Source organism: Nothobranchius furzeri, chromosome 9, assembly GCF_043380555.1.
Source record: "Nothobranchius furzeri strain GRZ-AD chromosome 9, NfurGRZ-RIMD1, whole genome shotgun sequence".
In the NCBI taxonomy this organism is placed as follows: Eukaryota; Metazoa; Chordata; class Actinopteri; order Cyprinodontiformes; family Nothobranchiidae; genus Nothobranchius; species Nothobranchius furzeri.
The window spans coordinates 37,668,591-37,956,948 of NC_091749.1; the positions used below are offsets into that span (position 1 = coordinate 37,668,591).

Below are 288,358 nucleotides of genomic sequence, written 5' to 3' on the forward strand. Positions count from 1 at the left end.
TTATCAAATCTCCATCTGACAAAAGTATAAATAAGGAGGCATGCCTCCACAGCACAAGCTTTTTAACATGTTTATTTTCTAATTTAAAAAAAAAATCATTAAAAATATTAAAACAACTTATCACCCAAAAAATCCTTTGTGCATTTATTCCGGTATATTATTGGTGTGTTAAGAAAACGATTAGATATGAACACTTTTACACATTTGAGCAAAGTTTGCTATCAAAGACAGCTACTAAGTCTTCATACTAGTCAGAAATGAAAAAGGTAGATGATATATTAACATGAAAGGAAGAAAGATTAAAGAGTTTTTATTCTGCTCTGATTATTTTTACAAAATAAATGGCCCACAGTAGGGGTGGGCAATATAAACGACATAAGGTAGAAACAATATAAAATTGGGTAATGATAGAGTTTTTGGCTATATCGCAATACCGCGATATCGCAATAACACATGATGTCACTAAAATGTGCACCCTGCTGACATTGGGGCAACAGAATGGCAGTGACTGCAAGCATGGAGTGGGCGGAGGAGGAGGCCTATATGCCTCAAGTGGCATATATCTGCCATATGAGGATATTTAAAAGCACGTCATTTTGACATATATAAACAGAGGAAAAAATATATCGCAATATATATCGTTACAGCACATGCTTCAGATTTGAGGCCATATCGCCCAGCCCTAGCCCACGGATCGCTCTAAAAGCAACGTGTAAGCCAGATAATTTCCCTAATTCCTTTAAAAGCGACAAAGAAAACTAAACAAAAAAGGAACAGTTTACTTACACAAACCCATCATATTTTTCATGAAACCTCTGACATTTTAGTGTGAGATAAATTTATGTCTGTCTGAGAATAAAACAGGAGTTAAATCACAGGTACAGTGGAGGGAAAGTCTGGCGAGCATCTAGTGTGAAGGAACAAAATGAGGAGAAAGAAAATAGAAAAGGCTGTTGACTTGAGAAAACAGAAGTGGTGAACAGTGTTGCAGTTTGTTAAGTGAGGCTGTGCAGGGAAGTCCCACATTCATGAACAGCAAGCTGTCTGCAAGAGGTGGTTGGAAAAGAATAATGCTAGGTGTTGAAAGCACCTGCAGATTTGGATAAAGTTATATTGTGATTTTAAGCTTGATAAGTACTGTCTGAAACTAGTTATATGGGACAGTTTATGTATGAAAAGCTTATGCTCTATAGTATTTTGTCACAATCTGCCCCGCTCACTAATCTGCTCTGCTAATGCACAACAGTTGTTCCCAGTTTGTGTTTCAGGTGGGCGTGTCAGAGAGCCAGCTGCTCCTGATCTCCTGATCAGAGGACCAGGGGTACTTAAGGAGCGGTGTGAAACAACTCCAGTGCCGGTCGATACTCGCCTTTGGGTAACACTAGTTTTGTCTTGAGTTTAAAGCCTCAAATACTCAGCATGTGTTTTTGTCAGTCCGTTCCCGTCAGCCCTGGTCTTGTGTTTTGAACTTCTGCTCATTTTCCACTCAGGATTACTCACCGCTGTCTGGAGTTGTTAATTCCACTACACGTCGCTCACCGTCCCCTGGTCTCCTCGCTCTCTGCCGCTCACCTGTCATCCTACCTGCCTGCCTACCAATCTTCACCTCCGGATCTACAGCATTACCTGCCTTCCTGTCTGCCACATGCCCGTTCACGTATCTCTGTTTGGATCCTCAGCCTCGTCTCTGTCGCCGTTTGACTTCACCATCCAGCCCAGTCTCTCTAAGGATTTTAACCTGCCCAGTAAGAGAAAATCTCCTAAAGCCATTCCTATTTGATTCTCTGGTTCCAGGGTTTGTTTACTGTGAGTTTAATCCCCGTTTGTTTTCTCATCCTAGATCGCGGCTTTTACCTGTTCTCGTTTGGAGCAGCGCTTTTAGTTTCATCACGTTCCTTAATAAATATTTTTTGTTATCTACTCACCCTCGTTTCCTCTTGTGATTCTTTCATGTCCTGGGTTAAATATATACCCAACATGACAGAATCGACCGGCCATAAATCCACCCCCATGGAAGAATCACTTCCGCCAGCCGTTGCCAGTACTCTTGCCAAACACGAAAAAACCATAGAAACCGTCCTTAGCCAATTATCCGCCACTAACCAATGTCTGTTCCAGCTAGACTCCGCGCTACGCCAGATGAATGAGGCTATTCGTATTTCTCCTCCGTCTACCGCTTCTCCGCCTACCGTCACTTCCGCAGTCCCATCCCAGTCATCACTTCCGGTTCCTCCACCTGGGTTCGGTTTCCGGGTCGTCGAGTCTCCTCTACCCGAAACTTTTTCTGGCGAACCAGGTACATGCCGCAATTTTTTATTATTATGTCAGTTAGCTTTTAATCGTTCTCCAGAGACATTTTGTAATGATTCAGTTAAAATTTCATATATGGTTGGTTTGTTCAGGGGCAAAGCCTTGCAGTGGGCTGAAGCCAAAAGTCGCCAGCCTGATTTTCTACACGGTCCCCTTTCAGATTTTCTGACTGAATTCAAGCAGTTATTCGATTCCACCGAGTCCCCAGCAGAATTAGCCAAACGTATTTGGAACCTACAACAGGGTAAAAAATCCGTGTCTGAATTTGCCATTGAATTCCGAACCCTCGCTTCAGTCTCCACATTAGACGAGGCGTCTCTTAAAGCCGCTTTCTCTCAGGCCCTATCTGAGCGTATCAAGGACCAATTAGCTTTCTGCCTGGAACCAGAGAACCTTGAAGCTCTTATAACCCTGGCAACAAACATCGAGAAGCGTCTTAAGGAGAGACACAGGACTAGTCTATTTCGACGTCTGCCGGTTACATTTCCCACCCAACGTGTCCACCAAACTCCACAACAAACCTCCCATACAACAGTATCAGAGGAGCTGATGCAGATCGGACGCGCTCCACTGTCCCCTGAGGAGAAACAGAGGCGTCGCTCCTTAGGTCTATGCCTATATTGTGGTCAGTCAGGCCACTTTATTTCAACCTGTCCGGTTCGGCCAAAAGCCATCGCCCACCAGTAGAACTGGGGTTACTGGTGGGCAGTAATACAAGTAACCCAAACTCCCGATGTTCCCTACCTTGTTCTGTCACTTTTAACCACAAGACTTTTTCTACAGAAGCTCTGTTGGACTCAGGCTGTGAAAGAAACATGTTGGACCAGGCAGTCATTCAGCAGCTAAACATCCCCACTGTTCTCCTCCCATCACCCATAAAGGTCTCCTCACTGGACGGGAGTGCTCTCACCACTATAACCCATCGCACTGCCCCGGTAAATCTGTTGGTTTCTGGTAATCATCACGAAGTTGTGAGTTTTTTCGTTTTTCCTTCCCCTCAGTCTCCTGTTGTCCTGGGTCACGAATGGCTCATCACTCACAACCCCCACCTAGATTGGAGGACAGGATCTATCGTTGCCTGGAGTCCGTTTTGTCTATCACACTGCCTCCTCTCAGCACCCTTTCCCGTCAGAGAAGCCAGGAGCCCACCACAAGAACCACCCAATCTGACGGAGGTTCCCCCAGAGTATCATGACCTGCAGCAGGTATTTAGTAAGGACCATGCATCCTCACTGCCTCCCCCATAGACCCTATGATTGCTGTATCGATCTTGTTCCCGATGCTGTTTTTCCCTCAAGTCGACTTTACAACCTTTCCAAACCTGAACAAGAAACTATGGCTAATTACATTTCTGAGTCCCTGTCTGCAGGTATCATAAGACCATCCACGTCCCCCCTGGGTGCGGGATTCTTCTTTGTTTCTAAGAAGGATGGATCCCTACGTCCCTGCATTGATTATCGAGGACTGAATCAAATTACCATAAAAAACAAATACCCTCTACCTCTACTCTCCTCCACGTTCGATCCTGTTAATAATGCCTCTGTCTTCACTAAGTTGGATCTACGCAATGCATACCACCTTGTACGAATCAGGGAAGGGGACGAATGGAAGACAGCCTTCAAGACCCCTCTTGGACACTTTGAGTACCTAGTCATGCCGTTTGGACTCACTAATGCCCCCGCAGTCTTCCAGTCTTTGGTTAATTCAGTTTTGGGTGATTACATAAACAAATTCGTCACTGTCTATTTGGATGATATTCTGATTTTCTCCAGGTCCCTCACAGAACACCGCCAGCATGTCCGAGCTGTGCTCCAACGCCTTCTTGAGAATCGTCTGTATGTCAAAGCCGAAAAATGTGAGTTCCACGTCTCGTCTGTCAAGTTCCTGGGTTTTGTCCTGGAGAGTGGTCGGCTTAAAACAGATCCTGATAAGATCGAGGCAGTTCGGACATGGCCTACCCCGGAGACACGTAAGCAGTTACAAAGATTTTTGGGTTTTGCAAATTTCTACCGACGTTTCATCAAAAATTACAGTCAGATTGCCTCACCACTCACCCAACTCACCTCAGTCAAGGTTCCGTTTTTGTAGTCCCCGGAGGCCGGCCAAGCCTTTAACAACCTCAAGACCAGTTCACCCAGGCACCCATTCTTACACGTCCTGACACCTCTCTACAATTCACCCTTGAAGTCGATGCATCAGATACTGGAGTAGGAGCTGTTCTCTCCCAGGTCTCTCCCACAGACCACCTTCTCCATCCCTGCGCCTTTTTCTCCCGTCGTCTTTCATCGGCTGAACAGAACTACGATGTGGGAGACAGAACTCCTGGCCATCAAGCTGGCTTTAGAGGAGTGGCGTCATTGGCTGGAGGGTGCTGAACATCCTATAATAATATGGACTGACCACAAGAATCTGGCATATTTGAAGGAGGCATATTTGAAGGAGGCTAAAAGACTTAATCCTCGTCAGTCCCGCTGGTCATTGTTTTTCTCCCGTTTCACCTTTATCATCTCTTTCAGACATGGTTCCAAGAACGTCAAGCCCGATGCACTTTCCCGACAGTATGCCTCTGATAAAGACACCCAACCCACCACCATCCTGCCAGCCTCCTGCATTGTTGGCGCCATAGCTTGGGACATCACCAATAAGGTACTGGAAGCACAACGCTTGGAACCAGACCCAGGTACCGGTCCCCCACACAAGACATATGTTCCCTCCAGTACTCGCGGCTCCTTGATCCACTGGGCTCACACAGCTAAATTCTCCATTCACCCCGGCCTTGGCAGAACTTTAGCGCTCATCCGTAGGACCTTTTGGTGGCCTTCTATGTATAAGGATGTTAAGGAATACATCAGCGCTTGTCAAGTCTGTGCCAGATCTAAGAGTAGCCACCAAGCCCCCCAGGGTCTTCTCCATCCCTTGCCGGTGCCTCAGCGCCCCTGGTCTCACATAGCTCTAGATTTCGTGACTGGCTTACCACCCTCTAAGGGTTTCACCTGCATTCTCACAGTCGTGGATAGATTCTCTAAAGCATGTCATCTGGTCCCGTTAAAGTCCCTACCTTCCTCTGCAGAAACCGCTAACCTCCTCATCAAGCATGTTTTTCGTTTGCATGGCATTCCTTCCGAGATCCTCTCGGATAGGGGACCCCAATTCGTAGCCCGGGTTTGGACTGAATTCACCACACACCTAGGGGCCCGGGTCTCGCTCACGTCAGGTTTCCACCCACAAACTAACGGCCAGTGCGAACGCCTAAACCAGGAGCTTGAAGCTATGCTCAGGTGCGTCTGCTCTTCCAACCCTTCCAGCTGGAGCTCACAGTTGCCCTGGATAGAGTACGCGCATAACGCTCACATTTCCTCCTCCACTGGTCAGTCCCCGTTTGAGGTCTCCCTCGGATACCAGCCCCCTCTGTTTCCCTCAGACTCTGTTTCTCCCATCACTGTGCCTCAGTTTCTCCGCAGGGCTAGACGCACCTGGAACCAGACTCGTATGGCTCTTCAGCGTACGGCAGAGCGCAATCAAAGGATGGCAGATCGTCATCGGCGTCCAGCGCCTGTCTACGCCCCTGGTGACATGGTGTGGCTCTCATCCCGTGACATCAAGCTCCGGGACTCCTCCAGGAAGTTCTCTCCCCGATTCCTTGGTCCTTTCCCCATCGCTGCTGTCCTCAGTCCTGTCTCTGTCCGCCTGACCTTGCCTCCATCTATGAAGGTACACCCTGTGTTTCACATATCATTGCTCAAACCTGTTGTCTCCAGTCCCCTGTGTCCTCCTGCCGACCCGCCTCCGCCTGTCCGTCTTGCTGATGGTGGCCTTGGCTACCGGGTCCACCGCATTTTGGATGTCCGTCCACGGGGTCGTGGTCGCCAGTTCCTTGTGGACTGGGATGGGTATGGCCCGGAACACCGCCAGTGGGTCCCGGGGTCCTGGATTGATGACATCTCCCTCATCCGGGATTTCGAGGCTTCCCGTTCTGCCTCCTCCTCTGCCTCCGCCTCCTCTGCTAGGCCGCCGGGTGGCGCCCCTTGAGGTGGGGGGGGGGGGGTACTGTCACAATCTGCCCCGCTCACTAATCTGCTCTGCTAATGCACAACAGTTGTTCCCAGTTTGTGTTTCAGGTGGGCGTGTCAGAGAGCCAGCTGCTCCTGATCTCCTGATCAGAGGACCAGGGGTACTTAAGGAGCGGTGTGAAACAACTCCAGTGCCGGTCGATACTCGCCTTTGGGTAACACTAGTTCTGTCTTGAGTTTAAAGCCTCTAATACTCAGCATGTGTTTTTGTCAGTCCGTTCCCGTCAGCCCTGGTCTTGTGTTTTGAACTTCTGCTCATTTTCCACTCAGGATTACTCACCGCTGTCTGGAGTTGTTAATTCCACTACACGTCGCTCACCGTCCCCTGGTCTCCTCGCTCTCTGCCGCTCGCCTGTCATCCTACCTGCCTGCCTACCAATCTTCACCTCCGGATCTACAACATTACCTGCCTTCCTGTCTGCCACATGCCCGTTCACGTATCTCTGTTTGGATCCTCAGCCTCGTCTCTGTCGCCGTTTGACTTCACCATCCAGCCCAGTCTCTCTAAGGATTTTAACCTGCCCAGTAAGAAAATCTCCTAAAGCCATTCCTATTTGATTCTCTGGTTCCAGGGTTTGTTTACTGTGAGTTTAATCCCCGTTTGTTTTCTAATCCTAGATCGCGGCTTTTACCTGTTCTCGTTTGGAGCAGCGCTTTTAGTTTCATTACGTTCCTTAATAAATATTTTTTGTTATCTACTCACCCTTGTTTCCTCTTGTGATTCTTTCATGTCCTGGGTTAAATATATACCCAACATGACATATTTTATTGTTGTAAACATTTCTACTAAAAGTACTTTATGATAAGCAGACAAAATTGTCTTTACTAGTTCATGGACAACTACAAAAGCTCATCCCTGTACCCAGAAATATGAATTAAAATACACATTGTGGAAAACAAATCAGGAATATTTAAAGAGAATCCATGTTTGCTTCATTAAGGCATGAATTGGAGGGGCGGGGATAGGATGTAAATGTAGTTACTGCAGCCAGCCACTAGAGGGTGTTTTTGTTTCTTATGGAAAAAGTCATACATTCTCTGTTCTTCATTCATGTTGATGATTTCAGCACAACAACCTAAGTCAACTATCTTGATGCATTGCTCTTTGCTTTAAATTACTTGCAGTGAAATACAGTGAATCATTCATCCATTCACACACTGATGGTGATGAGTGACTTAGTAGCCACAGCTGTCCTAAAGCACGCTGACAGAGATGAGGCTGCTGTACCCTGGCACCACGGATCCCTCAGACCTCCACCACCAGACGACACGGGAGAAAAGTCTTACCCAAGACAGAAAGAGAGGGTGCTAACTTGCAACCCTCAAGTTATGGGGCGGGCACTTAATTCCTCTGCCACCATCACTATGGGAACGTGCAACAAACTGTCCTGTCTGCTACCCATGCTTTTCCTTATTAAAGGACTTATGTAATAAAAAAGGAAAACCTCATCTAAGACATAAGCATGTCCCAAAGTTCATAAAAAACATTGCTAGCATCAGCCACCCCCCCCCCCCACCCCATTTTTACTTGTTGCACTATCCTTTTGTAAAATGAACTTACTTGCTTTGTTGCTCTGCTATAAAACCAAACATTTAAACTGATAAATTCTCCTTCATAGCAACATTGAATAACAGATTAGCTTTGGGTCTCACAGGCTGGTTAACCAACTTGAGCTGATCTTCTTAATGAGAAACTGATTCATAATCAATAATAACCAGGAAAGTTGTCTTTATGCTTTGGCCATCAGAAGTGTTTATCATGCCAGCAAACAATTTAGCAAATCACTTTTTTATTAGGCTTAATGTAATCTTACACATATCACTCATTTTAAACTGTGAAATTCCTGGAGTTGATATCCATTCATTAAAGCTGTACATAAAACACAAAAAGCTTTTTTTCTTGTATTTAAAATTAATAATTTAATCCATTGTATTTGTACATACTAGGGATGTACATAGTTAACCAGTTAATATCCTTTAATGTTGTAAATGGGAAAAATAGTTTTGCCCGGTTAACTCAGTTCAATTCAGTTTATTTATATAGCACCAAATTACGCCAAGAGTCGCCTCAAGGCACTTCACAAACTAAACATTCCAATACAGTTCTGGGGTCATATTTATAAAACATTGCGTAGAATCCTTAATAAAACCGTACTTAAGCCAAGTAGGTTTGTGATCTATAAAACATGGAGTACGCACAGTTTCACGCAGTCTCCGCTTTATAACTTACATACTTCCTAGAAAGGTTCTCAGGTGTTTATGGATCACATCCCGCCCTCAACACGCCCACTTGGCTATAAATGGTCAGTGCAAAGTGCCTTGTGGATCTCAGGCATATACATAAACCGGCTTGTTGCAGCATTTCACCATTGACGATGGCGACCGCGAATCAAGGAAGCGCTATTTCAGCAAAAGCAGAAATTGAGGTACTTGTGGGTGAGGTAGAAAATGAATAGAAATGAAAGGGGGAGGGGGCTTACATGTTCTGTATGAAAATGAAGCAGTACAAGTGGTAATGCTGCTGGAATTCATAATTTTATCCCTCTCAGCAGCAGCACTGAAGGTCCTCTCCATGTCCAAAATGTTCGTAAGCCAGGTGCTTAGTCGACTTAAATTTGAGCACATTTTTCTGTTACGTTTTCTTTTATAAATCCCAAAGTTTGCGTGGAAAGTTGCTTACGCAGTTTTCCGACCCCATTTTGTGCATAAGCAAGCTTTATACATGAGGTCCCTGGTCATTAAGTCAATGAGTAAAAGATTTCCTTTATAAGGAACCCAGCAGATTTCATCTAGTCACTGACTAGTGTCAGAGTCTTTACAGCAATCCTCATACTAAGCAAGCAAGTAGTGACAGTGGCGAGGAAAACTCCCTTTTAACAGGAAGAAACCTCTAGAGGATCCTGGCTCAGTATAAGCAGCCATCGACGACTCACTGGGGATTGAGAAGACAGCAGACAGAGCAGACACACACACACACACACACGCACACACACACACACACACACACACACACACACACACACACACACACACACACACACGCACGCACGCACACACACACACACACATACACCATATATACCAAGTAGTGTGTCTATGGTTACATTGTGATTTCTTAGTAGATATTATTACGTCCCCGGCTGTCTAGGAGAGATGAGGAGGGGAGTAATAAAAGTAGTGTGTGGGCGAAATAATAATCAGGGTGCTGTGTCGCTTAAAAACAAAGGATTTTATTACAGAACGAGTGGATTATTTACAAAGAACCCAAAAAACAATACCATATACAAAACAAAGGGAGCCATATTCAAAAAGGGAGATAATGAAAAGCGCCACCCCAGAAGGGGGTGGGAAGAAAACCGAGAATATATATATATATATATATATATATATATATATATATATATATATGTATGTTCAAAAGGGGAGATCCTAAATCGAGGTCAAAATGCCGGTCCGAAGTCAAATTCAAGGTTCAAGTTCAAGGTTGTCTTTATTAATCCCCAAGGGGGAAATTGAATTGCCTTGGACAAGTAAACACAACATGCACATCCACACAATAAAACATTCACTGGTCCTGATAAAATATAAAAATATCAAATATACAATCATACGAAATGCTCATTGTAAAAACGCACTGCAGCTGGAATAAAAGAGTTCCTAAAACGTTCAGTGGAGCACCGGGGCATTAACATTTGCCCACTGAAAGAGCTCCCGAGATCCTTAAAAATGTGAAGGGGGTGATCCTCCAGAGACATAACTGTCTTAAGTTTACTCTTCATCCTTTTGTCGATCTACACGACCTACTGCCAAATCCGAATATCAAAACGAGTCCAAATACCAAAGTCTACCAAGCAAAACGAGTTAACAGCGAACCAGGAGAAGAGAATAGTACAAACTCAGCCGAGTCTATAGAGCTCCGGACCCCACGTGACTCTCAGTTAGTAGACGCCATATTGGCAGGTAAAAGAAGCTAAACAAATACGGATGTAAACATGAACATGAACGGGATCAGCTTGGATTTTACTTTGTCGGAGTTTACTTCACACTTTAAAACCGAAGAAATCATTTTATATAGTCAGAAATTAAATAGACTAAACATCTCCGACCCTTACCGTGCCCCTGGGATACTTTTTAAAAACGCCAGAAGCTGTCGGAGCGGACTTCTTACTGGACCTGGCCGGGGAACCCCTTGGGATTTACCCGGAAGAGCTGGCTCAGGTGGCTGGGGAGAGGGAAGTCTGGGCCTCTCAACGCTACATGCCCCCGCAACCCGACTCCGGATACGTGGATGAAAATGGATGGATGGATGGACAAATAACAGATTTGCACGTAAGTAGTTTAAATAGAGTGCTGTGCTGTTTGAATATATAAACTGAATGCCAAGAGAAATCACTAGTTTGATTTTTTTTCCGTGAATAAAATAAATATGTCAGGCAGGAGCGTCTCATGATCTGTCTGAGATCCGTCTCGGTGAGACAGATAATAGCAATCCAAAGTGCTTTTTAAGTGTGATCTGACAATTGATCAACCATTGCTTAAAAATTAAATACAGCTTAGCCGGTTAATTGCTGTGATCATAAAACATGTAAACGGCAGCACGCAGAAATCACGAGGCAACGTTTTACGTGATGTTTACTTGTTGCTATGAGTAATAAGACAGAAAAAGCCACGCCAAAATAAGTTTAGGAAGCCCACTAAGAATCATAATAAAAGCATTTAAAATAAACACCATACACAGTTGAGGAAACGTTGGTTTAAGTACCTGATATGAAGCGGTCGCTGCATAAGCAAAAATCTTTACTCTCGGGATCCCACAGCTTCATTTTAGCCCGGTCACTAGCGCGTTTTATTACAATGATCCAACGTTTGCGGCGCTCCGGATCTTGGGGAATCCTGTAGATGGCTCATTCCTTATGTCGTCCGCGTCTGTTCTGCATCCTGGGGCACAACAGGAATCTACCATATTTCCTGTCTGATTGAGTTTTCTGACAATAACAAATAGTCCAGCTGCCGGCTTCTACCGGCCAAGATGGCGCCGCTTTGATTTGAACTGTTGCATGCCGGGAGAAGTGATGTCAACTCCCGGAGCTCTATACTACCCTGGGACCTTCTCCAATGGGCCATTCCCATCTGTACCGGGTCGGCCCGGGCCGGGTAGCTTAGGTTGTTTACATATCTGGGTGGCCTGGTATTTTTCCGGGCCAACCAAGGCTCATCCTCAGCCCTCTTCTCGAGGGGGTCTGCTTCAGGCCGACCAGGGCCAACACACCCACTGCTGACAGCAAATTCACACCTTCCATTAGAGCAAGCCTCTGATTGGTGGGTAGAATCAGCCCACATGGGCTTAAGGCAAGGATGTGTGGAATCAACCGGGCCAGGCTGGGGCCGACTGGGGCTACCCGGCCCGGGCCGACCCGGTACAGATGGGAATGGCCCTCAAGACTGAGGGAGGAGAGCAGCTTTTAACAGCTGCTTTCTGATTATGAGCGATTGCAGACACCTGGTACACCGGTAGACAGGCGAGGCAAAGGCCACTGAGGCCATCTTGTGGCCGAAAAGGGGCACCGCACGTAACAATATTCTATTTAGTAAGAGATCAACTTTATTGTCTTTATCTGAGTGACTCTATAATTAATTCAACCGGTGAACTAGTAGTAGCACATTCCATGTTAAAGAGAGTAAAATGTTAAGAGGAGAGGGAGAATGTTTAACTGGTTTGCAGCAGTGTGCCAGCTAATGGCCCCCTCCATGAGGACAGCTCAGCAGAACACCACGGAAGCTTCTTCTGGGGAGAAAAACTCTCAGAGAAAAAAATACAGTTAACAGCTGAAATAACAGGAATTAATGCAATTAGATAGAAATGGCAGAAGAAAGTAGTAGAGTGTGTAAAATATTCAGTACGTTCTCCAGCAGTCTAAGCCTATAGCAGCATAACTACAGAGATAATTATAGCGTAGCCGTTTAGATGAAGGCAAGGCAAGGGAGAGCCATCTATATCAAATGTATGTACTGCCAGCTGACCTCACGTCCTTCTGCTGTCCATGGGTGTAAGATATTTTTGCCACCAGAGAGGACGAGAACGCCAATATCAAAACCAAAGAAGAAGCACTTGTCCATGCTTTCGTTCTTTTTTAAACACAGAAACAGTTTTGTTTACCTGTTAGTAGCTACAGTTTCGCCGACGGCTGCCGGCTTCTTCAGGCTGACGCTGATGGTGGCGCGTCACTTCCTTCTCCGTTTATCTGCGGGCAGCAGAGGACGTTGTCGCCCTCTACTGCCCGCTCTCCCCTCTCCGACGATGCAGTCCCATGCGTGGTCCAGCGTGTAAACTCCGTCGTCCCTGTTCATGGTCCCACATCCACGTCTCCTTATCTCGATTGCTTCCTTGATCCATCTTTTGTATTTTTGTTGTTCGGTGGTTATGATCCGTGTGTTGTCCCAGTCCATTATGTGGTTTTCTCTTAAGCAATGATCTGTTACGGCTGACTTTTTTATTGTACTTTCTGCTTCTTCTTTTGCTGCTCTTGTGTGTTTACGATTTGCCTCTTTCTCACACTCCTTTCTGTGTTCTATTGTCCGTGTATTGAGTTGGCGTCCGGTTTCTCCTATGTATGTTTTATTGCATATTTTGCATGGGATTTCGTAGATGACTCCACATTTTTGTCCAGCTGATATTTTGTCTTTTGGGTGTACTAGTCTGTTTCTAACTGTTGTGTATGGCTTTGTTGGTGTGTTTATGTTGTGTTTTTTCATTGTTGCTCTAATTTTTTCCGTTATGCCTCTGATGTATGGTAGGGTTATCACTGGTTTTGGTTCTTGTCTTTCTGGGTTTCTGGTTCTTTTTTTTGGGTTGTTCTTTGCGTTCTGTTTTTGTTTGTTGTTTTCCTTTGTTTATTGCCCATGTCGGGTATGCGCAGGTCTTTAAAGCGTGTTGTATGTGTTTGTCCTCTTGTTTACGGTCTCTCTCTTCTGTTATTATGTTTGCTTGGTGATATAATGTTCTGATTACTGACATTTTGTGTATGGTGGGGTGTTCTGATGTCCATAATAGATATTGGTCTGTGTGTGTTGGTTTCCTGTATGTGTTTATGTTTAGGGTCCCGTCGGTCTGTCTGGTGATTTTCATGTCCATAAATGCTATGCTGCCTTCTGTTTCTAACTCATAAGTGAATTTTATGTTGCCCGTGTCATCAATATTGTTTAAGTGTTGTGTTAGTGTTTCAGTTTGACCTTTTGGTATGATTTCCAGTATGTCATCCACGTAGCGTTTCCATAGTTTTATTTTGCATTTTGGGGGGGCGGTGGCTATGGCTTTTTGTTCCAGGTCTTCCATGAAAAAGTCGCACAGGGTGGCTGATAACGGGTTACCCATGGCGAAGCCTTCCAGTTGTTTGTATATTGTGTTATCGTATGTGAAGTAAGTGAAGTTAGCTACCAGTCCTATCAGTTGTGCTATGTCATCTGCTGTGAGGTTTGTTCTTTTGTGTAAAGTCTTGTCCTGTCTGATTCTGTTCACTACTATGTCTATGGTTTTTTGGGTTGGTGTTTTTGTGAACAGAGATGTGACGTCATGTGAGATGAGTATGTCGTTGTCTTCTATTGTAATTTCCTTTAGTTCTTTTGCCAATTCTATACTATTTTTGCAGTGTTGGTCTGTATTTCCTAATAACGGGCTGATGATTCTGCTGATATCTTTTGCCATGTTGTATGTTGGTGTACCTATGCTGTCAACTATTGGTCTAAGTGGGGTGTTTTGTTTATGTATTTTTGGCATTCCATATATTCTTGGTGTTATGTTTGCTGTAGGAATCCAGTGTTTGTACATTTTTTCTGTTATTTTGCCTTTTTCGTGCAGTGGCTTCAGTAATTTTTTCATGTTTTTCTTAATGTTTTCTGTTGGATCTTTTTTAAGTATTTCATATGTATTTTTGTCCTCTAGCATCTGTTTCATCTGTTGTTTATATTTTTCTCTGTCCATAACTACTGTGGTTCTTCCTTTATCTGCCGGTAGAATAATTATCTGTTCATTTTTGGATAAGGCTGTCATGGCTGATTGTTCTTCTTTTGTAATATTGCTGTGTTTAATTTGGCTGTTTTTTAATATCCCAACTATGTTATTTCTGAGTTCTGCTTTCTTTCCCTCATCTGTGATCTGTTGACATGCTAGTTCTGTTGCTACAATAAATTCATCATATGGTATTTCTTTTGGTGTGACTGCAAAGTTTAAACCTTTCTTTAATATGCTCTCTTCTGCTTCTGTTAGTTTGTATTGTGAAATGTTACATACCCATGAGTTTGGTGTGGAGTTGCCTTGTATTTCTCCCCTCTTTTTCTTGTTTATGAGTCTGATTAACTTCTTTATGTGTCTTTCTTTTACTTTTATGAACTCTTTTTCCTGTTTTTCCATCATGTGTCCTTTAATTAGTTCCTCCATTTGTTTATCAAGTTTGTAATTCCTTTTCAAGTCCAGGTGTCCTCTTTCCAGTTCGTCCTCCACACGCCTCTGTTTGGTTATGACGTTCCTTATCCTCTCCTTGAGCAGTGCTCTCTGTGCTCTTTCTATTATATTTTGTGCTGTCTGGGTCCGGATCGATGTTTTCAGCTGTAGGCTTGTGGGTGTTATGTTTTCGTCCCGGCATCTTAAACAGAAGCGAAGGTGGTTTCTTAGACGTGCGCGTTTCTGGTGGAATCGCTCCAAACGGCGGAAGTCCTTCGTTCCTTGTTGTCCGTATTTCTCTTTGAACATCTTAGGTGTGTTCTTGCTGTGTCTTTCTAAATCCATGCTTTCGTTCTTTTTTAAACACAGAAACAGTTTTGTTTACCTGTTAGTAGCTACAGTTTCGCCGACGGCTGCCGGCTTCTTCAGGCTGACGCTGATGGTGGCGCGTCACTTCCTTCTCCGTTTATCTGCGGGCAGCAGAGGACGTTGTCGCCCTCTACTGCCCGCTCTCCCTGTTTAAAAAAGAACGAAAGCATGGATTTAGAAAGACACAGCAAGAACACACCTAAGATGTTCAAAGAAGCGCTTGTCACATGATAAAAAAAGAAATTACTCAAAAATTAATCGGTTAGGACAGTGAGAGCACTGGAGCATTTTCTATTTGACCGTTAATAAAATGAGCTCCACATCAGAGGGTTGAGCCTGCAAAAACATGGAGATAACGCCACGCAGCTAAATGAAACAAGCCCAGCAACAGGTTAGCCTCTGCTGTGACTCCTGCTTGTGACAGCTTGGTGTCTGCCTCCTCTAATTTTTTTAGTAAAATAAAGAAACTTCAGTGGAATTATTTAGTTCAATGTAAGGAAACTAGTGTTTTTAAAAATTGTGGCCTCCAGAACGCGCCGTGACGCCGGACGTTTGCTACGCCACAGGTCCTGACGGATATTTCAGCTCTCATCCCACTAACGTTGTTTTTAGTTTATGAATGTTGTCGCGAGCGTGGGGCTTTGGTTCTGCATCAGAATTATAAAGAAAAAGCAAACAGAACAATTTAGCAGGGGGCAAAGATTGTCTCTTTGTGTGTTTGTGGGAGTGTTAAATTTTTAATAGCTTCAATAACTAGTTAAACAAATTTTGGAAAGTGTGCATCCCTAGCACATACTAATCCCACCTAATTCTGTTTGCAAAAGACACAGATATGTGAACTTTATTGAAAATGATACAAAGACAGCATTTAAAAAGTTTGTCTTTCTAACAGATACTCAGTTGAACATTTAACCTCCGGGTTATCTTCTGTTAACACGTTGTGGTCATTTCCATTAGTTTCATGAGCTCAGTTTGCCAAACAGACGTGCCGTTTGTAGACAGAAGGTTCAGAACATTTTAACAACGCTACACTTTTAAAAAAAGGTATTTTTTGTGAGCCTATTTCAGCAGCAGAATCTCCGAGGACAGAATGAAAAAGATCAGTCAGGCAATCCCATAAAGATGAACTCTGTTGTAGATATTTTAATATTTGGTATTCACATAAAAGCTCAGCAGCAGATGACATTCTGCTCTAATCTTACTGCTGCAGTGTAGGATTCGCGGATTGCTAAATCAAAGAATGTCTGAGCTGAAACCAGGCTCAAAATGTCATGTTCCTGCAATGGAGACATAATAAAGGGCTTCCCTGTTCTTCTAGGCTTTTCTATAAATTGCTTTCTGACATCGTTAAAAAAATCCCTGATGGTAATGACTTAGTGGTTAAAATGCCAACAGCAAAAAATCATTGAATGATTTTCTAATTTGCTCACCAAGAATTTTATGTTTTCAAGAATTTTGGAAATCAACAAAGCTGTTGGTCCATATTTTGGAATTAGGCGGCTCCTATAAGTTACGTTTTAGAGAACATGCTCATTTACTAAAATGAAGCAATGATACAATATTTTAATGAGATTTTGATGTTGCTTTGTATTTAGCCACAAAATAAAGTTAAAAATAGGAACAAGAAAAATAACTGATTTCACACATTTCTTATGTGTGTGATCTAATGAGACCAAAATTCAGAGGGTCAAAGTTTCAGAGGGTGTGCCTTGACTTTTAAAGATATTTACTCAATGGTAGCTTTGAAGATGTCTGAGAGAGAAACAATACAGAAATCTGGCCAAGAGCCTTTACAGCCTGTCCCCAGCATGTTTGCATGAGTAAGGCTGAGCAGACTAGAGCGAGAGTTCGGCAGTTGCGTGTCGTTTGACCCAAGTGCGCGTGACTGACGCCGGGTGAGACTGGCAGGCGGTTTGATGTAGGAGCCGGGGTGTGCAGCTCGTGAGGAGGCAAGAGTGCACAGCGGTTCCAAAACAAGAGAAGGCAGAACAACGGGAAGTCGGTAGGTTGGTCTGGTCTGAGAGCTCTTGGCATGAATCAGTGAGAACGATGACTGAATGAGGGATAGGTGAAGCTATTTTCTTTGTAGAGTGGCGGGTGAGATGAACAGGAAGTCCGGTGGCATGAGCAGTTGATCTGGAGCTGAGTAATAGAGTTCTAGTGGCGGGAGTGGCTGGATTGGCTTGAGGAGGTGCGTCATGAGAGGGAAGACGTGACAGTACACCACCTGGCTGCTTTGGTGACCTGTGAGTGTCCTTGGTATTGGTCGGGATTTGAAAACTGGCTTAAAATGTCTGTAATAACAAACTAATGCATTGCACTCCAGGAAGAAGTGGTCTGCATGCTTCTGTGTGTACCTTCCATTGTTGCTAATGTTGCTAATTCTACTTTCGTATTGCACTTTCATCATTAGCTGTTTGCGCTATAACATGGGTGTACTTTCATTGGTCGATTACAGACGAGAGTCGTCAGTCTTCAAGCAGTGCTTGAAGACTGTTGAAGGCTGACTTTAGTCGTGAAGGTGCTCAGTAAGCTGTTGCAGAGCCGGTCACACCGGATGGCCACAAACTTGCAAATCATCGTCATAATCTGTGAACGACTCTGTTCCTGATGAGAGATTTGTCTAGGACGGCCGAAAAATGCAGTGTGGTCCGGGCTTAGGCCATCATAATGATGGCAGTGCACTTTACTTCCAATGATAAACAGTAAAACGAATACTCAACAATGACTTCCACCCTAAAAAGTCAACATTTGAAACAAAATCAATCTAGACACACGTCTAAATGAACTTTGACCTCCTGAATTTCAGTCTGGTTGCAGCTGATGGAGCAATTTCTGTTTTCATGCTAAAGCTCGTTTAAATATTAACCAGACAACACACAGACAGCTTCTGATTGAGTCTGCCTGCTGATTTCTGCATTAGAAGCTTAAATTCAAGCCAAGGGCGATCTATACTTCCTGCTGTAAACCATTTAAGTGCTGCAGGTTCAAATAAATAGCACATGAAGGCACTTCCATCAACCCAAGCGGCTTGAGTAAATAAAGCATGCAAACACACATTTTGGTTTTAATACTTTTGATTTTTATTCAATTTCAGTTTAGAAACTTTGCATTCATCACATAAAAGAAAAGATTTTTAGTTACCAAAAAAATTCTGGATCAACTCCACTTTCAGCTTGACATGAAAAAACAACCAGAAATAAAACATGTCCTCATTTAATACACTTTGATTTGTGATTTTCAAATCTCTTCACAATGAAAGACTGTTTTTATAGAAATCTCACTTTGAAGTCTTGTTTAATATTAGCTTGTCTGTAGAGCAAGACGTTTGAGGTTCTCAACAGAACTTATTCCTTTTAAAGTTTGTAGGTTAAAGTTTCCTCCCCAACATGTTGACCTAAATATTCACTTTATGCGCATATGGCAACACAGTACAGGGTTCTGGCTGGTGTGTGAATACTACCAGACTTTAACATCTGTGGTCTGCAATCCATGAATTCATTATATTTATATATTCACTTAAATAAAGCATGAGACAGCTAAACTTAAAATGCCTTAAATGATTTTTAGAAATAACGTTTAAGTTGAAGACGAAGATCAAGAGACACAACAACTTCAAGTTCTGTCCTCATAACATGTAAGACTGTAGCGCAGATTTTTCCATATATTTTTTGCAATTGGGTGTGACCCTCTTCTTATTTTTTGATTGAAGCTTTAGTGCAACTTGCTCCATTTATCAGAAGCTCTTTACCAAGCTACCGAAACTCAATAAATTATTCTGTCAGATTGCTGCATTTGAATTTCAACTCCCACCTCTCTCACTCTCAGATATCTCCTCTCTGTGCCGAGTTTCCACTCTCTCCACCCGCCCTGCACTTTCTTACCCCTGCGTTCACTTATTTTCCTGCTTCACACAGATTCCAATTTCTCACAGCAGGCAGGAGGTAATATGCAAAGGTACTTAAACATAGTTTGATAGTTTGTGTGGCCAATAGTGAAGGCAGGATTGCTCCAAAATAGCATCAAAAACCCTTAGTAATGGTAGGTAGGGGCAAACACGGTGCTTGATTCCATTTCAAATCAAGCCAGTGTGGAAACTTATTGGCAAACACATTTCTTTAAGTCTCTTTTTCTCAATCAATTCACTCGAAAGCTAAAAACCAATCTGGAGCATGACGGCTCCCACGAGGCCTGATTGATGAGTCAGAGTGGGAATGTGCATATCCAAGCAAGGTTTGGTTTATATGTCCTCAAATTCCATTGGGTGGAAAATGTGGATTGAGTGAGGCCGTCATGGATTTGGCATCACTAACTTTGGGGCAGATTGCAGAGAGTGAATTGATGTTCAGTGGAGGAAATGTGACAGTTCATCTGAAGGAAGTATGGGAGTGAGAGAGGAAAACAAACTGGCAGATCTATTTTAGAGATTGACAGTGCCACGAGGATGAGTGAGCCGCAGAATACAGGAAGGTAGAAAATGAAAGTAATATAATCCAGACAGAATGAGAGGAAACTGCACTGTGTAAAATTAGCAGATAATCTCTCTTCTGATTTCTTTTTTGCTGTTTTTTGCAACTCAAGGGTAAAAAGACATTTTCCACTCTGCTTAAATTTATTTAATGTTGCTTTTGTAGCTTTCAGATTTGACCAAACCCCTAATGAGATCATTGCTCACTCAGTGCTTTTTTTTACATTGAGTGGAAAGGAAAATGCCCATGAAGGTTCTTATATAAGATACCCTCATGGTCATTAAGGAATCAATGCTGCAATAATTAAATCAGCATAAAACTGAAAGGATTTTTATTGCTGTGGTTTGGATTCACTGTTCTCCAATGCTTCATATGACAATGTGACTATAGACGTTCCTTTACCTAAAGAACATTATAGAAAAAAAACATCTTGAATTATTTTTGCTGATAGACAGCCTGTGATGCTTTACTAGGCACATTTTTTAAAAAACGACGACCTGAGAAAGCTGGGATCAGCTCCCCTGCTCATACGTCAGTATCTTGGCTTGCAGCTGGCTCACATCTTCACAGCGAGCCAGCAGTGCCAAAGATGTTTCTACAACTCTTACTGTAGCAAGTGAAAGGCTGCCAAGTTTCATGGGTGGCTGGCAGATTGGCAGATGTGGGCACAGAGAAAAAAGGGAAAACGTCTGCTCGCGCTAACTGCCGTATCTATCCAAGCAGCATAGGTATAATGAAGAAGCAGCATACGGTTTGTTGAGCCATTTATAGAAGACAAATGGAGCTGGACAAGAACATGATTTTATGTGCTCACAATTTATTACCAAGGGGAAAAGGAAGAGTTTCGGTCGCTTGCATGAATTCAGACAGGTATGTGTTTTAGGGAACTCTTCCTGCCCACTAAAGGCCTAAACGATCCAATTAAATGCTGATCTTTGAAAGAAATTAACATTATGCTGAAGAGTTATAGAAAATGCATTTTTATTGAAGCAAAAGTTCCAAACATTTTATTTCCTAAATGTGTTTTTTAGCTGTATTGATTGCGTCTGTCTTTTCTTGATGTCCAGCCTTGATTCCTGCAAGGGGATCTTTCTTTGCCCAATAAACCTGCAGAGGTTCTGTCTTCCTCGTTTTTCTTTCACCAAAGGACAAAGGGAAACAAAAGCCTCTGCATAATAAATAATTTTAAAAAGTACTATTTTGTGCAGGTGAGCCTGCAGAAGAGAGTGTGAGGGAGTGACTGCACTAATCAGTAGGATGCCCTCAGGGATCAGTCTGCAAAGGCAAGGACTTCTGAATGAGAGGAAGCCAATGAAAAAGAGGGCAGACTTGAAGGGGAGAAGAGAAGAAAAGCTAAAACAATGCATTAAAAGACGAAAAAAAAAGTCTGCTTGAAAGTCTAAATAATGAAATGATTGAGCAGGCAAAGGACAAAGATGGAGGGAGATAGCAAAATTTAAAGACAAAGAGGTGTGGAGGCACAGTTCATGTATGGCATCTTAAGTGAGAGGTATGAGCATAAGGGCTGAATAATGAAACAAAGATTAGGGATTAGGTATGCCAGGTAGGCCTTTGTTGGAGAGCTCTTAGACATATTTAAAAAGGTTAGTGTATGAATAAACATAGCTCATCAAGGTCCTTTTGCGCAGGGAGAAGAAAGGGATCCTAATGAATAATAAAGACTTGATGTGACAGCAGAGTCAGCCTTGTACTCCACAGCCGCTCCCCCACCTCCAACCCCCACCATAACACAGTAATAGAACACTTCCTACAAGACTTTTTACCACAAAGGACAAAGGCATAATCATTAAAATAAGGGAGCAGGGAGGAGTCAATATTGCAAAGAGCGGTTGTTATTCATTGTGCAGGCTGCAGATGGACTGCATATTAGGAGCTTGGTGTTCCCATTAGAGAGCCCTCCGACACATGTTCGCACAACCCTATTCAACCGCTCCCAAGGTCTCTGTTACAGTTCTGTCACAGACATGTAGGACACCGAAACAGTAAGAGGAACAGAGATAGGGGTATGAAGGAGTCTCTGATGACTCTGTGTGGCGGTTCTTGCATAGTTTTATGAGCCATTATTCACATAATATAATGGATTGTGACGTGCATGTTAATTGTTCACTGTTGCAGAGTGCAGCAAGACAAAAGGGAATTTCTCAAAGGCAATCAACCTTAGTTTCTCCATGCAGCGTGACTTGATATCCTGACGTTAGCCAGCTATAAAAGCAGTGTCGGTAGCACATAAAGACAAAGTGGCTACTTTAAAAGAAAGAATACAAACAAAAATATAACCCAGAGTTTATTATGAGAAGATATTTGGGATTCTTTAGGCGTCTCCACAAAGTGTATGTTCTACAGCAAACTGCTAATGAGACAACCAGCCAACTGAGGGTGAATGCAGAGAAAGCAGTGTGCTGGGGGACAGAAACAGGACCAAACAAACCAACATCCAGTATTGTTTCAGACAGCAATAAATGCAACGATATGCAGAGGTTTACTGGAAAATGGTATGGTTTATATACAGGTGCCATCACACCTGCAACATGAAAAGACTGAGCTTGTTTTTTGACTGGAGCTGGCCTCAATAGCAACATTTCTAACTCAGTAATTCAGCTTTTCTGTACACAACGGAAATTTAAAAGCTCCGCTGCATAACCTGAGTTGTCCTGATCTACAGCTCATTTCTGAGCTCAGCAACAAAGTAAACATGGAAATGGTGAGTAGATGATTTGGGACTCAGCTTCCTCAAATTCTGTCTGAGTCTATGGAGGCAGGCTGGTGTTAAGACCTGACAGAAAACAAAGATACAAAGAGGTTTTGAAGCAGCAAAGTTCTCCAACACCTGTCCAATGAGATGTAAGTAGTACTTAAAAAGTATCTGGACCTGTGCTTAATTTCAAGACCTCTGCTAGCATGGCAAGCCATCCTATGTATGTGAACATACAGTTGACCTACTGATGGCTCCGAGTCGTGGGGTGAGATGTGGTGGTCTTTCAAACTGTCTTTTGGACAACAGATGACATGACATACTCACCGCTACGTCAAAGAAGACAAAAATACATAGTTTTTATAATTAAATGTGAGTGTTTTTATCTGCTCCTGACTCAAAGAATAGCCCAAGTCTAAATAGTCCAAATATGATGCCTAAGCCGTTTCAAATGAGCCATCGCCATCTTAGTTTTGCAGTCGCAGTGACATCCCATCCACCAAACTGATAGAGTGCTGTGATTGGCCAGGCACCGGAGCAACTGGGACTGTGGAGGGTCCAGTGGAGTGTGGGTAGACCAATATGCAGAGCAAAATTATTTTGCTTCAGCAACTGATGGTCAAGATTTCTAAGCTAGACATGTGCAATAAGACATTGCTTCTAGAATGAAGAACAACCATACCATGCTGCAGTATTATTTTGCAGGCAACTAAGTAAGTGACAGTAATATAATTTCTATGAAGGGCTGTAATTTAGTTTTAATAGCAGAAAGCAAAATAAATGATTATTTAAATTATTTGCTTAGAAATAAAAATAGACTTAGATTTGGAACAGAATCATGTGGTTTCTGTGGATAGGAGCTGGAAACAGTCCAATACTTGCTTTGCACCTGTTAAGTCATACAAAAGGTTTTGGATAAAGAAAAAAAAAGACAGCACTTTCAGCTTGGAGCACATTCAATGTCATAATAACCTTCTGAAGGAAGGACATTATATAGAAGCATATTACTTTCAGTGTGGGGAAAAATACAAGAGCAGTATGTCGTGAAACCGTTTGTCGTTATAAATCGATATGAATCTCATTTTAAAGAGAAACTTTCTAGTAATGAGGACATATAATAGTTGTTTCAACAGGAACTTTTTAAAAGATATTGGGCTTTAAAACTCGTAATAATGACACTCGATCTAAAGGGTGAAAGCCCCACACCTCACAGAATGTTTGAATCTCATACAGTAAAATCGTGTCCACCGGACGTGAAAACAGCGTGTAACAATAGCAGCGTTTTACCCGCAAGCTCCCTTCCATCCGGGAGTGTTTAAAATGCAAAACGGGAGTAAAAGAGTTCCACGCCGCTGGTCCTACAGAGTCACATAATCATGGGAGAGTTGAAACACCACGCATGATTTCTGAAGTCCACACAATAACAAGCAAGGAGAAAGACGGCTGCATGTATCCAAAAAGGTCTGTGGTGTACTTTTGGTTCTATTTACATCTGATACGGGGAGTTCACAGGAAATGACATGTTTATCTGCATGTGACCTTTATTTTGAAAGTTTCTGGATGTTTTACACTGCTTTTGTGTTTCACTTCCTCTCTGGCCCAATCTAACTGCTTAGTCTGACGTGTTTTGAAAGCGTAGTGTTTAAAAACTAGACTGTAAATGTAATGATACTGTCCCTTTACTTCTGGGACGTGTCCAAAACTTTACACTTTGCTGCTGGTGGAAAGGAATCCACCGGCTAATTGGAATGAAGCACATTTTGCAGCCATTTCGTAAAGCTGTCACTTCCGCTGGGAAGGAGGCTCCAGAGGGAGTTTATTCCTGACTTCTTAAGAAGTCAGAGAAACATATTCTTCCACGCTTTGGTCAGCCTGTCCTCCATTTTGAACAACTGAGAAAACGGTCCTCACTTGGATTTCAAGTCTCCATAAATTTGCGAGACTGTGCTGTAGCTGATATGCAACTGGTGTCCTGTAGAGCCGAACACAAATTTGCTCCTGAGCTTACAGGTGCTTGTAAAAAAAGGACGATTTCTTAACAAATGTGGACAGACTAATACATTTTCTATTTGGCACACTGGCTTGGTCAAAGGGGGTAACGTGTTGCTACTGTTAACACAAACATTCAACTAGAATTTGTGGTAGTTGTACCTTTATGGAAGAAAAAAATAAGAAAAAAAGAATAACTCAGACAAGATTATTTTGTATTTATTTATTTTCCAGCTTTTTGAAATGACAACAAAGCAACACAACTGAGGTCCACCAAGGGAGCTTGGGTTATCACTCACCTGTCGTTTCGGTGTTGTATATGAATCATTTGCGGCCTGAGGGGTGATCTTCCTGAATGTGTGGTTGTTTATCTGTTGCCAGCGGGGCCCTTGACGGTCTTCAGTGCTCATACTGTATTTTTTTTTTCAGCCTCTCACCTGACAGGAACGTTAACCTTGCTGCACAGAGAAAAATCGAGGACAGTGCGCTGGGTGAGCTCGCCGTGTTTTTAACACAAAAGCAAATCCGTGCGACACCAAATGTTGAGCTTTGTCTTCTGATAAACCGGTGGATGGATTTCATGATGTAAATACACACACAATAAACTGTGTCTTTATTAAATACTAATATACAATTCTAATGAATGAAAGTACTCTGTAGATAGCATGCCTCAGCAAGACATCAGATTTAAATGTGATGACTTGCTGAGGTACAGTGAGATGTTGGGGAGCAAACATCCCTCCTAGAATCTGTGTTGCTGTGTGACTCCATCACTCCCTGTCACAAATTTCATTCTCTCCTGCATCCATTTGGATTTTATGCAAATGTCTGTTATTTTGCATCCAGAAATGTGCATTCTCTAAGTGACGGGGTCTGGCAAGAGGAACTGCATTAACTGACTTTGCCCCACAGTTAATGCAATAATTCTCACTGCCAGTTTTTGTCAATTTACAGTGTTCCAAACTCAATTAGTCAGGTTTTATGTTTATATATATATATATATATATATATATATATATATATATATATATATATATAGTAGCACAGCTTGTATTCACCTTTCTTCTTTTTGTATGCTTGATTTTGAATTTCAGGTAACTGATAATCAGGCCAGCTGTATAATGACAGAGGCAGTAGGCAGTCATAATAATCCTCCCCCACCAGCAAAGCAGCTCTCTGTGAGTTCTCATCTTCCATTTCTCTCTTCAAAAGGCATTTTTCTGTTATCTGTGCCTAGCGTGATTTACCTTCTCCCCAGTTAGTCCACCAAAGGCGGCATGGGATAGCTGCTGGTTTTAGATGTTATCTACCACTCTGGATAAGAACACTCTTGATCCACCTTGAAGAGTTGAGCACATTACAGACCTGCTTCCTTTTTACACAGTGATGCATGTGGCTTCCTTGCCTCTTCATGGAAAAACGTAGACATTTTTTAAAGTTTCATTTATTCTGGGCTCTTAAAACCGAAACAAAAAGGGACACTGTAGACTAGGGGCTGTACGAACTAGTCGACTAGTCGACTTCACGGCTCTGTAGTGACTTTTTATGCCTGTCATCGACTAGTCGCTGTCACGTGATAATGACTGACAAGATGCAGTCCACGGAAAAGACAGCAGGTGATGAGCCCCTGCGCGTCTGGATCGAGGCGGAGGCAACTCGCTGTGCCAGAGCGTCGATACTGACACCGGCGGTAAAACGGACATTTAACCAAACTGTGACCTTTTCCCTCTTGCAATTTACCTTCCCCTCACCCCCATCCTAATCTTAACCAGTTTGTGCATGCAAAGCTCTGATCGTTGACGCGCGCTCCAGACATCTGCGTCCTGAGCACCGCCAAATCAGGTGTCACCACCTCAAAAACAAATTAAACACGCGATCGTTCATGTCGGCTCATTTCCTTTCATGTTTTCTGTCTGTTATTTGTGCCTGATGCATTTCGCTGCTGCGGAGCGAGGCACATCACCTGTTGTCCTCCGGTGACGCACCCCCCAAGATTCCACTATATCCGCTCCGCTCCGGCATGAACTCCGCAGCAAAAACGGTCCCGTTGTAGTCGGCCGGCGAGCAGCGGCACTCCGCTGTTTTTGCGGTCGGTAGATCTTTTAGAACTGCAGTTCAAAGGTAACTCATAAGGTGAATATATATGAAGCTAGGTAGCAGTTTTTCTTTAGGATTGAGAGGAGATGCAGGAAGATAATAAACAGGACAGAAAAATAGTCAAATAAAACAAGTTAGTTTTTGTACCTGGTGGTTGCAACAAACAAATACCATTGAAGGTAATCAGAAGTGAGGAACAGAAAATGAAATAATTATTTTAATGTTTAGAGCAGCAGGAACTCTGAGAGGCTGCAGGCGCATCAGTGAGTTTGCGGCTGCTGCGCAGGGGGAGGGGGGAGAGGACTGAAGTAGAAACTACCGTTGTTGAAAGAAATGTGTTTAGCTTTGAAAATGTGGGCGCAATTTTAATTGTCAAAAACTCCAGTGAACTTACCGACCCCCCCCCCCCCCCGCCACCGCTTCCGGCGTATGACGTCATCAACGACTAGTCGAAGTATACTCGACTTTCATTACTTGACTGTCGACTTTAAAAAAAATAAAGTCGTGCAGGCCCTACTGTAGACCTGATTGTTTTTACACTGTGATGCAATTCTGATAGAAAGTAGCCTTGGCGTTTTTATTAACAAACAATCCTACTTGCACTTCATATTACTCAGACGTCTATGGAGAGAGGTGGACACAGAGCCAAAAGTCACTAGCTGATCAAAGCAATGTGCTTTCAGAGCCACATTTGAAGAAAGCGTGGATGATCCAAATTATTGTAAATATTAGTTTTGTCTACTTTAGCAACAAATACTCAAATTTTTTTTATACAAAACCTGGTTATTGGTAGCAAAACATCTCAAGATCATAGCTGTGATAATAAATTAGAACAGTGAAACGAATCAGACTTTGTAGCGTAACTCAGTGTTTGTTTTTTGAATAATTTTTATTTTCTGATGTAAAGGGAACAAAGTTGGAAATGGGCAATACAACCTGAAGAAGAAGAGACCAGTACTTTGTCCTTGACCATGTAGAACAGCGCTATTCAATCCCGGGCCTCGAGTGCCGATATCCAGCGTGTTTTAGTGGTTTATCTGGTCCAACACACTAGATTCATGGGTTAATCCCCTGTGCAGCAGCTCATCAGGCTCTGCAGAAACCTGTTAATCACCTGCTGATTGAAATCAGGTGTGTTGAAGCAGGGTTCAAACTAAAACGTGCTGGATACCGGCCCTCGAGGTCTGGAATTGAATAGTCCTGATGTAGTAGTCCTGATGTAGAACAAGTATCCTAGAAATCTAGACAGACTGTAGAAGAAACAAAAGATGTGTGCTCTGCAGGTCGGTCTAGCCACGCTCCATTAGAGTCTCAGCAGGTCTACCATTGGCCTGAGCCGTTTTGTGTCTTGCCAATCACAGCTCTCTATTGGTTTGGTAGGTGGGATGTTACTGCTACTAAGTGAAATGACAAAGAAAGCAACGGCTCGTTTGACCGCAGCAGCATGAGAGTGAGTACAGCGAGGCAGAGGATATCACATGTCAGCGAAGTTCTGGTAGTTTGTATTAAAATAGTGTATTTGCTCAATAAATGTTCTAAAATTTTCAACAAAAATAGTTTATTTAAAAAGTGATTTTATTTTTATTTTCCTGAAGATTAGTCTTGGAAAGGGGGTCGTCTTATAATCTGGGTCGTCCTATTCGGGTCAGTATGGTACTTCACGTTGTTTGATGTCCAATAGCATGTTGAGACGGTTTGAAAGACAACTGTAGATTCTGCCAGAAAACTGAGCTTTGTCTATGGGTCGTGGCTAGCCAATTATTTATAAATTATTTTGATGCTAGAAATATTTCTAGCAAATGGTTCTGTGTCTGCATCTGAGTGGACCAATCACAGTTAGACAAAAACAAACAAACAAAAAAAAAAAACCAACAACCCAAAAAAACAAGTGACAGTTAATTCTGCATGAACACAGCCAAATGTACACGGACAACAACATCATCAATTCTGCGTATCATGGCTCCAGCGGCTCCTGCTAGTCGTCTGCTTTTGTGATTGATCAGCTGACCTTTTGTCTCATGTTTTCAGGCATTGTTTCCTCATTCTGAATCAATAGTGATGCTTCCTTGGGCACTTATGTTAGAAGTGACAGCCGGGCTGACAAATTCCAGGCGATCTCTCCCAGAAAGTTGTCTGGACTACTTATTGGTTTTCTTTTGCATAATAAAGTGACAGTTCTATATACTGCCTGGTGAATTTTGACATCACTGAGTTCAGCATAATCCTTAAAAAGTAACTGACTGTTTGGTGGTCTAGTTGTCCGTGGAATGAAGTTGCTGTGTAATTTGATGCACTCTACTTGAAGATTGAACACCCAAAGGGAGTGGTTAAAGAGATTTCTGGGTTGAGAGAGACCTTTCATCTTACATCTTTCTGTAAACAATGTCTTCATTGAGGGCAATGAGATCCTGATGACTGTCTGCCATTCTCACCACATGTTGCCAAGTCTTCCTGTCAGTCAAACTGCAGATGCAGGACCAAGATGTGCTGCACCTCATCAGGATGCTCCCTGGTAAAGATGCTGCGGCTGGAAGGGGGGATTCTCACTCACTATCGTCTCCTGGGGATGTGAATCCTCTGCTGAGCTTTCATAGGCAGGTGTGTGGTGTTGGGACGATAGTTGTAATGTTCCACCTTTGAGCAGCTGTCATTATTTATTTCTTGACATCACACAGATGCCTGGCTAGCCAGAGTTAGCTCACATCTCAGAAATGAAAAAACAAAAACATAAATAAATAAAAGAGAGAAGATCATGTGTACCAGAAGTGTGTGTTAGCGTGGTTGCTTGTTAGATGTGTGGAGGCACACTCGGTTATAACGCTACTAAAATGTGACGAAGGCTCAAGTACATTCATGAAACAAACATTATTGAAAAGATTGTTGTCTTGGCACTGACATTTTTTATTTTTCTTAGGTCAAACTGACCTGAAAATTTATATTTTTTCATCTGGAAAGATCTATCTATCTATCTATCTATCTATCTATCTATCTATCTCTCTCTCTCTCTCTCTCTCTCTCTCTCTCTCTCTCTCTCTCTCTCTCTCTCTCTCTCTCTCTCTCTCTCTCTCTCTCTCTCTCTCTCTCTCTCTCTCTCTCTCTCTCTCTCTCTCTCTCTCTCTCTCTCTCTCTCTCTCTCTCTCTCTCTCTCTCTCTCCGTCCGTCCGTCCGTCCGTCCGTCCGTCCGTCATTGCTTTGTTTCCACACAAGAAGATTGCCATGCAGAGATACAACTCCTAATCTCTGAACTCAGTTAAATTACAATTCAAGCTCCTTCTTCAGATTAATTAAGGGGCTTCCACACTAGCATCGGCTCTACTCCGCATGGACTGGGTAGTGTGTGTTCACATCTGGGTAGCCTGGATTTTTCCTGTGCACAACTGGCTGTTTTTCAACCCTTATCCCCAGTATTGGGCATCTTACATTTAAAAAGTAATTAGTTACCTAGAAAAGTAACGGTGATGTTAATTTTATTATCGATGATGCAGTTATGTTCTATAATATCGATAACGTGAAAGATTGTTTTTAACTGAATGATTCTCACAATCTAGAAAGAATATGTCAGATATCTAAAATGTTCATTTATATGGATATCTGGTGTGTCAGTTTCTACTAGGAATAATAGAATTATAGATATCTGCAATACAGATCCAGTCTGCCTAATAAATAGTAAAAATGCCACCTTAGGTTTTTAGGGACTCTGAGATATCTTAGACTTTATTTCTACTAGTGCAGTTATTATTACAGATATCAACATAGCTGTTGATGTCGTCATTAGGATTTTTGACTAAGAATACATTTAGGACTGGGATAAATTAAATTACTGTTATATGAAATAGGAACTACAGAGAGGTCTGATTGTTGATTAAATGTTAAAACAGCTTGCTTTATAGTGGTATCCTCTTGCCTATACTGCTTTCACTCATCTCCTCACCTTTTGGAGGTGGTGTTCACTTTTGTCCCCACCAATATTTACCAAGCCCATCATGTCAATGTGATAATTGTCCTAGGCATTTTGTGCAGCCACCTCCTTCCCTGCTTTCATAGCGATTGGAGATGAGTGGCGCTGCACACAAACTCATCTCCGATCTGCAAACAAACACCCTGATCTGTTCAGAGTTGTGAGTTCATTTTTGCCCTGACTCGGGGTTGGTTGCCGGTGCAGGCACAGCCGGTGTCACTCCAGCTCCAGTCGGCGACCGACACGTTAGTGGTGTGGCTGTTAGAAAGCCTGACAACTGCTGCTCTTCATTCAACCACATTATAGTGACAGAATAACGCACCACTTTACATGCCCAGTAACGGTAACTGCGTTGCGAAGATGGAAAAAGTAATTCAATAGATCACTCCATTATTCCCAACCAGGCGCGCAGATGTGTGTGTGTGTGTGGTGGTGGTGGTGGGGGGGGGGGGGGGGGGGGGGTCTGTCCCCCCAGATTCAGATCGACCCCAATCCGTCCCCCCCAACTAAGGCCGGAAAGAAAACAAAATCAGAGGTTAAGCGCTTGAAGCTCCTTTTTCCAATTACACTGAATGCAGCATGACGTAAACAAACACCGACTCCAGAGGCGCCAGAGTGGTTGCTGCTAGGATGCAAGATGAAGTGAGAAAGGCAAGCAACGATTACTGGTATTTAAAAAAGACCAACAGTGTAAGTAGGCGGGACCGATCTGTCCGTTTATGCATGTTGGTTCTAGTTTCAGTACGTTGTTGTCAGTGTTGGGACTTACTCGTTATAAGCGCCAAAGCCTCATTGCTGACTTTAACAAGTCTCATCTACAAATATGATCCCTCATGAAGTTACTACTTTACACCAGAAGATAGTGGAGATGTGGAACCTTCAGGATGAGCAAAGTTTGGGAGTTTTTAGGGTTTGAAAATTGCCTCCCACCAAGAGGCTCCCAGTCGGGGAGAGGAGGAGATGCGTGCAGCATGAAGAGCACAAATATTAGATAAAACATATAATTGCCGGCAGGTCTGGTCTTTGTAGACTGATTACTTTGTCTGGTAATGACTGACTCTGATTATGAAGCAGAATATTGACTCTGATGAAGAAATTCACTCATCCAGCCGGGAAGATTGAGCTGCTGCAGCATCAGACAGCTGGTGCTGCACGAGAGGTGTGTGGAGTTTACAAGCTTCAAACGTTGGGTTTGATGTTGGTTTAACCTTCTTTGGGACGTGATGGATGTAGAAATGATGATAAACACTGCTAACGTGACAGACGTAGCGACAATGTAAAAAAATAAAGCCGTAAAAAGAGGCAGATGCCAATGAGTTATTTATGGAAGTCAATTGTGCCACATAATCTTAAAAAAGTAAAATATAAAATTTTAAAAGAAATTTATATATTTATATATAAAAGAAAACTTTCCAAATATAATGAACATTTATAAATAACGCAAAAATACGAAGGAACATCTGTTGGTCAGGCTGAAAAGCTTGGGAACCACTGCTCTAAGTGATAAGTGAATTTCGTTTTTGAACATATTTTATGTGCAGTTTTTTAGGGTTTTTATATTTTCTGTAAAGATTGGTATGCTGACAATCATTTAATGTTTTGCATAAAGCATGAGGTTTTGGTTAGTAATTGATTGGAAGAATAACAAATGACTGAATTAAATAGTGGGGCGCCTCTGTCAGTGCGCCCCAGGGCAGCTGTGGCTACACTGTAGCTCATCACCATCATTGTGTGAATTTGTGTGAATGGATGAATGATACACTGTAGTGTAAAGCACTTTGGAGTCCTTACTCTGAGAGGCGCTATACAAGTGTGGGTCATTTATCATTTATAGTGTTGGTCAGGCAGAGCTTTGTTGCCAGCGTTCCACTGCATCATGGCTTCAAACACGTATATAAAAGTGTTAGTTTTACGTAAACATTGGATGAAATTACACAAACTGACTAAGGAGCTTGCAATAGTTTTTTGTGTGTGTGTGTGTGTGTGTGTGTGTTTGTGTGTGTGTGTGTGCGTGTGTGTGTGTGTGTGTGTGTGTACGTGTGTGTGCGTGCATGTGTTTGGGGGAGGGTACATTGGAACTTTGTCCCCCCCCAGTTTGAAAATCCTATCAGCGCCCCTTCTCCCAACACTGCTCTTCTTAAGGCGGCCTACTTTGGGCTGAACTGGTCCAACACGCACACTGGTAACTTATCTGCCAGCTCAAATCTACACCAGCCTACAGGGGGAACCTCCGATTGGCGGAGAGAATCAGCCAGCGGGGGGTCTCTGTGCATTTTATTATCATGCTGGATACCGAGAAGTCAACAATGCCTCTGAGTGAAGCTGTCTCTTCTGTGTCTTTCTCTGAGGAGTACACATACACACACACACACTTACGCACACATGCACGTACACGCACACACGCACACACACACACACACACACACACACACACACACACACACACACACACACACACACACACACACACACACACACACACACAGCCTGCCAGCCAGGGGCGTAGCACCAAATTCTGGGCCCTAGGTACAAGTCTTCTAGGTGGGCCCCCATGCTCAATTATTTAATATCTCTCTTACACATTTTTTGTCATGCTATAAGACAAGATAATAAATATGATCTCAGTTTAACCTCTATATTGAGCAAATACAAATGCCAGCATAATAAAAGTGAAATGCCCAGACTTCACATATAGTTATTTTTATTTGCCAACAATGTGTTCAAACAAAAATCCTGGAATTTATTTTCCAATAAATGCTCACTGACGGGTCTTCATGTTAGCAAAATCACTTATGAGATCTTTAAAGTCCAATCCTTTGGCTAATTGGCTTTCAATAGAAAGAAGAGCTAGGCTGTTCAGTCTATCCTGGGACATTGTTGATCTCAAATAACTTTTCACCAGTTTCAGTTTGCTAAAAGCCCGTTCACCCCCAGCAACAGTCACAGGTAGTGTGCAAAATATCCTCAGTCCAATACAAACTTCTCCAAAAATGCTCTGTAATTGCATCCTGTAGATGGCATTAAGCAGCTCAAGAGGAGACCGAATGTGTGGAAATGTGGCACCATATATTGTTCTCAGGTGTAGCATCTCATTCTCAAATTCAGCTGTGAGATCCTTGTAATGTTTTCTCATCAGTGCCTGGCATGATATCTTCATCTGCTCTTCAGTCATGTCTGTCATGGTTCATGATGTTAAGCTTTGCTAATACTGATATATATTGATATATTAAATACATATGACATGAAATAAACCAGGTTCTCTCTGTGAATGTAATGTACTCTAAATTTTATAATCCCTGCATTATCAGCCAAATTATAAGATTGTCTGTTTTCAAGATCAAATATAAAGACATTTAAAATAAGCTTAAATATCTAACCAAGTCAATAACAATCCTCTAACACCAGTGTCATCTTGCTATATGAAAAACAGTGGCAGCTTCACGTTCCTGAGATTACCACCAATCCATCGATATCAAGTTTGTCCTGGTCCATGACTGGGAAGGAGCTGAAATATCCACACAGAGTGAACCTGTTTTTACTGCGAGGTCCGCGAATTAATTGGCGGCGGCCGCCCGCTATAATAATTCTGATTAATATATATATTTATATTAATTAGGATTCCCTTTGTCAGGAGGGGCCCCGAGCAGAGCATCACTGCACGCACCTACACCTCCCGGGCCGGGTTGCCTTCCCGAGCCCGTGAGAGGGGTGTGCGCAGCAACCACCGAGCCACCTTTAATATCGCCACTGACCACAGGACTGCTGGAAACCGCAGGGTTTTCTGCGTCGTCGTGGTCACCTGTAAGAGAAATCACAGGAAAGAGAGCACAGAGGCCCGAGACTAAGTCACACCCCTGTGAAAGGAGAAAAGAATTGGCCACCGTATTAGCAGAGGTCACAAACTGAAAAGTGACAAGGTCATTCACATAAAGGTCAAGATGTCCGGGCACAAACCCCTTAAATGGCCTGGTAGCTCCGTCCGGAGACCACAAGTGTTTCACGGCGGCTGACGTTTCCATCACGCCCCGATAAAGAAGCTGGTTTGTGCATGAGGCGGACTGACGAGTAAAACAGACCTCTGGCTGAAGCGGTGGGTCACAGCCTGAAGATTTCACACCCATGCTGGAGAGATGTTCAGCCTTTAACATGGATGACAGAGGAGAAGCATTAGGAACCAAAGGGTTAAGCACAACCTGTTTGTCAGAGAGGTTAACCATAGGTTCAAGAGATTTATTCAGCTTAAAAGCAGCAGAGAAAGTGTTGTTTATTTCAAACCTTGATGTTGATGGTGGGTTTTTGACCCCCTGGAAGAAACAAAAGTAAAGAACAAGCGTTATGACTGTAAACAGCATGCTGCTCGAATTCACGACATGAAGTGCAGACCAGAACCACCCCCGACCCAGTGCAGCTGGCACCGAACCGCAGCCACTAGTCCCCACTGTTCCCGACCGGCGGCACCCGCCTAAAACGGGCCCGTTCGGGCGGGTTGAGGGACCAGCGATGCTCGGCCGGTGAATGTCCTGCGTCTTGGCATGTTCTGGAAGCAGAACGTCAGAGAACCTTACATCAGGTGTAACAGTGCAAGAAAGATTTTGTCGTGTCTCGTCCATCTCCCATTAAGTTCAGAGCAACTCGCGTTTTTACCTTCTGAGCCGACGTAAAACTCCGGGCAGATTCCTTAATATGTCTCACACAAACAAGGACTGACCGTAGCCTACTTAACTTTATGACACAGGGTAAAACAAGGAATTGTTGATAGAGAAATGAATACACACTACTTCACAAGATGGAAGAAGAAGGCATGGAACCGAGCAACGGAGGCTGTGAAAGCCGACCCGTTCACCGGTCCAAAATAAAAATAATAAAAAAAATAACAAACCCTACGCTGCCGTGTTGGTATCAGACGGACAAACGTAGCAAAATGTAGATTCTACACACCGTAGCGATTTACAAGAATCACCGCCAATGCGGGTTTTGTGAGGACACAGACTGACTGTGCCAGAAATGATGACAATTTAACGGGACGCGTGCCCTATTTGTCTAACTGTGGCGCTAGCTTAGCTCCCCGGCCAGGCCTAGCGTTCTTTGTCTGTAGCAACCAGACTGAAATTTCCCCGATTAACAAGTAGGCATCTCGCTCCACTTTTAATACGGACTTTTAAAAAAACGTACGCAATCTGAATGCAGTAACGCGTAACGGCTGTGCCTCGCTTTACGACGTTTACCGAGCAGTCAAGCTCCGGCAGGTGTCACCGAGCATTCCGTTTAAAAAAAACGCACGCAATCTGAATGCAGTAACGAGTGACGGCCATAACCCGGCTTACGACGTTTACCGTGCAATCAAGCAACAGTAGGTGCCTACGGGCATTCCGTTTAGATTCGGCTTCTATAAGTCGCTCATGCAATGGAGATATTTTCCACAATAGCTCGCCCACAGTGTCAACACACTGAGACGAAAGGTGTCCGAGAGTTTAGTCTCGGTTCTGAGGTCGGAGAATTTAGTGAGCGGAACAATTTCCGGTTAAGTTCAAAATAAGACATCAAAGTGAAACACAGAGAAAAGCGTTGTTTGTAGCTTTTAGATGTAAGAAATCAGACATATCGCAGATATAGAAGACTGGATACGCTCGCCATTAAATGTAGCGTTATGGATTTATGCTCTTTTATGAAAGAGAAACCATGCTACGTATTAATTCGGAATATTAATTTTAATAAATCAATAACCAAATTTTATATTGTTCAGAAGACTCAAAGGTTGTTTTCATCCATAAACTGCCGATAATATCTGAGTGTCTGTGTTTCAGTTCAATGAGGAAACAAGTTTGAAGGATTAAAAGTTTTAATTCTTCAAATTAAACTAATGATTTTGAAAATTGACAAACAGGAAATAACAATCACATTGGCAACTTTGTGGGACAATCTTTTAACAGTTTATATGCTGTTCTTGCTCAAATAGACCTTCTGGTGAATTTATGAAGATTGAGAATGTTGTGACATGAATGCGTGTGTGAGTCTGATTTTGCTTCAAGAAGAAACAGGTGTCTGAGTGAAGTGATGGTTTGGATAAACTTAGGTCTTATCAGAGAACTGCATCAAACGCTAAAACCGTGCTCTGTCTCACCGAACTCTTGTGGACCCTCTTTCGGATCCGGGCCGTGGAGGATGTTGTGGTTCATCCAGATGACACCGGCGGCTGACAGGAGACATAGGTGTCGAACGGAACCGGTCCAGAGTTGCCCCTCGGTACACGTTGATGGTAAAGCGTTTTATCGATGTGCTTTCTTAAGTTAATTCACTCAGAAATCAAAAGACTCGGTAATGAGTCTTCGTTAGAAGTCGCGATTCAGCTATTCTGCCTGGCTTGGCAGAAACAGCGTGAAAGGGGGGAAGAACGAGCCAACAGGCTCTGCCCCCCCTTTGGTTTTCAGGTCTGTTCTCTCTCGTTGTCCAACACGAACTGAATCAAAAGACTGAAAACTTACCAAAAACCTTTCTCTTCTCAAAGCAAACGTGCGTCATCAAATGTGTCTGGAGTTTACTGTGAGCAGGTGTGTGTGGATGTGTGTGAATGTTTGTGCTTGAGAGTGTGTGAAGGTCAGTAACAAACATTCTCAACATTATTTAAGAATGGATTCATTAAACCATTATAATTACCCCAAAGCTAAATAGTCATTCATTTGATTAACCACATTTATAATGAGCAAAATGATAATGGTTACTTTAACATTAAAATCAAGAAAAAGAAGTTTAAACTTTATGTTTTGACTTGGTCTGGGTACAACTCATGTAAACACATCTTCTGGTAGACTGCAGGTGGCAGATGTTATGGTTTCCTCCCAGACTCGCTGGCGTTCAGGTCTTAATCTGTGGGTGAAAGTTCTCAGCGACCCAGCTTTGACACAGCTGAGTCCAACACCACCATTGTGACAGAAAACCCATATTTCCTCACGTTACAACTGATAACACTAATTAATTTATATTTGATCTTGATGGTGAAACTAAAGGCATTTAACACTGAACACCTAACATGAATGCAGCTTCTGAGAGCTAGCTAATATCAGCTAAAACTGTGTTCTGCTGCTGCTGCTGCTGCTCACCGTCCTTCTACTTGCTTCTGTTCAATTAACTTTTCCTCCTTCTTTTCTTTTCTTTTCTTTTCTTTTCTTTTCTGGAAGCCAGATTTCCCTTTCTTGGGAAAAGACATGACTGACTCCTGCCTCCAGCTCTGGCTGTCGGCATCTGCGATGTCTCATTAGCACATGCAGCCGTGCAGCCCCTGGCCGCTGGTGTGGACCAAACCACTTTGCACATTTTTAAGGGGTGATAGATGCCTCAGAGATTATTCAGTTATTATTTTTAAGGCGAAATTCTGTTTCTTAACCTCTTTATCCAGGTAAAGGGAAGTTTATTAAGACATTAAGTAAGTTGGGGGGAAAAAACAACAACAATAAAACATTTTTATTCAAAGCTGTCTCAGGGCCCCTCCCTGCAGTGGGCCCTGGGTAAACAGTACCCTTTCCCCCCCCAGTCCGACGCCCCTGCTGCCAGCATCAGCTGCGTCAGGACAGACACGGCAGGCTGGATGCGATATCAGAATCAGTCTCCAAAAGCAACACTGCCTACCGCCGCCTTTGTTAAATTTAAGAGAGACACCGTGGACTTCTGTGAGCATCTATTTCCCCGCTCACATGTTCGGAGATGTGCTCGTGACATCACTGATACCTTAGCACTAATTTTGGAGATCGTCCATATGCTCAGTCACATCCACATTCCTAAGGATGTGTTAACCCGGGTAGGCTGGGCAGAGTGGAGGGGAGAGCCGGCGTTTGTGTGGAAGGGCTATAATTTCACTAAATCTACCTAAGAGATCTTGTAGGCACAATTTTCAAAGTGTTTAATGTTGCAGAGCTCACTATAGTTCTCTACTCCATAGTTTCACGAGTCATACTTGTTTTTCATGACTATTTCCTGCTTCAGGAGGCACAAGCTGAAGGTTCGGCCACGGTCTCGGCCTTCCAACCTAAACAAAGTGCAAAATCCATCACTGGGTTTGCAAGGTAAGAGCAATACACGAACAGCCTAATTTCAGAAAATCTGAAGATGAAGATGAGCAAAAGTTCAGGGTCTAAAATATCTGCTCTCATTTATAATGAGTGTTTTGAGTTGTTTTTGCAGGTAATGGATGTAGAGAGATCTGTAAAGCTGTCAGAATCGATGGGTGTGAAGAGATTTTCTGCAGCACACATGTCAGACACGGTGTCTTTTTAATTGTTCTCCCCCGTGCAAGCGGCTGAGTGGGAGAATTGTGGGCATGAGAGTGCACCGTGACTTGATAAGGTGTAGGTGTGTGGGCACGTTTATGTGTTTTTGAGTTGTCACTGCAGATTTAGAGAAAGTGGTGATGTGATAAGTGAAAGGCCCGTTTTTATACTCAGCACAAAATGGAATGTGCTTGGTGTCAAACACAGTTTACGTCCAACGCCGAGACACGGGAGCTACTATGAAGAAAATGAATGAATATCATTTCATGGGTGACCTTGTGGAGAGTTTTCAAAAAGGCTGCTGTGGTTTGACTTTAAAACATGGTAAACATCTTTAATGGTTTTCACAGTCTTTTACCACTCAGTGTTATTTTTCCTTATTTACAATCAAAACGGGCTAAATTAACTTTAGAAGGCTGAGAGCTTGGATATGCCTGGAGCAGAATCTGCAGTGGGGCAAGCAGTGTGTCACACACAAACTGATTACACACACATGGACACACGTTCCAAACCCTCTTTTAAGGTGGAATTTAATTCCTGACAAACAATTTGACAACCATAAACTGTAGCGTTAACCCAGCTCTGACCTGAATCATAAAATAGTTTTTTAGCATTACAAATACAATCTAAGGAAATTGGATTCACGTAATTCGGAGATTGTGTTTTTCAGACCTCGTTATTTGTAGCGGCATAATGTAATTGGTACTTTAGAGTGTTCATATGCAACACAGATAAGGGGAAGGTTTGATACAAAATGCTGATATTCTGCCAAGTAAGAATTTGTGATAAAAATTAATGGAAACTTGTTAAATGTTAAAAACATGATTAGATCTAGTTTAATCTGAGTTTGGTTAAGAATTCTGTCATTAAAGGTATGAGGAAATGCCTTGTTCTAATGAGGGGAACTGTTGCACATCTGAGTCTAGTTTAAAGCTTTCATTTTAAAATTCAGATGTATTTAAAAGGCTTTTTGCAATAAATGTTTTTCAGTCACAGCATTATTCCATTGCTTTGTCATATTTTATACATGCTGTTAGGCAATAAATTCATCTTGAATTTAGAAAATTTCAGATCAAGTTTAATTTAAATTAATTAACTATATGATATAGTTTTAAGCAAAAATAACACCCCAATTGTCAGTTTCTAATCAAACCCACAAAATGTTAGCCTGGCAAGCCATACTTTATATGTTTGCTAAGGTTTATGAGACAGACCATCGCGTCATTACAGAGTGATTAATCCAAATTTGTGGGTCTCGTAAATGCGGCAAGGATCAAAGGGGAAAGGTGATAAAACTTGTTCCTGATGCGCTTAGCCTCGTAGTAATATTGCGCATGAGCCCCTCACCTCTGACGGCTAAACGCGTGTCAGCCCCACTAATCCCTTTGGAGCAACCATGGGAGGCCCCCCCGCAAAAGAGGGTGGTCGCGTTAGTGACGTATACTGTGCGCCGAGTGCCGGCCGGAAGGGAAATAAACACATGGCCTCTCACTAGTACCTTTCAACCACCTGCAACCAGGCAAACTGGATGGACGCGGAGACCAGGGAGCTTTTGGCCGTGCGATCAGATGAACAGATTAGTCGCCTAGACAGATTAGACAAAAAGCAGGTCACATCAAAGCTGAAGGTCCTGAAAAAGAAATTTCATCAGTCTGACGTGTCTTCCATTTGACGTTGAACGCGTGACCCTGTACGTCACATGCAGGGGGACCGCACAGCGACTTCCCTTTATCCCGTCTTGGTTTGAGAGGTGCCTGATGGCAGTATATTTTAGCTTAAGCTTTGCTACTATAAATACCAAAATCCTCCCCAGGGAGCCACGGCAAATCCCGTTTTGCAAACACGATGGTCCTGTAAAAACAGCTCTAATCTGGCCACGGTCTAATAATGGTTCTCAGTCGTGGGGTAGGATCTATGGTTGTCTATCAAACTGCCCCCAAATGCTTTTGGATAACAAACAATTGTCATGTTCTGCGTCCCCTTGTGTTCTCCATCCCCTCTAGGTGCCCCTTATGTGTCTCCTTCTGTTCCTCATGTGTCTCCTTGTCTGAGTCCCCCCTCAGGTGCCTTCTTCCAGGTTTTCCCTTTAGGGATTCCCCTTGGGTTTCTGTGTCCTTGTGGTCCCCAGTCCCTTCCAGGTTTCCTCTCAGGTTCCCTTCTAGTCACTCCCCGTAGTTTTCTATAGGTTCAGGTTTTCATTAGTCTCATTTAGTGTGTGTGTTTTCCTTCTCCACTTGTTTATTTCTCCCTCACTCCTCTGGTCTTTAGTTATTTATATTTTGGTTCTCCTGTGCCCTGAGTCTTTTAGGTTTATTTATGTAGTCTCATAGGTTATGTTTATTCCCCTCCTTTGCTTAGTTTTCCCTTCCCATTTGGTTTATTGATTTCATCAGGCTCTCCTCTGGTTCTCTCTCCCTACACACCTGCTGCTCGTTTCCTTATCACCCAGCCCCTGTGTATTCAGAGGCGGAGCTGGCCTAAATGGCACCCTGTGCGAGATCCCCCATGACCCCCCCCCCCCCCACACACACACACACACAAACACACACACACACAAGAAAAAAAATTACACCTACAACTTTGTTTCAAATGGCGTGGAGTGTATTATATGTAACAACGTTTGCTAACTGAATACAACCTAGCTCCTGGCCACCTTCTCACCACTTGTCAAAGTTCTACTGAAATAGTGATGATGACAACACCTGCCATCGCCTTCATTCCTGGGAAATATGAAAGTAGTTGGCACCTTGGTAGGTCCTCCTCGAACTAGCTCTGTGCGTATGCTGTCGGTAATTGGTGATGGCCACTTGGCTGGGTCTGAAGAAAGAGGCTCATCATCACCTTCAATGGGACTCATTGGTTGATCGTTCAGGCTTCTCTGTTGACAGAAAACAGAAGCGTAACTCAACACATTGCTATGTGGACCATTTCACATATTCTATTAAAATACAATATGTGACATTCAAATTTCTCTAATGTTTGCAGGACACAAACACACACACACACACTTGTGCAAAACTTACCTGACATATCTTGTTGGGGAGACGTGGCAGCTGGCTGTCCCTCATCAAGTTCACATATACTGGTAGGTCTATCTATTGACAGAAAATGGAAGCATAACTCACCACATACTATACGGAACAATTCCCGTATTCTGTGAAAATACTATTTAAATGTCTGTAGCTAAATGTTTGCTGGACACACACACGTGTGCAAAACCCACCTAAAGTATCTTCCTGGGGAGATGTGGTGCCAGCAGACTGTCCCTCCTCAAGTTCAAATACTGGCCTACTGGTATGAGCAGTGGAGGTAGATGGCTGTTCCTCAGTGGCAGCTGATGTCATCCCAAAATATCTGTGTAGGGCTCCTGATGCTGCATAAAACAAACAATACAATCTTCATGCCACGTCTGTTGCTTTAGCATTTTAATTAACATGTTACAATGAGCATTTACAGTTTTCAGCAGTGGTGGAAAGAATTCTGAAAATCTGTACTCAAGTACAAGTACTGTTACATTGCTAAAATATTACTCATTTACAAGTAAAAGTACTGGTGTTAGAGAAATACTCAAGTAAAAGTACAAATTATTCATAAAAACCTCAGAGTATTATTTATTTTTAACGGCTGATGTCACCATCACTTCTCCAGACTGGGGCTGCCTGGAAATTGTGTGTTTTCCTTTACCAAAAGTTAAAACACCAACAATCTATTAATCATTAATAATTGATAAAATACAAAACAAGTGTTTTTCCCTAATTTTTTTTGTCATTTTAAGTTTTTTTTCCTTATTCAGCAAATGTCTCCGGCACACAAAGAACTAAATGACCAGAGGAGCCACAACTATTGATTAAATATCCATGAATCCATTTTAACTGGTTAAATTCTTCAACTCTCCCACGCTGCTTCAAGGTCACTGTGAGTTTTTAACATAGTCGCGGTGTGCTGTGCAGCACACTTAACGCAACACGATGACATCATCGACTTGTACAGTGCTGAAAGGCGAGACAGTCTCAACTTTCAGCTAAAAAAAAAAACCGCTCCAGCTATTATAGTTTTTATGTTATGGCAGTTTACAGTATAAACGGGATCTTACTAGCAGGGCACCTCCAGCGGCCCGCTGCCGCTCCATTTTTCGTGGGGTAAATAATACGTAGCTCATTTCCCGAGTCCAAAAAGAAAGACGAATGGCGCCGGCGCGAGACCTACCGCCCGCCGTCAATGTATTTCAGCAAAATTCTCAAAGACTCATTTTAATTTGATAGCGTTTGGTTATCAGCCTTTCGGTTTTCCCACTCTTAGCTTTTCATAAAAGCTCATTTGACAAAGAAAAAGCTAGCGGTTGGAAATAGTTCTAAATACATGCAACGTAAGAAGCTAGCAAAAGACATTTGAAAGGATCACCATAGCACCATGCAAAACGGTCAGATTAGAGAGGTTAGTTAATCAATAAGTTGGGGGACAGGCGGGAAAAATACCAACTAAATAATAAAGAGATGCATACCTGCATCTTTTCCTTGTTTCTCCTCCTCTTCTTTTCTTTTTTTCCGAAATTGGGCACCAGATGGCTTCGACCGCTTCTTCTCCATTATGTTTGTGAGTGGTGATATGTGAAACGGTACCTGTATCCCTCCATCATCATTCTCCGAGATCCCTCCGCCCCCCACCTGATGAAGGGCGCTATAGAGCGCACTACAGAGGCGCGGCGGACACAAGGGGGCGCAATAAAATCCCAATATAAACGCAAACAATGACTTTGTTGTGCTTTTATTACAGAAATATTATTATTATCATCACTCATCACTATTATTATTATGAAGAACATGTGATTTCTATGTTTTGTTGATGTATCGGTTAATGGAAGAAAAAAAAAAAAAATATATATATAATAAAAAAAAATAATTAAATGCCGCCCCCTCCAGACTGCCGCCCTGTTCGGCCGCACATGTTGCACATATCAAGCTCCGCCACTGAGTGTATTAAACCCTGTCTTGTCTCTCAGTGTGTGTCTGTCCATTGTTTTTGTCAGCGTTGTCTCGTTCCCCCCTCTTGGTCTCCTGGTCTCTAGGTAATTGTTTTTTTTTTCTCTAGGTCTCTCGGTTATTGCTCTTTTGGATTTTTGGACATTTGGATCTGGGCTTCCTGCCCCTTCTTGGATTTTTGGAGTTTTTGGACATTGACTCCTAATAAAGGATTTTACGTTTTACTACGCTCCTGCCTTGTGTCGTTCTGGGTTTCTGCATCTTGGGTCCTCACCTCCTCCCGGCTCACATCGTGACAACAATGTGACAAAGTCACTGTTACAGATGTTAGTCAACTAGGCAGTTCGCCATACTCCATCAAAGAAGATGCAAATACATTCTTTTTCTAAATAAATATGAGCACCTCTATCTACTCAATGAAAAGCCCAAATCAAAATAGTGCGGAGCTGAAGGCAAAGCCGTTTCAAATGAGCAGTTGCCAACTCACTATCTTTGTTTTTTAGTCACATCCCGCCTGACAAATGCTGTGATTGGCCCACCAAACCAATAAAGTGCTATGACTGAACTGCTATAGAGCTGTAGCTATCTTTCTGTAACATCCCACCCACTTGGCTGATAGAGCGCTTTGATTGGCCCACTGAACCAATAGAGCGCTGTGTCTGGACTGCCTCGGATGTCAGTCAATGTCAATCAACATCACGAAAGAACAACATATAACATCAAAATGTAAAAAAAATAAAAATAAAAAAATCATAGTTCTTTCTAAAAGTGCTGTGATTGGCCGGCAACAATCCTGGCCGGGCTTGCAAAGGTTCCAATGGAGCGTGCCTAGACCAAATTGCAAAGCTAAATTATTTTGCTTTGGCAAATGACGGTCTAGATTCTAGGCTAACAAAATAAATGTACTCAAAAAGCTTTTATTTAGTTTTAAAATATTTATATAAATATAAATAATCAATCTTTTATAACTACGTACACACAAGTTTTTTAAATCAAAATTTTCTAAAACATCTAACAAAAACATTTTACTATAAGTCAACAACAAATTTAGCTCAGCTAAATATCACAAACAAAAGTTTACACCAGTTTTCATATTGCCAAAAAACTTGTATAAAACTGTAATGAATAATTATGGATTGAACGCACAGAACTTACTAAATTCAGTCAAAAGAGCTATGAAAATAATATTGATATTATTCTAACTATTTTTGGTTTTTAGGCCAATGAAACTACATGCAGCCAGCACAGCTCCCCTATGCCTTTCTCTCAAAAATTTTATTGTAACAAATTATTATGAAGAGGAAGCCAGATGAAACACTGGAGATGCTCTTTGACTGTAAAATTACTCGGTTTTGACGTTCTATTTATATATTGCCCTGAGAGACCAGTGAGAAATTCCCCTGCAGTCAAAATGACTGCCTCGGTCCAAAATAGTTAGAAATGATCATGTTTCAGTTGCCTTTTTGCATAATACCCCAAAACATATATTTTTAATGAAAATGTACACTAACTTAGGAAATGTCAGGGACTGGCATGTTTTAATTTGATAAATGCAAATTTCAAAACAATCAGAAAGACTGCCATGGGCTTTCTAGGAGGCAGACTTCGCTATATTTTAAAAAAATTACTATAAGCAAGAGTTGTTCAGGTGTTCTGGAAGTTTTTCTCCTAAATAAACTTTCTTTGAGCTTTTTTTTGTTGTTGTTGTGGACCATGACATCCTTTTATGCAATGCGTTTAAAAAGTTGACAAGTAGAGGACAAAAGAAGTGTCAGTCTTAAAAAACATTTTATTGAGCAGTGTCTGAAAGTCACTTTGAAAAATAAATATTTATTAAAGAAAATCAGCAAAGGCCTGACACAGGACCAGAGATCACCCTTCTATTGGTCCAAGAACACTTGAGAAACAGCAGGGGCGGCGTTAGGCCCGGCTACTTGGGCTGAAGCCCCGGATCTTTAATCAAAAGCCCCGGATCTCAAACGTGGAAGTAACATGCAGTACCAAAGTCCAACAGAGAGGGAGCAGCTAGCAGTAGTTTGTATACAGCCTGCCTGAGCCTCCACCACTGAAGAAGAAGCCCTTCAGCAGCCATCTTCTTCTGCAGTGCCTGTCTTTTTCTACACTCTGCCTGAAACGCATGAGTGAAGATGGACATAAGGACGTTTTTTAGACCAAAAGTACAACGACAGAACCCCAGCTTTGATGAGACTGGTGTTGACTCAGGTTTGTGAGTCTTATTTGAAAATATTTTGTTGTGCTGCTGGTTTGCCTAAAGTTAGCTTAATATCAGGTAAAGTTGATGGAGAAAGAAAGGGAATATTTACTATCATCTCACACTAAACACTAACAGGAACAATATTCTGCCCTGAATATGCATAATATGTAGCTTCAGATTAAAAATTATGTGGTACAAGACAAATATATATGTTGACTAGTGCGTGTCACGTGTGTGCGCGCGTGCGCGCATGTGTGTGTTAAGCCCCGGATCTTCTTCAGTCCTTAATCCGCCCCTGAGAAACAGTAGAAGAATCTGGCTTTTCTGAAGCAAAAATAAAGTCAACTCAAGAGTTTTGCGGTCTGAGAGTTCATGGTTTACTTTCCCTGTCCAACAACCTTACGATGACCTGGTGACACACGTTTAAATTGTAGCTCCTCTCATCCAGTCAAGGTTCCACTCAACCTGCCTAATATGATCAGTTTACCTTAACACGTCCTTCCAGTCGACGCTTTAACCAAAGAAATCTAATCTTTGACACTTTAATACCAAACTCTTTTAAAATGAATTCAGTTTTTTTTATGGAAAACCTGTTGTCTTTTTACAATAAACATTAATGACAGACAAATATCACCAAACATGGTTAGGCAAATAAGTTATTATCAAACAAAAATATGGGTTTTCTATCTTAACTACAGTATTTGAGGGAAAAGGCATAGACTGTAGCTTTTTGCTAGTAAAGATATTTACCCTTTGTTTTAAAATGGAAATAAAAGAAGTGGAGAACAGGTCAACTTATGTATCTAATTTGCGTTGGGAGTTCAAAATTATTGCTTTTGTTAATTAAATATCAGTAAGTTCAGTAGTTCTCTTTTCTTTTTTCCCAAGTAATTCATATTCAATAAGAACATTTCAGATAATCAGCAAGTGGTTGTCAGTAGGTTCACTGTTAAATGTTCTGCCCAGAGTTTTCACATAAAAGCCCATTCATTTACCAGCACATTTAATTTATCTTCATTTCCTCATTTCACTCTAAAGGTGATTCACTCAAAAGTACTTCTTCTGTATGTGTCGAACAAATAAATAAACCAGTGAAAAGATATAATTTGTTGTTTATTTTAAAAGATGTGCTAAAATAGAATTAACAGTTTTATCCGCAATCCTTTATAGGGCCAGCATCTATATTGAGACACCTCTACTCACATCATAAATAATGTTGGTGTGCCTTTTCACGGATTCTTACAATCACAGGATTTCACCCAACCAATCATCAAAGATCAAGCTAGCCACAGTTTGCACCATGGTGCCATTCGACCAGTCAGCACGGGTCTGTAATGCTCTAAATATTAGTATGTCTGAAAAACCAGAAAACTGCCTTCTAGTAGTCCGGTCTCTCCTCTCGTTTACAGTCGGATGTCTAAAAATAACAATGCTAGGTTTATTTACATAATTGTTACGGGCCTGAGTTGTTTGTGTTTTTGTATTTTTAAGTTTCTCGTCCGATTCTCACTTCTTCTGTGAAAGAGGAGAGGATATGCAGCACCTGGCTCCTCCCTCACTGGTCCAGCTCCACTTGGACTCTGCCAGCTGTCCCAAATTACAATCAGCCCTGCCACTGTATAAAAGCCGGCCAGCACTCCGTTTTAGGAAGTAGCAGGCTAGACAGGTTCTCTCTGTTCTGTTGTCATCCCAGTGCCATTTGTTTATGTGCAATTATAGTTTTTGTAACAGTTTTGTAAAACTTGGGTGCTTTGTAAATGTCTCTGTTTGAACCACTTCCAACTCTTGTATAAAGAAAGCTTACTTTCTTAGTGTATCAGTTAACAAAGGCCATCACTCGTCTGAGGAAGGTGTTGTGATGCCTTTTCGAATAGTTTGCATGAAGCTGGTTAATTAGAGATTTTGTAGCAGTTGTTACAAGTTGAGTTGCCACCTGTTAGTCTCATGTTAATTTGTTTCATATTTATTTCCCTTTTAATGTAAATAAATGTTAATTTTAACTCCAACCACAGTCATGTGTCCTCCTTGTTACCCTCGGGTGCCCTAGACATCCTAGCAGCACAAAAATGGGTGCTTGTCTGGGATCTGAACCTAGGACCTCTCGCACCCCAAGCAAGAATCATACTCCTAGACCAGTGTTTTCCAACCCTGGTCATCAGGGCACACTGTCCTGCATGTTTTCCATGTTACTTTTTTAAACACCAGTGTTTACCTGCTGCCACACACCTGACAAACGAATGAGTGATTAACAGGCATCTGCAGCACTTGATATCCTCCTGAGGAGTCAATGTAAATCAAGTGTGCTGAAGTAGGGACATGGAAAACTTGTAGGGCAATGTGCCTTAAGGACCAGGGTTGGGGAAGCACTGTCCTAGACCAGCAGTCCAAAAAGGACACAGGGGAGCTTAATTGCGGGGACCGTAACAATAGTTGACTAGTTGTGCTAAATAAGGATATGTGTGTTGTAAATGGTAAACTCAGCGAAGTTGGTGAAATCATAGCCTGAAATTCTGTATAGTTTTTTGTAAAATCTATTGCCTTTTTAATATTATCTTCAGAATGTTGGTGAAAATAATAATAACAATTATAATATAGAATATATTTTGCAGTTTAAAACTAAGATTTCTATGATAAGCCAGTGAGTGAGTAAGGTGTGTATGTTAAAGGAAATGCACCCTAAAGTTTGATTGATAGATTCAGAAAAAAAAACATAAAAAATGACTTTTAACTCATTTGCTGCCAGCCGTTTACTGATCGGTAAAGCTCTTTGCTGCCAGCGTTTCTCACCGATTTTACTGTTTTTTTAAGAGTCACAGAATGTTGCATTGCCCCTGAGCAGGTCTGGGTGGGGGCCTGGGGGCTCGTGGTGTGGGGGTGGCCGGCCCCGTGTGGGGTTCTGGGCGGGGCCTTGGGGGTTTGGTCCCGACATGTATGCTGCTGGGAAGAAGGCGGGAAAATGCGGCAGTGCCTGGCCCGGGCTCAGGGGCCTCAGGTAGACCTTGGCTCCTCTGCTGTCCTATCACAGGGGAGGGGGATGCCCAGGAGGGGGAGGACCCAACCATACCTGGATGTCCTATGTCTTATATATTCTGGAAATTGTGCAAATCCAAGGATGTGAGTAGATATTCTGCTGGGGTGGGGCTGGGTTGGTGACCTCGGACTCCGTAGGGCTCTGTAATGCTGCTGCTTTGGGCCCTGGCAGGATGGGCTGGGGTCTCCATGCCCTGGGTGGCAGTTTGACAACGGAGGTGCCTATTGGGGCCAGTAGGGGAGCTGGCTCCCTGGAGGGCTAAGCCCAACCAGCCATTCCTCCCCATCCCCGCATATTTCTCTCCTCCTGTTCCCTCACATCATCACACAAACATACACATAGGACCCTGGGGGGTGGGCAAGTCAGGGAGTGCGGGTATGGACCCCATTTCCGCATTCCTGTGGCTACCTGCCCCCCAATTTTATTTGCACCTTATACACTTCCACTGACGACATTCCACACAAACACACACTTAGGGCCTTGGGAGTGGGTACATTCAACGGCATTTGGCAGGGAGATTTCTCAGCCTCCTCCTGGGTGCCGGTGCCCACTTCCAATTTTAAACTGCACTTAGACACTGATGGCTGAGGGTGTAAGTGGGGTGGTGCGGTGGCATCAGCTGGCATAGGCCGGATGATGCCCGCACTGCCCACTCACCACAGCCATGGAATACACCTCATCATCACACAACACTATATTGGAGCAGGCGGAGGGAGACTAGGGGTCTTAGCCACCTCTGTTGTTGCTTGGCTTCCTGGGGCTGGAGGCTAGGAGGGAGATCTGGCCGTCTGGTTGGGGTCTGGGGTGGTAGGTTGCTGTGCCTAGCATTGGGCGGGGGAGCCTGCTCATCAGCACCCCAGCAGAAAGGGTCAAACTCTGGTTACCGGTGATGGTTGTAACCAATGTGCAGCAGTACCGGGACCAGAGTGAATAGGGTGTGTATGGGGAGCATGAGTGGGTGTCCGGCGTGCATTTTTGTAAGTCTTGGGTTGTATGTGCATGTGTGAGCATGAGGGAGGGAGTGTGTGACTGTGTTTGTGTATGACTGTATGTCAGGTGGGGCCTTTGACTCCTCCCCTCTCCTGGAACTTCTCTTGATGATATACAGGTGCTGGCCAGTAAATTAGAATATCATCAAAAGGTTGAAAATATTTCAGTAATTCCATTCAAAACGTGAAACTTGTACATTATATTCATGCAATGCACACAGACCAATGTATTTCCGATGTTTATTACGTTTAATTTTGATATTTATAGGTGACAACCAATGAAAACATCAAATCTGGTATCTCAGAAAATTAGAATATTCTAAAGGCCAATGAAAAAATGTTTGTTTCTCTAATGTTGGCCAACTGAAAAGAATGAACATGAAAAGAATGTGCATGTATAGCACTCAATACTTAGTCGGGGCTCCTTTTGCCTCAATAACTGCAGTAATGCGGCGTGGCATGGACTCGATCAGTCTGTGGCACTGCTCAGGTGTTATGAGAGCCCAGGTTGCTCTGATAGTCGTCTTCAGCTCCTCTGCATTGTTGGGTCTAGCGTATTGCATCCTCCGCTTCACAATACCCCATAGATTTTCTATGGGGTTAAGGTCAGGCGAGTTTGCTGGCCAATCAAGGACAGGGTTTCCATGGTCCTTGAACCAGGTGCTGGTGGTTTTGGCACTGTGTGCAGGTGCCAAGTCCTGTTGAAAGGTGAAGTCTGCATCCCCATAAAGTTGGTCAGCAGCAGGAAGCATGAAGTGCTCTAAAACTTCCTGGTAGACGGCTGCATTGACCCTGGACCTCAGGAAACAGAGTGGGCCAACACCGGCAGATGACATGGCACCCCACACCATCACTGACGGTGGAAACTTTACACTGGACCTCATGCAACGTGGATTCTGTGCTTCTCCGCTCTTCCTCCAGACTCTGGGTCCTTGATTTCCAAAGGAAATGCAGAACTTGCTTTCATCAGAAAACATAACTTTGGACCACTCAGCATCAGTCCAGTCCTTTTTGTCCTTGGCCCAGGCGAGACGCTTCTTGCGCTGTTTCATGTTCAAGAGTGGCTTGACACACGGAATGCGACACCTGAATCCCATGTCTTTCATGAGTCTCCTCGTGGTGGTTCTTGAAGCGCTGACTCCAGCTGCAGTCCACTCTTTGTGGATCTCCCCCACATTTTTGAATGGGTTTGTCGTCACAATTCTCTGCAGGGTGCGGTTATCCCTAGAGCTTGTACACTTTTTTCTACCACATTTTTTCCGTCCCTTCGCCTGTCTGTTAATGTGCTTGGACACAGAGCTCTGCGAACAGCCAGCTTCTTTAGCAATCACCTTTTGTGTCTTGCCCTCCTTGTGCAAGGTGTCAATGATTGTCTTTTGGACAGCTGTTAAGTCAGAAGTCTTCCCCATGATTGTGGTGCCTTCAAAACAAGACTGAGGGACCTTTTAAAGGCCTTTGCAGGTGTTTTGAGTAAATCAGCTGATTAGAGTGGCAGCAGGTGTCTTCTATATTCAGCCTTTTCAGAATATTCTAATTTTTTGAGATACCAAATTTGGAGTTTTCATTAGTTGTCACTTATGAATATCAAATTTAAATGTAATGAACATTGGAAATACATTGGTCTGTGTGCATTGCATGAATATAATGTACAAGTTTCACGTTTTGAATGGAATTACTGAAATATTTTCAACCTTTTGATGATATTCTAATTTACTGGCCAGCACCTGTAGATCTTCGTCCCCCCTCATAAGGTAGTTTTTAGTAATGCAACAATACCACTTTTTTCCAAACCAATGCGATACCGATACTTGGTTCTGAGTACTCTCCGATACCGATTACTGATACCGATACTTCTACCACACAAAAAAATGCAATGAATTGGAATACAGGTTTTATTTTCTTCTCTGCTGAAAAGACTGTGAGCTAGATAAAAAATAAAATGCATGAATAGAAATGATCACAAAACTAAAATATTAGGTGAACAGAAATGACAAGTTACAGTAAAGCCACTTTCTTTTTTTTTATACCGTGTCCTGTCTGGCTGTGAAGCAAGCAGAACTGAGGTCTGAATGCTGGTAACAAGCCTTACAGATTTACTCTCAGGTGGAGCATTAAAGCGTTTGCTTTTAATGTCACGCCTGATACTCAAAACTTTATTGTTATTGTTTTGGAATGCTTTGTAATTCCGACCAGACACAGAGACAGAGGTGAAAGAGAAAGGAAAAGAAAAGGTGGGGGGTCCACAAAAATAAACAACAATGAACAAGAGTCTGCTTCTAGACCTGCAGAAAAAGACAAAAAAAAAAAAAAAAAGCAAAAGGGCAAAAAAAAAGGGGACACAACAACAATACAACAAGATCAAGCTATCACTGCGTCAACTTGATGAAGAAATATATAATCAACATTGCTTAACTGAAGAATCACGTTAATAAATCACAGTGCAGTAAAGCCACTTTCAGGCAACTGCATTGGTATTGGTTCTTGGTATCGGTTATCTTTTACCAATACCGAGTGGTACCGGTGCATCCCTAGTAACTTTTTCCTCACGTGTTGTGCGAGTTGACTAATCTGTAGTGGCTAGAACCATTTTTTTTTAAATCACACCAAATACGAAAAATGTTGCTGGTCTCAGGAGGTTAATTACAGATCTTCAACAGAATGAGAAATTAAAAAGCTAACTCTAGTTTATTAAATATAGCTCAGTTAATTTTTACAATAATTTACATAATGCTGATTGTTAATTGTTGAAGGGCACAAACCCATTTGCCTGCTTTTGTTAATACATCCATGTATATCAATGAGGTGCTTAAATGCATTGAAGTATATTTTGTATTTTTTCAATCAGTGAACCTGAAATTAATTTTTTTTACCATCATTGTATCAACAAATATATTTGGTTTTTAAGTATCAAGAGAGTAATGCCTGTCACTCTGTCCCAAAGGTGAGCCGTCTGTCTGCTGAGGTTTGGAAAGGTGACGCTTCCATGCTAAACACAACAGCATTATAAAAGTTTCAGTAAATAAAAAACCTTAATATCAGCTAAATGTGCAGTGAACATTTAGAGATTAAACCAACTAAAGCAAGCTAACTGCAGAAAGATTAGACTGGCAAGAAAAGTAACAAATAGTCCACAGAGCAACTCTGACAGAGGTTGCAACATGTTTATTAACAAGTCAGCCAGCCCTACTCAGTGAATTTACATAATGAGATTGGACCAAATTAAGGACACTGAAAATAACTATAATTCATTCACAAAATGCAAAGACCATCATCAGAAGCAGGACATGAGCTGCAGCTTTGAGAAGCTGTCAGCTCAGCCCGCCAGCAGCAGACCAGCCTCAAGAATTGTTCAAAGGCATCCGATAAAAGACTAGCAGAGCACTGATGGCTTAAGTACTCTAACGTGATTAAAGTAGTGGAGACTTTCCCACTTTAATGTAGCAACAAACAAAAGTAGTACAATCTGAACTAATGTTAGGCCTTTGTAAAAAATCTAATCCTGCATCTTTATATTAATGTCCTATCATCCAAAGTGTCAGGTCACAATTAGAAATCTATTTAGTATGGGGGCAAGACTGCTACATAACCGTATCCCTGGAGTCACACAGCATTAAATCTAGATTCCAGAGCAAATTATCTGCATGCAAGCTGAGACCACGCTGCAGCTGTGAGGCTGTTACCTTAAAGATCACACAGAAGGAGAAATGCATCTAATGAAACCTCCGAGTGAATCTAAACTCAGCAGACTGCCTGCTGAAACATTCAACTAGGCAACAAATAATTAAGTGGTAATGAATAGCTTCAAGCACACAATCTCATCCGTCATTATTGTAGCATGATAGCAGGTGACCAGCGCCATAGGTATGTGAGCTTACACTGGTAATGAGTGAGGCTGTGATGACTCAAAGATTCCCCAACCCGTTCAAACCCCAAAACTTAGCATGCTGTGGGAATCGCTAAGGAAAAAAAAACAAACATCATGATAAAAAATACTCGGCAGAATCCATGAGTGAAAACGTTGAATGAAAGTAGCATTTAGAATGTGCTTCTGAGTAAAATGATGAATATTTAGTTTTAGGTAACTTCCTGAATGCCCTCTGTGGGTAAAGAATGATAAATAAAAAAAACAGAATTGATGCAACTGTTGGAGTGCAGCTTCTGAAAGTAGCTCCATAAAATCTCATTGGATGCTTGTCAATAAACATCCATCCATAACACCAGCTTTATAAAGTGTGGGCATACCAGCAGAAGCCAAATGAAGCTCTTCTGGTGAATGCAGGGGTCGTGTTAACTGTTAAACATGAATTCAGATAGTAAAATGATGCTGCATGATTTGGTGTGAGATTATGGTGATTTAAACTAGATTACTAATCTAAGGCAGCTGTCCACTTCAGCCTTGGCTGTGCTCGGGCTAACCATTCGTTCATTATTCCAGTAGGATGTAGATGATCGTTCTCACAACAAAAGCCTTTACGGAAGCAATCAGGGATAAGAGTGGCATGCACACCAAAAGTGATGTAAACTGAGCTCGCTTCTACACCTTTACCAGCGAGAGAAACACAGAGGGACCGGACTGATAGGGAAGTTTTTGACCTAAACTGTGGGAAAAGTTTGGGTGTTTAACCTCCTCGTTAGAAAACGTGTGGGTGTTCCCTCATGGGTGCGACCCCCATGCCAGCCAGCCCCCATCGCCCCCAGTGGCCAGAATATTCCACTTGCAACTTCAGACTGGCGGCCGCTCTGACCTTTCAGCTGTTAGATTAAGATGTTAAAAAGACGAATGCAGCGAAGAAAAAGGTTTTGCTTTTGGTTCTACAAACAGACACTAGGGGGTGCTAAAAGCAAGCAACAACTAGTTTCTCTGAGTTTTCTTTTTTTTACAGTGAATACCATACCATACCATACCATACCATACCATACCACAGTTTATTTATATAGCACATTTAAAAAGCAGCATGGGAGCTGCCCAAAGTGCTGCACAGGCTAAACCAAAACACAACCAATCTAAGCAACTAAATCAGAAGATAAAAACACAGATCAAAAGCAGATAAAACATTGAGGAATACTAAGAACACATTAACACAATTACATGAAACACAAAGAGTGAATTTCACAGCGTAATATCAAGTTGTTGCTCTTGGTGTGCAACCCCCTAAAGACAGTAATTATTCATGATTTTTACTGCAAAATTGCTTCAAAATGACCCAAAAATTCAACTCAACACAAATTAGTTATTAAAGTTTAAGTAAAAAAAAAAAAGAGAATAATTAGAAATGAGCTCAACTGACCCACAAATCTGCCAGTCTTAACCTGAAACTCATCAGATGAATTTTGCTCAAGCAATTTCTAGCTAATGCTTCATTAAACAGTGTGGAGACTCTGAGCAAATACTGTAATTCACTCTTTTAACACCTACATCACATAATGAGGCTGATCCTGCAGCGAGCCGCTTTGTAAATTGGTGACAGTGGCGATGGGAGCCGACAGCAGCATAGCTTTTAGGTGAGTGCAGTCATGCAGCAACAGAATAGGTTGAGCACAGACCTTAAGCACTGCTGTGATTAATACCTCCATAATTAACTCTGCCACCATGACAAAAGGTGTGCTGTATGTGCATCTTACTGAGAAATGATATCATGCAAGTGCAGCACTGGATTTGGGTTTGTTGCGTTCTGTCACACCCCAATAAACAATAGAGCCAACCTTTAAATGTATCAATCCTCCTCCTGCAGCACTGCTCACTCATCCCACAAGTTACCACCTTAGCTGGTGGAGTAATTCAGCTGTGTTTGGCTGTGGACATTTAGGACTTTAGGAGTTGTCAAAATCGTTGAATGGTCTGAAGTAGCAAATTTTTATGATGTCCAAATATGCTTTTATTTTATTGCCACTGCAACATGTGTGAAAATTTAGGATGGTTGATTTTAGCTGCACAGCAGGTGTTAGTTGTACTTTCACTGTCAATATCATTGGTGTCCATCCATCCATCTGTTCATCCATCCTTTTTCCTCTGGGGTCAGGTTGCTGGGGCAGCAGCCTAAAGCAGGGAGGCTCAGACTTCCCTCTCCCCAGCCACTTGGGCCTAGCCTAGTGAACTAGACAAAATTCTTGCTTTGCAAAGTTTGGTCTAGGCACGCTCCATAGAGCTCCGGATCCCACGTGACTCTCAGTTAGTAGACACCATTTTGGCATGCAAAAAAGGTAAACAAACACAGATGTAACCATGAACATGAACGGGATCCGCTTGGATTTTACTTCGTCGGAGTTTACTTCACACTTTAAAACAGAAGAAATCGTTTTATATAGTCAGAAATTAAATAGACTAAACATCTCTGACCCTTACCGTGCCCCTGGGATACTTTTTAAAAACGCCAGAAGCTGTCGTAGCGGACTTCTTACCGGCACAACACCGGACCTGGCCGGGGAAACCCCTTGGGATTCCCCTGGCCGGAGGAGCTGGGGAGAAGGTCTGGGACTCTCGACTCTACTGCCCGCTCCGACGCCAGAAGCTGTCGGAGCGGGCTTCTTACCGGCACAACACCGGACCTGACCGGGGAACCCCTTGGGATTTACCCGGAGGAGCTGGCTCCGGCGGCTGTGGAGAGGGAAGTCACGCTACTGCCCCCGCAACCCGACTCCGGATACGCGGATGAAAATGGATGGATGGACGGACAAATAACAGATTTACACGTAAGTAGTCTCGGTGAGACAGATTATATCAATCCAAAGTGCTTTTTATGTGTGATCTGACAATTGATTAACCATTGCTTAAAAATTAAATACAGCATAGCCGGTTAATTGCTGTGATCATAAAACACGTAAACGGCAGCACGCAGAACTCACGAGGCAACGTTTTACGTGATGTTTACTTGCTGCTATGAGTAATAAGACAGAAAAAGCCACGCCAAAATAAGTTTAGGAAGCCCACTAAGAATCATAATAAAAGCATTTAAAATAAATACCATACACAGTTGAGGAAACGTTGGTTTAAGTACCTGATATGAAGTGGTCGCTGCATAAGTGAAATCCTTTACTCTCGGGATCCCACAGTTTCATTTTCGCCCGGTCACTAGCGCGTTTTATTACAATGATCCAACGTTTGCGGCGCTCCGGATCTTGGGGAATCCTGTAGATGGCTCATCCCTTATGTCGTCCGCGTCTGTTCTGCATCCTGGGGCACAACAGGAATCTACCATATTTCCCGTTTGATTGAGTTTTCTGACAATAACAAATAGTCCAGCTGCCGGCTTCTGCATGCCAATATGGCGCCGTTTCGATTTGAACTGTTGCATGCCGGGAGAAGTGACGTCAACTTCCGGAGCTCTATTGGAACCTCCGCAGCTCCAGGACTCTGGCTAGCCAATCACAGCTCTCTAGAGGGGTTTCAAACACATAAAGAGCTGTGATTGGTCCATAATGGTGGGCCAATCATAGTGCTCTATCTGCTTAGTGGACAAATCACAGAGCTTTATCCGCTTTGTGGGCCAATCAGGGCACTCTATATGCCTGGTGGGTGGGATGATGCAACAGAGTGAAACAAAAGTATGTCACATTCATTGTCCAGTGGAATGCAGAGATCATTTGAAAGACAATGGTAGAACCCGCCCCACAACCGAGAGCCGTCAATGGAGTGTGGCCAGACTAAATAATAAATTTATTTAATCTGGCTTGCCAGGCTAACTTGGGCCAGCTCCTCCGAGGGAATCCCAAGGTGCTCCTTGGCCAGTTTAGCGACATAGTCTCTCCAGCGTGTCCTGGGTCTTCCTATGGGTCTCCTCCCAGTTGGACATGCCTGGAAAACTTCACCAAGAGGCATCCCGGAGGCATTCTAACCAGATGCCCAAGCCACCTCAATGGCTCTTCTCAATGGGGGGAATAGCAGATCTACTCCAAGCCCCTCCCTAATGTCCCTAATTGGCTTGAGACGACTCTTGTCATGATTTGGTGCTATATAAATAAACTGAATTGAATTGGATGTGCGAATCTACTTTGAGCCCCTCCCGGCTGACCGAGCTTCTCACCCTACCTCTAAGGGAAAGCCCAGACACCCTGCAGAGTGATATTGATACATTCGTTAATAAAGCATTTTTTCATTCTATCTTGGTATTCTGGATTTGCTACAAGTCATGTTTGCTAAAATGCTGAACTGTCATTGTAAACGCGCACATCCAGTTTTATCCAGTTACTAACACAAAATCATAACATTTAAACTTATTCTTCAGAAGTTACGCTAAATTCATATAATGCAGTCCCAACCACCTATAAAATGTCATTCCAATCATAATCATAGAGGGAAGCCATGTTCAAAACACCCTTTCACTTCAGTCAGATGTGTTATCCTGATCATTACTGATGTTAAATAGTCAATCACCTAATTATCTCAGCATCTGGAATTTAAATGCTTGATTGAAAATGAAATATTCACGCATAAAACAAGATTTAGAACCAGCACACTTTTATTTAATTCATTGGATTATCAAGTACCTTTTTAAGACTTAGAAACAAACCTAATTTAAGGAAAAACAATCTGTTTTGGGTTAAACAGTCTTCTAATTACAGCTGTAGACAAGCACTCCCCTCCCATATGGACCAAGCTTATGCTCCATATTCTGGGTTACCAACCTGATCTGTTTCAGATGTCTAGGGACTTCTATTTAAGTCCATATTTAAGTCCATCACTTTTCTTTTCACATTGAAAAATTACACCTGAGGGCCATCTGTGCAATGGAAAGTGATGTCAAGGACTCAGGACCACATACCTGAATCTAAAAAAATCAGGAAGGGAAATGGACTAGTCCACCAGCGCATTTGTTGTACCAGGTTATGATTTGCTGTCAAACAGGATAATTCAAAAGACAAGAATCTCACCACTGGAAATGTGACATTTAAAGGAGAAAAGGTGCAGAATCAGAGTTCACAGAGCACACAAAACAAAACAGTCTTAATGTAGCATAATCTCCTTTTTACTTACACAAGCAAAGGTTAGATGACTCTTTTAGAACCAGCAGGTCCATCAGTCATGAGCTCTGGGAACTGGGACCATACGGCCGCGATAGGTCACATTAGACAGAGGTCCACCGGGAGCGCTTGAACAAACCTGCACTGGCAGGTGAAATTAAAAACACCCTGTCAAAATGCAAACAACATTTGCCAGCTTTAATCCCAAGAGATGCTGCCTTGCAGGTGCATATCTGCTTGTGTTTTGGCCTCTGGCCCTGGTCTGGCAGAAGAGCACGGCATAAGGTAAATGAAATGGAGAACACGGTCAGGCCTGGTGTGTGGCAGACTCGGGGCAGAAGGGTGCCAACCTGCCAGTCGGTTCCTTGGACAGCAAGGGTCGGGGGGCCAAAGGAGATGGTGTTGGAGCTGGATGAAGCAGTCATAACATAATGCAGTGTGAGGAAAAACACGGCTCATTAGAGAAGGAACAGAAAGTCTTTTGGACTCTGAGGTATCACTCTCACCAGCCTCTTCAAGACGGATTAAGAGACGCCGAACAACAACAAGCCTCAACAGGTAAATTCACAAATTTTGTTGCAAAAGCAGGTTTAAAATGCGTCTTGCGGATCTGACTCACGCTGTGCAACGTACATATATTTTATGGGGACTTATTGAAACTTTGCACAAGTTAAAAATACTCAGTATTAAAAATTCTAAATATGATTACTGAATCTATAAGAGCAGCATCCATGTCAGCTATCAAGAAATTCTGGTATCAAGTTTCTGGGGTCACCAAAGCAAGATAAACTGTCAAGCCGCTGGAAAAACAATTTTAAATATCAAAGGGGAACATTCCACCCCAAACTACAGACACGCCTCACTTAGAGGAAGTTAAAGTTGAAAATGTACTCACTCACGCATGATGGACACATGAAAGGGGTTAAATCCTGTAAAGCATCATCTGAGCTAACATGTCCCACATTTATAGCTGCTGTGCTGATTCTTCATGAATAGTTTATAATATTTTCTTGTCATTCTGTTTTTGACTTAGTGTGTGAATATTTAGACTGTAGTCAAGGGAATTATTGCACATTTGTGATAATTAAATTAAAAAACATCATTAACTCTGCCTGTAAATACTGTGACAGCTCAATAACGGGAGTCAGTAATGCTGTTTAATATCAAAACACTTTTCATTGCTCCACCAAAAGTTGCTGCACAATAAGGTCTTACGTTTATAATAAATAGAAATGTTTGTTTCTGGTGTTAACGCCTTAGAAAAGTGTCCGCCGAGTTGCTTCTTTATGTTCTTTCATCGCTGTGTGCTCTCCTTTAGCTGTAAACAGCCCATTTTCATTCAAAAAACCTAAATAGAAGTTTTTCTTCACAGAAGTAAAGCAACTATACATAACGGATGACACTGTTCTCCGTAACCTTGTGTATTTGTTGCTCATCCAGCCTCACTTGTAAAACTCTAAATAATTTTTTTTGCATTGTTAAGTTTTCACATGCTTTAGTCACATGCAAAATGATGAATGTAGTTATGAAAATGAGTTTATCACCTGTGTGTTCCACGAACACGTGTTACATGGGTTGTTTGTGCCTGCTAATGTGGTAAATGACCTGTTACGTGACTCTAATGAAAATGTGACTGAAACAGCACTTACATTAGCAAGTTCAGTCTGACCGTGTTGCTGGCGTGAGATCAAAATCATTCAGCAGCGTGAGCTGCCGTTGATGATGATGATGGTGCGTGCCCAAGAACTTCCATCTTTCAACTGCTGTCCAAAATCTACAGACATCAGAATATGTACGAGGCTTAATGAAACCAAATTTGCCGTGCTGTCTGAGATAATAACAGCTTCCACTGAACCAACAGTTTCAGAATAATTTAACGGAATGAGCAGATAACAGATGTTTTTATTACTTTTGATGAATGAAGAACCTGCCTCAGTGTTGATGTAGAAAGCTTCCATCAGTTGTGTCTACGCGGCACCACAAATGGTCTTTTATTATCAGAATCAGGTTTTATTGAGGTCTGAACAAACAAGGAGTCTTAGAGAAGGCACCTTCATCCATTAAACAGACAATTGTGCAACACATTCACCATTTAAAAGAAAACAAGTGTAAAGAGGCAGAGAAGGAAGTGCAAAACTATCAAAAGGGGAAAGTTTGACTGACCTTAAAAGCATTTGAGAAGTATGATTGGTCAGGAGTGAGGGTAGCCTAGTGAGTGGTTAGTAGTCCGAAAACTCCTGAAAATAGATTTGTCTGTAATTAGAAAATAAAAGCAGATGTGAAATTTGATTCCATTGTGGGATGATTCTGCACAAGTCTCTCTGGACAGATTTGTAGGATGTTTTAGGAAACTTGCAAAAGTGTTTGTTTATATGCAAGATTTTTCACCTAATGCTGCCAGAGGTAGAAGACATTATGTGAGGATGAGGCTGTGTTGTAGTCCTCAAGACCAAGACTGGTATCGTCTTGGCATCGCAGGCATTTTACTCTGTATCAAACTGGGCAGGCTTAGTTCTTTTAACGAGACCATTGCTGATAGGCTTTTTTGTGCATGCCTTACTAATGAGAAAATAACAACTCTAAATCACAGGGTAACAATTTCCCCAGCTGCCACAGGTGCTGATTTACAGTGGGTGGGTGCAGGGGTGCCACCAGGGATTTTGGGCCCAATGAAAAAATATCACATCTGGCCCCATCACAAAAAGCCACAAGCAAGGGCATCAGTCGTCTGGGACAAGAATGACAAACTTGAGTGTTGCTTGAAGAGTACGGGGACATATTTTGTACATTCATTCTGTGTTTTTTCCTAACTGCTTTACTTGTTTAATTTGCCACCACAGCAAAAAAGTTGTTTTACCTTGTTTTTGCTGATGTTTTGGCTGACGCTGTAGCCTTCCTCAGAGCTTGCCGCTGTTGTCGGCATCACTTCCTTCTCTGTTTATCCACCAAACAACAAAAATACAAAAGATGGATCAAGGAAGTGATGGAATTAAGGAGACATGGACAAAACAATGAGCAGAGACGACGGGGTCCACACATTGAATCATGCATGGGATTGTGTCATCGGCGAGGCGAGCATAACCACTTTATGGGTTTTAGGGGTGTTTTGTTTACACATGATGTTCAGGCTTGCTTTACATAATTTTTAGTTCAGATATCCCCAATTAATTAATGATGTATATTTCAAGAAGAAAAGACCAATTTTTAAGAATGTGAACAAAAAAAAAATATTTGTTTTGTTTGAATTTTCCTTTGATAAATGTGGTCTTGGCCTTGTGTCGGTTCTCTCTGATCTCAGTATTGTCTTGGTCTTAGCCTTAGTCTTCACTACAACACTAAGTTTAGAAAAACATTTGGTCAGACTAATTCAAACTGAAATTCAGTGTCCGTTCAAGCTGGATAATGATCTCCAGATCATTCACCAGCTATTAGCATGAGGCTAAATCACAGATAACTTAGTTTTCATCATGTATCAAGGGGTCCCTAAAAAGAGCAGCAAATGTTTAATGTTATCTTAAATCCACAACCGCAATTTGTTTAATTTTAGAGTATATTAATTAAAGGTGCATTATGTAGAAATGAAGTAAAAATGTCATCCTGTGGTAAAATTAGGTTGCTGCAACCACTTTAAACAGCTCTGGAGCTTTTTGCTGGCCTTTGTCAAATTACAATTTTCTGTGCCGCAGTATTAGCTCGCAGGAGACACGGCTACCCCACACTCACTGATGGTAAACAGTAGCTATGTCCCTCCTTCCTTTATTTTGAAAGGAGAAAAACTGACAAGCCCCGCAGCCAGCTGGATATGAAATATGTTTCAGTATAATCTTCCTTAAAATTCTCACTATATTCTTACATACTGCACTTTTAACATAAAACATTTAACCATGCTTCCTAGTTACAAAAATAATTGAGCTTTTTAAAGTTTTTGTTACTGCTAAAAAGTGGTGGACTCAGTTTGATACACAACAGCATACAAACAGACTAATTAGATTTGTCCAGCAATATAGATTAATTAATGTCTGCAATGTCGAAACTAAACTCAATCTGTCGAATTGCTGCAGCCGTAAATGTCCATCTTTAAAATTAGTCTTTAAAGCAGTTATCTCAAGATCACAATTTAAATATCTCATTATCTTGAGACGACAGCGCTCACTTTGTTCAGATAACAGGTTCATCATTTTGTAATCACAGGAAAACAAAAGCATTTCCTCTTATGATTATCAGAGATCACAAGTACAATACATGCATTGATAACATCTTGACAACGGCAGCAACTGATTAAAGCTGAAAATGTCAGATGGCAACAGCGATGGCCTGATATCTCTAGCCGCAACGTCCACAATTGAGCAGCACAAGCACAGAAGCAGGAGCTGTTTAGCCTCACGTTTACAACTTGACTTACTGCGACGCGGCAATGAATCCTCCCCATCAGTCATGGCAGCAAGTCCAATAATTGTCCTGTGATCTTGAGAAGACTAAGCTTGTTATCTCAGGATCAGGGGTTAATTCGTTTCATCTCAGGAAAGCAAAAGACAGATTTGTTTTTTTTAGATGATGAGATACATTGACCTGTTATCATACAACAAAACAACCTTTGTTATGTTACAATAATAAGATGATCAACTTAAGATAATGTTATTAAAAGAGAGTGCTGTTCACTTGGTTCTGTAGCTCAGCGCCTGTTGCTGTTCATGCTAATCAGGTTTCAAATTAGCTATGTGCGAATGTTAAAATAGTTTTGACAGGTTCTCTGTAAGTTGTCACAGTTGCCTTTACAGCTTGTTTAATACAGCTTTGCACCTGTCCCATTGTCAGGTTTCTTGTAAATGTGTGACTGTCTGTACTTGTTATCCAACTGCAGGATCAAATTTATGCCTGAGAGGCAAGAAACACCCCCCCCCCCCCCCCCCATCACAGCACCTGGTCTAGCTGAAAATTAATTTAGGCTTATTTTTTGGGGTTGGTTTAAAAGTATAATATCAAGTAAATTAATTCAAATTCAAATGAATCTCAAGATGCAAAAAACTATTTTTCTAAGTACCAGTCAAGTCTCAAGTTGTTAAAGCTGCAATAGCAAATTTGGTAAACCAGTTAGTTTTATCGGCCTGTCCGATTGCCGGTCTCGCCAAACCGCTACACATTCCTGATCCTCCACTCATCACACACTCACGCATTTAGCAACAGAACCCCACTGGTGTGAGATGTTGTCCGCTCAGTAATGTCAGAGAAGAAGAAACAGCTGGCTGTTACCACTTCCACTTTAGGACAAACTACAAGAGTCCCAAAAAGAAAAACACCATAAAGTCATGGACAACAAAAGGCATTTGGACGTAGTAAAGGGTGACTGGTATTTGGCAGCTGGACACAGATCCAGGGGATATGCTCGAGGGGAAGGGTGAGTGTTCCATAACCTAGCTTGTTTTCAGATTTGCTATAGCAGCTTTAAAGGTGCATTTTGTAGAAATGAAGTAAAACTGACATCCTGTGGTAAAATTTGATTACTGCAACAACTTTAAACAACTCTGTCGTCGTCAAATTACAATTGTTGGTGCTGCAGCATTAGCTCACAGGAGACACGGCTACCCCACACTCACTGATGGTAAACAGTAGTTACGCCCCTACTTCCTTTGTTTTTAAAGGAGAAAAACTGACAATCCCTGCAGCCAGCTGGATATGAAATATGTTTCAGTGTAACCTTCCTTACAAAATGACTGCACTCACAAATGTCTAAATTTCTTACTTTATTCTTACATACTGCACCTTTAACTGTGTTCAGCCATTTTGGTGAGACACAAGTTGTTCCATATTTTCAGTAATAATAATTTCTCAGTAATTATTCCACATGACTACTTACTAAAGTGCTGAAGTATAATCGCCACGAGCCCAGAGATGTTTGAGGTGACTTTGGTTACCAGATGTTCAGTTAGCCAATATTTTATTTTTGACTGATGCCCGATCAGTAACATACTTATCCACAAATAACCATAAATGTTTTTTCTAACACGGGTTTTTGTTAAATAAACAAGCAATGTGCAGAAAGCTAATTTACCAACTGAAGGCAAGTTTAGTTTTTTAAAGCCCAGGTTTGTACCTGAACGTTTCAACCTTTCTGCCATTTACTGAACCGACACCAAAAGAAACAAATCTGTTTGCAGAATCATTTCAGAAATACATATATTGAATTTTATCAGTGCAAATTGCCAACAAACCGATGCTTTTAGACTTTATCCCTAATTTGCACCGGTACAGAACTCAGAGGTGCCATGTGCTGACAGGCAGGGCAGGCAGTTGCTTGGGGCTCCTAAGACACGAGGGGCCCCCAGAGAGCCAACAAACCTTGAACTAAGTCAGCTCTGCAACAGCAGTGAGACAGTGAATAGTTGGATGTCTCACACACACTCCCTCTTGACTGCTGACCTAGAGACCGGCCCTGCACATCCCCGCTGCTCGGACATAGAAATGGCTGACACAGCGCTCTGGATAGCAGATTGTTGTGCTTGGAGCCTCATGACATCCATGCAGCTCCACTGACAGGGCTCTGTGTTTCTCCATGTCCATGGCTTACTGCCCACCTTTAACCCTGATTACATGAGATAAAGAATTTTTGTCTCAAACCTCAAGTCCAAGACAAGCTCGATTCTTTCATTGAGTTTATTTTCACCACTGAATCCCCCTGATTCAGTGTTTTTTTCTATTTATTTATTTATTTTTTGTTATTACTTGTTTCTCTGCTCATCTTGCACTTCATGGTTTTTCCTTAATCTGTTGGAGAGGTAATGTGATTCTCATCGTTACTCCCTGATGTCAAGCAGATTTACAGTGGTGAATAAACATTACTGGCCCACTTTAAGGTCAACTAAATATAACAGAGCAGTCATACATGTCACTGTTTTCACTCCAGGCTGTTAATCTGTTGCAGGACCGGCTGAACAAGGAGGAAATTTTGAGTGTTTCTTTGCTTTTGTGGATGCTTTATTGGAGTTTCAGAAGAAGATGCATCACATTTGTGTTTAGTGGATCATGATTTCTCTCAAACATCTTAACGTATTAATTCAGAGTTATTATTTCAGTGGACATTCTAAAGGGTGATAAAAATGATCTTTCTAAATGCTGAGTTTATATCAACACCCAACAGGGATTTATTGAGTTTTTTATGCTCGAGTAACTGCTGAGTTCAAGAACACTTTCCTTATGCCTTTTAGTTGGCTTCCGTCAAAGCTTTGATGGTATTTCTGTGTGTTGCTGAGCTCTGAACCATGACAAATGGATAACGCCTCAGAACGTTGATTAAGAGTCTAGTCATTGGAATGCAGATGTTTATCTTTCAGAGTTGATTTGTTAAACTTTTAGATTTTCTTTCGTGGTGTCAAACCCTCCACCTAATTTATATATAGCCTGTGTTGTTTCTGCAACAGGTAACCCTTTGGATTGTTGATAAATCACACGATACTGATCATTATTGAGGAATCTGCGTTTGTTTGAAACTTTATCCTAATTTGTGTTACCTTGCCAATAAAATGAGCTGTTTGAACATGTTTGTGGATCAAGGCAGTTTTTGAGTCTTGCTCAGAGCTGGAAGCTCCCACATGCATTATTTCCTCATTCTGACCAGACTCCTGCATATTACATCTGCTCCATATTGTCCATCAATTTTCAATAACAGCAGAATTTAGTGGCATGTTGAATTGTTTATGAGAGTCTGCCTTTTCTACGTTTGTGAAAACATGGAGATGTAATTCTTAAACCTCTGCTTGAAGGCTGCTGTAAAGGGAAAGTGAAAAGCTTTCCCCAATTTACATGATGTTTGCATGACTATTACAAAGGGATCCAGCCCAAACCTCCATTAGCAGCACCTTCCCTGTGGAGACTGTCATCAGTGTGAAAAAATGGCTTCTAATTTGAAGATATATTGGCATTTTCAAACTGCTGATTGCTGATTGCAGTCACACAGAGATATTGTTTGATAATAAGCCTTTCCTTTTATATCAGCGCTCACTGGAACCCACATTTAAAGTGATTTTTTGATGGCTGCACAAAAAACGTCTGAGCTGTTTTATTAACAGGTTCTTTCACGATTTTTAAATTCAGTAACCATGTGTTTACAAGACGATAAAATAACCTCACTGGAAAATGTATCATTCTCACATACATAGAAAATATAATTAGACATCAAGTAGCACATTAGTAGTTTTTTTGTATTGATGTTCAACAAAGTAACCGAAAGAAGAGATTGCAGATACAAGCGACCAAAATGAGTTTTCTCTGCAGGGTGTCTGGGCTCTCCCTTAGAGATAGGGTGAGAAGCTCGGTCAGCCGGGATTGGCTCAAAGTAGATTCGCACACCCAATTCAATTCAGTTTATTTATATAGCGCCAAATAACGACGAGTCGTCTCAAGCCAATTCACATAGTAACCATTCCAGGAAGTTCAGTTCATTAAGCCAGTCAGTAAAAAGTTTCCTATATAACAGGTATGCCCAATCCTGGTCATGGAGGGCCGGGTATCCAGCAGGTTTCAGATTTAACTCTGCTTCAACACAGAGCTTGATGAGCTGCTGCACAGGTGATTCAACCTCTGAAGTGAGTGAGTGAAGTGTGTTGGAGCAACAGTGGAGAGGAAAGCTTGCTTTTAACAGGAAGAAAATACCAGAGGATCTTGGCTAAGAATCAGCAGCCATTCGCCACAACTCACTGGGACCCCCCCACCCACACACACACACACACACACACACACAGACATACACACTCAACATATGTACCAAGTATGGCCACATTGTGATTTCTTAGTAAATAAATACAATAATTACTACACTACATATTCTATTTAGTAAGAGATAAACTTTATTATCTTTATCTTAGTGAAACAATAATGAATTCAACAGGTAAACTAGTAGTAGCACATTCCATGTCAAAGAGAGTAAAATCTTATTATCAGGAGAGGGAGAATGTTTAAGTGGTTAGCAGCAGTGTGCCAGCCGATGGCCCCCTCCATGAGGCCACCACAGCTCAGCAGAACACCATTATAGACAAGGTGTCTGCCTCACGGACTAAAGCTGAAAGCTGGTTCCACAAGAGAGGAGCCTGATAGCTAAAAGATCAGCCTCCCATCTTATTTTTAGATATTCTAGGAACTACCAGTAAACCTGCTGTCCGAGAGCGAAGTGCTCTGTTAGGAACACATGGAACAATCAGATCACTGATATATGATGGACCTTGATTATCAAGAGCTTTATATTTGAGAAGGAGGATCTTAAAATCTATTTTCTATTTAACAGGCAGCCAATTTAAATGAGTTAAGACAAGAGAGATGGGATCTCTCTTTTTAAATTCTCATCAGAATTCTAGCTGCAGTGTTTTGGACAACTGGGAGGAGACATAAAGGAAGACCCAGGACACTCTGGAAGGACTGTATCTCTCGGCTGGCCAGGGAACACCTTGGGATCCACATTTTTCCCTTGGCAATCATGTGTTGCACACCACAACACAGCAACGACTTACTAGAGTTGTGTAATACAACCAATCAAATGAATAATAGATTAAATTAAGCCACAAGAACGAGACTGAGCGCACTGTTTACAGTAGTAACAAGCAACAAGTAAGGACTTGTAGGCCGCCAACAGGATGGCCGTGTCAGTGACGAAGACACGATAACGAGCACCAATTTATTCTATTCTATTTTATTTTCCATTTGAGCTGACAACCATCTGGAAACATCTGAAAAACTGAAACATACTAAACATGGGACATCTGACATCAATAGCAGCAAGGATAGTGTCTTAGCTGTAAGGATTGAGTATTTCTGTCTTTTTGAATAAAATAGAATGCATTTTATTGATCCCACAGTGGGAAAATTCACTTGTTACACAAACACTTAAGAGAATAATTTGAAGAAAAATAGTAACAAAAGTACATGAATATACACATAGGTAGTAAGCTAGTATTGTAAAATCTACGAATCAAAATGAAACACTTGAGTTCCAGAACTATGCAGCATACTGTAATGGACAAGTATTGAACACATAGTGAATATTTCTAGGACACTTCCCCACTAATTTGGGGGTTTGGAGCTACTTGGATGGTCTAATACAGATAATGACATGATGAATCTTTGAGCTTTATTTTCACCATGGTTAATAGCTAGACCACTGACCACTGCTTGTCAGTTTTTTTTCCAGCAAATAAAAAAATCTAGAGAGTGTACTATCACTGACTGGATACATGTCAATGCTGCAAGCAATCCAGTTACACACAAAAATAAAAATATTTGTCACTTATTTTAGTCTGTTTCCACAAATCAAGTCGACTCTGCTATTTGCAGTAGAGGCCGACCAATATAAGCAATTTTTTCTTTATCGGCCATCGGCCGAAATAATTTTTTAAGGCTGATAAAAGAAGGAAAAAAAATCAGGCACCTGTGTGGCCAACTGCCACCACTACTAGACTGAAGAAAGGACCCGAAGGACGCCAACACAGTTTTTTTTTGTAATGTTTTGAGTTTGTTTAATATTTGAAGTTCAATAAATATTAAGAGATTCATTGACTTATTTAATTTATATTGCACACAGTGAGTGTTCAGTTGTCTTTCACAATCAATGTGCTGCTAAAACGTGTGTATATATATATATATATATATATATATATATATATATATATATATATATATATATATATATATATATATATATATAATCAGCCTTAATAATCGGCTTTAGATATCGGCCATCCAAAACAAAATTCTTTAAAAATCAGTATCAGCATCGGCCTTAAAAACCCATGTCGGTCGGCCCCTAATTAGCAGCCATGTCTAAATGCCATTTGACTTTTGGAGATTATATCGGGAGGTTCCACTTGGTGTTACACAACTTGAGGTGAGATCCTGGCTCAGAGTTTGGGAGCTACTGCTTCAGGCTGTTAATTCCTTTCTGCAAACAGCTCTTTAGTTTCTGCTGCCACAGACCTCGAGATTTCTGATTAATGTGGGGTTGCTCCTTGAATCCTTACAGAATTTTTTATGCTCTTACTGTGTGGGTGGTGGCGACAGCCAGACAGACAAGATATGTATATATTTTTTTCAAAGTGGTTTATGTCTTGTTAAAATATGCAGCAAATGTTTCTAAAATGTTGTGTTGACATTCAATATTTCTTTTGAGTTCCTTTTAAATTCCAAACAAATTTACAAACATTAATTGAAATGCAAACAGGTTATAAAATGCTTACTTTTAGATTTCTAATTACACGGTCATTGATAGCCAACCTCCATTGGCAAAAATAAACACCAAATAAATAAATAAAACTAGAGCACTGACCCAAGCACACACACACACACACACACACACACACACACACACACACACACACACACACACACACACACACACACACACACACACACACACACACACAGAGTGTGTTTTACCACTTGGCTCTCTTATGAATTTTTCAGCATTTAACAAAACTAACAAAAACATGTAATTTCCCTCATTATGATGAATTATTGGCTATGGTCTAATTAATATGTTTGAAACGACATCAGAAGCAGTGACAGCCACTGTTTTTATTAATAGAACAAGCTTTTTTGCCAAGTTTGCACACAAAACCCAGGCAAAGATGGATGTCTTTTCTTTAATTAACCAGAATAATTTACTGACTTGGGCTGGCTTATGGGAGCATCACTCATGTAATGGATATGTTAGGAAAAGACAGGAGAGATTGGCTTCTGTGGAAATAACAGAGTGTGGCAGTTCATCATGCTATTTACAAAAACATCATGCAAAAACTTTGGATGTGAGGATGACTGCACATATATGTTTTTAATGTTTTCCAAAAGGCTATAAAAAATGTTGAAATGATGAAAATGAGCATCTGAAAAGAAGAATGAGTGTTGACTTGTGCTGATTTTGAAAAAAAAAAAAACTAAAATGAAGGTTCCTGTGGTTTTTATACCTTCCTTTTGCCTGTGCCACACAAAAAACTGTTTTTATTAAAAAAGAATTGCAGTCAACTTGTGGCGGTTTCCTTTAGGCAACAGCTACTCTGACGTTTTCTGCGATATCCTCTGATCTGTAGCTTTGTCAACGTGTCTCCTCTCCTTACTCGCCTCTCACCGAGCAGCCTCAGACCCTGCACAAACAGATTCTGTTGCTTCATATTGTATGTGCTCCCAGGCAGGACCGCTCCCTCTCCCGTGGAGAAAGTTTGACAAACTAACTAAATAATTGAACTCTCTTCCCCCTCTTTCATAAAGAATGCTTTGTGCTTTCAACAAACTGTCTAAAACACTCCCAACTGATCTCTGTGGTGAAAGTAACATAATGCATAGAAGAAAAGTAGCTGAATACTTTGTTTCACAAAATAGACAGTACATTACTCTCACTCAGTGGCAGCTTTTCTATTTATCAATTTATTTCCATCTTTTGGTTGTACTTGTTAGAAAAACATTAAATGTAGGATGTCTTGTGGTTTTTGATAATTATGAAAGAGTTTGTAGTTTTAACCCAAAAAATAAAAATAAAAAGCCTTCTGGAGTTTGTCTGCCCTGTATGCATCAATTTTGTGTTTGCTTAAATGCTACCTCACCAGAGTGCAGCTTTTGAGGACGACGTGCAGAACTTTGCTGTCATATCACTGACTTGTGGTGCTTTTGAATGTTTGTGAGGCAAAATTATTACGGAGAGATAAACCCATCTCACAACTTAAACGTGTGGAAAACTGAAAGAAACTATATATCTTTAATGATTATCTCTGATTATAATCAGTTACTCTGAGATTTTAATGCAGGCTGAACATGAAAATAGTCTCCAACACCTGTCTGTTGTTTTAGCTTCTGATAGAAAATAGATGATGAAAATCTAGGATTTAAAAAGCCCGACAGATCTAAGTCACACTGTCATTTAACATTTATGGACTCACCCATTTTGACTCACGAGGGGGAAAGCTGTTGTTGGTTTAGCATCAAGGAAACAGCACAAATAGTCTCGGCCAGTAAAAGCTAACCATTAGCATTAGCAACATCACCACACAGAAAAACTCCTCCAGGCTTGTGTTCTTCGTAGAGATAAAACATCAACATTGCAGAGCAAAGTCAGTGGTAGTCACATTGCTGTTATCCAATCACAGTAGAGATGTCCAAATATCAGGAAATAAGACTCCATATCCTGCTGTCTTCTGCAACTTTCTGTGGATGCAGACCTATCTCTGCTAATCCAAGTGATTCTGGGCTTCTTTTTTTTTTGCCCTGAGTTTGGCTTGCAAGACATTCATTCCTACCAGAGATCACTGTAAATGTATTGATGAAACAAGATTCCCACACCTTTAAGTCAAAAAATTTCAGCAAACTGGAATGAATTGGAAACTAAACTACAAACAAACAAATCAGGACACTATACAACTAAAATTCAACAACAAAATGTGCACAACAGTAGAAATTGAACTCAATTAAATATGTTGGAAAAGTTTACCAAAGTATTCTCATCCCAGGTGAACTTTACACACACACACACACACACACACACACACACACACACACACACACACACACACACACACACACACACACACACACATATAATTTCTTTAGCAGTTACAACTCAAATTTTTAGTACTGTTCTTCAAAGTTTTACTATTCACAGCAATTCTGATGGATCATTTTTGCTTTTCATATATCCACAGATGAAAAGCCTCTAGTGTAATGTGAGCCTGTAGGCTTTACTTTGGTCTGAGAATGTTAACTTCATCCTGCTCAGGCTAGTGGAAGCACTTCAGAATCTCTTGTTATTTTGTTTGAATTTATGTACTTTTAACTGCATTTGGACTGTTTAGCTTTTCAAGTTGCTATACCGATAATAGCAGACAAGTCAAAAATCTGAACCCATCCTACAGCTGCTACTGACCCCAATCAGGTTTCAATTGTTTAGATGATTGTGCTATGAAAGTTTTCCCAAATACATTTTATGTAAAGATTAGAAGCTACAAAGAGCATCTGATGCGAAAACAGCTTTTTTAAAAAAATGTGACATAATTTGGTTTGATTACATCTGTGAGATTTTATTATTTAACTGAACAGATATCGCTAATGTTTCATTTTCATATGAAGCTTTATAGGAGCAGATCTCCATCCAACTCACTATACGTTCTCTACAGAAAGAGAAGCAATCAATACCATCTGCAATGTGTTCAATACGTGTCATAGCTTACAACAGTGAAAGCTGAAGAGCTGTCGTTCTCACTTTGTGCTTACTTGGATCAGCAGCTGCCCTCAGCGTTCACGCTCCTCAGGACTGTGCTCTGGTCTGGTTGAGTTTTAACTTGCGGTAAATGTCAGACGTTGTTGATATGATTTATGGGAAAAGTGAAAAGCAAAAAAGAAAAGAAGGAAAAAAAAGGCAGAATCAGCAGGATATTGGTCTGTGTAGAAGTTGTGCTGCTGATCACCACTGGGCCCTTCTTGCTATTTATTTGATGTGACACACTTTAACAGCACCTGGGGAGCAAGGTCACGGCTGCAGATTAACACTAACACATGCATGCAAGTATGCAGGTGTGCAGAGAGAAGTAGAGTTAGTCATATTTCTGCAAATTGGGCTGGTCGTTTCTGAAAGAAAGCAAGTTATTTATACATTCTGAAGGGCGACAGGTTTTTAATTATTGACATTCAGGTGAAGATTACCATTTTATGCCACGCAACCCTGCAGACATGAGTGTCAGTGGGCTGCCGACAGCAGGGGGTGGGTGTGAGGAGAATGATTTTCAGTGACAAAGAGCCCACTGAGGATGTAGAGGAGCAGGGTAGGGTGGTGGAGGGTCAGTGATTCACATGCAGCGCAGGAGGCCTCTCTGTATTACCCCCCCACCCCTCTGCTGACTCCCGGGAGGGCAAGCGCGGCGGGGGGGGGGGGGGGGGGGATTGATGAAACAAGCAGGAAGGCCTAATTAAAGGCTCTCAGCTCAAACTCATTGATGTATTACATCTATTATGCCACAGTTCGATAGGTCTGCCAGGCCGGGGCTGCCGCGGCTACTGAATCCCGCCAAACAAACTGAATAAATAATAGCAGCTGAGGGGCAGAGAAGGGGAGAGAAGAACAGGCAAAGTTGTGATGAAGCCTTGTGTATCCAGACTCATACCCTTCAGGCTCTAAGATTAATAATGTGTTTGGAAAGTATCATTTTCAGGTGAGACAGCAGAAGTAGCAAACATAAAGTGAAATCAAAGAGCCAGTTGTTTCGAGATTGCATCATTGATGTGTACCTTATACTTGTAAAAGTAGCTGCTGGTTAGGAAAAAGCTCTGAAAAAGTATTAATAAATACAAACAATTGATGCTGTAAAAGGAAAAAAAGCCACGGTATGTTTCTCAACGTGCCTCCAGAGGAGTTTCAGCTCAGTGATGAATATTTCTAACAAGACCGCCTCCAATCTTCTCCTGAGATCTGCTGATGCCTCACATGATTTAAACAAGTTTTATACTCTTGAACCGCGCTGTTATCACTCATGCTTCGTGTGGTTACCTTCTAATAACGGGAGAAATAATTCCCTAAAATGCTCTACAGGATAAAAATCACCTTGTTATGGTTGAAGATTCATTTTTTTAGTTTAATGTTTTACTTTTTTAGATGAATAACTGTTTGGCAAGAAAAAAATTCAGTTTGGTGCAAATTAAGACAAATTACATGAACCCTGGCTTCAGGTTAAGGTCGGCTCATTCAGCACTTTGTTGACTAATGTGCAACCTTGTCTGGTTGATGCGCCAGGACTAATTCTCAAGCACATGTTGGGATCTAATATCAGAGGTCAAAGCCATCAACTCAGTATCTTAAAATTATTAGCAGACCTGGGAGGAGTCGAGGAGGGCTGAATGATGGTTTTACATTTATCAGGGAGGACTGCAGATGTGGTAAACTCCTGAGTGGAAATTTAAAGAAGACAAATTGAGCTAAAGAATTAGAAAATAAAAAACTTTAATGTGGATTTACAGATGATTGTAACGATTTGAATCAAAATTAATTGCATTTGTTGCAGAAATTAAAAAAGTGACAGTAAAGCTCCAAAAATTGAGTTGATGCTGTTTGTTAAAATAATTTTTGAATAGCAGTTCTTACAGATAACAGATCTTAAAGAGGTGAAAAAGCCAAATGAAATTAATTCTGTCGAAGAAGATTCCCTGAAAGATGAATTAAATTTATGTGGACAGGGGCGTGCCCAGGGAGTGATCTAGGGCAGCACATACCCCCCTTGAAATCTGACACCAGGTGCCACCCCACCGACTTCCATTTATTTCTCCACAAAAGGCATAGGGTTACAATATTTCTGCCCTCCAAACAAACAAACAAACAAACAAACAAACAAACAAACAAACAAACAAACAAACCAAAAATAACCGTAGGGTCCACCCATGCATAAACAAGTGCCCCACCTGGGTCACCCCTTTTTAAACGGCCTGGACACGCCGCTATATGAAGAGAAATGGTTTGTTTACATGACTCACATCAAATCAGTCTCACGCAGCCTTCCATCCATCTTTTATTCCACATAACCATGAAAACTTACAATTAGGCATTTTTAGAGCTGGTGTGATTCTGTTTTTGTTCAGTGAGCATATTTTGTGTTGGCATCTTAATTTAATATGAGGATGGAAAATTCAGCTTCAGTCAGTGAGTGGGAAGCTTTTTAAACTGTGACCTTTGTTTTCCGCTTGGAGCACACCGCCAACAAGAGCAAATTATGAAAACCCAAACATCAAGGTTTCCCCTGGATCAAGAGCATATAGAAAATGTTAGCTTTAGTAAAAGGAAAGCATTTAACCCACTGGTTTCTTGTGTTAATTTTTATTTTTTGTACATACCCGTTAAATCATGTGGATTAGTTTTATGTTTCATTGACGCTTTACATCTACATCACTTGATCACGTAGGTCCAATAGTGTATGACGACAATGGATTAAGAGAAAAGTGGTAACTGAGGTTGTTATTTTGCCAGTTTAACCTGGTTTCTACCAGTACAAGCCCAGTTCACTTGTGAGAAGACTTGGCACACCTAGGTAGGCTCATAGAGAGCCGTATTTAATTCAATTCAATTCAAGTTTATTTATATAGCGCCAAATCCCGACAAGAGTCATCTCAAGGCACTTCACATAATAAACATTCCAATTCAGGTCAGTTCATTAAGCCAATCAGAAAAAATGTTTCCTATATAAGGAACCCAGCAAATTGCATCATTTACAGCAATCCTCATACTAAGCAAGCATGTAGCGACAGTGGAGAGGAAAACTCCCTTTTAACAGGAAAAAGATTTGGCGCTATATAAATAAACTTGAAATGAATTGAATTGAATCAGACTCCCTTTCATCACTGGCAATGAGTGAAGAGGTAAATGTGTAAAACAATGTTTAGGAATGGCAAAAGGTTTGCAACCACTTGTTAAAAATCAGTAAATTAATTTTGTCCTCACGGGCTCCTGTAGAAGGAAACATCTGCTAACATCTTATCTAATATGGCATCACCCAGAGACTTACCCCCAAATTCCACTACCTCCGCTCCGGTCCGCCCCCGCCTTCCCCAGCCGCTCGCTTCCGAACTCAATTTTTACAGGTACCCGCTCTACAACGGCTCCGCTCCGATGCGGAGAACTGAGGGGGGCAAACAAGCATGCGCGGGATTTTCGAGATCTTGCGATACAGTCCAAGCAATAAACGCGGAAGTTAGATCCAAACACCCGTTGTGTGGGAGAAGCATCGACATGAGCTGTTTAATCTGCCCATCATTTGTGTAGAGAGATCAGCAGTGTTTGGATCTACAAAGTGTGACTACTTTGATAGTAGAAACTGTATTTATGGCTTACCTTTGTGCATTTAAACTTCAGCCGCCATTGATAGTTGTTAAAAGTTGTTAAACCTGTACATATGAAACAAAAAACGCCTTTTGTTTATCGATTTATTGTGAAAAACGGAAATTGTGCTTGCTCCTTTTCCTGTTGGGCCGTTGTGATTTCTGTCCATTTACTGCGGAGGTGCTCCGGCGTCCGGCGAAAATAGGATCGATTCTATTTTTGCTGGACGCCGGAACAGAGGGCGGCGCACGGCGCCGCACTGCCGGAGCATGGCCGCAGTAGTGGAATTGCTCTGATTGACTACAACGGGACCGATTTTGCTCCGGCGTTCATGTCGGAGCGGAGCGGAGGTAGTGGAATTTGGGGGTTAGGGTATTCCTCAATGTCAAAGAACCTTGCCCTGATGTCGTAGTCCCGCCCCGGTTGCCTAGGAGATACGTCATCAGGAACCACCAAGACTTGTTCCAATGTTCATGTTATACCGAGGCATGTGTTCTCCGTTTGTTAGCCGTTTAGCTAGCTGAGCAAGGATACATGGGTGGTGTCTTGTAGCTTAGCCTTGGTCAAAAATTTCCCAGAATACACCACGGTATTTTCAAAAGGATGGCCGATCAGTAGCCAGCAGCTACTTCAGGGACAAATTTCAAGATTAAATGTAAGTCAGCTAATTAAAAATGCTTTTTTTTAGAACTAAAGAATTTATCTATGGTTGGTTAGTTGCTTCTTCGTTGCAGCTTCGGTGGCTAGCAGGTAGTAACTCTGTTGCGAACTCTCGCATGCCAAAAATAATGAAGGAGGTCAGAAGGTGAGCAGAGATAAGCTCGGGCCTGCTTCGTGCGAGTGGAATCAGCCAGAAGATAAGAAGGAGGTGCCCAACTGAACAACAAGCACCCAAGCTGGGACAAAAGAAGACCAGCTGAAGAAAAGCATCTCAGGCGAGGACAAACCCTCCATGGAAAGTTCTGGACTTTGGGGGAAGCTGAAGACCAGTTTACAAATGTGACATCATATGGGTTTGGCTGTCTTGTGTTGAGCTAAGATAAGAAACTGACAAACGATCACATAGTTTTGCTGTCTTGTGATAATGAGATGTATGTAACTGAAAAATGATTACATTGTTTAGGCTGTCTCATGACTGTTTGAGATATTGCTTGGCAGTTGTTTAGAATAGTATAAAAAGGGCTGTTAGAAGTAGAGACAGAGGCAAAGAGTCGACAGTGGAGAGACAGAGCAGAGGTGGGATAGAAGAGGTCATCCTCCATCCTCTGGACGGAGGACGACGAGACAGACAGTTGGGGACAGTTGGAGAGAGTCGTACTAAGGCCTAGTCCACACGTAGCCGGGGTTTTTTGAAAACGAATATCCGCCTCTCCAAAAACTTGCATCCACACCACCGCGTTTTAAAAACAAACTCTGTCCACACGTACCTGGATAAATACGTTGTTAAGGACATGCCAGACCTGTAGGCGGCAGTACTTCCCCGTTCTTAACCTCGTCCTTCGTCTGTGGTCTGCCGCAAGGAGCAGTAATTCCACTTGCAAAAACAAACAAGCAGAAAGCGCTTGGACAATTGATGGATCGGGTAGTGACAGAGCGCAGCTCTGAGGGCTTCCATGATGCCGGCTAGTGTAAACACAGGTCGCACACGTGATGTCAGCATTTTTTGTCGCGGAAAGTGACGTTGCGGACCTTAAAACTCTGGTTTTGTCTGTCCACACGCAGACACCCAAAACGGAGAAAACGCAGATCTTCACTTTGGCCGGAGTTTTTAAAAAGATCCGTTTTCGTGTGAAAAAACTCAGTTTTCGTGTGGATGACAGGCCAAAACGTAGAAAAATATCTACGTTTTGGCAGATCCCCGGCTATGTGTGGACAGGGCCTTAGAGTTAGAGTGTGACAGGTTAGTGTTGACACAAGTCAACCAGTTATTCTCAGGAAGATTTTAGCATTAGCATCCTCCACAGGGGATAGGTTAGTTTTATATTTACCTATTTTTTGTATTTTGCAATTTTGAAATAAATTTTTGGAAAAAGAAACCTCATTAGTGATTCTTAAAGGTCCTTTTTAAAGATTTGAGTGGGAGCCCTGACCAGATCTCCTCAGGAGGTAAGCTGCCTTGAATAGCTCTTTCCTGTACTGCAGGACTTGTTTACAGGTTGTGACAGACTAAGAAAAGACACCTTAGGTGAGGGAGAAATCCCCCCCCCCGGTAGCGGGACACCCTAAGGATTATAGTTCATGACGGTTCATTGGTTCAAACAGGCTCTTTTTGCACTAAAAAAGTTTTTGTTTAGCGTGGGAAGGAACCATTTCAAAAGGTGGATTAATTAGATTAATTGATAAATCTATGTTAGCCTGATCAACTAACAAGAATCATTTTCTAGTTACCACCGCCCACAATGCTGACAGAGGCGCAAATTAATCCTGATAGGACCCAAATAATAATCACAAAGATGGCCTCTTTGTGAACTTTTGCCCTAGTATTTAAAACCACTAAATAATGGGAGAAATTAAAAAGGAATGTGGTGTTATTACGGAAGAACAAGTAGCGCAAGTTTCATTTCACCTTAAACTAGAAAGCGAGTCCTAATTAAAGGTGCGTGGTCCAAACCAGGGTCTAGTACAATAATACTCACCTGCGGCCTCAACTTCCCTGAGAAAGCAGCGTATTCTAAGGTTCTAACGGAACCGGGTTCTAAAGGAACCAAAAAATAGGACACGCTCGCTACAACTCGCTTATATATTTAATTTAACAAGTATTTACAGAATATAAAAAGTAAAAGGCTTGTTATATATTTATATTGAAACTAATACTTATAAAATATAATGTAATCTCCCGTGTCACGTGACATTACGTGACTGCCGTGGAAGCCGTGATCAAGTGATGCAAGTCTGTTCCATTCAACCGTTTTCTTTGACCAAGGAAGGACAGTGTCCTCGTAAGCAAGGCGCCTGGTCTCTTACACAAGATGTTTTTATTCAGATATAAACCACATAACACCTCCAAGCCAGCATAGAGGTCAGTGTGTGTAAGGGCCAGCCAGCCTACCTGTTTGAGGTTTGGATTCAGCTTAAAGAGCAACTTTACTTTGCAACTTCATTTCAAAGAAATCCACGTTCACATATGTCTGAAGGTGAAGGAGGTTAAGTGTTTTGAGTTCATAAAAATCTAATTTAGGTTATTCACAGTGAAGTCAGACTTCAAGGGAATTGATTTGCTTGTTGTAGAAAATCTGACAACAAACTAATGTACTGTTTGACTTTTGAAATAAATCTGTAACTTAGACACAGGAAAAGAGCCGTAGCTGTTAAATGATTTTCTATTTTTAACTTTGAATGAAAGCATTGTTTAGCCTCTTCTCTGAACATCCTGTGCCCATCATCATCCTGCAGACGATGACCTTTGCCAGCTGGTCTAGACTCTAAAATAAACTTTTCATGTCGGTTAAGGTATACCTGCTCAAATATTATCCAGCAACAACAAGTTTCACTTTTAAGGAGGGAGCTGTCAGGAGTGTAGCATTTGCCAGTGGGGATTATTCTGATAAGGGAACAGGAAAGACAGGTAGGATTATTTTAATGTTTTTCTGGTGCTTTACTCAGAAAAACATTCATGCAAAGGAAAAAAACATGCAAATTTATATTGATGAAAAGGTTAAGAACTTGTTTATATCGTAAATTTAAACCTGATTCTCAGACAGTAATTACCAATGTCCACTGTGTATGACGTTGGGTCCTCTCACTGTGGGAAAAGGAGAATTTATTTCCATGTATTCCAAAAATATCATGGACAAGTTTCAATCCAGGAGGATATGTGGCACAGTGAGCCCTTAATGCTCACACAAGGACAATAAGCCCAGCAAACATGAATGACATGAGGTGGATTCTGTCACTGTAAATCCAGCATCCAGCTACAGTGAGACAAGGATATAAAAAGCAGGACAGTGACAAATTCACTGGCATCTTATTTATTTATTTATTTTTGTTCTGGCAGTGTGATAAAATAATTTTGTGTCTGCGTCTGTGGGTGTGTGTTGTATGTGTAAATATATGTCTTTGCTTGCAGAGCACACGGAGGAGCAGATTTGCGAGACAAGCTCGAGCAGTTGCCTTCACAGCGGTGGTGAGACTGGAAGCAAGTGATTTTTGAGCCAGTGTGACTGATGGCGTCTGTTATTGGCGACGGCCGCAGAGAGGACGTCTTGTACTGGCGGCGGGAGGAAGCAGAAGCTTCCGGAGCAACGCTGCTGAAATGACAGGACAAGCAGGGCCAGTGTTTCCATTCACAGTCCTCTCAACCTCTCTGACACTTTTCTCACTTCCAACTCTCCCTTATTATGACGCCCCTTAACACTCGCTGCATTCCATGTCTGCCTTCTTCTTCCACCTCCTTAACATGCTGCCTCTCCAGCAAACAGACGACCGTCCTCGAAGACCAGTTGTCTGCATAGCTGTCCTCTGCAGCTATTTACAAAGCTCCTTTAAAAAAAAAAAACTTTTAACTTTGTAATGTTTCTCTGGCTGATCGTGTAATGCAGGGCCGGCCCAAGCCCTTGTGGGGCCCTAAGTAGGATTTCCTTTGAGGCCTCCCTTAACAACAACACCAGATGACTCATCCTTCCTAGGCTACACTATGTGTAATATACCCACTATCAATAGCATAATTTGTAAGCAGCATCTCACCAGTGTTATGGCTATTGATTTTAACTTTACAGGAGTAGCAAACCAACAAAAATGCTCTAATTTATCTGCATTTCCAAATGCAGTGTTATTTAAGTGTGGTACAATAATTCAGCTATTTGAAAGTAACAAAAACAGACAAACACTGAATTTATAGTAAACAAGTTTTGGACTAGATGTAGAACAATGAGCAAACACTACACAATAAAACCAAATGACACTATAGAAAATAATATTTAAATATTGTGCGATATCCATGCTTTCGTTCTTTTTTAAACACAGAAACAGTTTTGTTTACCTGTTTGTAGCTACGGTTTCGCCGACAGCTGCCGGCTTCTTCAGGCTGACGCTGATGGTGGCGCGTCACTTCCTTCTCCGTTTATCTGCGGGCAGCAGAGGACGTTGTCGCCCTCTACTGCCCGCTCTCCCCTCTCCGACGATGCACCTAAGATGTTCAAAGAGAAATACGGACAACAAGGAACGAAGGACTTCCGCCGTTTGGAACGATTACACCAGAAACGCGCACGTCTAAGAAACCACCTTCGCTTCTGTTTAAGATGCCGGGACGAAAACATCACACCCACAAGCCTACAGCTGAAAACATCGATCCGGACCCAGACAGCACAAAATATAATAGAAAGAGCACAGAGAGCACTGCTCAAGGAGAGGATAAGGAACGTCATAACCAAACAGAGGCGTGTGGAGGACGAACTGGAAAGAGGACACCTGGACTTGAAAAGGAATTACAAACTTGATAAACAAATGGAGGAACTAATTAAAGGACACATGATGGAAAAACAGGAACAAGAGTTCATAAAAGTGAAAGAAAGACACATAAAGAAGTTAAACAGACTCATAAACAAGAAAAAGAGGGGAGAAATACAAGGCAACTCCACACCAAACTCATGGGTATGTAACATTTCACAATACAAACTAACAGAAGCAGAAGAAAGCATATTAAAGAAAGGTTTAAACTTTGCAGTCACACCAAAAGAAATACCATATGATGAATTTATTGTAGCAACAGAACTAGCATGTCAACAGATCACAGATGAGGGAAAGAAAGCAGAACTCAGAAATAACGTAGTTGGGATATTAAAAAACAGCCAAATTCAACACAGCAATATTACAAAAGAAGAACAATCAGCCATGACAGCTTTATCCAAAAATGAACAGATAATTATTCTACCGGCAGATAAAGGAAGAACCACAGTAGTTATGGACAGAGAAAAATATAAACAACAGATGAAACAGATGCTAGAAGACAAAAATACATATGAAATACTTAAAAAAGATCCAACAGAAAACATTAAGAAAAACATGAAAAAATTACTGAAGCCACTGCACGAAAAAGGCAAAATAACAGAAAAAATGTACAAACACTGGATTCCCACAGCAAACATAACACCAAGAATATATGGAACACCAAAAATACATAAACAAAACACCCCACTTAGACCAATAGTTGACAGCATAGGTACACCAACATACAACATGGCAAAAGATATCAGCAGAATCATCAGCCCGTTATTAGGAAATACAGACCAACACTGCAAAAATAGTATAGAATTGGCAAAAGAACTAAAGGAAATTACAATAGAAGACAACGACATACTCATCTCACATGACGTCACATCTCTGTTCACAAAAACACCAACCCAAAAAACCATAGACATAGTAGTTAACAGAATCAGACAAGACAAAACTTTACATAAAAGGACAAACCTCACAGCAGATGACATAGCACAACTGATAGGACTGGTAGCTAACTCCACTTACTTCACATACGACAACACAATATACAAACAACTGGAAGGCTTCGCCATGGGTAACCCGTTATCAGCCACCCTGTGCGAGTTTTTCATGGAAGACCTGGAACAAAAAGCCATAGCCACCGCCCCCCCAAACTGCAAAATAAAACTATGGAAACGCTACGTAGACGACATACTGGAAATCATACCAAAAGGTCAAACAGAAACACTAACACAACACTTAAACAATATTGACGACACGGGCAACATAAAATTCACTTATGAGTTAGAAACAGAAGGCAGCATAGCATTTATGGACATGAAAATCACCAGGCAGACCGACGGGACCCTAAACATAAACACATACAGGAAACCAACACACACAGACCAATATCTATTATGGACATCAGAACACCCCACCATACACAAAATGTCAGTAATCAGAACATTATATCACCGAGCAAACATAATAACAGAAGAGAGAGACCGTAAACAAGAGGACAAACACATACAACACGCTTTAAAGACCTGCAGATACCCGACATGGGCAATAAACAAAGGAAAACAACAAACAAAAACAGAAAGCAAAGAACAACCCAAAAAAAGAACCAGAAACCCAGAAAGACAAGAACCAAAACCAGTGATAACCCTACCATACATCAGAGGCATAACGGAAAAAATAAGAGCAACAATGAAAAAACACAACATAAACACACCAACAAAGCCATACACAACAGTTAGAAACAGATTAGTACACCCAAAAGACAAAATATCAGCTGGACAAAAATGTGGAGTCATCTACGAAATCCCATGCAAAATATGCAATAAAACATACATAGGAGAAACCGGACGCCAACTCAATACACGGACAATAGAACACAGAAAGGAGTGCGAGAAAGAGGCAAATCGTAAACACACAAGAGCAGCAAAAGAAGAAGCAGAAAGCACAATAAAAAAGTCAGCCGTAACAGATCATTGCTTAAGAGAAAACCATATAATGGACTGGGACAGCACACGGATCATAACCACCGAACAACAAAAATACAAAAGATGGATCAAGGAAGCAATAGAGATAAGGAGACGTGGATGTGGGACCATGAACAGGGACGACGGAGTTTACACGCTGGACCACGCATGGGACTGCATCGTCGGAGAGGGGAGAGCGGGCAGTAGAGGGCGACAACGTCCTCTGCTGCCCGCAGATAAACGGAGAAGGAAGTGACGCGCCACCATCAGCGTCAGCCTGAAGAAGCCGGCAGCTGTCGGCGAAACCGTAGCTACAAACAGGTAAACAAAACTGTTTCTGTGTTTAAAAAAGAACGAAAGCATGGATTTAGAAAGACACAGCAAGAACACACCTAAGATTGTGCGATATCATTTAGTTAGTTTTATTCAAAGTTTTTAAAACATTTTTTTCTCTAATCATTTTGGTGCTGTTAAGCCTGGTTTATGCTTCTCCGTCAGCTCCGCAAGGGACAGACACGCACGGATTGACGGAAGCGTTTTGCTCTCATACTTCTCCGTCTCCTGGAGAGTGTTGCAAAGCAATTGCCCGGCAGGACCACAGAGGGCGTAGCGCTGTTCTGTGGTATCCTGTCATGTATCGGTCCATGATAGTGTGTTTATATTGTGTTTTTTGTGTATATAAGAGACTTTTAACGCGGACATATTTGTCTCTCATTCTCCCACCGCTTCATGTCCACAAATAAAACGCTTGCTGCGCATCTTTTCACTCCTCCAGTCACAGGAGGATGAAACGTTCATATTTTTAGAGTTTTTTTGCGAGGCATTCTTCAAGCCTCTCCGTGTCTGCCGCTAGTTATCCTCGGCTCTCTTTGCAATGGCGGCGCTGTAAACAACAGCGGTGTCCTGACCAATCACAAGCTTGCGTAATCCGTTTCGTTCGACGGATGTTTAAAAAAGTGGGCTCGACTCCGTACGTACTTGCGTGCCTGCCGGATCCCTACGCAAGGACGGATAATGGCGTTGCGTGTCTCCACACTGACGCAGACGGAGGAGCATTAATCTGGCTTTAGAGGGCCCTCTGTGGTAATGCGTGGCCCCAAGTAGTTGCTTAATTTATGTATGCCTTGGGTCGGCTAAGGTGTAATGCACTAATATCGAGGCAGTTTGGTATCTCTTTCAGAAGGAGAACTTAAAAGTTAAATTTTTGGTGAAAATAACAATGTGGCAGGATGAGGTAAGGCAATAACAATGCCACCTTAGGAGCTTTACCCAAGGGATTAGTAAATATGGCCGCATTATATGAATTCATTAACCCAAAATTGTCACAATCTGCTCCTGCCTCGCTGACTGTGTCTCTCCTCTGCCCCTGCCTCCCTGACTGTGTCTCTCCCCTGCCTGATTAGTCTTTATTGAACTCACCTGCCCCGTGTTAATCCGCCCATGTGTTCCTGATTTTCCCCTGTGTATTTATACCTCCCTTCTTGTATCAGTCTTTGTCGGATCATTGTTTGTTGTCAGCGTTGTTTTGTTCTGTCATTCCTGCTCTGCCATTAAAACCATTTTTACTTTATCCAAGCCTGCATTTTTACCTCCTGGTCAGCTCCTCCACACATGGTCCGCCGTCATCCACACCCACAACGTGACAAAAATAACCCTTTTGTTCAATTGACCACATAAGATGAGAAACCGTGATCCAACTGTTCACGCAACACATTGTCACTCCCAGCGTATCAAAAACAAACGCTTGATCAGCCACCCCCTGCGTCACACCACTGACGCCAAAAGTGCCCTTTTTGGTCACTTCTGTACGAAAAGGGGTTTTCCCCTTTTCTGACTGCAGATTCCAATGCAGCATAAAACTGACGCGATGGGTTTTCCGCAGCCAGGGCACAAAACAAGCTTATTGTACTGCAACCAAACCTTATCCTCTTGTTATTTAACCTTCCCCTCACCCATATCCAGAGGTGGCGTGTAGCCCCCCCCCCCCCCCGGTTTAGACGCGGGGGGGCTACACGCTTTATGATGAGGACAAACAGCCATTTTTACCGCAGTTTTGCCCAAAAATATCAGTTCAGTCCCTGTGATCCACTCGCTGTTTACCTCCTCTCTCCCTCCTCTCCTGTGGGTTGGAAATCGCACCTTCACGCACCGGTGTGACGTCATCAGAATTCTGCTCGGTTCGGCAACCAGACTCGGTTCCGTGTTTGAAATGTGTTTCCTTACCGCGCACGGAAGCGGCAAAATTACGTTTAGCGCTCCTAAGAAGCCGATTATCAGCGTTCTGCTCATAAAACAGAAGACCTGCAGGCCTCTGTGAGTTAATCCTGATACTGTTCAGGTGTAAACATTGTGCTCCATCCCTGTGTTTGAACTCAGAAGATGCTCCTTGATGCCACAGATATGTGATGATTTAGCTTGTTTCTTGTTTTACTCCAGAATAAGAGATTAAATTATTACAAAAGCAGTTCAGCGTAGTTAAATTAGTCATTCCAATGATTCTAACATGCTGCTGTGTGTGTGTGTGTGTGTGTGTGTGTGTGTGTGTGTGTGTGTGTGTGTGTGGGACTGCATAAGGCAGCATGGCTTCATCAAATCCATGCATCCTATATCTTGGCTGAAGTAACGGCTCAGGAAAATAACTTGTATTTAATAAACAATGATGTCTCTGCAGTGTTTATGATAGTGTTTTATCTTATATGTCTTTGGTCTGGGAGGTGTAACTTATCATGATACAAGCCTTTTAAAACATGTTAAAGTGTTACAAGAGGAGATAAATGCATAAATTTAAAGTTCATGTTTGGAGACCAACCTTCACAGTTCGGAGGCTCACGCTGGTGAGGAGACACCATTAGTTCTAGTAACACCTGGGCTCCCAAGGCCTATTCTGACAGGATGTACGTTACGGGACCCCTAAGGATTTTAGTTGGATGATTGGAGGATTATTTAGGAGGATTGGGATGAACAAACTGGTTTCAATGGTGAAGGGTTAAAGGTATTGGCTCGGCATTAAAATTGTAGAAATGCAAAATAACTACACTTTATTATCTATATAAACATGTACTGGGTCCAGTTTTTTATTTTATTAAGGACTTTTGTCATAAATCATTACAGAAAATCCAAAATCCTCTCCTCCAGACAGTGAAGAACTGTGTTTCGCATACGTCACTCCAGCACGTAAAACAAGCTAGCTGCTGATGCTAATATTGTGAATCACTGTTATTTGTTTACTTTCATGCTCCTAATTACTACGTAAAATTGCGTTTACAGCTGCAGCACAAGGTCCGAGCCATGTGTCTGTGTGCTACACGCATTTTTAAATAACAGGTCTGATCTAAAATAATAACCTAAATCCATCTAGAACCGCACCACTACTTCTGGACTCCAGACGAGTCCCGTTAGCATGACTGCAGCAAAACTAACCGTGTTCGCTCCGGTAAGGAAAGAACAAGTCCTTTGGGAAAGCTACGACACACACACGCACGCACGCACGCACACACACACACACACGCACGCACACACACACACACACACACAGATATAATCTAAAAGATGATCTCTATATTTCAACATTAAAACCTCCATGACATCCTGGATTAGTGCAAACAACGAGTTGAGCTAAGGAGTTACTCCAGCATCAGGAAGATTTATTCTGGTAAATTGTTGGTTAAATATTTTCCAGAGTTATGTCAATAAATACACACAGCAGTAAAACTGTAGATTACTGAACTATATTGGGACACATGATGGAGCTAAGACCAGCTGAAAACTTGTCAGCTTAGAGCTCCCAGTGGAGCACAGAAATGAAATATTTAAGAAAAGTAAACAAACTGTACCGATTTTGGTTCTGAAGATGAACAGAATCCTCCTCTATGTCCAAATCAGGTCGCAGGTCTTCTGAGTCAAACGGTCTAAAACATGTCTTTACCTCTGGTAGTGATATCCAGCTGGCGGGGTCGGAGTTCGGTTGAACTTCTCCAGTAATCTAATATCCATTCTCGTCGCCGTATCCCAGAGAAAAAACAAATCTGATGGACTAGTAGAGGCTTCAGAAGCTACATCTGATTGATGACACATTGTTCTCTGCTATAACGCTAACGCAGAAACAGCGGAGCCAGGCGTTGTTTTACTACAGCTGTTTCAGCAGAGCTCCATGTGAAACGTCAACTGCTGCCCAGGGCTTAGACTGGAAGTTAGTTTCTGTTTTTCCCGCGCCGGTCACAAACATCAGATTTTCTTACAATTCCAGACGTCAAAATCCAAAAACTTTTTTCATCTGAGGTTTTAATATACATTTACACATGCTGTTCAAACGAATTTTGCCTCTGGCCGATATCTTTAAATGAGTGAGTGAACCCACTACCAAAGATGAACTCTGCTAACTTTAAAAATCAGCTGCTCTAAATAAGCATTCAGGGAAAAGTCATGCTTGTGACTATAACCTAATTTATGTTACTAGTTTGCAGTGTAACTGACTTTGTACTTCAATATGCATATTTGTTCATTTAATTTAAAAAAATGGCCACTTTGACATTTATACCCCATAGTCTTTTTTTAACTATTCAGAAGAGCCCGTCCTTGCACAGTCAAAAAAGTTACTAAGTAACTTTTACTCTGACTACATTTGAAATAAGCTACTTTTTACTTTTACTTGAGTACATTTTGAGGCAGGTAATTTTACTTGTAATTGAGTAAAATTTCATGAAAGTAATTATACTTGTACTGAAGTACAACATTTTAGTACTCTTTCCACCTCTGCCCATATCCTAAACTTAACCATCTTGCTAGCTAACACCTCATCAGAATTATGGGGAGGAGGAAAAAGTCCAGCCAATGAAATTGACCTGGATTTGAAGGAAGTATTAATGTTTTTGGGCACAAAGACTGGGTTGGGGCATAATGCAGCAGACCCGCCATCTTCCCAGATCCTGAGGCATGCGGGAGCCACTGAGAGGGCGGTTAGGTCGCTCACTCTCTTGACTGATGCCAGCGCCAGCAGCAAGGCAGGTTTGAGTGACAGGAACTTGAGTGAGACCTGGTCCAAGGGTTCAAATGGGGCTTCAGATAAGCCGTGCAGCACCACCGTCACGTCCCACTGGGGAAATAGCGGGTGGGACACAGGTCTGTTCCTTCTGACACCTTTTAGAAAACGTTTTGTGAGGAGATGATTGAAAACAGATCTATCTCCAAAACCCTGGTGACGGGATGAGATAGCTGTAGCATATGTTTTATCAGCATCTGCAAAAACGATAGGACATCCGCCAGCTGGCAGGAGAGCGCTTGAACATTCCGTTCTGTGCACCATTTCTGGAAAGCTGCCCATTTAGCAGCATAAGATGTGACAGTAGAAGGTGCCCGCGCACTCTGAATCGTGGCGACCACATCATGCGGCAGCCCAGAAGCCTCTAAGCGTGACCGCTCAGCGGCCAGACCCACAGCCGTTGGCCTATTTCTGGAGGATGTTTGATTATCCCATCCTCCTGGAGAAGAGCGTCCGCCCTCCATGGGAGCCTCCACCGGGAGCTGGACACTAGTGCTTGCAGGTCTGGAAACCATGACGCAGACAAGCGTCTGGGAGCTACCAGAATTACAGAGAGCTGTTCCGACTGAACTCGGGCCAGGAGACAGGGAATCAGTGGGACTTGCGGAAACGCGTACAGGAGCGTCTGAGGCCAGGGCTGGTGTGTAAAGGCGTCAGCTCCGAGTGGGGGGTGGTCCCGGGGACTCAGGGAAAACCAAAGGGGACACTGAGCATTTTCAAGAGCAGCGAACAGATCCACAGAGGGTTCCCCGAACTTGATCCATATCTGTGATATCCGTGTGGGATGCAGATGCCAGTCGGAGTCGGGGGTCCCCCTCTCGACAGGATGTCTGCTGCCACATTCAGGACCCCCGGAATGTAGGTGGCTTTGATGGACAGCAGGTGGACATGTGCCCAACACAGTAAATCTGTGGCTACGCACAATAGTGGGAGGGATCGAACTCCCCCATGGCGATTTATGTAGGCTGCCGCCACCTGGTTGTCCATGTGAACTTCGACATGACGGCCTTCGAGAAGGGCAGCAAAGTGTCTGATCACATTCCTCACTGTCATAAGCTCCAACACATTTATGTGCTCGTGTGTGTGGGAGGGCCAGTGATCTGCCACTGTATGGGGCAAGCACGTGCCGCCCCATCCCAACAGTGACGCATCCGTAAACACAGACACGTGTGACGTAGGACATCCGATGGGGACCCCGTGTGAGAGGATGCAGGGATTCCCCCAGTGAGCGAGGTCCCCGCCCACTGAAGGGGGAACCCTCAACATATGTCTCTTCTGCCGTATCGGGTGTACCCAGAGGCAGATGAACCAACGCTGTAGGCGTCTCGTGTGCAGTAAACGTAATGGCACCACAGCGTGGGCTGCAGCCATCATGCCCATGACTAGTTTCATGACTAACAGTGCTATCACGATCTTGCGGGGTTGCATGCGGGAGATCACCGTGGTGAGATCTGCCGCTCTCGCCGGAGACATAGTGCTCTCATTAGGGAGGCGTTCAGCTCCACCCCGAGAAACACAATCGACTGGGATGGAAGGATGGAGCTCTTTTCCCAGTTTATGGAAAACCCCAGGGTTGACAGATGCTCTATTAACTTCCTGGGTTGCTCTGGCGCCTCGTCCTTGGACAGGCGCATAGGAGCAGATCGTCCAGATAAAACCCTCATTCCCGCCGTGCGCAATGGCTGCAGAGCGGTCTCCAGACATTTGGAGAAAGTGCGCGGGGCTAGCGAGTAGCCGAAAATGAGACGATTGAACTGGTATTGAACTCCCTTGAATGAAAAGCACAGGAACTAAAGGATGCGTCTTTCAGGTCTATTGACGTGAACCAGTCCCCGGAGCGCACATATTCTAGGACTTGCCTCATTGTTAACATGCGGAAATGCATCACTGCTATGGAGCAGTTGAACAGGGAAAAGTTGAGAATTGGTCTCTTTCCTCCCGACTTCTTCGGTACTAAGAAGTAGCGGGAGTAGAAGCCTGAGAGCTCTTGTCCGCAAGGGACTTGGGAAATGGCGTCCTTGGACAGAAGTTCCCGCAGCTCCTGCTCCAGGGCCTGAGATTGTTCCTGTGACGTGAACGTCGTCTCCACTATCCCGTTGAAGGGAGGAGGAGCGGACTGAAAATGGAGTGTGTGACCGTAATGAATGGTCTCCGATATCCAATTGCTCATGAGACAAAGGCGGCGCCATTCTTGCACGCGTTCCGACAGCGGACGTGTGTTCGAGGTCACGTGAAGGACGTCTGAGGACTGGGTTCGCGCCCTTACCACTGTCGCTCGCACCAGAGAACTGGGAGCGACCCATGGAGGGCTGCGCTCGAAAGGGCGAGTGTGAAACAGCTGGAAGAGGCTGATCCGCACTGCGGAGCGTGGAGTCCAAAGTTAAAGGATGAGTCGGAGCCATGCCCATGTACGGGGACGACAAAGTGCCAGCGGATGGAGCCGCACACTGTGTCGCCGCGCGTGGTTGCGATAGCGCCATGACATCCCGTCCCACTCAACGTTGTGGGGGAAGCGGAATGTGTTGGGCCTGGCTGGAAGCCAGGGCCGGTGCGCAAATGGAGTGCACCCGAACAGCTGGCCGTCTAATATGACTGACTGCGGGAACATGCAGATGTGTCGCAGTGCTTGGTGTGGGGAACATGTGTGAGGATTCAGCAGAGGATTCTGCAGAGGACTGTAGGATTGTGCTCTCTATGTGAAATTTTTTGGGTTTTATTTCAAAACCAAAATCATTCACAGAGTTATTACAGTCAGAAGCACACACATTCCCCCCAACAAGTCATTTTCGTGGTTGCTTTCAGAGAGGTTCCTGCGACTGTGACTGCCTAGATGGTGTCTGCTGTCTCTTTCGAAACCATTGGCCGCCAACTCTCTGGACCTGCTGAGGTGGAGCCGAAGCGGGAGGCCAGCTACACAGGGCGTGCGGTGCAGCTGGGCGCCTGAAGTTTCCGCATTGTTCGTCCCATCCTCTGGAGGAACGGCCGGAGTGCGAGGCTGACCGAGGGTGGACCAGGTCTCGCACCGTGGCTGACAGTTCAGCTGTCTTCTGAGCCCTCTCAATGACGCTCCTAAGATGGGAACCAAACAGAACGTCAGAGGTGATGGGGTCTTCCAGCATCTCTCTGTGCAGGTAGATGTTCAGGAATGGAGGGCAGGGCATTGAGCCACAAGGCCCGCTGGATAAGGGTCTGTCAGGCAGCAATGCGAGCAGAACCAGTGAGTACAGCAGCGCACAGATTGAGAATGGCATCAGCAGTTTTAGTAATAATGGCTTTTGACTCTTCAGGAGCGTCAAGCTCTTCCACCATTTTGGAAACGCCAAAGGCAAGAAGGGCAATGTTATTTCCTGCAGCGCCGGTCTGGAAGGCGCACTGGTGTGCGCGATCGGTGAGCCGCGTCAGCAGCTGGTCATGCTTAGGAGCGGGAACTGCTCGCGGGCCAGCGAGGTGGTTCTTGGCGACAAACAGCGAGGCCAAATCCGGCTCCAGTGGAGGAAGGGATGGCCAGCCTTGGTCGGAGAAGCCCTCGACCTTGGTAATGGGCGCATATGTGGAAATTGGTGCCTTGAGCTTAGCAGGTTCAGAGAAGGTGGCAGACCAGCAGCTCATGGCAGCAGGGAAGCACAGCCAGATGGGGTCTGGACAGCGCACCTGTGTTGCCCCGAAAATTCCCGCCAAATCATCTGCTTCATGCGGAGCCGTTTCTGGCACAGCTAGCCCCTTGCGCACCGCAGCCGCGGAGATGATGGCAGGCAGCTCCTGGAGCAGTTCTCTAAATGCTGGCAGGGAGGAGCGAGAAGTCACTGGAGCCGAAGGACCCGCTGAGCAAGGCTCGTCGACCTCCGCGTTGTCCAGGAGGGAAGAAAGGCTATGGCAGCCAGCCTCGTCGTACTCCTCACTGTCGATGATATCGTCCAGTTGGTTGAAGCCAGCCGGCTCCTGTCCGATGTTGAAGAACTGTAAGGCCGTGTCCAGCGAGTACGTGTCAGCCACCGGAAATTCCTCGTCGGCGGCGGGGGTGAAGTACTCAACCCGGCGGTTCTTTTCAGCCATGGGCAGAGTGGCACAAAATGGGCACGAGGCCTGAGGGGTCAAGGCCAGGCCAGTGTGGTGAGCCCCGAGACAGACCTTACACTTGGCGTGCAGGTCGCCGCTGGAGATGGAGCCCGTCTGGCAGGCCAGGCAGGTCCTGGCGTCACTGGACATGGTAGGTGAGTAGAATGCTTCTTGGATAATTGCTCTTTAAAGGAAGCTCTTAAGCTTGGCTTGAAGAGATAACGGAGGCAAACAGTGGAGTCGCTCTACTTATATACCCACAGGGGTGCCCACCATTGGTGGGCGTACATTTAAGCTCTTCATGATTGGCTGATGCTGAGATCATCCTTCCAATAGCAGCTAGCTTAAGGGCTAAGACTAGACGAAATAGAACATTTGTTTGGCAAGGAAATAATATAAAAACAATCAAAATTCCTAATAGACCAGAAGATGCTTAGAAGTGGGGAGCAGTTTCGTGGGCTTCTGGTACACAACCCTGTTTCACATCTGCACTCATGTTTTGCTGAACCAACTCTAAAGCAAGGACACAGAAAGTACTGCACATGTTAGAGAAATGCTGTCACCAGTTGCACGGACACTCTTAGCTTCAAAGCAGTTACAATAAACACACAAGCTCAAATGGTTTGTAGTGATGCTGTGGTGAACCAAACACCACACAGTTAAAGTCTGATTTATACGTCTCCATCGGCTCTACGAATGAGAGACGCACATGCACTGATGGAGATGTTTTACCTTTGGACTTCTCCATCAACTGGGGGTTGTTGCAAAGCAGTTCCTTGCCTAGACAACAGTGGGAGTAGTGCTTATTTGGAGGATATCCTTCATCTCTGGAAAAAGTGAAGAGGTAAATGTGTAAAACATCAATGTTTAGGAATGGTGAAAGTTTTGTAACCGCTTGTTACAAATCAGTAAATGCGTTTGGTCCTAATGGGCTCATGTAGAAGGAAACATAGCATCTAATACGGCACCGCCCAGAGACTTAGATCTGCTCCAATGTATTTTAGACCTGATTTTTATGGTTATATGTTACAAAGCCGCCAATATTTTTCAACAACTGGACATTATTTATTCATTTTCAACAATATTTCGATGGATATTTCCACAAAAACCACACATTGTCTCTTTAAGATGTCGATAAACATGCCCCAGTTCTGTTTTTGAAGATCTGTTCCAATTTCCAATTCTTGTACTAATCAGACTTTTCTGTTAGAAATGTACCTGACAAAGTCAATCTGAATTAGAGTACAGTTAAATCTTACTAATGTCAAAGTCGTGTTGACCCAGCAAATCATTCTGAATGTAGGCTGATTCCGATCACTAACCAGCTGTTCCTTTGGCACACCTCTATAGAAGTAGGTGAAGACACAGTTTACTTCCAGGCTAAATAAGCTTATTGATGAAGAAGCTCCTGAAGAAAGGTAGACCAAAAGGAAAAGACAAACAATCAGCAGTGCCCTAAAAACATTAATGGAATAGTTTGTTTGCCGTAGATTATAGCTTTCTCTGATGAAGTTGATTTACAGTTGTGTTTATTGGCTGACTGCCATGTCAGAACAAAGAAGGAAGACAACAAAAGAGTTACATTGAACTGCTCCAAACATACATTCATTATTCTGATAAAAGAAAAATGTTCATGAGTAAATAAACTTTCATAAAAAAACACAAGGTTATAGCTGTTTTTGTTTAAGTGAAAACACCTTTGTTAATGCATCTGTTTCACTTCTGTAAGATGCTTTTAAAATGCAAAACAAACTGAAACAAACAAAAAAAAAACTTCAAAGACATGCAAAGTAAAGAAGTAGTTGGTTCAGGTTTGTTGATCCACCAATCAAAAGCAAACAAAACATCCTTTTTTCTTTTGTTTTTACTTTATTACTGTAACCGATACAGGCAACTCTGACAGCTTATTTTCTTAACGTGAGCAAGTGTCCCTAACTCGAGGTGTGCGCCACCACATGTTTAGCTGTCAAAACATTTTTGAGGAACTCTGATGAAACGGAAGAATGGCAGTTCTGGAAACCATCAAAAACCATTTCCCATTGGGAAGCTGCTGCAGCTGGTGTCATAATACGACACATGGCACATCCCTGCCTGCTGAAGATTTGCTTCAGTGGAGTATCTGACATCTCCACAACTATCGGCTTAATTGATGTAGTTAAGTATGCACCCGGAATCTCTGAGTTGTAAATACCTGCAGTAATGTAGTGTAAAATTATTATTCCAACATCAAGAAACAGCCATAATTCGCAGCTGTCAGTTCTGCTGCATATTAATTTAGCAAATGTGCTGTTGTTTAGAAGCTGTTAAATGGAAAGTATTCCTCTGTTTTGCCACCATAAAACATTAATTACCTCACCTGGAAGTTCTTTAAATGTAAGTTTTCTTGTTGCTTTGACCTTCAGGAACACTTTACAACAGGCTTCTTCTGTGGGAGCCTGTGAGGACGACATGCATTTACTGATTTGTAACAAATGGTTACAAAATAAACGTTGTTGTTTTACACATTCACCTCTTCACTCATTGCCAGTGATGAAAGGAAGTCTGATTGCTGCAGTTTGCACTCAGGGATTTTTGCCCCTAATGGCCATCCATTGGTAAGATCTTCCTCAAGCACAAAAGTTCTGCTTTCTTGCAATGATTAAGGTATGTACTGCCCCTTATTGCCAGGGAAAATACACATTGTCACTTTAAAGTAATAATAAATAGTTTTTTAAACTTTAAGCTTGAGACATTGATCTAAATGAATGTTGGATTAGAAACTTGACCAGTTTCATGCTTGACACCACTCTGCAGCCCCCTGCTAACCAAAAACGGCACTTGATTGTTTTGTGGAGCGGGTAAGCTTCTTAGCTAATGCTAGCAGTTAGCATTTTCTGTTTGCTGATTGTCAATCTAAAGCACAAAAAGAAGAAAAAAAAGAAGTTTGCATTTTTCTGTTGGGTGGAGTGTGGAAGTAAAAGTAAGAGAGTAATATCTTTTGAGGTGAAGCAAAGAGCTGAAACCGGAGTGAACATCGGTGCGGTCTACACTAGTTTGAGGGAGCTAAAGGAGGCTACAAAATCATGGAGCGATAGTGACCTGGCTTTGTTGCTATGGGACTTGTGAGTAAAAATATTTTTGTCCAACAGTGTGGGTCTTTTTGTAGTTTATTTTTATTGTTAGTTGGCTCTTGTTAGTGTTAGCTCATTGTTAGCACTAGCTACAAAAGGCTGCAGGGTTGCTCACGACAGTTGTAAATCCACTTTCAACCAGTAGGGCGGAGGAGCAGGAACCTGCTATGTGTTTTTTTTAAATAATATGAACTTTCCAATGTTATTTTATTGATAGTATTTTAACCTTCAAAAGCAGTTGGCTTTTGTCACAGAGGACAGGTGTTGGAAGGGAATGATAGAGAGAACTGGACTATTAAAAACAGGTTAAGCTTGTCTCTGCACTATTTCTAACAGGCTCAGTTTGTTCCCTGCAGGCTCTCAGTGATTTGGAGAGTGACCCTGACCCTTTGCTTCTATACAAAGACAAACACACACTGACATCCAAACGTGTATGCACACACACACACACACACACACACACACACACACACACACACACACACACACACACACACACACACACACACGCACGCACGCACGCACGCACACACACACACACACGCACACACACACGCGCGTGAGCCTTTGCTCTGAAAATTGCTGCACACTTCACTAGGTCTGAATCACACTGCATGTACTTGTCGTCTGCATACAAGCCTTAACAAGACCTTCAAAGCTGTTCTCATTTCACTGTAAAGCTCAATGATTTAGTCTGCCTCTAAAGACATCAGAGGAAGGACAGGTGTCCCCGCTCAGATTATTGACACGACCTCGATCTCCAGAATCTTGTCGCAAACGAATAAATGAAACACTACAGGCAAGAGTTTAAAATATGGATGTCTGATTGAGTCTAATGATCTTCTCTGCAAGACATAACGTATTTGAATTTATTTGAAGGAGTGAAAAATATAGCATATTCCTTTTTTTTAACTAAGAAGTCCTCAATGGATATTTTCTCCCTTTTCCCCTAAAGTCATAATAAAATGCAGGAGGTAAAATTCATGTCTGCGACCTTTATTTGCCCCATTGCACAGCCATCTCTGTATGGAGTAATTAGAGGAGCACATTAAGTATTAATCCAAATACGGTTTCTCCACTGATGGTACCAAATGGGATATCTTTGCAAAGTAGTTAAACTCTGTAGAACAAAACAAAACCATTCTTGAATAGAAAAAAAATAAACTAGCCTTATTTAAATGAGTTATTTTTCAACATTTTCTTTGTTCGAATAAAGTCCCCAATGTCTGTGTTTGATTGTGACTTTCCTTGCTAAAAACAAATTTTACTTTTTTAACTACAGTTAATGCAGATCTCAAAAAGTGCAGCTGTGTGGGAGTAAGTCAGCTGTCATTTGCAAATTCTTAAATGTCTTGAGATTTGTCCTAGAAAATTTAGGACAGTTTTGTAAAATGGGAGGCAGGCCTTGCATCTGTCAGTGTGCCCAGGGCAGCTGTGGCTACATTGTAGCTCATCATCACCAGTGTGTAAATGAGTGGGGGAATGATTGTTTTGTGAAGTGCCTTTGGGGGCACTATAAAAATACAGGCCATTTACCCTTTAAACCAGTGACGTCCACTCCTGGTACTTGAGGGCTACTACCCTTCACACTTTGGTTGTGGTCCAACACACCTGACTCAATACTTTAATTACCTCTTCAGCCTTCCTAAGTTCTTTGGAAACCTTTTAATCATCCTTTGATTGAAATTAGGTGTGTTAGAGCAGATAACTCTCTAAAAGATGCAACGCTTGTCTGAACCATGACTTTAAACAAGCAAAAAATAAACTTTATATCAAAGCAAATAGTAGGCTTGGTCTGTGTCTATATTTTAATACCGTCCAACTTTCTCCACATTTGACCAAGGTGTAAGGTGTTAGCAGGACCAATTTAAAAATGATGACGTAAGCCTCATGTGTAACTACCAAACTGTTGGCTTGGACCTTCAGTGTTGAGAAACTGAACAACAAACACTATTTCTAAAACAATAACAACAAAACACACATATATTAACAACTTAAAAATAAATGCAGCTTATAAAAAGATTTTTTACCTGAAAAACCAGCATGTTTACTTTTTCCAGCATGCACATAGGATATTGTAAGACTGCTGAAAACACGCTTCCTTGAGCTTCTGGCACAGACACATGGGTGCTTTGCGGCTAGTGACGATGTTGTCTCAATTAATAGCAGACTCCAAACAGAAGGCTGCTATTTCAGCTCCAGCTCACTCCTCTGCTGTGCCGACAGGGCGTACATCTTTCACGGTCATCTTTTGTTTGCACAAATGACCTCATCCTTCGCCGTTGGTTTCGAACCCAAAATGCTTCCAAACTGTGGAAGTTGCCTAAAAGCACAGTGTGTAACACTTTAACTTTTTTATTTGTTTTTTTTTTTTACATTTTTTATGTATCTCATTCACAAACATATCCTTTTGAATTAATATTCATCACCCGTGTTTATTCCAAGTACTGCTATAGGAGTTGACGTCACTTCTCCCGGCATGCAACAGTTCAAATCGAAACGGCGCCATATTGGCAGGCAGAAGCCGGCAGCTGGACTATTTGTTATTGTCAGAAAACTTAATCAGACAGGAAATATGGTAGATTCCTGTTGTGCCCCAGGATGCAGAACAGACACGGACGACATAAGGGATGAGCCATCTACAGGATTCCCCAAGATCCGGAGCGCCACAAACGTTGGATCATTGTAATAAAACGCGCTAGTAACCGGGCTGAAATGAAACTATGGGATCCCGAGAGTAAAGGTTTTCGCTAATGCAGCGACCGCTTTATATCAGGTACTTAAACCAACGTTTCCTCAACTGTGTATGGTATTTATTTTAAATGCTTTTATTACGATTCTTAGTGGGCTTCCTAAACTTATTTTGGCGTGGCTTTTTCTGTCTTATTACTCCTAGCAACACGTAAACATCACGTAAAACGTTGCCTCGTGATTTCTGCGTGCTGCCGTTTACGTGTTTTATAATCACAGCAATTAACCGGCTAAGCTGTATTTAATTTTTAAGTAATGGTTGATCAATTGTCAGATCACACATAAAAAGCACTTTGGATTGCTATTATCTGTCTCACCGAGACAGATCTCAGACAGATCCTGAGACACTCCTGCCTGACATATTTATTTTATTCACGGAAAAAAAATCAAACTAGTGATTTCTCTTGGCGTTCAGTTTATACATTTAAACAGCACAGCACTCTATTTAAACTACTTACGTGTAAATCTGTTATTTGTCCATCCATCCATTTCATCCACTTATCTGGAGTCAGGTTGTGGGGGCAGTAGTGTAGAGAGGCCCAGACCTCCCTCTCCCCAGCCACCTGGGCCAGCTCCTCCGGGTAAATCCCAAGGGGTTCCCCGGCCAGGTCCGGTAAGAAGTCCGCTCCGACAGCTTCTGGCGTTTTTAAAAAGTATCCCAGGGGCACGGTAAGGGTCGGAGATGTTTAGTCTATTTAATTTCTGACTATATAAAACTGTTTCTTTGGTTTTAAAGTGTGAAGTAAACTCCGACGAAGTAAAATCCAAGCCGATCCCGTTCATGTTCATGTTTACGATCCGTGTTTGTTTACCTTTTTTTTCTGCCAATATGGCATCTACTAACTGAGAGTCACGTGGGGTCCGGAGCTCTTTTAGCTTAAAATTTAATATTTAAAAAAACATAAACTTTGGTCGAGGCATCATCTTGAAATACAGTAGCTGTTTAGGGATGTAAAAGATTTACCGCCCAGTGTTTTGGGATTTGTGCTTTGCTGTTAGTCATCAAACACAGCAAACATAATTAATATCAACACATCTAACATAAAAACAGTTTTTATTACTCAACAAAAATTTCAATCAATTCAGAAAATGCTAATTATAAGAACTAACCTGATTGCTGAATTGAACGCTGGACGTCATTTTTGATGCGCGTGGGCTTCCGTAGGTGCAATACTTACTCTGGTGCTAAAGAGCAACATTTCTTCACACACTGGGCCAGGTGTTAATTATTTAGCAGGTGTTCATTATTTTTATTGAGAAGGTTTTGAGTTTTTCTAAAATATCAGGATGTATACCAGTTAAATTTATTTTATTTTTGCTTTGATTTTTTTCCCATACATTTTGATCGCTTTTTTTTTTTTTGGGCTACAAATTTGAATACCAACACAGTAAACTAAATACACCAGCTGATTTTTCTAAAATCCATATGGAAACTATTTCCTAGATATAATTTTATCAAGTATGGCCCATTTATAATCCTGTAGTCACAGCCGCACACACACGGGTGTAAACCGGAAATGGCAATTAATGACAAAGTGTCAGATAACAGAAGGCAGAACCCTGAGAAAACACTACAACGAGATGCAGCTCTGCATGTCATCCCAGATGTTTCTCCAAATCAAGAAATATTACAGCTTATCAACTCATGTGCACTCAGTAAGCAGGGAGGAAAAGAACTGTGGGTCAGCAAGAAAACAAAATGAGTATCCATCACAATCTAAAGATCAAAGAGTAAACATGCAAACCACCCAGACTTCAAAGTGTGACGGAGATGGCCAGAGGAAAGTGCTGAGGGTAATTCTGGGCCTAAAGTAAAATCTATTCCTTTAGAAAGCAAAATAAAATGAAATCATTAAAAAAAATCCATGCAAAAAAAAAACTGTTCATAAAACTGCTCAGATTCTTGCATGATGCATTCAGTGATTTAGCAGTACAATAATTATCTTGTTCATGCACAAAAATCTGAGTGATCAGAACTATTAAAGTCTATTTGCTCAGCTTTTATAAAACTGCTTTTAGCTCAAGCCCTGACACCGGAGCAGCAAAATATCAATATTGTAACTGAGACCAAGGTGAGGTTTCTCAGCAGCATGAATCAGAGCCTGTAATTGACTCCTGTATACATTTATCCATTACCTCATAGAAAAGCTGTAACTCTGTGTAAAAACTCACCCAGTGAGTTATTAATGTGTTCATGCATCAGAAACATGCTAAAAGACAAAACACTGAAACATTTAAGGAATTGAACATTATTTTTGAACAATTACAAAGTGAACATTTTAATGAGCAGCCATGCTTTATGAACTGCTTTTATTTAAAAATAAATGAATATTGATCTGTCTCGTTAACTTTCTGTTTAGCAGCCACAAGCAATTAGAGGGTGCAGAAGCTCCCTCAGCACTTCTGCTTCAAGCATGAGCGCTGAGAAGGAAAAGAGAACAGACCACATTTAATTATATACCTATCATCACATGATTCACAATAAAAACAATAGATGAATAAAAGTTTACCAACTGCTTTGCAGGTTTTTAGATTTGTATCTGTTGTTTCAGCTGTTTCAGAATGACTAATGACATGTAAATGATATTTGTGGAACAACACTGAGTGTTTCAGGTCAGCCTCCCAGGAATGAGTTTCCCTTAATATTTTAGTGGAAGACAACTGAACTCAGAACCCTTTAGTTTTTAAAGTTTTTTTTACACGTCTAATTTGAATGAATCAGAACTGTAAACAGATTTTTGGATGAAAGGTGAAATCTTGTCAAGAAGAGAGGGAAAGGTTTGATTCTATAGCTCCTCTCAAGATAAATATTACAAGGTCTTCACAAGAACAATAATAATAAATATTTAAAATCATCAATATACAAAAATGGGAAACTGAATAAAAAATGATTAAAAAATCAGAATCAACACACAGGGGCACCACAAAATACATAATTGACAGAGACAGCAGCATGAAGACAAGATATTGACGAAGAGGATGAACAGGAGGTCACACTAATGGGCCATTCCCATCTGTACCGGGTCGGCCCGGGCCGGGTAGCCCCAGTCGTCCCCAGCCTGGCCCGGTTGATTCCACACATCCTTGTCTTGAGCCCATGTGGGCTGATTCTACCCACCAATCAGAGGCTTGCTCTAATGGAAGGTGTGAATTTGCTGTCAGCAGTGGGTGTGTTGGCCCTGGTTGGCCTGAAGCAGACCCCCTCGAGAAGAGGGCTGAGAATGAGCCTTGGTTGGCCCGGAAAAATACCGGGCCACCCAGATATGTAAACAACCTACGCTACCCGGCCTGGGCCGACCCGGTACAGATGGGAATGGCCCATTAAGCCAGCAGCGGATGTCTCGGTTAGCAGTAGCTAACCATTGGCACCATAACCACACGGCAGAGGGTCCTCTAGGCTTCTGTTCTTTGTGGAGATTTACTGCTGTTATCCAATCTGGGGCAATGTCCAAAAATAATTTCTTGTCCTGACGAAGGCCAGTCTGGCTAAACCTAGTTGACATGTTTAAATTCAATTAGCCAGCTTTTTAACTATCACCATCCTCCTGAGTGCCATAGACCCCTCTCTCTTTTTTTGCTTTATCATAAAGTAGGACTCCGAAACCTGCGTCTGAAGCCCAGCTGTGACGTGGGCAACTTTTAGGTCAGAGAAATTGTGCACCCATATATTGTTTCCTCTCCGAGAATGACTTACAAGGCATTCATTCCTACTAGAAACCACTGCAGATGTATTGATTAAGAGAGTCGACCAGTCTTTTAAAGGAGTCCACTGAGTCCACTGATCTCAGGCTCAGGGAGAGAGAGTTCCAGAGTCTGGGGACCACAGCACCAAAGCAACTGTTGAGAGGAGACTTGGGGCAGACTCACTGATAACATGATTTGAGCCTGAGCCAAGATCCTCTGTGTGTGTGGAAACCTCTGACCTCCATCCCTACTGACCCCCCTCTCCAGCACCCAGGTCTGTGGAAAGGAGCAAGCTGACTGGGTTTATCGGAACCGAGGCTGCACACCTGACTTCTCAGAAACCAGAGCAAGTAATCTAAAAAGAACTGCGTGTGTGAAAAAGGCAGAATGGAAAGAAGAGGGTGGCTTCCTGCTTGCTAGGCAAAGAAGGGTTAAACCACAAAGATCACACTTGGAGATAAGGGGCCTGCAAGATGGAGGGGGAAGGTTTTGTGCTGCAAAAATAAAATCGGACTCTTCTGGTTAAGAAGTTGGTCTTTGATTCGAGACAGTAATAAAAAAAAAGAAACAGCCCGGAAGAATGAGAAAAAATGATGATGCATGAAGGTGGGAGGGGTGGAATGAAAAGTTTTGTTGGTTCTGATCGGGGGTGGTTGTTGCTGCGGGGTCTGAAAGTGTGTGTGTGTAAACACAGAGAGAGCTTCTTCTCCTCGGATCTGCTAGAATCTCAGTTTTTTTTATAACTTTTCCTATTTAGCCTAAGCTGTCCTTCCCTGTGTTGGATTATTTTTTTTCCATTTTGTGTGTGGAATAAACTTTTCCCTCCTCCGGGCAGGAATTACAAGTAATTCGTGGGGGGCTCCTTTCCTTCTCTGGCACAGCAAAAGGTGAATTTTCTGGTTGCTTCATTCCATCCCAGGTTGTTACATCAGTGTTCACCTGGTCAGAGGGGAAGCTGACGAGTGTCTGCTCTGAGCATGACGAGCTCATGCAGTGTGTTCTGACACAGCCAGAGTCTTCCTACAGCAAAATAAAGGTGACTTTACCAGAATTAGAAGCCTAGGTTGCACAAGGTAAAATATCTCTCCACAGAGTAAGGGTGTCCGTCAGGAGGGGTCAGAGGTCAAGCCCACCATATTGTACCGTGAGCCAAGGCCTTGAGATTTAACACCTAGAGTTAGCCCGGTGGCTTGGCTTACGACAGCAACAAACAGGGTCAGTTTATTTTTCATTGAGCATTTGGACCAGGAATATACTTGCTATTTAACCTCACGTTTACGCAGGCATGAGGTTGTGTCTTTGTTCACACACTTGCTGCTGCACTCCACATAGTACTGGAGTGATCCACTAGGGGACATAATAGAGAACTGGGTAGAGTCCTGGGTTTGTGGGGTGCAACCAGAACAAACACAACATCAATAGAGGAGATCAGCAACAGGTTTTATGTTTGTTTTAATTTCGAGATCACGGCAGAAAAAAAGACAACAGCGGTATTGTAGATAATGAAGACCTCTAAACCAGAGAGGGAGCTACCATGGCGAGCAGTGGCAGCTGGTGAAATAGTGTTTTGGGTGGGGTGCATTTTTGCAAGTCAGTTTTCAGATATGCTCTAACCACATATCACCAATAGGGTACGCCAAAGTACCATTCTTATTCATCACAACACTTAAAAAGATTAAATTAAAGCAAAAATACGAAGTGTTTTCAGTTGCAGTTTAAATCTGTAAAACATCTGAATCCAGGCTTGATCTGTGCCAGGCAGCTCAAAGAGGAGGCAGGAGAAACACAGGCACTGGTATTAGCACAGCTAGTTAGCCAAAGGTGGACTGTGGAGAGTGTCCAGGTGAACATCCTGATCTGAGCTGAGACTGCGCATGCTTTGGCCACAAATCTCTGTGGCCAAAGTGCCTTCATTGTATTAGAAGGAGATCCAGTGCTAATGTACCAGTTCTAGCATAGGTCTATGGTAAAGATGTTTGTGCCCCTAAGAATCTGGAAATACATTACATAATCTTTGGTCATGGTAAAAATATAAAAGAACTTTTTAAACGGCACTTAAATGCAGATCATAGACAGCACTTATAGTCTGTATGATGTATCATTTAGTTTAATTTTGAAGGTGATTCTTATTTTCTTCTTCTTCCCTTTCCTCTGAGATTGGTGGGGCAGTGCCCCATTTCCTCCTATGGCCAGTCTGTCTCGCTTGTTCTGTCAACTCCACATACTGGTCACTTGTATATTGCAGTGTGCAAACACGTCACATTAATTTCGAGGGAGGCACACAAACAATGCTTCATACCAACGCAAGTTACGCTAGGCAGCCATTTGAAAAAAGCAAATATAGTCCAGGACTTAGGAACGCTACTTTATTTTCACAAATTAAATGACTAAAAATAAAATCTCCTTTTATCCAAGTTTTCCAAAATGGAATTGCTCTTAAACAGGAATACGGCCAACCCAAAGAACGCTAACTCAATTCTACATAATGCAGATCTATACTTAGCACAAATAAACACCATCAAAATACACCAGCATCCCAGCTACAGAGAAAACAAAATTAGACAAAACAAGAAAAGAAGAAGTGTTGAAATAAAGTCAAAATTTGGGTTTGCTGCCTTTGATGATTCTTGACATAGATTTCTCTGAACTTATTTTTGATGATTGTTTTTAATATTGTGACTTTAATCATAAGGTTCATTATTTTCTTCTCAGTGGCCCCAACATGCCATGTAAAAAATGCCCATTACATGTAGATTAAGCCAAACAGGATATGAAATAATTAACTCCATCTTAAAGTGACAGTGTGTATTTTTCCTGGTGATAGGGGGCAGTAGATACCTAAATCGTTGCAAGAAAGCAGTATATTTGTGTTGAAGTAAGACCTTACCAATGGATGTGCATTAGGGTCAAAAAGACCTGGGGAGTGATACTTTAGCAAAATGACAAACACATCAGACACCCTTTCATAACATCAGAAGAATTAGGATTCTTTGCCTTTTCAGTGATCAAACACACTTCGTATTAATTCAGACAAGTCAGGTTTATAAAAAGTAAGAAATTTATTTTCTAAACAAATTAAAAACATGACAACTAGGACACTTTATGTGATGAATGAATCTAGGTGGATGGAGTGTGAGGTGTGATGACATGTGAATATGATGTTATCAGAACCTCTCGTATCTAGAAGAAACTGAGTTCTGGGTGTGAAAAGAATTTGGTTTGTATTAAACAAAGAAAGTTGGTTCTTATCAAAACCACATCAGATGCAATCATGCTATGTCTACCTCACCCTTTTGGCGACCCTCTTCGCAGATCCGGAGGTCGGGAAGGTCGGATGACCTCTGGGCACCGAAGTTCAGTAGATTAACCGTAGCACCGACTTCTTCAGTCCAGAGATGTCACAACGCACAACAGGTTGGAACTAGTTTGCGTCTAGACGGACTCTTAAGGAGCTGGAACTGTATCAGCTTTGTTGTGCAGGAACCGTTTGCTGTGTCAGCTTCAGCGTGTAGCAGGTTTTACAGCTTGCCAAGTGATGAGGTGGTTAGAGAGTTTTCCCCCAGTGGCCAGTCCAGAGTTCTGCTCAAAAACCAACTGGATCACTCCGTAAGTGATTCTGTTTTAATATTCCCATGTTATGATTACATGGCCAGTCAGGACAAAAGAGGTTAAGAGGTGTAAACAAACAAACCTCAGAACACACGTCTTTTCCAGATACCAGGATGTTCTAGTTCTGTGGATGAAGAATCTTTATGTGCAGTGACGTTAACTTTAATTTATCTCTACTGAACATTGTGTATGAGTGTAGATAATGATTCACTTGTTAAACCAAACATTACTGATCATAACATCAAAATGTTTCATTGTAATATTAAAATTAATTTCAACTTCATTGAATTAGGCACAGATTATTCAAACAACATTATTATTCATATAACATTTGTTCATTCAACCATATTTTTATTTATTGATCATTTAACTTATGAGTTGTAAAAGTTTAGTTTTATTCAGAGGCAGGAGGAATCCTGTAGAAGCGATAAAGGGGAAGCTTAAGGACTTGAAACGGGAACAGTGTGTTGACAGTAGAGGCCCGGACTCCAGCTGATGGAATGGCAGGATCCGGCAGATTAAAGGCAACAAATGTAGACTCCGGTCCCCATATGACCGGATACAGAAGAGGTCAAACTGTACATGAAAAACTGACCTCTTCTGGACGCTACATATACCCCCCTTTTCAAGGACACGGGGTCCTGGCAGAAACCATGAGTGTTGAACAATCCCAGAGACCCTAAGGGCTCGGTAGAGGTAGAAAACTTTAGTTCCCAGGCATGGAGCATCAGGAGCGAGGAAAAGCAAACCCCCACACTGGAGAATAGTCAATGGTACTCCAAACTCGAAGTAGTAATTCCAAACAGGCAATAATAATCCCACTTGGCATAATCCTTAGGCAGGTAGCAGATGAGCAGGAAGCAGACCAGACGTAGCGATTCGTAGAGACCCAGGTAATCCAGGGAACCATAGGATGTCCAGAACCAGCCGGTGATGCAGAGACGATATCCCAGGAAGAGAGGACATCTAGCAAAACTCAGGAGAGGAGCAGAGCACACATGCAGGGCACTTGAATGTAGACACACATAGATTGCATGTATGTAAAACAACAAATAAAAAGAAACCTAGCACTATATGTACCTGTATGGGCTATGTGAATCATATGTGAACAGAGTCCAGGTGAAATAAATTGATGCAGTAAACTACGTGTACTGGAAAAGTGCTACAAAAAGAACAAAATTAACAAAACCCTATAATATAGGTAAGGGAAAATTAACGCTTCTGAGCAAAAATGTTAGCAAAAGAGAAGGGCAAAAATGATCGTAGCCCATAACTGGTAAAATTAAAATAAAGGAGAACCTTAAGGCCTTGAAACCGTAACAGTTTGTTGACAATATGTGATCGTGTGCTCAGAGCTGCAGAGGCCCGGACTCCAGCTGATGGAATGGCAGGATCCAGTAGACTAAAGGCAACAAATGTAGACTCCTGTCTCCATATGACCGGATACTGAAGAGGTCAAACTGTACATGAAAAACCGACCACTTCTGGACGCTACATATCACTAACTAACTATTTTGTTTTCAGCCTCGTCTCCATTTCTTTTTTTAATAGCCTCAGTCAATATGGTTATGAATGTGTCGTGATCTCAGTTTATTTCTGCCCGCCTTGTTTTATAATGGTAATCAGTGGCCTGAACATTTATACAGACTTCTACACACACACACACATTGATAATTCTCTAACTCGTGTTCGCTGGACGTGCACCAGGGAGGGAAGTCTGATATATGTTCTTAATAGATCTTCACAGGCAACCTTTTGATTTACTGAGCGTGCTGCTATGAACTTATTACCAACGTTAGACTCTAGGTTGTATCTTACGACTTTCAATAAACATTCAATAAGATTAAAAACTAGCTGTATAAATTGGTTGCACGCTTGTAAATTAGCTGTGTTTTGACCTTTTCACAAGCTGTTGCAAGCAGATGCTTCATCTGAAACTAAAACATGTCTTCCCTTACTGACTGGAGCAGTCATGAACCTCTGCTCGTGGAGAACTTGGTGGATCAGGTGTAAACGGCTTAATCGTCCGGTGGCTGTAGATGTAAACAACACGCAGACAAATCCAAAAGATTGTGTCAAAATCTCTCTCAGTGCTCAGAAATAAACAAGAGAGAAAGACTTTTAAACATTATTGTCACGTCTGTTTTCCAAATGCTAAACAGAAGATGGAAAATTACATTTGTGATTTGAACAATGCACATCAGTCATGATCAATAACAATCAATGCATGCAACATGGCTATAATAGGAAAAGCTTGACATTTAAAATTTAAAATGTTATTCTTTTATGGAGGCGACATGTAATTCTGGGGGGGGAAAATCTATTTGATTTTGTTCAGTTTAGCTAATGTGTCTTATGATGTTAGGCTTGCATGTGACAAAATAACATTTATGTAAAGAAATGCACTCTAATTACTGCAAATGGTACAGTTTTTGGCTGTAGTTGGTACTATTCAGACTTTTTTTTTATCTCCTTATCTCCACATGATAGTTAGGTACTGTTTTGTGCACAGCAGGACACATATACTCTGCTCTTATAAAATGAGAAAATGTTAAAATAATACGAAGAAATGCAGAAGGCCATAAGAAATCAAATGGAAAGTATGCTTCAGTGGGTGTACGCATACTCCCACAGCAACTTTCAGTGCTAATGATGTAACCTCTAACACCGAGCAATTCTAGTTTGGAAATTTGTGTATACAATTTGAATTGACACAATTGGTGCATTCCTCAAAGGCATACTATGCAACTTTTTCATATTTGAAAATCATTTTGTTGAGCAAGTACGGTATGTGCTAAAATGATCCTTTAGACTAGAGGGTTAATGAAATATCTCTCTACCGCCCTCTGTGGCCAAAGTACCGCACTTGAAACTTCTGAGTATTCTGACCAGCCCCTGTTGGACTAAGTGGAGCCGACATACACGTGTTGGAGTGCACTTCCAGCACATGATTCCTGCATGTTTTAGATCACAGCTGGTGTATCTGATTTAGTGATGAACCACTCCTGTAGAAACCAGTAAAGGCTGAGGAGACATTTCAGCTGTTACATTAAAAAGACGAACGCACAGCAAGAAGGAGAGTTTCACTGTTGGTTTTTCTAAAAGCAAGCCAAAACAGCATAGTTGTCCTTTAACAAGTCTTTTCACTGTCAGAGACTTTAAAATCTGACAACATAATCAACCAGGCCTCATAATACTGCAAATTCAGAACATTTGAAATACTTTAGAGATAGGGTGAGAAGCTCAGTGATCCAGGATGGGCTCGGAGTAGATCTGCTGCTCCTCCACATCGAAAGGAGCCAGTTGAGGTGTCTCAGACATCTGATCAGTATAACTTCTGGACGTCTCCCTGGCAAGATTGCCTGGGCATGTCCAGTTGGCCAGGGAATGCCTTTGGATTCCCCCAGAAGAGATGGTCCAAGTGGCTGGGGAGAGGGAAGTCTGAGCCGCCTGGCCTAGGCTGCTGCCCCCGCGACCCGATTCCGGATAAGAGGTAGAAAATTTATGGAATAAGTACTTTTGTTGTAAATTAACATATTCATATTTTTGTAAATCTAAATGACAAAAAGCAATTACATATCAACCAAGAATGAGTGAAAATTTTCTAGCAGGAGAAATAGAACAGCTCAGTGGACTGGGAGGCAAGACAGATGGGACACAGACTCTCCATCAGTGTTGCTCTGCAGAGTGTAACATGCATTTTTGTATGCATATCTTTGTCGATATGTGTGTCCAGCACACAAGCACGGTTCCCGCATCATAATGTAATTTCTGCCAAACTCTCTACACCCACAGACAGTCTGCTGAAATCAGAGGAAGCCATGGGGAGTTTGTTGATGGCAAAATATGTAGACCACTACAATCAGGATTTGGATTTACCTTCACCAGTTTTTATTTTCCTCAACAGCCCAGGCGTATACATGTAAGATGGATGTGTTAAAAATTCTGCACTGCATAGAAAACTATGCCTTATTATATTATCAAAGTGAGAGAATTGTTGATGGCAACAGTAGCTTCGGATTTCCCAGGAGTTTCCTTTAATGATTTCCAGGCTCAACGCCAATCCAAAGTGTTGATGATGTTGTGATATCTCTTCACATGTCCATTTAGCATGAATTATTTCAGAAGACTAGAGCCAGGACTATTGCTTGTTGCCTAATGAGTGTTCTACATGGATGTTAATGTGATTGGTGTGTTAGCATGAGTCAATCAATAAGAATTACTCTACAACATGTTTCAAGTTCTCGCAACAGTTCAAATGACAAAATGAGCTAATTGTTTGCATCACCACTGATTTGACCTTTCACAAATGTAAAGTTTCCTGTTTCTACCCTGTTTTAATTACAACAAAGGAGGGAATCCTAGACTTCCCTGTCTCCCACAATTTCTGGAGGAAGATATGAAGGCATTCCCAATGTAATGGGGTGAAAATTAATTTCAGATACTTAAATTAATAGCAAAAGTTTATTTATTCAACAGAAGATTCAGTAAGATTCTTTTCATTCGATAAACTGGAAATGCAACACTTTTCTGTGTTTCGTTTCAATAGTGAGGCAAGTTTAAAAATGAAGAAATTTTATTACTAACAATTTTAAACTGAAATTTTGAAACGACAATTATAAAATGACAATTCATGGATGGCAATTTTAATGACAATCCTTCACAGCTTTGATATTAAACTTGTTTAAAAGCAAACCTGTGACTGAATGGAGCTAATATGAGAATGATGAGTTTTGGGACGCGTGAATGAAGTTCTCAGAAGGTTTCTTTCAGAGAGAATGAAAGGTGTTCTGGGTGAAAATGATGTTTTGCTGATAACTGAGTTATTTTGAGAGAAAACAGCATCAAACGTCATCTATCGTGTTCTACCTCACCCAAACAGCTGACCCTCTTGTGTATCCGGAGATCGGGAGGATGGGTTCATCCAAGATGACACTCAGGGCTGGCAGGGAAGACGCGAGTGTCCGATGCTCTGGTCCAGAGTGGTATCCGGGTACATGGTGGTCAAGCATTTGGCAGATGATCGTTCTCGTCTTTAACTTAACTTCAGAAATCAAACGACTCTGGGAGAGTCTTCGTTAGTTCGTTAGTTTCGTTTGTTCTTTAGCCATTCTTGTCGGCGTGACAGAGCAGCAGGCAGAGGGCCAGGGCGGCCATCCCTGGCTCCTCAGGATGATGTCTTGTTCAAAACTGGACGTGAAATCTGTGATGGTTGGTTTTACCAAACTCTCTCAGAACCCCTCCCACTCTCTCCGGAAGAAAGCTTGCTCATGCGTCAAAACATGTGATGCAGTTATTGTTTATCTGAACTCTGTGTTAGCTGGATAGGGTGAAGGTCTTCTTTGCTAAACACATCTTTATAATCATTATAATTAATCATTATAATTAATCATTATACCCAAAGCATAATAATCCATGTCATGTAATTAGGATACCTTTATATCTGAACCAAATGATCATGTTGTAATGATTATTTAAACAGTAATAAAATCAATGAATTTATTAATTATTATTTAATTATTATCTAATTATTATCATCGTGGCTTGAAGTGTCCTTCTTCTGGGACGGAACAGTAGATGGTGTTATGATCTTGAGCAGACATCATGGCTCCTTGTGTTTTAATCTGTGGATTCGAAGTACTGTTTGACCCAGCTTGACCCAGCTGGGCAAATGTGACCTTTGGCACAAATCAGAGAACCTTCATGCCTTTACACCAAGTATTCTCTAAGACTTGCCCCCTAAATTGAAAGGAGCTTCCAATCTCCCTCCATTCATCAATTTTCCTCCACTGATCTGGGGTCAGGTCATGGGGCAGTAGCCAAAGCAGAGAGGCCCAGACTTCCCTCTCCCTAGCCACCTGGGCCAGCTCCTTTTGGGGAATCCCAAGGCATTCCTTGGACAGACGAGAAACATAGTACCTCCAGTGTGTCCTGGGTCTTCCTTTGGGTCTCCTCCTAGTTGGACGTGCACAGAAAACCTCACCAGGGAGGCGTCCAGGAAGGTGATCTACTCCGAGCTCCTCCCTGATGACTGAGATTCTCAACTTGCCTCTAAAGGGGAGCCCAGACACCCTGTGGAGTAAACTAATTTTGACCTTTTATATTCATGATCATTTTTCAGTCACTACCCAAAGTTTGTAATTATTATTATTATTATTATTATTATTATATGTGTTGCATAGGCTGCTATGTAAATAGCAGTTTTTCTAACTATAATTTTAAATAGTAATAAAAAAACAACTAATATCAGGAACAACATATAACAATAACAGTATGAATGGTTACAAATGTGTTTTCCAATAATGCTTCAACTAGCATTGTGTGGCAGATAATGATAAAACAGAGAGTATTAGTGGATCACTGAGTATTGATTGGTTTATATTTATCCAGAAATCATCCGTAGCCTACACCCACTTCCTTTATGAGCTAATTCTGATTCAGTCACTGAGCGACACAGCAGTGCTACTCATCCAATACGAATTGCCCAAACAATGTTTACTATTTTTGTGTTTTCCTTAGGAAAACGAGGGTTTATGTTAAATAACCACTCACTAATTCCTTATTACTTGAGGATTATAGCATCATAATCTATTGACAGTGTTATAAAGCAAAACAAGAGTCTCGGTTTCAAGAGGCTTTTTTTAACCTGCTGATAAATGTTTGCGTGCATTTAGAGGTCATGCTTTTTTGAAACAACCTTCATGCAAGCCTACAACTGCTCAACTTTAGTTATAGATGGCAGGTTTTTGACCTCTGAATGAGACATTTGTATGTTTGATCCAGGACAAATTCCCATGATTCTGCAGGAGCTGTATTTATATCTGACACACTCACTTGTCATGAAGAAAAAAGAGACACAGTAAAGCACCAATGCTGTACACATGGAGCACACATCACCCAGCACCTATAGACTGTGATATATCCAACCCTTAATACAAATTTAGGCATTGCTGTGATCTGCCTATCGATGGACAGTCAGTTTGTCTTTTCTCATAAATTTTCGAAACAAGTATCCAAGTTCTCATTAAACAGTTTTAACTGTCTTCTCGATACGATGTCCTCACAACCTCTTTCCAATAATAGCCGCTCTGGGAGTTACATTACAGCTGCAGTCTGCCTATCTGTTGTGTAAGGGCTCTCTGAGGTATTGAAATGTGTGTCGGGGCCTTGTCCAGGGGCTGTTGATGAAAATGCATGAGTGTGGTTTTGCCCTTCACTTATCAAACTTAGTACATTAGGTTGCACACTGAATCATAGGGTTGCTAGCTCAAATGTTTATCCACTTTGGCTTTGGTGTGCCCAAGAAAAAGGTTGATTTTATTCCTCTGTGAAACCACCCTTTCTCAAATAAAGAGCATTGTGACATATTTTATATGGTTAGCAAGGCTGAGAGTCAGGCAGAGTCTGGTACATATAAATTATAGCATTAAATCCATATTGTTTGGTATGCAAAATGAATCTGTATAAAGGTATCAAATACATTTTAATTGTATGACTGCAGCTGTTGGGAAATCTTTTTCCTCTTACTCCTAGCACCTTTTTAGGTCTTCAAGAACGACATTGTTCTAATACATCATACCATCACGATAATGATCTCCAATTATCCCAAGTCCATTCAGGGAATTAAATGGTGAAAGGGGACAAAGATCAGCCTGTCCTCATGAGTGCAAAGCTGTCGAAGCACAGTGCTAAGCACTCTTATGTCTTTGAAGTGAGTTCAAAAGGCAAGGGCTGTGATTCAAAACTCGTTTCAGTCAACTCTTAATTCGTCCGAAAATTATGGCACCTCCACTTATTTGAGTTTGACCTTTGGAGACAAAATGTCTTTTCATTTCTAGGTCCACTAATGGTACCATTCAGGACTAGTTGTTCTTCTGATGTAATCAGCTGGTCCTAACACACTGCAAGTCTGGAAAAGCAGCTTTTTGTTGTTTTCCTGGAATAAAGGTGTATCACAGACAGTTGGGCTTAAAATAAACATTTAATCATTGAAAACAGTCAAAATTCTAATTAAAATCATTTCAATTAAATTTCCCTTTCAGGTTTTCCAATCACGCAAATCCCACGATGCTTTAGACAGGTGGATAATAATGGCACAAAGCTTGTCGTTTGATGCATCCATTTCCGTCGCTGAACAGGGAATGGAAACAATAGAATTTAATTTCAGACTAAATGAAACTAATGTTACTTGTAGTGATCCACTGAACTTGAGTTGAATGGTACTTTATTTACTCGGTCTCCTTGGGAAATAAGAGCTGCACAAGAAAACAAGATGATGAGCTTTGCAAAAGCAGTGAGTTAACTCAAATGACTTCCTTCCAAATGAAGACATTGAAAGAGCAGGATTAAAAACACTCTCAATAACTGTAAAAGTTTCAGTCATCGTGTTTAAAAAGTGCCGTGATGAACAGAATTAACGAAACTCGAATGATGTGTTGCCATCAGGAGCCTCTTTGTGGGTAAAATGTGAAATCAGTGAATTTTAATAGTGGTTCCAAAACCATACACACTCTTCTCCATCAGATCTGATCTATCAAAAAGGGGCTAGCCCTTATGGGAGTCTAACCCACACTTAGTTCAAAGAATGTGGACCAAGCTCTTGCTTTGGTTATAGAGGGAGTGGATAAGCCCTCAAAATGACTTCATCTCTCCACACTCCCACAGAAATTTTCCACAGTGTCTTTGCAGGTACCAGCCAGATAACCAAATTCCCATGACTCCCTCAGCAAATCGGCAAGAGAGAAATTCTGGTCCACTGCTTCACAACTTGAATGAAAGCTATACTGCTTTTTGCGTCTAGCGTTCTGTAACTGATTAGACCGTATAATCTCCTACAGTTGGACGGGAGTTGGAAGAGTAAAAGTGAGAACTAACAGTATCCTCCTCCTTTAAAAAAATGGGACCCCCAAACCCAAGCTGCCACTTAACTGATGTTGTTCCGGTTCATGCAAAGTTGCCGAAATGTGGAAACCATAAGAACCTCACAAAACCCAGAGCCTTTCAGTGGTCATTTCATTTACCCAGGGGATGTAGGTTCAAATCCACAGTTGGGTCATACTGAAGATTTTAAAAATGAGACCCAATGCCTCCCCGCTTAAGTGTTTGATTGGGGGTTAAACCAGTGTGTGACAATTAATGGGACTGAAATCTTATTCTGCTGCTGAAAGCCTTTGCAGATGAAATGGACTCGATTCCCCTTCCCTCCTGAGAGGAAGATGTGATGACCAGATTAGGGAGATCTTCAAGTACACTTTTCATTGCCTAGTGTTTCAAGTTCTGATCAGCCAAGGCCCAGCCAAAACAAACAGCCTGGACCAAGCCTTCATTTTCCTTTGCAAGTAATAGAATGGCTTGCAAGACCCTCTTTGAGACCAACCAAAAGTCTTTTCTCTATCACATTGCTGAGGTCCTCCAACACTATGTTTTGCTTTTGTAGTCACAGAAGCTGGAGTCCTTCAGGCCAGAGGACTTCTGTCAGCTGCTTCTGGGGCCCTTCAGGACAGCAACTCCCAAAGCTTCATTCTTCTGCTCAACAACTTCCATCAGAGTCAGCCTAACAGATAAGGTGTTGTTCTCCTTCTTTCAAGGGAGCTAATTCCCTTCTGAACAGAACATGGAAAAGACAAAACGAATGAATGAATTGATGACTTTTACTTTGCCACAGTGTCAAGGTTTAGTTTATTTTACTGCCCTTGCTAAATGGTTGGTGACCAAACAACATTTAAAGTCAACGACAACCCGGGAAACAAAGTACCAACTGTATATGAACTGTCATAAAGTGAAGATGTGACTCTCCACACCAGTGGCTAAAAACCTAATTGCTTCTTTACATACATTTCTAAAGAGTTATTCAGCTCTGAAGTCGTCAATGTTCTTTCACACTTGACATTCCTTTTGCCATAAAAGTACTAAATACAGAAATATTAAATAATGAGAAACATCATTGACTAGTAACAATACCAATTTCCTCCACTTGCCAAAGTATTCATTCATTCTGAGCTTGTGAATAGAAGCTGTAAACATGCATTAAACTAATCAGCGCTGTGCAAAATGAGAAAAGATGAGAAGGGACAAAGGGATCGCTGTAGACCGGGAAAACCCATCCAGGACATCACAACCACTTAATGAAGTCCTCGGCTGCTAAACAATTAATACAAGCCCACACTTTATTAAGTATGCAATAAAGACTATTATGGCTGAGTGTGGAAATAACAGCCATTCTAGCAGGCATTAAAATGTCTAGCTCCATTTGAGGCTCATTTATGGAACCTCTCCCATTAAGGATACATTAATACTGCAGGCACAGTTGAAGGGCATTGGAAAGTACTCGTCTAAATATTAAAGATGGCTGTCACTGGAAAATATGTTGTCAGCAGGCTGAAGAATTAGGGCTATGTAAATTTCATCACATCCCCTCACTTAACGACAAAGCAGAGATCAAAATGTCATGAAGGACAAAGAAGCTTTCCATATCTGACTTAAACAAAGTCAGACACAAGATGATTATTTAATGACTGCCCACGTTCTAAGATGAACACACATATATAAACGCACAGAGGCTTAGGGCTGACCTCATACACTTGTTGTATTTGGATTTTAACACCAGACAAGGAGCTTATGTTTGCAACAAAACATGAAACTGAAATTTCCTTTAACTGGCATTTCTGCATGAGAGCATGACCTTCTCTTAAACAGTCAATTTTAATGAAACATGCATTTGACAGTAGTTTTAAAACAAAAGAATAAAGGAAGTCATTGCAGTTCTGACCTCATGCATACACTTGTAGCCTTCAGTTTGCTTCAGGAACTTGTTTAAAACATGAAAACGCTTTAAATTTACCAAAGCTGAACATTTCAAACAGGTCAGAATAATCAGTGGTTCTTATAGGTTTGCCATGTGGGGGCGTGATGCTTGAATTATTTTGTAGATCTGTCACTAGGTTATCATCGTGTCAGTAGAAGAAATATTTTAAAAGTAAGTATTTTTTGCACTAAATACATAATAATGTGCAATTTTTTTTACAAAGAATATGATTTGTTTCCTTGACTTGCTGTTTTGCCTGTAAACTGTTGGTTGATTTAAAGGAGCAACATGTAAGAATTCTATAGTGAAATAATTACAAAACAGCCTTATGTCTTTTTTGTATGTTCATTCTGTTTTTATTTGCAATCAATTTCTTGTTCTTTTCTTACACAGCTTAGTAGAAAAAATGTGTTTTTTACCGGACATGTTTCAGCTAGTAATCTCTAGCCATCATCAGAGGTTGCCAGTGTTGGTGGCTTCACTTCCTTTTCTCCTCCACCGTTTATTTACTAAACTGTGTAAGAAAAGAACAATAAATAAAGCCTAATGACTTAATCATGTTTAACTGATTCACTGCCATTGACGACTAAAGTCGACATTTTAAATCCAACCGTTCACTGCAAATGACTTTAGTCGTCATTTGCATTATTTTGCTGTGTGGGCATCGGAACAAGTCCCCGCACCGTGAGAACAAACATCTCAGCTCTAAAGCCGATATTCATCTGCATACGTCACACGTCACGTGATCAGGAAGCAGAAAATCCACGTGTTAGGAGATCGTTTTGGGCCGCTCTGTAAAAAAAAGTGAGGCGCAAACCGGAAAAGCTTCTGCCGATCACAATTCAACAATGGATTATGAAAGAACGGATAAAGCTCGAAGCACGCGGATTCTTCCTGATGTAAGAGGTGAGTCTCCGCTTTGTTTTGGTTGTTTTGGCGTCGACATCGTCCTAGCGCGCAACGTTCTGTGACTCTTAAAAAACAGTAAAAAGGTGAGAAATGCTGGCAGCGAAGGGCTTTACCGATCAGTAAACGGCTGGCAGCAAATGAGTTAAGGATCATTTTCAGCCAACTGGGGGGTTGTCAGTGTTTCATCTTTAAAAAAAAAAATTCTGACGAGGGACGTGTTTATTGTTTGTAAGTGGTGAGCCGAATCTGCACTGAGCTAACGCTACAGCGCCAGCATTTGTAATTCAACACCAGCAGGCACAAAACTCCAGAAGTTTAAAAAACTGAAACCAGTAAACAGGAGTGACCCAAAAGTAATTTCTTATATAATATCATATGGATCAAACTAGAGGCTAAAGTTGTGCTAACAATGCTAACAATGAATTAGAGGCAAATTTTCATCTCCAAATCTCCCAAGCTACTTTTTCAATTACCAACAACCTAAAATTACAAAAAAAAAAAAAAATTTGTGTGAAGTGAATAATGAGTCAATCCTGGCATTTTACTTCCTTTAATCAGAAGTACTTCAGAAGTATAACAGCAATCTAGCAGCAAGATGGCAAAAAAAAAAAAAAACAACAACTAAGAAAGCTTAAGAAACATTGCTGTAATAAGTGTAGTAAGTGCTCCCCACCATAAAACACAGGTATGACAATGTATGTATCTACTTGACTTACTGTTTATGACTCGTCTTCACTTGTCATCTAGAATCCTCTGGTGCTGATGTATAACTGACAACAGCCATGAAACTCATGGAACGGCAGAGAGAGTTTTTATTTAGAAAACTGGCCTGCATATTTGAATTAATTCTATTCTTCTTTTAAGAGTTTGGAAAATAGAATAAATGGCGTATCAAAATATGTTTGATTTAAGAACAAAAAAATCTTCGCAACAAAATAAGCTGATAACACCACTGACAGAACACAGATTTCACTAGAATGCAATATCGTCTGCACGCTTTGGCTTACCCGTGTTACTGCCTCTGTCAATGGGAGACAAACAGCACCCATCCCACTAGCAAACAAAAGCTGCTGTGCCAGTGCGACCAGCTGATTGGTGCTTGGGACGTCCCTGCCCACACCCCTCTGTATGATCATTGGTCTAGCTGTGTGCAGCCTTTAATTGCTCATGAATGTCTGCACCTGGGGGTGCAGCATAAAAGGCTTCTTGATGCAAGTCCAGACAGATAAGACTGCTCAGATATTGATCTGTCACTTTGGAGCTGTTGCCTAGTGGCATTTTTGATTGAGGCAGTTTGAAGACTGATTTTTAACGAATACACTCCTTAACCCACACCATGTGTCCTGACAGCCTCCTTGAGTTGTGGTCCCTCGAGCCAGGTTGTAACAACCAAATACATAAACAAATTTTCTGCCAGCCATTTCCTGATCAGTAAAGCTCTTCGCTGCCAGCATTTTTCAGCATTTTTACTGTTCTTTTAAGACTCACAGAACATTACGTGCTAGGATGATGTTGACGCAAAAACTAAGAAATCAAGGAAGAGACTCACCTCTTACATCAGGAAGAATCCCCACGATTTGAGTGTTATCCGTTCTTACATAATCCATTGTCGAACTGTGATCGGCAGAAGCTTTTCCAGTTTGCGCCTCATTTTTTTTACCGCAACGGCCCAAAATGATCTCCTAACACATGGAATCTCTGCTTCCTGATCACGTCATGTGTGATGTATGGGGGTGAAGATCGGCTTTAGAGCTGGGATGTTTGTTCTCATGATGCGGGGGCTTGTTCCGATGCCCACACAGTAAAAAAAATGCAAATGACGACTTTAGTCATCATTGGCAGTGAACGGTTGGATTTAAAATGATGACTTTTGTTGTCAATGGCAGTGAATGAGTTAATATGTCGACTTTTAGGTTAGACTACTGGATTATACCATCAAGAAGACAAGGACATCAAATTCCTCAAATCCCCCACCCCCCCACACCATTTTATTGTTGATCAAGCTTTTATTTTCCAAGTTCATTTATTTAATTTGGTCTGCTATCGCTCAAATGTCATGTGTACTATAATCTTAATTATCAAACGCTGTGTTCACTGTAGACCTACTTGTGGAAATACATCACAGGTGCTGCCTCAAGTAATGGCTGCAAAATGTGATTGAATTTGATCATTGCTCTTCATCATTCATCATCATTAGACTTTGCCCCAAAGAAGACAAAAATGTGAAGCCCATCTTTCAACTGTAACATAAAAGGCCTCTGAAAAAGAAGGGTTCCAGCTTTAGACTTTTTTTGGTACATTCTAATGAATAAGAGGCTTGATGCACAAAATCCAGCATCTATGATTAAAAAAATGCCATGTTTGTTAAGAAATGATTGTGCTTTGTGCTGCATTAACGCTCAATAAATGTTCACAGCATGCACACATCTGATTTCCTTTGGCATGATTTTAAATGTTGACTTTGAAATTTAATTTGCAACTGCCAAAAAATGAATTGTAAAAAAGTGAAGTCAAATTGAGTGAAATAAAACTAAAAAGAGAAAATATATAACATAAAAGCAGAGTAAGTTCAAAAGAAAAAACTAAAAGACAAAGAGAAATGTTTGAACTACACACTTATCTGTAAATTTCTACAAAACCAGAGTCAGCATCTTTATGCAGGAGCAGCTGCAGACCTTCAGCACCCACACATACATACATGCATATATATATATATATATATATATATATATATATATATATATATATATATATATATATAATGCACTAAATGTTTTCGATACAAGTTATGGATTATATCTATTATTACTATAAACTAAGTTTGTGTGCAAACAAGAATAAAAAGGAAATAAGTCATACATATTAAAACCGTCTTCAAATGATTTGGAATTCTTTATTAAATCCAAAAAATAAATGGTATTGTTGAAGAGACTAATAAATCACAGTCACAAAATAAATAACTGATAAAAAGAACAAACAGGCTGAGTAATTGTTTTCAGCTGTTGCTTGTAGGCAGGTCGACCTCCTGTGATGATGTTTATTGTTGAAGACAAAGTGTGCTCTGACTAAAGTCACTTTGTTATTTAATCATATTTTTGTGTAGATTTTTCTGTTCATATCTTATTTTATTTCTACGTCCTCCTTCACATTATCAAGTGATTTTGCACCTTAAATATGCGTAAAGCATAAATAGAATTCTGGGGAAAAGACAACTTTGTGGTTTCAGAATGCAATATGTATATTCATCCTCCTGATGAAACTGGAATGTTTATAATAACCTTTTTTTATTTTTGGTTTCAGATTAAGTGCACAATATTTTTAATTTGCAGCCAGTGATGAATTTAAAACACTGGAAGAAGAACTAAACAAGACTTGTTTTGACCAGAGAAGAAACAAGAAATATTCTTATCAATTCTCATACTCTTGTTATAAATTCATTCTCTTTTAAATTATGTGAGTTGGTCATTTTTAAGTGTGTTTTTTTGTAAAAAAAATAAACAACAACAAAAAAATACCATATTACATATTGTTAATGGACTCATTTTGCAATTCTGTGTTTGACAAGACTGATGAGCTAACAGCTAGTCATAGCTCATTGTCTTTAGGCTGCATACGGTCAGAAAATGTAAAATAGCAGATATTAACAGAATTAAGTGCTAAATAAAAATAAATAAAATAAAATAACTAAAACCAGTCTGTGTTTCATCAATAATGGAAAATCTATGTTGTTTACAAAATGTTGTTTACTACTGAAAAGATCCTCCCATGTTGGAATGATTGGATCTTTTTAATGAGAAGATGAGTTTCCAGTGGTCATTCAGCAGAGGCTGGAAGTGGCATAAAAAGCTAAGCTGTTAATAATCTGTTGTTTACTGTTTCTGGCGAATGTTGTATTTGTCAGCAGATACTGGGGTCATTTCTAAATGGATAAAAAAGGATGATTAAAAATGCCTCTTTAGCAACCCCTGTTTGAGGCACTGATAGGTGAGTAAAGGCTACAGTGTTTTAACCGAGTCTTTAAGAAGACTGACTGGTCATTAAGGACTTTAGGCTGGACATCAAAAAGCTGTGATGTTGAGAAAAGGGGAAGTGATAAAGATAAATGGATCATCCTCTTTGTTGTAAGTTCTTGTCAGATAAAATAATTGTTGTATTGTTGGTATTTTATTTAACTTCTTAGACTGATGATGCATACATATAATTGAACAATCAGCAAACTACTTATTCTAGAAGTAAGTGGAGTGGTGTGATACATCTGTATACATCTATACATGCACTCCTACCTTCGTGCACAATCTGAACGTTCAGACGGGGCAAATAACTATGCTCTTGTGGCTTTTTGTCTTAGCTGATGCAAATGAGTACACTTTCTGCTAAACGGTCTAAAGAACCGATTTCACAAGAGAGAAGCTTTGTTGAAATGAAGAAGAGGTGACGTTTTACGATGAGAAGATTGCTCTGTCAATGACAATGTGTTTAAAGAAGTATAAGGATGCCTATAAGTCTGCTTATTCAGCCACAGGTCAAACCGCTAAACGGACGATTCATCAACAGCAAGTAGAAAAACAGTAATGTCAGGAACTGGTTGTTCACATTGGACATATTTGATGGCTAGGTGTTTCACAACAAGTGGATGAAGATGTAATTATTAAACTGGAATTTTCTTATCCCTCAAAGGCATGGGGCTAAAATACATGCTGGATCTCCTTCCTGTTTATACGCCCAGCAGGGCTCTGAGATCATAGGGAACAGTCAGCTGGTAGAACACCGGGTCAGAACCAAATACAGTGAAGCTGCTTTTATCTACTTTGCTGCATGGAATCAGCTTCCTCATGACCTCAAATGTGCCCCAACTAGTAACTTTTAAATCAAAATGGAAAACTTTCATGTGATCATCAGCCTTTGAATGAATGTTTGTTATGCTGCACCGTCTGCACTGTAACTGCTCAGCCTTTAAAGGTATAGCAATCGAGGTTTTTCTTCCGGGTGGATCACGTGAACCATTGGTCCGCAAAAATATTTATTTCTGGTGAAGCCAATCCTGGGTAAGTTTTTACTTCCTGCACATGTGTACTCAGTGCACCCCCGCACTCTCATGGAAATCAGGAAGAGGCTAAGGCGGTCCAGTCCACTCCCCACAGACGCCACTGTCGTCAGTTTTCTGCTCGAGAGGTAAGCTAACGTTCTGCATGCTATTTTTAGAGCCTCTAGTTACACATTATGGTCGGCAGCTACTTGTACACAGGGGCTGGGAGAGTGTTGCGCAACACGGAGAGGGCGATTCTTTCCTGAAATTCAGAAACATCGATTTCTATACCTTTAACATTGACTTTTTATTTAATTTCTAACATTTAATTGAGTAATTTAAATTTCATTTCAAATATCTATCTCAGGAAATCTCCTCTGAACTCACGAGGCATTGAAAAACTATTGAGCAACATTTTTCCTGTTTTCAAAAGGATTTACGCAAAAGATTGCACAGATCACTCGCATGTCATGAATCTGGTTATGCATTTCTTCCCACAACCAGTTTTCTTTTTGCAGAACAAACATATTTTCTAACATTAATAACCTAGTGTTGTTAATGTTGATGAACACTGACTCAAAGACTTCCTCCGCTTACTGCAGATGTAGGAAGTCTTGTGTAAAAATCAAATAACTAAAAGATGGCTCAGTTGTAAGGTAAGTTTCATACCTACAGTTTGTCAAATGTGTTTTAAGTCTAGTTGAAAAAATAAATAAACACATTAAGACCTCAAAAAATAAAGAAAGACAGAGTTTTACATTGCAAAAGTAACAACAACAACAAAAAAAAGAGAAAAACACATTTTTTCGATAATTCCAAAGTGGTTATATTTTAAAACACATACCCACATATGGACCTTCATGTAACCTTTTTTGAAGCTGCTTTGTGGCAGAATTTTGTAAAAGCCTGTGCTTGTTTTAACATCAAAATAACAAATGATCACATTTTTGCACCGCCGCTGGCTGTTTTACACACATTTGACCCCTTTGTTGCAGCACAAACATTCAAGTGAAAATAAAAAGGAAATGATCAACACACCTAACTGTAGATTTTTAAGTACAGCAAACCAAACTGAAAGGAGCAAATTTGGTAGGTGTGTATATTAATTATTAAGAAGGTTTATTTAAAATGTGTACACGAAATACCAAATCCGGATTTGTGACAGATTTCTTTCTGGAATTCATCAAGAGCTGATCAGCTAAACGAATGTGCAGGTAGTTGGCAGTGATCTTTGCATCATATTTCCTAGTTATTATCTAACTATTATAGCACTGATCAGGGTGTTAATAATGGACATTTGTTTTTATTTCCAAAGTTATTCCCAAGTCAAGAAATGCAAAAGAAATAGAACAAAAACGACCCCAGACATGCAACAAGGTGCTTATTTTTGGTACCATAAAGCTCTTGAAACAAAGTCCACAAAAGATACGCTTGTGTATTTCACATATAGCTCCCCTGGCAAGCCTCTTTTCTTTTTGCTTTAAGATGCATCTCAGCGCCTGAGACACCCTTCAAGATTTTGCCCTGTGATCAATTTCCAGGTCACAGGCAGGAGGACGGATGAGAAAGGAGAAGAGGGGGCAGAAAACAGGGAACAGATGAAAAAAGCCTCTTGTGTGCACCTTGGATTTGCATCAGTCCCAGCTGCTCTGAATCTCCTTGATTAATCCCCAGCTGCTGCTGCTGAATGCTCCAGAGTATTTAAAGCGGTGACACTTCTCTTCCTTAGTCTCTGTGATTGTTATGTAGATCTAACAAGAATGAAAATGGTTCAAAATTTCACTTACCTCCAAGTAAAACTGTGTATGTGTGCGCTCACTCATTTTCACTTTCCCTGGCTAAGCCCAGATCGTGCTGTATTCCATCAGTATCCAGCATTTATCACACAGTAACCCTGTGGTTTTCCTCCAGCCAATGTTCTCCAAACTCAGCATTACACTCTTCAGTTGTCCAGTCTTTCCCAGCAGTGTGCTACTTCCACCTTGTCTACGGCCCAGCACACGCTGATCTTCTACTGTTTGGCTCCACCAAGTAATTTACTCGAAATCACGTCTGTGCCTGTAATTTAGTCCAGTAATTAAGATTTCATAGATCCAAAGAAATGTTTAAATATTCTTAGTAGAAAATGCCCTGAATGTCTAAACTTGTCACCTAAACAGCCTAAAGATGTAGTCACCTACCTAGACTTTTAAAATAAATGTAGTTTCATTTCATTTTCCTTCAATCTAAATTAATACACAATATGGGAAACATCTGAGCAGTTCAACAAAATCACATTTTTCAGTTCCAAAGCTTGATTTGTGTATGTTTTCATAATAGGCTTTATACGTTTGATTTGATTTCTTTATTTTCACAATAAATAATCTGAGAGTTGTGTGTGGGTGGGGGTGGGGGGTGGGTCTTAAAACAAATAGCTTAAATGTTTTCACTTATTCAGTGATCTGAACCCTTTTACCTTGCTGCATGGCTGCAGACTATGATGACGTTTTGAACCCCTCAACAAAATCAGCTACTAGGCTTCACCATGAAAAATACGAGCGATTGAACTGATAAATTATAAACGAATTGATGCCTTTAGCTGAATCATTTGTGATTTGCTCAATAGTGTATGTTCTAAGTGCTGTTAGAAACCAGTTTACTAAGAAAGGGAACACAGTGTATTATTACCACACTCTCACCTTTTGCCACTGTCACATAATAGTGTAATCTGTCCAGAGGTGGAGAGTAATATGGCCTCATATCTCAGGAGGTTTCAAAATACTGTTCCTCTGAAATCCCAAAATTGGACTGATTTCATGGCGCATCACCCCAGATATGCCAATGGAGCGTGAAATTGAGTCACTCAATGTGAAAAAATGGAGAAAAAAAATATTTTTTTCTTCCCATTCCTCTGCCGAGGAGAGTATAGACTTTTTCCCCATTTTATTTATAAATTTTTTTTGCCTGCATGCTGGCATGACTTTGCTCTTTCATTTCCAAAGCAACCAAGTGAAACAAACCTCTACATTACAGACAAAAACAATCATTTCACATGAACTGACTGGCATTTTGCAGCTAATCAGCGAATACATGGCAATGACAAATGCTGTCCATGGGGCATGAGGGAAAAAGATGTCTCAGTTGATGAATGAATTTGATAATGGAGGTGAGTCCACTGCAACAGGTTTGTTTGAAGCTAAAATCTGGGCTATAAGCTGCAAACACACTAAATGATAACATCTTTGTAAAGTTGCGGCAGGTAGTAATACATCTGATACCTGTGTAATTTCCAGAGTTATAAGCTCTCTTCCTCTTCTCTGAGTTCCTCCCATGAGGGCTGTGCATTACGGTCTCAATAGTGTCTGGAAATAGTCTTGCAGCGCTACCAAAGCTTTGATATTCACCCTGTTCTCAACCCTAACATGAGTGCAGCATTGCTAAAATTAGATTACAAGTGACTTTCAGTTCACATTTGCAATCAAAGCCAAAAATAAATAGTGGTTTAATGCCACTGGTTAAGGAAAATAAATAAATGATTAAAGCTTTTCCCAGATTCACAGCCACATTATTTCACTTTATTTGATCATTTGACAAGTGTTTCCAAAAAGTATAGAAGTTATTTTACAACCACCCACCTAACCTTCTGTTTCTGATGCATGTCTGATGCATGCACTATAATGCTGTTTGGATTTTAAAACATAAAACACCAAATACTGTTTTATGGTCTCTGTTTCACAAAATACTACTTATATTAGGTGTCTGATCTAAATTGTGAACTAATGCTAACAAATGTTAGTCATCCAAGTAGAATTCACTAGAAATTGTTTGATTCATGTCCAACGGGGGGACTAAACTCTAGTCCTTTAAAAGGTTTGCTGTCTTTTGAAAGTCCCTGACTCATAATTTGATAATTACATTTCTTACCAAAGAAAAATGATGTATGACTTCTTCTGCAAAATTAAATAAAAAACTATGAATTTGAAATTTTTCTACATTATTTGCTAAATCAACAACAACAAAAAAAAATTCAAGTGGAGTTTTCCAGATTTTCCAGCGCTTTATGTGTTGATGTTTCCTATAGACAGACATACAGTACAATTTAAACAATTAAATACAATGAAACATTTTAACAATTTTAACAATTAAATATTTTACTTCTTTGTCCCATTCAGATGACTTTGACCATTTTCAGCTTCAAGCCCTTTATTTAAAAATTCAAGCCATTTCCAACTCATGTAAGAAAGATATTTAAATTAAAAAAGTTCAAAGATTTAAATCACCTACAGTATAAGTGTGCATATACATATGTAGTGGTCTCTAGTAGGAATTAATGCCTTGTAAGTCGTACTCGGGAGGGAAAAAAAACGCTGGTGCACCATTTCCAGGATTTCGAAGTGAGCCCCATCACAGCTGAGCATCAGATGGCAGGGTTTGGAGTCTAATTTCCTGATATTTGAACATCTTGCCTTGGATTAGACAACAGCAGCATTGATGTTTTATCTCCTCAAATAACACAAGCCTGAAGAAGTTCTGCCATGTGGTGGAGATGCTAATACTAACAGTTAGCTGCTACTAGCCAAGATGTTCTCTGCTGTTTCCTGGACGCTAAACAACAGCCTTGCTCATTATGAGTCAAGATGGATGAGTCCATGAATGTAAAGTGACAGTGTGACGTAGATCTATGAGGCTTTTCACATCCTAGAGTTTCACTGTATATTATCTATCAGAAGCTAAAGCAGGAGATGGGTGTGGAGTCCATTGTAATGTTCAGCCTGTATGAAAAAACAGAGTGACCAATCATAATCAGCAAAAAGACTTATGAAATGTTTTTTAAGTGTTCCACCCCTTTAAAAAAGAACAATCATGGAGAATTTGTTGTAATCAAAAATAAATAGTCCAAAATGTAGCTTTGTATCTTTGTTTACCTTCTTGAACAAAACCAATATTGAAAACAAGTATGTCCATAAAAATTTCCTCTAAAACCAACAAATGAATGCCGAAATCTTGTTATAAACATGGACATGTGTTATTATGAAAAACATTAAGAAAATATTAGCAAGACGTTCCAGTGAAGATCCACAACAGCTCACAATGTTTTTTTTCAGGTTTTATTATTGTCAAAACCAGCATGAACATTTTGTATGTATGTCCACCAAGCCAGCAGGAAATTACCAATGCTTTGTTGTCTATTTAGACACAAAGGAGAAAGCTGCATGTAAAACTCTGGGCTTATTGTTCTCAAAATGTGTTTGAGAATGTGTTGGAGTGCAAATATTGAGTGCTTCTTTCTGCCTCAGACTGGGAAGCGACAACTCAATTACAAATCAAACATTCCAATCAGAGGACAGATGATTTCATTGCCTCCAACTTGGCTGCAGGCCTTGGACGGCGAATTTCTGAGTGATGCATAATTGTTTTGGGAGTATTTTGACATATGACAAATCCTATTTATTTAGAAGGGGTGAAGGCTTATTTATTCATTTATTCTTAGACATAAATCAAAATAAAAACTATCGCAAGTCTTGATGGTTATACTAATACAAATGCAGGTTCATTTATCAGAAGAGTTTTGGATTGGAAGTGTCTTAAGGCATTGTGACAACACAGCAAAGATATTTCAGTTTTTGGAACAAATTATATTATGACTTTAAATCTACATCTTTTTCCAAGCTGCAGAAACCCCAATCTGTCATTTTTATAACCTGACTCTCACTTGGTACACACTTTATAAAAATATATGAACGTCATGCTGGGATTAGATAAAATGGAGGATTCCATGAGGTTTTTATTGGGTTTTCTTCCCCTACAAAGTATTACGTTCAGCTCTGCAGTTTGTTTACTTGAACATTCACAGGAGGGTGTGATGTAAACGACCATTTTTTTTTCTTTTTACAATTATAGTCCAAGACTCTCATACATATCGTCCAATCTCTCAATTCATCATCTGGACTGCCATGATCAATCAAGTCAAGGGCTGAACTTGGGTCAAACAGAGTGCTCAAAGCAATCTCTATTCATCAGACCTAACCTTGGAAGAGCCATCCCCGCTCCTGCTTTTTATCTGTGACACATTTATTACACTAGAAATTCAACATTAGTTCAGAGAGACCTAAAGTGGACAAAGGATCACTATTCACAGATTAGATGTGGACATTTGTCTCATTATATAGTCAATATTACATTTCATAAGAAGGAAGAAACGCTTAGGTATGGAAATCCAAGAGAAAGAGAAGGCCCTAAAACTCAATAAATATGTCTTTCTCTGAGTAATTAGGTGTCTGCTTTAGATTGAAGGTAAGTATGATGGAACAGAGTAGAACATGAAGGTAAAACAGCATGTCTCAGCGTGTATCTGATACTTTTGAAGGAAAGGAATAACCCAAAAACTACTAAAGATATATGGGTTTGATTGTCATCATTTTAAGTTTTTTAAATTATTCAGTTTTCTTATGGACAAAATTAAATTGTCCCTTGCTCTGATTGCATCCTCCTTTCAAATAGGATACACTTAATATCATCTTATATTGACCCTTCTAATAGGAGTATGTGAAAACAAGTGTCACTTTTTTAAAGGCAAAATAGGAGTTGTGACAAAGACAAGCCGTTAGTGACCATTTACCTTGATAAACACTAAACCAATGTTACAACCCCAACCAGGTCTAGGAAAGCCTGGGAGGCTTAACACAAAAAGGTGGCTAAAACAGACCAAGACCCAAACCAATCACCTTAAATCAAATAGTTTATTAACAAAAGGCATCCCATCGGGAGAGGAAACTAAAACAACCACCTGTAAGGAAATACAAACTAATATGACTGCTAAGTCAGTTACTATTTAAAGTTACCTACTACCTCTGTCCCAAAACAAAACTTAACCTTGCCTCACCCAGGAGGAGGACATCTCAGGATCTTACAAAATAAGGGCTGGACCGAGCACCAAAAGAAAGCGCCCCATCTGACTCCTCTTACTAAAGAGCACTGGTGGGGGAGCTTTACAGAACAGCTCTGTAAATATATCCAGCCAACCCAAGTTGCCACTGGTGCCTACATTAAGCCAAACCCCAAATTCCACTACCTCCGCTCCGCTCCACTCCGGCACGAACTCCGCAGCAAAATCGGTCCCGTTGTAGTCAATCAGAGCTGTTCCACTACTGCGGTCGTGCGGCGCAGTGCGCCGCCCGCCGTTCCGCCATCCAGCAAAAATAGGATCGATTCTATTTTTGCCGGACGCCGGAGCACCTCCGCAGTCAATGGACAGAAATTACAACCGCCCAACAGGAAAGGGAGCAAGCACAACTTCCGTTATTTCACAATAAATCGATAAACAAAAAGCGGTTTTTGTTTCATATGCACAGGTTTAACAACTTTTAACAACTATCAATGGCGGCTGGACTTTAAATGCACAAACATAAGCCATAAATACAATTTCCACTATCAAAGTAGTCACACTTTGTTTATCCAAACCTGATCCAAACACTGCTGATCTCTCAACACAAATGATGGGCAGATTAAACAGTTCATTTCGATGCTTCTCCCACACAACGGGTGTTTGGATCTAACTTCCGCGTTTATTGCTCGGACTGTATTGCAAGATCTCGAAAATCCCGCACATGCCTGTTTGCGCACCTCAGGTCTCCGCACCGGAGCGGAGCCGTTGTAGAGCGGGTACCAATAAAAATTGAGTTCGGAAGCGAGCGGCTGTGGAAGGCGGGGGCGGAGCAGAGGTACTGGAATTTTGGGGAAAGTCCTTCTCTCTCTCTCTCGGCTTCCAGTCTGTCTGCTCCCTTCTCCTCCTGAATGGGTAGACTTTATGCTGCAGCTGGGTGATTGCAGATGACTTGCAGCTGAGATCTGAGAGAAGAGAGCTCATCCTAATGGTGATGGCGGGAGGGAAAACCCAGAGATCGTAACAACCAGTACCAGCTTTCCTATCCTCTGTGTAATAAGCTTTGGCCCTCTAAACTTGATTTGTGTTCATTTCCATCTGAAGTAACTGTGATTTTTATCAGTTTTATGTACAAATCAATTCAACGGTATTGCTGTGTTAAACTGTACCTGTACTAATGAAAAATAGTATGCTCATTTACCAAAATAAACCGAAACCAAACATTTAACAGCTGTAGTATTTCAGGAGTATACTATGATGTGAAGCTACATCGATCTACATAATATTTGAGATGGCCTCTACCTCTTGAACAGGATTAGTACTTTCCTCAAAAACCTGCTTTAATAAATCCTCTACGTGTTTTCTTCTCTTTGGTCGAGGATCTCAGTACAACAGCAGACAATGACCATTTTAATATGTATTACAAATTCATCATTATCATCATCTAGTTGAAAAGTTGGTTGCTTAGCAACAGTGACGTGTCCATCATCCGTGGGAAAACTTTACCATGTAAACAATAGAGCTGTTAGGCTTGTGGGAGACTAAAACAAAAATAACCATATTTCTTTTTGATACAATATTTTATGGAAATTATAAAGCAAAATTAAAGGACACACAAAAATAGGAAAAGTTAGGACAATGTGAGATCCATCTAACTAAACTTATTACATATCCAAATATGAAAACAGTCAAAATGGGAGGTGGGAGTTCTAGTGTTAAAGAAGTTGAAGTGATAAATGCTAAGTGACCAAGTGAGGTAAACTACACTGAATCTATCATTCATCCATTCACACCCTGGTGTAGCCACAGTTTCTCTAGGGGACACCGACAGAGGCAAGGCTGCCGTACACTGCCACTGATCCCTCCAACCACCACCAGCAGGATAGAAGGGTGAAATGTCTTGCCCAAGGACACAGTGACTGTCACAGACTGAGCAGGTCGCAAACCTGCAACCCTCTGGTTGCAGGATGGTCACTTATCTTTTCTGCTTTTGTTGCTCCAGCAAGTGAGGTCCTGCAGAGCATGAGCCACTGAAAAGGGTAGCGGTGACTTTAAATACAATTATAATTTAAAAACAAAGAAAAAAAAAAAAACAACAGATTGATGGAATCAGTGGTTTTTCAGTAATTCCGACTAAACCTTCAAGATTCAGTACTCTAAGCAGCATAACCAAAGGGAGGAGTCAGGTTGGCATCTGAACCTACAGTTGCCACATGCTGAGAGGTAAGGCAAGGGATTGCTTGGGTCCTCCAGTCCACAAGGGGCCGACAAACTTTGAAGTTAGAACCACAACAGCAGTAAGATAGTAAAAAGTTGTCATTTGACAGCACTGTTGGCCATCTCACACGTACTGTTAGGGCCCTTCCCATTCCCCACGACTGCTCGTCAGAAGAACATTTTTAGAGGCACATTTGGCAGTTTAGCTTGCTTTTAGCTCCCCCTAGTGTCCTACGTATCTCCTTGCTGTGTGTTCATCTTTTTAACACCATAATCTGATAGCTGATAGCTGTCAAAGGCGAGGTGAGTGAATGCAGAGGTGAGGACCCATATGCGGGTGCAAAGGTAGGCAGAAGAAGAAGAAGAAAATATCATTTCTATAGCGCCTCTCAAGTTAAAAATCACGAGGCGCTTCACAAAAACAAAAACAAAAAGTAAAAATATAAAAGGGCAGGCAGGCAGGAGGGATTTTCAAAAGGTTTTAATAACAACAACACGCTGGACTACTGAAACAATAGAGAGAATTATAAGATACCTTTCGTCAAACATTTTGACAGGTCTATTGTTCTTTGACCTTTTTGACCTTTCAGTTCTATTGTTCATTTGACCCTTGACCTTGCCCCCCCTTCCTATCATTAATCAAATGGACAGGTGTATTGTTCAATCTTTGCCCCCCCCTTCCGTATCATTAATCAAATGGACATGTGTATTGTTGATCGTCCAGATGGCCTAGACCCCCCACGCCGCATCATCAATGACGTATTGTTGAACGTCCAGATGTCCATGATTCCCCACGTCATAGGCTAATGTGTGTAATGGCGTGTGAAGTTTCTTATTGTGTTACTCCAGCGGTTCCCACAGCCCCCTCCCTTCTGAGTGTAATCCTATTGTGTATAACTCTTTAAAAGCTCAGATCTGTCCGAATGGTGAAAAGCCGAGCTCTAAGAAAAAATGATGAACCACGAGGAGATGCATGAAGCACCAAGCCACGAGGAAGAGGTGCCTACTACATCCGACGCTTCAACTTCAACTCAAAAAGTGAAAGAAGAGAGCGTGGATACGCCGCTGTCAAAAACCATGATTTGTGAAAAATCCATCGCTATACATCAGATGCCGGCTGGAATTGGTGCTCCCCGCAAATCTACATTTTACATCTGCAGAGTGCAGGTTCCTCCTTTCGGCGGTAAAGAGATCTTGGAGCAAATATGGCAGTTGGAACCTTACGGCTATTCCGGTAGTTTTGGGTACCGGTTCAGCTACGACACTAAGGAACTGTGTTTAATCCAAGATGTGGTTGAGGGGGAACCTCTTAAATCCTATTTATCAAACTCACCAGCGGTTCTCTCCTACAACGATTGGGCTGTGCTCAGGCTGGCTGTTCCACGCAAGGTGCACAGAGATGATGAAGAGAGACCTCGTCCGCCTGTCAATCGCAGCGGGCCGCAAGCTCTTCCAACGTTGGATGAAATCCAGAACGCTGTGACAGCATTCAGCGCTTCATGGGAGGGGGAAGAGGATGCTGATGGAGAGTGGATGTTCAAGGCCTCGGTCCGTGTGAGAGGATTTGAGCTCTTTTTTGTGCTGGAGAATGTGCATTCTGTATGCGGAATTTACCGCCTTCTACAGGTTGTACCTTTCGAAGCCTGGTGTGAAAAAATAAATGAAGTGGAGGATCGTATTACTTCACTTTTTCGTACCAGCCGCTGTTGGAACGACATTCTGACAGTGCGAAAAAAGCTGGAGTTCTAAGACCTGCCTTAGGAGGAGGAGGAGGAGGTTGCATCATCATACCACGCCCCCCACCCAGCACTAGTTATAAAGAGCTTACAGTTAGAAACCATTTCATCCAGACGATCTAGGCATCAGCATGACGGGGTTCTACAATCAGACGACCCTTAAAGACCTTTGGAGCCCACCACCGAGCTGGGTACTAACGGATTCATCACCACCGAGATACAACACCAGTCCGAGGTCCAGATCGCTACCATCACCACCACCGCCGAGATACAACGGCAGTCCGAGGCCCGCATCGGCACCATCGTGTTTTCCAGAGGATAACCTACCACGACTCCCCACCATCATGGAGGTTCCGGAGAACGTACCATTCAGGCTGGAGGTGGTGGGGGCTGAGATATTGGGGGTGCGTAGGCCGTCGGCCGTTGCTCTGGAGAATAAAAACGATAAATATGAACGACACATCTCTGACTTATTAATCGCTATTTTGTAATCACTTACCAGCTTCGAGGATCGTCTGTGGCGTGATGGTCCTGTAACGAACAGCTTTCGCGTTCGCGTGTGATCTGACGCTCTGGCTGGGCTGATACGAATGTAAGACGGTTCGGCTGGTGGATGGAGGCGTGGTTGGGTAAAAGTTATCACTTCCGGGGTAAGGTTGAACCCCCTCCTTTTCTGTAAAATGAGATATTTCTCAGCTGAAGAAAAGAACGTTACGTATATATTTATAAAATCCACTCACTCAGATTCTCGACCGCACGATTAATTTTAGACAAATCATCCAGAGGGACCGGAGTTTTACAAGTTAATTCCTCAATAGGAATTTCTTCCCACTCGCCGTCCGATATGACAATAGCGTCTGAAAATAAAGATGTTAAACCAGAAAGAGAAAAAAAGATTTGCGTCTTAAGTTAAAAACTTACCCGTCATCTTAGCTTGTTACACCTCAAATCACGACTCCGAAAATGCGGTTTTACATTTTATACAGCTATTTAAAAAAATCTTGAATAGAAAACGGTTGCGATTGGTCGAAAAAAAAATGTTTATAAACAATACATAGTCATTTGCTTTGTTGTATAGGTAGACAAATGTCTGAATGGGTGTTTAGAGTTTTGTGTGTGTGTGTGTGTGTGTGTGTGTGTGTGTGTGTGTGTGTGTGTGTGTGCGTGCGTGCGTGCGTGCGTGCAGATCCAAAAAAATAATACCGGACCGGTTTTGTACCGGACATTTCTTCCTGAAATCGCTTATGAAAAATCTGTTGCGTTGTCAAGCCAATCTCATCATGTCTCAATTCGAACGTTTTTAGCAGAGGAAGGCTATATTCAAAACACGTATCCATCGGTTCTTCTTCTTCGCTCGTGTGTAAATCCGTTTACGACATGCATGTGCCTTAGTTTAACTATTCTGAGAGGTATGACATTAAAGGTTTGACCAGAGGTACGTCTGCTCTGAGACTTTACTAATCCACCCCTCCCAAAAAACAAACCTCATAAACAGCTTTTTATTTATTTCAGCTGTTATAGGTCCTACAAAAAGGATCAAATCTTTTCTTTGAGGCAGGAAGCAATGTGTGTGTGTGTGTGTGTGTGTGTGTGTGTGTGTGTGTGTGTGTGTGTGTGTGACAGTGAAAACAAAATGTGACACTAAAGGCAGGAGGCGATGGTTAAGCTTTCACTGCTGATGATGACGAACCAAAGATGCTGTTCACCTAAATAGCTCTTTGAAACAATAGCAAGTCATTTGCTTTTGTGAATTGTTTCCATGCCGACTAGGTTAGAATGAACCAAATCTTTGTTTTAAAACTTTCCCGCCACCTGCAAAAAAAAAGGAAGTCATTTGCTTTGTCAGAAGTCGCTGGCCGTGTAAAATTGTTTAGAATGAACTTTAAGAAAGCTCAACAGATCTTTGTTGAACCAACTTCCCACCACTCTTTCAATTCAGCCCACCTGCAAAACAATACAGAGTCATTTGCTTTGTGAGTTGTCGACTAAAAGCGTCACACTGAGGTAAGGATCAACTTTTATTCTTATAGGCTTGAGTATGCAGGGTGCTTTACAATAGAACCATAAATGGTTTAGGATGGCAAACCATTGCTTTTCTGAAGTGAGAGAAATGTATGAATGGTGTTTAGAGTTGGTAACAGAGAGAGTCAGACATTTTCTGAAAGGGGAAAGTGCTTTAAATGTGTGTGTAAGTGTGTGTGTGTGTGTGTGTGTGTGTGTGTGTGTGTGTGTGTGTGTGTGTGTGTGTGTGTGTGGGCTTACAGCCATTAATTTGATGTGCTGCTGGACAGAGAGTTTTACACAATAGTTTTAGTTCTGGTCAAAAAGTGTCAGTGAGCTGCATGTAAATATTTACACATTTAAACACAAAGTTTAAGACTGAACATACGAAATCCAACGTGAACATCTGCCAGATGGCTGAGTAAATCAAAGAGAGTATTAATGACATAGACAATGTGTCACTCTGAAGAGTTTGTGTGTGTTCAGCAAAAGGCTGCAAAAGTTCTTGCATTGACTTCAGCTTATGCCACTCACTCGAGAGCAAGCAGACCATCCCATCTTGTTTGCTACTTCACAAACAGATTCTTTAACTTTGAGGAGACGTACAACCATTTCATAAGTACTTGACCAGCGTGTGGGGCTGTCATTCACAGCAGTTAGGCTGCACTCATCCACTGTCAGTGAGCCATGTCATGTTAGATATAAAAAGTCCCACGAGGTTAGACTGATATAGTGTGCCAGTAAGGGCTGGTAAATGCATTATAAGGGCTGCAGCGTCATCTTGGTGCTTCATGCATCTCCTCGTGGTTCATCATTTTTTCTTAGAGCTCGGCTTTTCACCATTCGGACAGATCTGAGCTTTTAAAGAGTTATACACAATAGGATTACACTCAGAAGGGAGGGGGGCTGTGGTGTGTGTGTGTGTGTGTGTGTGTGTGTGTGTGTGTGTGTGTGTGTGTGTGTGTGTGTGTGTGTGTGTGTGTGTTTACAGCCTCTGATGATTCATCCATTATTTGAGGTGCTGCTAGACAGAAAGTTTTACACAATAGTTTTAGTTCTGGTCAAAAAGTGTCAGTGAGCTGCATGTAAATAACACATTTAAACACAAAGTTTAAGACTGAACATACGAAATCCAACGTGAACATCTGCCAGATGGCTGAGTAAATCAAAGAGAGTATTAATGACATAGACAATGTGTCACTCTGAAGAGTTTGTGTGTGTTCAGCAAAAGGCTGCAAAAGTTCTTGCATTGACTTCAGCTTATGCCACTCACTCGAGAGCAAGCAGACCATCCCATCTTGTTTGCTACTTCACAAACAGATTCTTTAACTTTGAGGAGACGTACAACCATTTCATAAGTACTTGACCAGCGTGTGGGGCTGTCATTCACAGCAGTTAGGCCGCACTCATCCACTGTCAGTGAGCCATGTCATGTTAGATATAAAAAGTCCCACGAGGTTAGACTGATATAGTGTGCCAGTAAGGGCTGGTAAATGCATTATAAGGGCTGCAGCGTCATCTTGGTGCTTCATGCATCTCCTCGTGGTTCATCATTTTTTCTTAGAGCTCGGCTTTTCACCATTCGGACAGATCTGAGCTTTTAAAGAGTTATACACAATAGGATTACACTCAGAAGGGAGGGGGCTGTGGGAACCGCTGGAGTAACACAATAAGAAACTTCACACGCCATTACACACATTAGCCTATGACGTGGGGAATCATGGACATCTGGACGTTCAACAATACGTCATTGATGATGCGGCGTGGGGGGTCTAGGCCATCTGGACGATCAACAATACACATGTCCATTTGATTAATGATACGGAAGGGGGGGCAAAGATTGAACAATACACCTGTCCATTTGATTAATGATAGGAAGGGGGGGGGGCAAGGTCAAGGGTCAAATGAACAATAGGACTGAAAGGTCAAAAAGGTCAAAGAACAATAGACCTGTCAAAATGTTTGACGAAAGGTATCTTATAATTCTCTCTAACAATGAACCAACAAGAGACACAGAACTGAAGGGGTTTAAATACATGAGGGCTGGAAGCTTGGGTGATTGGAAAACGAGAGGCAGGTGGGAGCAATTAACAGACATATGACAGAACAGAATGGGGAGACAAGACAGGGTGTGACAGAACCCCCCCCCCCCCCCCCCCTCAAAGGGCGGATCTCAGACGCCCACAGGAACACGGAACAGGGCGGGAGGAGGGGGACCAGGAAGGAGGGCCAAGAGGAGACGAAGGACCGGTGGAGAGGAGGCAGGGACCTGCAAAGTCCGGGGGCCTGCGTCTGGGGCAGAGGAGGAGATGACGACGGGCTCTTGGGGGCCCGCGCCTGGCGAGGGCAGGACGGGCGGCGACCGGAGGCAGAGACGCCGGAGGAGACATCCTTGACTTCTGGACTGAAGACAGCGGCGTCGACCTCTGGACTGGAGGCGGCGGCGTCGATCACTGGGCTGGAGGCGGCGGCGATGACCACTGGGCTGGAGGCGACGGCGTCGACCACTGGGCTGGAGGTGATGGCGTCGACCACTGGACTGGAGATGTCGACCACTGGACTGGAAGGGGAAACGTTGGACTGGAGGAGGAGACGTTGGACTGGAGGGGACGTCGACCTCTGGACTGGAGGGGACGTCAACCTCAGGGCCGGAGGGGACGTCGACCTCAGGGCCGGAAGGGGCGTCGACTTCAGGGCCAGAAGGGGCGTCTACCTCAGGGCCGGAAGGGGCGTCGAACTCAGGACCAGAAGGGGCGTCGACTTCAGGACTGGAAGGAGCGTCGACTTCAGGATACGAAAATGCGTTGATTTCAGGATACGAAAACGCATCGACTTCAGGACTGGAAGGGGCGTCGACTTCAGGATACGAAGAGGCGTCGACTTCAGGATACGTAGAGGCATGGACTTCGGGATACGAAGAGGCGTTGACTTCAGGATACGAGGAGGCATCTTCTTCATGATACGAAGAGGCGTCTACTTCAGGATACGAAGAGGCGTCAACTTCAGGATACGAAGAGGCATCGACCACAAGGCTGGAGACGTCAACCACAAGGCTGGAGGCGTCGACCACAGGGCTGGAGGTGTCGACCACAGGGCTGGAGGAGTCGACCTCCGTCGACTTCTGGACTGGAGGCGTCGGCTTCTGGTCCGGAGGCGTCGGCTTCTGGTCCGGAGGCGTCTGCTTCTGGACCGCAGGCTTCTGCTGGACCCCCGGCTTCTGGACCGCCAACTTCTGGAGTGGAGGAGGAGCTGCTGCAGACGGGACCGCTTCCTTGGCTGAAGCCGCCAGACTGGGCTCTGACACCTGGACAGGCCGGCCCGGGGGAAGAGCCTCTTGGGTCACCGCTGGGACTGGAGCTGACTGAACTGATGGCACCGGTAACTGGGAGAGCAGGGAGGATAGATTGTCCAGCTGGAGCTCCTGGAGACTAAGGCTCTGATGGAGTTGGGCCAGCTCAGCTTGGAGACTGGCAAGCTCTGCTGAGTGGACTGCGGGCTCGATCCTTTGACCTAGAGACGAGGGAGCTGCTGACTGGACCGAAACCTTCTCCTGGTGATTCGGGGAGGATAGGGTGTCCAGCTGGTACTCCTGGAGGCTGACAAGCTGACGGATCCGGCCAAGCTCCGCCTGGAGGCTGGCGAGCTTTGTTTGCTGGGCTGTAGGCGTGGTTCCTCTGCCTGCAGATGACGAAGGCGCTGATTGGACCGGAGACGGGACTACTGGTCTGACTGGGGGCGGGTCCAAGCAGGCGTGCTGAGCCGGGGCAGCGGCGAGCTCACGGCTCCGTCCTGGAACAAGGGGTGACGGTGGAGCCCGGCTCCGGGAGGGTGGAGAGGATCGCTGAGGCCCGGGCTCGGCGGCGGTGTCCGCGGCGAGGCGATGCCGGAGGAATAGGAGCCGGCCGGTGGTCCGCGGCGAGAAACTGGAGCAGGTACTCCCAAGGGATAACCTTCCCGATGGATCCTTCTGTGGGTTGGTTCATTCTGTCACAGGCGTGCTGGTGAGTGAATGCAGAGGTGAGGATCCATATGCGGGTGCAAAGGCAGGCAGGCAGGCAGGCAGGAAGGGTTTATAAAAGGTTTTAATAATAACAACACGCTGGACTACTGAAACAATGAACCAACAAGAGACACAGAACTGAAGGGGTTTAAATACATGAGGGCTGGGAGCTTGGGTGATTGGAAAACGAGAGGGACAATAGCCTTCATTAGGGTCTACAGGAGTGGTTAATCACTAAATGAAACAAATCAGTTGTGTTCATAATCTCCAATGTGCTGGAAGCAGACTGCAGTGCCAGGTGTCAGATCCATTTTTTTCAAAGTCCAATAGACAGGACTGGCACTCTGAGATTGCAAATGCAGTGTTCTGGCTACAGAGGACAGTGAGGGTCTAAGTGGCATTTCGTATACCCTGTAAAGGGTCATTTTCACACACACTGGCTCAAGGTCAATTATTTAAAAATATGTAAAAGTTGCATAGTATCCTTTCTATTTCTATATTCTATGGGGCGACGGTGGCACAGGAGTTAAGTGCTCGCCTTGCAATCGGAAGGTCGCAGGTTCGAGACCCGCTCAGTCTGTCGCTGTCGTTGTGTCCTTGGGCAAGACACTTCACCCACGTTGCCTGCTGGTGGTGGTCGGAGGGACCGGTGGCGCCAGTGCTCGGCAGCCTCGCCTCTGTCAGTGCGCCCCAGGGCAGCTGTGGCTACATTGTAGCTCATCCCCACCAGTGTGTGAATGTGTGTATGAATGGGTGAATGACTGATTGTGTTGTAAAGCGCCTTGGGGGGTTCCAGGACTCTAGAAGGCGCTATATCAAATACAGGCCATTTACCATTTACCATTTATCCTGTTGCACGGCCTATTGGCAGCAACACTACTCATCATAAGGCCGTAGTAACACCACACCATATCTGTCACCGGAATATCTCTGTAATCCATTTCTCCGCTGACTGTGCTGACCCCTCAGAATAGATGCTAACAGATGGTCAAACCAGAAACTTGGCGCCTTGCAGCTAGAGTGGAAAAAAATATAAAAATAATTTAAAAAGATCTTTTAATTACAGCTTATTTTTTTGGCAATGGGAGACTAGTACATGTTCCTGTCTTTAGTTTGTTTTTATGAAGAATGTTTGGTTTAGAGGTGATAATTATTGGCAAAACAGCATGCATGTTTCTTTATTAGTATGCGTTGTAGCTGTGGCTATTTAATTAGAACTAGCAAGGTTCACATTCATGATATAACACTGCTGTGTCACACTGAGGTTTGATTACTATTAAATGAGGGTCCAGTGGCGGCTGGCCAGTAGAGGGCGATAGGGCGCCGCCCTCCCAGTTTTTCCGTGTTTTTAATTTTTATTTAAAAAAAAATAAATAAATAAAATTAACAATAATCACATATTCTAAGTTAATTGTGTGTTTTGTAACAAAAATAAATCATATATATATATATCTATATTGGTCTCTGCCGGTCTCTGCCGATCTCTGCCGGTCTCTGCCGAGTGGTGGAGGCTGTGTGCTGTTTTTCAATCGCCCAAACAGGACGAGACCAGCTGTCCAATTGCTGACAAGAATATCAAAGGGTAGGAATGGGAATGTATCCAATCAGCGTCGACGTTGTTTCAGAACGTTTCAGAAGCATGATGGGCGATGGAGCTACCGCCAAAGGATTCGTTGGTGTTCGGTAGAACTCGGCAGAGTCGTTTTTGGTCATGACGCAGATGTAACATGGACGCCGCCGGTGACTACAACCAGCATGGATACCGGATCTCAGCAGCCACTGAATTCAGTTCGGTCTCTTCTCCAGTATCCGTTCGAAAGGAGATATGGTGGAAAAACTTAATGTCAAAGAGCTTGGACCAGATCAGCCCAACGTAAAGATAAGCCAGCAGGAGAAGGAGAGAGGTAAACTGTACACACTAGGCTTCTCCCGAAATTGGTACACCAGGAAGGCTTGGCTAGCTGGATGCAATCATGCTAATGCATTATTTTGCTTTCCGTGTTTGTTATTCAAAACGGCTGGGACAGATAAGGCATGGATGAGTCAGGAGTTACAGACATGAAACATTATTCTGAGAAGGTGAAGAAACACGAGTCATCCCGGGCACACATGGACAACAACACGGTGAAGCTAGTCATGCTAGGCAGCAGAGCTAACGTTGCCATGCAGGGAACAACAGCAGCTGGGTGCAGAGGTACGCTGTACATTACATTTCTGTGAATAAGACAATCAGAATCAGAAATCCTTGGTTGTCCCACAAACCGGGACATTTGTTTAATAACATGTTTAATGTGCAATAACTGTAAAAACTCATTTCAACACACATACTTATTATACATATTTAATCACGTAAATGTGTATTTCATGTAAATTTGTACATACTTTTTTTTTTTTTTTTTTTTTCTTCTCCAGCCTTCAGAGAGTACAGACGCTTTTTTTCTCAGCTCCCTTATCGGCTTTCCCAAGGCTCTTGTCCTGTCTGCCTACAGAGCACTTCTCTGCATTTCTCCTGAAACCACTACTCTCTTTTTGGAAATATGGACTTAATTAATTGGTCATTCAACGTGACTGACAAAATTTTCTCTACGATGAGAACGGAGAAGGGGGCTCCCACCTGTCCCGAGGGGACATTCGCATCGGGATATGCACTCGATTCTTGGGAGGTCTGGCGAATCGTGTGCCTCTCTCAGCTGTCCATCGAGGACGTGGAAGATTTGTGGATATTCGGCCTGATGATCACTGGATTTCTTCTGATTGGAGTGGGAGGATATCTGGTTTTCTGGAAATTTGGGAAGACGGGAGCGATTGGAGTGCGACCCGTACCCACGGAATGTGCCGCTCGTGCGGTGACCTCACAGACTGGGACGTTACTCGAGGATGAACCGTAAGCTGGACAATGTCCTTGCGGCGTTGCCTGTGTTAGTGCGCAAGATGGATTTGATCTCGGAGAGGGTCGCCGGACGATGCGGGGATGTGGAATGTAAAATTGGCTTCACTGGTGGACATGAATGACCACTTAGAGACTAGAAGACGGAGGGGAAGATTATCTCTGTCTACCCTAAACAAAGTTATGTTTATCCTTATCTGACGCCATAGCAGCCTCTCAAGGCTGCCTCAACACACCCCCACAAAAGGAGGAATGCCGACAGATGCTGTGTCCCGACCTTCACCCTCTCCCTTCAGGCTATATCTGCAGGGACCTCAATGTGCTCTCTGTTCTTTATCTCTCCCTCCCACCTGTTGTTCTGCAGCTGGTCGATGCGCCGCAGTGGCAGCTCCCATTGGAGGCTTCAGGATCCCGCCCACCCCCACCTCCCCATTGGACTCTGATGTTGTACACGTGCTGTCTGTGCTTCCATGTCGGGTGTTTTTTTGCATTGGAGTGCTACACCCTGCTGGTGTGACCCTGTTAATGCCTTTTTTTCCCCTCCCTGAACTTTCCTCATGTAACACCCTTTTCATCTAACTAATAAGGTAGCGCGACTCATGTTGCGAATGACCGCAGTCACCAATTCTTGTTATGTGTCTTACCCACGTATGTCTGATCATTGAATTGTGTGTGCTGAAACTGAATTTCATTTCTCTGTATGTCCTGCACATGTGGAGAATATGACAATAAATGACTCTTGACTCTTGACATCAATCTGATTCCATTTTACTTGTTACACTTCTGCTGCAGCAAACAAATTTCCCAGCTTTTGGGACAATTAAACATTTCTGATTCTCAATCAGATGTTTTACCTCAAATGTAAAAACATCTGATTCAGAATCAGAAATGTTTTATTGTCCCAAAAACTGGGAAATATGACATTTGTAAGAGGATACTGATGACATTATTTCCTATGAAAGTGTTTCCTATGTACTTATCTGTTGTTTTTTTATTTATCTACTTTAAAGAGGATTAAGACTTTCCTTGAGGAACACCATGACACAGGATGGGCTGAATGCTCTTGCCATGCTCTCCATGGAAAAAAAAGCTTGTCACAAACATTCCTGACTTCAATAAAAAGCTCATCGAGAGCTTTGCCACTCAGAAGGACAGAAGGGCAAAATTTCTGTACAAATGAGGTATCACACACACACAAATGCATCCTCTTGATCTTTGTATAAAGTTGACCTTGGCACAACACTCCAGAAATATTTAACAGTGTAAATTTCTGGCATTTTGTCTAAATAGTGTTTACTACCATTATTGTAACAGTGACCTGCTCATAATTTTTCGTGTTCACTCAAATGTTGAAGTTAAACACAATGTTTTTGTTACTTGCCTCTTGCATTGCCTATTTACCATTTATGGTCATGTTATTTTATGTGCAATTTAATGCAGTATTTTTCAACCTTGGTCTGCAAGGCAGCGTGCCAATAGTCAGACACACCTGGATTAATCAGTTTGTCCAATGATGTAAGACAGGAAATAAAAGAGCTGTGCTTAATTCAGGAAATAGTGAAGTTGTGCACAAAGCTCAGAAAGCACAAGTTTGTTTAAAAATAAAAAATAGCACAGCCCCACCAAAAATATTTTTCACCAGCCGCCACTGTGAGGGTCTGTTGGTGAATGTTACCCCGTCTTTGAGAGAACTCTGACACAGTTCTGAAAATATCTCCTTCTACAGAAAGGCAAATGTCACCGCCATGCAGACAAAGGCAAATATTACCTTTTAAATGCATGACTATATGACAAGTGTTATAAACAGAACATTTAGGGTTACATAAACGGGAATGTAAAGCCCTTGACCGTGAGCCTTCATCTCTTTATAATGTTTTAACTTGACTTTTAACATTTTACACAGTATGTTGCTGTTTCATAATAACTGCCATATAGAAGCTGAGATCCGGTGACAAGGTTGAACATAATGAGATTCTGCTTCTGGATTTATTACAGCTGACATGAGTTTCTTCTCTGGGTGGACACAGTTTTGTGACCTCTACTTATAAATCAGCTTTAAATTCTAAAGGTATGTCACGCTCACACGCGCAGAGTTACAGAATAATTCAGGTTTCTTCCTGGTAATTAATGAAACATTAAACTCGTATGAGACATGTTGCACTTGTATGTTTTTTTTCTCTCAAAAAGGAATCTTTTTTTTTCAAGTCGAATTGAGGGAAAAATGCTTCAAAGTTTTTAACAGTATGTATTTTTAAAATATTTTGTGTCTGGAAGTCCGAGGTATTTAATGAAGTCAGCAACAGATGCTTCTTAATCTATCAACAGATGATTAAATTTTATACAATAACAAATCAAGTTGTTAGGATTTTCTTCCTGATGTCAGTATGCAAAACTATTAAAAAGTACCGTATATAAAACAAATAAGTGCTAAAAATTTTGATTGATTGAGGGAAATATTAATGTCCAGACCAGCTTTTAACTTCTAATTTTTTGCCCTAATAAAAAATTAAATTTAAATACTATGTTGTTGAAAAAGTTGAATCTAAATGTCCAAATATAATAAAGATTACCTGTGAACCTTTATGATTCAATATAATAAGGATAATAAAGACAAATACTCGTGTTAGAAATCTTGGTGTCATAATTGGTTCAGACCTGAGCTTCACTGGCCACATCACGGCTATAACTAAATCAGCATTTTATCATCTTCATCAGTTAGCAAAACTCAGAGGTCTCATGTCCAGACATGTGTTCATCTTCAGCAGGCTGGACTATTGGGGGTGGGGTGTGGGGGTTCCACGAAAATAAACAATGAATGATGAACAAAAGTCTGCTTCTAGACCCGCAGAAAAGGGACACACAACAGTACAACAGGAGCAAGCCATCACTGCGTCAACTTAATGAAGAAATGTAAAATCAACATTGTTTCACTGAACAATCGCACAATAATAAATCACAGTGCATTTAGTGCCAACCACAGCCTTAAGACATGTGTTGAACGTGCCCAAGTCCATACTTATGAGAGCACCATGTGAGCACCTGTGTGCGTATACGCGCTTGTATATGTAAGGTTTCTCTATAGGAGTGTCCAATAGAGTGTGAGGAGCCACAGATCCCCCCCCAAAGTTGCATAGGAGATGGAAGGAGCTCCAAGTCCCAGAGATCCAGGAGCTGCCCCTGAGCACATGGACCCCAAGGAGATTGCAACCAGAAAAGTCCCTGCCCCCCTCGAGAGGCGCAGATGATCACCTCAGGGGGCCGCAACCAGCAGCCGGCAGAGTCCCGGGAGATATCAGCTGCAAGCCCACAGGCCCGCCCGCAGTCCCCCCCCCCCCCCAACTCCAGCCGGCTGTTACGTCCCAGGCTGTCTAGGGAGCCTGGGGTAACAATGAGGACGCATGTTCTCGTGGTAAACGTAACAAAACAACATTTATTTACATAAATATAAACTCAAAACACAGATTAACAAGACACATCAGCAGCAACGCAAAACGAGTAACAACTAAACTCTCATATTAACCAAATTAATACAAAAACACCACGAAAGACCATCACGATTTCCCTTTTACTGAGTGATGTCTTAATAAAAGCAAGCGAAGGGGTAAACCCTAAAAGGCGAACGGTTAAACACAGAGAGTTAAGCTCTCAAAGTTGTTACATAAAACTTAAAACCAAAAGCTGCTGAGGAGACAACAGACCAGAGAGAACCTCCCTGGCCTGCCGCTCCCTGAACTGAGGGCTGGCTGACTTTTATGCTGCTGGTCATCAGGATCAGCTGGGAGGATCTAACCGGGAGGCAATCTAGTGAGATTGGAGCCAGGTGCTGCATCTCCTCTCTCACACACACACAGGGAAAAACACAAATGGCTCTGAGCCATAACACTTCCCCTCTAAAAAGGATAATTAAGGTTTACACTTAATTATACTATATCACAATATCCCCCCCTACATACGGTGCCAGCCCACGCAACCCCTGGTTCTGAAATTCCCTTGGTGGAACAACAGCGGGAAGGTGACAAATCGGCGCTGGGTTGATGGTGCGGACTCGACCATGCCAAAAGTCCCACATCCACTGATCACGCAGGGTCCAGCCGAACTCTCGATGGTGATTCACTGTCTGCTCGCTCAGTTCCCCCAGACAGGATTCCATCAAAGTCTTTAACACAAAGAATAAGTCCACAGTGAGAAGATAACAATTCTGACCTCCTTGTTCCAGAGTTGTTAGGCAGGCTTCCACAGCAGGAGTGTTCCATCTGTGAAAGCGGGGGGGGGAAGACAACGGAGCGACCACCTGGCCACTGGAGTAGCGTCCCAGTCAGACGTGCCATACCAATTGGGTTCCTCTCACCCACTGAAGAGCGATTCCTCTGATGATCCATCCTTTAGATCCATCGTCCAGGGCACAACTGAAGAGTCACCTCCCCCCTTGCACACCATGCACCACCAAGGTGTTCAGAACAGAGCTGCTGTGAACTATTCCAAAAGCCAAATGTAAGTAATAACAGTAAGCCCGAGAACATGCGTCCAAGTAAGGTTTGGGATCAAAAATCCCGGACGAGCCCCCATTTGTTACGTCCCAGGCTGTCTAGGGAGCCTGGGGTAACAATGAGGACGCATGTTCTCGTGGTAAACGTAACAAAACAACATTTATTTACATAAATATAAACTCAAAACACAGATTAACAAGACACATCAGCAGCAACGCAAAACGAGTAACAACTAAACTCTCATATTAACCAAATTAATACAAAAACACCACGAAAGACCATCACGATTTCCCTTTTACTGAGTGATGTCTTAATAAAAGCAAGCGAAGGGGTAAACCCTAAAAGGCGAACGGTTAAACACAGAGAGTTAAGCTCTCAAAGTTGTTACATAAAACTTAAAACCAAAAGCTGCTGAGGAGACAACAGACCAGAGAGAACCTCCCTGGCCTGCCGCTCCCTGAACTGAGGGCTGGCTGACTTTTATGCTGCTGGTCATCAGGATCAGCTGGGAGGATCTAACCGGGAGGCAATCTAGTGAGATTGGAGCCAGGTGCTGCATCTCCTCTCTCACACACACACAGGGAAAAACACAAATGGCTCTGAGCCATAACACCGGCCAAGCCCGGGACCCAGCAACCCGGGACCCAGCAGAGCCCAGGGACCCAGATCCCACCAGGCAGCCACCGGGATTGATCAGGCAGACGCCAAAAATCTTAAACCCCCTGACCCAGGAGCCATGAACACTCAGGCAGACCAAGGCACCACACTCCATACCAGGTGTGGCAGGGGGAGGGGAGACGAAGATGTATAGCATCAAAAGAAGTCCCAGGAGAAGGGAGGAGTCAAAGGCCCCACCTGACATATACAGGCATACACAGACACACATTCCCTCCCTGATGCTCACACATACATATACAACGAAAGACAAAAAAAAAAGCACCCCGGACACCCACTCACGCTCCCCATACACATCCTATTCACTCTGGTCCCAGTACTGCTGCACATGTGGTACAACCATTACCGGTTCCTAGAGTTCGACCCTTTCTGCTGGGGTGCTGATGAGCCGGCTCCACCGCCCAACGCTGAGCAAAGCAACCCACCACACCAGACCCCAACCAGATGGCCAGATCTCCCAACTAGCCCCTAGTAGGGCTGCAACAACGAATCGATAAATTTGATGAAAATCGATTACTAAAAGCGTTGGCAACCAATTGGGTCATCGATTCGTTGTGTCGCACAGCTATTCCAAAAAAATTCCATTTTTTTGCTGATAAACTAAGTAAACGAGTGTCTAATCGTGCTGCAGACATGTGTCGTCAATAATTTGGCACTTCAGTGCATCTTAGTTAAAATTTAAATATTCTGCCTAAAACTGGCAGTGTTGTGCCGTTGCCAGGTAAAAACTCTGCACTGTATTTTAATTTAAATCTGCCACCGCTATTGGCTAAGAAGTATGCTATGATGTAAACTGGTACATTATGATGTCACAATGCTGTCGTGAGCCTGAGTGTGTGTGTATTTGTTAGCGGCTCCGCCCTCTCGGTCTCCCAGGCAACAGCATGTGCTGCATTTTTCAAACATGAAGTGGGAGTGGAGTTAGACTCTGGTAGGGGATGACTTGCTCTTTAAGCTGTTTAACTTGGACCAAGCATTTTAGGTCACAGATAGGTGTAGCTTAGGGTCTCTGTCTATACACCTTATAATACAATTTAGTTGATGGCATGTTGTTTTTCTGCTATTGAACTGTTTTCTAATAATGTTGTGTTTAATAAAGTGAAGGATGGAGAGAAATAACGTTTCCCTAGCAGTTTTTAAAAATGTCCCAATGTAATCCGATTAATCGATTAATCGTGTCGAGACCCCATCCGATTCATCGATTATCCAAATAATCGTTTGTTGCAGCCCTAGCCCCTGGAAGCCAAGTGACAGCAGAGATGTGCTAAGACCCCTAGTCTCCCCCCGCTTGCTCCAATATAGTGTTCGTGCGTGTTGAAGAGGTGTATTCCATGGCTGTGGTGAGCAGGCAGTAAGGGCATGGTCTGGCCTACGATAGCTGATGCCACCACACTACCCCACTTGCACCCACAGCCCTTAGTGTCTAAGTGCAGTTTAAAATTGGAAGTGGGCACTGGCACTCGAGATGAGGCTGATAAATCCCCCTGTGAAATGCCGTTGAATGTGCTTTCCCCCCAAGGCCCTTAGTGTGTGTTTGCGTGGAATGTTGTTGGTGGATGTCAAGTGTTTCTTCTTTCTGTGAGGCGTCTACACTTGAAAAGACCAGACTTTGGCTTCACTCAGATATGTCTTTATTTGACCAGTTTCAGGATCATCATAAGTCAGTATCAGTATCAGCATCAGGTGAAAACCTTTAAATACAAAAATAGAACTGTTTAAAGACCACACACAGAAAAACACAATGCGTTTTACAGGTAACACAAACTTAAAACATTCCAACCAACATCTGTAATTTAAATAGAAGGTGAGTACTTAAGTTCTAAGTAAAAGTATACTTTAAGGTTTAAACATATTCTAGTATTTAAATTAAACAAGAAAAGTTTTATTTTCTCAGATTTTACTACCTCATACATCTTTACTTTCACAGTTACTTTTTTCAGTATTTAACGTGTTTTTAAACATTTTAATTAAGGTTTTAATTAAGGATTGTTACAAATAATCTTATTTACATTTTAACTAAATTCACTAATTTAAGGATTTAAACAAAGGATCTTGGGTTACCATTTTTAAATAGATTTCTATAAATTGGGATGGAAACCCATATTTTCTGATAAACTTAAAGAAAAACCAAAACTTCCTCCTAACAGTTGTTTGCCACAAAACTTAGCTCAGAAAAAAGTCCATGTGAATCATCCCAAGAGCTTACCGATAGCCTGTCAAGATCAAAGTCTTCCTCACAGCTGAATTGTTTGCTTGCCATCTCAGTTTGGTCACACCCTGGTTGAATGACTGCTGCATGCATGAAGAAGCCACTAGTGGTAAGCTCTTGATTTCCTGATTTGGCTCACCTGGAGGAGCACACACCAGAGTTCACAAGCCCCCTCTGGCCAGTGTGAAGATTGCATGCACAGCTCATGTGCAGACACTGTGCAGCAGAGTCAGCATGAGGAGGAGACAGTTGACCTCTGCCAGGTCAGCATGACAGTGGAAGTGTTTAAGGTGTAAATAAAATTGGGGGGCAGGTTGCCACAGGAATGCGGAAATTGGGTCCATACCTGCACCCCCTGACTTGTCCACCCCCCCAAGGTGCATGATTGTGTGATGATATGAGGGAGCAGGAGGAGAAAAATGTGTGGGGATGGGGAGGAATGGCTGGTTGGACGTAAGCCCCCCAGGGAGCCAGCACCCCAATAGGCACCTCTGTTGCCAAAATGCCACCCAGGGCATGGAGACCCCAGCCCATCTTGCCAGGGCCCAAGGCAGCAGCATCACAGAGCCTCACGGAGTCCGAGGGCACCAACCCAGCCCCACCCCAGCAGAATATCTACTCCCATCCCTGCATTTGCATAACTTCCAGAATATATAAGACATAGGACATCCAGGTAAGGTTGGGTCCTCCCCCTCCTGGACATCCCCCCCTGTGATGGAACAGCAGAGGAGCCAAGGTCTACCCGAGGCCCCTGAGCCCGGGCCAGGCACTGCCGCATGTTCCCGCCTTCTTCCCGGCAGCATACATGGCTCACCCCAAGATCACCTACATTCCGTTATTTTATTTTTTTTGGGGTTGTTTACCCAACGTCTACCAAAACATCACCAAAATATCATTATTTTAAGTTTTTCACTCCAACATCACTCAAATATCATTATTTCAGGTTGTTTGCCCCAACATCATCCAACTATTATTATTTTAGGGTTTTCACTCCAACATCACTGAAATATCATTTTAGGTTGTTCCCTCCAACATCACCCAAATATCATTATTTTAGGTTGTTCCCTCCAACATCACCCAAAATTGGGGTTTTCACTCACATCACTCAAATATCATTATTTTAGGTTGTTCCCTCCAACATCATCCAAATATCATTATTTTAGGTTGCTCCATCCAACATCACCCATATATCATTATTTTAGGTTGTTCACCCCACATCACCAAAATATCATTATTTTGGGGTGTTCACCCCAACATCACCCAAATTTCATGATTTTGAGTTGTTCACCCCAAAACCACATACATTTCATTTTTTTTTGGGTTGTTTACCCAACGTCTACCAAATATCGTTATTTTAGGTGGTTCCCTCCAACATCATCCAAATATCATTTTAGGTTTTTCACCCCATCACCCAGATATCATTATTTTAGGTTGTTCACCCCACATCACCAAAATATCATTATTTTGGGGTGTTCACCCCAACATCACCCAAATTTCATGATTTTGAGTTGTTCACTCCAAAACCACATACATTTCATTTTTTTGGGTTGTTTACCCAACGTCTACCAAATATCATTATTTTAGGTTGTTCACCCCAACATCACCCAAATATCATGAATTTGGGTTGCTCACCCCAAAATCACCTACATTCCGTTTTTTTGGGGTTGTTTTCCCAAAGTCTACAAGTATCTCTATTTTATAGTTGTTCGCCCCAACATCATCCAAATATCATTACTTTAGGTTTTACACTCTAACATCACTCAAATATCATTATTTTAGGTTGTTCCCTCCAACATCATCCAAATATTATTTTAAGTTGTTCACCCCAACATCACATAAATATTATGATTTTGGATTGTTCACCCCAAAACCACCTACATTTCGTTTTATTGGGTTGTTTACCAAACGTCTACCAAATATTATTATTTGGCCTTTTTACCACATGGCAACTATCTTGTGCCAAGCGGCAGGTCCCTTTTAAAATGCCTTCATGAATTTTCTAGCTCAAAGTTCTTATACAGTTTGGTCAAAAGTTTTTTTAATGGTTTGGTTTGTTTGAGTACTGTGACATGCATTCATAAAAAAGTAATTTAATCAATACCTTCAGTGTTGTTTTAACATTTTCCAGCATTCCTATTAATGGATAACTTCATTCAACTAAATAACAAAAGCAAGCAAACAATGCATGGCAGCTTCTTTATTATTGTCAACATAACTCCAGTTTTCAATGAGTGACATTTATCAAGGATTATTTTATAGGTAAAAGCCACAGATTCTTATAAAGTCTTATCAGATCAGAACTCTTGTCTACATAGCTCTATTGATCGCTCTGTACTCTTATGACACTCAAAGAACAGGAAGGAGACACTTGTATCTACAATACTCATGCCAGTGTGTCATCTGTGAAGAACAGATGGTTATCAGTCGTCTATCTCAGGCTTTTGTTATATGCTCTTCCTCCTTTTCTTCCTGTCTTTGAGCTGCCTACAAACACAAACCCTTCTTCCTTCAATATGCATCACAGTATGAAACTCAGTCCATTTGAAACTTTCTTCAATCCAGAATATTTGACAGACAAGCTAAAGTTTAGTAAGTCGTCGTCATTCTTAATAAAGAAAATAGCCTTCTTTTTCTGAATTGCAGATGACATGTTCATTCTGTGACTCTTAATCTTATAAGCGTATTACAGAAAATGTGCCTGAGCCAATTATGCCTGATGAGAAAAGGAAGTCTGTGTTCTGTCTTGTTGCATTAGGAATTTAATTTTTCACACAAATCATTTATTTGTGACCCCTGTCTGAGCTCTTGAGTTCTGATATCCAGGATTTACTGTCCTACTGATCACACTTCCACACGGCTTATAAATGTTTAGAGAACGTAATTTGTTGGGCTAACATGTGAATTGCATTTGCTGGAAAAAGAAAAAAAACACACTGTTTCTACTAATGATGGAGGTGTACAATTATTAAAAAGGACATCTGCACTTTAAATATATAAAGTGAGTACAAATATGTACTTTATAATATGTTTTATGTAAAGGAGCAATGTGTAACAAATCCTCATTGCAATAATCACAAAACAATAGCCATGTTAGAAGGAAGATTACATTGAAACAGATTTATTTTCAGCCAGCTGGAGTGGTTGTCAAATTTTCCTACTTTCAAAAAAAAAAAAAAAAAAAAAACTAAAGAGGGACGTAGTCATTGTTTACTAATTGTGGGCCCGCAAGGTTCCAGAGTTTGCACCAAACTAACGCTTCAGCAGCAAAATTTCTAATTCTTCACCAGCCAGATAAAAGCCCTAGAGTTGTTTAAAGAACTGAAGGCAGTAAACAGGAGTGACCCAGGATTTATTTCTTGTTCCCCTAAGAAACCATGGCATCCTTTAGTTTTATTCTTATATATATATATATATATATATATATATATATATATATATATATATATATATATATATGTGTGTGTGTGTGTGTGTGTATACACACACACACACACACACACACACACACACACACACACACACACACACACTGTATATACAGTACAGGCCAAAAGTTTGGACACACCTTCTCTTTCAATATATGTTCCTTATTTTCATGACCGTCGCCCTTTACAAAGGGGCCAACAAGTGCTAAACACCTCTGGGAACTCCTTCAAGACCATTGGAAAACCATTCAGGTGACCACCTCCTGAAGCTCATCAAGAGAATGCCAAGAGTGTGCAAAGCAGTAATCAGAGCAAAGGGTAGCTGTTTTGAAGAAAATAGAATACAAAACATGCTTTCAGTTATTTCACCATTTTTGATTAAGGACATAACTCCACATGTGTTCATTCATAGTGTTGATGCCTTCAGTTATAATCTCCCAATGTAAATAGAACAGAATAGAATAAACTTTATTGATCCCACACTGGGGAAATTCACTTGTAACAACAGCACCAACACTTAAGGGAATAATTTGAGGAAAAATTATAACAAAGTTACATGTACATACACATAGGCAGTAGTCTAGTATTGTAACCTTTGACCACTGCAAACCACAAATAAAAAGGAAAAATCTTGGGTTCCAACACTATGCAGCATACTGCAAGAGACACGGACATACTTGTCATGGTCTGCGTCTACGTCTTCCCTCATGTGTCTCCTCGTGTTCTCCATCCCTCTCTAGTTCCCATTTTGTGTCTCATAATCACCCTCATGTGTCCTTTGTCTGCGTCTCATTTATGTGTCTTCTGGTGCAATCCTTTAGACCATTCCTCCCAGGTCCTGTGTTCTTTCAGTCATCCCCAGCCCCTCCAGGTGTTTCCTTCACGTTCTGTGTCCTTGTAGCTCCAGCCTTTTTGCCCCCAGCTCCCTCCTGGTTTTCTTTATGTCTCTTAGTCTCCCCACCTCAGTTTATATAGGTCTTTTATTTCAGTGTGTGTGTGTGTGTGTCCTTCCCCAGCTCGGTGTGTGTGTGTGTGTGTCCTTTCCCAGCTCGTTGAGTGTGTGTGTGTGTGTGTGTGTGTGTGTGTGTGTGTGTGTGTGAGAGAGAGTCCTTCCCCAGTCAGGTCTGGTGTCCTCCTCTGCTCCTCCTTTAATTATAGCTTTCACCTGTGCCAGTTCCCCACACACCTGCTCCTTGTCTCCTATCACTTCAGACCCAGTGTATATAAGCCCTGTCTTGTCTCAGTGTCTTGTCGGTCCATTGCGATTTATTCTGTCAGTCTTCTCTTGTCTCTAATGTTTGGATCTCAGTCTTCTCGTGTCTCTAGTGTTTTTGGATCTCCAGATCATTATCTGGAGTTTTTGGCTTTTGGCTTCCTGCCCCTTTGGATTTATTTTTGTTTTAATTCGTCCTACAAATAAAAGGATTTTTTCTTTATATTTACTCCTGCCTCGTGTCATCCTGGTTCCTGCATTTTGGGTCCTAACCATCCTCGTATCGCGACAGAATGGACTGACCAGACCAGGACCCAGCAGAACCTCCAGGTACTTCGATGCGCCAGCGGATGTACAATTTTTATGGTGACCCGGATTCCTGTCGGACTTTCATCTTGGACTTGGTGACATTTTATGGCTCGGACGTTTTGGACACAGACTTGATTATTAATATGGTGCTCTGCCTAAGGGGAAGATCCCTGCAATGGGCCAGACACTACCTCGAGCAATATCCTTTAGAGGAGCTGGAATTTGGGGTTTTTGCAGAGGATCTGCTGGATGCCTGCTGCAGACCACAAGCTCCCTCCTCACTCATCTCCCCACCTTTCTCCGGTCCAGACGGTACTACCAGTTTTTTTTAAATGGATCACTATCTGTCAGCAAGCGCCATTGTAAGAGCCACCCTCTCAGCATCTTTGAAGCGCCACACCACCACATCTTCGCCTGGTCCTGACAGCGCCACCTCCCCGTCTCTGACAGTCAGAACCGGCGTCATCTCATTCTCCCCTGTGCATGTTGGTGCCGTCTCAGCATCTCTGATGGGCCAAACCGCCACACCCTCACCTGGTCCTGTCAGTGCCACCACTTCCTCTCCGGTGGGCTGTAACTCATCCTCTGTACCTGCCGACGTCACCCCCGCACCTCCGAGGAGTCGTGCTCGTTGCAGACGTCACCGCCATCACCCACAGTCATTTACAGCCAGAGTTGTGCCACCTGTCCAAGAGGCCCCTGCTCTGCAGCCCGAGCCAGAACTCCTGAACCCATCAAAAGCCAGAGCTGTGCCGCCTGACCAAGAGGCCCCTGCTCTGCAGCCCAAGCTTGAGCTCCACCTGCCTTCATCGCATCCTACTTCGGCGGTGGTCCCGGAGGACGCATCACATCCTGCTTCAGCGGTTATCCCGGAGGACGCATCGCATCCTGCTTCAGCAGTGGTCCCGGAGGGCGCATCGCATCCTGCTTCAGCGGTGGTCCTAGAGGGCACATTGCATCCTGCTTCAGCGGTGGTCCCAGAGGGCACATCACATCCTGCTTCAGCGGTGGTCCCGGAGGACTCACCACATCCGGTCCAGCCTGTCCAAGAGGCTCCGGTCCAGCCCGTCCACGAGGCTCCGGTCCAGCCAGTCCTAGAGGCTCCGCTCCCGGCCCAGCCTGTCCAGGAGGCTCCGCCCAGTCCGGTGTCTCCAGGCCAGATGTCGATGCCTCCAGGCCAGAAGTCGACGCCTCCAGGCCAGAAGTCGACGCCTCCAGTCCAAGGGTCGATGCCTCCAGGCCAGAAGTTGATGCCTCCTGTCCAAGGGTCGATGCCTCGAAGTTGACGCCTCCAGTGTTGCAGTCAGAGTCCCTATCTCCAGTGTCTACGTTCCAGCCTGCAGAATGTTCTCCGGCAGAGTCGACGTCTCCTGAGCCGTCCCCGGCAGAGTCGGTGTCTCCTGAGCCGTCCCCGGCAGAGTCTACGTCTCCTGAGCCGTCCCCGGCAGAGTCTGCGTCTCCAAGTGTCTACGTCCCCACAAGTGTCTACGTCTCCAAGTGTCTACGTCACCACAAGTGTCTACGTCCCCAGAGTTCCTAGTGTTCCTGTCTCCAGAGTCCCCAGTGTTCCAGTCTCCAGTATCCCTGTCTCTAGTGCCCCATGTGTCCCAGTCTCCTGAGTCTCCAGAGTCCTTTCCAATAAAACGTCTTGAGTTCTCGTCGAGTCTTGGGAACAGGGAACTCAGTTATGGCCCGAATTTTATCTTTTAACATACGGACAGAGCCCTGTCCGACTTCATTCCCGAGGTAAGTTACAGTGGCCTTCACAAAATCTGTCTTAGCCAGGTTTACTGTGAGATTAGCAGTGTCTAATCGGCTAAATAACTCTCTTAAGGTAGCAATATGCTCATTCCAGGTTGATGTATGTACCACAATATCATCTAAATAAGCATTGCAATGCTCCATACCAGAAATTACTGTGTTTATTAACCGCTGAAATGTAGTAGGGGCATTTATCATACCAAAAGGCATGACGGTGTACTCTAAGAAGTCATCTGGAGTTACAAAAGCAGAAGCCTCTGTAGCAGCTTCAGTTAAAGGTACTTGCCAGTAGCCTTTTAACAGATCAAGCTTAGTAACACATCTACAGTTTCCCATACTATCCACATAGCCATCAACTCGAGGTAACGGATAGGCATCTGGTATTGTTACAGCATTTAATTTCCTGTAATCCGTGATGAAACGAGGGGTGCCATCCGGTTTCTGTTCCACTAAACATGGAAAACTCCACGGACTATGACTGGGCTTCGCTAATCCGTGTCAAATCAAATAGTCTGTTTCCTGCTTCATTAATTTTCTTTTAAAGGGATTTGTATGGTAGGGGTGTTGTTTAATAGGTTTGTCCCCGGTGGTAACAACTTCATGCTTAATGAGGTGGGTTCTAGAAGGAATGTCAGAAAAGAGTGACAAATGTGCATTAATCAAGTCCAACAACTCATGTTTGACGCTGGGTTCCAAATAATTAAGTTTTGTTTGAATCTGTGCTAGTACTTGCGAGTTTTCTAGTCGAGGACCAACACTCTTATCCAATTGAGGTGGAATGTCTTCCTCAGGGATTGGCTCTGAAGCAATGGCTGCGCACACCTTTACCTCAGATGAAGGTTCTGCAGATCTCAGAGGAGAGTGATATCGTTTAAGCATGTTAATGTGACATACACATTCTTTCCGCCGGCGATCAGGCGTCTGGATGAGATAAGTAGTATTAGTCAGTTTTCTAACGACTGGAAAAGGACCTGTAAACTTGACCGAAAGAGCATATTCAGCCACTGGGTTTAAAATCAACACCATATCTCCAGGGGAAAAGTCACGCAGTTCAGCTCTTTTATCAAAATTGACTTTCATCTTGCCCTGGGCCTTCTCTAATGGGTTTCTGGCTAACTGATTAGCTTCTTTCAAGCGCCGTTGAAAACCTGCCACATAAATATTTATTCTGTGTTTCTTAGAAACCGGAGTCTGCAGGATTCTTTCCTTTAATGCCAGTAGAGGCCCCCTAGGGGTGTGTCCAAACACCAGTTGCGCTGGGCTAAATCCTAAGGATTCCTGTGGGGCTTCACGAGCCGCAAATAACAAAAAGGGGAGCCCCTCATCCCATGATCGACCTGATGACAAACAACATTTGCGCAACATGGCCTTCAGTGTTTGATGCCAACGCTCCAGTACTCCTTGGCTCTCCGGGTGGTAGGAAGAGGAGGTCACATGTTGTATGCCTAGACTCTTGGCTACTCTCTGAAATAATTCAGACCTAAAGTTTGGTCCTTGATCTGTTTGTAGCACTCTGGGCAAACCAACAAGGAAGAAAAAAGATGTTAATGCCTTAACCACAGATTTTGCTGTTATGGAGGACAAAGGAATGGCCTCCGGGAAATGAGTAGCAGTACACATAATTGTCAAGAGAAACCTTTTCCCTGTTTTAATGCGAGGTAGGGGACCAACACAATCCACCACTACATGGTCAAAAGCATTTCCAATCACCGGAATTGGATTGAGCGGGGCTGGTTTTGGAGGTTGATTTGGTTTCCCCACAATCTGACACACATGAGTCTCTGCAATATTTTTTCACTCTTTCTTTCATTCCTGGCCAAAAGAAATTTTCAAGGAGGAGGAGGTAAGTTTTTCGAACTCCTAGATGACCCGCCCACTGACTCTCATGAGCCAGGTTTAATATCTGTGGCCGTTACTTTACATGAATTACTACTTGTTTAACAGTGCCCCAGGCAGCTCCTTTAGCAAGGGGATTTTTCCAAAACCGCATCAAAATGTTTTCTCTAAAATACCCTGAGGTCGTAGACGTTACTCCTTCGGTTGCATTTTCTAAACCCTGAAAACACTTCTGTAAAGTTTCATTAGCTTCTGTTCCTCTCCTAAAGTTGCATAAGACAGGGGGAACTCCCAGCACCGTCTCCCTTTTTTATCGCCTGAGTCGAGGGGCAAAGATGGAGAAGGAGGGAGGGATGGCTTTTCATCTGCAAACAAACCAGACACATCTATTAAGTTGTCCTCTGTCAACTTCCTTTGAGCCCTGGTCACTACACAGGCTGGATAATATTTAGAACTCTCAACGTCTCCGCGGCTGCCTCAAAAGGACTTTCTATAATCCGTAAAGGAGGGACAACAGCGCCCCCTACCACGTCATTCCCCAATAATACAGTTACTCAAGTGATGGGAAGAGAAGGGCAGACAGCCAGATCAAAGATACCTTGGACTAAACAATTTAAAACAAGGCTAACTCTAACTCTAAACACGGTGTGAAGAATGGATCTAGTTGTGAATGAGGCTAAATGGATGGTGTAAATGTGGAATGTTGTTATCAGAAATATTGTTTCCGGAGAAGCCTTAGTTCTGTGTGGGAGGCAATGTTTTGCTCTATAGTCGGAGTTTCAAAAACCACATTCAGATGCCATCTTGAAGAGCTACATACCCTTGCGGAGACCTCCGTGTAGATCCAGACTGCCAGAGTCTTGAACCCCTCTTTGGTACCAAAGCCGGTGAATCGGCGTACGGTACGACAGACTAGTCTTGGAATGCCCCAGGTAAGCGGCAGTTGGTTGACAGCATCAGCGGGACCCTGAAGGGTCAGTGAGTTCAGCTTTTACTCTGAAGGAGCGTTGCGTCAGGTGGAGCTTGCAGCAGGTTTATTTTCCAGCTTGTCGTTAGGTTCTTTGTGGTTAAAAAGTCATGAGTGGCCAGCTCGCAACTCTAGAACGTTTGAACTGAGTTAAGGGTGACGTGGGAGTTAGTTTCATAATTCAGATGTTTTGATTTACGGTCGAATCAAAATTTGACAACAAATATAAACACTGCACAAATCATGCCACGCGTCAGAAAGGAAAGCTCTGATTGGAGAGACAAAGGAATGTGTCACGTGATTAACATTACATGTAATCAGTCTAGTGTGTAGTTTAAAAGTTATATCACTTATTGTTTGAATGCTGAAAAGCATTCAAACTATGTTTTCCTGTTTCTCTTTATTCTTCCATATTCTGCTTCCGTACACTTTTTGAACCTCTTCTTCTCCTTCAAATTTTGAGCTATTTCAACCATGTTATATCAAAACGTTCAGCTCGTTAAGCTCTTTCCGGCTATTACTTTTGGCATTGATATCTTTCAAATTCTTCGAGTTATTAAGCTTTTTCTGCGAAAAATTTCCCATTGAAATGAATGGGATTGGTCAATTTTCAGCAAATTCCTATCACTTTTTTGACCTCAAACTCTCTAGTGTTCCTTTTAACTTAGAGACTTCATTCAAAGTTTAACAAACTCCCAAGACTTTCCTGTTTAACATATTAAAGAGGCTTTTTGATATCTTTTACGGTTTTTCTAAAATCGCAGGTAGAAGTTGAGGTACGACTAGAAATTTTCAGAAAAATTCACAAAAGTTATAATGGGGAAAGATAGGAGCAGTGACGCTCCCTTGCTCCATTTCCGGCGTTGTACCGAGAGAACCGTAGGTCCGATTGAAATGAGACACATGCTGGCTTACAGCTAACGAATATACCTTCGTTTTGAGCTATAATTCATGACTGTACTCCAAACATTGTGGCCGTACGGTTCATTTGTTTGAGAATATTCAAATTTCAAAAAAGGTCTCTGCTCACTCTCACTTAAGAATTCCGCACTGTGCCGTTTTGAACTCCACATCTTCTGTGAACAACTCTTCACTACGCCCAGACCGTTTGGACTACCGTAACAAATTATACCTCAAAAAGTAGGAATTTTTGTCAGCTTTTCAGAATGGGTTTCAATTTATCTGTAAGTATTACCGTTCTTTCGCTACAAGCCTCAGAAGGAGGAGAGACCCAGCTTTTCTCTCATTGAAACCAATGTTAAAGGATCAGAGATTTTCTCCTCAAAACGGCTTCAGACAGCTAAAAGTTTATCGTCATAGCTTCTAGACAATTCATGGTAGGCACATACACATCGGCACAGATGATCATCAAAGTCTTCTGCCACTCACGCTTTTTGAATTTTTCAAATCGGTGCATTACTTTTCGAATGGTGATGAGAAGTTTGACAGGTCCAATTTCACTTCTGAAGGACAGATTTCAAGGGTTCTCTCGTTAACAGGAGCATAGGCGGAGATCCCAGGGGGGACGGGGGGGAAGCGTCCCCCCCCCCCCCTCACACAAAGTTGTCCCCCCCACAAAAGTTATTGTAAATGTATAAATGCTATCAGTAAACCTGTATTGTCTTCTAAAACCACAACGTAAAAGTTAGTCTGCACATACAAAACAATGTGTTTTTAATTGTTGAGAAATTATAGTCCACCCCCCCACCCCACCACCCCCCCCCCCAATTCCTCAAGTTGGTACGGTCGGTCCACACGCGCTGTTTCCAACGGGCGGGGCTGCCGGCTTTGCCTCGCTCACAGCTTCACAGCAGCCTGCAGGCTCACAGGAAGCGGGAATCAAAAAGCCAGCGGTTTCCAGCAGTAAGTCAATTATCTCACACTGGTTCTACAAACTTAAATATGTATGTCAAATGTGGTCATAAATGATGCAGGAAGATGAGAGACACAGGACAGGAAAATAGTTTAATAAAAACAAGAAAACAAAACAAAGTGTTGAAAAGTAAAATGTAGGTAGATTGACCAAGATGGCGCCCATGACCGGCTGCGTGTCTGCTCAGCTCCCAACCTTTTTTGTTTTTCTATTGTATTCTTGTATTTTTTCCATATGCAGTGCCGATTCTCTGCTGGTGTATGATCGGGACTTCCTGCTCTCGATCCGCTCTAGAATGGATGTTTTTCAGAACTCTAATGCGGGACACCTTTTTCCACCGCCGCTGGAGACTGACGCGAACCCAGCTGCAGAGCCTGTGTTGCTCCACGCTTTCCCACCGCCGCTGGAGACTGACGTTAGCCCAGCTTCCGGGCTTGTGCTGCCCGTCGGTTTGCCGCTGCCCCGGAGACCGTGGAAAAAGAAGCGGGGGAAACGAGGCGGCTTCTTTGTTCAGCTCCGAAGGATCCGGCGTGGCGAAGCCATATCGGAGCGCTGCTCCGTGACTGTGATGTCCCGGATCCATCGGCATCTCAATCGAGTCGAGCTGATCTCGCTGCTACCGGGAGGACATGGAGCTGAATGTTACATGGATGTGTCTGAGGTGTGGATGACCGGCCAGTTGGGAGCTCACGGAGCTGAGAGCTGCGCGAGTGCGTGGGATGTGGGGATGATTCTCCAGCTGGGAGCTCACGGAGCCAAGCGCTGTATGCGTGCTTCGGAACCGAGGATGATCCGGCGGCCGACCGCTGCTGACCAGCTTGCGGCACACAATCGGGGGAGATGTGGAGATCGCCTAATCACATCAGATTACTGCGTATGGGGAAAGGAGCGGTGCTTTCGGAGTTCCCCTGATGCTCGAGGTGGGTGCTTGGTGCCTGTTGTTTCTTTGGGTTCCACCGGGTTGCCCTCCCGCTCTCGTTTTCGCCGCTCTCGTTTTGGACGGCACAATCAGCGGGGAATAAATCTGGCCAACCTACAGTATATTGCAAGATTTGATGGAGCCGGACTTTCTCTTCCATCGGGAAAGCAGTCGACTCGCTTTGCACTGATCAATGCCAGATCGGTTGGAAATAAAACTTTTATTCTGAAGGAATTCTTCCTGAACAATAGCTTGTCTGTTCTATGCGCCACTGAATCATGGTTAACCCCTGGAGATTCAGCTGCTATTGTTGAAATGTTACCTCCTGGATGCTCCTTCATTAACATTCCAAGAGCACAGCGCCGGGGCGGAGGTCTATTGACTATATTCAAATCAGATCTTGTCTGCACACCGATTACCCATCAATCAACTCCATTGTCTTTTGAATTAAGTTTGTTTGAATTGGGACGTTCCCCTCCATTGTTATGTGCACTCATTTACCGTCCACCACCCTATAACAAGGATTTTCTTAATGAATTTGCAAACTTCCTGGCAGACGTCTCCTGCAGATATGGAAAAATACTCTTGCTGGGTGATTTTAATATTCATGTCTGCTGTCCTGACAAACCTTTGGTAAAGGATTTCTTAGATCTTATTGACTCATTTAGCATGTCCCAACGTGTTAATGGACCCACTCATGGTCATACACACACACTAGACCTGATTTTTTGTCATGGGCTGCAAATTAGTGATCTTGGCATTCTACCTGCAACTTTTTCTGATCACTCACCAGTTGTGTTTAATATGAACTTAGACTCTGCCTCTCGTGTTGAGTGTTTCCGTCCCAGCTTCTCTCGAACAATCAGACCCAATACTGCTGCACATTTTGCTGCTATTCTTGCTTTGAATTCAGCTCCATTTCAATCTACTGATGAATTTACTGTTGTTGAGGGATTACTTCATGCGCTTGATTCATCCTGTCTGGCTGCTTTGGATATTGTCGCTCCATTAAAATCAAGGCGAAATACATCCCGACCTGACCCATGGCTGAACGAGCAAACTCGTTCCATGAGACAACATGCCAGAAGACTGGAACGTAAATGGATAAAAGACAGGCTTACTGTATCCTTTGAATCCATGAGAGAGGCGTGGTCTCAGTACCAAAGAGCAGTCAGAGGCGCAAGAAATCGATTTTTTGCAAGCATTGTAACGGCTAATTCTAATAATCAAGGTGTGTTATATAAAACTATGAATGCAGTGCTTTCACCAGTTACAAAACTATTTTCCTCTGCGTCTGCTGACTTGTGTAACCAAATCCTGCAGTTTTTCTTAAATAAGATTAGTGTAATCAGAGCTCAGATTCACCAAACCAACCATGTTCCTGATTCAGTCATTCCCCCTCATGTGCAACTTCAAAGCTTTCAGCCCATCTCTCTGCCCTATCTAGAAAAAACTGTTGCTGCCATGAAACCGTCTGGCTCCCCAGAAGATGTTATCCCACCACGTCTCCTGAAAGAGGTTTTTCCTTTCATTAGCCATAATGTGCTAGACATCTTAAATAGTAGCTTGACATTGGCTGAAGTTCCTTCTGCCTTTAAACATGCCGTTCTTCAGCCAATCTTGAAAAAACCTGGTCTCGACCCCACTGATTACTCTAATCTCCGACCAATTTCCAAATTACCGTTTTTATCTAAGGTCCTTGAGAAAATAGTGTATGAACAGATGCTGACACATCTAAATGACAATCAGGTAATGGACATTTTTCAGTCTGGTTTCAGAAAACAGCACAGCACTGAAACTGCTCATGTTCGGGTGTTTAATGACATTTTTCTCGCTTTAGATTCAGGTTTCCATGTGGTTCTGCTACTTTTGGATCTATCAGCAGCATTTGACACGATCGATCATAACATCTTGATCACCAGACTTCAGACTTGGGCTGGCATTTCTGGTTCAGCCCTAGATTGGTTCAGGTCATACTTTTATAACAGGTCCGCTAGAGTCATGTTGGATGGCTGTTCATCCGAGTCACAACCACTCCGTTGGGGTGTCCCACAAGGTTCAATACTCGGCCCGTTACTATTTAACCTCTATATACTGCCCTTAGGAGCCATTTTCAGAAGGCACGCTGTCTCATACCATCTTTACGCTGATGACTGTCAGATCTACTTTTCATTCAAGCCAACTCAATCAATGCAAGTTCTGTCTGATTGTATCGATAATGTTAAGCTTTGGCTTGCTGATAACTTCCTCCATCTGAATGACTCCAAAACAGAAGTAATCGTTTTTAATCCTCACAGCATCCCGGCTACTCTTCAACCTGACCTCAACTATCTCTCACCTAATGTCTCCACTGTAATTTCCAACCTTGGAGTTAAAATAGACCAGGCTCTGAAGATGGATGCTCAGGTCAATAACACAGTTAAATCATGTTTTTACCACCTCAGGCGTATCTCTAAACTTAAGCACATCCTGAGTGTCCGTCTTCTCAAATCAGTAGTCCACACTTTCATCACTTCACGGCTGGATTACTCCAACTCCTGCTTATACGGCATCAGTAAAGCAGCTCAATCTAGACTTCAGCTAGTCCAGAATTCAGCAGCTAGGTTCCTGACTGGAGTTGACAGAAGACAGCACATTACACCAATTCTAAAATCTCTCCACTGGTTGCCCGTTCATCTCAGGATCAATTTCAAAATCATGCTGCTCACTTATAAATCCCTGAACAGTCAAGCTCCTCCATATCTGTGTCAACTCGTCCATTACTACAATCCGCCTCGTGCTCTCAGGTCTGAGGATAAGCTCCTCCTAGCTCTTCCAAACGCACGTCTGAAAAGCCGTGGAGAAAGGGCTTTCTCTGTCTGTGCTCCCAAGCTGTGGAATGCATTACCACTACTAGTGAGGCAAGCACCAACAATTAGCATTTTTAAATCTCGCATGAAAACTCACTACTTCAACCTTGCATATAATACATAATCATGGACCACTTTCGACATCTGCATTCTTTCTACAATAGAATGCACAATAATTAACATCTGTATTACTGTGGTTCTTTCATATGTTTTTATCTGTTGTTTCACATTCCTTTGCGTTTTTAGTGTTTTACGACTGTTAGTTCGAGTATTTTCTTGTTTTCATTTTTTCTTATAAACTATGCTTTAAATGTCATTCTGAACGTGTTAATTTAACTGTAATCTTTTAATGTACAGCGCCTTGTCTGGTTGTAATGCCATGTTGAATGCGCTTTATAAATAAAATGGTATGGTATGGTAATGGTAGATTTATCTCCACTACACACATGTAATATTTATACATTTGATCCAATTCAGATCACCTTCAAAACTCAGTCACACACCCAGGGCCGTTTCAAGACATTTTGGGGGCCAAGGTAAAAATGACCCCCCCCCCACACACACACACACACACACACACCCACACCCACACCCACACACACACAAAATAACATACAAGAGAATTAAAGAGAATTTAAGGTGAAGCGCTTGCACATACTTTGTTATTGTGTGGTTTGTTCTGTGTGTAGTAACACATTCAATTTGATTGACCGTCAGAAGGTGGGAAAGTGCCCCGCTCCCACCCAGCCCGCTGATTGGTTGAGAGAGGTCAATCATCTTCTGGCTAAACGGAATTACACACCCACACATGTGAGACATCAAATCCATCGGCTAGGCCTAAGGAATCCATCCATCCATCCATCCAACCAACCAACACACCAACCAACCAACCAGCTCTATACACTTAAAACTCTATACACTTACAACTAGCAGCATTGCTGACATTTTAACACTAGTCAGAAGGCAGGAACCGCCCCCTCCTCCTTCATTGCTCTCTCATTGGCTGAGAGTTTTCAATCGTCTTCTGCCTAAAAGGAAATGTGCACCCACACGTATGGTACATCAATTCAACCTGCTTGGTCCCAGGAGTCTTGTATTAACTTGATATTGTGCTCTGCGTTTCCATGGCAACGTGCTTAGCAACAGCATTTAACAACATTTTAGACACAACTGTATCAACATACTTTAATATAGAAATGTTATTCAAAGTTTAAATGACTCATGTGTTATTGTACATAGCTTTATTAATGCAGACTTCTTTCATCTGTTACCATGGCAACAGAAGGAACTACAAATCACTTTAACCAAGTCTCATAGGAATGAATATAAAAAGAAGAATATTGAGCCATTAACAGACTCCTGTTTTTGAATTGTTTGTACTTAAAACTAGAAATAGGTTCAATTTGATTGACCGTCAGAAGGTGGGAAAGTGCCCCGCTCCCTCCCAGCTCCCTTATTGGTTGAGAGAGGTCAATCATCTTCTGGCTAGATGGAATTACACACCCACACATGTGAGACATCAAATTGATTGGCTTGGCCTAAGGAATCCATCCATCTACATATAAATCCATACATGCTTCTATCTATCCATCCATCCATCCATCCATCCAATAAACCATCTAACATCCATCCAAAAATCCATCCGTTATTTCATTCATCCAACCCTTCATCCATCCCATATCAAATCTGAACATATGTTCATCTATCAGTTTCAGATATTCGCAAATATTTCTAAATTCACAGTCCAGCCAATTGTAAAAATGTACCCGTTAAACTATTCTCATTTAAATGCCAGCTGTTTAACATTTCACATTTCGAGTTTTTGATAAATGTTCAAAGATTACAATTGTCTGCTGTTCAGCATTTTGATCCATTCTTCACCTACATTCTGAGCTACATTACGCTTGTTGGTGATTTTTGCTTCTAAATCTTTAAAGACATTCAGCTCATTTTGACAGTTCTGCTTTGTTTCAGCTTCAGCTCAGCGTTTCGGTGGCTTCAGCTTACAGTTTCAGCTGTCCAGCATTCAAACAGCATTTGTGCAACAAATGCAATTTTTCTAGTTAAAATACTATCATAGGATTATAATATCAAGTAATTAATATTCTAATTTCACAGATTGATTTAACATTGAACTTTACATGATTGTTTGGACTAACACAGGTATTTGACCATTTGTCACGGTGTAGGAGGTGGAGACGGCGGACCATGTGTGGATGAGCTGAGCAGGAGGTAAAAATGCAGGCTTCAGTAAAAGTAAAAAAAATGGTTTAATGGCAGGATGGGATGAACAGGAACACCAACAAACAACAACAATGAACTGACAAAGGACAGGGGCAAAACAGGTGGTATAAATACAGAGGGCTAATTAGGGAAACATGGGCAGGTAAACAAGGGACAGGTGAGAACAATAAGGGTAATCATGGCAGGAGAGGAACACAGTCAGGCGGGCAGGGGCAGATCGTGACAGTACCCCCCCCCCCTTAAGGGCGGATACCAGACGCCCACAAGGCTATACAACACAGGAGACGGGGACTCGAAGACTTGACAGGAGACGGGGACTCGAAGACTTGACAGGAGACGGGGACTCGAAGACATGACAGGAGACGGGGACTCGAAGACTTGACAGGAGACGGGGACTGGACGGGGACTCGAAGACTTGACATGAGTGGAACGGGACTTGACATGACAGGGACTGGACGGGGACTCGAAGACTTGACAGGAGACGTGAAGACTTGACGTGAGCAGGCGTGGGACCCAGGCAGAGAACTGCAGGAGCAGGCGTGGGACCCAGGCAGAGAACTGCAGGAGCAGGCGTGGGACCCAGGCAGAGAACTGCAGAAATAAGCCCCACAGCGTGGACCAGGAAGTGGGCAATCTGCAGAAGCGATGCCAGAAAACCAGGATCGGCGGCAGGCACTCGACAGCCGGTCAGAGCAGGTGCACGGCACGATTAGCTGGATCTCAGGAAGAGGCTTGGGTGCAGGGAAGCAGGAGAAGAGCGGGGAGACCAGCCCTACCACCCCGGAGAACGATGGCGTGCGTAGGGGGTGTAACTCCCTTAAAGCTCCAGGATCCGCTGCTTCCATGACATAACGGGACGGGGGCAGAAAGCAGGAGAGGAGAAGGGCTCGACCACCACAGGAAATGAACTGGATGCGCCGAAAGCCACCCAGAGGCTTGACCACCCCGGAGAACAGGTAGGATGCGCCAACGACCTGGGCCAGAATCTTCTGCTAAAGGAGAAAAAGTAAAAAATAAATCCTCCAGAGAGCAGGTGTTAGCTCACCACAGGTCCCGGTTTGGTCAGTTCATTCTGTCACGGTGTAGGAGGTGGAGACGGCAGACCATGTGCAGATGAGCTGAGCAGGAGGTAAAAATGCAGGCTTCAGTAAAAGTAAAAAAATGGTTTAATGGCAGGATGGGATGAACAGGAACACCAACAAACAACAACAATTAACTGACAAAGGACAGGGGCAAAACAGGTGGTATAAATACAGAGGGCTAATTAGGGAAACATGGGCAGGTAAACGAGGGACAGGTGAGAACACTAAGGGTAATCATGGCAGGAGAGGAACACAGTCAGGAGGGCAGGGGCAGATCGTGACACCATTATTTAATGGAAGAAAAGAGTTCTGATCTTATTTCTTCTCTTGAGCTGTAGGGGGAGGCAAATAGCTAGTTTAAACAGTTTAGATGCAGAGGCATCGGAAGGCCTTGAGCAAAATCTGAAGGAGATTAGTTCTTCCTGAGGAGAGGGGACCTTTAGACCAGAAAACAGTTCCTTCATGACGCTACACAGCTGCTGGTGTTGTAGGTGAAGTCTGAGGTGTAGAAGGTGAAGAGAAAGGGTGAGAGCACTGTACCCTCTGGAGCTCCAGTAGTGTACACTACCACCTCAGATAAACAGTTGTGCAGCCTCATGTACTGTGGCCTGTTGGTGAGAAAGTTGATTGTCCATGCAGTCAGATGTTCGTCCACTCCTGCATCCCTCATCTTCTGCTGCAAGAGACACGGCTGGATGGTGTTGAAGGCACTTTAGAAGTCAAAGAACATGGTTCTCGCAGTGCTTTTTTGAATCTCGGGGTGAGTGAGGGGCCGGTGCTGCAGGAAGATGAATGCATCCTCCACCCCAATGTTTGGTTTATATGCAAATACTGTATGCAGTTGGTCTATTTCCGGGGTCACTACTGAACGTGAAATGGTCAAAAAAATAAAGACAACACATTGATTGAGACAGGTGTGTCCAAACTTTCGGCCTGTACTTAATATATATGAAGAAGGCTAATGTTGAACTAACAATGCTAACAGTGATTTACAAGCAACAGGCTCCAAAGATACCTCAAGCTACTGTTTCAATTACGAACAACTTAAATTTACAGTGAAATGTATTTGTAAAGTTAAAAAAATGAGTCGATTGTGGTGTTAGTCGTTCAGAACTATAACAGCAAGCTAAAAGCAAGAAAGTAAACACCTGTACTTCTTCTAATGCTCATATTACCATAATAAGCACTCCCTACTGTAAAACACTCAAGAAGGCTATAAAACTGGCAACAGCATTGAAACTCAAGCAGCAGTAGAGGGAATTTAGGGTTGGGAATCGAAAACTGGTTCCCGTTGAGAACCAGTTCCCATTGTTTCAATTCCTAGGAATCATTCGCCACTTTTGCACATTCTTCCCCTTATCAATTCCAGTCGGCGTGAATGACATCACCACGCACGTTGCATAGCTTACAGAAGCAGGAAACATGGCGTCTAAACAGCACAAATGCTCGAAAGTTTGGTTATACTTTACAAGAAAGCATGACAACAGGGTAACTTGCAATAATTGCAAAGTAGATATTTCATCAAGGGAGGAAGTATTATGAATATTTGGGCACAAAATATGCAATATCTTAAAGTTACTGATGTGTTTTGACCCGCTACGGAATAGTGGATTTCAACGCAGCAGCAGCGTTGATGTTCACACGTCTTCTCGTGTAACTAATAAACTAACACTGCCTATCATATTAATGTAATTTACCTTATATATACACCTCCACATTAACAGACTCCAGCAACAAAGGTCTGACCTGTGGTGAGATTTTTCCCACTCTACTAAAGCTACAGCAACACAGCGCCGAAGGAGAAGATGACTGCCTTCACAGTGAGCATAAGGGGGAACATTTGGAAAAATCTTTCCAATCGGTACAGGTAAAACTGATTATCATAAAGAAACTGAAAATTGTATTACAGGAGCCGTGCACAAATAGTTTTTTGCCACCCGTTTAACTACTCTGGAGTTGATAAGAGAATTGGATTGATGGACAGAATCGACAATGCCATTGGTATTGATAAAAACGTATCAGTTCCCACCGCTAAGAGAGATAGTAACATTTTGTTTAGAAAAATGGGTTGTAGTGGCCCAATATGACCACAGGATGTCATTCTTACTACGTGTTAACATATTGCACCATTAAAATGGTTAGTTGTTGCAATTTTATTTGTTGGCTCAATTAATTAAGATTAGTCAAAAAAGGTTTTTCTGTAAGTCGTTGTTTGAACTCTTTCCACTTATTTCGCCAAATCAAGAGGTACATTTATTGCACAAGAGCCAATAATCCCAATGCTCACAGAAGCTCCCATCCCTCTCCTCTTTTCAGATATATTGTCACCGTTAAGTATCTGATATTGACCAAGTGTTATCATTCAGCTCCCAGAATTCAGAGAATTCACTCGAACCAAGCGCTGATGAGTTGAGAATGGATTAGCTCTTGTCATAATTGTTCAGGTCAGGATAATGGAGTGCAAACCACAAGAAGCAGATGCGTTTCGAAGGAGAATCTTTTTTGTTTAGTTTAAGAGAGGTTCAGAGAGAAAAATCATAGAATAAAATTACAGCTCAACATTCCCAAGTTGTTTATCAAAATAACTTGAGATTTTGAATGCAGTGGAGCAGATCAGTACAATTATTCCCTCAGTCACGCTGCACTTGACATGATGGTGTAGAAAACCAATGTAATTTCAGTCCATGGCTACCGTGATTATTAATGTCCTCTCTGAAACACATGTCTGAAGAGGATTCTGCCCCACAGGGGACAGCCATATGTAATTATTCTTCTTAATTAGTGGTCTAAAGTGTAGTTGATTAAGTTGTAAGATGGGACTTGTCTAATTCAGTTCTGGCTGCAGCCTGCATCGGTTTGAGTGCATCTGGTCATTGACTGAGATTAACAGATCCTGTGGTGCACCCACTGATAACCCACCCAGGCCATTAGACTTTACCTGTGAGATCCAAAGCAAGTGATCAGACTAAAGCCAGTGTTTATTATGCCACAGTTGGTCAGCTAAATTGTATTTTCTTCCCTCACCCCCTTACATACAGGGTAAGGTTTTAGCTGATTTACAGAGTGTCAGCATAGTGATTAAGTATCACCGCTTGATTCAAAACTGGCAAACCACCATCACGCCTTGTGCTGCAGTTTAATTATTTGATTATCATCTCTGTAAAACATCCTTTAATTTGTATTAGATTTAAAAAACAATGGGGTGCTTAATCAATCTGAAAGCTCGCTATTGATCGATTTCAGCTGTAGAAATCTTTGAGATTAGATTTTAAAGGACTTAGTGTAATAAAACGATGTATATTATCCACTTCCTTCGCTATATATATATATATATATATATATATATATATATATATATATATATATATGATGTTTTTTACATTCTTACATACCAGATGAGTTTCAGCGAAACAAAGACGTCTAAAAATGATTGAAGAATGTTTAATGTTCAAAACTTATTTAAAAAATAAACCCATCAATTTGTTTTTTGCTGTGGTATGATTCATTCTCCAAACAATGCAACACAAAAATGAAAATACAAGCTAAATGTGATGAAAACACAAATATATAAATAGTTTGAACAACCAAAACAAAGCGGAGACTCACCTCTTAAATCAGGAAGAATCCGCGCGTTTCGAGCTTTATCCTTTCTTTAACAATCCATTGTTGAATTGTGATTGGCAGAAGCTTTTCCGGTTCGCACCTCACCTTTTTTTTACAGCAGTGGCCCAAAACGATCTCCTAACACACATGGATTTTCTGCTTCCTGATCAGGTGACGTATGCGGCTGAAGATCGGCTTTAGAGCTGAAATGTTTGTTCTCACGGTGCAGGGGCTCATTCTGATGCCCACACAGTAAAAAAAAAATGCTAATTACGACTTTAGTCGTCATTGGCAGCAAACGACGGATTTTAAATGGCAACTTTAGTCGTCAATGGCTGAGAAAAGCAGCTGCAGATGGAAATTTGTTCTAACTAAATCATGGGAGATGTCAGAAAGTTTGGAAGCCTGTATGTTTATTGTGTGTTAAAAAAACCAACAGCATTTAAGGAAATTTGTGTTGACTAGCTATTAAAGCAAATACGACTTTACTGTTGCCAGAATTATTTATTGAGGATTTTTGGCTGTTCAACATTTGGTTTGTATAACCAACATTACCCCATCTTTAGTACTCCTTAATCCCCGTGTTCTGTGCCGCTGCAGCAGCCTCTCTAAAGCTGACGCAGCTTGACAAAATTCATGCAAAGTTGCGGTTGGCTCAAATAGATAATTGATAATATCATATCTGAACCATATCTTACTGTCTATTACTTTATTCAAGTATTCATTAAGCAGAACACATCCCAGCACAATGATTTTTTTACTGGGTTGACTGCTGTCATCATGTGGGTAATGAAATATTCATTTTCCCACGTACCCCCGTAATGCGCTCACGGACCACTAGGGGAATGTGTACCCCGGTTGGTATTCACTGTTCTAGAATACAGAAAACCTTAGTCAAAGCACGTTGTTTCACTTCCTTTATGGTTTTAAGTACCATTTTGCCTTCATTTGTGGTGAAATCATTGTATGTTGAGGAAACACACAATGGTATAGTGGTGTCATTGCCACCCATCACTGACCTCCACTCTGTTCAGAATCAGCCTTACAACAGCAAACAACTGGTCTCTGAAGATTTCCCCAGTTCATAGACAGGAAACTGACACTGTTGATGATAGGGTGTTCAGGGTCAAGCACCAACAAACAGCTGTGACTCATATAATATGTCAGGTAAGGTGGTAAGTACCCAGGGCAGTGAGCAGGGAGGTGCACCCCTACAGGGAATCCAGATCAAAGGGCAAAGAAAACACAGCTAAAATCATACCTGCTGCAAAGCTGCATGTGTAAACTATGCCTTTTCACTTTAATCCTCTCATTGTTCATTCCATCAGTTCATAACTTATGATGCAACTATGCTGCATTCTATAAGAAATTACACGAACTTAGCTCCTTTCAGACGGTAGGTAGGTGCAAGCAAGATGCAATAAAAATGTCATCAAAGTGTAATGCACCTTATTTAAGTCAGACACAAACAATGCTGTTACCGAGGTTTAATGAGGCGTACACCAACTGATAGTTATGAGTTGCAAATGCAAAGGAAGAGTTGTGAGTTTTGGTGCATCAGTGTTTGCCTTTTGAAAAAGATCACTGATCTGTGATTCACACCTAATTTAACAAATCTAAGGGAGACCACGTCAGTGATTTATTAGCTGAAATACAAAGTGTGGCTTCATTCAAGCATTTCTAACAGCTTGAAAGACATTCACTTGCTATAGCATCATAGATCCTGCTGTTTGTTTTGATGAGAGAAGCTCCAGAGTGACTGGCATAAATCTGCAGTCTTCTTTGCCTTTTTTATTTTACTGATGATGCAACTGATGCATAGTATGTGATTTTATTATTTCAAATTAAAATTGTATTCACTGTTCATTATCTTCATCAATATCTATGGCAAATAGGTTATTTTTTTAAAGCGGTGAATAAAAAAAAATCAAACGTGACAATAAAAATAGACTGCTTGATCAAAGGTTATATCAACTGAGGCAGGGTTGAAGAGAGAGCCTGACTGTAATGGAGATGGACTGCAGATAGCTTCAGGGAGCTGTGACTTTTATTGAAGCCATTGTGACACTCCAATATCACCCTTTCTTTGAAATGAATGATCCCACCTTTGGGAAACAAAACCAGATTAGAAACATTTAACATCTAGAAGACAGCCTCAGCAAAAGTAAACCATTGTCCACGTTTACTTTTTCTGTTTATCTTTCAACAATATTTTTGTACTCTCTACCCCTTACCAGTGTTTGCCAGAATCATTTGGTGTGCATTTGATGTTTTCTCCAATTATTCTTTATGAATAGATAGCTGGAAAAGAGCAAGGCACGACCATCCGCCCTGTGATCTTCCAGGCAGACACCATTAACAACCAAATGCCCTTCTACCCTCAATCCATTTATGTGCTGAAATTCATCCACATCTCCAATGCTCTGTGCCGTAGTGGAGGTTGAAGGTTGTTGACTGGATCAGAGGTTAAGCTGTCCGTGTTTCAGGGAGGGCTGGCAGAAAAGGTGCTGGGAAGTCAGTCAGAATAGACCATGGAAAGTCCTGCAAGGTCAAGCTGTGCTGCTTGGCCTGTCCTTGCCAACACTTGAAAGAAAAGGTTTCTTTTTCATGCTGTCATGATTGTTCCTATTGATTCCTGCTTAGTGAACTATTGATAAATGTGATGGTTTAGTGTTCAGCATAAATGTTTGATTGCCACATGACTGATATCTGCAGTGAGAGAAGGAATAATCACAAACATTGCTGCAAACATTTAGATTTAGTGCACTTGATTCTACGATTGAGCTTTGAATTTAAAAGCCACAACACTAATATAAGCTGTTGAGGAAAGCAGTTGTTCATTTTGCAAATAGATCAAATCAAAAAGTTGAGTTAACTGTGTTGAGGGTATGCCCTCGTGAGAAATTGCTGCAATAATTTTCTCCAAAAGACTGCTAAATTGCTTTGAAAAGCAGATATTAAACATCAGCGCCAAAAGACACTTCATTTCACATGATGCTTTGCACACGGAAGCAATGTGAAGACGTCACCGCCTAATACCAGTAACACGTTCTGCGCATGTGCGGGAGCTCATGGACAGCTTTCCCGCGAACTCAGGCTATAAATCATCAACGGAACAAAGAAACTCCGTTCTTTTGCCCAGGATAACTGGCCGGTAAGGACACGATCGTCGTACGCTCCGACTAACTTGAGCATGCGGGAAGTCTAAGTGCTCCAGTAGAGCTCACGGAACCGCTGGAAAACTAAACTACAAGCCCATCAGGTCTGTCTAACCACTCGCTGCGCTAGCTGCTGAAGGGAGACCACAGAACCGGGTTGGGGAAATCCGCAACTCCGTCAAACTCACGGAGAACGCCAAAACAGCGGAGAAAGCCATCAAACCGACGGACAATGCCGAAAACTGCGGAGAAACACAGAGAACCGTCAAATCAAAGAGGGAGGGACGCCTCGCTCTTCTGGTGATCAGAAACTCATCTCTTTCTCTCTCTCATTCTTTCCTTCTCCCGTTTCCTCTATAGTCCAGAATAAGCAATAAAACCGCGCTATTGCTTAAAAGTAGCTTCGTGTTTTTCCTCTTTCGTTCCCAAATACGTCCGTCGGGTCATTTTGAAAGAATAAACTGCTTATTGATCATTGTTTAAATATCTGGGTTGTGTCTGTCAGCTGTGGCCAAATTGACAAACTTATCAGATATTAATTCAGGATTAATCTTTTGTGTTGTTTCATGACCATTTTGAAATGTTTTGAGTGATTTTAAGGTTAAGTTAGTTCTGGTTCTAAGTGCTTTGGAAGTTAAAGTGCAAGTTGCCACCCACACTTTAGCCAGACAAAGGGGTCAGCCATCTTGTATTCAAGACTCCATTTTGAATCCATACACACGCACACACACACCACTCCTTTTATTATATCACATGGTTATTATTCATTTATTTCATTGTTTATTTATTTGACAAATTGTTTAATTAAATGTTATAAAATTCAGATTTTTGTCTCCAGTAGCTTTGTTGTGTCGAAGAGAAGTCTCTGCTCCTGGGATTCTCGATCTTCAAGAAAGACTGATAAGGTTTTGGATTCATTTTCCTTTCTAATTAAAGGGATGGTGACCCGGGATATCTGAGAATATCTTAATTAATAAATCAGTAAATATTCCCATATTTACAGAATTTATTGAAGAATCCAAAAGTAAGTTAAAACTTACTAATTATTCGCTCCTAATAACCCCAACAACTGTCAATTTTATCTTGAAGAATTTGTTTTAAATCTTTAATATACTGCTTAAAGGTGTGGTTCAATGAAAACCTTTTGTTAAATTATTATTTTTGATTATAATCAGCCAATGACTTTTTCATGCAGGTTGAACATGAAAATAGTCTCCTACACCTATCTACATAGAAAATGAACGGTGAAACTCAAAGTGGAACAGCCTGACAGATATACGTCACGCTGTCCCTTAACATTCACGGACTCGCAACGCAGAAGGCTGCTGTTGGTTTAGCTTCCAGGAAACAGCAGAGAGCATCTCATAGAAGCTAACTGGTTAGGGTTAGTTGCAAGTCAGTGACAGAGTCATATTGCTGTTATCCAATCCAAGACGAGATGTCCAAATATTGGGAAATAAGGCTTCAAAACTTGCCGTCTGAAGCTCAGCTGTGATGTGGCTCTCTTCTAGTTCCTGGAAATAGTGCACTGGTGTATTTTTGCTCCACAAGTACGATTTGCAAGGCATTCATTCTTTTCATTTTTAACAAAACCATTGCAACACTGAAAACTAGTCACTGAGTTTTTCAGGCAAGCTGGACATGAAAAAAAAAATCTCCTACACCTGTTTCCTGCATGGACTTCTGATAGACAGTATTTGAAAATCCTGACAGATCTGTGTCACACTGTGAATTAGCATTCATGGACTCTGTTTTAAAACAATATTCCATCCAAAAACTGAATTTGAGTCTGTTGCAACACTCTGTTGACATATTTGCCAGAGTTAGATAAGTGGGAAAAAATAAATAAATAAAATTTAACCAGCACAGTCATTCTCCTGATCAGGCTGTGCTCATTTTGCTTTAGCTTAGCATAAAACACAGCAAATGAATGGATCAAACTAGGGTTGTGATATTTCACACTATTCAATATTTGTTTAACGTTCAGGAATCAGCAGGGGACATCTAGGCTAGTTTAAGCTAACCATTAGCATTAGCAACTTCACGGCAGAAGCTCCTCCAGGGCTGAGTTATTTGTGGAAATAAAACACCCATGTCACAAGTCGGTGGAAGAGTTGCATTGCTGTTATCCAATCTGGGGCGAGATGTCGACATTTCACTAAATTAGACTCCAAATCCTGTCGTCTGAAGCCCAGCTGTCACAGACTTGGCCTTCTGAGGGGTTTGTGGGCTTTTTAGTGCCTTGAGTCCTGCCTGCATTAATTCCTTCTAGAGACCACGGCTAATGTATTGATTAAATGAGAAATCCACTACTTTAAATCTTGAAGAAAATTAACACCAGTAAGAACATCTCATTGCTTCTGATTATGTATGTTATGTAAAACAACAATTAGAGAATTTTCTGTAATTTCTTGCTTCAAATGAATTAGTTACAACGAGAAATTTTGTAAACAACAACAACAACAAAAAGTGGTAATAAATCTTTTGTATTTCACTAGAATCACATCCTCTTGCAAATATTTTGTCATTTTTGACCAAGTTTTCCAACATGTTAAAAATGTGTCTTAATTCATGACAAATCATGATGCATGATCTTGTCTCAGCCCATCACTAAAAAGTTTCAGTTACCTGGTGTAAAGGATTGCCTTCCACACTGGTAAAGAAAATGAGTCTTTTGCTTTTACAGTTTCAGCTTTTATAGTTTAAAGTTAAAAGGACTCACTTTGTCTGACCTTGGCTTTTGTTTCTTGTTTTATATTCAAGCTAGACGGAGGAGAATAAAACAGAGGGGATCAGGTGAGGAGTTTTACCATTGTGGATTTGTACGCTTTATATTTCACTCATCTGCCGCTAATGTTTCTCCTCCACCTCCCCGCCAAGGCAAAGCACAGCCTGTGGTTCTGCACTCCCTCGGCAGGGGCCCTGACTGACCCCCCAGCAGTAATTTTAGACTGCGTGTCAGCCGTGCCAGAGTGTCAGCTCGCACTAACTCAAGGTCATCCTGGTTTTTATTATTCTGTTTTGAGGACTCGATCCCAACCTGATTGCAGGCACAATGCTGTGTTTGGAACATCTGCAACATTATGATAATCTGTGATAATAAGAGCAGCGTGTGCTAAACTCACCAAATCATACCAAAACTAGCTGGAACCAAAACCCAATTTGAAATAATGGATTTTATTTTGATGTTAAAGGAAGCATGAGAAATACCATTTTGACAGTTAGGAAGAGCAGCGCTTGATGTCTGTGGTTTTAAATGGAACGAAGGAAAGAGGAAGTTCTGGCTGCCATCAGGAGTTGGGAGAAGGTGCCAGTCACGTTCTTGTAAGCAGTCATGTTAGACATGTTGCTGTAAATGCTTTGGGGATGTCAGATGTCGCTTATTGTCACGCCGTGTCAAACGATGAAGCGTGTCTCTGAAATCTGTTTGGACAGCTTTGGTGTTGCTAACCATTCCAGGGGACATCATCCTTCCTCAGATATTGTGCTCATTTTGTGCAGACAACTAATGAAGTGGGATTTATGATCAGCATAAAGCCAACCAGGGGTTTAAAGAGACAGTGCTCTTTTTGGCTGTTGGGAATCTTTTTTCTATTGGAGTTGAACAAACCAAGAGGCTACTGAAGCTTTTATTTCAAACTGAAATGAAACAAACAAACAAACAAACAAAAAAACTCTTGCATTTCTTCACCAATTAAAAAGATAAATATTCAAATTACTTTTTTTAACTCAAAAGTTTTTCTATAGATTTATTTTTCGATGCTGCATTCCAAAGAGATTAATTTTGTTTTGACAGCTGATGATGTGTTTTTGCACTCACTCCAAGTAGAACAACATTTTATTTAGTTATCCCCCTGTGGGGCTGAGCATCAGACTGTTTTTATTTATTTAAAATGTTGTTTCTGAATGACTGATGTGGGCCTGTTGCCCCTGCAAAGCTGAGCGCTGTTAAACTTCACTCACAACTTGTGGAGATCGATTTCCTCCTCCTCACTTCCACGGGATCACATCATTAGATTTGCCTGGTTAGGTGACACCTACATGTCTGATGGGTGATGGATGTTTTATATAGAAAGACCAAATGAAACCCCCTTCCCCCAAGAGTCCATGCATACACACACACACACACACACACACACACACACACACACACACACACACACACACACACACACACACACACACACACACACACACACACACACACACACTCACCTCACCGTCAAACACGCACACAACTTTGATGTTCCTCCTATCATCTTCTATCAGAGAGGCAAGATAACCTCAGAGCCAATGACAAACTTTGACAAATGGCTTGTCTCCAAGCACCCGCAAGAAGATGGAGCTGACAGACTCTTTCACCTTTCCTCTTCCTCTAAGCCTTGGGCTGTGCCAAGCAGCCATAAGTGATATACTGTAGGACATGGCTGGGCGTAAGTCATGCTCCTTCCGCTTCCTCCAGATTGTGAGGGTCTCCATCTATCATTGTCAGTCACCTCTCTCCCTCTTTGCCTCTGTCCATCTCATGCAGTCTGTCTGTCCGATGAGCCCCATCTTTTTACTCATTCATCCAAAGGTCAATCTTCCATTCTTTCATCTCCTATGTTTCTTCACTCTACCACTGGAGCAGTCTGCAGAAATCTATAGCACAGTGCAGATGGCTGGTAATCTGCCCTGGGGTCATTATGAATCCTGGCCAGGACCCTGACCATCGGCTACTCTCCCCGTCTGTTAGTCCATCTCTGCAAACGTGGCCTAACATGAGCCATTTGTCTAAATTTGCAGACATTTGGTGTTTCTTGGCAAATGCACCTCAGCTTTGTGGCCACGGAAGTCCAAATGCGTTCAATTTATTTAAGAGATAAAAACATGTATTTGGCTTGGTTGTGGATAAATTTCATGCAAACAAACATAAAACTGTGAATTGGTACTTTACTTGCACGTAATCTGGCAAACGGTCACCATTCCCATTGTATGAAGGGAAACGTTGCAAATGCGACTTTTTGCACAAAATTTCTTTCTACCCTTCATGCATCTTTAGGGCTGTTGCTGCTTGTCAGCTCTCATCTTCCAAATCTGCTTATCACGTTCTGCATCCCTCAACCAATCACGTCCTCCACTGGGTTTCGTCACCTGACAGCCTCTTCTCCCCTGCTGGCATTACTGACCTTGACCGGGCATTATTTCTATTAGTTTGACAAATTTAATGTATCAGAGGAGATAATTATTTTTTGACATGCAAGAGTAAAATCATAGCTGAATGTATTCATCATCGTGATGGTGTGTGCTCGAGGTTGGCATTTGGGTTTGGTCAAAGGTCACTGTTTTCAACACAGTCAAGAGCAAGTGACCCGATTTAAAAATGGATTTATTTGTTGTATTTGTCAGGTAGGCGAAACAAAGGGCTAGGGTTTGTAGAGAGGATAACTGAAAGGTTTTTCATGGTGCAGGTGAAGGGTTTTTCAGCCATCCACCACATAATATTTCTAACAAAGTCAAGCAAAGGCAACTTGATTTTCTTCCTTCTATTTTTGGTGTATTCAAGTTGCTTTACTTCTTTTGCAAGGAGCTTTCTCAATTCAAAACCAAAAGGCTTGGCGTTTCGGCTACTGGGCTATTTATCTTGTGAGAGATGTAAAAGACACTAGACCAGAGAGTTCAGTGGCTCGGTACCAGTCAGAAAATTTCCTGCATGAAGTGAAACACGCTCAAAAAATCAGAAAAAGAAGCCCAGTTCCTTTTGATCTGCTTTGCTGGGATTGCTTCTCTTACGTTAAGAACCAAGAAAATGTTTCTTCATCTAAACACCTTCTTTAGGTCTGTGTGTGAGATGTTTAAGTCACCTGTGTCGAGGTACAAAGAGAACTGAAACGACAAAAGAAGGGAAGTCAAAGTTACACTGTATGTGTGTCATCAAATCCCCAATTTTCTCCATAATGGCTGCTTTCAGGTTTAACTTAGGTGGTTTACTTTGATGTCAGTTCTGTTCGTGTTTTCCAGAGACAGCTTTATTCTGTGGGATGTTAGTGGACAGCTGAATCCTGACCTGATGAGCTGGTTTTATAGTTCCGTGTCAAGCAGTTGTAAAGTGGTTGTTTTTATGTAACCGGATTACAGGATACAATAAGATAATTAAAAGAAAAAATAAACAAATGGGCCAATAATTAGGTTCGGGGAGAATTGGAGGTTGTTTAAGAATGACTGGAGTCACGGGTATAGCATGAAACGGTTTATATACTAAATTTTAATAATAATGGGAGATATAACACATAAAGATAACACATAAAAACAGATGAAAACAATCGACAATAGTAAAATGGTCGGTATGAGATTTGATCATATGAGTCACAAGTCAGCCGGCGTCAAGTCAAATCCCCACGCTTGGGGTGAAAGTCAGTCCGGTGGTGCGATTTTTTCCTACCACACCGTTGAGATTGTTCACAGAAGAGAGCAGTCTGCTCTTCAGTTACTTGAGATGTCCTGGTTCGTTCAGTGGTTAAGGCTCGCCATCTCCCTCGTCAGGAAGAAATCCAGTTCTCGTTCCAAGTGAGTGATCATAGGAGTCGGGATCAAACCCAAGGAAAAAAAAAAAACCCAGCCAACGCGCTCCAACGGTTCCCTCCTACAGAGGATTGGTTCACTCTGTCGTCTCCACACAAATCGCGTTGGTTCCAAGTTCCTAGCTCTTATTAGAAGGAGTCAAGTCCGCCTCTCCCTCTATCTATGCGGCACCCAAATCAGGGTTCTTCACGGCCTCGACCGTTGTTTTTTTTTCTCTCTCTCTCTCTCTCTCTAACCGCTCAGTCTTTGCTTTCTGTATCTGCGTGCTGCACAGCCGTTTGTCTCTCCTCTCGCTCAGCTGCGTCGCACGGTTTTATTTCGCGGAGGCGGGACTTATTTCTCTCAGCCAATGAAATTTCAGATTCCCACCTGGACCAATAGTATACAGCTTTCCTCTTCTGTTTCTGTTAGTGATGTTCAAGATTCTTGTTTTAACCGATGTTTAATATTAAACTCGTTATTTTAGTTATTCACCCTTCCAATAATTCATTATGAAATTATCTATTAGTTAATTAGATATCTATTAATTAGTATTGTTAATTTCCTTAATTTATATTTTATATTTTATCTAAATTGAGGATGGATCATATTAGTAAGCCAATTAGTTAATACCTCATTAAGGTTCTAGCTTCTGGGTTACATCCTCCCCCATTAAATATCATGCACGTCCCTGTGCATTGTTTCTACGGGGTACACAACTTCTTGAGTAAGAGAGTCAATAAAAGCTTTATTAAGTCCTTGGAAAAGGGACCTAACTACGGTCACTAGTGGATTGCCCAATTGAGAGTAAGTTAGTCTTTGAGGAGGCTGACTACTTCGTTCAGATCTCCTGACATACATCTCTGGTTGCACAGTATCATGCTCATCCGTTTCGGTTTGATTCTCAACTGAGACAGGACGAAGTGAGCTCTCTGTTTCCGACAGAGCTGATGAGCTATTCTCTAAGACTTTGGTCTTTTCAGATGTATGTGTCTGATCGTGTATGATGGGTTCAAAACTTACATCACGTTGCTGCGACTTTAGGACACCATCCAATTGAGGTAGGTTTGTGTTAGTTTCATCCCCCGTTTCTACGTCAGGTAAGTATACTTCGTTTTTTTTCGTTTTTTCAGGTAAGTATGTTGCTGCTTCTTTCACTCTTTCAGGTAAGAATGTCGCAGTTTCACTCATTCTGTCAGGTAAGAATGTTTCGGTGTTGATGCCTTTGTCAAGTAAGGACAATTCAGCATTTTCATTACCAGCTAAGGTTGGTTCCTTGCGATCCCCTGTGTGTAAGGATAGTGTGTTTTGTTGTTGAATATTATTTACCGGTCCTGAATCTGCTATGAGTTCCCTATTTGGCAAGGTGACCGCTATTTGATAGGATGGTCGGTTTAGCACTTGTGGAAGATCAGAGTAATAAAACTCATCTACCTCTTCGTCAAGTGGCTCATCTGGGTCAGGTTCTAAGGCTGAACTCTGTCTTGTATGAGGTCTGCTAGGTTTCGTAACGCGTTCTGTTTCATTTTCTAATGAAGAGAGAAAACCACAAGGCAGTAAAAGATCTCTGTGGAGTGTTCTGTTGGGTCCTTCTCCGTTCTCTGGTTTTACAGTGTATACTGGCAAGTTTTCCATCTGTTTGAGAACTATATACACTGTTTGCTCCCATTTGTCTGCTAATTTATGCTTTTCTCTTAAGCGAAGATTTCGGACTAAAACACGATCTCCCACACCTAGTGTGGACTCACGAATGTTTCTGTCAAACCGTTCTTTGTTCTTCCTCGCTGTTTTTTGAGAGTTTTTTATGACAATGTCATAACTCTGTTCCAGATGACTCTTCAGTTCTTTAACATACTGAGAATGAGTTATAGAGGGCTTGTTCAAATGCGGTAACCCAAAGGCAATATCTATAGGCAACCGAGGCTGCCTACCGAACATTAGCTCGTAGGGAGAGTATCCCGTCACGTCATTTTTTGTACAATTGTACGAGTGAGTAAGTGGTTTTACAAAATCGCGCCAGTGATGTTTCTCAGTGGCTTGTAAAGTTCCCAACATGCTGAGTAATGTACGATTGTACCGTTCAACGGGGTTGCCACGAGGGTGATAAGGGCTCGTTCTGACTTTACGGATACCAAGTAAAGAACAAAGTTCCTTGATTGTACGTGATTCGAAATCCCGTCCCTGATCACTATGAAGACGCTCAGGAAACCCGTAGTGGACTAAAAAATGTTCCCACAGGTTCTTCGCGACGGTGGTGGCTTTCTGATCTTTGGTTGGGATGGACACTGCATACTTTGTAAAATGGTCTGTAATCACTAAGACATCTTTAGTGTTCTTACTGTCTGGTTCTATGGAGAGAAAATCCATGCAAACTAACTCCATAGGTCTGGTGGTGGTAATACTCACCATTGGAGCAGCTTTGTCAGGGAGGGCCTTCCGACGGATACATCTTTCGCAAGTTTTAACTTTGATTTCGATATCACTAGCCATTCTTGGCCAGTAAAAACGGGACCGAATGAGATCTGTCGTACGTTCAACCCCAAGATGCCCCATATCATCATGTAGGCTTTGCATGACTGTTGAACGTAATGAATCAGGCAAGACTAACTGCAATGATGTCTCTGGTCCTAATTGGCGTCTCCGGTACAGTAAATCATTTTGAAACTCAAACCGTTTCCACTCTCTCAAAAGGTTAAGAACCACCGGGGGTTCTGCAATAGTATCAGTTGGCGGTTTATTGTCAGTCATAAGCAGCTGAATGACTCGGCCAATGGTTGGATCTTTCCTCTGCAAGGAGACAAGGTCAGCATGGTTATACTTGGGCACAGCAAAGAAACTGTCACTATTGTCTTCCAACTGGAATAGGTCTGGAATGGCCGCTGCAGACATGGCAAGTGACTGAACTAAACCACAAGGAGAATCAGTCTCATCCAAGACCATGTGCTTTTGGCATGTTGCCTTCACTGCTTCGGCTTGAAGTTGAAGCTCGACTTCTTTGACAGAGGAAAAAAGATGAGATCGGAACTCATCTAGTCGTTGGCATTCCTCAGTGAATTTTGAGTTGTCTTCAGGTTTATCATGCAGCCTCCTAGACAGGCCATCCGCGTCAACGTTCTGTGTACCTGCACGGTATCTGATGTCAAAATTATAGGTGGACAACGCAGCTAGCCAACGATAGCTCGTTGCATCGAGTTTTGCCGTTGTTAAGAGGTAAGTTAACGGATTATTATCAGTAATGACAGTGAATGTGTTCCCATACAAATAGTCATGAAACTTATCTGTTATGGCCCACTTTAAGGCTAGAAACTCCAACTTGTGCGCAGGGTACCTAGTTTCACTAGAGCTTAAACCGCGACTTGCATAAGCGATTACCTGTGTGACACCGTTTTGCACTTGGTATAGCGCTGCACCGAGTCCGGTCGTACTAGCATCTGTGTGTACTAGATATGGGAGTTTTGCGTCAGCGTAGCCAAGAACTGGCGAAGTGGTAAGTTTTTCAATAATAGTTTGAAAGGACTTCTCACAGTCTTGGCTCCAACGATTCCCAAAGGGTTCTTTGGGGTTCAAGTACTTTGATCTACATGGTGGTGTTTTAAAGTTTTTCCGTTTGGGTGGATAACCAGCCGTGAGAGATGTTAGTGGCTTGACAATATTTGAGTAATCTTTAACGAAGCGTCGGTAATAACCGGTAAATCCTAAGAAAGATTGGAGTTCCTTCAAAGTCTGAGGCTTCGGCCATGTTTTGAGTGCTTCCACCTTATCTGGATCGGTTTTTATGCCATCTCGAGATACTATATGTCCAAGATAACGCACAGATGTCTGGAAAAAACGACACTTATCTGGTGATAGCTTGAGTCCGTATTCTCTAAGCCGTTCAAGAACGTGAGAAAGTCTGGTTTCGTGTTCTTCCAAGGAGTTGGAAAAGACGATCAAGTCGTCTAGGAAAACTAACACTTCCTTCAGATTAATGTCCTTCATACACTTTTCCATAACCCGTTGGAAAGTGCTTGGAGCATTTGTTATTCCTTGTGGCATACGGTTAAATTCATAAAACCCAAACGGGCAAACAAAAGCAGTTTTAGGTTTATCCTTTTCACACATCTCTATTTGATAGTAACCTGACTTGAGGTCCATCACAGAAAACCACTGTGATCCAGCGAGAGCAGAAAAGGACTCCTCCAAGTTAGGCAGGGCATATGCGTTGCGAATGGTTTGCAGATTAAGCTTTCTATAGTCTATACATAGACGTACCTCACCATTCTTTTTCCGAACTACGACTATTGGTGAGGCAAATGGAGACTCCGACTCTCTTATTATACCGGTTTCCAAGAGGGCTTCCAAATGTTTTCTCACGGCTTCATAATCATGTGGATGGATCGGCCGAGATTTCTGTTTGAATGGGGTCTCGTCTTTTAAGTTGATGTGATGTCTTATCTGTTGTGTATGACCAAAATCAAGATCGTGGTGCGAAAACACATCGGAGTAAGTGTTAAGTTTGTTGGTGATCCTCCCTTTCCATTCTTCGGACAAGGGCGAAGTACCGAAGTCAAAACTGAGAGGAGGGTTTGAAGGTGAAGTCTGTTGCTGCAAACTACACGCCGCAAGTACTTTCTGATCACTTTTGTCAGGTTCTGGATATGGCATAACACGATCGGCTTTAACTAACTCAGCGATCACACAGTTAGTGGGTAATGTGATGTCATGGTTAGTTTCGTTTCTTAGTACAACAGGTACTTTGTATGGACCATGTGAAGGTAAGGAAATGAGGCAACAGTCTACAATTATACCCCCTGGTAGAGAACCATTGGTGGGTTGTTCAATGAGTGCATAAGGCTCATGCTTGTTTTGGCTGGGTTGCATAAACCCTTCTAGTAACAGTTTTTTATTTGCAGGGAGAACTTCTTGGGTTCTCCCTCGAAGCTTCACCACACCAACTCGTCCATCTTTGCTTTGTTTTTTTCTGACTGCTAAGGCTTTTAGCACGTGTTGGTACCCATAAGAGAGTGCCTTGGAATCAGGTAAGTTATTGGCAGACAATTGCTCATACAAAGGATCGAGTGTGTTTGTGCCAATGAGTAGTGGTGTATCAGAGTTTGAGCTTATATCCGGAACCACTAACGCAAGGGTAGGTAACTCAAGTCCAGACTGATCGAGCTCTTTTGGAAATGTGACACTTATCTCTATGTATCCTAAATAAGGAACTGCTTGACCGTTTGCGCCCTCGACTTCTAACAGATTACTGATGGGTTTAATTGAGAGGTCAGGTAAGTGTTCTTGGTAAAAAGAATTGGCAATGGTGGTTACCTGGGACCCTGAATCCAGTAAACAATTACATTCAACACTGTTAACTGAGACTGTAGCTGTGCATCGCCCACCCACTAATCTTTTGGGAAGTTTTGGCACTGAATGAGCATGAACTGGCTTGCAAAAAAGTCTCTCTGTCCTTTCCTTAGAGGGACTTGGTTCTACTTTAGCACCTATCTGTCCCACGATAGGAGCTTCTACCGGTTTAAAGGAGGAGACTGAGCAATTGGCTTTGACATCTCCCACTCGCGCTGCTTCTGTCTAAGAGCAAGTCTTTTAGTTGCAACTAGTGCTGGATTTGGCTCGTTGCTACAGCTAGAAGCTATGTGCCCATCTTCTCCGCACTTAAAACAGTATCCAGGCTTTGGTCTGGGCACCACTGCTGTTATCTGCTGAATCTGTTTGGGCTCATCTGGAATTTTAGTCCCCACACGGGGTTTTGACTCTTTTTGAGTTTTCTTTGCCTTTTTATCTGTGTTGTTAACCTTAAGCTGTGCAATTTGGCTCCTGAGCTCAGCGATTTGTTTGCGTAAGTCATCACAGTTATCATCTATTTCCAGTTCACAAGTGTTTTTACTCTGAGAGCATGTTGTTTGCACATTTGAATACACTCTAGTTCGTTGTGCCCCTAAGTGTTGTTTCATGCGTGCTGCTTTAGTAGCCTGTTTGTCTTCTTCAGTGCGCAGTTTGAGGAGAAGTGCTGTAAAATGAGGCGGGTTGTCTTTCTTTTGTTCGAGTTGCAGGTTTGAAATCAGCGAGCTGTCCCAACAGCCTCTGCAAAACTGCTTGAGCAGCTGCTGGTCGGCGTCACTGGAGGAAATTCCATTCCTCTGAATAACTAGGTTTAACAAGGTGTATAACCTCTGAAAGTAATCGGAAGGTTTTTCACCACTGTCCTGGTTTGTGTTTAAAAAGCGAGCAAAGAGCTCGTCGCCGTCTTCGACAGCTGCGTAAGCTGAATCGAGATGTTCAAGGTACGTTTCCGGGTCGGATTTTGGACTAAGAGCTTTAACGATGCTCGCTGCTGGGGCTGACAGACTCTCCACGATTCTTCGTACAATTTGGGACTTGGTGAGTGAAGGATCATTTATGCATAACACTACACTACTACGCCAAGTATCATAGTCAGTTTCAAAAGAAGGGTGTGGAACTCGCCCTGAGAACGGTTTTAGTCTGTATTGTGAAGTAGGCGGAGGGATAACCTCACTGCTTTTAACAATGTGTTCCACAATAACTCGCTGAACCTCAGGTGTGTTTAAAAGATTTGGTGGAATGCAAGGGTTTTGTTTTCCAGTCTCTGTAGGTGGACAATTGTCCTTTGAGTTGTTCATATAGTTAACTTCTGGTGTTAAAGGCAGGGAATATGTAACTTGGTCACTATGGAGCATTGGCTCTGGTTCAGTGACTGGTTCAGATGCATGGGTATCCCTTCCTAAAGATTCCCCAATTTTTGCCAGTTCCTCCATTAGAAGGTCTTTAAATGATTGATTGCTACGCGCAGCTATGTCCCTGAGCTCTGACAGATAGGCATCAGTGGCAGATGTGCTAGTTTCTAGACTGTACGCGCTGGCTAGGTCTTGAATATGGAAGAAAACATCTGGGTTCCTAGTACAAGGTTTGTCATAGGGTAAACATTGTTTCTTTAATTCCTTAACAGTGGCTTCATGTTGAAACTCCACAATAATCTGATCACAGTTTGGTAACTTAATGCGCCTGTTAACTGGTCCGAATCCTTCCATAAACCCAAAGACTTCGTTATCAAGGTCTGTATCAGTTAACCCACTGATTAAAACAGCATTTGAAACTTTGACCTTTTCTGTTTTCACAACTTCCATTTTAAAACACTCAAAAGTACCAATAATGCCAAAATGGCAAACCACTGTGACCTCCAGGCACTCTTATGATGTCAGTCAATGGTTAGCTAAGGTAACAACTCTACAATTCTCCTGGCTGGCTCGCCAAGTTTTATGTAACCGGATTACAGGATACAATAAGATAATTAAAAGAAAAAATAAACAAATGGGCCAATAATTAGGTTCGGGGAGAATTGGAGGTTGTTTAAGAATGACTGGAGTCACGGGTATAGCATGAAACGGTTTATATACTAAATTTTAATAATAATGGGAGATATAACACATAAAGATAACACATAAAAACAGATGAAAACAATCGACAATAGTAAAATGGTCGGTATGAGATTTGATCATATGAGTCACAAGTCAGCCGGCGTCAAGTCAAATCCCCACGCTTGGGGTGAAAGTCAGTCCGGTGGTGCGATTTTTTCCTACCACACCGTTGAGATTGTTCACAGAAGAGAGCAGTCTGCTCTTCAGTTACTTGAGATGTCCTGGTTCGTTCAGTGGTTAAGGCTCGCCATCTCCCTCGTCAGGAAGAAATCCAGTTCTCGTTCCAAGTGAGTGATCATAGGAGTCGGGATCAAACCCAAGGAAAAAAAAAAACCCAGCCAACGCGCTCCAACGGTTCCCTCCTACAGAGGATTGGTTCACTCTGTCGTCTCCACACAAATCGCGTTGGTTCCAAGTTCCTAGCTCTTATTAGAAGGAGTCAAGTCCGCCTCTCCCTCTATCTATGCGGCACCCAAATCAGGGTTCTTCACGGCCTCGACCGTTGTTTTTTTTTCTCTCTCTCTCTCTCTCTCTAACCGCTCAGTCTTTGCTTTCTGTATCTGCGTGCTGCACAGCCGTTTGTCTCTCCTCTCGCTCAGCTGCGTCGCACGGTTTTATTTCGCGGAGGCGGGACTTATTTCTCTCAGCCAATGAAATTTCAGATTCCCACCTGGACCAATAGTATACAGCTTTCCTCTTCTGTTTCTGTTAGTGATGTTCAAGATTCTTGTTTTAACCGATGTTTAATATTAAACTCGTTATTTTAGTTATTCACCCTTCCAATAATTCATTATGAAATTATCTATTAGTTAATTAGATATCTATTAATTAGTATTGTTAATTTCCTTAATTTATATTTTATATTTTATCTAAATTGAGGATGGATCATATTAGTAAGCCAATTAGTTAATACCTCATTAAGGTTCTAGCTTCTGGGTTACATATCCTTGCTGCACTCAGCTATTAATACAACACCACACAGCTTCTGTTTTGCCTTACTGTGAACCAGTTTCGTTTTAAGTCTTGGATTTAAGAAGCTCCTGTATTTGTTGCACTTTTGCAACAAAAAATAAAGTGACAAGAATTTTTGTACCTTTTTTTTTAACTTTAGAATGAAGCTGCTTTGTTTCACCTAGAAATGCTAGATGACTTAGACAAAGCCACAGTTAGAGCATCCTCTAGTTTTCAGAGGTTATGTTTCTATTTTTCTGTCTTGTGAAGACATTTTCACCTTGTTGGTACATAGTCCTCACAACGAACAGCGTGAGATCTATTGAGTAGTGTGAAGGTCCTGAGTCATCCAGGTCCTTGTTATCCAATAAAGACAACTGGACTTCTGTGGTTTCTTGAAGACATTTTGCTTTTCATCTGTGGAGCTTTGTCAGTTCTGACTGGAATACTGGAGGATCAAGCTTTTAAACTAGCCGTCTGTTATTGCTTAACGAGCAGAAACTACTATGAAAACCACTCCTCCCTACCCCCTGAAGAGTTTTTAAAGTTGTTAGCTTCTATTGTGTTACAATAGTTGTTTTGCTTAGATGCAGTAGGGTGTAACCTAAACTGAAATTGTTTTCCCCTCTCAGAAATTATGTATGATTTCTTCTGAAATTCGTAAAAGTGATTGTCTTATTATGTACTGTGACATGATGTACGCAATATGTCTTTTTGCTTTTTTGATCAACCTAACCCTAACCCTGTTTCTCAGGGCTTCGTGCATTAGGAAAGGTCGCGAGGGTTGGGCATCGTTTGATTTTGAACGATTCCATTCCAATTCCAATTCCTCGTTTCGATTCCGGTTCCTATCGATTCTCGATTCCGATTCTTTCAAGACATTACATGTATTTAATGAGCCAGCTTACCACAGGTCCTACTTGATGAAATAATCTTAACTTCAACATGGATTTTAATTCTATGAACAACAACATCACCGTCATTGAGACAAAAAGATGTTTTGGAGAAAAAAAGAAGAAGACTTGCAGCACAACCAGTGTGTTTGTTTCTGACCACAACCAAAGTCTGGAAGAAGCCTCTGGGATGAGAGGCTAAATGTCTCCAACATGTCCAGAAACGTCCAGCTGTTCTCACCTAAAACTCTCAGGATGATCATGTCCAGGATGACTGAGAACTACACCTCCATGCTGCAGCAGCATTCAGTCAGAACAGAAAGTGAAACTTAAATGTAGCTGCTGTCAGTAACAATGTAACAGATTTTAAACATTAAAACTCAACAGAGATAGTTCAAAAAGGGAATCTACAGGTTATTGTTCAGCCTTCTGACGCTCACGCACACGCGCGTGCGCGCACACACACACACACACGCGTGCAAGTGTTGGTGAGAGGCTGCATCTGACTGTTGACGCTGTGATTTTATTTCTGCAGTGAGACAAACTCACCTCACACCGTCCAGAGTTTGTTCTTTAAAGCTTCTATTAAATCCACCGTGTTGACGTATTTGAACAAGTTTCCTCTACGCCACATTTTTGGCTGCAGGAGTTAAAGTTGACATTATGGAGTAAAAGTTTGGCAGACGCGTTTGTTTATATTTGGCCGCTGCGCGCCGGGTGGAGAGAGGGGGAGACGGGGGACTAGTGCTGCACACAGACAGCTGGTGTGATCAGCTCTGAAAAGCGTTGATCACAATTAGCAAATTACGTTTATTTTTCTTGGAGATCGGCCACGGATTCCTCTTTTGTCGGCATTCTAGGAATCGAAACTAGGAATCGAATAAAAAAACTTTGAACGATTCCAGGAAAAACTAACAGTTGGAACCGGTTCCAATCGATGCTCAATGCTTGATGCCCAACCCTACTGAGCGCCGACCAGAACTAACCAATAGCATTAAACTACCGCTTGCATGCTTCAAATTAAGGGATGCACCTCGGCTGATGCACAGTTGATGAATTTTTCACGAACACATACACGTGAAAACACGACATGAGAATAATACTCGTTAAACAACATGTTTTAGCTCTGTTTGTTGTCTACAGAAGCAGATTATTAAACAAGAAATGTGAAGTCACCATCTTAAAAAAATGGATCAACTGACTATTTGTGTGATGTTTGTCAGCCACTAGATGGTGGCATTGGATTAAAGAAATATTCTAGAAAGTCACCTTAATATGGGTTTTTCCCCATTCGACATAGATCCCTTTACTCCTCTCTCCAACCATCTATCTTCTCTGTCCAGAATGTGTACTTTGTCATCTTAAAAAGTGTGTCCCTTGTCCTTCAGGTGTAAGAGGACTCCAGAGTCTTGGCCTGAAGAGATGGCTCTCCTGTGTTGTGCCATGTGCTTGTGTAATTGTTATTTAGTTTCCCCAATGTAAAGGTCTGGACAGTCCTCACTGCATTAGACTGCATAAATACTAAGCTTCTGTTTTGGTGTTTGTCTTTTGGATGGACCAATTTCTGTCTGAGGTTGTTGTTGGGTTTAAGGTTTACTGGGATGTTGTGTTTGAACAACATAGACAATAGACAGCTGTGGTTTATAAACTTGACCCTCCCATATTCCAGTCAGAATTGACAAAGCTCCTCAGATGAGAAGCAAAACGTCTTTCTTCAAGAAACCAAAGAAGTCCAGTTGCCTTCATTCAAACCTCTTTGGTTTAAAAGGACCCCAGGTTACAAAACCTTGTGGTTCTTAAAAGATAAATGTTAGTATGAGTTATTTTAAAGTGGTGTAAAAAATCTTCTTAATGTCTTCATTTTTATTAAATTGGTAAAAATATTTTAACTTGCAGGTCACCGTTGTTAGTGTTGCAATGCACTCTGGGTAGTGACATCATACGGTTGTACCTCGGTTGCACCAGCTGGCTTTGGGACCCTGTTGTGACTGTTCAGCGACATCAACATGTCATCTGTTCAGCCTTTTCAGTTTGAACCAGAGTGAAGCATTAATGAGGACATCATTAATACGATGTTTCACAAAACGAGCATCAAAATGAAGAGCAAGAAGGGTGGGATGAAGCGAGAACAGGACAAAACCGGTGGTGTGTGTGCGGCAAATGTGTCTCCACGGTAACCGAGAGGGAGAGTTTTTGTTGTCAAGAGCTCACATTTTTGTCAGCAGAAGGTTTTATTTTTATTTTATTTTTTTTTTACCGTGTTCTGTCTGGCTGTGAAGCAAACAGAATTGATGTCTGAATGCTGGTGACAAGCCTTACAGATTTACTCTCAGGTTGAGCATCAAAGCGTCTGCTTTTAATGTCATGCCTGATACTTAAAACTTTATTGTTATTGTTTTTGAATGCTTTGTAATTCCGACCAGACACGGAGACAGAGGTGAAAGAGAAAGGAAAAGACAAAAGGTGGGGAGGGGGGGGCACAAAAATGAACAAGAGTCTGCTTCTAGACCTGCAGAGAAAGACAAAAAAATAGCAAAAGAACAAAAAAAAAAAGGGACGGAACAACAATACAACAAGATCAACCTATCACTGCGTCAACTTGATGAAGAAATATATAATCAACATTGTTTATCTGAAGAATCACACGATAACAAATCACAGTGCATTAAGTGCCCACCATAGTCTTAAGACCTGTGTTTAACGTGCCCAAGCCCATACTTTTGAGAGCACCATGTGAGCACCTGTGTGTGTGCACGCGCTTGCTTATGTAAGGTTTCTCTATAGGAGCGTCCAACAGAGAGTGTGAGGGACCACAGATCCGCCCCCCAAAGATGCATAGGAGACAGGGGGAGCTCCAAGTCCCAGAGATCCAGGCGCTGCCCCAGAACACAGGAACCCCAAGGAGACTGCAACCAGAAAGGCCCCCGCCCCCCTCGAGAGGCACAGAGGATCGCCCCGGGGGCCCACAACCAGCAGCCGGCAGAGTCCCGGGAGATATCAGCGGCAAGCCCACAGGCCCGCCCGCAGCCTCCCACCCCCTAGCCGGCCGAGCCCGGGACCCAGCGACCCGGGACCCAGGGGCGACCACCCCGCCGGGAACCCAGAAGAGCCCAGGGACCCAGACCCCACCAGGCAGCCACCGGGATTGATCAGGCAGATGCCAAAAATCTTAAACCCCAGACCCGGTTGCCACGAGCACTCAGGCAGACCAAGGCACAACCCCCCACACCAGGTGTGGCAGGGGGAGGGGGGACAAATATCTATATCATCAAAAGAAGTTCCAGGAGATGGGAGGAGTCAAAGGCCCCACCTGACCTATACAGTCATACACAAACACAGTCACACACTCCCTCCCTCATGCTCACACATGCACATACAACCAAAGACTTACAAAAATGCACGCCCGACATCCACTCATGCTCCCCACACCCTATTCACTCTGGTCCCGGTACTGCTGCACATGGGGTACAACCATCACCGGTTACCAGAGTTTGACCCTTTCTGCTGGGGTGCTGATGAGCAGGCTCCCCCACCCTCCTAGCCTCCAGCCCCAGGAAGCCAAGCAACAACAGAGGTGTGCTAAGACCCCTAGTCTCCCTCCACCTGCTCCAATATAGTGTTGTGTGATCATGATGTATATTCCATGGCTGTGGTGAGCAGGCAGTGCGGGCATCATCCGGCCTATGCCAGCTGATGCCACCGCACCACCCCACTTACACCCTTAGCCTTCGGTGTCTAAGTGCGGTTTAAAATTGGAAGTGGGCACTGGCACCCGGGAGGAGGCTGACATATCCCCCTGCCAAATGCCGTTGAATGTGCTCACTCCCAAGGCCCTAAGTGTGTGTTTGTGTGGAATGTCGTCAGTGGAAGTGTATAAGGTGCAAATAAAATTGGGGGGCAGGTTGCCACAGGAATGAGGAAATGGGGTCCATACCCACATTCCCTGACTTGCCCACCCCCCAAGGTCCTATGTGTATGTTTGTGTGATGATGTGAGGGAGCAGGAGGAGAGAAAATATGCGGGGATGGGGAGGAATGGCTGGTTGGGCTTAGCCCTCCAGGGAGCCAGCTCCCGTACTGGCCCCAATAGGCACCTCTGTTGTCAACCGCCACCCAGGGCATGGAGACCCCAGCCCATCCTGCCAGGGCCCAAAGCAGCAGCATTACAGAGCCCCACGGAGTCCGAGGGCACCAACCCAGCCCCACCCCAGCAGAATATATATGCCCATCCCTGCATTTGCACAACTTCCAGAATATATAAGACATGGGACATCCATGTAAGGTTGGGTCCTCCCACCTCCTGGACCTCCCCCTCCCCTGTGATGGAACGGCAGAGGAGCCAAGGTCTACCTGAGGCCCCCGAACCCAGGCCAGGCACTGCTGCATGTTCCTGCCTTCTTCCCGGCAGCATACATGTCAGGGCCCGACCCCCAAGGCCCCGCCCAGATCCCCACACGGGGCCAGCCACCCCCAAACCCCGAGCCCCCAGGCCCCCACCCAGACCCGCCCAGGGGCAATGCAGCCACCAGGCAGTGACCCATGGTCGCCGCCAAGATCCCCAAGGGGCCCCACTCACAACCGCCAGCAGTCCACCCCCCGAGGCAACCCAAGCACCTCCAGAGGGGGGCAACGGCCCCCCAGTCCCAGACACCCCCAGTGAACCCACCTCCAGGGAACATCCGGATACTCCAAACTCAGACCCAACTACCCCCCCCCCCCCCACACACACCATCAGCAGAAGTTAACGGTAAGCTAATGTGTGATCAAACTTATTCAATTATGAATGATTTTGGAGAATATTAGCATCCAAATCTGTTGTGTGCTTCATAGATTATTAGGATATTCAGTGAAACAACTTTAATCATTTTTGCAGATATTATATATTTGGAGAACACTGTACTGCTACACTTACTGCTTGTTTTACTGATGGGAGAGGTAAATGTTCAGCTTCATCCATGACGAGTGGCGTGTCTGATGGTTCACCCAACATGACTGGAGCGGCAGCTGCAGGAGTGTGTTGTCGGCTCAGGAGAGCATCCAGCATCTCTTGTCTCTCCGAGAGCGTTTAGGCTCCTTGTGTGAGAAAATGGTCGGTAAAGCATTTGGTTTCCACCTTCTCTTACACCCAGCTGCTCTGGTGAGCTCTTTAAGTAGTTGTGGTATACTATTAGCCTCAAACGCATCAGGAGAAAAATGTTGTGAACACAGCCGCGGATCTTTGGGAAGTTGTGTCCGTCCACAGGCATCTTCCCACTGCTTTCTCCTCTTCTTGCCAGTGGGAAAGCTGTGTAAACTCTTGTCACTCCCCTTGTTGCCCTTTGACTGGAAATTACATCCAAAAGCAGCACAATGTGGCGTTTTACTTAATTATTAATTCGGTGAGTGCGTAAACAAACACTAGCGTCAATAGCTATTGTTCCAATGGCAACCAATGTACGTAATTGCCCCCAGAGTGCATTGGGTGCGGAAAACATGGCGTCCTACATACGTCCAAAAATGTACTAAATATTACAGATATAATAATAAACAGCAATATTTTGTATGTTTCTAACAACGTAGTTTGGTACAACAGAAAACATTTAGGGATTTGCCAGAGTACTGGAGGATTTATGGCTAATCTGTGCATGTGTATATAATAACAATCGCTGTATCTTATCAAAGCAACTAGTGTGGCAATGTTTTGACATTTTGCAGAAGACAAAGCTAAAGCTGCTGGTGCTGAGTACGAGTAGTTCTTTCTGATGTTTCTTAGACAAGAAAAACATACAGTGGGTCATAAATTGTTGTGTGGAGAAGTCTCTCATCGTGCCTCCTTCCTTTGTTTTACTTCAAAGGAACCAAACTTTCCTCCAACCTTTTAAGGTCTTGAGTCTTGTTTCTTCAGGATTTGGAAAAAAAAAATTCCTTGGAAGTTTGGCTTGTTGAAAACACAAAAATGTTCTGTACTGTGTTGTGATGCATCCTTAAAAAGAAAAAATCTGTAGTAACATAAACGGTCAATTATGTATCTCCTTTTCAACAGGGATGTTTTCTTTCACATTGTAGACAGGCCTGTTGCTCATTATAGTGGTCAATATTCTGACAGTCAAGTATTTGGAAACTATTGTGCTTTTTTTTTCTTTGCCACAAAATTTATAAAGTTTTGGATTCTCATTTCTTGCGCCTCAAACCCAAACCATTTCTCTTTTTTTTTCATCTTAAGACACTACCTCATAATTGTAGTACAATGTTTACAAATATCTTCATTCACATGAAAACATGACATGACCATTATGTTTATGATAATTATAAGAGATTTCTGTGATGCTGTAATAATCCTACATAAATACTCCAGAACTAAGAACTAAAGAGTGCAGCTTGAGCATAAAGCTTACATGACTAACCCATAACCTAATCCTAACCATAACCAATGCTGATCTATTCTTAATCCTAACCTTAACTAAAACTTAATCCACACCATACCTCTAAAACCAACTGGTAGATATTTAAAAATAGTGAGCATCTCACTCTCATGGTTAAAAACATGGGATGGTCCTCAGCATGTAGTAAGTACAAGAACGCATGCACACACACACACACACACACACACACACACATGCATGCACACACACATGCACGCACGCACGCATGCACACTTTTGAAATGAAAAATACTTCATTGTAAGAACCTGCCTGATTTTACAAATAACACAAATATTTAGCTGTTCTGTAGCTACTCTTTTTGTTATCTGACAGGTTGAGCTCGGGTTTGGGGTGGGACATTATGCTTATTAAAGTGTGTTTGGCACAAAAACCCAATTATGGAGCCAATTTGAAAACTAACACCATTTTAGTACTCTTAAAGGGATACTATGCATTTTGGCTTGCTTTTAGCACCCTCTAGTGTCTGTTAGAAAATCCAAACATAGGCATCTGAACCATTATTTCAGAAAAATGCCCCCCCGCCAACTTTTTAAAATGACACACTTAGTCCCCCTTGCGCTCTTTCAAGCGTTCTCAAAGAAATCCATTCCACTTGATCTATTAGAAATTACTCTGCTGAAATCCATTCCATGTTTGTCTCGTTGCTCTGCTCTGGTACTTGAACATGGAGGCTGGTGTTGTCAATAAAGTAAAAAATAATAATAATAATAATAAAAGACCGAACAGGCTTGTCATAGGTTTCCATTTCTGATCCCTCCACAGACTTGGACATCAGGAGATTTCTCACAAAGAAGCATAAAGTAAGTAAAACATCCTGCAGGACACGTTTTAGTGGAGTTTGCTGGCTAGTCTGTCTTATTCATCAGCTAAGCTCTGACTGTTGAAACATTTATTAGGCAGACTGGTTCTGTGCTTCTGATCCAATCTGTTGTTCTTAGTAAATATTAATGTTGCAGATAAACACAATAGCTAAGCTGAATTCTGACTAGGAGAAACTCTCACTTTAAACACCTATAATTCTATAATATTGTTAGTAAAATGTTTAATTTTAAATAGATACAATAACAAAATGTCCAGCTACCAGTAATTTAATTTTAATAATGTAACTCACATTTAAACTAGAACTATTTTCATTTCAGATAGGCAGAACTTCCATCTTGTGCTGCAAACCCAATACACATGAATGGGAAATGTGACATAATTTGTCCTTCATCAGAAGTGTTTGGCGTGGATAGTATGGATGTTATTATGGATACAAGGAATATAAAAATGTACTTGGCGTGGTTGTTAATTAAATGTTAAAATGGTTCACTAAATTAAAATTTAGTCGATAACCACCTGCTGGTATTCTTATTATGAACAACAATAAAATAAACATGCAATCCAAATTGTATTGGGAGTTTCTAATTTTTAGTGTTTTAGTATTTTCTCCATTGATCAGCTGGAGGTTTGTGGTGAATAGATGGTTACTGAGCTAAGGTTTTACTACTGTAGGTAAAATAGGTGTTTAACAACCTGTGTGAATGCAGGAAATGGCATCTACACTATACAAATTGTGTCCCTCCTACATTTTTTAGGCTTCCGACACCCCTTAAACCAAATGTGAACCTTATCTCCTCACTGTGCATTTTTATTAATTCATCTAACAGCTGAAATGTCTCCTCAGACGTTATTAGTGTCTACAGGAGGGATTTATAACAAAATCATACATGGTCTAAAAAATGCAAGAAACATGCTGGAAGCAGACTGTAGCGCTACTCTGAAGCTGCAAGTGTGGTAGTCTAGCCACAGAGGGCGGTGGGGCCTGGGTGAGATTTCATTAACCGTATAAGAGGTCATTTTAGCGCAAGAAATTTGTTTAAAAAATGAAAAATTGGCATAGATTGGCTTTAAGATTCTTCAAAAATTGCTAAACTTATTTTGCATACTCAAGTGCTTTTTCCAAAAGAAAGCATCTCAGTTTTAAGGAAATGTTTTGTCCAAGAGGACAATGTTGTTCTGCTATTGTGTCCCTTCTCTGTTGTACCTTATTAGAGACCCAGTAACAGTATGAGCTCCCCTGCTGGTAGCTTTTTAGACATAATGGCTACGCTGAGTCCTTATAACACACATCTCTCTGGTTAGCCTGATCCTCCTGGTTTTTTCTCTGGAATTTATATAGTTGTCTTGTGTTTTTTTTCTGTTAGGTACAATCAACCTCAGTGAAGTGGTGACTATACAACATTAATTCGGCCCATCAATGTTCTTTTTGTAAAAAATCCAACTCATTTAGTTAAAACTTTTTGGTTAAGAGGTGGAAAGCTTAACCTTCTGTTCAAGACATCTGGAAGACAATGACCCAGTTAATGCAGAACGTACACTGAGGTAGATCTGCTAGTATTTACTGTAATTTTAATTCTTAAACACATAATATATTATGAACTGGTAAAAAAAAACTAAAACAATACTTTTGATTGACAATAATCCATAATTTTTACATCCCATAATAACCTAATATAATAGCAAAGAGTATGTTCTCATGATAATCCCATTCCCAGAAATGAAAATATCTATGCCTGCTCACACAAGCAGAGCTGTCACATGACCGGGCGGTTTAGTGAAAAGACGTGTAAACTAGTATTTTGTCGTGCACCGAGCTTCATTTTCCATCAGCATGTTTAGTAGTTTGCTGCTATTGCAGAATCACATTATTTTAAAATGATTTAATCTGTTGCTTTCAATTATTTATCAAAATGGAATTTCGATGTGTTTAACAGTGCTAATAAATGATTAATAATCATCCATCATAATACAAGCTGTGCATGCATTTAGCGCTGTTTTTTTACTCAACTTCATGGTGTCTATTGAGCCATTGCTCTGCTGTTAGTGACAAGGGTGTATGATTGAAAGCTGAACATTTCAGAACATTTGGGGTTTCTTTGTGTCAAGGAGAGTGGGTGAAATGTTTTTCCTCTCTCTTTTTTTATGTTTTCTTTGAGAAAATACTTTTTGTTGTTTCTTATGTTTTAGTTGTCGGAGAAAAATGTCCTTCTGAATGGGTTTTTCTGATGATCAGTCCACAAACTGCAAAGGGCAAGGTTGTGACTTCTGCATCCAACAGCCTATCCTTCCTCCGAGCAGACACTTGATCCTAACAAAGGAAGACAGTGCAAACAGCTTTCCTCAGATTTGAGCCAAGATGTGTAAGCAAGCCTGCCCTTGTCCTATTGTTATGACAGAAACACCTAGACTCCTTTTCATTTCTTTCTCACTTTGTTTTTAAATTTCTTCCCTATGACCTTTTATTAGATTTCCCATCAACTCTTTTATGCCTTGAAGGACAGGCACGTTTGGTGTTTTTCAATAGACATGCTTCTGAAAGCAGCTGCCGCTATTACAATTCAACCGTTCTTTCAAAGACAAAATTCACATTCATCAGGAGAAAAAAAAACCACCTTTTATTTTACATTTTAAATTAAAAGAGGTGCTCAAAAGAATTGAATCTTGCCTCATTTCTTTATATCTGGTGTCCAAGAAATCAGACTTCCTTCAAATCTAAAAACGAAGATCAAAAAAAGATCTTGATTAATATTTCTTCGGTTTTTCTGAGACTTTTCAAAATTTGTCCTTTACCCTTGGCTCCTTTCACTCTATTTTAATCCAGTACCCATTCCTAATCTTTTTTTTTTTTGTTAAGCTAAAACAAGCAATTACTGTAGATCATTCAGGTATAAAAAGAAAGCTTATAAACTGAGCCAATGGACCACTGTTGTCTACATGTAACAGAAAATCACTGAGGATAAAACTTCCATGATGGATCTATAGACAAGCAAAAATCCCCATCAATTGCAACAAAAGTCTAATTCACAAAAGCACCTGAGTCTGCTCTGCCAACCAGGTACCCACATGCAAATGAGGGGCAACTGTTACTTGTGTTTTTGGAAATTCTTGATGTGGCAAAACACAAACTGCTATGTCTGAGACGCAGTGTTCTGCATTTAGCAGAAATTACTTACAATTTTCCAAGATCTGGTGACATTTTCACCTCAGAAAGAAAATTAGTGGACTGTTGTCATGAAAGGAAGGCAGGCTTATCAAGTTTAGCTCCTACAGCAGGGGTGTCAAATATGCGGCCCGCGGGCCGGATGTGGCCCGCAAGCGGGTTAAATCCGGCCCGCGAAATGGTTGTGTAAACTTTATTTTCATACTTTACAATGTAGAGTGAAAATAAACTTATCTTTGTGAGCAAGTTTCCTCTGTAATGAGTATAAATAAAACAAAGCTGCGCTCAAGGCTCACACAAGAACTTGAATCACATCCTGAAGTTGGCTGCTTCTCAGGATGTGACTTCTGATATTGATGTGCTGGTGAAAGCTAAAAGATGTAAAGTAAAATGAGTCAAATATACTTTAAATGCTGCATGAAACTGAGCTTGCCATGTGATCTGTAAGCTCTTTGAATCACTAAGGAATATTTTTTTATTGACTGATTTTTTTTTTTTTTTTCAAATTTTCAAGTACACTTCAGGTGTTGTACTTGTACTATTTTGATACACTGTCCTCAGGCTCCAGCCTTGTTTTATATTGATTGTATTAAAACAAATAAAACAATCTGAAGTTGTTTTTAATTTACCGGTTCAGCCCACTTGGGACAAGATTTCCCTCAATGTGGCCCCTGAGCTAAAATGAGTTTAACACCCCTGTCCTACAGTGATTATTGTCACGCACTGTCCTGATAATAAAAAAAAGTCAAAACTGGTCCTATCTTCCTGCAGCTGTTTACATTCAGAAAAAAAAAACAATAGTATAATAAGTATTCCAATTCCAATTGATTGTCATGGTTTTTCAACAATGAGATTTGAGCAGCTACTCCATTTGCGGATGCATTGGATAAGAAGAAGAACACAGTAATGTAGTAAGTAAGTAAATTTTATTTATATGGCACTTATCACAGACATAGAATCACAAAGTGCTTCACATTGATCAAAACAAAATAAAACAAAGTCATAAAATCAAAAATAGATTAAAATCATCAAATCTAAATGCTCTCAAAATAGAATCAGATTAACAACAGAAAAAATAAAGTTATAAAATTATACATTTTCATAAACAGATGAAAGATTAAAATTTCGAGTTAAAAATAAGAAAATAAAAGGTTTAGTTAAAAGCAGCTTTAAATAAAAGGGTATTTAGCTGTTTTTTTTAAAGTGCTACGTAAGGATAAAGGAAGATCATTCCAGAGTTGGGGTGTAACAGTCTGGAAGGAGCGGTCACCTCGACTTTTGTATCTGGTCTTTGGAACTTCTAGAAGGTTCTGGTGTGTGGACCTGAGGGCTCGGGTTGGAGCATAAGGCTTTAACAGTTCAGTAATATAGGGAGGAGCTTGACCATGTAGAGCATTGAAATGTAAAACATATACAATCTAAAATAAGAAATGCCTAGCATCACCATCTATGTAGAAAGTCAGAATCAGAGGACTTTGTGGACATATGTGTGAGAAATCACAACATTAGGAAATAGCTGCGGTACTTGGTGCAAAAAAAAAGAGTTAAGCAACAACTAAGGAAGAAGCAAAATGAAATAATTATATAGAGAGGCAATAATTAGAGAAACAGCTACTATATTAAAGAAGCTGTAGGTACTAATCAGAGCGGAACGGCTCAGGTACAAACACAACACAGGGTCAGGTGAATGGAAAAAAGTGACTGGGGTGGGCAGCCCTACGTCTGTTGTTCATCAGTCCAACTGCAGAGGGAAATAAACTGTTTTTGTGAGAGCGGGTCGAAAAGACTGTGTCCAGGGTGAGACGTGTCAGCTGTGATACGACCTGCACGCCTCAATGTCCTGGAAGTGTACAGGTCCTGTATGGAGGAAGTTTGCTACCAATTTTCTTCTCAGCAGAGAGCATGACACAGTCTCTGCATGTCCCTGATGGTGGCTCCAGCATACCACACAGTGATTGAAGAGGTGAAGATAATAATAAAAATGTAGTAGTCCGAGATGCTGAGCAGTGCAAACCAGCAGGAATGAAAGGCAGAAACCACACGTGTTACTGCACAACTATTTGGTGTTTTCTTTTCTGTTATGAAGTCAGAAAGTGCACAGTGCCTGTAAGCATATGTTCAGCTATGGCACTATCAGGAATGCAGGAAAGTATGAAAAAGTGCAGTGCAGATTGGAGTGTTTGAGAGATTATTTGTTGTGCAGTTTATCTTTTATTTAATGTGTTTTTTGCTGCTGGGAAGAAATTGGCTCTTAGTCTGCTTGTCCGGGCTCTCTGTGACTTGTGGCGCCGTCTCGAGGGTAGCAGCTCAAACAGGTGGTTTCCGGGATGAGAGGAGTCCGCTGTGATGTGTTTGGCTCTGCTGAGGTAGCGAGCGCTTCCGCTGTCTCCTAAGCTCGGCAGGGGGCAGCCCACGGTCTTCTGGGCTGTGCTGATTGCTCCCTGCATACCGTGCACATTCACAGCTCCACAAAATAAAACAACAGAACTCAACGCTGTGTGTTGACTAGTTGCAGTAGATTCTCCCCGTCACCCTATTCCTTTGTCTCTCTGTTAGCAGTGCTCCCCCATCTCCAGCTGAGTGTTGCGTGTGGAGCTGAGAACAACAGAGAGCATGAGAGAGAGAGAGCTGTGTGCACCCTATAGATCAAATTACAAACCTTTTTTTCCACTGGAGTTTTTATTAACAGTTAAGGTAAGAGGATGGCCATCTGAAAAGCACCAACATGTCTCTTGTTGATTTAGAAACGTAATCTTGAATGTGATTTTTCCTGAGAAGGAGTGCTTTTGTTCATCAGACCTGCAGTCCTATGTGATCAGGTGCAAAGACTGGACAGACGATTGAAAAGCATAACATGAACATTGGTCTGGTCTTGAGACTGTTCTCATCACTCTGGAGCTTATTGTTTACTTGTAAGTAGTTCTTAATTGCAAAGGGAGATACTTCCTTTCAATGATCTTTGCTGGGTTTGGAGGAGTTCAGCAAGGAAATTAAACACTATCTGTAGAATAGGCACAAACTTGCTGCACTGGAGGATGAATTTAATCAGTACAAACCGGCTGGCTGGACCCGACTTTCAACATAGAACTTCAAAGGATCTCCTTAAAACCAAATGCAAAACTGATGCGATCTAAACTCCACATGGCCTCAGCTTAGACCCAAAATCACCGAGTCCATTCAGAGCATTCACACCGGCTGCAGTGCAGATCCAGCTGCTGTTTCCACAGGGAGTATTTTTTTCACATTTCACATGAGGATTGTCATGAAGTTAAAGAAATTACACAAGCTAGACGTGGAGTGAGATGAGTTTCAGTGAGGTGGATCCAGTATGTCAAATAAAAACTTGTTTTGTTGTTTGTTTCCAGCTTTTATTTGATTATTAATGACGGTGATAATAGTTTACAAGGTGTGACGGTTCACATTTTTACAGGTACATCGTTGAATTTTTATATCAAATTCCTAACCATTTGACTCTTGTGGGAGCAGATTTCCAGAGACCTTCCGAACACGAATCGCAGTCAGCGTAAATCCATTCCATCCAGAAACTGGACCACATCTGTTCTGCACTCTGTGTGAACAAGGTGTCAGAACCAAAACAAGCATGACAGTGACACACTTTTAGGATAACATGAGTTATCCATAAGAAATGTGTTTTATATATTAAAAATCTGCTCTTCAGACTGAATTAGTGATATTATGAAGCATAAATACACACACACACACACACACACACACACACACACACACAGCTGATTTCTGATGCTTCACAGCTCCTCGGCAGCCTTTTCAGCATGTCTTGCTGAAAGATGACTTCAGCCTGATTAGAATTTTGACGAGGTTTTGTTCATAGCGTAATGCAGCACTCGGTATCAGCAAATACAAGGGACCTGTCATTATCTAAAACACCACATTTCCCCTGAGGCGCTTTGAAATATACATCATTTCTCACAGGCTGAGTTTCTCCATCTCTCTGTCAATCTGCACCCCCCACTCAGATGCATCAACGTCACACACCGTAATTCATTTTAAGAAACAATGATGCGATTGTTAAGCTCTGCCATGTTCCGAAGTGAGTGAACAGTGCATTTCAAATCTCCAGAGACTTTGTTATCTTTGTACGCAGTTAGAGGTGTGTGCTCATGCTGTAAACTAACAGGTTGTGCGAGTGTGTGTTTCTGCACAACTGTACCTAGACACACATGGCTGGAACAAGGGGCAGTTTTTCCTCAGTCGTCCACAGTTATTGCACTTGGAAAGCAGAAAAAAACACTCAGAAATGATTTGTCATGTGGAGTTGTGGCTTAAAATACGGGTTCCATTTATGACGTGAAAGCAGAAAAAATAGCTCCCGCCGAGACTGTTTAAAAACCAGATCGGACACGTCGTATTAGGGTGACTGTTAAAGGGTCACCGAACAGCAGTTTTCTGTGCTGGCTGTAATATGCTTCTGTTTAGGATGCTGCCCCCCCGCAACCCCCTCCCCTCTCTCCCTCTGTGATCCATATCATTGTTCCCTGGAGAGGTAAGAAAGGTGACAAACAAACCTATTCATCATCAGCAGGTTCTCCTGGCTAAACTGTTATCTGAGCTGAACTCTCTAAACTTTTCCCAGTGGCCCATTGTTTACGCCTGCATCCTCTAAATTTACACCCACCGTTTGTTTTATGAAGTGTCCATGGAGGGTAAGAAAAGCAGATAGAGGCCTGATGTCAGCATATTTCCCTGTCCTGCATCTAGACGGTGATATATGGTTAGATAGACTTTCTGTTTCAGGCCCCTTGCTCAATTTTTAACGCAGCACTATTGTTTTATGCCACCTAGTTTCAGATATACTGCATCATCACATTACCCAGCTCCTTGTGCAGAGCTTATGGTAAATGATTGGAGGTTATTCACATAACTGCTAGGGAAGGAGGGGGGTGGGGGGGTGGGGTCAGGTGAGGAGCAAAGAACGAGAGGAAGAGAGAGGGAAAAGGTGCAACAGCCTTGAAACTCTTATTAGCTTCTGAGAAACCCTTTCATTACACTCAGCACAGCCCAAGCTTAAGAACTGGATCTAATCAAATCAAGCTTTTATGTCCTAGAAATGATTTGCATCATTGCTTTAATCCAGTGGTCTAAATCAGCATAAAAAGTTGGTTTTTTTAAGTCAGAGATGTCTCACTTTGTCAAATTATGTATAAAGAAGTCCAGCAGCACTGATGACCAACCTCTTTGTCTTTACTGTTTCCCACATAACATGCATTAGCACGTTAGCTATTATCTGCAGGTTCTTGGAAATAAAAGCCCAAAAAATGTCATGGAGACAAGTTAAATTGATGAAGTTTTTCTTTTCTTTTGAGTGACAAGATTCCATTATGCTCGTCACGCTCTCTGCAAATTATATTAATGCCAGATGTATCCATGTAAATTTCTGAATGATTCTTTGCAACACAGGCAATAGTCGGACTGAATGATTCATCACAGAGAAGAACCGAATGAGATATTCTGAATAAAAACTATCCTCAAAATGTTCAAAAATTCCTTTTAGATGAATATTATATTATGCTAACTGTTGTGTATCGTTGAGTAATGCAATGAGAAGAAGTGTGCAAGCGTTTTCATGTTTTAATGTAAACTAAACATTTAATTTCAGACTGTTTACACAACTATGACAAATGCAGTTTGCAGTCAAATACATTCAGGTTAAAGTTTCTGGCAGAATTAAATGCTTTCATTTTTTGAAAAAAAAAAAAAAAAAAACTTTCATTTCAAACTCAAATACTCAAAGTTTTGGAAGCCCGAGGGTTCTTAACCGTTCTCAGACTGCTCTCTTCTGGATGGAGATTCTCAAGGCCGTCTGTGGGATCTGTCAGAGCCATCCTCCCTGTTAGGGGGTCACAGCCGCACCGATGATTACTAGCACCACTGGGGACTTGACTGATGACAATTTTATTTATACAAATGTTGTTTCACTCTGGTAGTAGCATGAGACAGAAAAATGACCATTAGTTTCGGTCTGGGAGGAATTCCCTCAGGAGCATGCCCAGGTGTTGTGGGGAGGTCATGCAGGTATGTGGCGGCCATACACACTACTGAGCCTCACTCTGACTGAGTCGTGGTGGATGACTGCTTATGCTGAGCCAGAATCCTCTGAAGGGTTTCTTCCTGTTAAAAGGGAGTTAGTATGAGGATTGCTGTAAAGACTCTGACTCTAGTCAGTGACTTTATGTAATCTGCTGTGTTCCTTATATAGGAAACTTTTCACTGATTGGCTTATTGAACTGAGCTGTATTGGAATGTTTACTATGTGAAGTGCCTTGAGACGACTCTTGTTGTGATTTGGCGCTATATAAATAACCTGAATTGAATAGAATTTTAAGGACATTACATAAAAGACGGATCAGTCTGTAGTGTTTTTTTTCACTTTAGAGTGTGACTCCAGATCCAGACCTTCGTGGGTTGCTTAGTTTGATTTCTAATGATGATTATGTTGTCAGCACATTCAACTATGTAAAGAACAACGTATTTAGTTGGAATGTTTCATTTATTCAGATCTAGGAGGTCTTATTTTTGTGTTCCCTTTTTTGTTGAGCAACATATATTTAATGTATGATTTAAAGTGGACAGTTCATGCTTTAAATCAAATCACTCAGTTGTTTATACATAAGGTTTGAATTCCTCATTATTGTAGCTCTACAGGCCCCTCCTCTCGCCTACAAGTCCACTTGGTGCTGTCTATTTAAATAAAACAAAGATGCTGTGCACCCCTCATTCCATCATTTTTGTAGTTTTATAGAGACATGGTCATTTAGAGTTGCAGAAATTTTGTAGTTGCAAATTATATTAAAGATGTCAGAAGATGTCAATGCAGCTGTGTGTGTTCGAGCCAGAGTCTTGCCCTTTATTAAAAAGACATTTGTCACTGGGGAGCGAAGATATCTGGCGTGTAGGCCTAGTGCAAACATTAGCAGAAGGTCTGATGCGAATGCTACCAAAATAATGGCCAAGAGCCCGTGAATAAATGTCTAAAATAAAGTTTACCATCATTTTAGCATTATACATTTGTGCCAATAAGTTTACACACCCTGCTAGAATTTTTTTTAATTTTTAGGCCATTTGTCAAAGAATATGAAAGAAAACACGCACACTCGTGGTCAGTGAGGTGAAGCCATTTATTGTGATGAAAATGTGTGAATTAATTTCAAATCATCATTAAAAAAGAAAGAAAAAAAGCCTAAATGACCTTGTTGAAAAGTTTGAAACATGCACCCAATATGAAACAGATGAGTTTGAATGGCTGCTGAAGGTAACCATCCTCACCTGTAATCTGTGTTCCTGCAATCAGTGTGGGATTATAAAAGGTGTATGAGTTTTTGGGCTCCTGACAAACATTTGCACCTTCCATCTACAGCTGCACTGATGTTTCCAGTTTCGGAGTCATGGGAAGTACAACCAATTGTTGCAGGATCTACGAGAACATACGACTGAACTCAGTAAAACAGGAAAAAGATCCAATCAATCAATCAATCAAACTTTATTTCAGACAAGGGATATGTCTATAACAAGAATAAAAAATAAAAAATAAAATACAAACACATTCTAATTACAAACCGTATAGGCAGTTGCTCCAATGTTTAAAAAGGACTGAGGAGTACCTCGTGTCACTGTAAGAAAAAGATGACAGAGCTCTAACAACCGCGTTAGCTGACAAACTCAGTCGGCAGATGAATGAGCAATCAGATGAGTTTGCAAAATCTTTGTGTTTCATTCATGTTTTTTGAGAAATGGTCCAAAAAAACCTCTGCTGCTGTGGTCGTCATCCCCATATTCAGACAGAACTGACCCCTCGATAAGATAAAGTCTTTCAGCAAGTCTTTCTCGATACTGGTGGATGACGCTAAAGCACCTGTCCTTAAAAGTACTTAGCAGAAACAAAAAGTACTTTCCACACAGATGCAGGTACTTTATCGTGCACATTGTGCAGCTTCTAATTTTTGGCAGTTATTTAGACATATGTGAGGTTACAAATGGCAGTAGAGAAACTTGAATGAATTAAAGAATATGACCAAAACACCTTACTAAAACATCTCCACAGCACCTGGAGTGATTAATTTTGGCTTATTTGTACACTTGGAGACTCAGAATGCACAACATGATGTCTTTAAGGACTAAAACAGTGGATTTTACGTGGCATTTCCCCTTTAAAAAGATTTAATTTCAGAAATAAAATATGAATTTGCCTTCATTGTGTGTGTAAAATATTATTTTTGAATCAATTCTGAATTCAAACCACTGATGCTCTCCATTTCTCTGGAGTTTCAAGCCTGATAGGTTCAACTCAAAATCCATCATGGAAACCTGCAGCTGCTGTTGCAGTAAGTGCTTTCAGTACCTGTTTAGTACGACTTTCCATGCATCTTTGCAGAGGCAGTGAGCATGCAGCGTATTGACACACCTACGGGTTAATTATAAAAATGAGAAATAATAAAGGAAGAAGTGTCAGGTTTAAATATCATTAATGATCTATACGTTGTTTAAACTTAAATTCCAAAACCTAAAACACGTTTGCACAGGAAGCATCCCGGGTTGTCAATCCTCCGTCTCTGAAATGCTGTTAACTCTGGAGGTGCAGCGTCTGTGTTTTTAAAAAGGCTGCTCTGCATACGCAATTGCTTTGCACGGTTTATACCTTGTGGCAAGCTTTCTGCTGATGTTGTAGTATTACAGACAGATGCAGGGGTTACTCGACTCAAACAGGGTCAACGTCTCCCCTGTGGTGCTTTAGTGTCCAGCCACCACCAAGGAACACAGGGGAAAAAATGTTAGTGTGTGTGTGTGTGTGTGTGTGTGTGTGTGTGTGTGTGTGTGTGTGTGTGTGTGTGTGTGTGTGTGTGTGTGTGTGTGTGTGTGTGTGTGTGTGTGTGTGTGTGTGTGCGCAACCGATCAGGGTAACACATTATGGGTAGGCCTTGTTCATGCAGCTTTTTTGCAATTATTAGTCAAAACATATGCTTTGAAGAACACACATATTGTAGCTACTATTTGTACAAATATGTGACAGAAAGTTTTACATATAGTAGAATATTACTGCAAATGGTATGCAGCCCTGGTGTGTGTGTGTGTGTGTGTGTGTGTGTGTGTGTGTGTGTGTGAACGCGCGTGTGGAGTGGTTGCTGACAGGGTTGGAATGTAAAAAAACATGTAGTCCCCAGCTGCTATGACACACTCGTGCCTACAAGCGCTTTCAAGGGCTATTCAGCCTGTGGGAAACAGCAGGGGGCAGGGTGAAGGGCTCCAGATGTGTGAATGCCCCCTTAGTGATGCATCAACTGCAGGCTTGGATGACACGACCTACCCTTTGGGTAGGACACAAGTTTGGTACTGTAGCAGGGACTGTACTGGTGGCATTAAATGTAGGCACAAAGGAATTCTCCAGCAAAGCTGGGTTGAGCTCAATCTTAACGCATATGTCTGTGTTTTGAAACGATAACAGTGTGTTTAGTAAATCACCCTAAACTACTATCAAGTGACCAGGAACTGTTTGACTAGAGTGTTCTGCGCCATATGAACTACAGCATGCAGGACTCTGTTGGAGAAGGAGATTGCTTTTTAAGTGCTATCAGTATAGAGTACACTGTTTAATCTAAGGAGATTTATGGAAGGCAATCACCCAAGTAAAAATTGTAGAAGCCATTTATCAGGGAGAATGGAAATTACAGCCATAATTTTCACAACTGGACACAGATGAGACCTTATAACCACATAAAGCCTTCTGAGGTCCCCAGGCTCATTTTTAATGTTCCTTCACTGTGGTACTGTGACCCGGAGGAGTGACTGGCCAACTAGCTATCCACATCCTCCCTATCGTCCCTTCATTACCTTCCCCTCCCTTCGGAGAGCCACAACATGAAAGGGACTAGTTTATGTGGAAGAGCGGCTGTGTTGGGGTTTCGACTGCTGTGGTTTAACCCTAAGAGAGATGGCACGGCCGCTCATTTCTCTTTCCCGCCTTGCAACGATTGACAAATGCTGAAATGTGTTTATCACACATGAAATGCTTCTCTGGTGACCCATTAGGCCAAGAACCAAGGATGTACAGTTCCATTAAGTTCAAGAAGACGAGGACTAATCAGTGCAAATCTCAATATATTTAGGCACATTAATGAAAAAGGGGGGCTGAGTGGAGGATAGACAGATGGTGGGGTTAGAGTATTCCTTTCCTCACCTTTTCTAAGCCTTGGTTGGTGTCTTTGTGCCTCCTCCTTGATGAATAACCATGTCACACAAAAAATGGATGTTTCAAGTAAAAGCACCCTGGAAATACAGTTTAGAACAGCATGGCGGATGAAATAGGCTGTAAAATGGACCATCCATCATATGTCTAACAAAAAGTGACACATGGGGAAAGGGTTTAAGGCACTTTTCATTAGCTTTCTACAGCACTGGCTATCCAGATCACAAGACTAAATAATGACCTCTGCACCAAAAGTGCTTTCCAATGAATGGGAGACAGAAGACATACTGTAGTCCATACTCTCTCCATCTTGCACACACCCTCTCACTCTCCCCACAGGAAATAAAATTCCATCTATTTTCTCTCTGCTTGTCTGCCTGTTCTTTATATAAATCCTGGCTCTTTGGCTGTAGACAGTGAATGATATAGATTGTTCTTGGAAATGTACAGCATCACAGCCCTGCAAGAGAATTTCCACAAAAAGTGTCCTAGACTTGAAAGCTATTGAGAGCTGTTCATGGAGAAATTATTTTTAGGATTTTGGTTCCCATAAAAGGAATTCTTTAGACATATCCTGCAGGATACTGTAGGATTCCAAGAGGACACTCAGTGATGTGCATGTGTGCTCATGCTAATTATGTTCACCTGACAAAGAGTTACCATCATATGCAAAATGTTGGACTAAACTTGCTGAGTTAATTGCAGTTTTAGCACATGAGACGACTCAAGCACCTGTCTGCTGGTTTGTGTACCTTAGCAGGATGAGTGCACTGACAGTTTTATTTGATGTTTCTAACAGCTTCCCTTTTTTGACATGATAAAATCTCTGCCATAGAGATGATGTATTTTATCTCAATGATGAATGATACAAACCGGCTCAATGTTTTACATCTACATTTCAGTGTTCATTTATGTGGAATAACCCCAGAAATTTAAATGTTACAGCTTAATGAGGACTCCTTTATACACAATTTACTAAGGTCTCAATTAAGTACACATGGCACACTTCCACCGATATCCAACACGGCTGTAAATCCAACAAGTCATTTACATTACCTGAATTTTGCATGTCACATAGTTGCAACTTAACTAGTGAATTTGTAGTCATCAGGTCATGTTGCATTGTTGTAAGGTTGTGCAAGGCCACTTGTTATAATAATATTTCAAGTTATTTCAATTCAGCTAATTAAAGGCAGGGTACGTAAGTTTTAAATGTGAAATAACTTTAAAAATGTTTAATTTTGACCATCTGACCTAGTTTTATTTAAAAAAGTAAATAATCTTTAATAATTCAATTTTCTTCCTAAGTCCCTCTCCTGCCCTGTAGAGCTCAGCCAATATTTCTGCAAGCCTAATGCGTTGACCAATAGCGCTGCATTACTACCAGGGGCAGCTGTCAGTCATCGAGAACGAGCATTAGATCTCAGCGTGCACAAGCACAACAGTGTCACGCGCCTCACTCGGCTCAGTGTTTCGTGATCTACGCGGCATGAAAACGGATGAAGAGTTGGCAAAGTAGCTTTTGGACAGGTAAGTTATTTATTGTTTTTCGAATAAATTTACTTAAAATATTTCTTCACTGAAATAAGTACTAGAGCAAACAAGCTTTGTATACTTAGTGTCCTATTGGCTAATGTAGCATTAGCTTGAATTCTAAGTAGACATGAATCGATGTTAGTCGTTGAACTATTTATGCTATAATTGGAAGAAGTTTGAGTAACGAAAGGGGAGTTTAGTTTTATTTGTATGGGAGCTAATGATTAGTGTGGCGTTTAACTATAGGCCATATCAGTGTATTGTTTTAAGCTCTTGTTTATAACTTCCCCGTTAGCGGGGTTCAGTTAGCATCTTGAACGCTGAATTAGATGTTTACACTTTCCTGAGCTGCGTGTTTGATTAAAATGAGTAATCAGCAGCTCATGTAGTACTTGTTGAAGTCTGAGGAGATGATTCAGAAGTTAGAATTAGGTGTGATTGATCAGGAACGTATCCAAAATCTTACGTTTCCATTAGCACCGAAAGACATATTGTGCCAACCTGGGTGGGCCACGTGTACAGATTACTGTCTGGTTTTGTGGTTTTACCTACGTGAAAACTCCATATTAAAATAAAAGGAATGATAATCAGCTCGTGCAGAAATCTGTGAAGGCTGGGGAGAAACATTAGCTGTTGGAAAAAGACGCATCTGACCACAAACCTATACAAAACAGGGTCACACTGGCTGTCAGTTAGCCTGATATCACACTATTTAGCCTGTTGCACTCATAGCAATAATCGAGTGCCAAATTCAAGTATTTTATTAGGTTTCCTTGTTTTGAAAAAGCAAATCATATTAAAATGAGTGATTAGCTGCTCATGTTGAACTCGGCTGAGGAGATACTTTATCAATTACAATCAGATTTGTCTTAGCAGGAAAACGTAAAATATAATGTGATTTGCATGCTCTTCATGCTACAGTCAATTATTTCGTAGTTCCTCTGACCTTCAATTCATTATATCTTACAATAACATAGATGTGTAAACTAAGAGATGGCTATATAACATAATATTGTGTGTTTCTTTTACTTGTTTAGCCTACTTTTTATTTTAATATGAGCTTTGTTTTTACAGTAATCAGTCCAAATATGAAGCATCAACATCTACACCATTGAAACGCCAACTGTTTATTTCTCCAACACCAGTGCCAGCTCTGTCTAGCATTCATGGAGAATCATCTGAAAGGTAAATAGCTGCCTAAAAACCTCTACCACGAATATTACAATTTTGCCTCTGTTTGTTTTAAGTTAGTGGTGGATTATTTTGAAGAAATTCTGGAAATGGGATAACGAATGACTATGAAAAATGTATAGAAATAAATAAATAAGTAAAACTATATTTTATATAGCACCTTTCAAGATAAAACTCTTGAGGCGCTTCACAACAACAATATTAAAAATATTAAAACAAAAATTTATATTTTTATTTTAAACGAAGTTTATGAGAAAAAAATAACACAATTGTGTTTTTAAAATTTAAAGAAAGAGACAGGAAATTATTTGTAAAGAAGGAAATCAGTGGATACAGAGAAATGCGTAATAAGGAGAGGGTGATGATGACATGACGGTCAATAGACGAGGTCTATTACCTTCAAAATGACAAAATATGTATTGATTCTAATCATATTCTTGTGCTTGTATTTTATTTTCATAGGGATGATAATTTGGAGGAGGTGATGGAACAAGGCGAAACTAAAAATGAAGGATCTTCACAAATGTAAGTACAAGGTTTTATCTGTATACGGCTGTCACATTTGTCAGGAAAAGTAAACAATAATTACTTTTGTAGGTTATCTTGTGTGGGAATATAAGAAAACATTGACGAGGAAGAGTACAACAATATTCAAAACTCTGTAAGTATTCAGATGTTAATAAAATGTGTCTAATTTTCCATGCTAAAAACTTTTTGTGTATATTCAGGACAGAGTCATCAGATGACACATGGCCACCAGAGAACCAGAAGTTGTCTTCAGAGGACAAAACCATCGAGATGGACAGTGGTACTGATGACAGCGGTGATGAGGACTACACACCTTATATACACATAAGGTAATTCTTTTCGTTTAATTTAAAACACTTTTTCAGCTAATTTGTTGGATACTACAAGTTATGGTATGTGTCATTTCAGTTGCCATAAAATATTCAACAAAAAATCTAGATGCTGGAGGCTGTATTCTGAGAAGGTGGCAAAAGACTACTCCTACATCCTAGAGATCCAAACCATGATCGTCAACCAACGTTTGACAAGCAAGAAAGGTCTTCCTCGACGCTACAAGCTAAGGCCTGAGGATCCAAGGCGTTATGGTTTGCTGTCCGGAGTCCCTGCACCATCAACAGAGGAACTTCTACAACACCTACGGACTCGCGGTGATGGTAAAATAAAACATTATCTGCCTTACATCTTCCACATAATAGTCCACTGCTAATTGAGTTTATTTTTTATTTACAGGTAAAACTTTGCCACAGACAAGAGGCAAGAGAAAACCCAAAAACATTCTTTATTTTTGTGTTTCTTGTTTTTTTTTGTTTGTTTGAAAATAAAGATATTTTTTGGGAAATAAGGACTAATAATTTAAAAATGTATGTAAAATGCTGGAGGTAGACATAAGTTTTTGTTGTGCAGGAGTTTTAACATTTATGGTATTTTTACAAATGCAACACAAAGTTATGCTTTAGAACACTTTATTAGAGCATCAAACAAAAATATATATAAAAAAACAAACTGATGTAAAATATAAAATGTATATAATTATTTACAATCGTCTTGGAAGAAAACCAGTGTAATTACCATTGGGGTCAGGGCATTTTTCCCTTATCCTCCAGACAACACAGCTTGAGATTACTACCCTGCGCCCCCCACCAAGTTTTCCATGCTGCCATGCTACAAATTGTCTGTAAACTGCATGGCAGAACTGTCTGTTGTCCTCACCAGGGTCCGGGTCATCATAAACCGCTCAAAACTCATTCCACAATGTTCTGGCCAGGCGAAGAACACCATTTTGCAGAATAAACTCCTCCATACGTGGTACAGTTTAAATACATGTCTGGGGAGGCTGTTGGCAGCATTTCCTTTCCAAATCAGTTGGCTTCTCTGCAGTGGGAGCATACACACCATGAAGGTTGGTTGGAGGTGTTGTGGCAGGTGGACCAGAGAGGGCAAGTACATCAAAGCGAACACCAGGGTCTCTGTCCAGCACCATGGTAAGGACGTCAAAAGCCTGCTGAGGGTTCAGGTTCTGTATGTGTTGCTACAAAGGTGGAAAGAGATGCTACAGCAACAGTATTTAGGATCATTTAGTGTAATATTGTTATGCTTACACGTTCAAAGTCAATTAGCTCGGAACGAAGATTCTGAACTCCAGTGAAATCTTCATCTCCAAGGTCCACAGCTGAGTGTCTCGCACTTCTTCGGCACCACGGCTTTGAGGTGATGGTGGGCATCTCCTTTGCACCACGTCTTGAGGACGCAATGGGAGATTCAACCTTCCTCAGAGGATTCCTCAATCACTGAACTCTTGTATTAGAATAAAAAAAATTATACTAATATAAAAAGTACTCTTGCATATTAATCAATTTTGACACAGATCAAGTTTACATCTAGTCCAAATTTGGGCTAAACCAACAATAAAGAGAAACTATGAAAACATCCATGATTATAGGAGGACTTCACAGAATGCAGTGTTTATTCATGATTTCCACATAAATTATTTATATGCGTTGATATATTCATCCCATCTTGAATGACGAAGCAATTAAAAATAAGCTAATTACTCGTAATGAAATGCTAACAATTTGATAGGATTAATTTTATTTACAATATCAACTGTTACTGGTATTTTAAAATATATACATTTATAGATATACTTTATAAAATTCCTTTTGTAAACAAAAAGTGTTTAATGTGCTGGTTAAAAACAACTTTCTTACCTCAGATAACTCCACTGCTAACACTAGCTCAGCTCTATTACGAAGAAGCAATGCTCCAATGTTGACTCGGCTTTTCCTGCACGTGCACATTAGGAGCAGGGCCAGATTAACACTTTGTTGTACCCTGGGCAACAATATTAAAGGGCCCCATCATCATGTCCCCAGGATCACCATAATATGGTCACATACAGAATATTTTACTGTAATATGCAGTAAATATACTCAATACTTGAATGCCTGACATCACGTAACCCGCTCAGGGTAACCTTTGACCCACCTCCTGTGGACTGACCAATGAGGAGAGGGTCTTAACTTGAGGCCCTCTCTTCATTGGTCAGTCTGCATGAGAATGACTCTCAACCGCTCTCAACTGACGTTCAAAGTCATAGGCAGCGAAGCGTCTCTGTGCAGCGCAAAAGCCCGGGTGGACAGTTTGTTTAATATAGGGTGACCATATTTCCATTTCCAAACAAGAGGACAGGGATCTGCGCCTATGACGTCACACTATGGCAACGCCACACAAACCACTTTGGGACAAATTTTTTTCTAAAACTAAATTAATATCAGATTCTGACAATAAAAGGGCTCTAAAACAATTCATATGTAAATATTTTGCATATTTATGGCAAAATCTCATTTTTCTGCTTTAGTGCTGCAACAAGGTTTTATTAATAATAAATTATTATACCTTTAGTTTTACTACAGCATCGGTAAACTTCCATGTGCACAGATTATTAAGGATGCTTGTTTCAGCTGTGAGATTAGACGATAGGATCAATGAAAAAATAAGTTGTCACACACTCCATGGAAACTTTCAGAGAATCCACAAATAGTGGCTTTCAAATTATTTTGTTACTTTTTGTAAGTTTAGAAAAGAAGCAGATGAGACAGCATGTCTAATAATTTAGTTTTTCATCTGATAATATTAGAACATGTCAGTAATGTCTGAGGGGCTTTTACAAACACTATAACTAATACACCTGGACAGGGTATGAATTACACAGAGGCTTCTGGGGAGGGGGGTCATTTTGCCTTGGCCCCCAAAATGTCTTGAAACGGCCCTGGGTGTGTGACTGAGTTTTGAATGTGATCTGAATTGTATCAGATGTATAAATATATTTGTGTAACTTATTGTTTTATACAGGTAAAAACATGTAGTGGAGATAAATCTACCTAAATTTTACTTTTCAGCACTTTTTGTTATCTTGTTTTTATTTAACTATTTTCCTGTCCTGTCTGTCTCTCATCTTCCTGCATCTCCTCTAAATTCTCCAGAAAAACTGCTGCCTGGATTCTTACTTTTTCACCTCATCAGTTACTTTTGAGCAGATCAAAGGGATCTCCTGACCGCAAAGCAGAGAGCACGTTTCGATGCTGCGTCAGTGAGATGAAATCACCGCAGCACAGGTGATGAGCTCCGCAGTAGCAGAGCGCTTCAGGCACAAATAAGACAGAAAGTAGAGAACATGTGCGGACATGAACGATCGTGTCTTCATTATAGATTTTTGGTTGCGCCACTTTGAGAATGGACCGTGCGTTGGAAGCAGCTGCCTGGAGCGCTGCGCAACAACGATCATCGCTGTGCCGCTCTCTGTGCTCTCTGCTCAAAAGAGTCATGAGTGATGTACCGTAAATCCTCTAATACAGGCCGGTATTCAATTAAAAGCCGGGTCTCCAATTTTGGCCGGTGTCAGAGTCAGCGGAGGTAAATAATGGCCGGTCTCTTATTGTGGCCGGATGGAATGTGGTAACAAGCAAGTACGAGCGTCCCAGCGGTAGTCCCCAAATCAACCAGCAGAAGGCAGTAGGTGTTCACGCAGACCTTTAGGAGGCTTTTTCTTCAACACTTTGTAACGCTACAGACACGATCCTCTATCACGCTCCTACCACACAGAGTCATGGTGTCAGTTAACCATGCTAATTCAACCCGCTCCACAGAACACACATCATCTTCCCTGTGGCTTACATAACACTCACACAACACGCAAATCAGCACATAGGAACTAGCAGAACGATAGGAAACACATATAACACAATACCCAGAATGCACCTGGCTTACAACCCCAGCCAGGTCATTACACTATCAAGTTCAAAGAGAACGTGCTGATTATGCTGCAGAACACTCTGGAGAGCAGCAGTAGGGGTTGTATGAACTACAGTAATCCCTCGTTTATCGCGGTAGATGCGTTCCAGACCTGGCCGCGATAGGTGAAAATCCGCGAAGTAGGGACTCCCAGCATGCCCCTCGCGGGGATTCCCTCCACGTCGCACCTACGTCACAAACCGCGGCTATAAACGGAAGTCGCCTTTCCAGCTCACCACTCAGTCATCGTTTCTTCAGATTCACGATCAGAGTTTCCAACCTACCGATCAATCCAACGAACTATCAGCTCATAGTAAGTTATCTTACTTACTTCTGGAAAGCCCGGCATTTCCGTGTCACTTCGTTGATGCTCGAACGCTCGGGGGTTTCCTAGAGCAGCCGGCGTTTCACCGACGCTATCACTTCCGCGTCTGTGAAACCGTGCTCCCTATTGAATTATCGTATGATCACATTCTCTGTGATCAGCAACGCACTGTGCCAGACCGTAGGTACTGACACGCGATCGTTCATGTCAGTTCATTTCCTTTAATGTTTTCTGTCTTTTATTTGCGCCTGATGCGTTTCGCTGCTGTGGAGCGGGGCGCTGCGGGCATCACCTTGTCCTCCGATGCACTGATCACTGATACGGCCGCCAAACAGCAAGCGCTCCGCTGTTTTTGCGGTCGGTAGATCTATTAGAACTGCAGTTCAAAGGTAACTCATGAGGTGAATATATATGAACCCAGGTAGCAGTTTCTCTTTAGGATTGAGAGGAGATGCAGGAAGATAATAAACAGACAGGACAGAAAAATAGCCAAATAAAAACAAGTTAGTTTTTGTACCTGGTGTTGCAACAAACAGACACCATTGAAGGTCATCAGAAGTGAGGAACAGAAAATGAAATAATTATTTTAATGTTTAGAGCAGCAGGAACTCCGAGAGGCTGCAGGCGCATCCGTGAGTTTGCGGCTGCTGCGCAGGGGGAGGGGGGAGATGGCTGAAGCAGAAACTACCGTTGTTAAAAGAAATGTGTTTAACTTTGAAAATGTGGGCACAATTTTAATTGTCAAAAACTCCAGCGAACCATTAGTTCATTTTGCTCAAATAGAAATAGAGGCCTGCCTCTAATACTGGCCCTCCTTCCAATAAAGGCCTGGAGCTTGATGAGCTTGAGTCAAATACAGGCCCGGGCCTGTATTAGAGGATTTACGGTAATATAGGTAGAACACTTTTTTCCAGCTCCCCTGGATGTGTAGGATATACAGCTCCCCCATAAGTCGATCCCTGCTCGTGGATGAAAAGCCGGACATTTTCATCAAGAACCCCCAGTCCGGACGCCCCGGACAGAGAGTGAAAAGTGGACATGTGCGGGGAAAAGAGGACGTATGGTCACCCTAGTTTAATATAAAGCGGGAGATTACAGATATTTTGCTCATGCCCTTGCTGCCCTGGGCCCTTTAGAGTTCATGGGCCCTGGGCAGTTGCCCAGTTGCCCTTATGGTTGATCCGGCCTTGATTAGGAGGTGTGGCTTTCGGCTCTTTCAGGAAGGGCGGGGGAGTGAGCAACAGCCGTTCGAATTTAAAAATCTCCTCCTCCTCACCCTGACAGTGTCATCTTATGGACCCTGCCTTTAAGGTAAGATAATATTAGGGCACTCCATCAATTCATCCACTTTCAGCTGCTTATCCAGGGCCGGATTACGAGGGCAGCAGCCTAATCAGAGAGGTCCAGACTTTCCTCTTCCAGCCACTTGGGCCAGGTCTTCCGGGAGAATCCCAAGGCATTTCCTAGCCATCTGAGAGACATATTCCTTCCAGCGTGTCCTGGGTCTTCCTTTAGATCTCCTACCAGCTGGACGTGCCTGGAAAACCTCATCAGGGAGATGTCCAGGAGGCATCCTGACCAGATGCCCGAGCCATCTCAACAGACTCCTCTCAATGTGGAAGAGCAACAGATCTACTCTGAACCCCTCCCGGATGACCGAACTTCTCACCCTATCTCTAAGGAACAGCCCTGCTGAGAAAATTAATTTCAGTCACTTGTATCCACGATCTTTCGGTCACTAACCACAGCTCGTGACCACAGGTGAGGGTAGGAACGTAGATAGACCGGTAAATCCAGAGCTTCGCCTTCCAGCTCAGCTCTCTCTTCACCACAACAGATTGGTACAACGCCCACATCACCACAGACACAGCACCAATCCACCTGTTGATCTTGTGCTCCAGCTTACCCTCACTCAAAAACAAGACCTCGATATACTTCAATTCCTCCACTTGAGGCATGACCTCATCCTTCCCTGACCTGGAGAAGGCATTCTATCCTTTTCCTACTCAAGACCATGGTATCGGATTTAGAGAACTACTTTAACTGTCCAGGAAAGTTTTTGATGACTCCACCGTTAAACATGCCATAATCAAATGAATAGGTTATTATTAGGTTCATGCAGAGGAGGTAATTTAACATATTAAATTGGTTATGCTGAAGCACACCTAAAACATGCAACATAGGGGAACTTGAGGACTGAACTTGATAACGCCTTTATTTAGGTTAGGTCTCCTCAGCTTGCTGCAGAAGGAGGCATGTTGGAGCACCACTAAAACAGGGTTGTGCAACCCAAGGACCAGATTTGGGGACCACTGTTTGGAATAACCATGCAGTCCTTTGTCTTATTCAGGACCTGCTGTATTGCTGCTCTTCTCCGGGACCTGCACTCATTAGGATCATCATGCTCACCTGTGCCTGACCTGATTATCTCCACCTGCTACCCACTATTTAAACCCTCCACCTCACTGTCCTCAATGCCAGATTATCTTGTGTGCTTCTCTGCTACAGATATCCAGCCATAAGACCAAGACCAAGACCAAGACCAAGACCAAGACCAAGACCAAGACCAAGACCAAGACCAAGACCAAGACCAAGACCTTTGTTCTGACCAAGTTTATGCCCCTGACCTCGCCTCTTGCTCTGCCCTTCCTGGATCCTGTTTGCCTTTCTGCCTCATGGATACCTGACCCGTTTTCTGGATATTGACCACCGAGACCTGCCTAATCCAACTGCAAGTATTCAAATCTCTGCCTCCTCGTGTATGACCTCTTGCCTGCCTTGTGTGTTTGATGTGAATACTTGATCTCGCCCCCTGTGAGCATTTTTGCCTTGGCTCTCCTCCCTCCACATCCCACACGGAAAGAAACCCCCACCCCATGCTGTCTGACGTCCTTTCTGCTTAAATTCCTGGCTGCCAATCTCTACTGCAGGTTAGTTAGGCAGCTCTGTCATCTCTCTGGTTTTGGAAACATTCAAGAAATCAGTCCCTCACCTGCTCACTCTCTGCAGCTCCATGCAGGTTTTTTCATCCCAAGCAACCATCCTCAGTTTGATTCAATAAAACATAATCTTTTACTGCTTGTGTTGTGTGGCTGAATTTCTGGGTCTTGCCAGTGGATCATTGCACCTGCTTTGTGGTTCATTTCTTAACTGTCATGCATTTTGTAACAAAGCCAATAGGATTGTTTTCCCATGTCGAATGAATGCTAACTCATTTCATCAATTTGTATTCTGGAGGAAACTTCTCAGTTAACATTAAGTTTTAAGACTCATGTCATGTTGCGTTTGAGAGGCTTGATGTGTCCAGAATATCATGGTGATGCTATGAATGGGTTTACAGTACAGCAGATTAGAAGAGTTGTATATTCTCAGCTATACCGCTGACACTGAGGAAGCCCTCACAATGCGGGTGAAAAAGTGAAGCAAACGCGGATATGAAGCAAATTGCAGTTCCACCCTCATCCACTGGGGGCTGGTGCCAGAAGCAAGCAAATCCTCATTGACTCCCATGTTTAAAAATACCAATTTCACAGCAGACATAAACATGTTTACAGCCTGGTACCAAAACATGTTTTTGGTTTCAATGATCTAGTTTACACTCATGACAACTCTGAGAGGGGTGACTTTCTCACTCTTCTGTTTAAGTGTATTAAAAGCCTAAAATTCTGTATAATCGAGCATCAGACCCACGTGACCGCAGAGCTAGCTCCGGGGAAAGGCCTCAGTCTGAGCCTCGGCCTCGCCTGAAAACTGTTCGGTCATTTTCAGTTTCTCAACTTAGACCAGTAGTTGTAGCGTTTGTGCAATCTTTTTTTGGGATATTATTAGTGCAATTGTTGGACAAAATTACTTGCTGTGGCATTAATTGCACTAATAGAGCGTCTAAAAAGTCTCCACTTCATTTTTTTCGTAAGTAAAATTTACATTAGGTCGCTGCAGAGCTGAGCTTAGATTTTAACATGTACTGTTTAACCATGGAATTTAAATTTAATAGGGTAATACGCAGTGCATTTAACATAATGCTGCACTTTAGAAAATGGGTTGAAATATAACATGTTGGTGGAGCTGGGTTCTGACTATTGGCTTGTGGAGCTCTCGAGAGACCTCTGTTTTCCACCCGGTTCTCCCCTCCCCGCAGCTCGGCGCATCTCTGATCGCGGCTCCTGTCTGCTGCGCGGGCTGCCGGCTTGTGGAGCTCTGGGATGGAAACCTTCCCACCCGGTTCTCCCCAGCAGCAGCTCTGCACATCTCAGATCTCAGCGGCACTTGTCTGCTGTGCGGCTGCCGGCTTGTGGAGCTCTCGGAGACCTCTGTGATCCACCTGGTTTTACCCAGCGGTCAGCCCGGCGTATCTCTGACTCAGAAGCTCTGGTGCTGTGCACAGTCAACTCCGGTAGTAGCTAGGTTGCTACCTCCGTTAGCTTAGCTCCCTCCTCCGGGTTAGCTTGTAGCTAGTTCAACCGGGTGTCGTCAGTTGATCCCAGCCTTACAGCCTCACCCTCAGCTCCACCTCTCTTCCCTTTTATGAAATTGTCTGGGCTTGACGGAACCTGTGACACGGTCAAAATCGCGGTGGTGGCCACCTCCCATTTTTCTTCAAAAACGTGTTATTAGAGTCTGTGGAAACCCATTGTCCAATATTTATATGTCGATATCACTGAGTCTTGTGCATGATGTAGTCAGGTTTTATGAATACCCTTGCATTGGATCGGTCTAGAATGGAAAAATGGTGTTTAGTCCATCTTGTATTTAGAACATTCTGGGTTCACGTTGACTTGGTGGTCAAATATGTGTGCACCGTTCTCTCTAAGATTTCTTTTGGGTTTAACGACTCAAAGCAGGTTATGATCTGTGTTCATATCTACAAGAAGAAAACATAATGAGTGTAAGTTTTAAACACTTAGTTATCCTGTGCCACTAGTTATTGCAGCAGGATTTATAATTGACGTTCGGGTAAAGGTCGGAACTGACTAACCCTGAGATGGAATGTGACATACTTTTCCTGTAATTTGTTCCACTCATTTAATATTTTTCCAAGCATTTCAGTCTTAAAATGCCATTGAGTTTTCAGTGTTTTTGTTGGCAGTGATTTTCATGTTCTAGTGGTGGCCAGTTTGTGTTCCAGTGGGTTAAATGAGTCAAAGAGCAGGTTATGATCTGCGTTTGTAGGAATTAAAAAAAATGCCAATGTTGAGAGTTTCATCCTCCTCCGTTTGCCCCGAACAGAGTTGTTTCGAGTTGTTTGAAGATTGACAGGAATGCAGGCGCATTACCAGACTGGCAGGCAGAATCTAGGATTCAAGAAAAAACAGTCAAGGTTTTAAAACCCTGATCAACAAGGATTTCCATGAAGTTAGGTTTCAGACTGAGTGGTGGCATGGTGAATGCAAAAAGGTTTAGCAATGAATGGAGAAAAGCCCAGAAAGGGCGTTCTGCTTGGTGATTAGTCTGAGATGAGGATGAGTTCAGCCCAGATCAAGGGTTTTGAGTCTGATAAGATGCCATAAATACTAAAGAGGAAGAATGACTAATAAGAAGCAGGAGTGTGGTTCTGGGTGGATTCAGCTGGGACCAGGGGTCACCTCCATCATGTTGGGATATGTCCAATTAAAGGTGTGGAAAAACAAAATATTTTAAATAATTTTTTGATTATCAGTCACTCTGTTTTTCATGCAGGCTGAACAAAAAAAATGTCTCCTACATCTATCTCCAGCATTAGCTTCTGATAGAAAATAGACGGTGAAGCTCTAGAATTTGAAAATCCTGACAGATCTATGTCACACTGTCACCTAATATCTATGGATTCACCAATGTGGTCACGACAGGGAGGCTTAGTGTCCAAGGGCCTCATTTATCAAGCTTGTTTACACACAAAACGGGGTCGGAAAACTGTGTAAGCAACTTTCCATGCAAACATTGGAATTTATGAAAGAAAACTTAGCGGAAAAATGTGTGCAACTTTAAGTTGACTAAGGACCTTGCTTACGCACATTTTGGACATGGAGAGCACCTGCAGTGCTGCTGCTGAGAAGGATAAAATTATGAAATCCTGCAGCATTATCACTTGTACTGCTTCGTTTTCACACAGAACAAGACCCCCCACACGCACACATGCACGCGCACACACATACGCGCACACTCGCACACACAAACACAGCCTGAAGCACAGAATAAGGAATGCAGAAAATCAGCAGGGGGACAGATTGAGACAGAATGTCATGCTTCTGTGACAGTGTGTGTCCTGTTACTGTGACTCGATTGATCATGCGCCCTGGCTACTTGAGCAAGGGAGATTTCTATTTGGCTGACTGGTTAGCACATGTGACTTTCACTCGGGAGTCTGGGGAACGAATCCTGATTGGATATATTTTTTTATATATATCCACCACAGATCTCTCTGAAGAACTCAGCATTGACGGCTTCAGCAATGCTGTGCCACTCCATGGAATTTCTCTTATTTGTTTAGCAAAAGCACTTCCTTTCATTTCTCCACCTCACCCACAAGTACCTGAATTTCTGCTCGTGAAATAGTGCTTCCTTGATCTGCGGTCGTGATCAAAATGCTGCAACAAGCCGGCTTATGTATATGCATGAGGTCCACAAGGCACTTTGCATCAACCATTTATGGCATAAAGTGGGTGTGTTGAGGGCGGGATGTGTCTAAAAAGCAGCTGAGAACATGTGTAGATAGTTTCTGATTTATGAAGCGGAGATTGCGTGCAGCTGTGCGTACTCCGTGTTTGATAAATCACAAACCTACTTGACGTAAATACATTTTTTTTGCTGAGCTTAAGTACGGTTTTAGTAAGGATTCTACGTAATGTTTGATAAATGAGACCCCAGGAAACAGAAGAGAATGTCTTGACTAGTAGAAGCTAACCGTTAGCGTAGGCAACTTCACCCCACAGCAGAACTCCTCCAGGCTTGTGTTATTTGTGGAGATAAAGCCTCAACATTGCAAGTCAGGGGTAGATGGTTGCGTTATTGTTATCAAATCCAAATATCATGAAATAAGACTCCAGAACCTGCTGTCTGAAGCTCAGCTGGGTTGTGGGTAACTGCTAGTTCTTAGAAATGGTGCACTGGTATATTTTTCCTCCCAAAAACAACTTAAAAGGCTTTCATACCTATTAGACCACTGCAAATGTATTGATTAAATGAGTTAACCCTACATTTAATGGCCTGCAAGTTATTTTATTTTATTTATTGGTATAATTTTTATTTAATAAGCTGTTAGAAAAGCACATAAAATACCCAAACTAAATGATTTAATTAATACTTGGCATTTTTATACTTATTGTGGAATAGAACACTTAATGAGATTCGTGGTTGTGCATTAGAGATTTGTGATAGTTTGGCTTTAGTGTCTCCCCTCCCCGCAGCTCGGCGCATCTCTGTCTGATCGCGGCTCCTGTGTGTGAACCCATTTCTCAATGATGCTTGTTTATTTTCCCAAGTTGGGTTTTTGGTGTAAGTAATTTAAAAGTAGTTTGGTTACAAGAACTGTCAGAGTAAAGCTCTAAAGATAACGGAGTAGCAAATCGTCGTCGTCTTCCTCCGCTTATCCGGGTCCGGGTCGCGGGGGCAGCATCCCAACTAGGGAGCTCCAGACCGTCCTCTCCCCGGCCTTCTCCACCAGCTCCTCTGGCAGGACCCCAAGGCGTTCCCGGACCAGATTGGAGATAAAACCTCTCCAACGTGTCCTGGGTCGACCCGGGGGCCTCCTGCTGGCAGGACATGCCCGAAACACCTCCCCAGGGAGGCGTCCAGGAGACATCCTAACCAGATGCCCAAACCACCTGAACTGGCTCCTTTCGATCCGGAGGAGCAGCGGTTCTTATCCGAGTCCCTCCCGAATGTCCGAGCTCCTCACCCTATCTCTAAGGCTGAGCCCGGCCACCCTACGGAGGAAACTCATTTCGGCCACTTGTATCCGCGATCTCGTTCTTTCGGTCATTACCCAAAGCTCATGACCATAAGTGAGGATTGGGACGTAGATCGACCGGTAAATCGAGAGTCTGGCTTTCTGGCTCAGCTCCCTCTTCACCACGGCAGATCGGCTCAGCGTCCGCATCATTGCAGACGCTGAGCCAATCTGCCTGTTGATCTCCCGATCCCTCCTACCCTCACTCGTGAACAAGACCCCAAGATACATAAACTCCCCCACTTGAGGTAAGACCTCTCCCCCGACCCGAATTTTGCAAACCACCCTTTTCTGGTCGAGAACCATGTTCTCAGATTTGGAGGTGCTGATCCTCATCCCAGCCACTTCACACTCGGCCGCAAACCTACCCAGCAAGAGCTGAAGGTCAGAGCTGGATGAAGCTAGGAGGACCACATCATCCGCAAAAAGCAGAGACGAGATTCTCCTGCCACCAAACTCGACACACTCCACACCACGGCTGCGCCTAGAAATTCCGTCCATAAAGGTAATGAACAGAACCGGTGACAAAGGGCAGCCCTGGCGGAGTCCAACCCTCACCGGGAACAGGTCAGACTTACTACCAGCTATGCGGACCAAACTCACGCTCCTCTGGTCAAGGGACTGAATGGCCCTTAACAGAAAGCCACCCACCCCTTGCTCCTGGAGCATCCCACACAGGGTGCCCCTGGGGACACGGGCATAGGCCTTCTCCAAATCCACAAAACACATGTGGATTGGTTGGGCAAACTCCCATGCCCCCCCCCCCCCCCCCCCCCATCATCCTTGCAAGGGTATAGAGCTGGTCCACAGTTCCACGGCCAGGACGAAAACCACATTGCTCCTCCTCTATCTGAGATTCAACTATCGATCGGACCCTCCTCTCCAGTACCTTGGAGTAGACCTTTCCAGGGAGGCTAAGGAGTGTGATCCCCCTATAGTTGGAACACACCCTCAGGTCACCCTTCTTAAAGATGGGGACCACCACCCCGGTCTGCCACTCCACAGGAACTGGCCCCGATGACCACGCAATGTTGCAGAGATGTGTCAACCACGACAGCCCTACAACATCCATAGCCTTGAGATACCCAGGACGAATCTCATCCGCCCCCAGGGCTCCGCCGCTGTGTAGTTGTTTGACTACCTCAGCAACTTCTGCCCCCGAGATTGGACAGTCCATCCCCATGTCTCCCAGCTCTGGTTCCTCCTCGGAATGCGCATAGGTGGGATTGAGGAACTCCTCAAAATATTCCTTCCACCGTCCGACTATAGCCCCAGTTGACTTCAGCAGCTCCCCATCCCCACTGTAAACAGTGTGAGCGAGTTGCTGCCTTCCTCTCCTGAGGAGCCGAACAGTTTGCCAGAACCTCTTTGAAGCCGATCAATAGTCTTTCTCCATGGCCTCACCAAACTCCTCCCACGCTCGAGATTTTGCCTCGGCAACTGCCACTGCTGCAACCCGCTTGGCCATCCGGTACCTGTCTGCTGCCTCCGGAGACCCACAGACCAGCCACGCCCTGTAGGCCTCCTTCAGCCTGACGGCTCCCCTAACCTCTGGTGTCCACCAGCGTGAACAGGGTTTCCACCACGACTGGCACTGGCCACCTTGCGACCACAGCTAGCAACAGCCGCCTCAACAATCGCAGAGTGGAACAAGGCCCTCTCGGAGTCAATGTCCCCCACTGCTCTCAGGACGCAGTCAAAGCTCTGCCGGAGGTGGGAGGTAAAGACCGTCTTAACAGGTTCTTCTGCCAGGCGTTCCCAGCAGACCCTCGCTATGCGTTTGGATCTGCCAGGTCTACGCGACATCTTCCCCTGCCATCTGATCCAACTCACCACCAGTTGGTATCAGTTGACAGCTCCACTCCTCTCTTCACTCGGGTGTCCAAAACATACGGCCGCAGGTCTGATGATATGACTACAAAGTCTATCATCGACCTGCGACCTAGGCTGCCCTGGTATCAAGTGCACCAATAGGCATCCTTATGTTCGAACATGGAGTAACAAATGAACAATTTAAAACTTTTTATGAACTGGCAAAGCTGTTACATTTACAGCCCATCCTGATGAAATTAAGTGTATTTCTGGCTATGCCACCGATAAAGAAAAGAAATGAAAAGTTAATTTTTTATAAAAGGCAGCCCTTAACCACCTCTAAGTTTTAAACAATATCCTCCAGTACTTTAAACTATCTAATTGTGTATCCCTGAAAAATGTCAAACCAAATATATATTCTCACCCTAACCATGAAACGTACACTGACTTATTTCTGCAATATCAAAACATTTAAATTTCTATGTGACAATAACTTGTAGACGTCAGAGAACAGTTAAAGATTCTTCTGTCACTGATTTATGAAATTCAATAGACTAATTACATGCTGGATAAATGAAGCATGAAAAACACGGAACATTCACATTTAGGTATGAAAAGAAAAGGGGGGCTGTTTGTGTTAGTGTGTGTGTGTGTGTGTGTGTGTGTGTGTGTGTGTGTGTGTGTGTGTGTGTGTGTTCGTTCATTCGCACACATGCATATCAATGAAAGTGCAAGAGAATATGCATGATATTTCTTGCATCCTCTTTCTCTTATACCCTGATCCATTTCAGGTCCATTGTATTGTCAGTTTGATTTATGTGGCGCCACACTTGCATCTCCCTACAATGTCAACCCTATGAAAAATGTATGCAGCTGTTCATATAATGTGTGATGATATCAATGCTCTGATGAATGCCTTCAGTTCAGTCTTCCTAAATAAGATGACTTCCATCCTAGTTGTTGCAGCAGCCATTAGCAAGCCAAAAAGGCATGCCTGGAATGTTAATGGGGTTAGCTTTAGCATTTCACTCAGGTCTGCTACCTGTCTAGAACTAGGACTTTGATCTGATCACACAGAAAATGGATAGCAGTTCTTAAACAAGGGCCAACATATGTCTTTGCTCCTTCTGGAACTAAGTAGCACACAAAGGAAAAACTGGTGTATGTTTAAAATTAAGTCGCGCGTGTGTGTGTGTGTGTGTGTGTGTGTGTGTGTGTGTGTGTGTGTGTGTGTGTGTGTGTGTGTGTCTGTGTGTGTGTGTGAGAGAGAGAGAGAGAGAGAGAGAGAGAGAGAGAGAGAGAGAGAGAGAGAGAGAGAGAGAGAGAGAGAGAGAGAGAGAGAGAGAGAGAGATGAGGAAAGCTTCCGTGGTTCGTGACTGAGGGACAGTTTTCTGCAGGCAAAAATGAGCCACAGATGCACACACACACATGTGCGCGCTAAGAGCTGCATTAGCTTTTGTCTTCAAAGCATTTAACAGGTAACAGGGTAATGAGAGGATGGCTTTGAAGTTAGGTGAACATTTGCATGGTTTTGACTGTGTACAAGACTCGTACATTTAATCTTTCTGTAAAGAGAGGGATAGAAATATATTTTACATGTGAGACTGGTCAGTTTGATGAAGAAAGAACTGTTTTATATTGGTGCAGACCACTGATACTGCCCGTCGCGGCACAAGCTTAATTTAGAGTTTAACTGCTGCCCAGAATCAAACAACCTTTCTAAATAAAATGGGGGTTTCATAAACTTGCAAAGTGTTTATTTTTCAAGTACTGTGCAACTTGCCAGACATCTAAACAGAACAATGTGTGTAGTTTCAAGGTGAGATTTGTGCTTTGCAGGAAAACACACATTGCCATCATAGAAGACAATGATGTACAGTTGATAAAATTATTGAAGTGTTTCATGGACAGATTTAGCATTTGATGCAAAGAAATTGAAATGCTCGACTGAGGTTCCTGGATCAGGCAAGCATCGTAATTGTGGCCGCTGACTGGGTAGGGGGTGGAGTCAATTGTTGCTCCAGAGATTTCTGCCTGCTGCCATTTCCTGGTTCAGAGCCTGATAAAAAGCCATACAACTGAATAGAATGTCTAGCAACACCACCGCGTTTCTGCTGAGTTGTGTTTCTGTGCAACATACAGACCACGTGGTCTGGGCTGAACTTCGATTTCCTACTTCCTGTTACGGAGCTGTCAGGGAAACACAACTGCAGTCAGGTGAGTTGGATTAACCCACGCTGAACAGAGCTGTTTTAGGGTGAGTAGTGCCGTTGGAAAACCACCTTTTGCATACTTGGTGTACTTCGTGGTATCTTTAACAGTCAGTTATGATGAATCCTCCAAATTTTGTAATTGCAATAAATACAAAAGTAAAAAAAATATCTTTGAATGCTAAAGTACACACATCTGGTGTGTTTTTCTTTAAAGGTGTGGAACACAGAAAAAACGTTTTTTATATATTATTTCTGATTATAATCAATCACTCTGAGTTTTTTATGTAGGCTGAATATGAAAATAGTCTCCTACACCTACAGTATCTCCTGCATTAGCTTCTGACAGAAAATAGACAATGAAACTCTAGGATTAGAAAAACCTGACAGATCTACATCACACTGTCACTTAACATACATGGACTCACCCATCTTGATTCACAACAGGAACAACCGTTGTTGGTTTAGCGTCTAGGAAACGGCAGAAAACATCTGGGCTAGGAGCTAACTATCAGTATTAGCAACTTCACAACACTGCAGAACTCTTTCAGGCTTGTGTTATTAGTGAAGATAAAACATCAGTGCTGCAGAGCTAATGAATCGGTTGAGTCGTGTTGATGTTATTCAAACCGAGGCAAGATGTCCAAATGTCAGGAAACAAGACAAATCCTGCCGTGTTAAGCTCTCCTCTGATGTGGCATTCTGCTAGTTCTTGAAACAACCACATCTGAGCTTTTCTTCCCCCGAGTACAACTTGCAAGGCATTCCTTCCTACTAGAGACCACTGCAAATACAATGATTAAACAAGTTTCCACACACTTTTAATTAAAAATGCATGTTTAAAAAACATGACAGTAATGTTTTATAGGAGTGAATTCATGGGGAATAGTTAGTTTGAGAAAGTGGAAGTGACTGGATACTTCCCCTTTTGGATGTGAGTGTCTTTACCTTGCTGCAGGCCTCTAGCTGTGGCAGAACCCCCCTCACATGCAATGTGATTGCCAGATGTTGGTGTCCCATGACGACGGGAACTTAAACAGAACTGACAGTGATGCTCCTGGCCTGACTGCGTTGCCCTGAACAGCAGCGGATACGGCCAGCCTCTTAGTAGTTTGACTAATGCAACTGTGGCCTGTGTGCAGGCCTGTTTCAGATGATTGTGATCACATCTGCATGATTGTCATAATTGTCTCCACTATCTTGTGTGATAAGAGCTGGGTGAAGCTAATAAAATGTCATACTCTCACATTGTTTATTACCATTTGATCATGTTTGCCAGTTAGTTCTGTGACCCTGTTATTTGCAGCCAAGATGGTGGATCTAAGCTACATTATTTTTTATTAATAGGGGTAAATGTATGCAGCAGACGTTTTACCAATATCTTCCTTTCAGGATCAAATCAGGTATTTTATGTTACAAAAATACCACTTGGTATTTAAATATTTATTTTTAAATAGGAGTAATTTTGAATTTCTATTTTAGTTTCTCAACTCCTCACAAGTTTAGCAATTTTCACATTATTTCTAACCACTAGCAATGAGTTGTTATGCTATTTAGCTGTTTTAACTTTCTCTGTGTTTTTGAAAATTGCCTAATTTTTAAATGAGTTAATTTATTCTCAGTTTAGAATATTAACAGGCTGTGGGATTTTCTCAGAATTTTTGTGCACCTTCTGTTCCTCAACAGAGCTTGGCAGTACTAGACAGAGAAGAAGTTCTCTTTCTCTGCACCGTGATAATTATGTGTTCCAGATTGTCTCATTAAAAGGAGAAATCACAACATTAAAGCTTATAAGAAACATTTGCAATTTATTTAAGCAGTCTTGTAATAGCCTGGGTAATTTTGTTCCATGAATACAACATTGAAATGTGTGATGTAATATTACTGTAGCTAACTTGAATATAAATTCTGCTAAAAGAAGTGCTCTGACAGCTTTTGAAGTGAAGAAGCTTTTTCTATCACCTCTATCTCGCTTGCCTTTTTACCCTTTAACTTGTGCCGTGCACCTGAGTGCAAACTGTACGTCTCCTCACACCCGCACGCCTTATATCACAGTGTGCACTTCACTATCCTGCTTCCTTTTTGTCCTTCCATCTCCCACATGGGGAAAACTGTTCTTCTCCTTTCTCCTTAATCTCATGCCTGCTGATGAGGGTAAGAAAGAACTGTGGAGGGGTTGGGGTGGTGGGATGATTTGACCTGCAGGTGTTTCCCCATGAGCGCAAAGACCTCTCCACAGGTCGATAATGCACACACTAATGGCTGTGAAGTGACTGGCCAGGAATGAGAAATAGCCCTCATCAGTTAGGGTAATGGTGTCCCTGGGCCCTCTTAGCCCATTCAAGGGGAATACTGTCAGATCTGTGGGCTTTCTGTGTGTACCTGCTCATTTTAATTACAGACACCAGCCGACAATCTGGTGTTTCATAGGACATAGCCGTTAGTCATACATCATCCTTCTGATGCAAAGGGTGAGAATAAAGAAAATAAGGGAAAGCTACGAAGGCACCGCTGTCTTTTACTAATTCATTGAGTCTTTGTAACATACATCAATGTGCTTTCTTGTCCATGGAAACACTTGAGAAGAGTGATGAGTTGGCTCTTTGTTCAGCTCAGGACCTCTTGTGTATATCTTGAAGAATTTGCTGCACCTGATAGTTAAGGCACGTAGCACAAGATTAACAGCTAAGCAGAATCTTATTCATCTTCTGTCCTCCAACGGGCCTTCTGCACTGAATCATTCAGAACAAGTTAACATCCACCTGAGTCTAAAGCATCGCTGGGGTGCATCAGTCGGTGAGCTCTTCGTCATCAAATGTTCAAAGAACATTATGCGTGCATGATGTTTGGAAAGCAACTGTTCCTTTTTATTGTTTTTAACACCGTGATGCTGATTAGCAGGGCTGCAAATCAGCCTTGATCCAATATTATGGGAAAGGAAAAAAAATGTGGTTTTGACTTTATTTCATTTATCAGACAAAAACAAAATTAGAATTTTGCTAAATTGTTCAACAAAGACCTTTAGTTTTATTTTAAAACATTTTTGGGAAATTTGCAGGTCATCAAGTTCAGTAAGTAAACCAATGTTTCTTCTACCGGAACTTCTGGGTAAATTTACCAGAATTTCCCGGTATACGCGTATCTCCACTTCACCGGGCCAGCCGGACAGCCGTTTTCCAGGCCATTTTCAAGAACCTTCAGAATACCTGAACTTACTCCAAAGGTGCGATTGGTTGTAATTCAGACGGAAAAGACATCAGCAGATGCTGTTCAAAACAACCGGCGGTAGTTCCTTGTGAAGTAGAATAGAACAATGCACCGATCGCGCTGCCTTTGTTACCAACATCCCAACACCGGAAAACACAGCGGAATTCCCCCTCAACGACGACATAATTCATCACACAGATGCTCTCATCCTCTGAAACGATGCTGTACTTCAACAGAATAAAACTTTAAATGTTACTGTGGATGCTTTTTGGCGCTGATCAGTAACGTCACTTGCTGCTGAATTGGTTGCGACTTGCTGACATCTGTGGAAAGTCCTGAAAGGACTGAATTTGCATGGAGAAAAAGCACCTGAGAGGACCGGGCCTTAATATCCCTCTCCCAGAATTAGCGCCGAAGTTCTGACAAAACACGCCTCATGTTAATGATTGCAATAGAATGCCTGCGTCTCCTTCTGACACAGAGCTTGCCTACAGGCATGGCAGCATGGTGTTGCTCTGAAGGTGGTCTCACAGGCTGAACATCCTTGTGTTTCGTGTTTATTTTTGGGACCAGCTTTATTTTTGGCAAAAAAGACAGATGCTGTTTTCACGTAAAACATGACACAGGATGAGTGTGTGTGTGTGTGTGGACGTTGTCTGATACACATGCTGCCCACAGTTGGAGACTGAGTGGCTTGGTGAGTCAGATAATTGAGTGAGTCAACTGTGACGATTGGAGCACTCAAGTTGAAGATGTAAGATGAATCCTACTCTGCATGAAAAGAGAGACGTGGATTGGACAGCAAAGCATGGCTGTTTTTCTTATCACCAGAAACATTAGCACTCCGAGTGTTGACAAGGAAGTGGGTTTTCTTTTTTTTCCCTGACGTCCAGGCCTTTGAAAACCTGCCCCCCCACCCCCCCACCCACCCCACTCCCCCCCCCCCCCCAAGTTTTCACATCAGTCACCGACCCAGAGGCAAAAAAACACTTTTAATCACTGGTGAAAACATTCCCTGTGGATGAAAATAACTTACCCATGCCAAACACATCTTGTTTTTTACACTGAGATATATGGAAGTTGAAGCACAGTAAACCAGAGTTGCACTCATACTGATGGTCTTGAAACAAAATTAGGATTCAGATCAATACATAATTTTCGTGGGTTTAATTGCACTTATTTAATTTGCATGACTTTAAGTAGATTTTGCTGCTTTTAATTATGCCTGCTCCTTAACACTCAATATGCTCTTCAGTTTAATTGATGAGGAGTGGTTAATTTTGCATCTACACATCCGCTTTGCTACGGAAATTACATATTCACGATCAAATGTCCTAAAAACAATTGATCAGTTGGTCTTTTTCTACATTAAGCAACCTGCTGTAGAAGAACATTTACATGAACAGAGGATTGACCATGTTAAGGACTTGCAGACGACCACAGCCACATTTACAGAAGTTTCCCATCTTTAGCAAAATGCAAGTGGAGTGATAAAATAACTTACATTTATGTAATGATAGGTAAAAAAAGCTAATGTTTAAAGGTCAACTTTACACATATTTTAAATAAATTTGCAGAGGTCTCTAGAAGGAATGGATGCCTTGTAAGATGTTCTCTGGGGAAAAAATGTTCCGGTGCACATATTTGGGGAAGTAGACATGCGCTGGAGGACAAAATAGCTTCAGACTGCAAGATTTGGAGTCTATCATTTCTGATATTTGGACAACAGCAATGCAACTCTTCTTCTGACTCCATGTGCTTTTTTTCAACATTGATGTTTTATCTCCACAAGCCTGAAGATAGTTTGCTATGTTATGTAGTTGCTAATGCTAACAGTTGGCTTCTGCTAGTGCAACACATTCTCACACCCTAAGCGTCGGAAACAAACGCTTGGTCAGCCACCCTCCACGTCAGACCCCAGACGCCAAAAGTGCCCTTTTTCGTTACTTCTGTGCGAAAAGGGGTTTTTCCCTTTTGTAACTGCAGATCCCAATGCAGCGTAAAACTGACGTGATTAGATATCCGCTGATGCTGCACCGAACCAGCTCGTTTAACCGCACCTAAACCTTAACGTTTCACTATTTATAACCTTCCCCTCTCCCTCATCCTAACCTTAACCCTCATTTAACCGATGCGGCACCTAAACCTTAACGTTTCACTATTTGTAACCTTCCCCTCTCCCTCATCCTAACCTTAACCCTCTTGCTACCTAAAACGTTACTCTCATTGTGATCAAGCGTTTGTTTCCCATGCATTCTGACGGAATTTTCGTATTTGCCGCCCAAGGGGAACGTTAGAACATACCATCTGGCGAGGGGGAGGTTACACAAACCCTCTACTTTTAACCTCCACCGTGGTAGTTGAAACCTCCCCCTCGCGTTGGCTCGGTCCAAACTCAACCAATGACGAGGTGGCTCCCGCCGTTCACTTCATAGAGCCGGCTTTTAGAGCGATCAACACATCACTAACGTGTTCGCTAGCAAGATGGTTAAGGTTAGGATAGGGGTGAGGGGAAGGTTAAATACGAGGATAAGGTTAAATAAGAGGATAAGGTTAAGGTGAGGTACAATGAGCTTGTTTGGTGCCCTGGCTGCGGACATCCCATCGCGTCAGTGTAACACTGCATTGGGATCTGCAGTCAAATAAGGGAAAAATCCCTTTTCGCACATAAGTAACAAAAAAGGGCACTTTTGGCGTCAGGGATCTGACGTGGAGGGTGGCTGACCAAGCGTTTGTTTTTGACGCGCTGGGAGTGAGAATGTGTTGGCTAGTCAAACGTTTTCTGCTGTTTCCTGAATGCTAAACCAATAACAGCCTTCCCCAATGTGAGTCACGATGGGTGAGTCTATGAATGCTAAGTGACAGTGTGGTGTAGATCTGTCAGGCTCGTCAAATCCTAGGTTTTCACTGTCTATTGCTGCAGATAGGTGTAGGAGACCATTTATATGTTCATCCTACATGAAAAAGTCAGTGACCATTTATAATCAGGTATAATCATTAAAAATGTTTTTTTTCATGGGTTGACCTTCAACTTTGGCAAAAATAATTTTCTGCCACCAGTCAAAAATTTTTGGACTTTTTGTTGCAAATTCATTGAAGAAAATTACAATACAGAAAGGGCCATTGTAATATCTTATGAAGGTCACTGGCAATGACATAAAAAGTAAACAAACATCAAAACAAGCTCCATGCTTTTCGTTCTTTTTTAAACACAGAAACAGTTTTATTTACCTGTTTGTAGCTACGGTTTCGCCGACAGCTGCCGGCTTCTTCAGGCTGACGCTGATGGTGGCGCGTCACTTCCTTCTCCGTTTATCTGCGGGCAGCAGAGGACGTTGTCGCCCTCTACTGCCCGCTCTCCCCTCTCCGACGATGCAGTCCCATGCGTGGTCCAGCGTGTAAACTCCGTCGTCCCTGTTCATGGTCCCACATCCACGTCTCCTTATCTCTATTGCTTCCTTGATCCATCTTTTGTATTTTTGTTGTTCAGTGGTTATGATCCGTGTGCTGTCCCAGTCCATTATATGGTTTTCTCTTAAGCAATGATCTGTTACGGCTGACTTTTTTATTGTACTTTCTGCTTCTTCTTTTGCTGCTCTTGTGTGTTTACGATTTGCCTCTTTCTCGCACTCCTTTCTGTGTTCTATTGTCCGTGTATTGAGTTGGCGTCCGGTTTCTCCTATGTATGTTTTATTGCATATTTTGCATGGGATTTCGTAGATGACTCCACATTTTTGTCCAGCTGATATTTTGTCTTTTGGGTGTACTAATCTGTTTCTAACTGTTGTGTATGGCTTTGTTGGTGTGTTTATGTTGTGTTTTTTCATTGTTGCTCTTATTTTTTCCGTTATGCCTCTGATGTATGGTAGGGTTATCACTGGTTTTGGTTCTTGTCTTTCTGGGTTTCTGGTTCTTTTTTTGGGTTGTTCTTTGCTTTCTGTTTTTGTTTGTTGTTTTCCTTTGTTTATTGCCCATGTCGGGTATCTGCAGGTCTTTAAAGCGTGTTGTATGTGTTTGTCCTCTTGTTTACGGTCTCTCTCTTCTGTTATTATGTTTGCTCGGTGATATAATGTTCTGATTACTGACATTTTGTGTATGGTGGGGTGTTCTGATGTCCATAATAGATATTGGTCTGTGTGTGTTGGTTTCCTGTATGTGTTTATGTTTAGGGTCCCGTCGGTCTGCCTGGTGATTTTCATGTCCATAAATGCTATGCTGCCTTCTGTTTCTAACTCATAAGTGAATTTTATGTTGCCCGTGTCGTCAATATTGTTTAAGTGTTGTGTTAGTGTTTCTGTTTGACCTTTTGGTATGATTTCCAGTATGTCGTCTACGTAGCGTTTCCATAGTTTTATTTTGCAGTTTGGGGGGGCGGTGGCTATGGCTTTTTGTTCCAGGTCTTCCATGAAAAACTCGCACAGGGTGGCTGATAACGGGTTACCCATGGCGAAGCCTTCCAGTTGTTTGTATATTGTGTTGTCGTATGTGAAGTAAGTGGAGTTAGCTACCAGTCCTATCAGTTGTGCTATGTCATCTGCTGTGAGGTTTGTCCTTTTATGTAAAGTTTTGTCTTGTCTGATTCTGTTAACTACTATGTCTATGGTTTTTTGGGTTGGTGTTTTTGTGAACAGAGATGTGACGTCATGTGAGATGAGTATGTCGTTGTCTTCTATTGTAATTTCCTTTAGTTCTTTTGCCAATTCTATGCTATTTTTGCAGTGTTGGTCTGTATTTCCTAATAACGGTCTGATGATTCTGCTGATATCTTTTGCCATGTTGTATGTTGGTGTACCTATGCTGTCAACTATTGGTCTAAGTGGGGTGTTTTGTTTATGTATTTTTGGTGTTCCATATATTCTTGGTGTTATGTTTGCTGTAGGAATCCAGTGTTTGTACATTTTTTCTGTTATTTTGCCTTTTTCGTGCAGTGGCTTCAGTAATTTTTTCATGTTTTTCTTAATGTTTTCTGTTGGATCTTTTTTAAGTATTTCATATGTATTTTTGTCTTCTAGCATCTGTTTCATCTGTTGTTTATATTTTTCTCTGTCCATTACCACTGTGGTTCTTCCTTTATCTGCCGGTAGAATAATTATCTGTTCATTTTTGGATAAAGCTGTCATGGCTGATTGTTCTTCTTTTGTAATATTGCTGTGTTGAATTTGGCTGTTTTTTAATATCCCAACTACGTTATTTCTGAGTTCTGCTTTCTTTCCCTCATCTGTGATCTGTTGACATGCTAGTTCTGTTGCTACAATAAATTCATCATATGGTATTTCTTTTGGTGTGACTGCAAAGTTTAAACCTTTCTTTAATATGCTCTCTTCTGCTTCTGTTAGTTTGTATTGTGAAATGTTACATACCCATGAGTTTGGTGTGGAGTTGCCTTGTATTTCTCCCCTCTTTTTCTTGTTTATGAGTTTGTTTAGCTTCTCTATGTGTCTTTCTTTTACTTTTGTGAACTCTTTTTCCTGTTTTTCCATCGTGTGTCCTTTAGTTAGTTCCTCCATTTGTTTATCAAGTTTGTAATTCTTTTTCAAGTCCAGGTGTCCTCTTTCCAGTTCGTCCTCCACACGCCTCTGTTTGGTTATGACGTTCCTTATCCTCTCCTTGAGCAGTGCTCTCTGTGCTCTTTCTATTATATTTTGTGCTGTCTGGGTACGGATCGATGTTTTCAGCTGTAGGCTTGTGGGTGTGATGTTTTCGTCCCGGCATCTTAAACAGAAGCGAAGGTGGTTTCTTAGACGTGCGCGTTTCTGGTGTAATCGTTCCAAACGGCGGAAGTCCTTCGTTCCTTGTTGTCCGTATTTCTCTTTGAACATCTTAGGTGTGTTCTTGCTGTGTCTTTGTAAATCCATGCTTTTCGTTCTTTTTTAAACACAGAAACAGTTTTATTTACCTGTTTGTAGCTACGGTTTCGCCGACAGCTGCCGGCTTCTTCAGGCTGACGCTGATGGTGGCGCGTCACTTCCTTCTCCGGAGAAGGAAGTGACGCGCCACCATCAGCGTCAGCCTGAAGAAGCCGGCAGCTGTCGGCGAAACCGTAGCTACAAACAGGTAAATAAAACTGTTTCTGTGTTTAAAAAAGAACGAAAAGCATGGATTTACAAAGACACAGCAAGAACACACCTAAGATGTTCATCAAAACAAGCTGTCAACACATCTAAAATTCTTATTGTGACATGAATGTGCTCGAAATTTTGCAGCTTGGTATCAAATGAACACATTATTTAGCTTAAAACAAGTAGCCCTTTTAAAGTGTGTTTCTGTGTAAAATGTATACATGATGATCATGTAACCCTTTGTAGATTTAGTTTCTCAAAAAGCATCAGCTAGGTGAGCTACAATAAGGAACAAATGAGCTAAAGAATATTCCAACATTGATCAAAGTGTATTTCTGCCCTGGTAGAGCAGCTCCAATCCTTAGAATTCCACAGCGGACAATGAGAGTTTACAAGGATTTAATAATTCTTTCCATTCTATGAAAACCTGATGGTGTTCACAACATTTACTCAAACCCCTGTGATGTTTTGGCTATCGGAGCTATTTGAAAATTGAAGCAAAATACCATAGAGGTTGGTCAGTGGTCAGAAATTTTTATTTCTACGGAACTTATGATAGTGGAAGTGCTCCGTTCTACTGTTGCTGGAAAAATAATGATTGCAGCGATTTATTCAGTTTTTTTAGAAGGGAGCAAGCTACTTTGGTCTGTGCTACACTTGAAAAATCTTTGAGCTAATCTGTCTTATTGGTTGTAGATTATCAGAGGGCTGAATACACTGATTTTATAATTTTTGCACATAATAATAGCTAAAATGTTCCTTTAAAAGCGTGAAACACTGAAAAATATATATTTTTTAATTTATAAATTCTGATTATAATCAGTCACGAGTTTTCATGCAGACTGAACATGAAAATAGTCTCCTACACTTATATCTGATAGAAAATAGATGGTGAAACTCTAGGATTAGAAAAGCCTCACAGATCTACATCACACTGTCACTTAATGGACTCATCCATCTTGTCTCGTGACTGGTAAGGCTGCTTTTGGTTTAGCGTCCAGAACACAGCAGAGAACATTTCAGCTGATAGAAGCTAACTGTTAGCATTAGCGACTCCGCTACATAGCTGGCTGCAGGCTTCTGTTATTTGTGAAGATAAAACATCAATGTTTCAGAGCAAACAGACTCAGTGGCAGAGTGTCGTTGCTGTTCTCCAACCCAAAGTGAGATGTCCAAACATCAGAAAATAAGACTCCAAATCCTGCCGTCGTAAGCTCTCCTCTGCTTTGGCATTTTGCTAGTACAGCTTTTCTTCCCTTGAGTGCGACTTGCAAGGCATTCATTCCAACTAGAGACCAAGAAGTGTATCTAATGTATTGATTAAATCAGTGTCCCACACCTTTGAGAGGATTTTCCTCCCTGCTAGGTCAATGCTTGAAAATGACATTTGGTTTCAAGCACTCGTATAAGCTGTGTTTACCTGAGAAAATCCTCTGAGGCTGTTCAGTTTGTCATGTTGAGGAGATGTTTAGGACCCAAAATGCAGATTACCCAGACGACAGGAGGCAGAAGTTGATTCAAAGTAAAAATCCTTTTATTTACAGGATGAAAGAACAAAAATTAATCCAAGGCAGCGAGCCAAAAGTCCAAAAGTCCTGGAGCACAGGACACCCAAAGCTCTCTTAGAGCACCAAAAACCTAGAGACAAAAAGCTCACTAAGAGCACAAAGACCTAGAGACAAAAAGCTCAGACAGAGCACGAACACACGCTGACAACAGTACAATGGACCAACAACCACACAGAGACAAGACAGGGCTTATATAGACTGGGAAGATGAGAGGGAGATGACTTGCAGGTGTGTGGGGAGAGGGACCAGGTGAACACAATTACTAACTCAGGGAGGAGGAAGAAAACCCTGGTGGGAAAAAACACACTAAATCATGAAAGGCTGTAACAAAGGAAAATGACCTAAGAGAAAAACAAAAGACCAGGAGGCATGAACCATAACTAATATTCTAAGGGGACGCTGATACTAAAGGAAAACACTACAGAAAGAAAACTACAGGGGCGTGGCTAAGAGGGGGCCAAGAGAGCACAGGACCTGGGAGAGGGATGTCTGAGGAGGGAAACCTAGAGGGCAAATGGGGAACACCAGAAGACACATGAGGAAGATGCAGACATGACACATGAGGTGAGACGCAGACACAGACCATGACACAGTTAGACAATAGCCCTTGTCTCCTTATAGAAATGCCCATTGGGTTAAATGAAGAGATACAAACTCAGGGGACATGCTAACCACTTCTCCTTCACCCTATGACAACTTGTCTGTTTTTATAGGTTTGAGCAGAAATAGTGCATTTATGTGCATACGAAGAAAAGTTCACTTAATGAAAATGCTTGAATCGACTTGTTTACTTGTATCAAAATGTGGAAGAGATAGGTCAGTTTTAAACCAAACAAATAAAATATTCACTAAGAACATCATAAGAGTAAAAAAAATGCTTTTGGCACTTTCTTTGATGCCCGCTGAGCCAGAGCTGCTGAGAGAGTTATTTTTTCCAGGTCTTGATAACCCAGTTTGCAATGGCAAAGTCAAGGAAGGAGAACATGTCAATTGTGTGTATTTTTCCCATCCTCAGTGCTGTTTGATGTGATGCTGGATGTATACAGCATTTCCAAAATATCTTTTTAAAACACCTATGTTGTCTATGTGCACCCTTGTTAGCATTTTGTTGAAGCAATAGAAGGCTGCTGTCTGATTTGATGGATGGATCTGGCAGTTACATAGTGCTTCATTTTCAGAGTGCTGAGTTAGATCACCAGATGGCCTTGTCATATTTGTGTGTGTTGTGTGGCATTGTTGTAACTTACAGTAATGTATCTAAAATCCCATGAGCATAAAAGTAGCAGTTACTCTGAGGAACAAGGTCAAGACAATGTTTGAGTGATTCTGGTGATTTATAGGAGGCATGAAAGTGTGCTAGAATGAAAGTTATTTTAATTTACAGTAATAAATCATTTGTTTAATTAAACTGGATGGGAGCATTTATTTGTTATGTTTGATGATTTAGTGGTTTGTACTGTAATGAGCAGGTAATTCACATAAATGTGTCCTATCCATCAGCAAAACTCAGTTCCTCCAAGTTGTGCTTCTTGATGTTTTTAATTTTTGTTTTAAATTTTCTTCCCTAAAAAATGCTCATCAAATAGACACATGCATAAAATGTGGCTCTAATTTAACCCACTACTTCTATTTCAACTGGATTAATAAATATACAAATGAGACCTGCCTCTCTTCAGTGTGTACCTAAGTTCAGCAAACCCTAACCCTCAATTCTGCGCAAACACTCGAGCCTTGGACTTGGTCACAATTTCAAACAACCAGTAATGTGGTTGCATAATTAGATAAACACTATTCCTGAAACCCAGTTTTGAGGAAATTCACTCAAAACTAGAGGGATTTCAGTTTATTATAATTTTTTTTTGAGTTGTAGCTATTAGGAGAAATACTCCAAGTTGACCACTTTACTTCTTCTACCAGATGGTTCTGCAACCTAGATGCATTATGTCTTAAAAAAGTTCTCTATTAAATATATTCTTTTTCTTATTTAACACAGTGTAGTAATTTGTTTTGTTTTTTTACCTTTGGCTGACGTTTCGGCCGGAACTTCCGCCTTCGTCAGAGCCACCAGGTATTTGTGGCGTCACATCCGTTTATGTGCGGGACGATGCCGCCCTCTACTGCCCACATCCTTCATGCTGATAACACAGTCCCATGTGTGATCCAACGTGTACATGCCGTCGTCTCTGTTCATGGTGTTGTGTCTGCGTCTCCTTATCCCCATCGCTTCCTTAATCCATCTTCTGTATTTTTGTTGTTCCGTATTTATGATCCATGTACTATCCCAATCCATTATGTGATTTTTTCCGTTGTGCAATGGTCCGTTACCGCTGATTTTTTCATAGAACTTTCCGCTTCCTATTTTGCTGCTCATGTTTCTTTGTTTAGTTTCTTTCGCACACTCTTGTTGATGTTCTGTTTTTTGTGTGTTTAGTTGGCGTCCTGTTTCACATATGTATGTTTTACTACAGAGTTTACATGGTATCTCGTAGATGACACCGCATTTTTGTCCAGCTGGTATTTTGTCTTTTGGGTGTATCACTCTTTTCTTGACCGTCAGATACGTTTTGCTGGTGTGTTGATGTTCTTTCTTTTCATTACTGTCCTTAGTTTTTCTGTTATGCCTTTGATGTAAGGAAGGGTTATTGCTGGTTTTGGTTCTGCTCCCTCTGTTATTCTGGTTCTCCTTGGTGGCTATTTTTTTCTTTCTGATTTTGTTTGTTGTTTTCCTTTCTTTTGTGCCCATGTTGGGTATCCACAGGTTTTTTGTTTTTTATGTGTTGGTCCTCTAGTTTGCGATCCTGTTCTTCTGTTATCATGTTAGCTCTGTGGTATAGTGTTCTGATAACTGCTAATTTGTTTATGGATGCGGGCAGCAGAGGGCGACATCGTCCTCTGCTGTCCTCACATAGACGGAAGTGATGCCACAAACAGCTGGCGGTTCTGACGAAGACGGAAGTTCCGCCTGAAACATCTTAGCCAAAGGTAAAAAAAAAAAAAAAACATCACATTACTACACTGTGTTAAATAAGAAAAAAAGATTATTATGAACCAAAACACAGAACGGACATTCAGAAGTGCTCTATTAAGCAAGATTCCCATTATTCATCATCACACACTGGTTAAATTACATCTCTGCATTTGACCCATCCCTATGAGGAATGGTGAGCAGCAGCAGTGGCTGCACTTAGGAACCATTTGGTGGTTTAAGCCCCCCAATCCAACACCTTAAAACTGAGTGTCAAGCAGGGAGGCACTGGGTCCCATTTTAAGGATCTTTGGTATGACCAGACTGGATTTGAACCCTGATGTCCCAGGGCAGACACTGAAACCACTAGGCCACTGATAGGTTATTTAAAGCGGCAGTGTGTGGTTTCCTGGCACTAGGGGGCAGTACATACATTTCAGGGTAGTTTTACACCATATTTCCTTGACTGTTGCTATTAGGGTACATTTTGTTACCTGTGGAGCAGAAAGCATGTGACCTTGGTATGACTCTACAGAGATTGATGGTCCTTCAGTTAATTCCATGACATAATGCAATGCTGATTGTAGTTTTCTGACATTGTAGTTTCCGGATCTGCTCAAGGTCCTGCGCCTGCCGATGACATCAGCATACTACGGTAATACAGCTTGGCCAAAATAAGAGAGTTTAGCAGTTTTGTTATTAAATTCATGTTTCTTACTCTCTAAAAGTTTTTGAGATAACTTTGTAAAGTCGTACATCCAGCCAGTCATCTAGTGTGATGTTATCGACAGATGCAAGACCCCGAACAGGCCAGAAGGAAACATAGCATCTAATATGGCATCCCCAAAGATGTTAGACACACACACCCTAGACCCAATTTTAATGGTTATATGTTACAAAGCTGCTATTAATTTTAAATGAATGGACATCATTTTATTAATTTTCAACAAGATTTTGATAGACATTTCCAGAGATTAAAGGTAAAAATACATAGTATCACTTAAAAAAAATAAAAGAATTTAGTTTTATAAAATGAAACCTAGACATTTCAACACATGCTAAACCGAGAGTGCAATACACCATTTACACATAACATTGTTATCGGTAGGATAATGGGTACAGTTTTCCTTTTGTAAAAATCTTCATCCTGGAACTTCCATCATTGTTTTAACATCAGCAGCGGTACTCTTCCTTATCTCAGCAGGACCACTGTGGCTTGAGCCTGAACAGGTTAGAGACGGACAGTGAACATGACAAAATACCCAGGCTGCTGTCGTTAAAGATATATTTCAGCAGGAAGTTAATCTATTGGAATCTGATCAGGGTTTTTTGATGTGGAATTTGAATGTTTGTGCATGTGTGGGTTTTCTCTACAAGTCTACAAGAAAACGCTGCAAAGACTCCACCTGCTAAGGAAGCTAAGAGCACTCAAAGTGAACAAGGACATCCTAACAATTGTATACAAATCACTGATTGAATCCATTCTAACTTTCAATATTACAGCTTGGTATAACTTTCTTACAGTTAAAAACAAAACACAACTCTCTCGCATTGTTAGATTAGGCAGCAAAATTACAGGTTCACCTCAGATCCCACTTTCTGTTCTTCACGAGCGAGCAGTGCACAGGAAGCAGACTCAACCCATCCATTGAACCCACATTTTCAGTTACTTCCGTCAGGAAGGAGGTTCAGAGTTCCATTGGCCAAGAAAGGTGTCTATAAGAAATCATTTGTTCCCACTGCAATTACAATTTAGAATTCTTAAAGTTTTATTTTCTTTTTATGATGATAACATTTTAATACCTTTTAATTGTCTTTTATATATTTGTGTGAATGCGATATGGATTTGTAAGGTGAGCCATGTCAAAGGCGAATGTCTGCCTCAATTCGAGGTGGACAATAAAGTTTATCTATCTATCCATCTATCTATCTATCTATCTATCTATCTATCTATCTATCTATCTATCTATCTATCTATCTATCTATCTATCTATCTATCTATCTATCTATCTATCTATCTATCTATCTATCTATCTATCTATCTATCTATCTATCTATCTATCTATCTATCTATCTATCTCAAGGTTTCCCCACAGCACGAAACATTCACATTTGTTTAATTTGTGATTTTAATTTGACTTTAGGTGTTGAGAGTCTGAGATTATCGAGTTGATTCTGATGGCATCTGTGGGAAGCAATCCTAATCTGAAGACGCCTCAGTCCATAACAACCCAATAAACCCACTGTGTTTAGTGCTAACAATTCTACATAGACCCTTGGAGACACTGACATATGTTTTAATAATTTCCTGACTGATAGGAGCTGTTTTGGTGGTAACTGTGGGGCCTATTAATTATAGGTGGGCCCTCATAATCCCTTGAATGATTGGTGTAGTCATTAACGTAACATGACAGATTACAGCCAATTCATATGTCACCATCCTGCTATCTGAAAAAAAAGGGATTCATTGATTTTCAATTTTTTTATTCAGTGAGTGATTTTATTTAATAAAATTTTTCTCTTGAGAATCAGAGATGGACGTTTTTCAGAACTTCTGGTCCTTTTCTGTTCTCTTTCAGCTGATTTTGATGCAAACACTAATAGAATATAACGATGGATTCTTTTAACATCATTATTTTAAATGTGTGCCTGAACATAGATTATGTTAGCATAGTGGTGAGAAATAAGTGCAACACAATACATTTACTATTTACAGGATACAGATATTGCAGCTCTGTTGTACGTGATTGTGTGGGAGTCTGTCTAAGAACGTTTCCATGCGTGTTTGCATGTGTGAGTATATACATATTCAAATACATACAGTATATGTAAAATATAAAGTTTTATGTGGGTGTTAAAAAGTAGCACATATATTAAAGACTGGGGGATAGGAATATTTAACTTAGTACTTTTTCCAACTTTTTTACATGAATTTTAATTTGTACATTAAATGCATCATAAGTCTGTCGGTCTGTCTGAAAGGATTTTAAGGTCTGATGTGAGATAATTCCATTTCCACATTTTGATAGATTTAGATGGTGAAATGAAACCATTTGGATTCATGGAGATAATTATATGGAACCATTACAAGTATGAAAGATGTGGTGACCTGACGTACTATTTAACACAGACTCCTCGGCTCCTGTGTGAAATATAGCAGGGGAGGTTTTCTATTTTCCAGGACATCACTTTATCAGGATTTTAAATTCAGCATGAACGGGTAACACTTTGAAATGGACAGTGTGACATTATGCCACTTGCACTAGACATACTCCTCAGTCTCTGTTTACATTCCCTTTCTATGAGTGATTACACTTTCATTAATTCATGCATATCCAACACAATTTGATCTCCTCTAGTGTGTCTAATCCACATTGGAGTTTATTAGAAACACAGTAATTTTCCTTTGGCTCTAAAGAGAATGATCAGCCACACATGCCTTAGCATTTTTAGAAGGATGCATCCATGAAATTGGATCTGCTTTTCACAATTTCATCCCAAATCCTTTTTAATATTTATCATCCATGTACCTAATGTGATTTGTCCTATACTGTTTGGTGGTTCGGTGGCATTAGTAAGTAAGTAAGAACATTTTATTCATACAGCCTCATCACAGTGTTTCAGATAGATCAAAAACAAAAAATAAAGTCATAAAATCATGTTGATCTTAAAACAGAAATAAATTAAACCATAAAATATCAGAAAACAAATGAAAGGTGATTACAAATTTGAATTTAAAAACAAAATATTTTGGTAGATGCATATCTAAATAAAAGGGTCTTAAGCTGTTTTTAAAGGTGTCCAAACTGTCAATGTCAGGATAAAGGAAGATCATTCCAAAGTAGAGGTGCAACAGCCTGGAAGGAGCGATCACCTCCACTTCTATATTTGGTCTTTGGAACATCTAGAAGGTTCTGGTGTGTGGACCTGAGGGCTCTGGTTGTAGCATAAGACTTTAACAGTTCAGTAAAATAGGGAGGAGCTTGACCACGTAGAGCCCTGAAAGTTATAGTCAGAATTCTAAAATGAACTCTAAAGTTACCAGTGCAGAGATGTTAGAATAGGAATGATGTGAGCTCTTCTGTTTGATCCAGTTAGGAGCCTCGCAAAGAATTCTGGACCAGCTGAAGGCAGTCATGTTTTTTGTTTTTGTTAAAACGTGAAAGGTGTGTTACAGTAATCTAGACGGGAGGAGATAAAGGCATGGATAATGATTTTGAGTTCATGTTTTGACACCAACCTTCTCAGTTTCAAAATATTTCTCAGGTGATAAAAAACTGTTTCAGACCAATGTTTTTGAGTGGCTTCAAGAGACATTGATTGGTCAAAAACAACACCCAAATTCCTGAAGTTTCACATGACGGCAGAAGATAAAGGACTAAGTTGTTGACTAATCAGATGAACATTGCTCTTAGGGGAAATGATAAGACATTCAGTCTTTTCAGAGTTTAACTGAAGGAAGTTATCTCCTAGCTAGCTGTTGATAGGTGAGAGACACTCAAGTAATTCAGTTTATAGATCTCAGAATCCTTAAATGAGCAGTACAGCTGAATACCATATGCATATAGCTGATAAGAGGCATTATGAAAATAATCAATTATCTGTCCAAAGAGAGTCTATGTACAATAAAAACAACAGTGGACCCAAATCAGAGCCTTGTGGTACCCCACAGAACAGATTGGTAGAATCAGACATTGATTGATTGATTTCCTTTAATTCAGACCCAGGGGGATCCATATACAAGAAACACACCAACACATGATAAACAACACAACAACTACAAAAAACACAATAAAAAAACAACTATAAAAACACAATATACATTAACATGTTCAATGTCTAACATACAGACAATTCCGACAGTGATTCCACAACTTTGATGTAAATCGGACAGTACTGTGGATAGGGTTGGCCAAACTATCAATAATGCCATTCTGTGACCCAGTAAGCCTACATAAAATACTAGGGATGAGCTGGATACTCGTTTCAGACGAGTATCCAGTATGGATAAAGCATTTTTGATGAATACGAGCATGACACGAGTAAACCTCGTAAATATCTGTAATCGTGCTGAAGGAAAATCCTCATTGGGTAACTGACTGTCTTCACGCTCTGTGATTGGCCAGTCACATAGAGCGCCTGCCCCTCCCTACACACAAAACTCTCTAGCCGGCCGGGTGCGCAGTCCGCCCGGCTCATCCACGCACACACACAGACAGTTACGGATCTCGCTGTGCTTGCTTCACTGTTGCTCACGTTTCTTCAGTTTTCCCTAGGTTTTCTTCAGCTCGCTTCTTTTTCGGTTGAATATTTAAAGTAACTTTTTCGTAACTTACATGGTGCATTTGACAAGACAGAGCTGCCTTGCTGTGTCTCTACCTCCGCTCCATTTTTTTACTCCCTCTCTCTCTCTCTCTCTCTCTCTCTCTCTCTCACACACACACCTCAATCAACATTGTTTTGTTTAACTCTGTGTGGGAAAATGCCAAGAACGTTAAGAAAAAAATCAGTTTAATCAAATTAAAATTAATATATATATATATATATATATATATATATATATATATATATATATATATATATATATATATAAAGTTGTGTCTGGTTCTAGCATTTCATATTACCTAGTTCCAACTGCATGAGTTCAGATGTATTAATCCATGCACTTAAATATTAATGTTCTGATTTTATTGAAACACTTGTTCTGTAATAGTTCCTTTACTATTGTGATCAAAAATATTTAATCTCTATTATGAGGCTGCTCTGTAAATAGTTTTCAAATAAATACTCATATCAACTTCTGATCAATCCATATCAATTTCAGACTTAAAATAATATATTGATGTAAACCACACCCACTTCCGGTTAAACCACGCCCACTTCCGGGTTATGCCACCCCCCATTCCGAGTACAGATACAGATAATTTTGTTGGTTGAACAGATACAGATACAGATACAGATACAGATAGTGGTGTACTCGCTCATCCCTAAATACCATATATCATATTCCTTAAGACAGCAGAGCAGGCTGGTCCCGCAACACTGACAAACATGTGACTGCCCTGCTGGAAAAGGATGTGCCTTTCTAGTGGGCCGGGCAGCAGCAACAGGCCATGTACGACCTGAAGGCCGCGTTATGCTCAGCTCCGTGCCTGGCGCTTCCTGATTGTGACAAAGAGCTCCACGTTGAAGTCGGGTTCTCATCTAACTGCTTGAGTGCCAAGTATATGTCAAGTATATGACTGCTCCTTCTCCCTCTGACAAGTTGTCCTGTCTCACTTCAAGTGTTTATTGGACACACCTGCCCCTTGTTATCCTACCCACCTGATTCCAGTTAATATAGTAAAATTCTGACTGGTGTAAATAAAAAATAAAAGAAACAGTCTCATGTAAATTGTTTACTCCATCTTTTTTGAGCAGCAGGCTGCCTCTTACAAAAAAATTCTGAAAGTATGAACTCATAGTTGCCAGATTTTCTGACATATCAGTGAGAATGACGATTATTCACATTAGGCTCTGTTACCTTACAGTCCAGAAACATTTCATTAGCTTCATCTATCATGAAGAGCTATAGCTGCACCTCATTTTCCAGACATTTAGTGTGTTCTGCCAAAAATCAGCTATAGTTATCTTACCTGTTGAAATAGTTCATGCCCATCGAGACCAAAGGGCCAGTAATTGATGTAAAAGCAGCCGAGATCTATGTGTTTTGTTGAGTCGACATATAAAATATGGACATAGCCTGCCCATTGTTCCACAGGGGGCAAGTTTAAGCCGAAAATGGGAGGCTCTTACCACTGATTTATTTATTTTTTTAACGTATCGCACGCCTGTCACGCCCAGATGGGAAAAGATGTGGAGCTGAGGGTGGGGCTGTTACATTTGGAACAGGGTTGGAACAAATGAAAATGTACCAGTGTAGTGACTAGCTAACTTAGCTAATCCAAGAAGCCTTCAAGAAGGGTCTCTCGGGGTTGGCTAGTGGACTGGCTCTTGTGCGAGGTTGTAGTCCTGCTGGTCACCTGTGGATATCTAATATGGACCGGGACTGTTGAATTACATGTGGATCCTCAGACCTCTGCGATCGTAGTTAAGCACCGTATTATATTATTAAATTGTTCAAGTTAATAATTATTTAGAACACAAAGGAGTGTCGCATTGGCCTCATCAATGTTAATTTTATTAATAGTAGAATATTACACTTATTACCCTAATGCTGCAGCTAACATCCTTGTAGCTCTACTGTACTGGGACTCTTACTTTCTCATTCATCAGCAAACAGCTGCTCCACAAACCGCGTAACAGTGTCTTGGCAGAACACTATTTTCCTTGGCAAACACACACTTCACCAGACAATAACTCCATTTCACTCCCCCCCCACCCCACCCCCCCCCCCCCCACACACACACACACACTTCGAGTTCATAAGTGATGTTGTGGAGACTTCAAGATAAACAAACAGCATGTAGCAAATTTTGCATTTGTGTCCTGGCTAAGTGGGTGGGGTGAACCCACTTACGAGGGCTTCAGGGTGATTTTGAGCAAAAACAAAGATTCATTGCTTTCTAGAGGCTCACTAAACTACTTCCAGTTGTAAATAAAGTGTTCTACCGCCACTTTCATATTTTGAAGAAACTCCAGAAACATACAAGTCGTCTTTACAGCCTAGCTCATATCTTCTAAAAGGGCTTAAGTTGAATGGCTGCCTGCTGTGCTCACTGTGCTTACATGTAAACATAAGTGATGCACACAGATGAACAAACAAACAAAAAAACTTGTTTTGAAAAGAGAAATGTTTGAAAGACGTAAAACGTGTGTATTAGGTTCTCTTTGCTGACCTCTAAATCATATCTTTTCAGCTAAAGGACTTTTCTGGCTTCATGCTCTGCAACTGTTGCCTCAGGTATATGTGTTTGTTTTTTAAAGGCAAAGTATCACTTGAGGCATCTAATATAACCTGACAAAACTTGGGAACATCAGTATTTCTTAACCATTCATCTTGTTTAGTTGACTTTTCACACCCACACACACACACACACACACACACACACACACACACACACACACACACACACACACACACACATTATTGTATACAACAGAAATTTGCATCAGGTGGTTTTTAAAGTTAAATTAGTTTCAACATCGTAAAAATGTAATCTGACGCCAAAGGTGGCCATGGTTGACAAGTTACTCATCTTGACATTGTATAAATTGTTCTGCATTCATTAAAAAAAAACTCTTTAAAACCAGCAGAATTAAACTAATGGGAGAATAATAAGGGGGATATGAAGGTAATAAAGATATGTGTTTCCATAATGAAAAGACTTGAAAAACATGGCTCCCACCAACAGCTCCATTATTTAGATGGTGACGGAAGAGACCGGGCAGCCAATTACAGACTCTGTCAAACTGTCAATCACTGTGAAATAATTCATAGAAATCAAACAGAAAACTGTCACAGCGATATTATCAGGTGCTAAGGACAGAGAAAAGATGTGGCTCAAGCACCAATTAAAGGAGGAGGATGGGTCGCTATGGAGGGACTAAACCAATGGTGTAAACTCCCTATTTCCCACACATCGGCTGTTTGTGTCTATCTCAGAAATCCTGCAGTAGAAGAGATGAAAATGTTATGTGGAATTGCAGTGTTAATCAATTAACCATTAAGACGATGCTGTTGCAACAGAAATCTCATAAAGGAATGTGATGAAACATCTCCAAACATTACAGCTCTGAATGGTGATTGAGGAAGCAGAAAGGGCGTTGCAAAACACAGTTTTTGGATAATTCCCAAAACTGTCAGAGAAGTCAGAAAGAGTCTTTGGTCAAGTACGAAGTGTGTGAAGAGACCATGCTGAATTATTAACCGAGCTGTCTTCTGGACAGGAGAAAACATTTTTCTTGTTTATTCCCTCTCCATACACTCCACCTATAGTTTGATTGTTGCAGCTGTAGTTCAGTAGGTTCAGCATGAGCTTTAGCTTGCTTTTGTTTGTATGCATTTGTGCATTTTTAATACAAGTAGACCAGTCCATCTGTTACTGCCTTACATCTGTGGCCTAATGACTCGGCCCACTGTTGTGATGTTACCTGGCCGCATCTGCTGTGGGTTGTCTTTATTATGCGTCAGATCACTGAGTTAAGACGCGTATACCAGTCCGTTTGTGCTCTCATCATTTTCTGATACTTTGTCTGTGTACATCTGCCGATGGCTCACATCCATCTGTCGGCTGCTAGCTGTGCTGCACTTAGTTCTTTAAAAATGTTTGAAATCCATTTAAAGGTTGGCAGGTGTGCTTATTGTAGCAATCAAGGCTGTTTGTTTGCAGTTATTTACACATGTTGAAATCACTTGGATCATTCTCAGTCCATGTGGCTTTCTGCTCTTGTTCACAACTGTCCTGATTATGCATCAAAACAAGCTCATCTTTCTCCCACTTAAAGCACTATTGCGTGTGTGTTTCTGACTGAGTTTTGTACTTCTGAAGATGAAACGGCACAGAATCAAAAACTGGATTCTTTAAACCAGCAGTGCAGCAATATTAGATCTGCACCTATATGAGAAGGAGAAACAATGAAAGATCAGGATGTGTAGAAGAAATGTGCTTGTTATGAGGACATGTTTTATGCAGGAGGGTGGATGTATTCATGAGTGTATATGTGTGTGTTTTTATGTACTGTAGCTGAGTTTATGTCCTAATGCCGCTCTAGCATCATATTTCTCTCCAGTGTACCCTGTTTACTTTGTTCTTCTGTCTTTTCTTTTCTGTGCTGGCTGCTCCTTCAAATGGCAGCATTCCAAGAGGAACAGCTTCCAATATTAGCATGCACGAATACGCACAGACACTCAGACTCTCTCTCTCTCATATATATATATATTTAGATAGATAGATAGATAGATAGATAGATAGATAGATAGATAGATAGAGAGAGAGAGAGAGAGAGTATATAGCGTATATATACATATATATATATATATATATATATATATATATATATATGTATATATATATATATGTATGTATATAATATAGACATGCTTTGAAACAGATCCTTAGACAATATCACCAAGTATGGGGAAAGTGGAATTGGCTCGGACACAGCCATCCCAAAACTGCAGCACTGCCAATTAAACTTTTACCATTTCTTTTCCAACTTCTTCATCTGAAGTGATGTGAACGCAGTGCAGTCCTAATTTTGATACTTCTAAAAATTACTGCACAAACCTCTTATTCTCTACATTAAGTCTTCACACAAAGACTTTTGTTTCCAAAACAAGAACTCTGTTTGCGTAACAGAAAAACATGGATGAGCAGACATATGGCAATTATGTATCATAATTAGTTTTACCTTTTTATCTAAATCTAAGTTTTGTTATGTTTCATAACAAAATAAAACTATAATTTTGATAATAAATGGTAGAGCGGCTTGCAAACAACCAAAAATCGTATACTGAATTCGCATTACAATATATGAAGAAATGTTTGGTATGTGCTTTGATATTTATTTTACCATCTGTGTTAAGAAATAATAAGTGGGTTAATTCTAGTTCTTTGTTCATCTAGTAAAACATTTGTTTTACTGGAGCCATTTCGTTATGATCTAATTTTGAGACTACCGTAAGTTATCAAACGACAGATTGTAAAATGTTGCATATATATTCAGTTAAAAAAATCCATCCATCCATTCTCTTCCGTGTATCCGAAGTCGGGTCGCAGGAGCAGCAGCCTAACCAGAGAGGCCCAGACTTCCCTCACTCCAGCCACTTGAACCAACTTTTCTGGGGGAATCCTAAGGCATTTCCTGGGCAGACGCAAGACACAATCCCTCCAGCGTGTCCTTGGCTGTGGCGGCTTGCCCATAGAGGGTGCTAGAGTGCTGCCCCACCGGACTCACAGGAAGAAGAAGAGGATGATAGGAATCACAAAATCTAAAAAAATACATGAAAATTATACTAAACAATCTATACATCATACAGACTATAAGTGCGGTGTATAATCTGCATTTAAGTGTAGTTTAAGGTAAAGTCCCATAGCCATCATCACACCATGATAACATTCATCCCCATGGGAAGTGGTGAGCTGCAGCTGTGGCTGCGCTCAGGAACTATTTGGTGGTTTAAACCCCCCAGTCTTAAAGCTGAGTGTCAAGCAGGGAGGCGTTGGGTCCCATTTTTTAAGTCTGCTATGACCCGACCGGTATGAAACACCGATGTCCCAGTCCCAGGATGGACACTACCACTAGTCCACTTAACTGGTCAAAGTTGGTTAAAATGTTATTTACACATTTACCATGACGAAATCATCTTATGACATATTTCCTGTTTTTTGGGGGGGCACAACAGTCTCTACCGAATAGCAGTCTTTGGGCGCAGGAGTATAGCGACCACGAAGACATGTGCAGAAGACCGGCAGGGTGGGATCTCAGCTCAGCTCAGGCCAGGACAGACCCTGAAATTCTCCACAGTTCCCCATCCTTTGTTGTTGTAGAGCAGATGAGGACACCTCCTGGAGTATTTTTTATTTATTATGAGGAACTGGAAAAATGTGAAATGTTGCACTAGAAACTTATAAACACCCTTCAGCAGGTAGAAAAAAACACACAAGACAATCAGAAATCAGCTCAGTGTAATGTTGGGACATTGGATTACATGAAACAAGTGGTTTTGTTTTTTTAATATAACATGGATTATTCTGACCAAAAATCAGCTAAGGTAAGACTGAATGTACGCTTTTGACTGTATGACATTAGCTCTGTTTTGCTGCTGAGTTCCTTTAGTTTTGCAGGTAGAGTAATGATACTTATATTATTATTATTGTAAAGAGGAGAGACTGAGCTTCAGGAACAGCTCTTTCTGTGGAAAGGATCATGCTGCGTTCTTGCTACTGTGTTTTTCTCAATAAGCGTATTTAGCTTTTTTCAGCCTTTTGTGGCTTCTATAATAAGAATGATAAATTGGCATCCCCCAGTGGTGATATGTGGTTAGCGCAACATCTAGAGCCAGCCTAAATGCGCCCCACCCCAAAAAATAAATCACCAGCTGCCACTGGTCCTGGGTCTTCCTTTTAGTCTGCTCCCGGTTGGATGTGCCCGGAAAACCTCACTAGGGACGCTTCCAGGAGACATCCTAATTAGATGCCCGAGCCACCTCAACTGGCTCATGTTGATGTGGAGGAACAGCTGATCTACTCCGAGCCCCTCCTGAATGACCAAGCTTCTCACCCTATCTCCAAGGGAGAGTCTGGCCTTCCTGTGGAGGAAACTATTTTTGGCCGTTTGAATCTGTTATCTCATTCTTTTAATCACTACCCAAAGCTTGTGACCATAGGCAAGGGTAGGAACGTAGAGTGCTCCATCTTTAATGTCCTCTAATTTAAGCAGAACCTCGTCCCTGACCTGGGGAATGCATGCTATCCATTTCTGACTCAAGGCTAGGTCTCAAATTTAGAGAAGCTGATTCTCATCCGATCTATTTCATACTCGGCTGCAAACTGTTCCAGGGAAAGCCGGCGATCATGTTTTGATGAAGCTTACTGGACCACATCATCTGCAAGTAGGAAATACACGATAGCCTAGTGAACTAGACCAAATTCTTGCTTTGCAAAGTTTAAATAATACATTTATTTAGTCTGGCTTGCCAGGCTAGATACATGATCCTTAGGCCTTCAAAAGGTAATTCTCTAGACTGTGTTTAATAATCCCTGGAGTTGGAACACACCATGTGGTCCCTCCTTTTGAAATAGGAGGACCACCACCAATCCAACCCCTTAAGGATCTCCAGGCAAATCTCATCCACCCCCAAGGCTCTGATTCCGAGGAGCTTTTTCACCAGCTTGGTGACCTTTGCATCAGAGATTGTAGCGCCCAACCCAAAGTCCCCAAACTCCATTTCCTCACTGGAAGACATAATGGTGGGATTGAGGAGGTGTTCAAAGTACTCAGCCGACCGATCCGCAATGGCCTGAGTTGAGGTAAGCAGGACACTGTCCCCACCATAAACAGTGCTGGTAGTGTACCGTTTTCCTATCCTGAGATGCCAGATAGTGGACCAGAATCTCCTGAAAGCCATACGGAACATAAAATGTTTAAATGTTAAATCTGGGAGCACCAGGTGATTATTAATGTCTTAAACAAGGGAATTTATTGGTATAAATAAAGTTAATAAAGATGACATAAAGTTTTGAACAATAATGTCTGTGTTTTTACCTGAATTCTATTTATTTTATTCTAATTTGAATGTCATACATTGATTAAAACATTCCTGTGCTGCAAGGCACATATTTATAAAATAGGCAGAGGCATACACAGGTCTGACGTTTTTCACAAAACTAATTAACTATTAATATATAGTATATTTACCATTTTCTACAATAAGGCCAACACAATGTTTGACAACCAAAAGTCCAACTATTATTGCAAAGGCTGTCCCTCAGTCCCTGTGCAATTGTCCCTTCTTACTCTTTGGGGGAATTGTAATTTGCAAAGGCTTCATTGTTTAGTCACGGTTGATATAATGAGCTGTGAGGCTGCTATGGCGATATATCCTGCTTTATTCTGGTATTAGAAACTCTGACTCCAGTGAAAGTGAACCACATTTTAGTTATCTTTTCTGGGAACATTTGCAAAAGGAGTTTATTGTACATCTGTTAGGATACAAACAAACTATTTTATTTCCATGTTGCATTGATGGGAACTCTGTCCTTTGACAAGTAATAAAATATGGCCCATGGGGTTCGTGTGCGCCTCTGGGAGTTTAACACAGCTTCTCCTATTTTTTGAATCAATGAAGAGATGTCTGAGAAAATGGGATAATTCTTTAATATTTTCTCTTTTATTAAAGATAAACACTGGACTGTGTTTGTAGGTTTCGACTTACAAGACATTTTCCATCTTAAATTTTGGCCAACTATCTTTTTTATTACACGTGTTTTATTACAATGCAGAACAGCACAATTTAAGGACTCATTCATAGCAAATTATGATAATTAATTACAGAGTATGTTTTTTTATGTTAGGGTGACTTATAAAGTAAAGCTGTATTATGTAATGTAATTTGAACACGAGTGACTCCCACTTAATAGGCTCTGAAACTGCTGATGTTCCAATATTTGCATAGTCTTTGCAAATTAGAACAAACCCAATGGTCTGTTCATTCTGTTCTATTCATGTGTGTGCTACATAGAGTTGTAAAAAGCTTTGAAACTATAGAAGATTCTGTATTCACTGGGTTTTAAACAGAAACCTACATCAGTGTTAGCTTTTTTACCCAAAATTAACCTCATTCCAGTCTCTTGTTATGAAACTGGTATGGATGAAAACCCATCACAGTGTTAATAATGATTTGCACTGGGCAGTGTTGTAATTAATTATTTACAGAAGTCCTCCTGGAATTTCTAACCAGTTTTGTTGCTTTAATTAAACCAAAGACAGAGACTGGGGGAAAAAAAGGATGTTCTTATTCTGTCATGAGTGTTTCTAGTTGGCAGTTTAAAAGAATGCTTTTGTCTATGGTTAGAGGAGTTTACAATCAACGATCTCATTAGGATCCTGATTTAATACTGATTTGCAAAAATAAAAGACAAGCTTTTAGCAACACTCACACAAATCCTTTGATCATTTGTAAATAAAGAAAATCTGCACGGAAATTCTGAATGATTAACTCCTTTTTCTCCCAGGTGTGCCAAAATCTGAAATAAGGTCTAAAGCTGATCAGACTTTTGCAGCAATTGCACCAAGGTCAAGGTCAGCTTTATTTAGCACATTTGTTGTGTATTATTTACAACCCAAAGTGCTGTACATAACAATGAAGCCACATAAAAACACAGCCAAAAATAAAGCATAATAAAAAGTTAAAAAGTAGACAAAGAAATGATGAAACCATGAATAAAATGACAGGTTGAAAGTAAAATAATACCTACAAAGTCAAGTAAAAGAAAAAAAAAACTGTAAAATCTAGATAAAAGGTAAATGATTAGCTGCAGATCAACCAATATTAAAAGCCAGGTCAAAGAAATAAATTTTAAGTAATGACTTAAAATGCTCCAAGCTATGAGAGGTCCTAAGTTGTATGGGAAGGCTTTTACAGAGCATCAGACAGGATTATAGCCTGGCAAGCCATCCTATATATCTGAATATATAGTCTGGTCACGACCCTTGGCCATGGGGCAGAATCTACGGTTGTCTTTCTAATTGTCTCTGCGTACTATTGGACAACGAGAAATGTGGCATACTCACCACTATGAATGTCAGTCAAGCAGCCAGTCCACCATACACTGTTAAAGAAAATGCAAATACATCATTTTTCTAAATAGACTTAAGTACCTCTTTCTGCTCTTGACTCAAAGAAAAGCCCAAATCTAAATAGTCCAAAGTTGATGCCATGCTGTTTTAAACAATCTGCCGTCATCTTTTTTGTTTTGCTCTATCGCAGCAGCATCCTGACGGCTAAACAAATAAAACATTATGATTGGCCCACCAAGCCAATACGACACTCTGATCGGCAAGATATAAGAATGTTCAGGCCTGCTGAGGCTCTAATGAAGCACAGACCAACCTGCACCAAGGTGATCTGGTGGCATCACTGGACTTAAACCTAGAACAGCTTTATAAATCAGCTCAGTGGTATGAGTGTCGACCCTGAGACTGGGAGATTGTGAGTTCAAATCCACAGTCGGGTCATACTAAAGACTTAAAAAAAATGGGACCCAATGCATCCCTGCTTGACACTCACCAAATAGCTCCAGAGCGTGACTGTGTCTGCAGCTCTCCATTCCCCTAGGGCAGGGATTCCCTGAGTGTGGTGCGCGCTCCCCTGGGGGTGCGGGAGCTGCTGCTAGGGGGTGCGCGAAGTGAAAAGTGTAATGGCTGCGGAGCTCAGAGAAGTCTGTCATATGTCACCATTAGCGTAGCCAGAAACTCATTTGTGGGTGGGCCTAAGAAAAAGTAAGTTGGCACAATAAATGTAATTGAAAACAAGTATATATTGTGTGTGTGTGTGTGTGTGTGTCCTCCGCATGTGCCCTAGCTTCATAATAATAATGCTCCGAACTTCAGCGCTCTGCCCTGCGCATGCCGTCAATAGCAAGATATGTTTTGTATTTGATCATTTTTATCGGTGTTGGAGGAATCTGAAGGTGGAGAGTCATCCTGGCAGATTGTAATTAACACCCTGTCTCATGCAAGTGTTCTGACATTGTAAACCTCACACACAGAACATTGTGGATGTAACAAAATAAATCAAGAAATGATTCCCATCTGAGCGTTTTAGCATTATTGTATTATTATATTAGCACACTTACTGTGGGACAGCATTCTAAAAGTGTCAGGCTATTAACAGCGCGCTGAAGGTCTGAAGTTCAGAGTCCGTCTGTCAGAGGTCAGACGCGTTCCAGCGGAACCACGGCTCACGGGTGCACAAGTGAGCACATCTGGGCTGGGCAGAAGTAATTTTAGAACATTGGTTTGAATAGCGCCAATAACGAGACGCGGTGACTGGAGCGGCTCATGGAGCTGTGCCACACACACACACACACACACACACACAGATTCAATAAGCACACTCTACGCGGCATTGCGCTGCACTGCACCGTGCTGCCTCCTCCGTGATAAAAAAAAAAAAAAAAACTTTTAAGAGGTTTTATAACAACATTTTTCATTCAAGGTCAAATTAAGATATTAGCTTCTATTTTGGGATGACGTATGAAATTCGAGTCCGCTCCAGCTATGTGACTCCTCATGAACCTGACTACAACTCATGTTACTGCAGCATTTGTTATTCCAGTCCGCGTGGCAGCGGATCGCAGATTCAGCCACACCATAAAACAGCACTAAGTCGGTCTGAGGCAAAAGTGAACCTCAAGGCTATATCTTTTCCACCTTTTCCCCTATAGACATTTGATTACGCACAAGTAGGTGATCAGCTCAGGTTTACGCTGAGCAGAAGGAAGGAGAGCGCTCTGGCCACGGGTTAAAAGTTCCATGCGAAAACCGTTAAATTGCATTTTTGATGTGCTACCTGGGCACTCTAAATATTTATTTAAAATTAAATCAAAGGAAATTGTACTGGTATTGAATGTTTTCTAATTACTATTTAAAAAATTAAAGTGATGGAGAAAAAGGTTGATCATATATTTTTAACCCAGTCTGTCGAGTGACTGTTTAGCTTGACGTCTATATATATATATATATATATATATATATATGTCGAGTGACTGTTTAGCTTGACGTCTATATATATATATATATATATATATATATATATATATATATATATATATATATATATATATATATATATATATATATATATATATATATATAGCCATGCCCTGATGTGGGGGCTGGGGGTGCGTCCACGTGGTCGGGACATAGAAGGGGGTGTGTGGCTAAATACATTTGGGAACCGCTGCCCTAGGGAATGGGTGAATTTTTTTATTTAATCCACTTACCGTAAATCAATACAGGCCGGTATTCAATTAAAGGCCGGGTCTCCAATTTTGGCCGGTGTCGGAGTCAGCGGAGGTAAATAATGGCCGGTCTCTTATTGTGGCCGGGTGGAATGTGGTAACAAGCAAGTATGAGTGTCCCAGCGGCAGGGTTATAGTCCCCAAATCAACCAGCAGGAGGCAGTAGAGGCTCACGCAGACCTTTATTGGACTTTTTCTTCAACGCTTTGTAACGCTACAGACACGATCCTCTATCACGCTCCTACCACACAGAGTCACGGTGTCAGTTAACCATGCTAATTCAACCCCTCCACAGAACACACATCACCTTCCCTGTGGCTTACATAACACTCACACAACATGCAAATCAGCACATAGGAACTAGCAGAACGATAGGAAACACATATAGCACAATACCCAGAATGCACCTGGCTTACAACCCCAGCCAGGTCATTACACTATCAAGTTCAAAGAGAACGTGCTGATTATGCTGCAGAACACTCTGGAGAGCAGCAGTAGGGGGTGTATGAACTAGTCATTTTCACTATACAGTAATCCCTCGCTACTTCGCGTTTCGTTCATCGCGGATTCGCTGCTTCGCGGATTTTTTCTTTGGAGCATTTTTCAGAGGGAATTCGCAGATTCGCGGTATTTTTCACTGATTTGCGGTATTTTTCTATGCGAAATATCAAGAAATTCTTGTTTTTTCATCAATTTCCTCATAAAATGCACTTTTTGTAATAAAACTAAAAAAAACAAGTAAAAACATTTTTTTTCTTGAGTTTTACCCACAAAAAGAGAATGTGATCATACGATAATTCAATAGGGAGCGTGGTTTCACAGACGCGGAAGTGAGAGCGTCGGTGAAACGCTGGCTGATCTAGGAAACCCCCGAGCGTTCGAGCGTCAACGAAGTGACACGGAAATGCCGGGCTTTCCAGAAGTAAGTAAGATAACTTACTATGAGCTGATAGTTCGTTGGATTGATCGGTAGGTTGGAAACTCTGATCATGAATCTGAAGAAACGATGACTGAGTGGTGAGCTGGAAAGGCGACTTCCGTTTATAGCCGCGGTTTGTGACGTAGGTGCAACGTGGAGGGAATCCCCGCGAGGGGCATGCTGGGAGTCCCTACTTCGCGGATTTTCACCTATCGCGGCCAGGTCTGGAACACATCTACCGCGATAAACGAGGGATTACTGTAGTGACTTTTTATGCCTGTCGTCGACTAGTCGCTTTCACGTGATAATGACCGGCAAGATGCAGCCCTCGGAAAAGACAGCAGCCTGCTATCAGCAGGTGACAAGCTCCTGCGCTCGGGGGGGCAACGCGCTGTGCCAGACCATAGGTACTGACACGCGATCGTTCATGTCGGTTCATTTCCTTTAATGTTTTCTGTCTTTTATTTGCGCCTGATGTGTGTCGCTGCTGTGGAGCGGGGCGCATCAACTTGTCCTCCGACGCACAGATCACTGATGCGGCCGGCAAGCCGGGAGCGCTCCGCTGTTTTCGCGGTCGGTAGATCTGCCTCCTGAGCACGGCCACAGTAACAATCAGGTGTCGCCACCTCAAAAACTAATTTAACACGCGATCGTTCATGTCAGTTCATTTCCTTTAATGTTTTCTGTCTTTTATTTGCGCCTGATGCGTTTCGCTGCATGCTGTGGAGCGGGGCGCTGCGCGCATCACCTTGTCCTCCGACGGACTGATCACTGATACGGCCGCCAAACAGCAAGCGCTCCGCTGTTTTTGCGGTCGGTAGATCTTTTAGAACTGCAGTTCAAAGGTAACTCATGAGGTGAATATATATGAACCCAGGTAGCAGTTTTTCTTTAGGATTGAGAGGAGATGCAGGAAGATAATAAACAGACAGGACAGAAAAATAGTCAAATAAAAACAAGTTAGTTTTTGTACCTGCTGTTGCAACAAACAGACACCATTGAAGGTCATCAGAAGTGAGGAACAGAAAATGAAATAATTATTTTAATGTTTAGAGCAGCAGGAACTCCGAGAGGCTGCAGGCGCATCAGTGAGTTTGCGGCCGCTGCGCAGGGGGAGGGGGGAGAGGGCTGAAGCAGGGGGAGGGGGGAGAGGGCTGAAGCAGAAACTATCGTTGTTAAAAGAAATGTGTTTAACTTTGAAAATGTGGGGCAATTTTAATTGTCAAAAACTCCAGCGAACCATTAGTTCATTTTGCTCAATTAGAAATAGAGGCCTGCCTCTAATACTGGCCCTCCTCCCAATAAAGGCCTGGAGCTTGATGAGCTTGAGTCAAATACAGGCCCGGGCCTGTATTAGAGGATTTACGGTATATTGAAAATCTCCATGGAACACGTGGACACCAACTCTAGCATGAGTTTATGTTGACATTTAACTGAAAATAAAACAGACTTATGATGCACAATGTTATTGGAAAAAATGAAAGATTTATTTCAGCACCTGTTGAATGCAGCAGTAAGGTAAATCCAACAAAATGGGCAGTCAGTTTTCACAGGAATTAAGCTTATTTTGCAAGTAAATTATTTAAAAAGCAACCAATTAATTAAAGGGGAACTAGGCAGTTTTGGCTTGCTTTTAGCACCCCATACTGCCCGTTTGTAGCACCTCACTGTGCGTTTGTCTTTTTAACACCTAAATGTAACATCTGAAATGCCTCCACAGCCTTCCTCAGTGTCTACAGGAGTGATTAATCACTAAATTAAACAAATCAGCTGTGTTCATGATCTAAAACATGCAGGGAATGTGCTGAAACCAGACTGCAGAGCCAGGAATGCCAGCTCCATTTTTTAGTCCCAACAGAGCAGCCCACCAGGCTGAAGTTGCAAGTGGAATATTCTGGCCACAGGGGGCAATAGGGGCCCTTTCATGAACCCTGTAAAGCAGGGGTGGACAATCCTGGTCCTTAAGGGCTACTATCTTACATGTTTTAGTGTTTTCCCTGTTTCAGCACACCTGATTTCAATCAGCAGGTGATTAACCGGCTTCTGCAGAGCTTGATGAGTTAGTGCACAGGTGAACCAACTGTGTTGGAACAGAGAAACAACACGATGCAGGATGGGTTAGGCTTATTTGATTATATGGTTTCGAAACCACATCAGCAAGGTTCTGCTTTATTAAAGAATAGCCACTCCAACAAAATACAACAACTGCTAGAACAAATCCAAATGACAAAATTCTAAATTAAAAAGTCTAAAATCCTGATTATAACTACTTGTGCTGCTGTAACTAAGAATTAAATATAAGGAAAATAGCAGATTTTCACGTATCATTTCCATTTTTAACCATTTGTATCCAACATGCATCATTTATCACCTGAGCGCTCAAAAGCAAACATGTACAACATATCCGTAAACTAGTTTTACACCTATGAAAAACTAGAAAAATTCTGAAGAACCTAAACATCACTCCTGTGAAAACCCATTGAAAGTTTTAAAGGATCAAATAAAACACTGAACAGGATTGAGTAGTGCGTCTGCAAACACAACAGAATAAGATTGCTGACATACTTTCCTGATGAGAAAATTAAAAAAAGCTATAGAATTTCATTTACAAATGCTTTAAAAGGCAACACAATAACTAAACAGACACCCACACACACGTATTTTTTCTCAGAATTTCTGAATCGTTTCATCATTGATGTGAAGAGTGTAGTGTTCCTAGAGGTTCTTAGCACTGAGTGACTGTCCTTGTCTGCAAACCTTAGTGAAAAGAACTCCACCTACATTCTCCTATTTCTAAACATCTGCGAGCTGATGACCTTTTGTGTGGAAAGCAGTTCTCAGCAAAGAGACAGTTAGGATCTAACGTGCACCCATTGAGAACATCGCTTTAAAATGCTGTTGGAATGAGGCGATCAATATCACTAGTGATCACATCCATCCCAATCATGGTCAGTTTGTCCTTCTGCCGAGGGAGGTTTGGACTGTACCATACAGAACAGCCAGGTTCTAAAAAAAACTAATCCCCTTCAGCCACCTGACAAGAAAAGTTTCTGATCTAGTTGGGTTACATTTGGTCTCAATTGATCTTGTGTGATTATGGTACAAAGTCTTAAAAAAACCATAGAATAACCTTTGTGGCTCAACTTCAATCGATTCTCAACAGGCCTTTTCACAAGAAGCATATCACTGTCAATGAAATCTAGTATGCAGCAATTAGCCACCGTTATCGTGGATGGGTGTGTTTGCATCGTTTTGGAAGTGTCCCAGAAGTGCAGATGCTGCTTACGCTTCAGGTCCATTTTTTAATGCTCTACGCTTCCAAAATGCATCTAGCTCAATAGTTCAGATCAGGCCAGACTGGAAGTAAAACACGATTTAAAATATCTGGAAACTTTCAAAATAAAAGTCAAGTGCAGTTCTCAGTTGCTTAACTAGTAAGAAAAGCATGCCCTTTTCAGTGAAACCTTTGAAGCTGATTTAAAAGGAACAGAAAATAAACCAGACCTTTTTGGCTACATGGTTACATCTGTGTCCTTGCTTGCGGTTTGAATTGCAAAAATCCCAAGTGGTTTTGCAATTTGGTGATTTTTTTGACCTCGAGGAACCAGCTGAGTAGAACACTTTTGCTGCTGTTTCCGACTGAAACACTTCCGTTGGGAAGGGAGTTTGTGGGTACTCATCTGTTATGTTACACGCCGCTTATGCATCCAGTTGAAAGCTGGGGTTAGGGTCATGAAGATTTAAAATCAGATGAATCTCTTGCCACTTGGAGGTCAATGGCTTATTTTGCAACTGGACACATATGTGTTATATGGAAGTTGGAGTTAAAGCAATACAGATGCAGAAAGCTGTATCAGGGGCACAAATGTTCTTTGTCAAGGCTGCAGAAACAGCAAAAAATGAACCATCTTGTTTTTTTAGTTCATCTAGTAATATTTGACATTCACATGTTCTTAGACTGAACATGTGAACAAAGTGTTTTTAATAAAGTGAAAAATAACTTTAAAACATATCTTTTTCAAATCATTATTAAAACAAGAACATGAACGTATCATGTATTAGTCAGTTCCCAAACCGCACCATTCTTGATAGATCACAAGAGATAGCTTTGTAACAGATGATTTTCTTTTCTTTGGGTTTATTGAAAGGAAATGCAATAAACCACCCCTTTCCATTTATATTGGGCATGAAACATTGACAGCGTAAGATATAAGCAGTATAGTGGAACTTTACCAGCAATGCACCTTGAGCTGAAATGAATGAAATCCTCGGTGGTGGCCCGAGGGCCTGAATAGCAATCTGGACCTCACAGGTGACAGCCCATGGATAAATAACGTAAATACTTAGAGACAACCTTTTATTGAAGTTTTTTTGTGTGAGGGGACTATGAATGGCTATAGTGAGCCTCCAAATGTTGTCAGTGCTCAGTGTGAAAGGCTCTGCATGACATTTGTCAGTGAGACTGACTAGCCTTCCAAATGAAGCACATAACCTTTATGAAATCATAATCAATCACTCCCCAACTTTTCCCAACACAAACAGTCCAAAGCACAACACCACACTGTGTGAATAAGTCATGCACTCACACAAAGGAATGTGTGCCATCTGTGCATATTGTATTTTTAACCACGAGCATTGCTTTAGTTCACACCTGAGCAAATGCTTCCCTGCTTTATTATAAAGTTGTCAGAATAAAAGAGGTTCCTGCTCAATTTCCGCCAATGCAACTTTTATTGCTAATAATAGTTAAAAAAAATGACAATATTAGAGTTTAGAATAAATATTGGTAAGAAAAGACTTATTTTTTTATTGGTGTTCTAGCAGGTTCACTGAGAATGTTTCATCATTTGATTTCATTAATCAGAAATACAGACTGTTATGTTTGAAACTAATAATTTAAATTATCCAAAGCAAAGGCTAATTTAGAGAAAAAATGCTTATTTTCTTTACTTCCTGGCAAGATGTTTAGAGTCGACCCATGCATCTGTCATGTTTTTAAATTGGTTTAATGAAGTTTTATGGAAAAAATAAATTGAAACATTTACAACAACCTGAATAACTTTAAAGACTGATACTTAAATGGCATCATTAGGATTTAGTTTGTGCAAAGATTGCTTCTATGTAATAATCTGGAATGTTATCCTCAGTTACACGTCCCCTTTTAATCTGATCAATCCATCTTCATTAATCATGCACCATAGGTGCAAAGTTTCAGCCCAAATTAAACCCAGAACTAGTGAATGAGACTCTGAGTCGATGGTTTATTACGAAGGGATAATTTATGATGGAGCTTTTGAGGTTAGTGGTTGCTGAACTGACTGGGGAGACTTGTTAGCCTGTGGGCAGAAATACACTGGGTGGAGATGCAATAGTCTGGCAGGTTGTCAAAATTTTGTGTTTGTGTTCAGCAGATGGAGAATGAGCAGGCTGATGAACTGATGAGACAGTCAACCATGCATATAGGAAGAGGGAAACCTTGGGAGAACAGAGTTTGGTAAACTGAGGAAAAAAGACAGAGCTTGCATGGAAACAACACTGTAATGGTACAACAGACAAAAACAAACAGGCCCTTCAGTCACAGCTGATGATGGTTGGGTTTCCAACAAGTGCTTCATCAGCAGAAGTGAGCAGGCACCCACATTACAAAGGTAAACACAACCAGAGAGAAACCAAAGAATGAAGGGATGTTTAACAAAAATCTTCACCAGCCATTGTTTTTGTTAATCCCTTGATTTTGTTCTTAAGCATCACACTAGCTTCTATGATGACCAGCTCCATTTTCCTCAGTGTGGAAGGAAATAAAGTTATTACTAAAAAAACTGCAGGTATAGGAGAGAAACTTTGGCAGAAAGTTTTAATTAATCATTTAAACTTAAGAGAATTTTTACCAGTCTTTCTATTTTCCACATGGTCAGATACGGTCTTTTAATTAAAGTATTAGATGAAACCAGGTACATTTTTGGACCATGTCAGAGTTTAAAAAAATAAATGTTTTTAATTTAAAATAGAATTTTTTATCATCACTAAATTATTCCATGTGCCTTTCATTCATAAAAGGGATCCAAACTGCTGAACATCTTTGGGGAATACACTTTGGGGGGCATTTTATGACCATGTAACACAGGCGACCGGATTTTTTCAACATCGAACATCCTCCCCAGCCATCCATGAAAAAAAAAAAGAGTCCATACCACCTTGTTTTCAGAAAAAACCTGCAATGCATTGTAAATCCCATTTCTATCAATCAGATTTATTGTTATTTATGTGACGCCCCCACCATCTCTTTGGGCTTTATTTGTGTTTAATTATTTTTTCTTCCATTGCAGGCAGCTCGTCAAGCAGCCTTGGAGGCACCTGGGCACAGGGTGTGGTGCTGGCTTTTTGCTTTCAGTGGGTCTCTCCTATGTGGTGGAGAGTCCTCACTGGCCATTATTTTCTGTTTATAAACTGCATTAGATAATCCTTAGTTTTGTTAAATTAATCAGTTTAACCAGTCCTCTGTTTGGTCTCCCTTCTTGTTACAGCCCACCACTCCTAGATCAGGTTGTAACTAGGTAAAACAAACCTGTGGTCTTCCACAGAAATATTAGGACTCGTGATCGTGCCGTCATCACCGCCTCCCTATTGACCGTCTACGAATTCTTACTTGTAGCTTGTTACTACTAACAACAGCGTGCTCAGGCTCGTTCTTTCTTCGGGCTTAAATTAATGTATTGTTACGTTGATCGGTTATAACCAACCATGGGAAATTGTTGCTGTATTATCGGGTGAAACACGTGATTGCCAGGGACAACGGGGGAAATTGCAGATGGTGTACGTTTTTTATACATTGTTTTTTCCCTTCAACCACAACACACACACACACACACACACACACACACACACACACACACACACACACACACACACACACACACACACACACCTGTTAGCTAATGCAGTAGCACTGACACACAACACAACTTCTCCTGCTACACTTCTTCTATGGGATGAAACTTGATTGTTTTACTAGACAGATGTTTACATCTGCTCACACCACAAACAAGAAAGCCAAAAATGTCTGTTATGCAGAATTGCGACGACAAGTTGTCATCTGTGCTCCAGTCTTGGGTCTTTCACATGGATCCAAACCGTTTATAAAGCTGATTTAGTCCACATACCAGACCCCGACGTCTTTATCTCCTAGTAATACATCCTTTTGAGGATTTTAACATGTTGTTTAACACTTACTTTCTCCCACATCTGCTTCTTCTCTGCGACGGACTGTTTGTGTTCATGGTGTGTTTACCACGGACCATCAACATGTCTGCGCATATCCCAGAATGCAACACATAATCACATATGACCCCAAACCCTATTGAGCTTGTAAAAACAAGCAAAAGGTCACACATGTGACATCAGTATTTTTGTTACAAAACTTAAATCCACACTGCCAATTTATGCTGCCAACAGATAATTTGCAAATCTCCACTTTGGTTGGAGTTTTAGAAAGAACAGACCTGTAGAAAACTATCTTTGGAGGGATATCTGGTTACGTGTGCATGACCTTGGGCATAGTAGCTGCATAAACATGCTGACACATTAGCATGCCTGAGCATAAATGATTAGGAATCTGGGTTATTTCTAGAATAAGTGGAAATTGTGAAAATATCAAAAATTAATTCTTGAAGAAAAAACTTTTTTCTCAGCACCTGTCATGCCAGAGTTTTAAACCAAGGTTGAAAATTGAACAAACTAATACAGAATGTGGTCAGATCTTATGCTTGTGAATGAGCATATCTCATTAGATTGCAACAACCCCCACCAGTCCTCGACAACTTTTCTGAGTGGTAATCTCTTCTCTTTACACTATCTTCTCATCTTAACATGTCTAAGCAGACCACCATCCACCCTACTTCTGCTTTTCTTCCAGGTCTACTACTGGAGACCCCTCCTCGATGTTGCCATGTTTGTTGAAGCTGAAACAGTTTGGTTCATTGAGTTATGGGCCCTGGGTTCATTCAAGCTGTGATTCAGCACCAAGGAAAATAGCTGAATGGAAATTGAATTGCTTTAGTAGTAAAATGAGCTTTGAAGCCTGTGGGTGTTCACATTTTTTAGAATAGTTTCACAAACACAGTTTGCACAAATTAACTTCACATGTAAAAGTGTTTTGACAAGTAATTAGCATTTGTGTGAACACATACTGCCCAGCCCAAAAAACAAAATTCACCACCGGGATTTAACTAAGCAAACAGGAAGGAGGCTCCTGTTACTACATACGCGATTATCTTTCAGCTGGCAACACGTTTTTCAACCCTAACTGGTGCAATGAGCTGTTTCCTATTTCTTAAACAACCATGTGGAAAGATGCGTCTGGTGGTCGTGGAAAAGATGTTAGTCTGTCAGAGAAGGGTCAGATCATTGGCATGCATCAAGCAGAGAAAACATATAAGGAGATTGCAAAAAGGACTAAAACTGGGTTAAGAACTGTCCAACGCATTATTAAAAACTGATCTGATGAGTCCAGATGGACCCTGACCCAGAGTGATGGTGCATCAGGGTAAGAAGAGAGGCAGATGAAGTGATGCACTCATCATGCCTAGTGCCTACTATACAAGCCTGTGGGGGCAGTGCTATGATCTGGGCTTGCTGCAGTTGGTCAGGTCTAGGTTCAGCAACAGGATGTGCTCCAAGAATGAGGTCAGCTGACTACCTGAATATACTGAATGACCAGGTTATTCCATCTTCCCTGATGGCACAGCCATATTCCAGTATGACAATGCCAGAATTCATCAGGCTCAAATAGTGAAAGAGTGGTTCAGGGAGCATGAGATTTCATTTTCACACATGGATTTGCCACCACAGAGTCCAGACCTTAACTCCATTGAGAATCTTTGGGATGTGCTGGAGAAGGCTTTGTGCAGTTGTCAGACTCTACCATCATCACTGCAAGATCTTGGTTACTCATTAATGCAACACTGGATAGAAATAAATCTTGTGACGTTGCAGAAGCTTATCAAAGCAACGCCACTGTGAATGTGTGTTGTAATCAAGGCTAAAGGCGATCCAACAAAATATTAGTGTGTGACCTTTTTTTGGGTGTTGACCTTTTATGGCGGGGTGGTTTATGTTCTTCTTTGGTATTCAACTCATCTGTGGTTTTCTTCAGTTTTAATTAAATTTATTGTAAATCTGGCTGTACTGGATCAATCATGTCTCTTTTAAAATTATTTGAACCTACTTGAATTATGTGTAATTAATACATTTCACCAGCTCATTATTTTTAAGAGTACTATTTTTGTGCATTAGTGTGTCGTAGAGTCATGAGGATTTATTTTCTTGCTACATGTTTTTCTCCATGTTACTCATCTCCACACACCTGTGACCTATCAGCTCACCTGCTTCCACTCAGCAATCACCCCCTTTAGTTTATAGTCACCTGTTATCTTAGCTTCTTGTCTGATCTAGCTGTTGCCCAGTAGATTTTCCCCATTGGTACCCACGAGCAACCTTGTTGTTTCAGTGTCATCAAATAAAATTCTGCATGCCTGCTTTTAGGTCATTTCAGTCACTAATATTTGACGATCAGAGCTAGGATGCAACTGTTGGTATTTGGAAAAGATTTTTCATAGTCTCTTAAAATATTTGCAAAGATTTTCAAATTCCTTAAAGTTTGCGGTGCCTTGCTCTTGAGTCTTCAACATGTTCCAAATATTTGCCAAACATACTCCTCATAAGTGTTTGTCATGAGATTCTATGACATGTATGGGATCCTTTTGGAGGGAATGGAGACCTCACTGTGAATAAAATGAGAACAATTTCCTAACAAACTGAAAATTTGTTAAGAGTAGACAATAAAAAATGACAGTTATGCAAGTGTTGCATGTGTGACCTATATGACCAGGCCTTTCATAAAACATGTCACAAAAGACAGATTCAGAATGACCATAAGTGAAAATGTGCACAGTTTCTCACAATGCATCTTTAACTTGCCACTGCCAGTCAGAGCACAGTTAGATACTGGCTTAAATTAAACTGAAATAAAATATTAGAAGAAATTTTTAAAGAGACGATGTGTAATTTTTATTTTTAATCTCTGCAAATATCCATCTAAATGTTTAAAATAGATTAAATGATGCCCGGTTGTTAAAAAATGTTGGCAGCATTGTAACATCTGTTGGTAACGTCTAACTCGAACACAAAAATACAGCTTACTTGCAATGATTTAGGTATGTACTGCCCCCTATCACCGGGGGAAATACACATAGTCACTTTAAAATGAATGCAAGCAAAATGCAGCCATGTAACTCTAAACAATGTACATTTTAGACTTATCTTAATTTCCATTTCATTTCATATCAGAATATGTGTTATTAGTTCAAACTTCAAAATTAATTGAACAAAATAAAGTCAGAAAGCTGAAATTTGTTCAAGATCAATTACTCAATTAGAACAAAAATGAAAACAACTAAAACCAACTCTCTGCATTACTGCTCATCATGACTATTTAGTCCTTTAACGGTGTGACACAGAGTGCAGCCTGCTAACCACTGACTGCTTTATTAAAATAAACCATGTCATGCTCATGCATGAACTATTACATTTTGTTCACTGGCCTGCACAGATTGGCCATTTATCAAACAAACAGTTGACATGCAAATGTTTCCCCTTCTGTCCAAAGGACTGATAAATACAGCACTTGCATTTCATTTTACATATTACAAATCTACATACATACATTAACACTTTATTAGATGAGCTCTGTAGACTATAAATCATCTCCCCGATTAAATAATTAGGCTATAAGCGAAACCGTCTCTCTTAATCTGTCAGGAGCACTCACATCGGGCACAACTCTAATAAGAAGCCAGCTGGACCAGTTGTACAAAATAGCCTAGTATTTAGTCTCATCATTAGGAGATAGATAAGTGAACAATGTAATTGGATGTGCTGAATCTAATCAACATCTCCTTGTTTTTTTTTTGTTCTGTTCCCCAGATGGTTCCCAACAAAAGCTTCACTGGAAACGGATTCAAACAAGAAATGACACACCATTGTATGGCAGCTTATTGCCCCCAAAGATCTCATTTTTACAACAATTTAGGGAGTCACCTTCAATACTTCAGAACAGCCTGGTAATAAATAAATAAATAAATAAAATTAAGCAACACTAAAAAACATGTCTCAATGAACCCTAAAGAATAACAAACTAACCATCCATGTTGATTAATTGGCTTAATAGCAAATTCGTCTCCAGGTAATTTTATAGGAACACTTATTGTTGCACCGACTTGTTCAACAGAAATGGTGTCGCCTCTGGAGATGCGGCTGATTTTAACAAACCCTGATGAGTGGTTGTCTTCATTTGTTTTAGTGTTACGTTGTTCTGATGCCAGGCCTATTTGTTTTGTTTTTTTGTTTTGTTTGTTTGTTTTTGTATAACACACATGAAGTAATGACAGTTCAAGTTTATTCAGGTGTAGCGCTTCAGTTGGACTGATTTTACTGCTCAAGGCTAGCATGCAGGCTAAATTATTCATGAACTTAATTTGCAGTTTGGCAATGTTGGTGCACACTTATACCATCAGCCTTGTTTAGACATGTGAGACAGGACGTTTCCCTTTTTTATATCTGCTCCAGCCCTTTTCAGTCATCTTTTACATTTTAATTTAGCATCTTTGGCCTATTTTTAATGAAGTTCATTGGCAATGCACAGTATTGTTTTAGTGGTGACATGTTATGAATGATTTACTTCTAACTGCGGATCAGGGCTCACCATCTCTTCTCCTCCTACTGGATCCGTCAGCGGCGTTTGACATTGTGGACCATACCATCTTACTAAATCGACTCCAGACTATGGTTGGCCTTTCGGGAACCACACTACATTGGTTCCAGGAGTACCTTACAGGCAGAATGGAATTTGTAGCTTTAGGACAATGTCAGTCATCCACCCACACTGTAAATTGTGGAGTACCACAGGGATCGGTTCTTGGGCCAACCCTTTTCTCCATCTACATGCTTCCACTTTGACAAATTTTCCATGAATACAAAATATTGTTTCACTGTTATGCAGATGACACTCAGTTATACATGAAAATGGACTCCACTACACCTAAAACTCTTCCATCTGTACTTCAGGTCTGCCTGGAGGAGATGAGGGCATGGATGACCGCAAATTTTCTTCAACTGAACAGTAATAAAACTGAAGCTATCATAATTGGCACTCCACATCAAACACAGTCTCTCTCCCTTAGCAGTATTTCCATTTTTGGTCATGACATTCCCCTTTCCTCTACTGCAACAAATTTTGGTATCTGGGTAGATTCAAATCTTACATTTGACACCCACATCCGCCACCTCTGCAAGGTCTCCTTTCTCCAACTCAAAAACATTGCTAAACTCCGTCCCTCTCTTTCCCAGCCAGATGCAGAGAAATTGGTCCATGCATTTTTCTCCTCCAGGTTAGACTATTGCAATGCCTTCCTTGTTGGGGCCCCCGGCAAGAGCGTACAAAAGCTCCAGCACATCCAGAACTCAGCTGCCCGGGTCCTGATGAGGAGACGCAAATACGATCATATCACTCCAGTTCTGAGATCACTTCATTGGCTGCCTATCCAATATCAGGTTCAGTACAAAATTGGCCTTCTTACTCACCAGTGCATCCATGGAACTGCTCCTGCATATCTGAGCGAACTTCTCATCCCACACAGTGCCACAAGAACCCTCCGATCTACCACCTCTTCACACCGCATGCACCAACCACTGGCTAAACTCTCCACTATGGGAGACAGGTCCTTCAAGGCAGTGGCCCCTCAATTTTGGAATTCTCTCCCAGAGTTTCTAAGGGCCACACAATCTGTGGAGCTTTTAAAAAAAGGCCTCAAGACCTTTTTGTTTAATAAGGCTTTCTAGTGCACAATGACCTATTGAGTGTTTTACTTTATTGTGTTGTTTTTACTTATTGTTTGCATCTACTGTAATGACTTCTTAGATGGGTGTTATCTACTTCTGGGGACTGTTTTTATTTTCCATACTTGATAGTATCCTGAAATTTTAACTGTGTTTTTAACTAGCTGTGTACCTTATACCTGTCCCCTATACTCTGTAGCACTTTCAGATTACTTCTGTAATGTAAAGTGCATTGTAAATAAAATGTATTATTATTATTATGATGATGATGATGATGAGTAAAAGTAGCCTGGCAAGCCAGACTAAATAAATGTATTATTTAGTCTGGCCACGCTCCATTGACAGCTCTCGGTTGTGGGGCGGGTTCTACCGTTGTTTTTCAAATGATCTCCGCATTCCACTGGACAATGAATGTGACATACTCTTGTTTCACTCTGTTGCATCATCCCACCCTCCAGGCATATAGAGTGCCCTGATTGGCCCACAAAGCGGATAAAGCTCTGTGATTTGTTCACTAAGCAGATAGAGCACTATGATTGGCCCACCATTATGGACCAATCACAGCTCTTTATGTGTTTGAAACCCCTCTAGAGAGCTGTGATTGGCCAGCCAGAGTCCTGGTAGGAGCTGCAGAGGTTCCAACGGAGCATGCCTAGACCAAACTTTGCAAAGCAAGAATTTGGTCTAGTTCACTAGGCTAGAGTACAAGCTCATTTATCCAAATTTGTATAATTTTCTAGCCTTTGAATTTACCATTGCAATATTTTGGTGGAACAAAAGGAGCGTAGGGTTAAACGTTTTCTGACATCTTTTTAAGTAAATTACATGAATGTGTTGATCTCAGATTCTGTCTGGTTGTTGATCTTTAGTTCTGTTTGTGTAAAATTTCATCAAAATTATTGGTATTAATGACAGAAGCAGTGATGTTCCTGTTGTCCACAGGTGTTGCCACAGGTAACAAGTTAACAAGTTTCACCTTCAGGTTGTTAAATCCAAGCCTTAACGGCATGGTTGACTAAATCAAAAAAAAAATTACAATCAGTCACTCAGAGTTTTTCATACAGGCTGAACATGAAAATAGTCTCCTACTCCTATCTCCTGCACCAGCTTTGGATTAGAAAATCCTTACGGATCTACATCACACTGTGAATTAGCGTTCATGGACTTACCCATCTTAACTCCTACAGGGAAGTTCTGCACTTTTAACATCCAGGAATCTGTAGTGGATGTCTCGGCTAGTTTAAGCTAACAGTTAACATTAGCAACTTAACTTCATGGCAGCTCCTACAGGCTTGAGATATTTGTGGAGATAAAACATCAGTAGTGGAGTCACATTACTGTTATCCAATCGGGGGCAAGATGTCCAAATATCAGGAATGAAAACTCCAAATTCTGGGTTCTGACACTTAGCTGTGATGTCTTGGACTTGGCCTGCTAAGACGGGGCTTTGTGGGCTTTTTTGTGCCCTGAGTTTTGCCTGCAAGGCATTCATTCCTTCTAGAGACCACTGAAAGTGTGTTAAACAAGTAATCCATTAACTAACAGAATACATGCATTAACTACAGAATACATACACCAAAGTAACACTGAATAACTTGATCCAACTACATCCAGACCAGTCATTGTGTCAAAATTGACACATCTTCTGTTTAATCCCATGATGCTTTGCTGTTGTGTGTTACTTTATGGTCTGTGACCATTTCTGAGTAGAGCTGCAGATGACATAAAGCAGAAACAGCTGTAAATCAACACTCTAATATAACCAACTTTATCAACAGAGATCATTTTTAGAGGATACCGTTTTTCTGGCTTGCAGAAGCGACAAAAAAGCAGTATTTGTCTCAGGTTTCTGGTGCTGTGTGATTTGGTGAGTGGCACAGAAAATGATATAATTTCCTTGAAGGCCCTTTTCTATTTGTTGAGCTGTTGTCGTCACGCTTCACTGGCTGACATAACCATTTGAAAATGATGAGATCAGTGCTGTTGCGGGCTAAGAGGGAATTCATTAATCACAAAACCTTCTAATTTGTATTCTGGCACATTCACCTTTTTTTTCACTTTGCACAGCTGCAACCACAAGCAGGAAAATAACTGTATTTAAAAATGTTTACAACATCTGGATGGTCAAATGTAGCTCTCTGCAATCATTTAAATGTCGTCTTTCAAGTTTGGCTATAGTATGAAAAAAAATGCAAACGCTGACTTTTCCCCTCAGAGTGTTAGCTGATGTTTAAATCAGAAGATCATCATTTGAAGGTATTTTAAAACACAATTACACATTTTTGTTAAAGGTGACTTCTAAGAATCAGTTTGAGATATGATTCACAAATGCTGAATAATGTCGACATGCTGCATGAATGCTTAAAGCATAAAAGCTGAAATTAATATTGAAAAGCAACTGAAGCTGAATTCAAATGTCTTCAAACTTTAAGACTTCCAGTTTAGTTTAAAAATTATCCATGGAAAACATGTGTAAGTTTAATGCAAATTGTTTTATTATGTATAGAAGTAAAATAACATATTTTAAAACCCTTTTAATTTGTATTTATGCTTTTGAGCTAACTTACATGAGACTTGACATTATCTGCACTTTATTTATTAAAATATCCATGCATTGATTCCAGTGTCGGCTCCAGAATTTTTTTTTCTGCAGGTGCTATGAAGGAGCTAGTCTTTTTATTGAGGGTGCTATGAAAGAAGTGGTCATGCGTACCTATTGTTCTCAAAAACACCTTCAACAGTAGCAGATACACACGCGTGCACAAAACCTCAACAACACCTGAAACAATCAATATGCATCATAAACATATGAACGATCGTTGACTTTTCCATGAAATCATAAACACATACAGCCACACAGAAAACCATCTATAGTGTTGCAAGGTTAGCTAACGTTAGTGTTAGCATTTCCAGCGGCAAAACCCTGGACTGCTGCGGCGGTTGAGGGTTGACTCTCTTCATCCAGATCCGTAGGTTTTTGTAGGTCTGAGATCACTTCCCAAGATTCATTTGTTTCTGACTGAACCTGTGGAAATTTGGACAACAAATCCGATCCATTTTACCACTAGCTCTACCTTTCACTCGTTCGCAGGTGGAAAATGAGGTCAAAGGTTAACATCAATTTCCTGTTTTAAGTTTTTACTATCTATATGATAATTTACTGATTATTTTTGTTTTGTATGTTAAATATTATCACATCCACACGTTAAATTAAAATTAAATTGTAAAATAAAAAATCTAACAATAACTTGGGGGTGCTATGGGGGTGCAATGACTAATCCAGGGCTAGCTATAGCGCCCCCAGCGCCCCCCGGCGCCGCCACTGATTTATTTAGATGGCAGCAGTTTTGACAATCAACTGGTCCTATTGCAGCATAATAGAAGAAAATCCCTCTGTGTTACCGATGCCTGCCATTGAGAAAACCAGAACCTCCAACAGCTCAAAGATCAAGAAGGTGGTTTTTACACAGTGACTGGTTGCTGTGGTGGTCGGAGGGACCCGTGGTGTCAGTGCTCGGCAGCCTTGCCTCTTTAAGTATGCCCCAGGGCAGCTGTGGCTACATTGTAGCTCATCCCCACCAGCGTGCGAATGGGTGAATGACTGTTTGTGTTGTAAAGCACCTTGGGGGGTTCCAGGACTCTAGAGGGTGCTTTACAAATACACACCATTTTCCATTTATGACTCTTAGCTGTGTACTAACCCCCGTCCTCCAAGTTCTCCCCAAAAAATAGGGGAATCCATCTTTCTGACTGGCTCAGTTTAAATCTGTGGCTCTAAATATATGTATTTTTTCAATCTGAATTTTGATCAAATTAAACAAAAATCAGAAATAGACATGTCTGAGTTTTGCTTCTTCAAGATTTTTTTCCACTTAAGGACCTAAAATGAGTCCTACCTCCATCTCACTCACTTCCTAACAGCTAGTTTGTTAGCTTTGTCTGATGCATCGATTCCTGACAAGGCCCTAAGCCCGAAATAAAAAAAATTGTTGAATATTATGCATCAAGTAGCATTCAGCATTTTTACATTTCTGTAGGAATTTTTTAGTTCCCTTTTTGCATCACATGGAAAGCCTTTTGTGTGTGCAAACATCACAGCCCAAGTGGTTGCCTTGCTCTGTCTGAGGTCATGAACATGTTCTTATGTTGTTTTATTTCTAGCTTTTGTAAACGCAGAAGCTCTGCATGAATGTGTGGAAGAAAACACTTTTATAAAGCTCTGCTGAACCTAAACCTACGTCTAAAAGTGATATTTACAGACCAGAGAACATCGGATAACAATAAGAGTAAACTAAATACTCAGTCACTTATATAGAAGCCTTCATGATCATTTTTATAAACCTACATTGCTTTAACCTCAGTCACACAGACAAACATTGTTTAACTGCAAATTAAATATATTCTGCAGGTGAAATAGTTCATGGCTGTAGGGTAAATAATTAAAATATGCTTCAGTGTCTCTATTATGTTTTGCTAGTTTAGCACTTAGCTATAACATCCAAATAACCTTAATATTTTTAATTATATGTGTTTCTTCTATGTGTGTGACAATGGCAATAAAAAAAAATCTTATTTTATCTTTTCCCATGTAATGAAGCCACTTGTGTTCTTTGTTTTTTTGTGACACCTAAAGATGTATTTGTTTATAAAAAGACGTGTGTCATGTTCTGGGGGAGGTATCTAACCCAAGTCATGCAGAATCAACCCAATGACACAGAACGATGGGAAAAAGTAAGATTTATTTTTTGGATAACAATAACTAAAAGTGCACTGGGAATTCCAGTGGACAGGAACTGTGAATGCCGCGTCTGGAGGGGGGAAAGCAGAATGAGGTGAGTCCTGAGGAGTAAATCATTACTGGAAGGTGCAGAGTAGACACTTACTGAGTTGTGTGGGATTAGGGTAGAGGGGAAGGTAATGAGCCAGGGTGTATCAGGGGGTCCAGGGCTGGAGATGGAGCGTAGGGAGAGAGCGGGTCGGTCAAGATGGATGGATGAACGTGGCAGAGAGATTCCGGAGTCCTATGGAGTTGTGGTGTCGAATTCTGATGTGTTGAGACCAAACAGTAGCAATCATTCGGTGTTGAGCTGTGCTCTCCATCCATCTTAAGTAGTAGACCCGCTGATTGCTGACCAGGTGCAGCTGTGGCTCCCTCTCCTGCAAACACACACTCACAGATGGTTTAGTGAGAGGAGTGCTCACCCCGGCTCACGACAGTGTCTTTTATTCAGACAGGTTATCAAAGCAGTCCTGGAGATGAAGGTGTCTGTGTTGGGAACCTTGTGATGTCAAGTATGTTATTTGTTTTGTTTGTTGTGATGTAGTTGACCAAAGCTTCAGCGTAGTTAGCTAGGGATGAGAACAGTCCCTCTAGGTTGGGAGAGAGTCTCTTATTTTCTTCATGTCATTATCAAATAATAAAAACATGCACAAATCATTTTGCAGCTAACTTCCCTGAGCTCAGAAATGCAGATGACTTTCTGACAAACTTCGGGCAGCTCACAAACGTGATGACAGCAGGATGACTGAGAAGGACGTATGGACTGCTGAGATGTCTTCAGAGACAAACTGTGCCTGTTTCAACCAAATGGAAATGTGCTGAAATGTAGTACGACAAGGGACAAATTACTTTTATTAAAGCTACCATGAGAAATCTGCAAAACAATCAAGCTTAAAAAATCATTTCATGCATTGTTCTAAAACCTCAGCCGATAACACGGCATGGTCCGAAACCAATAATTGGACCATCCAGTTTTCTGTCTCACCAAACCACCAAGTTTACTTGGGACCTCTTGGCCATGTGCTGTGTAATTCCAAATATCTGAGTTTGAATTTCATAAGCAAACACCAACTATCTCCTTTTATAATCTCATAAGAATACTTTCCTAAAGGCTCCAGGAACCACGCTGCAGTGCGAGTTACTTTCCCTGAAATGGCAGAACGCTTGGAAGGTGTTCATTTTCTTTCCCCTGGGGGTGAAGAGGCCTGCAATCCTTTACCTTCATTATAAAGCAGATGCAATGATGAACTCATTGTCTCAGAGGTAAGTCATTTAACCTCCTCCTACCCCTGCCTCGTAGTTTGTCACTGCACTGTCATGCCACGGTGGTATTAAACGATGGCCAGAGGGATGAATGTCACATGAAAGTCAATGGACAGAAAGGAATTAAGATGGCCATCTCAGATGAATTTTACACAATGGAGTTTGTGATTAGAAGACTTACAAAGCAGATGACCATTGGGGATATAGTCACATGGAAAATACAGCAGAAGATGATGAAGACAAAGTGGAACGAGATAGAAAAGAAAAGACGAGAAATTTGCACATGGAAAGTGCCAAGATTATAATAACATACTCTCTGAGTTTATGGAAGTGAACTCTTGCAAATACATGGAAAAAGTTTTTCTGACAGTCTCACGTTATTCTTTTGATTTATTTCAAATCAAAGTTCTTAAGTGTACTTGTGGTGGTGTTGAATTAAATGTCGTTGTCGTCTTCCTCCGCTTATCCGGGTCCAGGTCGTGGGGGCAGCATCCCAACTAGGGAGCTCCAGACCGTCCTCTCCCCGGCCACCTCCACCAGTTCCTCCAGCAGGACCCCAAGGCGTTCCCAGACCAGATTGGAGATGTAACCTCTCCAATGTGTCCTGGGTTGACCCGGGGGCCTCCTGCTGGCAGGACATGCCCAAAACACCTCTCCAGGGAGGCGTCCAGGAGGCATCCTGACCAGATGCCCAAACCACCTCAACTGGCTCCTTTCGATCCGGAGGAGCAGCGGTTCTTCTCTGAGTCCCTCCCGAATGTCCGAGCTCCTCACCCTATCTCTAAGGCTGAGCCCGGCCACCCTACGGAGGAAACTCATTTCAGCCGCTTGTATACGCGATCTCGTTCTTTCAGTCATTAGTCAAAGCTCATGACCATAGTTGAGGATTGGGACGTAGATCGACCGGTAAATCGAGAGTCTGGCTTTCTGGCTCAGCTCCCTCTTCACCACGACAGATCGGCTCAGCGTTCGCATCACTGCAGACGCTGAACCAATCCGCCTGTCAATCTCCCGATCCCTCCTCCCCTCACTCGTGAACAAGACCCCGAGATACTTAAACTCCTCCACTTGGGGTAGGACCTCTCTCCCGACCCGAAGCTGGCAAGCCACCCTTTCCCAGTTGAGAACCATGGTCTCAGATTTGGAGGTGCTGATCCTCATCCCAGCCACTTCACACTCAGCCGCGAACCTACCCAGCAAGAGCTGAAGGTCAGAGCTGGATGAAGCTAGGAGGACCACATCATCGCCAAAAAGCAGAGACGAGATTCTCCAACCACCAAACTCGACACACTCCACACCACGGCCGCACCTAGAAATTATATCCATAAAGGTAATGAACAGAACCGGTGACAAAGGGCAGCCCTGGCGGAGTCCAACCCTCACTGGGAACAGGTCCGACTTACTACCTGCTATGCGGACCAAACTCACGCTCCTCTGGTAAAGGGACTGAATGGCCCTTAACAAAAGGCCACCCACCCCATACTCCTGGAGCGTCCCCCACAGGGTGCCCCTGGAGACACGGTCATAAGCCTTCTCCAAATCCACAAAGCACATGTGGATTGGTTGGGCAAACTCCCATGTCCCCCTCCATCACCCTTGCAAGGGCATAGAGCTGGTCCACAGTTCCACGGCCAGGACAAAAACCACATTGCTCCTCCTCAATTTGAGATTCTACTATCGATCGGACCCTCCTCTCCAGTACCTTGGAGTAGACCTTTCCAGGGAGGCTGAGGAGTGTGACCCCCCTATAGTTGGAACACACCCTCAGGTCACCCTTCTTAAAGATGGGGACCACCATCCCGGTCTGCCACTCAACAGGAAATGCCCCCGATGACCACGCAATGTTGCAGAGACGTGTCAACCACGACAGCCCTACCACATCCATAGCTTTGAGATACCCAGGACGAATCTCATCCACCCCCGGGGCTCCGCCGCTGTGTAGTTGTTTGACTACCTCAGCAACTTCCGGCCCCCGGGATTGGACAGTCCATCCCCAGGTCTCCCGGCTCTGGTTCCTCCTCGGAATGCGCATAGGTGGGATTGAGGAGCTCCTCAAAGTATTTCTTCCACCGCCCAACTATAGCCCCAGTTGACATCAGCAGCTCCCCATCCCCACTGTAAACAGTGTGAGGGAGTTGCTGCCTCCCTCTCCTGAGGCGCAGGACAGTTTGCTAGAAGCTCTTTGGCGCCTATCGATAGTCTTTCTCCATGGCCTCACCAAACTCCTCTCACGCCCGAATTAAATGGTCATAGTCAAATTAGAAGAAAAATACTAGTAAAATCCTAGCCATGGGTCAGGGAAGTAAACAGATCCAGGCTGAGAGATTTGATAGATAAAAGATCTATATGATTTATAGTTTAAATGTTTAAATGACATATTTGCTGCCATGTGGGTCTCTACTGCCTGCATACCCACTACCAGTATAAAATAAACCTTTGGATCTGTCAGTGTTTGGCTCTTGGAAACACGTGCCTAAAACAAGCCGTTACAGTAGTTCTTTCTTTGTAGCATCAAAAAAAATAAATAAATAGGAACTTTGCATTAAACTACCTCTCACAAGAAAGAGAGAGCTGCTGCTGGAGGATCAGTGGCACTACAACTAACTGGTAACAAACGATCTAAAGTCCAGGTTTTAGTCATAATAACACTGAAAGTTCCCATCCACGCTCTTTAATCTAGACGTGATTTTTAGAGAAGGGAAGCTGTTGTTGGTCATGTTTTCATCAGATCAAACATCAGTGTTGTGCGTCTTACGTTAAGGAATTAGTTCAGATTTCAGATTTCAGATTCCAGATTTCAGATTTATTAGCCAAGTAAAATTATATTTACAAGCAATTTGTCTTCGGTAGATGTTCGCCCTCTAAAACATACAACAACCACAATAAATGAGAATAAAAATACCTAAAAACACATAAGAACATGTATACCCACACACATGTTCAGTTACACACACACATATATACATACCCACACACACGCACGAACACACACACACACACACACACACACACACACACACACACACACACACACACACACATATCCATAAGCATACTGAATAAGTATTAAAAACTATAATAAAAGGATGGTAAAATAATCTACAGATTCAGGAGAGAAATGGCTGAAGGAAAGAAACTGTTCTTGTGTCTGGTAGTTTTTGTGAACAGCGATCTATAGCGTCTGCCAGATGGGAGGAGATGGAAGAGAGTAGATCTATATGTTGTAGCTACAAATTACTTTTCTAAAAAGTAATTGAGTTAGTAAATGAGTAAGTAACTCAGTTACCACATTGTAAAGTAATTTTTATGTTCTATAATGCAGTTTCGTTCTATAATATCTATAACATCAATAAATGTTATAACTTTTTTTTCACTGAATGATTCTTACTATCTAGAATGGACATTACCAATATCTGGGATGGCTGGGATGAGAGTCAGCTCCTCTAAATCCAAGACCATAATCTTGAGGCAGAAAAGAGTAGAATGCCCTCTCCAGGTCAGGGATGAGTTCCTGCCCCAAGTGGAGGAGTTTAAATATCTCAGGGTCTTGTTCATGAGTGAGGGAAGGATGGAGTGTGAGATCAACAGGCGGATTGGTGCTTCATCAGCAGTGATGTGGGTGTTGTACCGATCTGTTGAGGTGAAGAGAGAACTGAGTTGGAAGGCAAGCTCTCAATTTACTGATTGATCCACGATCCAACCCTCACCTATTGTCACGAGCTTTAAGTAGTGACCGAGAAAATGAAATTACGGATAGATGTGGCCAAAATGAATTTTCTCCGCAGGGTGTCTGGGTTTCCCCCCTAGAGATGGGGTGAGAAGTTTGGTTATTCGGGAGGGGCTTGGAGTAGATCTCTGCTCCTCTACATCGAGAGGAGCCAGTTGAAGTGGCTCGGGCATCTAGTTTGGATGCCTCCTGGTTGCCTCTCTGGTGTGGTTTTCTGAGCACGTCCAACCTGGAGGAGACCTAAATAAGATCCAGGTCATGCTGGAGGGACTATGTCTCTCGGCTGGCCTTGGGATTCCCCTGGGGGTGCTGGCCCAAGTTGCTGGGGAGAGGGAAGTCTGCCTCTCTGCTTAGGCTGCTGCCCTCGTGACCCGACTCCAGATAAGCGGCTGAAAATGGATGGATGGATATCTGAAATGTTCATTCAATAAAAATCTTCCAATGGATATCTGGAATGTTAATTTCTACTAAGAACAATAGAAGTATAGATATCTGGATTACATATCAGAGTCTAATAAATATTAAAAAGACCATCTCAGGTTTTTAGGGATTTTTGAGATACAGTATGTCGAACCTAAATCCCACTAGTGCAGTGGTTATTGTGGATAACTTTAATTTCTACTAGTAAAAACATAGCTGTTGGTTTTTCCTATTCCAGAGTTACACTCAGAGATATTTATTTTAAGACTAGTGGCTCTTGTCATTTGTTTCTACATCTAACCATGTTGGGATTTCAAGATGAGCAGTACCAGCAGCAAGCAATTTTCGGTCCACTCAGTGAAGAGCAGATGAACACATTAATCATTGTTATCATGACTCCTACCAGTATCTGTCCACTACAGTATGTGGGCTGCATTAATGTGAGTTGGACTGTGGGTGCGCTGTATCTGTAAAAAGAGAAGCACATTATGTTTAATAACCAGATTCACAACAGCAAAGTCCGTCTTCCCAGGTGTCTATCAGGAGATTGTGTTTTCACTTGTTTTAATACATCTGGAATGCTAAAGAGATAGAGGTCAATAAACAACAGCCAACGTAGTGAAACATTCATCATAATTACGATGACACAATGAGAGAAGTTGGAAAATGTGCAGGAAAATACTGAGTTAGAGTCTCAGCCCACTCAGTTCTCACACCCTGAAATCAGAGAAAACTGGACCAGCAGCAGCCTGAAAGAGTTAAGGAAATGCCCGAGGCTACACTTTTAAAAGGAACCAAAGTGCTGTCTGAACCCATTCCAAACAGCCACAACCTTTGATATTTAGTCTTTTGAGTTTTATTTTGCACCATCCATATTGCATCATTATTATTCTTTCTCACAAAGTTCAAACACTCACAGAAGAGTTACACATAGGTACTGTCTTCTGTTTAGATGACTGGATAGAGTCAGATCAAACTTGCAAATGCAAAAGTTTCTAAGTGAAACTTCACAAAGAAATAATGACATTTTCATTTAAATGTCATTATTTCCACATAGGCTCTATTGAATTACTTGAAACAAAGACCTATTTTCCTACTTTAAAGAACAAGGTTGAGATTTTTTTTCAGCTTTAACTCTTTTGTGTTTGGAAAAAAGATGGCAGTTAGGGTACAGGAGGAAAGAAACTACACAATTAAGGTAACTCACAATTATTTTACATTTTATGTTAAATGTTTAGCTTCAGAAAACACTCCAGTCCTGTGTCAACTTGAGCACTTCAAACATTATCGCTAAGCAAAACATTTCTAATGAATGTCTAAGATAGTCTGAGGAAAACAGTTTAGATGAAAACTATGAGAGGAGACATGCTGTTTTTTTTTTATTTTGAGTTGATTGAACCAACTTGTGTCAACTGGTTCTACTAAAGAGTACTTTGTTATACGTTATTACGTTAAAAGTAAATGTAAGTCAGTTATAC

General features: G+C 41.8%; 1 protein-coding gene across 1 annotated transcript; it reads left to right on the plus strand.

Moving 5' to 3' along the window:
- The first annotated feature begins 81,437 nt into the window (after positions 1-81,437).
- Positions 81,438-240,947, plus strand: LOC139071774 (uncharacterized). Its single transcript, XM_070554828.1, has 2 exons — positions 81,438-84,384; positions 240,875-240,947. The coding sequence occupies exon 1, from the start codon at positions 81,797-81,799 to the stop codon at positions 84,317-84,319; it is 2,523 nt and encodes an 840-aa protein (XP_070410929.1). The 5' UTR covers positions 81,438-81,796; the 3' UTR covers positions 84,320-84,384; positions 240,875-240,947.
- The last annotated feature ends 47,411 nt before the right edge of the window (positions 240,948-288,358 follow it).

Bases quoted from the DNA above. Each gene is read 5' to 3' on its own strand.
- LOC139071774 (XM_070554828.1), top strand. From the start codon at position 81,797: ATGTTCAAAGAGAAATACGGACAACAAGGAACGAAGGACTTCCGCCGT.